General features: G+C 34.6%; 3 protein-coding genes, 1 long non-coding RNA gene and 1 other non-coding gene across 8 annotated transcripts; 3 read left to right on the top strand and 2 right to left on the bottom strand.

Annotated features, from left to right (window-relative positions):
* Window positions 1-167,424: 167,424 nt before the first annotated feature.
* Window positions 167,425-180,424, bottom strand: CUNH3orf38 (chromosome unknown C3orf38 homolog). 2 transcript variants are annotated; one of them, XM_046430539.2, is made up of 3 exons: window positions 180,291-180,424; window positions 177,856-178,097; window positions 167,425-175,860 (listed from the first exon to the last, which is right to left on the bottom strand). In XM_046430539.2, exons 1-3 carry the CDS (start codon window positions 180,415-180,417, stop codon window positions 175,195-175,197), a joined length of 1,035 nt encoding a protein of 344 aa, XP_046286495.1. In that variant the 5' UTR covers window positions 180,418-180,424; the 3' UTR covers window positions 167,425-175,194. The 2 variants fall into 2 exon arrangements, with proteins under 2 accessions (XP_046286495.1, XP_046286496.1); XM_046430540.2 differs by having other exon boundaries at window positions 167,425-175,857.
* A 218-nt stretch (window positions 180,425-180,642) lies between these two features.
* On the top strand, window positions 180,643-209,309 carry LOC124083781 (uncharacterized). Of its 2 annotated transcripts, XR_006848905.2 has the most exons (4): window positions 180,643-180,781; window positions 183,861-183,981; window positions 196,658-196,739; window positions 208,264-209,309. It is a non-coding gene; the product is annotated as an uncharacterized LOC124083781 (long non-coding RNA). The 2 variants fall into 2 exon arrangements; XR_006848904.2 differs by lacking the exon at window positions 208,264-209,309 and having other exon boundaries at window positions 180,732-180,923.
* Znf654 (zinc finger protein 654) lies at window positions 192,973-271,808 on the bottom strand. The gene is made up of 9 exons (XM_046430536.2): window positions 271,531-271,808; window positions 246,659-246,804; window positions 224,716-224,797; window positions 212,817-212,952; window positions 210,007-210,209; window positions 209,302-209,441; window positions 202,769-202,910; window positions 196,688-199,034; window positions 192,973-196,096 (listed from the first exon to the last, which is right to left on the bottom strand). Exons 1-9 carry the CDS (start codon window positions 271,720-271,722, stop codon window positions 196,089-196,091), a joined length of 3,396 nt encoding a protein of 1,131 aa, XP_046286492.1. The 5' UTR covers window positions 271,723-271,808; the 3' UTR covers window positions 192,973-196,088.
* On the top strand, window positions 203,672-203,805 carry LOC124083825 (small nucleolar RNA SNORA70). The gene has a single exon (XR_006848928.1). It is a non-coding gene; the product is annotated as a small nucleolar RNA SNORA70 (small nucleolar RNA).
* A 276-nt stretch (window positions 271,809-272,084) lies between the features above and the next one.
* Cggbp1 (CGG triplet repeat binding protein 1) lies at window positions 272,085-279,191 on the top strand. Of its 2 annotated transcripts, none has more exons than XM_046430541.2 (3): window positions 272,085-272,223; window positions 272,827-273,030; window positions 275,288-279,191. In XM_046430541.2, the coding sequence occupies exon 3, from the start codon at window positions 275,306-275,308 to the stop codon at window positions 275,807-275,809; it is 504 nt and encodes a 167-aa protein (XP_046286497.1). In that variant the 5' UTR covers window positions 272,085-272,223; window positions 272,827-273,030; window positions 275,288-275,305; the 3' UTR covers window positions 275,810-279,191. The 2 variants fall into 2 exon arrangements, with proteins under 2 accessions (XP_046286497.1, XP_046286498.1); XM_046430542.2 differs by lacking the exon at window positions 272,085-272,223 and adding an exon at window positions 272,352-272,640.
* The last annotated feature ends 9,167 nt before the right edge of the window (window positions 279,192-288,358 follow it).

Below are 288,358 nucleotides of genomic sequence, written 5' to 3'. Positions count from 1 at the left end.
AGATAAATTTCATCTCTTCGATTGAAATCGTAGCTCTCTTCCAACTCATTCCATTCATTGGCCTAAGCCAAAGACTAAAAGTCATCTTGTCTTCTCATACCCTAGAACTGTCAAAATCAGCTCTATCTCCAAAATATAACCTCAATTAAACCACACTCATTAATTCCACTGCTACAATGTTAATTTAATTCACTATCAATTTACTATGTAGTGCTTTAACAGGCTCCTTTTATTAGATTTATTTTATTAGATTTATTTTATTATTACTTTTATTAGATTTACCTAGTATCTCTGCTTCAACCCCTACTCCTCTATAATCCATTCTCTACCCTTCAGTTTAGTGACCATTTTCTAGAAGAATTTGTATAAAATTGGCATTATTTATTTCTTAAATATTTGATCAAATCCATTAAAGAAACTATATATGCTTCAAATTCCTTGTTGAAAAGGTTTTATGTACGTGTGTGTGTGTGTGTGTGTATACTATGTATGTATCTATTGTTGTGCTGGGGATAGAATCAAGGGCTTTGCACATACTAAGCAAGAGTTCCACCACTAAACTCAGAAAAAAATTTTAAATTACAAATTTGATTAAGCCACCTTTTATTGCATAGGACTATTTAGGTTTGATTTGATTTTGAATCATTTTTGGACTCAAGTATTTTCTTCATTTCATGAATTTTCAAAATTTATTGCCATAAAATTATTTTTAGTAATCTCTTATCTTTTAAACTATTTATACTGATATCCCATCTTTAATTCTTGATAGTGGCAATCTTTATATCCTAATTTTAGTGTAGTCAGTCAAGCTAGAATTTTATTAATTTTTTCAAACTTTAAAAGAATCAGCTTTTGGTTTCATTAAGTTTCTCTATTTCACTGATTTTTTTCTACATTTCAATAATTTTTACTCATTTTTTTTACTTTTATTAGATTTAATTTGCTATTCTTTTTCTGGCCTCTTAAGGTAGAATCTTTGATAATTACCTATTTATTTATTTATTTATTTTGGTAAGAGAAGCATTTACTGTTATAAATCTCCTTCTAAACATACTTTCCTGCAAAATTTGCAATGTCATAATTTCTAATTTTATTCTGTTTAAGACATTTTGAAATTTTCTGTTATTTTTTCTTTAACCCCTTTGTCATTCATTCCTAATTTATTTCCATTATAGCCACAGAACACACTTTCTCTGACTACAACCCTTTTAAATGTAATAATAGGATTTTTTTTATTGTCCACAGTATAGTCTCGTTTGCAAAATGTTCCATGTGCTTCTAAAAAGAAATTAGATTTTTTTTCTGTTGTTGGTTTGAGTATTTTGTAAATATTAATGAGATCAAATTACCTGAAAGTGTTGTTTAACTTTTCTACAACTTTACTGAATTTCTGTAAAGTTGTTCTATCAGTTACTGAAAGGAATATAATTTTCAAAAGTAATCCTTAATTTACTCATTATTTCTGGCAGTTTTATCAAAGTTTTTCTTTGGTATTTGTTATTAGTTGAATTCATACTTATAATTGTTATATTTTGCTATTGAATTTATAATTGTTATATTGTTTTCATCAGCTTTTGTGTCACTATAACCAAAATACCTGACTAGAACAATTTAGAGGAGGGAAAGTTTATTTGGGATTTATAGTTGCAGAGGTTTCAGTTCATTGATGACCAACTCCATTGCTCTGGGCCCAAAGTGAGGCATAACGTCATGCGGGAGGGACCCAGCAGAGGAAAGCTGTTTAGCTCATTGCAGGGCCCAAAAAGAGTGAGGGGAGCTAGGGGCCACAACCAGAATAAACTTTCCGGGCACATGCCCAATGAACCACTTCCTCCAGCCATGTCCCTCCTGCCTACAGTTACCACCTCTTCAGTCCAAATTAGGATAGACTTGATTAGGTGTTGGGTCTCCTAAGCCAATCATTTCACTTATGAATATTCCCACTTTGGGGGGACACATCATATCTAAAACATAACATATATCTTTCTAATGTATTGTAATCCTTTTATTATTTTTATGGTTCATATGAGGTGTCCCCCCTTCCCCCCTAAAAGCTCACATGTGAGACAGTGCAAGAAATTTCAGAGGAGAAATGATTAGATGTGAGAGTCTTGACTCAATCAGTGAATTAATCCTCTGATAGGGACTAACTGGTAACTGAAGTGGTAGGGTATGGCTCGAAGAGATGGGGAATTGGGCGTGGCTTTGGGGTATATATTTATTTCTGGCTAGTGGAGTCTGTTTCCAATCACCATGATGTGAACTGCTTCCCTCAGCTACTCTCTCCCGCCATGATGTTCAGCCTTATCTTGAGCCCTGAGGAATGGAGCTGGCCTTCTATGGACTAAGACCTCTGAAACTGTGAGCCATCAAATAAACTCTTTCTCCTCTATAATTGTTCTGGTCTGGTCATTTAGTCACAGCAGTAAAAAAGCTGACTAAAACAATCATTATGAAATCTCCACCTTTGTCTCTAGTAATAATTCTTGTGTTAAGTCTATATAATGCTTACTGTCTGCATGTTATTCATTTTCTATCCTCTAACTTTCAACACACACATTTAAAATACATCTTTTTAGACAAGATACATGTAAGTCTTGCTTTTTCATGGAATGATATTAAAGTTCATGCACTTTTAATGTAATTATAAATATAGTTGGATTCATGTCTGCCATTTCTTTTTATTTATCATTTATTTGCCACATTTGTGTTTTGTTCCCTTGTCCCTTCTTCCTAGCTTCTGTTGTGTCAAACAAGTATCTTACAATTTAATTTTTTTGTCTTATTAAATATATTCCTTCAAATTTTTAAATGGTTGCTCTTGAATTAAAAAATTCTCTCAAATTTCATTTCATTGTTGGGCAAGCTCTTTCATTTTTGACAGCTTGGCTGGACATAGGAATCTTCATGGACCTTTGTTATTTTTGTTGTTCTTCTTCTTTTAATGCTTTGAATATGTCATGATAATGTCTCTTGATCTCTCTTATTTCTGAGAAGTCAGCTTATAATTATATCATAATCTCTTGTATGTAAATGAATTATTTTCCTCATTGATTTCAATATTTTTGATTTATAACATTTTAACTTTGATGTATGTGGATGGGCTTTTCTCTATATTTTAATTAGATGGCTCATTGATCCTGCTGTATCTCTCTATAAGTTAATGTTTATTGCTATATGCTGAAAGTTTTCTGCTATAATCTCTAGAAATATTTTCTCTGTCACTTTCTCTTTCTTTTATTCTTTCTCGACTCCAGTTACACGTGTTGAACCATATGAAACTTTCTAGTAATCGCTGAGGAAGCACTGTTCATTTTTGATCCATTTTTACTTCTGCTCTTTGTATTGGATAGTTTCTATGGAACATCTTTAAATTTTGCTGATTAATAATTATTATTATTATTATTGCTATCTCCAATCTGCTATTGTATCCATCTAGGAAACTCTGATTTTCAGTTTCTGTAATTTTCAATTTTAGAAATTCTATTTGAAGAACTAGGGTTGTGGCTCAGCAATAGAGCACTTGCATGTGCAAGACCCTGGGTTCGATCCTCAGCACCACATAAAAATAAACAAATAAAATAAAGGTGTTGTGTCCATCTACAACTAAAAATAAATAAATAAAAGAAATTTTATTTGGAACTAACTTTGGAAATAAGTGGTTCTTTCAGTTCTTTTTAGTTTACATTTCTCTATTAACATTCCCCTCCTATCCTATTTTTCCTTTCACTGAACATTCAGTGAAAGGAAACCACTTTGACGTCTATATTAATTTGATATCCTGACCCACTTGCAATCAATTTCTATCAATCTGTGTATGTCCCTTTTGCCATTTTATTCCTAAGGCTAGCAGTTTTTGGCTGCAAACTTGACATGGTAGGTAGTTTGCGTGAACTGCCATAATAAAATACCATAGAGTGGGTGGCTGAAATAATAGAAACTTATTTTCTGAGTTCTGGTGGCTAAAAGTGAAATGAAGTTACTGGCCGATTTGGTGTCTGGCAAGGGTTCCCTTCTTAGCTTGCAGAGGGTCACCCTCTCACTGTGTCCTCACACTGCCTACTCATGTGTGCAAAGAGAAAGAGAAAATTAACTCTCTGATATCTCTTTATAAGAAAAAATATCCTAAAGCACAGCTCCCGTCCTTTATGACTTCACTTAAATTTAACTAGTTCCTTAAGAATAAGGATTAGTACATCTCCATGGTGCAGTTAAAAACTGATCTTCAGGCGGTACAGACTAAAGATGAATTGTAAACACATTTGGGGAGAAAGTGGAAAGAAGACCAAAACTCTGGGTTCTTTTTGACGACATCAAATAATCCTGAAAATGCAGCCACATTGGAGTTAGGGCTTCAACATATGAATGGGGATTCAGGGAACATATTCAGGCCATCACAGTATGTTTTAGTGATTTGGAAACCTCCTTTCTTTTTCTTAGGCTTATTGGATTTGGGTTCTAGTAAGCCACTAACTTGTCTGGGCTCACACTGAAATTTGTCTCCCCCATGGTGGTGTGGAGAGGCTGATATCACTGCCAACTTTTCTTGGCTTCTAGTCCCTGCTTTTTTAGCCTGGCCCCCTGGTGGTCTTCCCCATGCCTATTTTGTTTAGGAGTCTGCCAAGGAATTTAGCTGAGTTTATACTCAGATTTTAAGGCTCACCCTCTTGGTGGTTTCTTTTTCTAGGCCCCCTTAGTAAATTCCCAGTTGCTCTTCTATCCCATAATTCTGCCCTCTGACAAATCAACATAATAGGCTTCTGTTTTGTGCCACCCAAGCTGCATGTAGAGGAGGAATGCACTCAGCCAAAGGCACCACAAACTCCAGTCTCACCAGAAGCAATTCTGCATTTCAAGAGAAAATTCACCTCTACTTTCTCCCTGCTTTTTGCCAAACTCCCTGGGGTCTCATGCAAATATGCATACCTACTGATCATACAGGGAGATGGAGAATTTATACCCAGATTTTTGGATTTCAGAAGTTTTATTTGTAATATTACTGCTTCTAGAATTTTAACTTAGGTATCCACTGATTCTTCTCTGAAACTGACTCATTTAGGCTGAGTTTTAACAAAACTCAAGTTTTTGCTTTTTGCCTGATATATGGTAGTAATATTTCAGTAAGTAAACTCTTCCCAAGTTTTTGATTGCCTCTGGTCATTTTCCAAAGCATTCAAATTACTATTTTTGATTATTTTCCAGTTTTTACAATTGTGTTCTGAAGAAGAAATTGTCTCTTACCTTTCTCTCTTTCTCCCTCTCTCTTTTCTCTCTCTCTCTCTCTCTCTCTCTCTCTCTCTCTCTCTCTCTCTCTCCTCATACACACACATGAACATGCACATACAACCCACATACATACATTTAAAATCCAAAAATTTACTTTTCCTTTAACTGGGAAAGACTGCAAATTCAATAATATCCTATAAGGTTCTGCATAATGAAACCCCTGCCTAGATGTCTTGCCTCTTTTCTTTCCACCACCTCTTTCTTCACCATGCCATAGCCAGAGTGGCTGTACCCAATTTTTAATAGGTTGTCTGACCAACAGATTTCCCCAATCTCCTCCTCCTCCTTCAAAAAAGAACTGCATTTTTTTCCATGTCTTTTCTTCTGCAATGAAAGCTTAGATCTCAGGAATATGGCGTGAGGAAGTCCTCCTACTAGTCATATCCAGTGGTGGGCCTGATTTGACTGTTTAATTCTATTCCCCTCACTGATGGTTATGTCAGGACTGATCATTTGGGAAATGTGGGTAATATATGAGGAGAGGTTTACAGAACTTCTGAGAAAGTTCCTTTCCATTTTCTGAGACTTTCAGATATTCACTTACTGGCCCTATGAACCTGAATGAGCAAGCTTTGGTAGCCACTGGAATTGATCCTACAAAGTAAGCTGACCCTCCCTGGGTACAGACCAATGGAGAAGAAGATGGAAAAGAGGAAAAACCTCTGGGTTTCTGATGACAGGATCAACAATCCTGAAAAATATCTAACATTTACACTTCTAGTTATGTGAGTCCAAAATACCCTAATTTCTTAAACCTACAGTTTTTTTTTTCCCGTTTCTTCCAGAGGAGAGCATATTAGCCTTCATTCCATTCAAATGCCAAGCTTTTTCCTGACCTAGGACTTTTTAATAATGACCATTAGGTCCTAAGATCTTTTCCCTTGATTTAATTTGTGTGCCTTTTTATTGTCTATTTTTTCCCAGCAAGAATGTTACCTCCTTGAAGGCAGGCACTGTGCATTGTTACTACTGAATATTCAGTGCCCAGGAGAGAGCCTGGCCTGGCAACCAATGGGCCCTCAACAAGGGTTATTAACTGAAAAGAAAAGTAGAAACATCTGGATTTGTCTAGAAATTGTTTTCATAATTCATTGATTAGAATTACTCCAAACATAGATTGTAAAACATTTACTTCCAAGAGAAAATGTTAATGTCATCTGACACCCATATTGTTTATCTCATCACTTTTTGTTCCCTATAATTCCTTAGAGATTTATATGCTCCAAAATATTTGTGTACACATTTAACAACAAAATAGTCTCTACCACTTGAAAACTAGGTTTAAAGGTCATTTTTCCATCACTCAAATTCCTGGAAACAAATCTGTTTACTTGGAAGAAGAACCAAATATTATCATCTTACCATTAGTCAAAAGACTTGCATTTTTAATAAATGCTATCCAAATGAGGTTGTGCAACAAGCCTTTGCAAATTAACACTAGCTCATATGCCCACGGAACAAAACAAATCACTTGGATAATATAGAAATTCTTTATGTCTTTAATATTCAGCAGCATAAGATGGGTTATTGCCAAGTGCAGAAAAGGGTAGTTAGTGTGCATTTTGGTGGTGTGAGGATTTACATTAACTTGACCAGAATAAGGGATCTGTTTTCCAAAACTTTGTGTGAAACAAAGTTAAGGACCGTTTCTAGGAACACAAACTGCTGGCTGTTGGAAGTGGAATTTTGCATGTGGAATCCCTGTAGAATATCTTCTTTTTGTTGTTATCTCCAAAAACTTTGGAATGCTCTTCCTATCTTAATTACAAATATCACAGAGTAATAAGGTATGAAAAATAAAACTCAGCATCATAAACCACTCTGTTCAAGTGCTCTCTCTACTGCATCTTCTCTCAGGTTCCTGCCTCTGTCCCTATATCACCTTCTGACCCTCAGCCTTAAAGAGCTAGGTACGTTCAGGTGGGCTTTGAGCATGATTTCACAAACAAGGCCCCAGCTTCCCCATTAATTCTTTGACTCTTTCAAATTTATGTCTTTTTAAATTCACACGAACTAATATACTACTTGAAATAATAACAAGGGTTTGGACAAGCTAGGTTTCTGAAAAGAACACTTTAATTTACAAACAAATTACACCCCTATTTAAGAAAGATGCCCTTTTTCTTTGTGTTGGTTCCAATTACACATTCCACTCCTCCTTTCCTTTCTTCCTCCCATTTCAATATAACCATTACCTATTGATCTTTCTTAATCCTATGAATTGCGATCATTTTAACACTCTAATTAAAACTTCTCTGTATGTATTAAAATATAAATGTGGTAGGGGATGCAGAATTATTGCTTGAGGAAATGAAGTCTCTTGTGTTCAGAATTCATTCTAAAACCAAACGTTTTAGGATTTGCTGATGTGAAAACTTCAAATCACTATAAGACCAACAAATTTTTCTTTCCTAATTTGCCTCCTGGGTCGATTTTATGCCTCTCTGGCATCATCTGGCTCTTGGTCAGCTCACATCAGGACATGATGACCACATGATATCCACATGTGACTTCAGCTTAACCTTGCACACATGCCTGAACTGCCATGCTCAGAAGCACTTCAGTCATGGAACTAGCCACATGTGGAAATCCCAGCCTGGCAAGGCCGAGAGGCCCTGACAGTGCTGGAGTTTAAAATAAAGACTAAGCTCCTTCACTGAGGACTTAAAAATTCTCTACTCAGGAACAAATGTTACTAAGAGGAAAATCTACGATAAACAAAGTCAGTTGAAAAGAATATGGTCAAGATACAATAACATTTGAACTGATTTGTACATTACAATGCTGTTTGGTACAATGTAGAAGTGATGGTTTACTTTCTTTTTTTTTTTTTTTAATTTTTTATTGTGGGTTGTTCAAAACATTACAAATTTCTTGACATATCATATTCCACACTTTGATTCTAGTGGGTTATGAACTCCCACCTTCACCCCATACACAGATTGCAGATTCACATCAGTTACACATCCATTGAAAAAAAGGAATATGCACCACTTTCCCTTTAATCTCCACTAGGGGATGTATGTAAATAATGTCTCTTAAAAGAGCATGTTGTTAAAATGATACTAATAGTAATATGTTTGCCATCTGAGAGCAGAGGCTCCATCACCTACCACACAAATATTAATTCATGAGCTGAGAAACAGGATTCCACAGGATTGACCCTTGAATACATATTTATTCTGGTGAATTCCTCTGTTGCTGCAAGAAACTTCAGTTGAACCCACTGGGTTTTCTGTCACTGGGTAGTGCCAGACAAGAGATCTCTGTTTGCTGCACAGAGATCAAGTCCCAAGAGATACTGTGAAGAGCTTTTGCTGGGAAGGCCCAGGGTCGCTTCAAGAGTGATGATAGTGAAAGTATATCAGAAGCAAATATATCCACATTTTAGAGAGCCTGCTGGCAGGTTGAGGACCTGGGGACCCCTTAATTCCAAGTAAATTGAGGTGCTCAGTTTTAGGATTTCTCAACTTTTTGCCTTTTTTTTAAGACCTAGAGGAAGCCATTCAGGATGACAAAAAATATACAAAAATAAAATTTCATTAGTCATCCCTCTAACTCCAATTCAGCCAGTATTGTGGGTGACCTTAATGTCTATGAGCACGAATTAACCAAAACTTTACCTAGAGGTTCTTAAATGACCCCAACTCTAGTTACATTTACTTCAGCCCTACTTCAGCCACCAACCGTCGGTCCAGCATCACCCAAAGCTGCTCTGTTTTGACATCTTAACATTAGAGACTGACCACAGTCTCTAATCCTTCCAGCTCTCATGTGTATTTTAATCCATTTCTATTTTAAATTCATTGGCAATATAGTCAGTGGTTATGGTGTGGGCTCTTAAATCAAGCTGCCTGGGCCCACATCCTGTATCAGTCATCTTCTAACTGTGTAAACTTGTACTAGGCCTCAATTTCCTCATCTAAAGAAAATGGAATTATGTTTAACTAGAGAACACTCATAGCTACATATTTGTTATGAAGATAAAAATGGAACAGCAAAATGTAAGTGTGGCATATAGTAAGTGTTAAATAAATGGCAACTATTGAAAAATGATGAAAAAATATATACACCCTGGAAATTGATACAACCAAAAATTGAAGACCTTAAAAAACAGATTGTTAATTTTTATGGTTCAATAATCTTTTTACATGTCAGTAGTCAACAATACTTCTAAATGTTGATAATATGTATTTTAAGCGTTTGCCACATCATTCAAACATTCTTTATATTTCCTTTCTGTATAAGTTTTAAAATACAATAATCTCTCCTCCTTAAGACTTTGTTGCTAAGTCAATTATCCCCTCTTTCTTCTTCCATATTATCACACTTCAGTCTCACATTTTCCCAGATCCTCCCAAACTTTTGCTGAGACCAGGGTAAAAGTATAAATGGAAGCCTACCGATAATATTTTTAAACATTCAAAAAGTATAAATAAAGCTAATAGAACCCTTTGATTCTACCCAACATGCAAAACAGTGATCAGATTTACTATCCCACCTGAAGCAACACTCTCTAAATCAACAGATAAAAGATATAAAACAATGTATTTCAAGGCATTGGACACAGGTCATCAACCACCAGTGATCCCTGGGAGAGGGGGAACAAATGAGCCCTACAAATACTTTAAATTACTGCCCTGAGAGAGTTCTTAAACTGTGGCACAGGGAGGGAGGACCCAGGAGAAGAGCAGTGGATTCCCTGGATTGAGGAAGAAGAGCTGAAACAGAAACAGGAAAATGTGGCTGTAAGAGTTCAGAGGACAGAGCATGAGAGAGGAGAGAATGGCACAGAAGTCGCAACTTGAACAAAGGATGCCTTCAAACACTGTGCTTTGAGAAACATCAGTGCATGTGTGTGAGGAAGCTACCCAACACCTAGGGGAAAAGCCATCATTGATAATGTCCAACACTAATACAAGGTCAGGAAGAGTGTCTTCTCCCCAGGAAAACTAACAACACTATGTGCAGGTACTTGAGCAGAATACTCAGGAAAGTCAGTAGTGAGGGAAAATTAACCCTAGACTGAGCACTAAACTGGACCCAGCCAATAGCTCATAAAAGGAAAATCAGAAAGGATCAAACTGTTCCCAAGTAACTTAAATAAATCCCAGAAATCCAATAGTATTTAGAGAAACACAAAAAAGGACAAACCATATTTAGAACGGAAAAAGGTAAATTCACATTGTATGCCAGCCAAAGATGACAAAATATGCACATCAAAAGTCACCAAGTATGCAAGCAAGCAAGGACACCAAGCACAAGAATAATACGAAATAAAACAAAATTTAACCGGAATAAAAGTATGTTAGAATTAGCAGAGATCAATAAAATGTTTATAACTATATTATAGAGAAAAGAAAGATTTTAAAAGGCCCAAATTTAACTTGTAGAGATAAAAACTACTATGACTGAAATGAGATGAAAAATACCCTGAATGGGATTTTTAGTAGATTAGACATTACAGGAGAAAAAACAATAAAGATTGATAAACTTGAGAATAAATTCTAGAAAGTATTAAAAATGAACCAGGAGAAAAATAACACAAAAAGTTAAAGAGGAACAATTAGCTATGAGACTTCAAGAAACCTAATTACAAATGTAAGAAAATTTATGAAATACTCCACCCAAATCAGACTACAAATTCTTTTCAAGAGCAAACAATTTGCCAGTATATAGTCCAGCCATTTAAAAAAAAATCTCCATTAATTCAAAGACATAAAAAGAATGTTTTCTGACCATAGTGGAATTATATTAGAAATCAATAAAAGAAAGAAATCTGGAAAATCCTCAAATATTTAAGAAATACATTTCTAAATAACTCACGAATCAAAGAAGCAATAAGGGAAATTAGAAAAAGCTTGAAAACAGTGTATCAGAAAGTAGTACTAACAGGAGATTTTATAGAAGTCTGTGTGGGGTCTGGAAGTGAGACAGACATTTGGATACAGAAATCTCAAGTTGTTCTGTAGGGTGTGCCTTTTTGGACCTTAGACTCTTTTCTTTGAATACAAATGTGGCCAATAGAAAAATTGGGTCCTTTTAAAAAGAAGACTCTGGGCAGGAGCTCCATTTTCCTAAAGCTAAATCTTTAACCTCCGCCAATCTACAAAAATTCTTCACACAAATCAAGGGACCACTTGATTCTCAGATGGCATAAAGACTTCTTAAGAAAGTGCCTTACTTTGGTTTTCCGCCATGTCCACAGTGTTGATCATCCCCTGCTCATTTTCTCCCCTATGCATCCATGATAACCAAGGTTGTTGGTTCCTACCTTACTCCTCCTCCCTATTCTCTTTATTCTAAGGACACTTGGCTTTATGCAGTGTTGGAACATTGGCCATACTTGGAACATTAGTGATTCACAGCCCTGACATCAAGACACATTTCTTTGTGAAGTCACACACATCCATGGTTTCAATTATGATGAGCATAGTGTGCTCCCACACTTCATTCCTGGAAGGTGGATGTTATCCAGATCCTTACTGACTTCTGTTTCTAATCTCATGTTTTCTTCTAATCCCTCTTTCATATTTCTGCTTCAGTGATCTTTCTAAAATATTAATTTGAACTTAAAACATATAATAGTTATTTACTCCATTAAGGTAATCACTAATTTCTAGCTATGATGGGTAGGTGTACTTACCTCAGTACTTGCCTCCTTTTCTAGCTTCACTTTCCTCTTTTTTATTAAATTTTTAAATCTGTTCTAATTAGTTATATATGACAGTAGAATGCATTTTGATACATCATACATAAATGGAGTGTAATTTCTCCTTCTTCTGGTTGTACACGATGTAGAGTTACACAGGTTGTGTAATCATATATACACATAGGGTAATAACGTCCAATTCATTCTACCATCATTTCTACCTCCATATCCTCTACCCTCCCTTCACTCCCCTTTGTTTAATCTAAAGTACCTCTGTTCTTCCCTAGCCGCCCCACTAATTGTGAATTAGCATCCATGTATCAGAGAAAACATTCAGCCTTTGGTTCTTTGGGATTGGCTTATTTCGCTTAGCGTGATATATAAATATATTCAGTTCCATATATTTATCAGCAAATGCCATAATTTCATTCTTTTTTAAAGTTGAGTAATATTCCATTGTGTGTGTATATATATATATATATATATATATATATATATATATATATATATATATATATACCACAGTTTCCTTATCATCTTTTTGAAGGGTATTTAGGTTGTTTCCATAGTTTAGCTATTGTGAATTGAGCTGTCTATCTTTACTTCTCACATTCACCTGTGTTCAGGGATAGCATTCACCCATACCTCCGCCTGAAATGCTTGCTTGCAGTTCAATAACTACCCAGCTCCCCAACATGGAGGATTCTGTTAATCATTTAAATGAAGCTGTGTCAGATCAGTAGCACCCATTCTAAATCATATATGGATTTAAATAATAACAACTGTTTTATATTCAGTGTTTTATTATGCAGATAATCAAATTATTACAATCACCCAATAAGGCAGATAGTACTATTATCTATTTTATGTAATATGAAAAGTAGACCTTAGAAAGTTTAATAATTTCTGTACACTTAAAAGATACAAGAGTCAAGATTTCAACTCAGGGCTATCTGACTCCTAAGCCTGATATCATCTACTTCACACAGTTCTCTCCTTAGTCTCTCCATCATATGTAAGCATATTTTTACATTAGATCTGATTTAAATATAGTTAAAATACTTTACTATTATCATTATTCTATTAAACTAAAATCATCTTAAAAATCAAGATTTTCTTTCTATAAAGAAAGGCCAAGTTAAACTATAACACCACCACCCCCACCAAATCTCAATAGTTGCATATCCTCACCCTACTGCCCATCATCTGTCAGGAAAATGGCAATGTTAATGTGGACATTCAGAAATCCGGGATGACAGGGGTTTCCTTTGAACATATTTCCAAGGCAGGGAAACCAAAGTTTTATAAGCAACTAAATTGTGACAAGCAAGTAATAAATTCGTATCTAATGGTAGACAAATGCCATTTAATCAATACTAATCTTAGAAGAACTAGAATGGTGTAGATAGCCCTAGTGATTATCACAAATTTTATCTTTTTATATTTGTTTCCTTAGTGTTTCATACCATTTCAATGCAAAGTAGCAGTTGACTAAGTGTAAGTTTGTTGAATTAATTAATTAATTAATCTCTTTCCAGAATCCAGAGATTTGTGGTGCAAAAAGAGTGGGGAAAAGCACTTAACCCATCTAAATAATTTCTCCTATATAAAAAAGCATAATGAAAGAAGTTTCCAGAAAATGAAGGGATAATAATTTCTCATGAGAAGAGATAGAGAAGTGTGTCCTCATTGTCTAAGACAACAAATAGTATAGGATTTCCTAAGATGAACTTGAGGGGAGATTATCAGGTAGTAGAATTTATAAAACTAATAGAATTTATTAAAATTTGTTCTAAATTTCTAGAACAAGTTTTAGACGAATTAGTTTATACCTCAACATGATATTAAATATAGAGCATAATATTTATCAGAAAACCTGACTAATTTGAATTCTGTCTCCCTATAAATGTCTATGGAATTGAGAGGGTCATGTACTTACCCTGTCCCACAACTTCTCCACTTAAAAAATAAAAAGATTAGATTGGATAAGTCTAAAAAAACCTTTCAGATTCAATAGTCTTTTTAATGTCTAGTTTCTAATTATAGAGTATAAAAAGGTTTTATTAAGTATTAAACAAATAAGAAATCTCAAATACATATTTCCCATTATTCTACAATCTCTTTCCTATAACCTTTATGTTCAAAAATAATATAAATGTCTTTTCCTAAAAACAATTACTCTAGAAGAGTTAGTTTAAAATTAATCCTTTCAAATGGTGCTTTTTCAATTCATTTGTCTTGAGTAGCATGTTACAAACTGGGTGAAGACATTAGCCTAAAATTGCCTTAATCAAGGTTACATGTAAAAATTTGTATATTTAGACAGATGAGAGAAAAAGAGAGATAGTATTATTGAAAGAGTAAAACATGAAATCATACAATATTAGCATATATTTAATAGTGACTCCTGGAGTCTGCCCACACAATAGCAATTGTAGTATATGATAACAAACAGAACACTTTTAAAAGCAGTATGAAAAATGATTATATTGTGAAGATTAATAAAAATACTAAATCTCTTAATGTTATGTAAATGGAGACTCATGGCTTGGGATAAAATTTCCAGTAACAGCATCATAAGCATATACAAAAGTATACATGATGGGGTCTGATAAACTGGTGACTCAAAAGGATTTCTCCATTTATGAAAAATTAATGTTCCATGAAATCTGAGATTTTTTAAAACTCAACATTCTAAAATTCATTTAATAGGGGAAATGGGAAATTATTTTACATTTAATTTTGCTTTGCATGAGGCACAAAATTTTACTTTATTTGAATACTTGACAAGGGAAATTATTACATATTGTTAAATGAAATTTTATTAAATAATATATATAAAAACATATAAATAAAATACATAAGACAAAATTCTTGTAAAAAATGTCTACCTTTACAAAGGTATGACATCCTTCAACATATTGACCATGATTATAGGTGGGGGTATAACATTAAATGTTCTGATTTGTTCTGTTTTTGTCTTTGTTTGAATTTCCTATAGTAAATAAAATAATTCTGAAATTAGAAAAACAAAATACAACAAATAAACAATTTCTCTGATGTCATCATGACTACTTTTACCATATTTTTTGATCTAAATAATACATATATTTATCTAATAAGGTATCATTCATTTGTGGGATTCCACTCTGGTATTTTACTTTTAATTTCCGTGTTGTCTACAATTTTTAATAAGAATAAAACTCTGTTACTTTGAATTCATTATTAAAAAGTAAGAAAAATTCTGTATCTTTGATATACATTCATCCCTCAGCATCCATGGAAAATTGGTTATTGGACCTCACAGATAAAAAAAAAATCCATGGGAACTCAATACCCTTATGTAAAATCATGTAGTGTTCATACATAACCTATACACATTCTCCCATATGCTCTAAATGATTTCTAGATTACTTATAATACCTAACACAATGTAAATTATTATACTTCATTGTTAGAGAATAATGACAAGAAGAAGTCTGTACATGTTAAATACCGATGCCATTTTTTTGTTTTGTTTTTCAAATATTTTTGACTCATGGTTAGTTGAATCTGTGGATGCTGAACTCCTGAGTATGGAAGGGCTCACTATATGTTCAAGTCATCATGTACTTAGTAAGCCATGTGAATCCAAGGTTCATTTCTTCATTTTCTAATACAAATAACTCAAGTTTTAGCCCTCACATACGTACCCAGAGTTTTATGTTAAGGATAAGCAGGAGGAAGTATCAAACTATATCACCTATCCTGAAAACATTGTTTGCTTCCCTTAGTTCCCCAAAATGTGAGTGTATTCATTAGGGAAATGGAAAAGGAAGCAAAGGACCGACCAGTAGCTCATTATGAGCCCAAGAAGGAGCACTGGGCATTGAAGAAATATGTGGACAATGGATCCCTCAATGTGTCTTCTGTTTTGAAATACATGCTCTACAATCTCCTGTAATGTCCTCCATGGTTTATTCACATTTATTTTAGTTCTTTGTTGTAATTCATCTTTTTTTCTTTTTAACCTTTAGAGAAAAGCTAAAGGACAGCCTTATGAGCTTCTCTTTTACTATCTGGTACGTACTATAGCTCTGTAAAATTTGTTTTTGTTCCTCTTTGAATTTTGTACATTTGTTCCCATAAGAGCAACAAATTTATGGATAGTGCAATAAAACAAAATATTTATTTCCCCAATTTTTGCTCTAACCCAACTCATTTTTTGCCCCCTGTCCATGACACTAAACAATACCATAGTTCTAGCAATAAATCCCTCAAAGAGGACAAGTGAATTGTGAATTAATCACCTAATTTATGCTTATAGTCGAACCACTCGATGAATAAGCCTCACACAAGATTGAGATCTTTATGAGTTATCAAGCCATTTTGAAAATAATAGTAGAATGTGAAAAAAAAACTGAATTAACGACTCTAAAAAAAGTAAAAGTGAAAAAAGAAAAAAGTATCAGGGAGAATATGTTCTCTCAAGAGAGTTTAATGACAAAGAGACAGCCACCATGACATGCTGGGCTGGAACAAGAGCGTGGAGTGGATAAAGGGCCAGAGGAGGGAATGCAGTGAACAAGCCTGCCCGGAGGAAGCTGTGTGTAGCTGCAGAAATTGAAGGCACCAGTGGGATGAATGCTGTAAGACCCAATCCAATGAGTAGAAGATGCTCAGAAATTATGACTGACCCTGAAGACCAGATCAGAGAGAATGGCTTTGTAAACTAAACACTCTGCATGTATTATAATATTTCAAGAAGTGATGTGTCAAATTCAAAGTATTAGTCTTTGTACTAGACTGGCAATAAATTGAATGAAGAAAGGAATGGAAATGGGGAAAAATGTAGCAAGAAACTTATTTTAAAAAACTTGATACAGTAATCTGGGTGTGGGATAATGGAGTTTGGATGGTGGAGTTAATGGAGCAGAATGAGTATGTCAGGGAAAAAAATGTAGAAATAAAAATAATACTTGGTGACAGACTGGCTTAGGGGAATGGAAAATAACATAGGGTGTTGAAGATGTCCACAAGAAAATATTTGTGGCAGAAAATGACAAAAAATGGAAACACTGGGATGAGGCTTATGTCACAAGATTTGTATTTATGTGTATTCTTGCTATTTTTTAGTTTTCTAAGCAGCTGCCAGCTAGTCCTATAAAAGACTTTGTTGTACTTAAAGGTACTTAAATGGATCCCCCAATGTGTCTTCTGTACATGTTTCACTTAAAGTGGTGAAAAATAAAGTTCCTGGCTACCCATTTATAAGAGAGTGTTCACACAAAACAATTCCAACGGGTTTTGGAGAAATCCTCAAATGATATATTCCAATACAGGGAGTTGAATATTCCCATTACTCTTTATATATTTGTAAAGCCAAATGACACCTCTTTTGTCTTATTTAGAAAACATTAAAATTCACCATGTTTCTAATGATTACTTTCATTTAGAACAAAACCCAACTATGTATATTTTCCATAGTTTCTTCTGGATCTCTGTGCACACTCTCTAGTTTTAACTGTCCTTTTGAAGTCTAAGTGGAGTAGGCAATACTGTGTTCACAGATACCATTTTGAAACTGTCTGACCCATTATTACATAAAGATGAGCGTTTCACTTAATAAAGCCTTAGAGTAACACAATTTGTTACACCATAATTAAAGATGGACACATCTGTTCCATTTTAATTCAAAGTCCTTTGAACATAATTACAAAAAGCTGGAAGAAGAGAAATTCTCAGTCTTAGAAATTTACTATCAAAAAAAAAAATCACTCTGTCCACAGAAACGACATGGTCAAAGGATAATTTGTAAAATGAAGTCAAATAGATGTCTCTCAGTCTGTATCAAAGCATGAAATAAAGCTAAGGATCAGATTAAAGTACTGTCCCTCTATGAAAGCTGTAGTTAGTTAAGGAAGCCCAGGTAAAGGACCATCTTTAGTGTAAATATTAGTATTGCATCAGTGTGGAGAGATTCTATTGTATATATTCTTAGCCCATAGATAATTTTTTTAAAAAAAGAAAAAAATACTAGGGTTAAAAGGAAAAAAAGTATAGGAGATATTCAATATTCACATTTTACCTTTAAACTGCCTAATAAATTCTAAATTCTTAATCATATTGATTTTACGGAGGTTATAAAATGTAGTATATTCTTCTGTTAAGAACCTAGCCATTATATTCAAAATAGTTTGCAGGTTAATAATAGTCAGATGTATAATTAAAGAATGCAAAGGTAGAGGAAACTATGTTTTCAGAATGAATTCTGACAATTTAATAGCATGAGTTAAATGGCAAGCCATGTGCACAAATATTCCTGCAATGTAGGCTGTTCGTCTGTTTTATTTATGTCTCCATATCCTGAAGATGGCTTAATGAGGAGATGCAATCAGTATTAGCCAAGCAGTGAGAACTTGGAGGCAACAGGGTGGCAGTTAGATTTATATAAATATTTGCAGAGACTGGGAAGAGCAGATGCTCTTATAATCCAGACAATGTGTGTGCACTTGATTTTAAAATAAAATACAACAGTTGAAAGCCAAAATATAATTAATCAAAGGAAATGCTTTAATCAACATCTTCCAAATCCTTAAGCACTGCTGAAAAGATTAAAGAAACATAGAAGAAATTAAAATATGATATTCAAAAGGAAACCAGAATTAGTCTATTTCTGACATTCTCTTTCTATTTCAGATGTGGGATGAAGCACACAATTAATATGCATTACCAATTGCTGCCAACTAGTGAAATTTCCTGGGTGTTTAAGGTACTAAATAAATCACCCAAGACTTACTGTATAATTTACAATGTGGTAATGATGTCTCTCCCTTCATTATCAATTTATTATGAGAAATGCATATGTTCTCCCTTATTTCCTATAGTCCTAACAGATATCTTTCCAACAGAATGGAAGATGGAAGCTAGCAGGTTAAATGAGTGTCACTTTCATATTATTAGGTGTCTACATAGAATTTTTTAAAGTTTCATTTCAAGAAAGTAATTAGTGAATTTATGTACATATACAATTTGTATTATTCAGACCCAAAATTATAGTAAGTCTCTTTAAATTCAATTTTGGGCCTAGTTCCTTTTAACTCAGAAACTCACTTGCTGTTATTTCTGTTGTTTTCTGCCCAATATTTGATGAGCTGCTCAATATGAACCTATAATTACTGCTAAGGCTTGGGGAAGAATAATCTAAACAGAGCATTTTAAAACAATGTCTCAACAAAATAGAAAACACATGCCTTTATTGAAAGTTCAAAATATATAAACATTTAAAACACAAAGCATTTATTCTTTCCACAAAGAAATTTTTGTTGGTGATAGAAATTATTTTGTATATCTCACCAACATATTATTAACAGTTTTTAAAGGTAAAACAGAGCCCTATGAATGGTTAATTCTTTGGTACTCTGTTCATTTCAAGAATACCTTTATGCAGGATTTGAGTCTGGTTACAATTTCTAGCAGAAATATATCAGCATCTGCTAAAATTCCACCACAAAGTCACCAGCACTTGGGATTGATTGGGAGACATAAGATCTTGAAAGTCTAATCCTGCAAACATATTGCAGAAATCATTCTTATTGAAAGGACAGGGGTTAGAATTTCTTACTGTGTGCCATCCTGTAAATAAATCTTAGTAACAGGAAAAACTATTTGACCTAAGAGATCCTTTGTAAAATCCAGATAGGAAAAATGAAAGCAACTATGTGGCAATTTCTTCTGTATTCAATCATAATAATAAAGAAGAAAAGATATACAATATACACCCACACCAACTTCTCTTCAAATGAAAGGTATCCAACAAAAACACCAAAAAATAACATACTCATGCGAGTATCTAAGTCAGAAATCTGGAAATGATCAATTTCATGATTTAGATTTAATAGGACCTAATGACTTAATACGATTTTATATAAATATCTACTTAACAAGAGAGAAAACAACAAAGAAAAATGCATCAATACATGAGTGATTATAGAGTATCACTGTTCTTTTGAAACAACCCAAAATTCATACATTCAAATAAATGGTGACCTTCTCAAATAGATAATTTTCAGAAAAAAAATGTCAGACTCTCTGAAATATTTCTCTGAATAGCATTAATGATGTTAAATCTTAATATTTTGAAGGCATGATTTCAAGTACGAAAGTAGTTCAAGGTCATCTAAAGCCAATTCTGGGCCATAAATCCAGTTATAATCAAAGTGAAGCTAAAAACTTGTTAAATGTGTCTTCTGTAGGAATAATTATAATGAGGTCGCATTTATTGAGTGTCCATGAAATAGCAAGAGGTATTGCATTTTTTACATAATTATTCTAGTCTTCATAATTATTTTCCATCTTATAGATGTAGAAATTGCTGCTCACAGAGGTTCCATAACTTGACTAATGTCACATGGCAGGCAAATTGCAAAACAAAGTTTCAGACTCAGAAATATCTAGCTCATATGAATCTGGAATATGAGGGTAACTTCTCAGTGAGACATTCCAAAACCCATTTTCTTGCTTATAATGCTTTTTACTTCCAGACTTTGTTAAGACAACTCATATCAATCACATTTCAGGTCAATATTTAATGTACATTATATGTTGTTATTTTTTTAAGGAAAAAAGTCTATCAATGCAGTTATTTCTCCAAACATATTTTGATTACTTTTTGTTGTTGTTGTTACCTTTATTTTATTTATTTAATTTTATGTGGTGCTGAGGATTGAATCTGAGCCTTGCGAGTGCTAGGCAAGCACTCTACAATTGAGCAACAACCTAAACCCCGTTGATCACTTTTAATGTAGAACAGTCAATAAAAATCCTACAATGAAAATAAAATTATTCAAATAATTTAATAGTTTTCATAAATTTCACATATACATTAATTTTAATTAAAAAGTACATACATATACCATATAAATTTGCAATGTGACAAAAATAAGAAAAACAATGTAAATGCATATACGTTTAAGTACGTTCACAAAAGCTAAAAAAAGTTGATATAACATAAAATTTTCTTGTCTAGCACATTGATTTCAATGTATTAATTTATGAAAGTGGTATACAGCTTTAAAATACAATTTGGAATGATTATCTCTTACACAATTCAATAAGACAAAGGCTCATATAAATATCATGTATCACTGAGCACTTATCAATTTAGTACATAAACCTAAATAAAGCTGTTCATTCAGGTGGTATACTAGACAGAGTGAAATTATTACAGTTTGTATCAATTAAGAAAGTTCAAGCAGTTATTTAAATACTTGAGGCTATCCATTAGCCTTTAAAGCTCAAAGAAATCACCAAAGTGTAATTATATCCAGCCTGGTGATTGGCACTTAAGTTTATAAGAGGTTAAGAAAGCCCCACAGGTCCTGATTGAAAAAATAGCTCCTTATCACAGCACCAGTGATATCTTAGAACACAATTATAGAGATCTTGGTACTTAACTATGCCCAGTTTTTACAAAGTAAACAATTTAATACAGCAACTATTATTTGCGAAACAATGCCAATGAATCAGCATAAAATATGTATTTATGAATGAATCAATTAGTTTCTAATAACATGTATATCAGCAGCATATGTTTTCAAAAATTGGAGAAAGCCATAAATCTTCATAAATCTTAAATTCAATCTCAAAAACAGTGTTAACAAATACATTCCCTCTCCAAAGTTTCCTTGCTATACATGTGTCTTGACCTGTTTAATCATGCTCCTAAATACTACCTCATGGCAGGCAATTAAGACTCTGTTAAGTATTCAGAATATACATCTGTGTACCCATTTCTTTTGAAACAAGAAAAGAAAATTACTTAGCTGTAATTCATACTTTCAATGAGTCGTAATTACAATGGCTTTATACCCTTTGAAACCAAGTGCTTCCTTGTGCATTTGAGATTAAAAAAAAAAAGAAGAAGAATTCCATCTAGCAAGTTCAAAGTCATTCAAGGACCTCACAAATAGACAAAAGTCACTCCCCAAAGATCCAATGTGTACCTAAAAATATCCATTTTACATTTTAAGATAGGCAGAAAATGACAAATGGAGACAGTTATAATAGTAACCCAGAAGATCAAGAACAAAAGGGAAAAAATTCTCCACTTAAGAAATAACCACAAGTTCTCACCCGCATTATTAGGAACTGCTCTAATTAACCTTCCTTTTACCTTAGAATTATGAAGTTTTTCAGTGTTCAAAGATTTACAAAGAGCAGTAAATCTATATGGAAAATCATTTAACTGTGAATGACTCAGAATTCCCTTGAGGAATTTTCCCCTGGCCCTAGGTATTATCATTTTATACCTGAATCAGTTCTCATTGTTCATTCTTATAGGTACAGAATGCATAGGAAATGGATTTTTTTCTGTGCACAAACATGCTTTGCCTACACACACTTTGGGTTACAGTCTGTTCAATATCTAAGGGGAATTGGCTTAAGGATTTCTCCATATAAAGAGTGCTCAAGTCCCATACATAAAATGGCACAGTTTTTGCATACAATCTCCCATGCATTTTGTCATTTTTGTGTATTATTTATAATGCCTACTACAATACAAAGGCTATTCACATACTTATTTTACTGTATTTCTTAGGGAACAATGACAAGAAGGAGGGTTTGTTTATATTGAGTACAGATGTAGTCTTTTAAATGTTTTCCATCCATGTTTGGTTGAATCACAGATACAGAGAACTGATTGTCTATGTGGTAATAAATAAGCTTTTAGCTTATTTAATAGTCATTCATCTCTTAATTATTAAAGCAAAGATCTGAACAAAGGATTTTTCACTGATAATTTTTACACATTGTTTTTTCAGGTCAACAGGACTTCATTATATTCAGAAATAGTTCGATTGTTTGCACACACATACAAATACAACCTTGTACATCATAGAAAGACTTAAGCACACTTATATAGAAGCATCCATGAAGCAAAGAACTCACCACTCTAGATACTCAACCTCCTTCTCATCCCTATAGTTCTTATGGATCTTCATTTAGTATTTACTGTAAGGAATTAAGTGTCCAGCATTTCCATTACCCCAGGGGCTTTAATCCTTGGTGGTATGAGAGCTTTAATATTCTGCTCTCACTGCTGGAAGGCAAGGGTGGAGCATGTGAACAAGAGGTTGTATTTCCACTCCCTCCATCAGGTCCATTTTATAATGGGAGATGTGTTCCAGAATCTTGAATTAGAAATTGGAATAAGTTTTCTTATAGAAATAAGATTATGAATACCTAGTACTTCCCAGACAATCAGTAATGTATTTTAATTAACTTACAGGATGTTGTGAACTGGCCAAGTTAAACTACCTCAAATACCATCAATATTATAAAAATGCATTGTAAGCTTTTAAACATAAATCAAATTTTGAAGTATATTCTATTCATTCTTTGAAGAATATCCTTAAATTAAAAATAAGAAAGAAAACAAAGTTAAAACTATACAAAATTGTAACATTTACTTAATTTTTAGTAGATGTATTTTCTCATATTACATTGAAAATTAACTAAATTACAAATACTAAAGTCCACACCATACAGAAGAAATAGAATTCAAGTCACATATTTATGTGTACAATTTTTATTTTTGTAGTTCAGCTGGCCCTTTTGTTTTTTCTCCTACAGACCTGATAATTCTGGACATTCTCTTTCTATTCATGAGATATTTTCACTTTTGTTTCGTTTTTTACTGGATTGTGATAACTAACATACTAACAAAACAAAATCTTCTCTTTATCCTATAATTTACACTAACCACTACTCCTTACCTCTAAGAACTCTTCAAAAGAGTCATCTGTTCTCATTATTTCTAATTCTTCCTTCTCATTCTCTCCTAAACCCACTCCCACCAAGATTCAAGCCTATCATTCTACCAAAACTGTTCCTGCCAACATTATTATTTACTTCCATGTTGCTGAAGCCAATGTTCAATTCCCTAGTCTTGATTTAGCGCAGCAGCATTTAATATGGTTGACTAGTCCCTCCTTTTGATACATTTTCCAGAACACCAGCCATACTTGAATTTCATTCTCTCATCATTTCTACTCTTCTTTATTCACTTCCTTGGTAATCTAACCTAGTCTCATTACTTATATTATCACTAAAGTCCTTGTTCCATCATTCTCTGGTCTGATTTCTGATTAGAAGTCAGCAATTTTGCAAACCATTTTTCTCCTGTAGGCAATAAGTCATTTCCATCTTCCTATTTTCACAATTTTTCTCTTTACCTTTGTTTTTCAGCAGTTTGGCTATTGATACAACCAGACATAGCTTGATTTGGATTTACTTTGATCTGAGTTTGCTTAGCTTATTGAATCTGTAATGTTGACCCTTATATCAAGTTAGAGAATTCTTTCAAGCATTTTTTTTTCTTTTCTTACTATTTTTTAAGGCTCATTCTCTTTCCTCTTTTTTTGGACTCCAATTACAGTTGTATTAGACCCTTTGATTTTATCCACAGGTTTTAAAATCTCTGTTTAAATTACTGAATCTTTATTTTCTTGTTTTTTTCAGATTGGATGACTTTTATTAATCTTTCTTCAAGTTCATTGACTCTTTTTTCATCTTCCTTCTGCTTGAGGACTGCTCAGTGAATTCTTTAATTTGGACACCGTTTTTTTAGTTCTAAAATGTTCATTTTGTTCTTTTCTATGTTTTCTGTTGAGAATTTCTATATTTTCCTTCATTAAAAGCCTCTTGTCCTCAGAGACTACAGTTAAAATAGCCAGTTTAAAATTTTTTTAGCTCATTACAAGATCTGAGTTATCTTTAAATGGGCACATTTTCCCAACTCTTCATATGTTGAATAATTTCACTTTATATTCTGAATATTGTAGATGTTATGTTGTAGATGCATATATGTTATATTTTTCTAAGAGTAAATTTTTTGTTTCATCAGAGTTAACTGGAATCAAACTGAAACTCTATTTCTCAGAAGTAGCTCAAATGTCAGTTAACTTCTTCAGTCCTTTGCCAAAGTCTTTCACACACAAGAATGGTTCAAATGTCATCCAGAGATGTGATAGATAGAGATTTTACATAAGATTAATGCTCTACCCTCTCTGGTTCTCTACTTCCCCATCTCTACTTCCCCATCACAGATAGTGGAATATCTATGGTTATCCCAAACTCCATTTTCCAATTCCTCATGCCAGAGAAATTTAAGATTTTTCTATTTGAGTTTTAGACAGTCTTTGTAGACATTAACAAAGCTGCTACTTAGGCTAAAAACTGTAAAGATTAGCAATGTACCCCATTGTTTCTTATATGTTTCCATTTTGTTTTCTAAAATCTGCCTGGCATGTTAACTCTTCAGAGCCTTTGGATAGTTCCTTTGGTATTTTGTTTAGAATTTATAGTTGTAATTTGCAAGATGGTCATTGATTACTCAGACATATTAAAGAAGAATCAGTCCTCAATTCAGTTCTGTTACTTAAAATATTATCTATATGCTGAACACTTTAATTGTTATCTTCAGTTAAGAACTATACTGACTCATTTATCTAAATACCTTCTCAACATTCCAATTGGCAACCAAATAGATATTTCAAATTTAACATGCCCATCCCATCAATCTCCTAATCTTTCCTACAAACCCAAGCTTTCCCCATTACTATGGGTTGCAACTATATCCATACGGTAACTCAGAACAGAAAAATTTGGAGTTCTCTTGTCTCATCCTTTCTCTTCTTCATCCAGTCCAATAAGAATATTATTGGCTCCAACTTTAAAATATATTTAAAATATATTCAAAATCTGACTACTGCACTGACTTTGACTGTGACCACTCTAATTCCCTGACTTAATTACAGCAATAATCTCCTGTTTTCATCATGACTACCTTTGTTCCTTTAGTCTATACTCAATCAGGCAGAAAGATCTTTTGAAGAGGAAAATCAGATCACTTTTCTCCTTTCCTCAACGCCTTAATAGAGTCCTGTTTTACTCAAAATAAAAGCCAAATTCTGTAAAATGAATGTAAGACCAAATGATCTAAGACCCCACCACCACCAGTACCTCTCTGACCTCTTTTACTCCCCTACCCTTTGCTTTTCCTCAAGCCAGTTTGGTGAGGTCCTTCCCTAGGACTTTGGTTCTAGCTATTTTCTCTCCCTGGAGTAGTCTTCTTCTGAAGACCAGTTTGCCTCCTCACCTCTATGAAGAATATGTTTAACTTATTATCCTAGTCACTTTTTTATGTGTCTGTCACCCTGCTAGAATGTAAGCTCTATGCAGGCATAAATCTCTGTGTCCAGTCTATCTCAAGTATCAGGAACAGTGGCTGGCACTTATCGATTCATATATATATATATATATATATATATATATATATATATATATATATATAAAATAAAGGAATGTTAAACCACATGCTATCCAATAGCAGAAAATGGAATCTTATTTCATTTCAGATTTAATGTTGTTTACTCAAAATTTCCTTTTTCTTTTTCCAAATCTGTTACCAAATTTTTTAGGGACTTGTGTGGTGGGGAGCAAAGCAAAGAGGAGATGTCTGGCCTGTGGTTGCCTTCTGTACTACATTGCCATCTTCTGAAGTGACCTCTGGCTCTCATGACCTCTATTCCTGTGTTTATTCCCACTGTCTGTCTCTGACATGTCTATCGTTACTCTCCGGTCTGCAATAATATTAAACAATCAACCAAAACTTAGATGTGAATTTAGCCTGGTGATTGTTTTAGCTGATTTCATACCTTCTCTGAAGGCCCTGGAAAGTTTGGACTATTTTTCCTCATTTCTCTGTCGTCAAGAAATCCCTAAAACTTTATTAAGATTTTATTGTTTTGAATGACACAAAAAGAATCAGAATTGACACCCTGTCATCATGGGAAATACCTTCAAGAGAAAAGCCTGCTGAATCCCAGGACTGGTTCCCTTAACTTTCAGATATCAAAATTTACATGGTAGGACTTTATCAATATGCCCTTTACCTTTTTTTGAAATAACCCTGGGTAGGGAAGAGAGGCAGAGCATGGCCCCAACCCTAACCAGGCTTATCTATCTACTTAGCTTGCTTCCTCTCCTCTTCATCTCTCCTCTATAATGCATAGAAGTGATTGGCAGGAGCAGGTAGAGTTCAGAAGTGGGTGACAAATATTCTTTGTTGTTCTTGAATAAGAAGCAAAGCTTTTGAATTTAAAAGCCAAGGATTTGCTGCTTTTTCCTTTTCTTTTTCAATTTTCAATATTATCCAATGACTAATTTCTGAATGCTTGCACTGGACAGAGTTTTCAAGACCCAAGAAAAGAAAATCAAAGACGCTCAAATGTAGGGAAATAAGGGGAAGCAGAGGTGGGAGGAGGAGATTTCAGTGGCTGTTTCAAAATATTCACAAATGTTTGGTCTAATCTTCATCACTTGTACAATTTATTATACTTGGCTTATCCTTTTGTTTTAAAAAATCATGTAACAAAGAGAGAAAAAGAAGATGAGAAAATGCAATTAATCTTTACTCACAGGTAGATTTCCACAGTAATGGAGAATCTATCCAGCAATTTCAAGATAGTAGAGCAAGCAATACTGGCTCTAAAGATCTGATGAATTAAGGGAGAAAAAAAACCTAAATGAATAATGGTGTGAATCCCTTCCTGTCGGAGGGTAAATATGGCTTAAAGATTTGGGAAATATATAGGTGAATAAAAAAAAGAATTATATCCCTTTGACATGAATATTGAGAAACAACCAGTATTAGCACCATATAAAGCCAAAATCTAAATGAAGAAATTCTTAGCTTTAATGAAGGTTGTATGTAAACATACATAGAATTCCACACTAGTTTTAAAAGGAAACTTGGGAAATTAACTTCCACACATGATTAACTTTAAGGTTTTTAGAGGAAACTAACTGCTTATATCCCAAGTAATATTATTTAAAATTTAAGTTCCTTTTATAATTAATGAAGCAATTGAAAGTAACTACTTTTTTATTGCAAGAGAGTAAATTTAAAAAAAAAGTTAAATCCTCAGGATATTTGTACAGGCTTTCCTTTTGTTAGGCACAATCTCTGTGGCCTGAGATTCTTCCTCAGCTGAAATAGCATTTCCTAACAGAAGCCTTCAGGGACATCCTGACCAAGAAGGTCAATTCCATCTCACCTCCACTAATCATTAATTCCATGGTCTGTTCATATTATTTTAATTATATATTTGTTTATGTATTTACTCTTTTTTCATTCGTTTTCTACATCAAATTATAAACTTCACAAAACAAGCTATGTCTCTACTTAAGTCTTCAAAGTTGAGTCCTTCAGTATCCCTAAAGCATTGGTCCCAGGAAACCCAGCGCCACTAGCTAGAAACCAAAAATCCATGGGTGCTCAAGTCCCTTACATAAAATGTTGTAGTATTTGCATATAACCTAGACATATTCTTCTGTTTCTTTAAATACTTATAATACTTAATGAAATGTATATACTATTTAAAGGGTTATTATACCATATTGTTTAGGGAGTAGCAAGAAGCCTGTACATGTTCAGCACAAATGCAAATATTATTTATTTATATATATATATATATATATATATATATATATATATACACACACACACATACACATATATTTAAATATGTAAAAATATATTTATTTCAGTCCTAGATTGATTAAATCTGCAGATGCATAATCCACAGATATGAGGACTGACTATAAATCTATCACTATAAGTGCTTAGTAAGTTATCAATAAAATATTTTTAAAAGGATAAAAGATAAAAGAAATTAGATGTGAAGTTAATTGCCTTGAATTTTTTGATAGTTTTCTGAATAATAAAGACATTAATACATATTACAAGTAACAGTCATTTCTATTTTTATCTTTTTTTTCCAAAATTCCTTTGCCTTTGTGGCTGTTTATAGTGGTATGTTGGTAAATTTTAAATAACCTGCTCTCTGAATAAAAACAAAAGTATGCATATGTTTATTGTAAATTTGCTGATATAAAGAAAGCATAACATACAATTTAAAATAATAAAATATACAGTACTCTTCACTGAAAATTCTAATTAGCCAGTTAATTTCCACAGAATACTTCTGTTGATTTTTCCTGAACTCCTATATCCAGAGTCAGTCTATATTTAAAATTGACAAATAAATATAATCCAATGTACATTTCTGCCGCAGTCTGGCTGGGCACAAATCACGAGCCACTGAAGCAGGAACAAACTTTATTTTTAAACTGCAGGAAAACACTTCACACAGCTCCCGGGGAATCCTCCCGAACGCGCCAGGAGGCTTGTCCAGGAACCCCCAGCCGGAAATATCTCTCCCGGAAATCCCTCCTCCTGCACTTCCCCAACCAATGGGAACTCTCGGGGAATCCCCAGAAATCCCCATGAGAACTCCAAAATAGTGCGAGAACTCAAAAGTTGCAGCAGAGGCGGATAGTAATGCCTCGCCTGTCAATCAATACTGTTGGCAAAATGCCAGGGGGCATACAGACTCGGCCGTGGCTCTCAGCACATTTCAGTTGACATTTTTGTTTATGTTATTGAGTATAGTAGACATAAGAATAGACAAATATGTTCGAATTTTGCACATAGGTTAATGGTGTGAGATTTCTTTTTTTTTTGCTGAATCAGATAAAATATTATTTTTGAATACTAGAAGATTTTTTTTAAATTTTATGGTTTGCACAATGTAACACCTGTACATACAACACATTTATACTATGCATTATTAAAGTTCTTCATAATTTTCTTATGTATAGATCAGAAGCATGAAAACCTTTTCTGTACAAAATAATATAGTACATATTTTAGGCTTTATTGGCCTTATAGTCACTGCTACATTTCTTCTTTCTGTCATTGTAATACAAAAGTACTGTAGACAATTTGTAAATGAATGGGTATGTTTGTGTTTCAGTAAAACTTTTTGAACAAAAGGTAACAATGCGCTGGATTTCACCCAAGTGATGTAGTTTGCCAGTTCTTTGCCTAAATAATTAGCCGAATTATAAATTGAGCCTGATTTTAGATCTGTGTCAGTTCTGAAATACTGTGATATCAAACTTAAAGTCATTTTTAATTACCTTAAGAGCTCATAACAAATTTCTTTATGAAGTCAGTGAGATGTTATATCTTTGTAATATCTTTTTTCATTAAGAATTTTTTAAATTATCCATTAATTATTCAGTAACAAACCTCCTGGTAATTATCAGTGACCAATCTAGTGCCAATTTTAGACATTATATAATATGACAAGACATGAAATAAATCTCTCCTCTTGTGGCTTATAAACTGGTTTTGATAGCAAATAGTGAAATATACTCTAAATTTGGTGAAAAGTAATTATTACTGGAATATCTTCACAAAGTTCTTACTTTGGAGACAAAAAAGATCAACATGAATCTATATCTGTCAAAAATAAATACCACTGGTGTGAAAAAAATGGATAATCACTAGCAGAAGAGAGAGAGAACAAAGGAAGAAGAAATCTATATTCAAAATCAACTCCATCATTCTCATGACATGTAACATGAATGCTGCAGACATTCTCAGTTTTTAAGTTTTTATAAAGAAGCTTTATGACTCATTTGTACAGCAGTGAATAAGTAGAAATTTGGTCATGTACCTAAAGTATGCATTACCTTCTGTGCTAGTGACTCAAATATATACTAAAGTTCAAAGTGAAAAAACTTCAGCATAAATGTATTGGTTAAAAAGATACAAAGTTTTGGAGAGAGCAGCATTCATGTATTTGATTTTCCATTCTCCATTAGGCTTACCCTTCTAGTCCTTCAAAACTCACCAAGGTTGGAATAAACAGTCCTATTGACATTTTAAAACCACACTGAGCAGATGTCTTCTACCAACTTTGAAAAAAAAAAAAATTGTTTGAGGACATATTGTTATCTGAGTTTCAGGCTTTGGTCATCACAGGTATGTGCTGAACCATTCTTGCTGCATGGCCCACCCAGACACAGGATCCCCTGCCAGGGTACCTTACAAGGCATTCTACCTTCTGATCTTGCAGCATCTCCAGCTGTGCTAACAGATCTAGTGGCAATCCCAACTGTACTAACAGAGAGTAGCCATTGCTAACATCAAAACCCAGGTATCCTCCTCAGCATCACCCCCATATTCCTAAAGCAAGGAGAAGTCTCTCCAGTCTGGAGGGAATCATACCTTCCAATACAATGTGTTTAAGATATTTTGTCTATAGCCATGAATCCCTTCCTTTCAAATACTCTTTCATCCCTCTCAATTTTTCTAGAGACTTTTGCTTTCAGAAAACAAATCCAGACAGATTTGCAGTCTCCTTTCATTCCATCCATGTCTGATTTGATGATCACAGTGAAGAAAATCCTCCTTTAAAAGAAAGGGGGAGCAGAACACAGAAAAAAACATGTAGATTAACAGTGCAAAATGCTACTTGTCCACAAGAACATTTCTTCACTTTTTTTTAATTTCACTAAAATCATTTAAAGTATGCAAAAACTCTGAAGAATACCCTCTCATCTAAATGTTCTGCTTTTGCAAGTAATTATTTTTACAAATGGTTGTTATGCATTTTATAACATATATAAGGGGATATATATATGTGTGTGTGTGTGTGTGTGTATATATATATATATATATATATATATATATATATATATATATATATATAGAGAGAGAGAGAGAGAGAGAGAGAGAGAGAGAGAGAGACAAAGAGTGGTCGAGTCTGTGATTAAAAAACAATACTTTTTTGAGATATTATCTCCCCACATTTCACATAATAGAAAACTGAGCAGAAAAGAAGGCATGGAGCTAAGAAAGGCCTACATCTTCCTCAACTAGTCTTACCTGCAAATACAGTCCCAAATGATGCTCAGTCTAATCTTTACTTCAGATCTAAATGGTATAATATCCTTGTCCTTCCACACTTAAGTAAGTCATTGAATATTGTGCCTTTAAAGTATCTTCAATCTTCTTCTCCTCAAAGTTCCACTATTTGCATTTGAACAAGCTTTATTCTCTTCACGTTGAAATTAATGTCCTTCCTCACCCCTGAGGCCTTAATAAGCTTCAACCTTTAGAGGCAAACTTGATGAAAATGTGGACAGTTTTGTCTCCAAAATCACTCTATCCATTTTTCTTCAAGCCATCAAAGTAACCCTCTATAGAAGCATTTCTTATCCAAGATGACTTCCCCAGGGTACATCCAGTGGGAATTTCTCATTTCTTAACCCATTTCCAATTTATTGTTTTCTAGCCTGTCTTCTGTTCACCTGCTAGCCCTGTAAAGTCCATTTTGCATACTGAAAAGCACATAGTACTTTAACCCCAAATCTGTTGTCTAATAAAGAAAGGTAGAGAAAACAGTACTCCTTCTTGACTCAAAATTTCCAGGAAGGAAAATATATTCTCTTGAAAGATAAAAATCTAGATTTCAGCCTGAAACTAATTCAAATATCCCTAGAACTTTAGTTTTGTTTATTTTTATTGTCCTGTTGCTGTACCATTGCTATTGCTGCTTTTTGATATTGCAAAATATTTCTTCACTGGTCTTCAAGGAAGACTTTTCAAATACTTTTTCCAAACTGATTTTCTATCCCTATTACTTGGGAATCGGTTCCGTAATAAGAACAGACATCTTATTAAATCATTCAAAATATTTATCTGTAACTAATCTTTGTCAGGCTCCTCATGATCCAAATTCTCAAGATTTCAAGCTATTTTTACCTTGGTTATTGTATTACTTTTGAATCTATGATATAGAATCTTTATGGTATATTAATTGTCATATCTTATGCTCTGTTTTATAATGCAAGTATCTTGTTTTAGCAATAATTCAATAGATAGTACACCATTAATGAGATCAAATTACTTGTCTAAGAAAGTAATATAAGGAGGCAAAACTTTTTTTCCCATTATCTATGAAATAGCATTCTTTATTTCTTTTGTAGGAAGGCTTCCCTGGCCCCCACAAACACTCCTGTTGAGATCTGCCTGTGGGCTATGTGTGGACTTTGTTGGTATCGCAGCCTAGTGAATAGGAACATCTGGTGTCTGGGAATTTCCAGTGGACATTTCCTCTGTGTAAGACTGCCCCAAAACATTGTGAATTCCTATTCCGCTCTGCCATGTCCCACACAGCACCTGAGATGTCTGTGACCTGCCAAGATGCCTATCAACCTGAAGACTGCAAAACATTCACAAAGCGTGACTCCACCATGACACCTTACCCCTGCCTTTGATGCACTCCCTTAAACAAACCACTGGAACCACTTTCTTTTGTCTAGCTCCTGCCCCTGTGTGGACCAAACCTATCAGAGACTCCACTTTTGAAAAATATTTTTCTGACTCTTTGTCTTTTGTTCTTCACTAATTATTCTAGACTTTAATTTCTCAGGTGTCTTACACACTCTTCAGCAGGAAGAAGAACTCCCCCGCAATGAGACGCTGGCTGTCACCCCATACACTCCTTCTTCTCTCCACCCTTTTTCCTGCTTTCTATTGTCCTATAGATCATGTTGCAAGACAAAGGTTTATTTCCTTCCACTTTATTTCAGACTGCTAAAGCAGAAAGAGTTTGCTCTTAATCATCTTTGTATCTTTGTGATCAACTACAGTGTCCTGTGTGACCCAATAATATTAAAATGATGAAGATAGCAAATTTATGATCCACCTACTTCCACAATTATGCTGATATCGTCTAAACCAAACACTTATTAATAATTGAAATGTCAGTGTTCAATGATATAAATAACACCAAATGTGAAGCACAAATGATAAAAAGAGGCAGGTCATTGGCAGAGAGGTCACAATGCTTCTTCTGCCCTGTAATCCCGTATGCACTGTGATCTCCACCTGACTTCTTTTTCTTAATTCCTCTCAGAACAGTGTAACACTCTGTCTCTGTTAGAAGACTCTTCTGTCACTACATGGCTCTGCATTCACCACTGAGTGAGATAACTTTTGAAACTAAAGAACCTGAGAAATAAATCATGAAATAACATTTCAATTATAGTAAGTTCTGTTCACACTTTATTCAGATGTAGAAGAAACCAAAAAACCAAGAGTCTAAAAAGGTGGCCCTAGGACTTAGAGACCTCCATCCCTACATGCAGAATCATATACCACCCTTGAGCTGGCCCACTGTGTGACCCAACAAGTCAGTTCTTACTCTGGTACTCCCTATGGGAGAAAGACCAGTCAAGGAGTCTCTATCTGATAGCCTGATATTAATTTTTCATTACTTTTGTCCTCTAAATCCTACCTGTAGGTGTAAGAACAAAAGCTTTATATATGTATAAGAGATATATATCCACATGTTCGCTGACTGAACATATTTTCAGTCTGGTCCTAAATCCTCCTGATCTACCATGATAGACCTTACCCTAAAAACCCCATTCACATAAGCTATCTTGATAATGTGGTCCAGAGGAATCTTTCAATAATCTTGGTATCCATATCCCCACCCAATCAGTAAGCAATCAAGGAATACTCATGTTTCCCAGACAACACATTGTAGCTATCTCTCTGTATATTATCTTGTGTCACCTGATAGCTCTATTTTCCACACTGACTTGGAACTCTGTTAGATTTGCTTTCTACATCTTTTTCTATTGAATGTGTTTTTACCATTATTTTTTGCATTCATGAAACCCTCACCTTTCTGCTTTTGTGGGATGTAGAAGCATGGCTGGTGCTTCCCAGTCACTACCAAGAATACTGATATTGTACCTAGGCTACTTTAGTTGTACACCCAAACTTTGAAGTTTACTCAGCTGTTTGAGCTTAGAAAAAAGTATGTGTATGAATTGAGGATTGTCCTTTATGTTCATTCTTTCTTTTTCTTTGTATGGTTTTTTAACTGGTAAGAAAATACATAACACGAAATTTACCTTCTTAATCATTTTTCAATGTGTACATATCATTTTAAGTACATTCACAACCACCATGATCATCCATTTTCAGAACTCTTCATCTTCCCACAGTGAAACTCCATATCCATTAAGCAAAACATCCAATTCCCTTTTCCCCTAGCTCATGGAAAACTCATACTAATTTCTGTTTCTATGGATTTGACTACTCTAGGTATCTAAGTTTAATCACATAGTACTTGAATGACTAATTTAGCATAATGTTGTCAAGGTTAATCTATGTCATAGCATAAGTCAGATTTTCCTTTCTAAGGTTGAGTATTCCATTGTACATATAGGCTGCATTTTGTTTACCCATCCACCCATCTGTGGACACTTGAGACGTTTCCATTTTTAGCTATTATAAGTAACACTGCTATGGAGATAGGCCTAGAGATGTCTGTAGAGTCCTTGTCTTAACTACTTTAGGTATATTGCCAGAAGTGGAATTTTGGATCATATGGTAACTCCACATTCAATTTTTTAAGCAATTGCCATACCATTTACATTAACTCTTGTGTCTGCCATACTCCAAAACAGTTTCTCCTCAGATCAAGTGCACATATTTTAATATAAAAATGAGGTCAAGTGTATTTTAATTGTCTAAGGCAATGTACCAAATTACTTTCAGAAGTTAACAACTTAAAGCAACAAAAACTTATCATCTCACAGTTGGTATGGCTCAGGAATCTTGAGTGCCACATAGCTGGATGCCTTTGACCCAGGTTGCTCTGCAATGAAGGTACTGAAGGGATTGACAGGGGCTAAGTCAATCCAAGTTCCAGCTGGGAAAAAGTTGCTTCTAAACTGACTTGTATATCTAGAGGACATCTAAGAAGATGCACTTGCAAGCTCACTACTTTGCCATGGTCCTTGCTGACTGTGGGCAGAGATAATCAGTTCCTTGCCACATGGACCTCTTATTGGGGCAGCTAAAAGTCACATTTTCTGCTCACAGTCTTTTTGAAACCTAATCTAAGGAATGATATTTCATTACTTTTGGTATATTATATTCTGGCTGACACTCAGGACAAGGCAGGATATCACATAATGTTATGAATGCCAAGAGGCCAAGATCACTGGGACCATTGGAGAGGCTCCCTATCACAGAATGATATCTATTTTGCTTTTGTTTTCATTGCTATAATCTAGAAGAACTGGCATCTAGAAGACTCTCAAAATACATCTAATGAATAAGCAAATATTAGTGGGAATATGATGCCTGTCCTTCTTATATTTTATATGGTATTTAAAATGAGAAAATTCAACCCAGTATAACCTAACTTAGGAAACGTTTAACACCTAAAATGTGCTTTTTCAACTTCTTTATTGCGTAGCATTATAAAATCAGAATCACATTTTGCATATCACCCAGAAAGTATAAGGAAAATGATACCACTTACTAACTCCTTTTGTATATTTCCTGGTATTCTGGTGGTAATTTTGTAATTTTATGACATGTGGGAATAGATAATAAGGTTGGAGATAATGCAGTCTATTTTAAGAATTTAACTTTGGTTACTGAAAGGCTTTTATGCCTCAAGTTAAAGAAAGCAAAGTGTATTACATTAAATACATGCATGCTGTTTATTCTTGGATTCTCTTTTTTAAAATCATATTGATTTTTAGAGGAGACTTTTAAATTACATCAACAGTAAAAAGGAAAAATATATCTTTTTTAAGCATGGCAGACTGCTACCAAAAGTATATCTAAATGTTCCCTAGTTATTTAATATTTTTAAATAATAATATTTGATATTATTTCCCAAGTCAGTTATTAATGATCATTTTTTTTAGAATTGGTGATAATTTATTGGATTCCTAAAAATTGTTAGGTAGGTTATCATTCCTTGCCTACCAATGTAAAAGATGTACTCTTGGATTTATTCAAATTGTACAATACAGAGTTCAAATAATTTCAACAACAACAAAAAGACATAATTATTTTCTTTACTGATTCATTTTAGTTATATAAAAAATTAAAATGCATTTTGACATAAGCACCAAAGTATGGAATATAATTTGCTCTAATTTGGTCCCCAGTACTTCCCCTCTCCTCCTCTCCTTCCTCCCCCTGCTCCCCTTCCTTTACTCTAATGATCTTTCTGCAATTAATTTATAGGTTTTTAAAATTAGTGTCTTGTGGATATACTTCATGGTGTGATTCACCTTTGACTTTTGGGGAGTGGCTTATTTCTCTTAGCATGATAGTTTCCAGTTCCATCCCATTTACTGGCATATGACATAATATCATTCTTCTTTATGGCTGAGTAATATTCCATTGTGTGTATATACACATATATATCATACACACCACACACACACACACACACACACACACACATCACATTTTCCTTATCCATTTATCTGTTGAAGGACACCTAAGTTGTTTCCATAGTGTAGCTATTGTAAATTGTGCTGCTATAAATATTGGCATGTTATATATCTATGATATTCTGATTTGAGTTCTTTTGGATAAATACCAATGAGTGGGATGGCTGGGTTATATGGTTGTTCCATTCCTAGTTTTTTGAGGAGTCACTATATTGCTTTCCAGAATGTTCACACTAATTTGCAGTTTCATCAACAATGTATGAGTGTATCATTTTCCCCACATCCTTACCAATATTTATTATTACGTGTATGCTTGACGATTGACATTCTGATGGAGTGAGATGAAATCTCAGATAGTTTTTTTTTTTTGCACATAAGAATTTTTTATTTGTTCTTTTTAGATAAACAAAAAACCCAAATATCATGTATGTTTGTTATTTGGTGTTAAGTTTTTTGAGTTCTTTGTACATCCTGGAGATTAATGCCCTATCTGAAGATCAGATGCCAAAGATCTTCTCCCATTCTATTGGTTCTCTCGTCATACTCTTATTTCCTTGGTTGTGCAGAGCTTTTTAATTGGATGATATCCCACTCACCAGACCAGATCATAAGCTATTTGTAGACTATTGTACTAGAGACAATGTTTAAAAAAAAAAAATTCAGGTATTGGGTACCTAGGATAAGTTGGAATATTTTAGGGAATCTACTGACAAGTATTATGAGGCCACTTGCAGGATTTGGCAATGACGGCCAGTAATGGGAGAGGAGAGAGCAGTAGAAAAAGCTTTACTTATCATGTTGCTTGCTGTGTGGTAATGATGACAGTAAATAGATCATCTACTCTCTTATGCTTCTTACTATCTGTCACAGTTAATGAGGAAAAATATTTTTGGAATTTTTAATCCAAATACTGAGAAATCCTAAACAGTACTTTATAACACTTAATTTGTGGTGAAATAAGCGCTGGACTACTTTCTATCTCTAAAATTTTATGATTACCCTATAGCCAGTTATATTAATGTTATTTTAACTAAGAAGAAACACATCTTTCATTTTAATAATAAAATTATATTTCTTTCTTTATTTTATAAATCCTAAAATTCTGACTGCTGCTCATATTTTTAAAAGATTTTTACAAATACATATGCTATTTAGCTTCTTAAAAATTCCTAACTCAATAGGACTTTTTGTAAAAAAAAAAAAATCAACTTTTTCTTAAATTATAAATTCTTCTAAATATTAGAATTCCAAATGTCTCATATCTCAAAATTGTGCTAACTATTACCAAAATTTCTTTAGGACTTCTCAACTTTGGTATAAGAACTCACGAGTACACCCACAAGTTTTAATTTAATTTGTTCTGTTCATAGCAAATAAATTTTACATTTATGGTCTCAGAGGGTTATTGGCAATATTTCAATCAAAATTTTGTTGTAATTCTTCCTGTTTTATAACTGGGAGTATTAATTTAATTTAAAACCTGAATAATCACTTATAGATGATTTTAAATTACAGGCTTAAAATTAAAACATGATTTCATAAAAAATAAGAATAACATGAGAGCAATGTAAAAGAGACAAGTAAAAACAAGGTCCTTCATTATTGCTTAAAATGTAAAATGACAAGCAGAAATCTAGGCTAGGAAATAGACTGTCATAATTCTAAGGTCAGAACCTCTTAGAATCTCACAGGCAACTATTTTTCCAACTAAATGAAGTTTGTAGAATAACTGCAACTTCTAATTGTATACTGAAAAGTTGATCACTGTTGATTAACTTACCAAAAAAAGTGTTGGGGAAGGAGAATACATGTTTCTCATGTTTCTTATTTGCATCTAAGGCAGGTGACATTCTTTTCATATTACAACTGCAAATTAGTGTTTAAAGCCTAGTGAGCTGCAGAATCCCTGTCCTTTGATCAGACTGTGAGCATGCTGTTCTCTAGAATTGGTTAAGGCAGATCCAAGGTCCCTTACGACTCTTAATCTCCTTATCATAATTTCTTACTATCAATACTTCAAGAGAACACAAGAAGTGCCAATTAGAGTATGATTTTCTATCCATGAAGAGTCAACTATTCAAGTATCATTTATTTGTTGGGAGGTATAATTCATACCATTTCACAATGAAAACTTTAGAGCATGATGTGATTGGACAGCACATTAGATCAGAATTTTCTGTATCTAAAGTCCATGTAGTTTCTAGCCTTCAGGGCATCCGCAATCCTAAAACAGTTAACGTGTAAGAAACCCATTGAGGAACATGTTTCTAATCAAAGGACCTCGAGAGAGAGAAGGAGAGAAAGGCAGCAGAGAAGAATGGCTCCAAGGTTTGTGGCCCAAGATGCAGCTCTCAACACACCACAAACTGATAACGACAAGTGAATCAGGTTTGGAAAGGTGTTCAGAAGGTCAGGGGTTCATTTTTGTATGGGTTAACTTTGAGATTCTTGTTAGGTAAAACTAAGCCATCATTACCTACCTAGGCACAGAGACACAGGCTGGTAAGAAAAATAAAATTCCAAAACATGCATAGTTCATATAAGTAACAATGCTATAAGGATGTGCTATAGAAATCCTGGGACACATTGTTCTTGAGTTTTGTACAAATGCTAATTTTCTTTCCACAAGCATTTAGAGAGAAAGAAATCAGTTTTGCCTTTGAGAAATCATTTTCTTTCCATATTCATTATTTGTTGTTGTACTAGTGATATATAGCTATTAAATATGGTTATAAATATTTAAGCTATTAATGGTTGCATTACACATTACAAATAGCCCTATGAGCTCACCAAGCACTGTAAGTGATATACTCTAGTTCCCCAAGGAACTGCGGATAAAGTCACCGCCACAGTGGAAGACATAATGTGCCTTCACCAGTGACAAATGAGTGCTGTCTCAGTAACAGATACTACACTGAGTTTATTTTAGTCAGTAAAATTGTGGCACAGAGAGGATATTATGTAAACTGATAGTACACAAAGACTATGAAAAAAATTAAACTCTTTTGGAATTCATTTTACACCAGAATAAACCCTGAAATGAATGTAAAAGAATGCACTGATGATACCAGTTATTTAAGGAGCCTGAGCACAACATTTTGAATTTTCCCACTCATATCTCTTGCTCCTTTTTCTACCCTTACTTTTTTTTTCTTACTTTTCCATTCTATGTGCATTTCTTGTGCTCATACTTAGGATCATTGCCATGAGGTAAAATTAATAAGTCATCTCAGCAGACATCTATAGTATAAGGTGCAGAAGGGAAGAAAGGCCAAGTTGACAGAAGTCCAGGTTAGGTTGGTTTCTTCATTTGCATGAGTTTTGATTGTGTTACACATATCTATTAATCTCTGGGTATCAGTTTCCCAGCTTATAAAGTGGAAATTAAAAACCAACCTAACAGCTATTGTGAAATTAAATGAATAAATATAGAGAGCTGTTTAGCATAAGCTTCTATACTAATAATATCATATAATATGGCAATAATTACCTTTGTCTAATTGAGACAAATGTGTATACAAGTGCCTTAGGCTAATTTTAGTATGGAACAGCCCTCAACTATATGTTGGCTCTGCCCTGGATACCTATGGAACATTATCTTTAATTTTTATAGCAACCTTGAAAAGCAGACATTCTTTCTCCATTTTATAAGGAACTGAAACCAAGACTCAGAATAAGAGATGTGCTCAAAGTCACATTAACAGGAAGTGGCAAAGCCAGGCCTGATCTACCTAATTTCAAAACCTGTGCTCAGTTCCCAAAACCACAAGGATAGTGGAGAGGTGACCAGGGCAGAAGCACTTGACTGAAAGTCACCCAACACACACCCACACCCCACCCCAGGCAAGTTACGGGAATCTGTTGAAACTCAGTGTTCTCATCTCTAAGATTACGCTAGATGATCTTCAGAAACCCGGGAAAATGATTTCCCAGAATGAGTGAAGATTCTGGGATCTGTATATTTTTTAAAATGTGGTTTGTTTTTGCAAAGTCAGTTACCTAATTGAATCCTTTGCTGTTCTCAGATTATTCTCAGGCAAGTACTGATGTCAACACAGAGAAAGAATTTCCTTAGGTCTAAGAAGGCATGAGGAAGTCATCTAGGCTACATAAACCCTGTTTGCTCTCTCTTTCTGCTGCTGTGTGTTCTAGGCCTTCCCAGAAGAATGAAGTTCAACACTGCAACAAAGAATTACTATATTTTCATGTACTTACATAATCTGTTTTAAATATTTTTAAAGAATACTTTATTAACTATTTTGATGATAATAAATTATTTTCTAATTATCATTTGATGATTTCTATATTAAATATGGATAAATAAACTTGATTTAATGCTTTACTCTTACACAAAGAATATGAGCATCTTCTGGGATTTAAAAATATGAAAAAGAGTTTATGTTTCTTACCTTCTCATTATTCTATACATCTGGGCTTAGAGTCAATATATCTTGACTACACCAAGCCTCTTGCAGTCACTATGGACTGTTCCTACTACATACAAAAAAATTCTCGTATTACCCAAAATCCATATTACAAAATTCTTACCCCTTATTTGATAATTACAAACTCATTAATTAGATTTTATGATGATACAGGATAAAGTTACTGTATCTCCAGCCTTCAGATATTCTTTAAAAGAGAACAACAATACTGTTGTAATTAAATGCTATATTCCTAATTGATGACAGCTAAGGAGATTCCAGAATAGATTGTGGTGTAAGTATTTTCAATACATAAAATTAAAGTGCAAAGCTGAAGTGAGATTTTTTTCCTGATTTTGATTAAAGATGAAATTAATAATAAATACAAAATAAAACATAAATAAGTAAATTAGAATAATTGCCTAGCCCATGCTGCATCTTTGTAGTTTATGAAATTTTTACTTATTTTGTGTAAAATAGTTCTAATTTCTTAAGAACCCTCACATTAACTAAATTAGTCTACTGCATTTGAAATCACAAGAGATTCTATACAACAAAACATTATGTTGATTGATTGTGATACTTAACTATGCTTAACACTTATTTAGCACTTTACCTCCTCAAAGCACTCTGCAAACATGAACTAATTAATCATCATGTCACTGTGATGTCAGAGATGTGGTAGAATTCTCATCTTTGAGATGAAGGAATTAAATGAAGCGGCCTAAAACAATGGAAGAAAAAAAATCTAAACATCAACACCTTAGGAAAGTTCCAACCAAATGTCTAGAGCAGGGAGTTGACTATGTGCATATGATAAACTGAAAGCAGCGCAAGTTAATTTCATATCATAATATAATTATGGCCCCTTTCCCAACCATATGTAGGATATATGGTCATTGCCAACAACCCACATTTCCCTAATAACATTTACTGTTCACAGAAAGATTTATACAAAGTAATTCTGCCTAATGTTACACATTTTTAAAATATAACACTTTAATAACTTAAAAATTCCTATGAATTTAAAAAAATATTTTATTTCAGAATTTTCAATTTTGCATCATTAATTGTGGTTGAGAAAATCAAGTACTAGAAAGCTTTCTAAAAATGTTTAAAAAACAACAAATATTGACTCAGAAGTCCAAGTTATTCCCAAGGCAGATTGTTATTTTTTTAAATGCTGATTTTTCTAAAATATGATCAATAAATAATTGACAGCTTCTTAATGCCACTCAGAAAGTGTCACTATTTCAATTTTACTGAATATTTTTACTTGTCACGTTATATGGTACTGTTGATCTGACATAGATAAAACTCAGTATTCTACAGATTCCAAAAGCATATTAATTTTGGATTGAAGTATAATATACAGAGAAAAAAGGAATATACATCATACAGCTTATTAAATTTTTACCAAATTAATACAACTGGGTAACCACCAGATGGAGTGAGGAATAAAACACCAAATGTTCCCAAGTTCTTCTTCTGAGTTATTGCTTTCTAAAGGCAATCTCTGCTCTGACTCCTACCACCATTCATTACTTTGCTTATTTTCAAGTTTGTCATAAATGTACCTATATAACATGTACTTCTCACTGTTTTTGTGACTGGTCTTAATAGTTTTGTGGAAGAATTATTCATGGTGTTATATGCCGGAGTTCCTTCATTTTCATTGTCTTACAATATTTCCTAATACTGTGTGTGTGTGTGTATGTGCATGTGTGTGTGTATGTGTGTATCTATACACATACCACAATTTACTGATGGATTCTACTGCAGATAGATATTTGGATCATTCCAGTTGAAAGTTATTATAAATAGTATGATTATGAGCACTTTGTATATATATTTTGCTGCACATAGCTATAGATTTCTATGTAAGTCTAGGAGTCATGTATGAGTGTTCCTGTTTCATAGCCTCTCCTCAAGGTCAAGAAATATTATTTTATGGATTCTTTTCTATAAACTTTATTGGCTTATTGCTCATTTTAAATTATAAAATCAGGTGAAAGGAGACCCTCATCACTATACAAAATACATGTATGAAGATGTGAATTTGGTGTCAACATACCTTATATATAATCAGAGATATGATAAATTATGATATAATGGTGTATTAAGAATTGTAATGAAAAAGTAAATAAATTAAAAAAAAAATTTTGCTTATGATGTAATTAAAAATTGATTCCATTATTATACGGATGACCAATTATATAATTCATTTAAAAAATCCTTTCTCCACAATACTGGAATTACCTTCATCAAAAATGAAGTGACCATGAATGTAAAGATTTGTCATGAACTCCATCTCACTTCCTGTTTGTCTATATGAATGATATGCTAGTATTCAGATTTTTGAAGTACCACAGTTTGGAGCATATAATATACAATATACAATGTGAAACATATAATGTAATCCTGGCAGCTTTAAGCAAATGGCCAATTTAAAAAAATCTAGTCAATAATTAAGAAATTGGAACTCTATTAGTTAACTCATCATATTTAGAAGCACCTAAAATTAAAATTTGTGATTACATAGAAAAAACAGACCATTACTCTTCATTGCATTCCATTATTTCTCACATAAACCACATTCCTGGTCCTATTTCAGTTTCTCATTTCCCATTCTAGTAATTTTTTTTTTTATTGAGCTTTGGTAGTATGTCAATGTGATGATGCAGTGAAAGCTGTCATGGAGTAAATATACCCTAGAAGACTAAAGCCAAAAGAATTTCATGTATATGTCAGCGCTGAATGTGCAAAATTGAGCTCCAAAGCTAAAAGTTCTATAAAAACCCTTTTTAGAAAACAACTCATTTCCACGTATATATTTCAAAATACATCCTACTGTCATGTATAACTATAAAATAGAATAATTTTTTAATTTTTTTAAAAAAAGAAAACAATTCATTTAGCTGGGCATGGTAGCACATGCCTATAATCCCAGTGACTCCAGAGGCTGAAGCTGGAGGAATACAAACTCAAGGTCAGCCTCAACAACTTAGTAGGGGCCCTAAGCAACTTAGCAAGTCCCTCTCTCAAAATAAAAAAATAAAAAAAGCTGGGGATATAGCTCAGTGATTAAGCACTCCTGGGTTCAGTCTGTGCTACCAAAAAGCAAAAAAAAAAAAAAATTGAAATTAAAATAATAAATTTATGTTATAATTACATCAAAACGTCCATGCATTTGATTTTTGAAATACCAAAGACCTTTTCAAATACCAAATATCCTTTTTACTTAATTGATATATCAATGCCAATATTTTAAAGAAAACAAATTGTTTAAACATGTAGACATATATATGTGCATACTATATATCTATATTACAGATGGATGGATTGACAATAGATACATAGATACAGATACAAAGATATTTTTTACTACTCCTTAATCTAAATATCTGTACTTTAAAATTTCAAATTGAATTTTGATACTGAAAATTTTTTTTGCTTGCTTATTCATATTTTGTGGTGTGGGATTGAATATAGGGCCTTGACATGCTAGGAAGCACTCTACCACTGAGCTATATCTCCACTCTTTAAAACTTTTTTAAATAAAGAATATTCTTTAATGCATAGTCTAAGTTCAGCTCAATAGCCATATTTTATTAATAACTCCTAAAAGAAATTCTGAAAAGATTTCTGTAAGTGTGTGAGAATGCATAGATTCCATAACTATGAAAAAATAAATCAATAGATATTTTGAAGAGAAATAGTAAGTGGAAGATTTTTTTTTTTCATTAAATGTCAGTAGGTTGTGTTTGTGTTAATGAGAAACATTATCTTACCAAATAATCCTGGTATCCTCATTTCCATTTATATAGGAAATTGATTAATACTTAACTAATTGGCACATGCAAATGGGGATTAACTGAATTCACTTTCTTCACAACTCAACGACTGTAATTTAGATCCTTACTTAGATTTAAATCTTTTATTATTTTTGAAGGTAATCATCTTCCTGTTGTTAGAAATAAAATATCAAAGCACCATGCTAATTATAGCTTATTTGTGTCTCACAAATTAGCTAATTAACATTACTGAAATGTGAGTAAAGTTTAAACTTCTGAATTGGAGTCAAGCCTTTTATACAATACTATGATAAGATACACACTATTGCAGGACACTGGGTCAGATAGACTTTGGAACTAATAACTGTAGTCAGATATTCAGTTTTACTTCAAAAGGACCCATTATTCTGATGTTTCAATGCAATTACATCTGTGAACTTTTTGCAGTTAGCCCTTCCAGATACAGAAGAGGTGTAAGAAGATGGGAAAACAAAAAGATGTGCATGACTGGGAAAGCAATCTTTTAAGTAAAATCTCAAAAGGTTTATTGCATGCATGACTTGCTTAGGGAAACTATAAAATCGATTGTGTTTATGCTTTTTGTGTTAGCTGATATATTTCAAAACCTAAAATGCTGGCAACAATAATTCTTTAGGTTCAGGGGGAAAAATCTTGTTTAACAGTTCATTTAGATGGAAAAAGCTAGAAATCCAAGAGTTTCCTCATTTTTGGTCTCGCCCTGCTTTGTAAGGAATACATCAGCTGTCTCCAAAACTAGTAGCTCCCTGGCTTCCATCATTCATCTGGAAGCACACCATTCTTCTGCTCTGCCTTTCCCTCTTTTCTGTAAATCTCTGTGCGTCCCCTGTTCATCCTTTCAGTGCCTTTCTAGATAATTCAATTAACTTATCTGTGATCAAACTAATATGTTTTAAATCAGAGAGAATGTTAGTAGTGACCTTCTGGAAAAACACAACTTAACCAAAAGGTAAAGGGCTGACAAGGAGTTCCTTATATGTGGAAAGCAAGGACTCTGCATCCTTAAAATTATAGCAAGAAGACTGTTGCTCACCCTGCTTTGCAATGAGCCTTAGATCTTGAAAGTTAGCTTCCCAAATTACAGAATGTTTGTTCGAACAAAGAAGGTTTGCCTCAAATAAAGGGCTTTCAATCATCATGTGAGCACATAGGAAAAGAATTGTTACTGGCAAGGGAGAAAAACCTCTCCTCTTTGACCCAGTGTCCCACAGAGTGGAAAGCATTTACTTTGATTCCACACACAGGTCAATGTACCACAGAAGCCAAAAATCAGTTCTTAAGAACAACAATGCTAACCACAAGCCACCCAAGAATCAGACACTTTTATATAGACCAGCTTCTTCCCTCACATGCTCCCTCATTTTCAAGGCCACATAGGTAGGAAGAACATTGTGCACCCCTGTCAAAGTGGTTTTCAATGTACATGTGAATGTGTTAGTTCTGACATATTTTCTGATTATAAGGTTGTAAAAGAAAAAAAAAAGTAAATGTCAAGGAAAAGGAAGATGGTTTAATTTATATGTATAAAATAATTGACATCATCTTCAAAACATAAGAGAGAATACCTAAAGTAAAATCTCAAAAGGTTTATTGCATGCATGACTTGCTTAGGGAAACTTAGTTTGGTTATTTGCACTTTAATTCCCATTACCTAAAAAAGGAAATATTGTTCAAAAATAATAAAATGGCTTTATTATAATATTTCCCAACATAAAAGGGAAATTATGTATTCTACTGACTGCTTCTTAGCCAATGTATAGTGTTTATTTCTTTCAGCTGTTGACCCCAAGGAACCTTTTGTGACCCCCATAAACCATTTGCTCTTGTAACATTACACCAACAGTACTGCTTTATTTTCTAACTGCTTTGTTCATTACATGTCTCTCCAAGTCAACTCCTCATTCAATCTTTTACTTCATTAATAAATTTTAATACAGTACTTCAAAATACCTAATGATTGAATGAGCAAATAAACGAGTAAAACGATGAATGAAAAAGTGAGCCAAGTTTTTATTTGCCAAAAATTCAGAGGAACAGCTGTTTTTTGTTTGTTTGTTTGTTTGTTTTGTTTTTTGTTTTTTTTTTATTGGTTGTTCAAAACATTACAAAGCTCATGACATATCATCTTTCATACATTCGATTCAAGTGGGTTATGAACTCCCATTTTTACCCCAAATACAAATTGCAGAATCACATCGGTTACACATTCACATTTTTACATAATGCCATATTAGTGACTGTTGTATTCTGCTACCTTTCCTATCCCCTACTATCCCCCCTCCTCTCCCCTCCCATCTTCCCTCTCTACCTCATCTGCTGTTGTTCAATTCTCTCCCTGGAACAGCTGTTTAGACAAACATTATCCTTTGATTTAGAAGCAATATAATTGAAAATAGAAATAAAACACAGTAAGAAGGGTAGAAAGTTCAGTATTTTTTTAAGATCATTAGATAATTCTCTTTTCTCAGTATGTATATTTGGAAAGTTCTTTCAGACCAGTAATGTACCATATCATACACTAAACTAGACAGTTACTGAAAATAACACCCTGTGAAAACTCATGTAACTTTACATTGTGATAATCATAGAGCAATTAAGATTCTAGGAAATAGCTCGGCGTGGTGGCGCCCACTTGTAATCCCAGAAGCTGGGGAGACTGAGACAGGAGGATCTCGAGTTCAAAGCCATCCTCAGCAAAAAGTGAGGCGCTAAACAACTCAGTGAGAGCTTGTCTCTAAATAAAAAATACCAAAAAATAAGGCTGGGGAGGTGGCTCACTGGTTGAGTGCCCCTGAGTTCAATCCCCAGTACCCCCCCCAAAAAAAAAAAGATTCTAGGGATAAAACTTGCATTTCTATTTCAGAACTATTGCAATAATCAACAAGTAAGGCTGGAGATATACCTCAGTAGCAAAGTGCTTCCCTGGCATGGGCAAGGCCCTGAGTTCAATCTCTAACACAATAAATAAATAAATAAATAAATTTCAGCAAGGAGCTACTTTTCCAATTTTATAGTCATAAGAGAAAAAGGTTATCTTTTGTAAAATATTAATAATGCCAAATGAACTTGTATGTTTGGTACATTCAATGAATGTTTTAGTGATCTTTTTTGCTGTTGTGACTAAAAGACCTGACCAACCAGAAAATTTTAGGGGAGGAAAAATTTATTTGGGGGCCCACGATTTCAGAGGTCTTAGTCCATAGAAGATTGGTTCCATTCCTCGAGGCTTGAGGTGAGGCTGAACAACATGGCAGAAGAGTGTGACAGAGGGAAGCAGCTCACATGATGATCAGAGAGCAGAGAGAGAGACTCCACTCTCCAGATACAAAATATATAACCCACAGCCATGGCCCCAGTGAACCACTCACTTCCTCTTGCCACACCTCACCTGCTTCCAGTTATCACTCAGTTAATCACATCAGGGATTAGTTCACTGATTAGGTTAAGGCTATCACCCAATCATTTCACCTCCAAATCTTCTTGTATTATCTCACACATACGCTTTAGGGGGACACCACATTGAAACCATAATGATGAAGCTTCCTTATTTTGTCTGATTTTAATAAAATGTAATTTTTTATGAAAATGACATGAATAATACCTTAATAATAAGTGGCATAAACTGTTCTTAGTAAGTTCTTAGCATTAGTATTGTATTATTAGTATTATTCTCTTTGAAAGCAAAAACTCATGATAAATTTAATATACTAACTTTCAGGTGGGGAAACAATAGAATAGGGGGAAAAAGTACCTTGTCCAAACTAATTAAAATTAGACCTAAACTTTGACCCAAATTCTGTGCCATTTCTGAACTCAAGCTTATCATAATTGTATTGTTCTTCATCATACATAATGTAGGAAAGTAAGTTCCACCAAGACAGGTTTATTTTTCTGGTATGCCAACATGTTACAAGTTCAGATCAATGCCTATCACATATAGTGGGAACTCAATAAATATTTGTCAAATGAAAGGATGATAAATATTGAGGATCATCTTTGAGGAATACTATGTTAATACTCTCTAATCAGTTCTCAACAAATCTAGAAAATTTTAACCTGAAACAAAACAGTGGTTAAGATGTATGAAGTTGGTTAAAATTTCTCCTGCCAATCATGCATTAGTAGTGCCTCATTGTCTGCATAGAGTAAAATATTTTTAGAATATTGATGGTAGTTTGGATAATTTATGATCTCGCTCTAATACTTACACTAAACATTAGAAAGGTAAGATTCTTTTGTCTGTTGAAAAAATTTAATAATTCTTAGAGGAGCCTTAAAATACATGTAGTGTTAAATAATCTATTAAACATAAAATTCAATGCAATATCTAAATAACTGCTGAATAGAGAAGGAATTTAATGTACTGATCAGAAGACTCATAGGTTCTTTAAGCCAAAGTAATCTACTTGCTCACATTTCTCAAAATAGTTTTGGTGAAATATTTTGTACTATGCATATTATCTCAACTCTACTTTTTATTATTTCACATGACCAAAGCATGAAAGAAAGAGCATAAATAGACCAGCAGGGTTTTTAAGTAACAGTTACCCAAGTGGCTTTCTGACTCATAGATTCTATCCCATGAATCTGGTATTGTTTGTGCAAAACACACCTTGTTCTTCCTTGCTTCTACCACTCTTCTCATGTTTTTATCCTACTTGGAACACATTCTCAAGTATCCAACTGAATTTCTAGGTTTAGCTAGTTCATACATCATTTCTACAAAGACTTTCCTAAGAAAAATATTGACTTAAAAGTTTGGGAGCAATTTAAGAACTACAGTAACCTATCTCTCCTGCCTGAATTTAACATAACTTTTCCTCTACTGTTAGTTGGTCTTGTAGCCTGGGCTTCTACTTCTCAAGAGACAAAAAGTTGTGAGATTATAAGCCAGGTAGTAAGCCTCCAAGTTAAGGTCTTTATCCCCAAGATAGATAGATGATAGATGATGGATGGATGGATGGATGGATAGATAGATAGATAGATAGATAGATAGATAGATAGATAGATCACACACATATAATTAAAGGCATGTAAAGTAACAATGGTACACATACTCTTCTTGGATGGAACTTGTCTGTGACAGCTCTATCTAGGAGGTCTACTTCAGCAAGGCCTTGAAGAACATGAAAGATTTGAATAGGCAGAATGCAGATGAAAAGGCTTTGTAGATTCGAGAATGATCACATGAAAAATTCAGAAGGGAAAACAGATAATTTTAGGTAACTATTGGTAGGAAGATAGATTATCGGCTGCAAGAGAAAATTAACATTAGGATCATAAAGTGCTGTTGATGAAAGAACTTCAGTGGCAAATGAATTGGATAGTATTCTTTGAGATAAAACATAGAAGGCAAGTTCTTAAGTAATGGGAACAGCATGATGAAAGTGACTTTGTTTGTCATCACCATTAACTTCTTATCTTACCTTTCCATCTGAATTGTACCTTTTCTTTGATACAAAAACAAGACCAGTCAGAGGTTATTTGCAAGAATAATTTTAATGATAAAAACTTCTAAGAAACCAATTCCAACCAATAAAAATCTAAATTCAATCCTATGAGGAAAAAAAAACCCAAACACTTGGGTAGAACAAAAATAAATGTTAAAACTGACACATAATAAATGTAGAGAAACTCACTAATGAAAAAAGTACATTTTTTTTCCAGACAATAAAACTTAACAAATACTTATGTGGTGGAAAATTTCAACCTACATCAATTTTGCCAGTATTATGGGGTAGTTTTAATTATTGAGACTCCAGAGACTTCCCTCATTTAAGAAAAATATTACTTAAAGATATAGGATATCAACTTTCACCTTATATATTATAATGCAAAGAAGTTATTTTCGTGGGTTTTTCATCATGAGGGAAAATCCTTTCAAACAAATTACTTTCCAGTTTAAAATATTTTTCTGTACATCAGGGACCAACTCAATAATCTTGATTGCTTTGAGGGTGAAACACAGGAAATTCTTTCATCTCTCAGTTGGCATGTTTCCTCTTCACCACCGGAACATCGCACTTTGCATTGATTGGGTAAGCCCAGGCTGGCTGTCCCACAACCATATTTGGCTTATTTGGGAGGCCAAGTTTAAGGGAAAGGTTCTCAGAACAGGTCAAAATATTCAGCAGAGTGGCAAAATTGATAGTAGTAAAGTAAAATACCTTAGAGAAAAATGTTCATTTTTATTGTGTTTTGATTTAAGAATAATTTCCTAAGTTAAACCAACAACTCATCCCCAACTATCAATATCACATAGTAACTTGTTCACCATGTCCAAACAATCTTTGAACTTTTGAACCATTGAATTATTGTACAATCTCAGAAATTAAATATCATACGTTCTAAACATCTTTATGGACATTAGGTTGATTTTTGTCAGCAACCAATATATTTTTTCAACTTTGATCATATATATATATATTACTCATCATTTTGACTTGATAGTTGTTACTCTAGTATTTGATCCTGTACCCCTATTGTATTGTATTTCTTCTAATTATTTTTTTAACTGCTCATGTTCTTTCTTTCATAACAAAGAAAACAGGCAAAAGAGATATACAGAATTTTACTAAAGAATACGTGCAGGTCACAGATATATGAAAAAATGTTCAACATGACAAATGCTTAAGGAAATGCAATTAAAACTACACATTTATTGATGGGGTAAATCCTAAAGGACCATACCAAATATTGGCAGGAAAGTGGAAGAACTGAAATTTCCCACAGATCCCTGGTGGGTAGGCAAAAGCCAACGGCCACCCTACTCACAGTCTGGTGGTTTCTTTCTTTCTTTTTTTTTTCTTTTAATTTTTTTTATTTGTCACCAACCAATATTGAGATGGAATTATTCTAGAGAGAATGCTTTGTTCCACAAATTAATAAAATATTAACATTTATTTTGGATTGCAGGATAGTTCATACTAGATTATATAGAAAGCTTAGTAACTCAGTATTAGGAAGTCATCATCAAAAACAGTTTTATATTACATCTTAAGGAACTGTACCTTACCTCCTATGATATGATTATTGCACAATGCCTGAAACCTAGCACACATACAATGATTATTCATAAACATATTGTTTAATTATGTGGTAAGTGAAAGCAAAGTAAGAAATCAAAGTCAGATTGGTATTATTTATTTTCAGGAATATTTATATTTATTTTAGGAATATAAATATATTACCTTCAGGAATATAAATAGAATAAGACATTTGGTCGTCTAAGTTAGAAGGCTATAAGTTTCAGGACATATTGTAAACTAAAACACATAGATGCATTAGGAAGTTTCAGTCAAACACAGACCACATATATAGAGCACAGGTGTGTATTAGGCTAAGTGTGTAGTATACCATCTAGATTTTGGTAAGCATACTCTGTGATGTTGCACAATGACAAAAACCACCTAATGATATATTTCTCAAAACACATCCCCAGATATATCATTATAAATTGCATGACTACTCCTCTTTGTGATGTTTTTATTTCTGATATGTTATGAACTTATAACATATACATTTAACATAGACAATGAAATTTCTTCTCCTGATCATGCTCCTGAAATAAATATGAATATTCCTGAAAATAAATATCAATTTCAATGTGTACAAGTAGTGCCTGACTATAAACAACTTTGGCCTGTTATCTTTTGGTCATTTCTGGTTTTTATTTTTTCTGGCCTTAATAGAATTTTATAGTTTAAAAAAAGATTATCATAGAATGTATTGTAAAAATAGATAATTGCAACTCAAAATATAATCTAGAAATGGTGGCCAGAAAATGTTCTTATTTTATTCCAACAAATAATGACACTCTTTCAATTTAGCTAAACATTTTATTTAAAGACTAACAAATCTCCTGGTGTGCCTTTGGAGAAGCATTAGCCATCATTAAACAAATAACATCAGGTGCATGTGTTAAATCATTTTGGCTCCATGGAGTTGCCCATTTAAGAAGCAGCTCATTTGCAAATCAATGCTAGCAATTCAGTGCATCTATCCTTGAGATTTCCCTATGAGACTCTCCTTGATTTCTGTGTCCATGTTGTCTCAACATAGGCTTCTACTATGGCCAGCCACTTGGGATTTTTGTAGTATCTCAGTTTCAGATGCTTTTATAGCTCTTAAGTACCATATAAACTACATAAAAATATGCACATAAATCTTCTATGACACATACTTGGAGAAACCCAGGGAAAAATCTAATGGAAAACAGTGCTTTACCATTTTCAGTCAAAACTATTTGAACTAACGGAATGTTGAAATCTATGAAAGGGTTTTGTTATTGTCCCAAACAGATCAATATCGGCAAAGGAAGAAAAAAAAAGAACTACCTAATACCTAATACATTCAAACATAAGTAAGGAACAAGGTTTTCCAGAGTACAGTGTTTGTAAAAAGTTTTCAACTAACAGAGAGGTTTAATTGAATAAAGAAGGAGCTGGGGGAGTTAAATATGCCTATGAGGACAGCAACTTTAAACGGGGGTATTATTAAGATTTTCTAAAGGAGAAAATCAACACATTTTTCCCCTGGATCTGCAAATTTGTAAAAATGTTTGGTGGTGAAATCAAGAGAAATTCCCCTGTATTCATTATGGAACTATCAGGGGCCCAGTTGTTGAAGCCAGATCTCCAAAATTCATCTTGGACTCTTTGTGTTTCCCATCCCCTATTTTTATTGAATTCTCACATTCTAAATCTCTTGAACTTATCTCCCATTCCCACATCCTGAAAGAACTTTCTGCCACTTCTTACATTTATCAGTATTTCATACTGTCCCTTGTTTTGTTTCATTGTACCCTTTTCCTGCTCTGGAATAATATTTTATATATATATATATATATATATATATATATATATATATATATATATATATATTTCAAATAAAGTCATGTCACTCAGATGCTTAACACTTCTCAAAAAGTCTATACCCTGTTGGATAACATCTAACCCTTTGTCTTAGTGATCTATGTATTCTGCCCCCTCACCTAAAAAATTCACCTTTCATTGTTCTTATATCTGTATTCTCCAAACACATTAAGCCTATAATGGTTTCCCCCAAAGACATCATGTTTTTGTGTTGTGGACAAAAAAGTTTCTGTTTCTTTTACCTAAGAAGTTCCCTACTAGTCCATATGCGGCTCAATTGTCACCTCATTTTGAAGCCTGCAGATTCCAGCTCTTGTCAAACTCTTTGCTTTTTCTTTGGTCTTATACATAGTACTTTGTAATGGCCTAGCATGTAGTCTTCGTTCACCAGGCACAGAGTGCCTGAAAAGCAGGAGTTATTTCTTTCTCTATTTTGTATGTGAATATACAATGTCGGTAATAAATACTTGTAAATAGGGGTCTGGAATTGAAAGATTTAATGTGTTGTCTCTGGTTCAGTTGCTCAGAAGCTCATACAAAGAACAGGATTTCTGTGCAAGGGATTCACATAGGGAGTGGCCTTAGGAGAGCCCTGTAGGGCAGCAAGGATATCAAGACATGGCAGAGGGAGAAACTAAGCAAAGATTAGCTTTAGTTGAGTTCTTGCCATAGTCTAACACCATTGGGAGCTCTGAAGCACTAATGGCATACCAGAATTGCGTTTTTTGGACCAAGTGGGTCAGGCTTTTAGACCTCTGTATTAGTCATCTATTGTACTTTGTCAAGGGTTAGAGGGCAGTGCTGGTAGGAATCAGGACCTACCTATCCATCTCCAGGCAAGCAGTTAGGGTTAGCCCAGTCCAGGTTTTGCCCACTGAAAACAATTTTCTATAAAAAAGAAATAACTTAGCTCTTAGTAGTCTGTATTTACTGCAGCTAAATCATGGGAGGATTCTATATAGAATGTTCTGAGCTTCTATTACAAACTTCAACACAATGTTTCATTAACATTGAATTAGAAAATTCCTGCTAACCTATTTAAAAATAGGTTATCTAAGCCAGGAATGGTGGTGTATGCCTGTAATTCCAGTGACTTTGGAGGCTGAGACAGAAGTACTGCAAGTTTGAGACCAAGCTCAGCAACTTAGCAAGGCCCTAAGAACTTAGTGAGACCCTGTCTAAAAATAAAAATCATAAATAAGGGGTAGAGATAAGACTCACAGGTTAAGCAACCCTGGGTTCAATCCAGGTATAAAAAAAAAGAAGAAGAATATGTTATCTAGGAGTGTTTGTTGGTTTTTGTTTTTATTTCTTCCTATTTCCTGATTCCTCTTCTACTCAAGTGAATTCCTACTTTTATACCTTGGGGTACTAGTTTCCCAATGAAACATATTTGGGTGCCTTCTATAACCTACCTGAAATTATGTAGCCATTTTCTGTACAAAGCCACATCCATGACTTTAATGAACTACAAATGAGTAATGTAGTAGTTCTTCCAAATGAAATTTCTAAGCAGCCCCATCAGAAAAGTCCTATGGAAATTTCTGTTTTAATATTTAGTGTTATCTGATTATTAATAATTGTAAGCGACCCCCAAGTCACCAGAAAATACCAAGAATATTTCTCTTTTTTCCATATTTTTATTGGTGCATTATAGTTATACATTATGGTGGGATTCATTGCTATATATTCATACATGCACACAATGTAACAATATCTTTGGCCAGTATAAGGAGTATTTCTTAAAAGTATTTGATTTTTCAAACTCACCACAGATATTTTTGTTGTTGACGTGATCTTGTGTGTCATAGCTGAGGTTTGGCCCTCATTAGCCTTATCCAATTGGTCACCAAACATGCTGGTGGCCTTAGAGATCTGTTAAGTCTGTATGGAGCTTTGTAATATTTCCTAGACACTCAGAACTAAATAAACAGTACCTCATATATTCCAGGCACTTATCTTAGGATAGAAACATTTTAAAAGACTTGCATTTGCAGGCCACAAGAACATTAGTTTGAATAGATGTTATTAATATTTATGCAGCATTTAGACATTCCTACCCATATACAAGTGGATAAATAAAGCAAATGGAAATTATCTTTCAACTATATTTCAGTATTGTTTCATAATTAGTGCATTGTAATAAACAACTATTCCAAATATTTTCTAAAATGAATAGTACAAGGTGTCAGAGAACACTGATGATAAAACTAAGTCTCCAAAGCAAATATTTCTTCTAGCTTACAAATAAACAGAGGAATTAAAGACAAGACAGAAAATTCCGGCTAGCACACATGCAAATTTTAATCAATAGCAATGCAAAGATGCATGTAGCAATAAGAAGCTGATGACCTTTTAAAATTTAATTTTGCACATTTTCTGTTTATTGTGTTGGATTCTGACCACAGATCCCTATTAAGATCACTGAATATTAAATGAAAGAGAATTCTACTTGCTTAAAGCTAATTTTGAGAAGTGTTTGTAAAAGTACAATGGCATCATATGTCACATTAGTAATGAGTGTGAAAAGGTACACAAGAAATGTCAATGGCAGTCATGTGTAACTGAGGGCAGAGAAGAGAGCATATTAATTCAGGAAATTCTGGCCCCACTCCAAGGATTTTTACAATCCCTAGACTATTTTTAAGAAGTTCTCAAAATTGAATCACACATTTAAAATGGAAAAAACAACTAACTGCATCCAACTCAGGTATGAAACTGAAGATAAGGAAATTCAGGCAGCCCTTGGCAGTGTGGTTTGAGCAGATAAAAATGGAAAATGTCCAAACCCTTTGACTGTAGAAAAGTCTCAACATTTGCATTTTGTTTCATTTTATTCTTCAGGCAGTATATTAACGCACAGGGGATTACTATTATAATTTTCATTAACATTGAATGCTCTAGATTCCGGTTGAACACATAATATATTATTGAAACCTTGATTTCCAATTTTTAATGGTTGAGAAAGCAAGTGATTATATCCTTCTCTGAAACAATTTTAAATGACCTTCTATTAAATCAGTTATACAGAAAAGCAGTAATTTAGTAATGAGAATGAAAATCAGACTGTTTGTATCTATACGAAATAAGGAGATAGATAAAATGAAACAATAAAATTAGCAGGATTATTTAAACAAGTAGATTTTGATTTAACTAAGATTGAAGTAAATGTAGTCATGCCATAGATAGAGCTTAAAAAAGTGTTATTTGAATAAATTAAGTTTCAGACAAGTGAGATTTGATACCTCAAGTTCTGAAACTTTCATTTTAATCATGTTATAAAAACATTTTTAAAATATATTGTGCTCTTCTTTATTATCTCATTTGAAGAAAGTGATGACACCAATTTTTAATGACATAACATATCCTTAACAAATTAGGATTATTTTATAGATGTGAGATATAGTATATTAAAAGAATTTTCAGGGGCTGGAATTGTGGCTCAGTGGTAGATCGCTCGCCTAGCACGTGCGAGGCACTGGGTTCAATCCTCCGCAACACATAAAAATAAAAACAAACTTTTTAAAAAGGTATAAAAAAGTATTTTTAATGTATCCCCAAAATGATTAAATACTGTTATAACATGAAGGCGGGGGTGAGTATTGGGAATTGAACCTGGAGCACTAGACCACTGAGCCACACCCTCAGCCCTATTTTGCATTTTATTTAGAGACAGGGTCTTACTGAGTTGCTTAGTGCCTCAGAGTTGCTGAGACTGGCTTTGAATTTGTGATCCTTCTGCCTCAGCCTCCCGAGCTGCTATGATTACAGGTGTGCACCACCGTGCTTGGTTATAACATTTAAATGTGGCCAAGTTACATGCTCAGAATTATTGAAGTAAATATGATTTTTCTTCCTTGCTAACATCCCCAGAGGGCAATACTTTTCTGGTTGACGTTTCTTCTTTTTGTTTTTTCACATATGACCAGATTATTTTTTTACAGTAGCTCTCACTGCTGTTAATTTCAGCTGTCATTTCTGTTCTCTTTCACTGTTTTCCCTTCATCTACCCACACAATGCTTTTCTTTCTTATTTTCCTCTTTTTTTTTTTTTTGAAAGTCCTCATATGCCTTCACTTTCATCTGACAAAAACTAGCTTTGAAAGCTAGCACCACAAAAATGAATGCCAGTTATTTTTTCTCCTGTAGTTTTTCCATTGGTAACTTTTGGGGGCAATTTTAGATGATGCTCCTGCTCAGTAGCCTTATTTTCAAATTATGTCTGGTTTTTAATTATTTAAGACAGTTGAGAATGCCAAACACCTGAGGGGCTCTATATACAGTGACTAATTTCTTACCTTTTATAATAATCTAAATCTATACTTTCCTCCAAGGGTTTTAAAGTATTTCCCAACTCTTTCCCTGCATAATTAGGTTTTCTCTTATTTAAAAAAAATTCCATGACAATGTCCTAAATACTAATCTTTCATATAAAAATACTTAAAGAAAACTCCTTTCTCTTAATTATATTGCTTATATGAGAAGAAAGTATTCCTAAAAGATATGAATAATTCAGAAATATCATTTTGATGAGTAAGAATTTATGTCACATTCTCAGAACTACAGTAGATGGTTAAAAGCAATTGGGGGGCTGGGGATATAGCTCAGTTGGTAGAGTGCTTGCCTTGCATGCACAAGGCCCTGGGTTTAATCCCCAGCACCACCAAAAAAAAAAAAAAAAAAAAAGATGGTTAAAAGCAAGGCAGTGATTCAAAACTCCATTTGAGATTTTTTTTAAATGTCAAAATAAGATCATTTCCATAGGGGTAGTTTATGCTTTTAAGAAATTATATTTCATTGATTGATATTGGTTAATTTATTAGTTGAGCTTCCTTAATGTTATTAAAGACAGGGTTATCCAACCCTAAAAACAAAATGTAGCACTATGCTCATATTATCTAGACTAAAATAATATCCTTATTTGGACACATATTTTAATGGGTAGCTTCACTTCAGTGACTTTTGTTATACAATTCAAATCCATCAGTTCATTCAAAAGTCCCATCAAAGCTGGTTTCTGCTTAACCTGTCTGGGATTCTCTTTCATCCTCACCTCTAACTCTGTGTTCCATCCTTTATTGAATCACTTTCAAAGTGCCCTTCCATATTTATTATCTCTTCTTGAACAATCTGTTCCCTCTCTTCATTTTCATTCTCCTGCTTTCCATTTTCTGTAGCTAGACTTTGGGACTTTGGATCTCAATTCAGAAGTTATTTCTCTAAGAAACTTTCTGGATGCCCTCCATCCTGCCCCAAGTTCAGGTCACAGTACACAGTGTCACCAGCTCAAGACGTACCAATATCTTGAGTTTCATCAGTTTCTTCTTTTCAATGCCAGCACAATTAATCAAAACTGAGACCTTTCCTAAGTGCACACTTATGACAATTTACTTGGGACCAGACTAGGTTTCATTAAAGAAAAAGAGAGACATTTATATAAATCTGTTTTTATTTTATTGTGAAATTTAATGGAAAAAGTAAATGATCTAGTTATGAGCACAAGGCAAAAATTAATATTTATCAGTAAAAACCCTGAAATAACAGGTAACTGAAAAAAAAAAGAGTGGGGGTATTAGAAAGTGACATGGGAAATATTACTAGCAAGAGGACTTTTACCCCATTCTGATTAAATGAAGAGGGAATACATTCCATTTTCAACTGAATCATTTATATGTTAATAAGGTATCCAGAACACTGATGTGGCTTCCAATGGAATTAATCATATGTTTTCTATTTAATCCAAAAACACTATGGGATATGCAAATGTTCAAATGTAATATTAATTGAAGCAAAAATAATATGACCTTGGGAAATTGGTCAACCAGAAATTAATGTTTATCTACTCTGAAAATCCTTTGTTTGAAAATAATACAGCAATAAGAGGAAAGGTAGAGACTTGATTTTACCACACATTTATGATTTAAAATATGAGATTCTCCAAAGGAACAACCTGAGATATGTCACAGTGCCAAAAATAAGCCAGAAAACTGAGCTTAAAAAAAGAAGAGTGAATATGGACTATGATTTCTTACCAATGAGATATAGCTAAATGAGGCTAACAAGTGTAGCACATTTCATAGACACAAATATCATAGATGAAGAATGGAAACCTTCAAGTAAAAGATTCACTTACATCTATGTGGGCAATAATCTGAAAAATGAAAGAAGACCAATGGATATAAATCTTCAGAAATATCCCCAGATGTTTTTGGGCTCTAGGTTAGGGCTAAGATAGATACTTAATGTTATTTAATAACTGTATAGTGTGCATTTGCCTATACGTGTATGGATAGATAAATAAACTGCCACAGCCCGGCTGGCTGGGCAAAATAGCCAGGGGGTGACGAAGAACTTGTGTACATTGATACAGCAGGAGTAGGAGCCGTTTATTGTAGGACCAGAGGGATATTTATACATTCCACACAGCTTATCTTAATTAACATAAACTCGATACAGCAGTCAACCAATAAGGAATCTCCACACTTAATGGCTTGCTGGAGTTACTTCACAAACTACTCCCTCTGGCAAAATGCCAGGAGCCATCCAGACTTGTTTATAGACTCTAACAATAAACGATTGATAATATATACAATTATATATTATCAATATTTGAGAGATAATATATACATAGGTCGACAGGTAGATGTGCAAATATGGATATAAGATATGTATAGAAGACAGATAACAAAGAGACAGACAAAAGGTAGATACATAGATAGATGGATATATAGATACATAAATGGTTAAGCATATATAACATGATAGATGTATGGTACATAGATAATAAGTATTAATACATATATATTTTATATACCCATCCATACATGCATCTTACATTTTTACAGATAATTTCCATTAGATATAGTATAAACCTCAAGAGGCTCAATGAAATAGTAAATTTTATTCATAAAGTCACTATTCAAATTAATTTATGCCTGTACAATGAAGTCTTAACACCAAGGTTCTTTCTTTCTCTTTTACTTCATACATACCATAACTCATTACCAGCCATCAATGTGTCACTGATTCCTTGGTCTATATTGCTGTTATTAAATGCACAACACTAATAAGAAGCATTACTATTCAAAGTTCATATAACCAGAATAATCTCCGAAGATTTATTTTTTTAACTTCAGTCTTTCTTCTAAAAGGTTATCACACCTGCCAAAATAAGCCCTTTGAGGGGAAGAATCATGACTTTAAGTTTACTACATCCACATCAATCTAAGAATAGTTTTTGCCTCATAACAGGCTATTTATAAATATTTATTGACAGATGTAACTTGAAATGCCTCAAGATCCTAAGCCACAAAGTTGATCAAGTTCTCAGGCACTAGAACAGAGACCCTACGCTTAATAGATGAAAAAGTAGGCCTACATCTCCACCGTGTCAGCTTAAGAACTGACATCCTTAACAAGACTCCTAAAGTGCAAGAACTAAAATTAAGAATCAATAATGGATTGATTGGATGGATTGATTTGGATGGATTCAAACAAAAAGCTTCTTCACAGAAAAGGAAACAATTAAGATAATAAAGAGAGAACCTACAAAATGGGAGAAAATCTTTACCACATGCACCTCAGATAGAATACTAATCTCCAGGTCATATAAAGAACTCAAAAAACTTAACACCAAAAAAAAAAAAAAAACGCAGTCAATAAATGGGCTAAAGAACTGAACAAACACTTCACAGAAGAAGAAATACAATCAATCAACAAATATATGAAAAAATGTTCAACATTTTTAGCAATTAGAGAAATGCAAATTAAAACTACACTGAGATTTCATCTCACTCTAGTCAGAATGGTAATTTTCAAGAATACAAGCAACAATAAATGTTGGGGAGGATGTCGGAGAAAAAACAAACTCATACTTTGCTGGTGGAACTGCAAATTGGGGCAACCACTCTGGAAAGAGTATGGAGATTCTTTAAAAAAATTGGAATGGAATCATCTTATGACCCAGCTATCCCACTCCTCAGTTTATACTCAAAGAGCATAAAATCAGTATACAGTGATATAGCTACATCAATGTTTATAGCAACTCAATTCACAATACCTAAACTATGGAACCAACCTAGGTGCCCTTCAACAGATGAATGGATAAAGAAAATGTGGTATACATACCTTAAGGAAGAATGAAATTGTTGCATTTGCCAGTAAATGGATGGAACTGGAGAATGTCATGTTAATTAAAATAAGCCAATTCTGAAGAACCAAAGGCTGAATGTTTTCTCTGATATGTGGATACTAATTCACAGTAAGAGGGGACTAGGGAAGAATGGAGGAACTTTGCACTAGGCAGAGGGGAGTGAAGGGAGGGGAAGAGGTATGGGGGTAGAAAGGATAGCAGAATTCATCAGACATTATTACCCTACATGCATTTATGATTACAGGACTGGTGTAATTTTGCATCATGTACAACCACAAGAATGATAAGTCATAATCCATTTATGTATAATGTGTTAAATTCATTCTACCATCATGTATAAATAAAAAAATTAAGAACCTAAGCCAAACAATGAAAAATGATAAAATTTAGCAATGACTTTACTAATAAAACTAGGCACCCGTGATCATAATATTATTTAAATTTTATGTTAATTATGAAGCAAATAAACCATGGGAAGTATAGTAGGAATTTGGGGGTTGAAGGAAAAGGAAGACACAGCAGCAGTGTTTGGGGCAGGACGAGGAAACTACATAATAATGCATTTTTAGATTCTAAATTGAACTGTATCTTTGTGACAGTTATTTAGGAAATTCCAAGTTTTCCATGGTTTCCTAAGTATGGGGTCTGGCAATAAAAAATAATCTGGCATTTATCCTGTGGAATTCAGGCAGCCACAGAAGCCCAAATAAATCTAATTTTCATAGTTCCATGATTTTAATAGCCATTTGCAGCATGGAAACTGTGTTTGCTATTAAATTAGAACTATAAATATCATGTAATCTGTATACTATAAATAATTCTGTAAAGACCATGTAACTTCATTTGTTACTAATGAAATCAGGGTTTTGATTTCCCACTATATGGAGGAGTTAATAATTTCAGATGTTCAATGTCAAATGGAGCAAAGGTGATGATTTTTACACACCCTTCTCTCAGAACTAAACTAACTCTTTTTTAAAGCAGAGTAGAAGAATCATAAGAATGGGGTAAAATGTCACTTTCATTCAGCTTATGTTTTGGTCTATATAAAAAATTTTTAATAGGTGAATTTTTTGGGGGGGAGGGCATGCCAAAGATTGAAGTCAGGGGCACCTAACCACTGAACCACATCCCCAGCCCTATTTTATATTTTATTTAGAGATAGAGTCTCACTGAGTTGCTTAGCACCTTGCTTTTGCTGAGACTAGCTTCGAACTCATGATCCTACAGCATCAGCCTCCCAACCTGCCGGGATTATAGGCATGCACCACCACACCCAACATAGGTGAAATTTTAATAGCAAGTATTATCCTCAGAAGAATCAGTACTAAATTTTTAAGAGTACTTGTCATATTCCTGAGGAGATAGATGAGATTGGACAAGAAGCCTATTTACAAATGTTGGAACTCATACAAAGTTCTACGCAGATAGGAAAAGTCATGTATTGAAATATGAGTCACTGATGTTTCCATAAAGCAAAGAAAGTTTCAGCTCTATGAGAGGAGATAATTACTGTTCCAAACCTCATTTTATTGTGTTGTGTTCCCATTCTAGCTCATAAATTTCTATATTGATTTTTTTAAAGCACTAACATTTTTAAATCTTTATATAGAATCTTAACATTTTAATGCTAGAAGATATCTTGGACAATGACTATTTTAGACCACAAGAGATGGAACATACATTAGAGAAGGGAGGAGCAGGGAAAATATCATCCAGACCATCACAAATCTAAAATCCAGAACTGTCTAAAGAAGGAAATGTAGAACATTCAACAGGAAACAGAACCCAAGGCAGGACAATCTAAGTCTGTGGCAGTCTAAGAGATTTTTAGCCTGGTCTTTTCCCCTATGTGATTATTTGAAAGAAAAAACAAAAGGGTTTCAATTTCAGAAAAGCAGGAAATGGAGATATTGGGGAATTTAACTATTTCATCTCCTGATGTAAACCTACAAAGAATCTTCAGAAAAGGGAAAGAGAAGTGGTAATAGAAGTACTTAGCTGAAGTTCCTGCTCCAGAATAAATAAGCTCCAGATCTGAAAAGCAAGCATGGTTGGATTGTAAATGGTTGAAGGACCCATGAATTGCTTTGGCAATAAATGCCCATTTCTATAATTTCTCAAAAAGAAAGTGATTGTTTTTCCTCCTTAATTCTTCTTAGGAATTTTATTAATAACAATAATTTCTATACTCTCTCAATTTTATTATTCATGAATTCTTCCAAATTCATCTGTCCCCAGAGACACAGATGGAAGGGTTATAGTTTTGCACTACAAGTTATATAAAGTTATAAAATTACCTCAATAAAGGTTCTTTGTTAGCCATCTTCAGAACCAAAAGAGGATTTAGAATTATTTTATTGGACTACAAGTTTTGGGGGATTGGAGGAAAAAATCAGAGAAAGATTGGGGCCCTTGATATAATCTAACTCTCTAAATGAGGAAATAGAGGGCTCAAGTATCTTCCCAAGGCCACTATGATAATTAGTAACATCGCAAGATCTAGAAGCCAGTCTTTCCAAAGTGAATGTCTCTCTCCCCAAAGCATCTAAAAGTTATTAGCTCTACAGTTCAGTGATCAATCTCCCAGTTAAAATCCTGCAGAAATATACATATGCATAAGAAACTAATCAAATAATCTTCTTCCTTAGCCCCACTACTCATAAAGTTATGAAAGATAAGGTCAGAGTTCTTTTAACCATAGGCCAAAGCACAGTAATTTGCTGCCTGCTAATATTTATTTTCCATCGAATAACTCATATAAGGAGATATTAAAACCATGATTCACCCAGGTTTTCAGATTTCCTAAAAATTAGTTTCTGAGAAACATTCCATGTATCTTCATTTAATCCACTATCAACTTCACAGTAAGAACTTTGAAAGTAAGTTTCCCTTCTTTCTCATTCACGAACAGCTAAGCCTAAGGGATCTAGAATGTGGCAACACAACGTAACAAGGCTGCCTCTGGAACATGCCATGTTCTGTGACTTTAGTGTTGAAACTAATATGTATAGATATAGTATGTTCATACCAAAGTACATTTCTCCCAGTTCTTTTTCATATTTCAAGTTCTAATTCAGATCAAAACTGTTTCATAAGGTCTTTTCCTGCAGACCCATCCACAGCTATTTCTCCCTGCTAGGATAATCTGTAGAAAACTGAATATTCTGCAGGTGGCAGACTTTGTCTTTCCTTCAGAAGTACACCATGTGAGCTCTCGGCCCCACCCCTGGGCATCCGGAAAGGTGCAACTTTCACTCTGACCCTGAGGACACTTTTGTTCTCCAAGTTTAAATTTGGAGGGAAGAGGAAGAATTAAAAAAAAAAAAAATCCAGAACTCAGTTGGAGTTTTCTAAAATGTCTTTCCAAAATGGAAAACAACTTAAAAAAATTAAAAAGCAAAGCATAGTAACAAACTCATAGAAACAGTACCATTTTGTTGCACACTTTTAAACATAAACTTATAATAACCACAAACTGAGTTAGCTGGTTTAATTTTGGGTATGCAGGCCCTTGGTTCTTGATCTAATCAATCTGTCTGTTCCAGATGCCATAAATCTCATTTGGAGAATATTCACAGACTGGAGCTTTGATGTCAGTCATCTGTCTGGGTACTGGGCCACCTCCATGTTTCCTATGACTTCACACTGCCCTGTCTTTTATCTGGACAGCTACCTTGAGCATATAAACTCAAGTTCTGATCTTTAGGCTCTGAGAAAAACTCTCACTTCTTGGAAAGCCAGCATGTCTCTGCAGATTCTCCGCCAACCTCCTTTCCAAAATTGAAACCTATTCACCTACCAGAGTCTAGAGGAAAACAAACACACAAAGAACATTGGAACCTCCCTCCAGGCCCTCACAAATCCTTGAAGTTCATGCACAAACCCCATATTTTAATCTAGTGACCTTGCCTCAGATGGAGAGTACTCCTCCCAGAATTTTTTCCTTATGTGGATTTATGTCTGCTCCTCCTCTGTCCCCACTGTTCCTCACCTGACAACAGCCGCAGATTTCTACCTTTTCTATTTCACGAGTCACTCATCCTCATTTGGCACTCTCATCAAGTTCCCCTCTGGAAAGATACTCTAAATTTCCTGTTGATTTGTAGAGGAGAGAAGACTGATATCTTCTAACCCTTCTCAGAAACTGACAATTCCCTGTTCTTTAAGATTCTCCAAGGGAGATCCCTCAGGAGGCTTGTAAAATTCTACACTTTGCAAATTTGTGGTGTTAAAATGAATTTTTAATTAAAAAAAAAAAAATATATATATATATATATATATATATATATATATATATATATACACACATCTAGTAATAAAAGTTCATTTCCTTATGCTTTATGATGTTTTTACTTTTAGCCATTGATCAAATCAAGTTATTTAGGAGAGTAACTTTTTCTGTTTTTTCCCCTTTCACTTTCCTTCATTTAAAGATGCCTCTGTGGTTCACTGCTTCAGTGGAAGCAGACCAAAAAGAAGTAGCTTGAAAACCTTCCTTGTTTTGGTATTTCAACAGTCAAAACCCAGGAGAACTTGGAAAGTTTACAAACATAAACAGAGGGGCTTTGAAGAAACCTGAAGGGAAAGTGATTCACTCCAGAGAAAGGACTTATCCTGGGAAAGGACAGACAGAGAGCACAGCTGCTTTTCTTTATAGCGCTCAGGGCCCTAGGGGACACAGCAAGACCTCACAAACCCAGAATGCTCCTGTGATAGAGCAGTCAGGCTCACAGTCTTTGAGTTCCCAGTATGACACATGGCAAGGAAGCAGCAAACTGTCATAGCCCCTGAGGATGCCATGCAAACAGGGACCATGAATTTCCTAAGATTAACTTACATGAATTAATAACCACAAACCAGGGTGCACCCTAGCCTGACTTTATATAAGCCTCAGAATTGTGTAGCTCTGTTGAAGGGTAGGAACTTCCCCAAAGTCATAAAATTAAATGAAATTTTTCATACTACATTAAGTTATTTCATAGAAAACAAAAATTTGCCTACATTTTTTATGCCTGAGCTTGTGGAATAGGATTCATATATTCAATTTACTCCTACACCCTATTTTTCTAACTACTTTTATAATACTTGAAGACAAAGATCAGTCTGAAACTCTTGTATCTCTAGAATCTATAAAGGACCTTGAATTTAATAAGTACTCAGTGTTAATGAATTCTGTATAATTAACATAATCAAATCATAAAATCTTTGAACTGGAAGCATTAGAAAATCATATATTCTAATCTCTTTATTTCACAGATGAGGAAACTAAGGCCCAGGATGGGGTATGGAAGTGTTAAATTCCCTGATCTTGGGCTGGGGTTGTGGCTCAGTGGTGGAGCGCTCACCTAGCATGTGCAGGGCCCTGGGTTTGATCCTCAGCACCGCATAAAGGTATTGTGTTCATCTACAACCAAAAAATAAAATATTTTTTTAAAAAATTCCCTGATCTACCTAAAGTTTTATATTTGTTTACTTTCCAAAATAATTTTCATCTTCTGAAGGGTGATAGTCATATTCTCAAATACCTTCTTGAAGATTGGGACTTATTAAAAGGCACACCTCTAAAGTTACTTTAAATAGATAATGCACACTTAAAATTATCTCCTCAAATACCACTCTAGTGTTCTAGCTACTTTTACAAATATGAAAGATATTGGTTCTGATTATTTCAACACTACCTCCTCCCTTGAGGAAGAAGATGTGGCTTTGCCAGATGGTATAAGTAAAGGCCCTGGGTGTCATGCAAACCCTCTGATGGGGACTATCTACATATTCAGAACAATCCTGACTTTAACCTGCATTCCTTTGTCCTCAAAATACTTGCTTCTTCCTTGCTTCCCAAGTTTTTATTTCCCCCCTTCCAGGTTATGGGTGGCTTCATTTTAACCTCACTTAAACTCTTTAAAATATTTAAGGGGTAAGAGAAATGAATTTTGAGCTCTATTCCTCATTCTTTGCCTCCTTTGCTTTTGAGTATATGTCTAGTGGAAGCAAGTTTCCCCCAATGCTTCCAGTCCTCAAGAGATTTTCTTCCCTCACCAGGCACAGTAGAGCATGCCTATAATCCCAGCAGCTCGGGAGGCTGAGACAGGAGGATTGTGAGTTCAAAGCCAGACTCAGCATCTTAGCAAGGCACTAAGCAACTTAGAGAGAACCTGTCTCCAAATAAAAATTTCTAAAAAGGGGTAGGGATGTGGCTCAGTGGTTAAGAGCTCCTGGGTTTAATCCCTGGTACCAAAAACAAAGTTTTACCTTCCTTGAAATAGCAATTTCCCTGGGCACACTACAGTGGGCAATCTAACATCTCACCATATTCTTTAGACTGACTCAGCTCAAATTTTTAGGTCCAGCTTAGAGCTTGAAACCCCTGCTTTGCACAATGCAGCTCCTATCTTCTCTATAGAACCCAAAAGAAGGTAGACCTTCTATTTCTTCATCTCCCAGATGATTATTACTAGCCACTTGTCTCTATTTTCACTAATGATATGGGGAGATCATGGCATAGGACCAAATAACAAAAAACTTTAAAAGGAATATTTAGACATCATTTTTCTTTCAGTGTTCCTTACTTTATACAATCACTATAACTACAACAACTTTCTCATTGACATTCATCTTCTTTGACCTTTGTCTGGTAAAATTTAGTGTGTTCCTGTTTTAATCAGCTTTGTGTCATTGTAACCAAAATACCCAACAAGAACAACTCAGAGGAGGTAAAGTTTATTTGGCCCATAGTATCAGAGGCTCAGTCCATGGTGGGCCTATGCCATTCCTCTAGGCCCAAATGAAGCAGCACATCACTGAGAAAGGGCATGGTAGAGGAAAGCTGCTCCATTCACAGCGGGCCAGGAAGCAGAGAGATGGAGAAAGGGACAGCAGGGAAGATGTACCCTTCCAGGATGCCACAATCAGTGTGGCCAAACTAGCAGGTTCTGGTGAGGGGCGATGGAAGATTGGAAGAAATAAAGAGTCAACACATGCAGATCTTGAAAATAAAACAGCTGGGGCCAGATGGAGCGCTGCTCTCTGATGGAAAAGAAGGTCTAAAGAATTACACCATCAATCTTTATTATAAATGTTTCTAAATCAGATTAAAAACTATGCAAGTATTATTCTTTGTATTTATGAAAGTTACGGAGTTAGCAACAGTATGCAGCTATTTCCTCAGTTACCTTCTATAGTTGCAACACACAATGTTAGGAGCATGGTGCAGCTCTCAAGAAAGTCCATTGTTTAAAGTTACTAGTTTGCTGGCAGATTCAGGAGCAGCAGAACTGGTGAAACATTGTGGTTATCTTAGCAAGGAAATTCCTTCATTCCCAAGAGCTGCCATGCCTGAGAATAAGGTCAAGACTGAGAAGACGCTAGCATGGAAGACCTCTCCATAGCAATTGGGCATCCAATGCCTTTGCACAGAAACTTTCCCAGTCACCAAGTATGCAACAGCCCGAAGTCATCAGGGACTCCAGTCTCAGACACTGGTCTCCCAGTCACTGTCACCGCTCTCCACACCAGGGCGTGCCCCCAGAGATCGACTTCCTCCAGCCATGTGCACCTGCCTACAGTTACCACCCAGTCTGTCCATTCAAACTAGGATAGACCAATCAGGTTACAGCTCTCAGAATCCAATCATTTCACTTCCAAACATTCCTGCATTAACACAGGAGCTCTGGGGAACACCTCATATCCAAATCATAGCAGTCCTACTCTCATTTTTTTTCCCCAGTACTATCTCCTCTCAACTACCATTCCTAGGCCCCTTCAACATATCACTCTTTCCAGATGCTGTATTCAGAACTTTCAACTTTTCTTACTAAATTACATAGCATAATTTATCTCACATATATGTTATTCTTCATTTCAGACTAAATTCTAAGGTCTAATTTTATATAACCAAAAAGTCTTGTTAATGAAAAAAGGCCACATATCCTTGAAGCTTAATTATTACATTCCTATGTGACACAGGAATAATACTAATATTGTATTATAGTAGTAACTATTTTTCCCAATATGAAAACTTTGAGTCTTTGTGTGTCTAAGAGAAACAAATTATTCTAGTCTGGCTTCCAAGTGAAAAATGTCTGTTTCCAAGCCATGTGTTCCAGCTCAGGAATAATCAAACCAATGTGAATAGTCTCCATTATGGTTTAATAACTACTCTGCCTCCCAAATTTTGTTGGTGGACCATGGCACAAAACAAATGCCTTAGATGATTTAAAAAGCCAGTATTTTGATGTAAATATGTCCTCCATTTTAAAAGTTTTGATGTGTGTATCAGATGTCTGCACTATAACCTCTAATATAAGGTAGCATCTTCTTGAACCAAGGCCTACAGTATAGGATAGCAGTCTGTGGTTGGGATGAGCCAGGCAATACTAGCTGTCCCTAGGCAGGCCCTTTATACTGACTGAAAGCCAGACACTCTTTACCAAGAAGACTCTGAAAAATGGTGCATGTGATCAATGATGGCGGTACCATCATACCCAACTGCAGCTTCAGGCCTTCCTAGTTAATCTGAAGCAATAAGAAGCTGAGGAAATCTTGTTCTCATCATCAAAAATCCAATTCATTACCAGGTTCAATGGCACACACCTGTAATCCCAGGGACTTGGAAGGCTGAGGCAGTAGGATTGTGAGTTCAAAGCGAGCCTTAGCAGTTTAGCAAGGCTCTAAGAAACTTAGCCAGACCCTTTCTCAAAATAAAAATGAAAAATAGGCTGGAGATGTAGCTCAGTGGTTAATTGCCTTGGGTTCAATACCTGGTACAAAAAGAAGAAGAAGAAAAGGAGGAGGAGGAGGAGGAGGAAAGAAATCCAACATTTTGGCAACTTTAATGCTATAGCCAAGGGCTCTCATGCGTGTTTTCACCTCTAGAACTTTTTACTGAAAAAGGAATTCTCTGACTATTCAGCTTTCCTCTTTGATGAACAGGCTGAAAAGTAATTTGGAGCATCACATGCACATGGAAACCAAACAAGGGACTATTTTGAACAGCACTACAAATGACCTAGCTCTGTGACGATGCTTTCAGGCACATGAGCATTGACATTTGCATCCCTTCTTTTGTTGTTGGTAGAGATTTTCTCCTCGCTCATGAGTACCACGACATTCACAGAGTCAGACTGTGTTCACATCAATTGAATGATCTACCAGATTGGATTTTGTTCTTAATGATCACTGGTAGGCAGTTTTACTTGAACCAGCTTAAAGATCAAGCATATGTTGTTTAGTTATATAAATCATTTCAATACTTACTTCATAGAAAGTTAATTCATAGTTTATTTAATTACCCCAAAGTTACATTCACCATGAAGAAAAATTTCAATTCAAAATGCTAAGTCAGTTATTATCAATTTTTTTCTCTGTGATCTACATCAGCCATGAATATCCTCAAAACAGTAGTGTTTAAAAGCAGCTGATTTTCTAAATTAAAAGTTTCCTAGAATTTCCTTTATGATGCCAAAAAGCATAATGTTTGCTTTTTTATTCCATTAAAAATATTCTACTATCACTAAAAGCTAATTTTTGATGAAGCCAGAAATCCATTGCAGGATCTTTACCATGCTATAATGAGTCCCTTTCATCCATTCATTTGTTCATCCATTATCTTTTACATTAATTGAGGTCCTGCTACAAACAGGTCCTAACAAGGTAATTGTGATAACTAGGTAGAACAATTTATTTTTGTCGTGATAGTCACAAGATTGCTTCTTGCAAACTTCAAAGGATCAATTCTCTGTCCAAGTCTGAGCTGCAATGCTTCAATTACACTGATATAGCAAGGGTTAGTTATTCAATCAGAGCCATGGGAAATGAGAGAATCAAAGAAGAAAAAAGGGTTGCTTGTACTGATCTTACTGATTCAAAGTCAATGATGACACTTACAAGCATTGAAGAAACTTCCCAATATTTTCACCTCACCTCCCACTGAGAGTCTAAGGGGTGAATGGTTCGGTGGTTATTTTTTCTAGACAAGTGGAAACAAGCATGGTGGCAGACTGACAAAACAATGCACTGAATTTGCCACTGTGATATACGGAACCCAGCATTTAACAAGCATTGCTTCAGAAACCCAGGATCCAGGGATAAAAAAGCATCTAATATTAAAGTGATAAACGATAATATGTCTGTAAATGAGAGTTTTTTCTTTTTTTCTGCTTGTGAAATAGAAATCCCAATTAAATATATATATCAAACACACTGTATGTAAACACATGAGAAAAACTGCATGGCTCCACTAAACTAGAACTGGTTTTCTATGTACACGTGACGTGATTTAGTGCTACTGCTGCTGGATGGCTTTACCCTAATCTGTAATTGCATTTAGACAAGGATATGTGGTACAGGCCTCATGGCTAAGTAAAGTTCTGCTTGAATTAATACTGAGTACCTCAAGGTCAGGTCAGATTGTTATAATAACCTCCTGATTGTCTTCCAACCTCCCCACTACAATAGATCCTCAGACCGCTGCCAGACTAATCTAATTAAAACACTGCTTGCTCTAAAGTACACTCATTGAATGGCTCCCCATTGTCTAATAAATAAAGTAAGAAGTCTTCATTCTGGCATTTGAGGTTCTCCACAATACAGCACCAATGTAACTCTCTAGCTGATATGTGAGCCCTCCACTCAAGCTGCACTGGGTTTCTCGTTGCTCCCCACATAAACAATGCTGGTTCCCTTCTCCATAGTCTTGTTTATGCTGTGGTTCTCTACATGTAACCATGCTAGAGGTTCATGGAAAAACACAGCTCCTCAATGAAAATCTCCTGCTCTTTCCTTCCCACAATGACTTTTCCAAGGAATGTTCAAAACAGAATTTCTCAATTGCAATTTTATTGATATTTTGGTCCAGGTAATACTTTATGTGCCAATATTCTTGGTCTCTACCCACTAGGATATCAATAGGAGTCACCCTCTAGTAGTGATCATCATACATCAATATAGAAAAGTCGATTGTGTTTCTGTACAATAAAAATGAACAATAGAAAATTGAAATTTAAAAAATATAATTTGTAATAGTCTCAGAAAATGTGGTTTACTTAAGGATAAATCTGACAAAGAAAGATCCAAGCCCTGTATACTACAAACTTTATAATATTTCCAAAAGAAATTAAAGATCTAAAATACCATGTCTATGGACCAAATGACTCAGTATTATTAAGTTGATCTTTTTCTCCAAAATAATCAATATGTAAAATGCTCTGGGCATACAGGATATATTTTGGAGATCATATGCTTGTATTTTTTTGCTCTGAAAATATTTTTACATATGTAAAAAATTATGAAATTGTATACTGCAAATATATATAGCTTGTTGTATTTCAATTATACTTCAAGGAAAAAACCTGTTACAAAATAAGTAAACATTTCTAACATGCCAATGTGTATTAATAATTTGAAATATAGTCATATATTTGACCAAGGCTTTATATTTTGGGCATCTGTTTCCATAAAACATGACTAATAAAAGGCACAGTTATTATTCCCCAGCTACACTTTACCAAAGGGGAGTTAGGAAATTTTAAATTTCATTAAAAACATAAAAATTTTTCCAGCTTAAATAAGAATTTTCAAAAATGCCAATGTGTATCAATAGTTTTAAATATATTCATGTATCTGACCCAGACTTCATATCTTAGGGCTCTATTCCAGTAAAACATAGCTGACTGAAGATACAATTGTTCCCTAACCACACTAATTTCCAGAGAAAAGGATGTTACCGCATGAAATGAGAAATGAGGTCTGCAATTTATACTTTTCTTTCTCATCTGCTCCTCTATTTTGATAGACTTTCAAATGTTTACTTTGAGACTACTATTTAGATTAACCAATAGTGTCCTCCAGTTGTTCATTACCCTACCTTTTTAATGCCGTTTACCAGTTCATAATTGTTCCCCAGTGCTTTCACTGAGTTTTCAGCAGCAACCAAATCAGTTCTTCCCTGCTCTGGGCACTTCTGATAACATTTCTGCCACTCTGCTCATCAGCAGAAGAGCAACTCAGTACCCAGAGGGGTTCTCTGGTCCAGAAGATGCAGCTCCCAGCATCTCTGAAGTAGGACGTCACAACTTTTCTATGGTGTAAGCCAATGGGTAGACTGAGATTGCAGCCGACAGCTTTATTGGGTTTCCTTTCCTAGCAGCAATCTGGAAGCTCACCAACTTAGCATGATTATAAGGGGCTAGAAAGGACTGTTTGAGAAGCCAGCAATGCCAGTCAGACACATGGAAATCTTTAACTAGAGCTAAATCTATCGTGTTTCTGTTTTGTTGTGTCTCTTTCTTTGCAATCCAACTTTTGTTTATACAACAATTAGGGGCAGGGCTACTATATTATTATTGCTGTTGTTGTTATATATTTTATTATTCAGTCATAATAGGGAGACAATTCTCAAGGTCTTAAGCAGCAGATTTTTTTTTTTCAATTTCAATCAGATATTTTCTAAGACAGTGCAGGCAGCAGACTTGACACTTGTACAACCTTCAATCTATTTCCACGGAAACAATCCTTACATTATAGATAACACCAAGAGACCTTGCCATCCTAGAACAGTGCCTTTGGTGCCATCCACATTTATCATTACTTTAGATTAAGCTTTTACCCTTAGGCTCTTGTTAAAAATCACATCTGTTACCCAGAAAGTTTAGCAGAACAGCCTATCTGCCCAGAGAGCAGGCCTGTGGCAGTCTGTCACAACATTTATTGAGAATGCAGCTGGGTGTCTGGAAAAGAAACCCCCACTTGAAAGTGAGTAGAGCAGGGTCCAGATCCTGTCTCAGCTTATTGCTTACTGATTATAAGCCTCAGTTTCTTCATATCTGTTTCCCTACCAATAAGAAATAGAATTATACCCACTGACCTCTAAGATTTCAGTTCATCTTAAAATTCAGTAATTCTATTTTCTGAACCTAAAATGTATACTCTGACACCTCAGCCAACAAGAATAAGGTCTTATATTTTAAAAGGCAAAAATATTGTATTTTAAATATCCATATAACATATCCACATAGATAATTTTTTTAAAAATTGCAAATAATTCCAGCTGGTTAAATTTAGAATGCTTATATTAAAACCAATTCAACAATACTCTCTGGCACTATTCCCAGAACATTTCCATTTGATTGGGAATTGTTTAAATTTTAATCCATTTTAAGCCTTTCTCTCTCCCAATTGTGCTCCTCTTAGAATGCCACATTTAAAATATTGACTGCAATAGCACTGGCTCTCTTATTAAATCATGTATCCCAGCAATGTTACAGCTACCCATTTGGGTTGTTTGGGGGCTACATGCAGAATGTGCAGTGGGGAGGGGAGAATGCATTTATGTGATTATGGGTGTATTTCTGTAGATTCCCTTTTCCTTCCAAGAGTGACTGCCAAATCAGCATCAATACTCCTTCTCACAGCCCTGATCTTTTTCTTTTCCTTTAAAAACATTTAAGATAATAGCAAAACAAGCTTCCTAACCATTTTTGCTGGTATAAATCAGGGAAAAAAATTAAAAACTAATCAAATTCTGCCAATTCCTTAAATCAAACAAACTCGTTTTCTGTAAGGTCATAATCACACTGTTCTTCCTTTCCTTTCTAGTGTTTTCCTTCTATTCCTAAATTTTATTCATCCCAGATATCAATCTTTATTGACCTTGGGAAGAAAAAAAAAGGAAAGAGTGGTAGCCAAAGCTGTGAGAAGGGTTTCCAGCAGGACCACTGTTGGAGGATCAAGCCCCATCTCCCACCCAGAACCCTCCTGAGCCTTCACTTTGGGTTTTATCACTGTATGCAACAATCGACTACCACGTTTTCTTAACAACTCTTTCTCTCCTCCTCCTACTCCTTTACTGACCCACATACTACTTGAGACTCTAAGATTTATAATAAGAGCTATGAAACTGCTATAGTTGGATCTGAAGAGTTCTCCTTTTCATCTGAAGGCCTACATGTTAAAGGTTTAATCTCCTGTATGTTGTTGTTGGGTGGTTGTGGAAACCTTCAGAGATGGGGCATATGGGAAAAGTCTTTCAGTCCTTGTGGGTGTGCCCCGTAAAGGGGGTAATAGGACCCTACCACTTTCTTTCTTCTCTCTCTCTCTCTCTCTCTCTCTCTCTCTTAATTCCCAGCCATGTGTTGAGTGCCTTATTCCACCACATTCTCTCTGCCATGACATGCTGCCTCACCCAGATCAAAAGCAATATGGTCCATCAATCAGGGTTTGAAACCCTTGAAACCATGAGACAAAATATACTTCCCATCTTTATGAGTTATTTTATTTCAGGTATTTTGTTATGAATGGGAAACTGACCACCATAGATACTTAATGAGGGGACTTCCTATGCATATCAAGCATGAGTTAAATTTTCTTTAAGTTTTGGCACTTAATCCTAACACAATCTTACTAGTCAAGCTTTACCTTGTTCATTTTAAAACTAAATAAACTGAAGCTATAGATGTTAAATAATTTACTTAATGTTCACAAACAAACAATGTGGAGTTGGGCCTAGATATATACCAAGGTCTACCTTGATTTACTGTGTTTTTATATTCTTTAAAGTAATAGTAACCACAAAGTTAGAGAAAGTAGAAAGTAGCACAAGAGTAGTAAAGTATCACCAGAAAAACCTTTCCCAGAATTTTCTACTTGTATCTGTAACCTGTGTCCCATAATGACTCTTAGTCATAACAGAAGCTGAGAAAATTAGAACTTAGGTTTTTCTAATTTCCTTTGGCTGCATAACAAGAAGAAGGTTGGGTATAGAAATGTGTTTACCAACTAACTAGGACTACCCCAGAAATGATTCAAAAATAAAATGAAAAACATTTAAAACGAATAAAAATTCCAGGAATAGTAAAATGTGGTATTCTTCATATTATAAAGTACATAGTATTTAACAAAATATTGAATAGGGTTTTCTTTCAGGATAATATCCAGCTCACTTAAATCCACTTGCTAGCTAACATATTTGTAAAAGGAGATTGTCCTTGTGGGTGTGCCCGTAAAGGGGATAACAGGACCCTGCCTCTCTCTTCCCTCTCTCTCTTAATTTCCAGCCATGTGTTGGAAATAGAACATCAATGTGTTAGCTTTCTATTACTCTGACAAAATATCTGAGACAATCAACTTATAAGGAGGAAAAATTGCTGAAATAAACAATAAGGAAGAAAAAAATTTGGTTCACAGTTTGAAGGTTTTAGTCCACAGTTTGTTGGCCCATTGCTTTGGAGGAGGAAACTGGTAGAGGAAGCTGATCTCCTCATCAAGACCAGGAAGCAAAGAGAGATAAAGAAGAGGGTCTAGGATCCCAATATCTCTTTCAAGGCCATGATCCTAATAAACCAACTAGGCCCCACATCCTAAGGGGTCCATCGCCTCCCAGTAGCACCACAGGCTAGTGATTAATCATTTAAAAGAGGATCATTGAGAAACACTTTCCAGATTATAGCAGACAGGAAATGGAAAATATAAGGGAATAGTAGTTCTTGGGATATATAAACACCAATGTCCGTTTCCCCACAGAGAGGTCCCTGATGAGTCTTCTTTATGAATGTGCAAGTGCACATTTTGGACACAAAATAAAACATTATTTCTACACATTCTTATTGAACTAATGCTCTGGTTTGAATATGTCTCCAAAGTTTATGTTTTGAAAAGTAATTCCCAATGCAATGGTATTGAGTGGAGCGACCATTAAGAGATGAATGGGTTTCTGCTAAAAGGAGGAGTTTGGATCCCTTCCTTTCTCTTTCACATGTTGCAATCCCTTCCACCTTATGAAGAAGTGAGACAAACTTCACCAGATGCAATCCTCCCGGCCTGGATATCCCAGCTCTCATAACTTTAAGAAATAGATTTATCTTCTTTAAAAGTTTTTCAGTATCAGTTATTCTGTTATGGCACCACAAAATAAACAAAAACAGTTATGTCAGTGTTCATTGTAATATATCACAATATATGTATATGCTTCTCTGCTGTGATTCTGGTCACTAATGTGGTCAATTAGTTGCTCGGCCACCTTGTCATGGGAGGGTAGAGACGCGGAATCAACACACAGACTCCCGGAGCTAGTGAGAGAACTGGCTGAAGACCCACCTCAGGTCATCGTCTTTTATTTTTGGAATGCATGGTGTGCCCATCAATCATACACAAGCAAGATAGTATCCATAAGCCAATCATCTTATGCCTAACGTAACCGCACTATGAGGATGCTCTAAATATTGCTATCATAGGAAGGGTCTTTGTCCCTAGGGGAGCGGGTTTCTAAGTTAGGAGTTCCATGCCTGAAGCTCCTGGCTATCGGTTTCCTGGCCTGGCAGCTTGGCAACGCTAACCACAAGTGCTAAGGATGTAGTTTCACTAACGGCTCCCTAGAGCAGAGTATCCCATCCTGCAGGCGTTCCCATCAGGCCTGAAGGAGTGTAGATTCTTCAAGCACTCCAAGCTGCTCATAGCTGCTAGCTGCTAGCTGTAAACTGAAAGTTATTCCAACACTTCTCTTAACATTTATAATTCTTCCTAATCATATCTTTCTAAAACCAAATTATAGCAATAAATAGATCCAAGCTAATACAATTTTTTGTTAGAAAAACATTAATGGAAAGGAAAAAATCAACTTCAGAAATAATAAATAAAATGCAGCTCTCAAACATAAACATAAGAATTTGATTAACAAAGAATGGGAATAAATTATCTGATAATTTATACTGTTGATAGTTCAGATCCCTTGATAAGATTATACAGATAATAAATATTATGGTAAATTTAGGTGTCTCATTCTAAAACATTTCTTCTATCTGTTCTCTCTTCTCACAAAAATCATAAAAATAGTTCCAATTGTCTTAAACCATGATATAGCATTGCACATTTTATTTAATAGTAGAAACCAATCTATCATGAAATCATTAAATACAATATAAATTTAAACATGCATTTATGTTGATTCAATTTTAAAATATGAGTGCAGGTACTCATATAACTAACTCTCCAATTATTCAAACAGCCCACTAGGTCATCTCATGGTTTTGTGTAGAGCTGAGGTGTCATTAACTACAATATAGGGCACATTGCATGAGATTAGAATTTATAAGCATAAAATTATACAGAATGAAATATGAATGAATTAAAAACCATCAGAGAAATTAGGTCAATAACATAGTTTTTAACTGTAATCTCCTGAGATTTGCATTTTGAAGTGGAGTAGAAATCCAGGGATTCTGCATGAGAAAAAGTAATCCCATTACAACTTCACTACACTGTAGCAATTGAGCTGAACTCTGCGCCACATTTTATGAAGGACCCACACTGACCTCACTAAGTCCCAGTTTCAAGAGATTTTTTTGATTGTTATTTAATGCATTCAAAACCAAATAAAAGAACAGTTTGTGCAATTTAGTATTACCACTAATACCATTAATATCACTAGAAATCCTCTTTTCTTTTCAAATGCTTGATAGGGTAACAAATGGCTGCTTAGCCACACTACATGCAACTGGATCCTGACTTCTACATTCTGTGACACAGAATAACAATAATGTCCACTATAAATCAGTCTGTGACTCCTTGGTAACATAAACTCCTTCTGTGAATTGCCAATAGATCATATTTTCTCATCATTATGGTATTGTGCAAATGTGCACTCAGGGCTGTTAACACTGCTCTGTGCTTTGACACACACCATGCAGGGTGTTGATGACCAGCCACATGAATACTGCCATTGTCACACTTTCCTTGGAGACATGAAAACGACCCTTGTGTCATTCCAAGATGATGCAAGATTATAGTGTTCTATAGGGAATGTTTACAGAATTTTTAATTATTTTAAAATTTAAGAGATAAAAAATGAGACAAATATTTTAATTTTAATTCATAAAAGAGAATGGGGGAGCTAATATTAAATTCAAATAATCACCTCCAGCATTTCTTTGATTAGACACATATACATAAAAGACCTTTAGTGCTATGGACTTTAATGAAGGCTTGGAGAGAGAGCAAAGATATAAAGAGTCAAAAACTTAAAATTCACATCGGTTACACATCCACATTTTTACATAATGCCATATTAGTGACTGTTGTATTCTGAAAGATGATATGTCATGAGCTTTGTAATGTTTTGAACAACCAATAAAAAAAAAAAACTTAAAATTCAATGTTGGATCCTTCTTTCTAAGAGCCCTTCACACACCTATGATGTGGCTCAATCTTTTCCACTGTTTACTCTCATTTCTTCCCTCATCTGCTCTTCTCTTAGGCCACCCTATAAAAAAGAAAAACATTCTTCTATCTTACCCACTTAACCAGCTATCTCTAGTCTCTAAATCCAAATCAGCAAACCAACATCTTTTGCAAGTCCAAAGGCACATTAATTAGCTGAGCTCACTCTTTTACTCCCTATGTATTTTTTTCAGGAAAAAATGAAAAATACAGTGAGTTTATATACCGACGATATGCCATATAGTAGCATCCTTAGAAATCAAGTGTTGACAGATCTATATTTTAAATAACTAATTTTACTAGTTTAAATAGATCAAATGTTTAAGTAAACAACTTAAAATCCAACGTTTACAGTGTATGGTTTTGTTCATTTAAAGCATATATTGGTTTTAAATGGAAGTCAACAATTGCATGACTTATAAACAAATCTAAACAAAATAAAAAATAAAGTATAATGTCTATAGTCAAAGGAATTTTAAACATCAAAATTAGAATAAAGCAAGTGATTTTTGTACATTAATTTTCAGAAAACAACTCAGTCCTTTTCCTGTAAGTGAGATAACAAATTTAAATAACTCTTCGTAACATGAAGATGGAGATCTAGGGGCACTTCAAAATCTGAACTATGTATGACATCTTTACAGTCTACATCGAGTTTATTACTCTGATTATATAGAAGTAACTTTATAAATAATCCTACAAGTCCTAACCCTGATAGAATTTTAAAATCATTAGTCAGATGAGGATTCAGACAAACACTTGCCCCTATTGGTTTCTGGTGTGTCTGCATGTACCTTGTGCTTTCTGATCCCAGACATGTCCACAGGTTTCATTTTCCTTTATGAGATAAATTAAAACAAATCCCCTAATTGAATTTAATTTCTTCTGATTCCTAAGATCAGAAAACTAAATCAATCACTTGGGAAATATGTCATCTTAGGACAGGTGGTACTTACATCATCCAATTGTGAATTAGTCATTTTTCCGCAAAGGCACAGAAGGCAAAAATAAAATTATTTTATTTAAAATATTTATATCTTTGGTAAACAGAAGGAAGTTTTAGAATGGGGAGAAGATGCAAACGTGTAATAAGTTTGATATTTTATAACAAATAATATTCAAAGTTATTATCTATAAAAGTGGCAAAGTTTTATTTTTAAATTCTGAATAAGAACTGTACATTAGAATATAATAAATTATCTTGGGATTTAGGAAATCATACTATCATTATCAACTAGTAATCCAGCAAGAGTTCAAGAAACTATCTAAAATGGAGATTAATTATATTTACATCTTTTTTAAAAATTTAGAAATACCAAATCACTTGAGTTCATCAAGTTATAATATACACTGTCTTTAAAAAAACTAACTAGCTAGCCCTTAGAATTATATATATATATATATATATATATATATATATAATAATTAACAATTGTATATAAATTATTTTATATTTTCTAACACTGTGTCTACATGTAAAACTTGAGTTTTACATTTAATTTTGTGACTTGAAAGAAAATAAACTCAAATTCATTGCTACAAGATAAGATTTTAAATGCTTTCACCATGAAAAATGTATGAGGAGATAGATATGCTTACTCAGATTTGAACATTACGCAATGTATACATGTATTGAAATACAGAATACCCTTAAATACAATTTTTATATGTCAGTATAAATTTTTAATGATAAACTAAAATAAGTCTACCAAGTAATGGAATTAAAACCACAAACTCTAACATTTCAGCAGACTTCATACTTTTATAAATAGTGAAGTAAAAGTATATTCCCTATTATTTACTAAATTTTAGTTATTAAATTTAATATTTTGTCATAGGCAAATACATATACTTATTTAATTTTTAAAATAGTTCCATATGTTAATTACCTTTCACTTACAGATGAGTATATTGAGGCTCAGAAAGTTTAGCCAAGGTGGGAAATCAAGTGACTAACTTCACCATTCATGTTATTGGTCATGCTTCCATAATTCCCTACTAAGATTTATAGCTGTTTAGAAAATAATTGTTATGGTTTGCATATGAGGTGTCCCCTGAAAACTTCTGTGTTAATGTAGGAATGTGTAGAGGTGAAATGATTGGATTGTGAGACCTGTAACCTAATCAGTACATTCTAGTTTGAATGCACTGACTGGGTGGTAACTGTAAGCAGTTGGGGCATGGCCGGAAGGAGTGGGTCCTCCAGCCCACACTGAGTGTGTTCCCTAAAGGGGTTTATCTTCTCTGTGGCCACTTCCCCTTTCCCTCTCTTTGCTTCCTGGCTGCTATGAATAGAGCAGAGCTCTTCCACCACACCCATCCACCATTATGTTCTGCCTCATCTTGGGCCCAGAGCCATGGAGTCAGCCAACTGTGAATTAAACCTCTAGAACCATGAGCCAAAATAAACTTTCCATCCTCTAAGCTGTTCTTGTCAGGTCTCTTGATCAGTGATGAAATTTTGACTAACATAGTAACACTTTCTGAATATTTATGTGTATCGGCCAGAAGTTCAAGCCCCCAGTAACTTTATGTCATCAAAGAGATACATGCATTGAAAAACTATCCTTGATTATAAATACATATTTCAATCTCTTTTTCTGAAATTTAATTTTGTCATACAATTAACACCAAAAAAAAAAATCTTTCCCTTTTCAGACAAATTACTTCTTGAGCATGTGAGAACTTATCCAGTATAAGAAGCATCTATTCATCTGAAAATTATCTTGATAACACATGTGGTTATATCTTAAATAAAATCAGCATTACTAACTATGAGGTTAAAAATTATCCAAATATTTCATTTTTATTAAAATGCAGTACTGAACCAAACACCACTTATTTCCTCACCTATAAAAAGGTTATAAGATAGTCATCCACAAATCATTATAATGATGAAATGTCAAGATGCAGAACAGTGCTGGGTTTATAACAGGAAAATATAAACTGTCTCTGTTTGCTGTTTGGAACAATTCTAATCAGGAGGAAGAGGAGTTGGATTCAGAAGAGTGCAAAAAAAACTGCTAATGGATAATTTATGAAAGATTAAAAAATATATTTCAACAGAGGAATAAACTGCTTAATTTTTTGTGTGGCAATCACCAAGGGCTTAATGAGCCCTAGAAATGGATGATGCTTCCAAGGAAACTGTTGACCCTTAAACAATGAAGAGGGAGGGGCAAGGGGTGCTAACCCGGGACCCATGTAATCAAAAATCAGTATATCACCTTTTCCTCTTTTTAAAATTATTTAAGACATTTATTAACAGGTGCTTACAATTTGCTGATTTGGGGTGCTAGTGAACAAGTTGAGAAATTTTATTACAATTTAAAAGTGAAGTTCTTAAAAATATAAACTTGAGATGTGAAACAATTTTCAAAAATCTTAAAGCTGTCTGACAAAAATAGATAAAATAAGCCATGTTATTCATTATTAAAAAGAGCCATCTTGAGTAAAAATAATAAGACTCCCATGCTGCATAGACAATGCAGATAGTTCTAGTTACCTGGTCAATGAGCAAATACTAAGAACTTAACATCTTCTGTTCTAATTTTTTGTTCATTTGTTTTTGGTGAAATTTCATACACAATTCTTCCTGTTGCATGATTGGATGATACCAATTCTCAGCTGTGGATCAGATGCTTTTGTCACTTTACCATCTTGTGGTTTAGTGTCTTCCAGCCTCCATACTGAAGTTAGGGCAGTACCCACATGGAGGAGGCTGCTGACCTTGGGTCTCATGCCCTTGATGTTTCTTACCCTCGCCATTCTCTCTAAACTATGGAGGGCTCCTGTGGAATCATGGTACACAATTCCAGTACATATTCTGTGTTATGATTTGGATGTGAGGTGTCCCCCAAAAGCTCATGTGTGAAACAATGCAAGAAGGTTCAGAGGAGAAATGTTGGGTTGTGAGAGTCTTAACTCATTGAATTAATCCCTTGATTAGGATTGACTGAGTGGTAACTAAAGTGGTAGGGTGTGGCTGCAGGAGGTGGGAACTGAGGGTGTGGCTTTGGGGTATATATTCCTATCTAGCAAGTGTAGTCTTTCTCTCTGCTTTCTGATCACCATGTTAGCTGCTTCCCTCTGCCAAACTCTTCTGCCATGATGTCCTGCCCTACCTTGATCCCTGAGGAATGGAACCGGCTGTCCATGGACTGAGATCTCTGAAACCGTGAGGCCCTAAATAAACATTTCCTACTTTACAGTTGTTCTGGTCAGGTTCTTTAGTCACAGGAGCGAAATACCTGACTAAAACATTCTGTCTCCATGTTCCACCTGGTCCTCCCGCATGCTGGTTGCCAGCCCCCTCCATCACTGCTTCTTGCATAGGGGGGCTGGCACACTGTGGTTAAGGCCCACTGAAGGGTCTCTGCATGTGGTAAGGTGGGAGCCTGAGCATGTGGTAGGGCCAGAGTAGTTCCAAAGAACACTACTGAATGTCCCAAAGGAGCACTCTTCAATTCCTCATTCTTTTTTTTTTTTAATTTTTTATTGTTGGTTGTTCAAAACATTACATAGTTCTTGATATATCATATTTCACACTTTGATTCAAGTGGGTTATGAGCTCCCATTTTTACCCCATATACAGATTGCAGAATCACATCAGTTACACATCCATTGATTTACATATTGCCATACTAGTGCCTGTTGTGTTCTGCTGCCTTTCCTATCTTCTACTATCCCCCCTCCCATCCCCTCCCCTCTTCTCTCTCTGCCCCCTCTACTGTCATTCATTTGTCCCCCTTGTATTATTTTTCCCTTTCCCCTCACTTCCTCTTGTATGTACTTTTGTATAACCCTGAGGGTCTCCTTCCATTTCCATGCAATTTCCCTTCTCTCTCCCTTTCCCTCCCACCTCTCATCCCTGTTTAATGTTAATCTTCTTCTCATGCTCTTCGACCCTACTCTGTTCTTAGTTACTCTCTTTATATCAAAGAAGACATTTGGCATTTGTTTTTTAGGGATTGGCTAGCTTCACTTAGCATAATCTGCTCTAATGCCATCCATTTCCCTGCAAATTCTATGATTTTGTCATTTTTTAATGCAGAGTAATACTCCATTGTGTATAAATGCCGATTTTTTCTATCCATTCGTCTATTGAAGGGCATCTAGATTGGTTCCACAGTCTTGCTATTGTGAATTGTGCTGCTACGAACATCGATGTAGCAGTGTCCCTGTAGCATGCTCTTTTTAGGTCTTTAGGGAATAGACCAAGAAGGGGAATAGCTGGGTCAAATGGTGGCTCCATTCCCAGCTTTTCAAGAAATCTCCATACTGCTTTCCAAATTGGCCGCACCAATTTGCAGTCCCACCAGCAATGTACAAGTGTACCCTTTTCCCCACATCCTCGCCAGCACTTGTTGTTGTTTGACTTCATAATGGCTGCCAATCTTACTGGAGTGAGATGGTATCTTAGGGTGGTTTTGATTTGCATTTCTCTGACTGCTAGAGATGGTGAGCATTTTTTCATGTACTTGTTGATTGATTGTATGTCCTCCTCTGAGAAGTGTCTGTTCAGGTCCTTGGCCCATTTGTTGATTGGGTTGTTTGTTATTTTATTGTCTAATTTTTTGGGTTCTTTGTATTCTCTGGATATTAGGGCTCTATCTGAAGTGTGAGGAGTAAAGATTTGTTCCCAGGATGTAGGCTCCCTATTTACCTCTCTTATTGTTCCTTTTGCTGAGAAAAAACTTTTTAGTTTGAGTAAGTCCCATTTGTTGATTCTAGTTATTAACTTTTGTGCTATGGGTGTCCTATTGAGGAATTTGGAGCCCGACCCCACAGTATGTAGATCGTAGCCAACTTTTTCTTCTATCAGACGGCGTGTCTCTGATTTGATATCAAGCTCCTTGATCCATTTTGAATTAACTTTTGTGCATGGCGAGAGAAAGGGATTCAGTTTCATTTTGTTGCATATGGATTTCCAGTTTTCCCAGCACCATTTGTTGAAGATGCTATCCTTCCTCCATTGCATGCTTTTAGCCCCTTTATCAAATATAAGATAGTTGTAGTTTTGTGAATTGGTTTCTGTGTCCTCTAATCTGTACCATTGGTCCACCCGCCTGTTTTGGTACCAGTACCATGCTGTTTTTGTTACTATTGCTCTGTAGTATAGTTTGAAGTCTGGTATCGCTATACCGCCTGATTCACACTTCCTGCTTAGCATTGTTTTTGCTATTCTGGGTCTTTTGTTTTTCCATATGAATTTCATGATTGCTTTCTCTATTTCTACAAGAAATGCCGTTGGGATTTTGATTGGCATTGCATTAAACCTATAGAGAACTTTTGGTAATATCGCCATTTTGATGATGTTAGTTCTGCCTATCCATGAACAGGGTATATTTTTCCATCTTCTAAGATCTTCTTCTATTTCTCTCTTTAGGGTTCTGTAGTTTTCATTGTATAAGTCTTTCACCTCTTTTGTTAGGTTGATTCCCAAGTATTTTATTTTTTTGGAAGATATTGTGAATGGAGTGGTTGTCCTCATTTCCATTTCAGAGGATTTGTCGCTGATATACAGGAATGCCTTTGATTTATGCATGTTGATTTTATATCCTGCCACTTTGCTGAATTCATTTATTAGCTCTAATAGTTTCTTTGTAGACCCTTTGGGTCTGCTAGGTATAGAATCATGTCACTGCAAATAGTGATAATTTAAGTTCTTCTTTTCCTATTTTTATGCCTTTAATTTCTTCCGTCTGTCTAATTGCTCTGGCCAGTGTTTCGAGAACTATGTTGAACAGAAGTGGTGAGAGAGGGCATCCCTGTCTTGTTCCAGATTTTAGAGGGAATGCCTTCAATTTTTCTCCATTCAGAATGATGCTAGCCTGAGGCTTAGCATAGATTGCTTTTACAATATTCAGGTATGTTCCTGTTATCCCTAGTTTTTCTAGAGTTTTGAACATAAAGGGATGCTGTACTTTGTCGAATGCTTTTTCTGCATCTATCGACATGATCATATGGTTCTTATTTTTAAGTCTATTGATGTGGTGAATAACATTTATTGATTTCCGTATATTGAACCAGCCTTGCATCCCAGGGATGCATCCTACTTGATCATGGTGCACAATTTTTTTGATATGTTTTTGTATCATATTCGCCAGAATTTTATTGAGGATTTTTGCATCTAGGTTCATTAGAGATATTGGTCTGTAGTTTTCTTTCTTTGAAGTGTCTTTGTCTGGTTTAGGTATCAGGGTGATGTTGGCCTCATAGAATGAATTTGGAAGTTCTCCCTCTTTTTCTATTTCCTGAAGTAGCTTGAAAAGTATTGGTATTAGTTCCTCTTTAAAGGTTTTGTAAAACTCTGCTGTATACCCATCCGGTCCTGGGCTTTCCTTAGTTGGTAGTCTTTTGATGGTTTCTTCTATTTCCTCAATTGATATTGGTCTGTTTAGGTTGTCTATATCTTCCTGACTCAATCTGAGCAGATCATATGACTTAAGAAATTTATCTATGCCTTCACTATCTTCTAATTTATTGGAGTATAAGGATTCAAAATAATTTTTGATTATCTTCTGTATTTCTGAAGTGTCTGTTGTGATATTGCCTTTTTCATCCCATATGCTAGTAATTTGAGTTCTCTCTCTTCTTCTCTTTGCTAGCATGGCTAAGGGTCTGTCGATTTTGTTTATTTTTTCAAAGAACCAACTTTTAGTTTTGTCAATTTTTTCAATTGTTTCTTTTGTTTCGATTTCATTAATTTCAGCTCTGATTTTCATTATTTCTTGCCTTCTACTTCTTTTGCTGTTGTTTTGCTCTTCTTTTTCTAGGATTTTGAGATGAAGTATGAGATCATTTATTTGTTGGTTTTTTCTTTTTTTAAGGAATGAACTCCATGCAATGAATTTTCCTCTTAGAACTGCTTTCAATGTGTCCCATAGATTCCGATATGTTGTGTCTGTGTTTTCATTTATCTCTAAGAATTTTTTAATTTCCTCCTTGATGTCTTCTATAACCCATTGATCATTCAGTAACCTATTGTTCATTCTCCAAGTGATGCATGATTTTTCCTTCCTTCTTTTATCGTTGATTTTCAGTTTCATTCCATTATGATCAGATAAGATGCATGGTATTATCTCTACTCCTTTATATTGTCTAAGAGTTGCCCTGTGACATAATATGTGATCTATTTTTGAGAAGGATCCATGTGCTGCTGAGAAAAAAGTGTAACTGCTTGATGTTGGGTAGTATATTCTATATATGTCAATTAAGTCTAGGTTATTAATTGTGTTATTGAATTCTATAGTTTCCTTATTCAACTTTTGTTTGGAAGATCTGTCCATTGGTGAGAGAGGTGTGTTGAAATCTCCCATGATTATTGTATGGTGGTCTATTAGACTCTTGAACTTGAGAAGAGTTTGTTTGATGAACATAGCTGCACCATTGTTAGGGGCATATATATTTATGAGTGTTATGTCTTGTTGGTGTATGGTTCCCTTGAGCAGTATGTAGTGTCCCTCTTTATTCCTTTTGATTAACTTGGGCTTGAAATCTATTTTATTTGATATGAGTATGGACACACCTGCTTGTTTCCAAAGTCCATATGAGTGATATGATTTTTCCCAACCTTTCACCTTCAGCCTATGTATGTCTTTTCCTATCAAATGCGTCTCCTGTAGGCAGCATATTGTTGGGTCTTGTTTTGTGATCCATTCTACTAGCCTGTGTCTCTTAATTGGTGAGTTTAAGCCATTAACATTTAGGGTTATTATTGAGATATGGGTTGTTCTTCCAGCCATATTTGTTTATTTATGTTACTAAACATGGTTTGTTTTCCTCTTTGATTATTTTTCCCTCCTTTACTGTCCTACCTCCCACTGTTGGTTTTCATTGTTATTTTCCATTTCCTCCTCCTGTAATGTTTTGCCGAGGATGTTTTGAAGAGTTGGTTTTCTAGCTGCAAATTCTTTTAACTTTTGTTTATCGTGGAAGGTTTTAATTTCATCTTCCATCCTGAAGCTGAATTTCGCTGGATACACAATTCTTGGTTGGAACCCATTTTCTTTCAGTGTTTGAAATATGTTATTCCAGGATCTTCTAGCTTTCAGAGTCTGTGTTGAAAGATCAGCTGTTATCCTGATTGGCTTACCCCTAAATGTAATCTGCTTCCTTTCTCTTGTAGCTTTTAAAATTCTCTCCTTATTCTGTATGTTGGGCATCTTCATTATAATGTGTCTAGGTGTGGATCTCTTATGATTTTGCACATTCGGCGTCCTGTAGGCTTCTAGGATTTGGGATTCTGTCTCATTCCTCAAGTCTGGGAAGTTTTCTCGTATTATTTCATTGAATAGATTGCTCATTCCTTTGGTTTGAAACTCTGTCCCTTCCTGTATCCCAATGACTCTTAAATTTGGTCTCTTGATGTTATCCCATATTTCTTGGATGTTCTGCTCATGGTTTATTAACAGTCTTGCTGAGCTGTCTATGTTCTTTTCCAGTTGAAATACTTTATCTTCATTGTCTGATGTTCTATCTTCTAAGTGTTCTACTCTGCTGGTAGTATTCTCAATTGAGTTTTTAAGTTGGTTTATTGCTTCCTACATTTCTAGGATTTCTGTTTGTTTTTTATAACCTCTATCTCCCTGTATAGTTGATCTTTTGCTTCTTGGGTTTGTTTATGTAATTCATTGTCAAAGTGATCTTTCATTGTCTGATTTTGCTGTCTGATGTCTTCCTTGAGACTCCAGATCATCTGAAGCATGTATATCCTGAATTCTTTATCTGACATTCCATCTGCTGCAGCTATTACCTCTTCTAAAGTTGAGTTGACCTGCATTGCTTGTGGTCCTTTCTTTCCTTGTCTCTTCATACTGTTCGCGTTTCTTTCTGCTTGGTGAAACTGTTGTGCTATTGAATTTTCCCCCTATATATTTATATTGGTCTTGTATAGTTGCAAAGTCTCCCTCACAGGCGTGGGCGGCGGCTCTGCCCCTCCTCCAATTGGGGCAATGTGCCTACCACACCGGCAGGCCGCTGGGCCTGTTCTGTGTGTGGTCACAGTTCCGTCTACCTTGCAGGCGTGGGGGGAGGGGGCAGTTCTGCCTCTCAGCAGGCCGCTGCTCCTGTTCTGCCGGTGGGTCGCAGGCCCGCCTACCTTACAGGAGTGGTTGGCAGCTCTGCCCCTCCGCGGGCCACTGGGCCTTTTCTGACGGTGGTCACAGTTCCGCCTACCTGGCAGGCGCGGGGGGTGGGGGGTGGCTCTGCTTCTCAGCAGGCCGCTGGGCCTGTTCTGTGGGTGGTCACAGTTCCGTCTACCTTGCAGGCGCCGGGGGAGGGGGAGGCTCTACCTCTCAGCAGGCCTCTGCGCCTCAATTCCTCATTCTTTTCTCGGGTCTTATGGTCATTCTGCTTGTGATTTCTTGGAGAACCTTACCACCTGGACAGTATCTATAATGGCTACATTAGGTTGTGTATCCACTGCTGAATTGAAAACACCAGAGCAGTAACATTGTGACCCTAGCAATTCTTTTCTCCTTCAACAACATCAAAGTCCAGTTTCCATCTCCTCCACCGAGAAGGTATTCCTGCAGTTATTTTTTTGTGGCAGTCTGGTGCACAAATACATCTCCTTAAGTGGACTACATCTGTCTTAGCATTGAACCATTTTAATTTCCAAAAGCTTCCTTGCAATCATTCTCTCATCCTTGCCAGCAGACTCCACCCTGTGGGGCTGCCCTGGTAGATTTTCCTGTAGGGTCACTGTCCCTGGATTGGTGCCAGGCTTTGTGTTCACAGTGCTGACATGGGCAGTGGGCAGCTGTGGTCCATGCTGCATCTGGTGGCTGGATGGTTACTGCTCCAGCGGCAGAACCATCCTCAGGGATCAAGGTAAGGCAGGACATCATGGCAAAAGAGTTTGGCAGCTAACATGGTGATCAGAAAGCAGAGAGAGAGTCGGTTTTAAGCTGTGTGGGGTGATTAGTCCAGTGGCCTCTGCGGAGCCTCTCAGGGCACATGAAGGCCTGCTTTCTGCTTCCAGTCCAACAGCAATATTAACTTATGACACCCAAAACCCTTACCAACCTAGCCCGCTGTGACCATAAGCCTTATATCCATGCAGTCAAATATCATGTAATTTGTATAGTACACATATTATATGGGGTGGGCAATACCTGAGAAGCAGTAAAGATATCAATTTTTGTCACAAGATATGATTTAGTGTGGCACAAGCTGCTCATCGGATGATTAGTGTCGGTTTTAAGCAGATACTCCAAACATTTGATCTCACCCAAATAGCAACAGGAGGTGGCTCCAAAATTATTACAGCAGTACAGTATGTACCACAGTTAATTTTATGCAATTATAATTGAACACTGCATCTTAAGGTCTGTTTTCATTTCTCTCTACTCCAAATGCCATTTATGGTCTATATGTGTGTGCATGACTTTTGATGAGTGTTAATTTTTTCTTAGTTGTAGACAGACATAATACCTTTATTTTATTTATTTCTTATGCAGTGCTGAGGATCAAAACAGTGCCTCATGCTTGCTACCACTAGCTACAATCCCAGCCCCAAGTGTTAATTTTTATAATGTATTATTTTAGATTTTGAGATTAAATGATGCAATAAACTATTATCCATATATATTTTATGCATTCTCGACATACTTCTTTGATATTTCTTGTACAATTTATCAACAAGTTTTATCAAATTGTCACAAAACTCAAAAAGAAAAAGATACATGTAAGTAGGCCCACACAATTCAAACCCCTGTTGTTCAAAGGTGAACTATAAATCTGTTTCATATTGTCATTGAAACACATGCAAAAATATTATTTTAACTCTTGTGGTTTAAAGCACATTTTATAATTTTTCTCCCCTACTCCTTTTTCTCAAAGAGTATGGTATCTACCCCATCCACAAATCCTTTGATTGCTACCACTTACAGTGGGCTAGTAGTACCCCCCAACCTCATGGCAAAAGATATATGTGAACTTACTTGGAAATAGGGGCTGTGCAGATAATAATGAGTCAAATTAAGATGAGGCCACATAGGGTTGGGGATATGGCTCAAGTGGTAGAGCACTCGCCTGGCATGCGTGAGGCACTGGGTTTGATCCTCAGCACCACATAAAAATAAATTATAGATGTTGTGTCCACCGAAAACTAAAAAATAAATATTAAAAAATTCTTCTCTCTCTCTTTAAAAAAATAAAAATAAAAAAAATAAGGCCACACTAGCTTGGGTGAAAATCCAATGATCAGTATCCTTATAAGAAGAAAAAGAGGAAAGAGGTCTAGTAAAGACAGAGATTGGCATGAAGCAGGTACCAGCTGAGAAGCGCCAGGATTGTGGGGAGTCAACAGAAAATAAGAAGAGGCAAGGGTGCCTCGCCTAGACACAGCAAAAGGAGCACACCTTAGTTTCAGACTTCTCACTTCCACAACTGTAAGAGAACAAATTCCTGTTGTTTTAAGTCACAAAATGTGTGGTATTTTATTATAGCAGCCCCAGAAAGCCAATACTGCTTCCTTGGTATCCTAAATGCTCTTCTATCTCAGCAGAATTGTCCAACTCTTCTCTCAAATTGTACATCTCTTTGACTCCTTCTGATCTCATTAATCATCTCTCTTCTCAACAACTAAAGCCTGCATCTATTCCTTTTGATTTAGCTATGTGTTGTAAGTTTTTCAAAGGCAGAGCCATAGTTGATATCTTTCTATCCTCATCGTGTCCTATACCTTATAGATGCTTATTTTTAAAAAGGCGTCTGAGTCAGAAATTCAGAGCACAGACTCTAAGCATCAGAGCCCAAGCTCTGGATCAGATCTTGGCTCTACCAGCTACAACTCTATAATGTCAAACAATCTCTCATGTAACCTCTCTGGGCCTTACTTGCCCCAGGTGTAAAATGAAACCAGCAGCAGTACTTATGCTATAAATTTTTCCAAAGATTTGAGCAAGCTAATACTATAAAGCACTTAGAGCAGTCCTTAACATGTAGTGATTAAATAATTCTGGATGCTATCATTTCTATTGTAATTATTACTATATCCAAAGGAAGGTATATATTAGAATATACCTATTAGAGACTGAGCCCAAACAGATGAATAGAAAAAAGCTACAAATGAACAAAGTAAATAAAAAAGCATAATGATGATCAAGGGTTTTACCCTCTGAAAAGGTAAATGTTTTTCTATAATAGTCAGTAAAGCCATTATTTTTGGATGAATCATCTAAACATTTCTTTTTTCTAAGAAAAACCATGCTCCTCTCCAAAGTTATTATCCAAAATTCTGGGTATCTTCATATGGCTTATTTATGCCAGAACCCCTTGTCTCCATTCAAGAAGTTCCTTCCCTGTGATACTGTCCTCTGCTCTCCCCAGGCAACTCCTGGCCCTCTTTTAGATCTAAATTCCCACCTGTGGCATGGTTGCTTTTCCAGTGACTCAAGACCATCTTAATCCTTTCATGCTATGAAGATTTCCAAACTGCCATAAAACATAATCCAGCATGTGCATACCAATAATCTAGGATTTCTCATGTGTGTGTATTATCTTCTCCCAAGAATGAAAGTTCTGGAGGAAAATCCTTACTTCACAATTCAGCAGATGACTACAAAGTCTGTCTTCTGATTGCATTTCTGTGGCTCAATCCACATTTCTCACACAATTGTTAGACTTTTTATTCAGGTAAAGTGTCCTGTACTTATTATTTCTTTTTTTTTTTTTTTTTTTTTTTTTTTTTGTAGTAGTAGTACAGGGACTGAACCCAGAGCCTTGTGCATGCTAGGCAAGCACTCTACCAACTGAGCTATATCCCCAGTCAAGTGTCCTATACTTAGTAAACTGTGGGGTGTGTGTGTGTGTGTGTGTGTGTGTGTGTTTGTGTTGCTGGGGATCAAACCCAAGGCTTTGAACATGATAAGCAAGCAAGTAAACCTTACTTTTAAATAAATTGAGAGGGAGTAATTTACTACTTATGTCTGGCCCAAATAAAAATTCTGTTTTATAACATATACAGTGTGATATTTTGCTATATCATAAAGTTATTTACAACAAAATGACTTGAAAAACAAAGCTATGAGAAAAAGCCTTTAAAGGAAAGTTTCAAAGAAATGAGATCATTTAGGCTGAAGAAAAGAAGTCAGATAAATGAAACAACTAAAGTTACTTCTTTTTATGATACCTGCATTTAAGTTTCTGCAGAATACAGCCAGGTAAGAGATAAGAATTTCATAAAGATATAAATTTATATAACATAAAATCAAAAAAGGAAGAGGAAATAATTTCCCCTCTTTTAGAACTATTGAGGAGGTTAACTCTCTAGCTGAACAGATAGTTTGCAGCTCTGCCTGAAAGTCTAGATTTGGGTAATATAGTCTATTCTTTAAGTCCTGAAATTGGCTTGAAATAAACATACATTAAACACATTTGGGTTAAAGAAAACTATCATCTGTAATTTTATTCCTGCTGTTTTTCCTCGGAGAGTGATGATTATAATCAATTCTTTAACCTTTTTAATTACAGGAAAATGGGCAGCTTAATTACACATCATGGGATAACGTGCAGTGGGAAAGCAGCTGCAGGGGTTAGGATTCAGGTAATACAGACATTGTGAAAAGAAATACTCATCAGACAAAATAAACAGGCTGCAAGAAAAGGCAACTGGACAAGTAAAGGGGGGAAATATCTATAATAGCTTGAGAGCACAAAAGGGGAGAAAATATTGGCTATCTGTAGAGAGTGGAAAGGTGTGGAATGGACATCTCTGAGGGAGTGAATGATGGTGGTATGGGGCCCATGTAGGTGTGAGTTGATGAGAAATCACTGGGCACTGTTTGATACTTTCCTTGAGTTGCACTCAGCTACTCAGTGGAAGGCACAAGATCAGAGGGTCAGATTTAACCAGAATTTGATTTTTATCTGACAGGTAACACAGATAGAGCAAGGGATAAACAGCCCATGTGTGACACAAGTTTTCCTTAGATAAACATATCCTAAAATCAATTCACTGATATTTGTGTTTATTGGCTTATACCAATTCCCATCAATCAATTGATAGATAGATAATAGACAAAAGGTAGAGTTGACACCTTCTGGTATACTAGGAAACTAACTTCATATATACAAAAAGAGAAAAAAAGAAGTCATAAGGAGAAAGAAAATGTATACAAGTTCAACAAGAAATAGTCTCCTTTTACATGAAGTAGGAATTGAAGAAAAGAATAAAACTGAACTGCATGGCAAAAGTGCTGCTTTGTGGGGAAATTCAGAAAAAAAAAATTAAGTTCTTTATTCAGGAACCCACATGTGAGATGGCAAAGTAATCCTTCATCTAGTTTAGAATGAGCAAGAAGCTGGAGCACCAGGTGAACTTGGTAACTCGCAAAACCCTTGAGCATATAAATGGTCTTTATACAAAGAGCGAATGGTGGTTTGCAACAATCTTAAGTAGATCTTAACACCAGAATGACATTATTTTTCCCTAGGGTTATGTGTTTAACATTTACACAATTCTGTTTACCCACAAAATAAAGATTATTCAACTAGAAGTATCTCCTCGGTTCACTTTCAGCTTTAACATCCTGAAGGTTTTCAAGAAAAAAAAAAATAGAAAAGAAAAACCCGCAAGAAATTAACCTTTGACCCCTCATCCCCAACCTAAAAGCGACAAACTGAATATAACCCAACTTGAGTTTATTGCTACATCCTTAACCATTCTCCATTCCCACTGAGATATATGCCTTAATGGAGAAAGGGCAATTCTCCAGCTGCCCCCATAAGCTTGTTTAAAGTGATTAGTGATTAGCACTGTGAAAGGGCCATCAGGAGGCGATCTCATGGAGAATGGCTTTCCAAGAGATGGGGATCTTCAAAGGAAGTCACACTGCCATGTGACAGGACTCTCTGCTGCTCCTAACCATTCATTTCTACATTGTAAGTATACGTTCCAAGACTTCAGTAATTAAATGAATACGAACACTATGTTCTCAAAGGTTAATCTTACAGTACAGAAATAAATGTTATATCATCGGTTCTTTGTTTATCTTGGAATTTTAACATCACTTCTTGAAAATATAAACATGCATAGTTTCCATTACTAATTAACAAAGAAGTTGATTAAAAGGCATGTTCTTCATCTACTAGATACAGCATCTGGGAGAAGGATTTAAGAATTAAGATAGTTTCCAGGTGAAATGAAACAGACCCTTTAAGGAAAGGAATCTTACACAGCTATAATATTTACAACACTTATCAAGACATTAAATTATTATCAAGACATTAAAACAGAAGCAGATGCTTCTCCATAATTCTAAAATATTAGTTACACATGGTATAATGCATTACAGAAAACATAATAATAATAGATGAGCGAAGAAGGACAGAGCAGTTTTCTCTTGGAGTTGGATACAGAGCAGATCTCAAATATTTTCTAACTTAATACAGATGGGACAATCCTAAATGTGATGCAAAATAAATTTCACACTAGGGAGACAGGAGAAAGTACATATTTTTTCAAACATCAGAGTTGGGGGATACTATACACATATCCTCATTCTTAATAAGTATGAATTATTAAAGCATCCATAATGTATTTGTGCTTAACTTTTCCTATTGATATGCTTATACTACTTGTACTTAAGTTCCGACTCCAAATCTGTTTGTGGGTTCATGCTGCAGTACAGTCTTACAGCTCTGACTCAACTAAGACCAGACTCCATAGTCTCAGCTTTTGACTCCACTGCTTATTATCTTTACAACACAAATTGAGAAATGCTTCTATGTTGATCATTGTATGAAGCAGAGGGGACAGACACAAAGACAAAGCTCTGTCTTATTTAAGTCAGGAGTACACACGAGAGGGCAAGATCATCTCTCACCAAATTCCCTCCATGCAGGAAATTGGGGCCAGAAGTGAACTTGAGAATTCACAAAAATCTCAAACATTCCAATAATCTTTCCACAATTTGTGAAATGGAAATATGTGGAACCAATTTTCCAGTGGAGAAAGCCATAAGCAGGAATAAGCACACAATAATGTGATAAGAACTTTGTTGCAGATATATAAGGCACCACGAGGGTGGAGATAAAGCAATTAAGTGCTTCTGGAGCTGGATACAACTTTGTCAAGAAGGAAGTCATATTCCAAGTCTCTGGAGGGATGAGAAAGGAAAAATACATCCCTGGGAAAAGGGGACAGACACCATAAGTGAAAGCATGACTTGAAAGAACATGACACAGTCTACTTCATAAAACCTTCCAAAGCTATAATTTGCCAATCTAAGGGGGGGAAATAGATTGAAGTGTACATACTATTTGTGTTAGATTTTTCTCACTGTAATAAATACCCGAAAAAAAAAATGACTTAGATGAGGAATGATTTATTGTGACTAACAGTTTCAAATGTTTCATCCATGGTCAGCCGACTTCAATGTGCTTTGGCCCTGAGTGAAACAGAACAACATGGCGGAAGAGCAGAGGGGAGAAAAGCTGCTCAACTCATGGTCATCAGCAAACAGAGAGAGAAAAAGAAAGGGACCAAGTATGAGAAATATCTTTCCAGTGCACATCCTCAGAGACCTACTGCCTTCAACCAGGTTCCACCATCTATAGTTTCTACAGCCTTCTAGTCGTCCACTTAGCCATCAATGGTGTAATTGACAGATGAGGTCAGGGCCCTCATGGTCCACTCACTTCCAAGAAGCTCCACCTCTGAATATTGCTGTATTGGGGACCAAGTCTTCAACACATGAGTCTCTATGGGACACTTTATATCCAAACCATAACACCATTTCTAATACATATCAAATATTGTGAAGAATTTACAAAGAATCCATAAGTTAACTCCATGATATTGCTTCATTCTTGCAAAAGCCGGCTAAGCTCAGTCTCTGTATAATTAAATTTTGTTCTGAAATTAAAGCATACTTTTATCCCCCCCAAAACAAAACTTTATCTTTGTTTTCTGAAAAGCAAGAGATGATCATTGTTAAAACAATTCAAGACACATAGAAAAATATAAAGAAGAAAATTGAATCCAACGTCCTAGAAACAAACATTGTTCACATATGGGTATACAGTGTTTTAATCTGTGTGTGTGCACGTAATTGTGTGTAGCCTCAAAGTTGTTTAAAAAGTAGGATTTGGGGTGATCTACATATCCATGCCTAGTACTGTCAGCCAATGCCTCTTTGCCCTGTTGAATCCCAATAACGTCAGCTTACACCCTAGATCCATACCCTATGGATGAACCCTTCAGTTTCCAGTTGTTTTCCTCAGATCCTCACCTTAATTCCAGACTCTAAACTTTACACAGTTTCTTCATCTGATATGAAATTCAGCTGCTTCTTTTTTTTTTCCCCTACAAAAAAGGTCTACATTACACAAAACATCTGGAAGCAGAATAGACTTTACTAAAGATTTACTGGAAAGATAAAAGCAGATTTTTGTTTGTTTGTTTTGGTTTGGTTTGGTTGTTTTTGTCACAGCAACACCAATATTTAAATCAAACCTTACCCATCCACATTCCAAAAGGGTCTTTGGGGGAGCTCCCTACTAGGGAATTTGCACTGGCCTTGAAATCCAAGCAATCCCTTTCACACAATATTTAACAGCACCTCTGTCTTTTTACTACCTTCACTCTCCTCTGCTCACACTATGAAGAACAGAAGGAATAGGTCTTTTGATTCTTGAGTTCACTCCATTCATGTCTCCAGGTTTTCATCTTCAACCTAAGTGTTTTCACAAAGACAGTTCCTCTCCAAACAAAAAACTAGTATGACTTATTATGAGTTCATTTAATATGTAGATATGTTTAGCATCATCTCATGCTATAACTACAGAACAACATCTTTTTGATGACTATATGATATTCCACTTATTGACTCAACAAATCATTTTATTTAAATCATTTCAATTCATCCCTACTTTGATTAACATCAGAGCTAATCAGTTTTCCATTACTGCAACAAAATACTAAGTAATCAGATAAACAGAAGAAAAGCTTTATTGTCTCACAGTTTGGGAAGTTTCTGTCTGTGATTGGCCCCACTGCTTTGGGGGACAATTCACTGGTCTGTGATGAAGCAGCAGATCTTGGCAGCAGCACATGACAAAGCCATTCACCTCATGGCCAAAAGTGAAAGAGAGAAGAGATCAGTGTCCTACAGTTCCCTTCAAGGGCACATTCCCAGTGACCTAAGACCTTTCACTAGGTTCCCCCACCTCCTAATAGTTACACGGGCTGAAGACTAAACCTTGAATACATTGGCCTTTGGAGAACACTCACCGAAACCATACAACATTTTTGTAGAAATATTGCAAATATTTTATTAAGTGAGCTTGGAAAGTCTATAAAATATTTATTTTATAAATTCTTGTCTTAAATTAAAATAGATGGATTTTTATTCTTCCAAATAAAATGATTCATTCAGTCACTTACACGTGCCAGTTTAAAAATGTACTCTTTCTTCTCCCTTTCCTTCATACTTAATCTTTTTATTGATAATAAAGCCAGGCCAACTACCTGTTAGATTAGGTTTCAAACATCAGAATTCTATTTTACCAATAGTCCCATTGAAATATTGTGATATATATTATATATTTTATGTATTACATATTATATATAATATTTTATTGCTTAATTCATTTGCTAAATGGTGAAACCTTAATAACAGCAAAAAACTTAATATTAACCACTAATTTTGTTCAAGTGAGCAGAACTATTTCTTTTCAGAATGGTAAATTAATCATCTAAAAATTTAACTGATATCAATCACTGTTTAATCTGTGCTTGGATTTCTTGAGATTTCCAAGATTTACATTGCAAAAGTATCTTAATTTTTTTTTCAAAAACAATATTTACAAAGTCAATCTTCACATTTTTATTAAATGACCTACATTAGTCAGGTTCTCCAGAGAAACAGAACCTGTAGGAGGTATGTACATGTCTATATATATTTATATATGAACATATATACACAGCCAAAAAAAAGAAAGATGGAGAGAGAGAGACGAGACAAAGAGAGATCAACAGAGAGAGGCAAAGAGTCAGAAATTATAAGGAATTGGCTGGCACGTTTATGGAGGCTAGCAAGTTCCAAGATCTGCAGGTGGATTGGCAAGTTGAAGACTCAGGAGAATGATACTTTAGTTCCAGTTTGTGTCCAAATACCTAAGAAATCAGAACCAATGATATAATTCTAGTCCAAAGCATGCAGGCTGGAGATCCAAGAAGAGAAGATGATCAAATCTAAAGGAAATAAAAGTGCTGATGTGCCAGTTAGTTTGAAGTCCCTCCAACAAGAATTCTCATTTGCTGGGGCAAAGTCAGCCTTTTTTGTTTTTTCAGGCCTTCAATTGTTTGGATGAAGCTCTCTTATATTAGGGAGGGCAATCTTTATCACTCAGTCTACTTATTTAAATGTTAATCTGCTCATCTAACCCAAAACCAGCCTCAAAGACACACTCAGAATAGTTTGACTAAATACCTGGGTACCTTGTAGCCTAATCAAGTTAGCACAACAAATTAACCATCATATAACCCCAGTAATGAACTATTCATCATGACCAGAATACAAGTATAAAACTACTCCATACTCTTTTCTAATTGTATTTGAAGAACAAAACAAGGTTTTAGGGTTTCCTTTCTGACCAGAGCAGAAAATCCTTCTAAATTCATTCCTATTCTTGGGACAATTGAACCATCTTTCCACAGCTATATGTGTGACTATTCTGATCACATTAATTGCACTAAATTATAGTTTTATTTCCCATCTTCCTCCTCACTTAACCCACAATACCTGATTCATCTTGGTTTTCTCATGACCTGCATATCATAGTTGCTCAATAATGCTTGGTAGATAATTGAATAAAACCAGGTAAAAAACAAAATCTCAGGGCCAGTAAGTGACAATCCAAGCCTGGTACAGAATTCATCCCGTAAATAATTTTATCTACCACAAAGGATCCTAACTTCTTCAGAAGTCATTAAAAATCTCATTTCCATTCCCCTATGTTAATTTTAATTGTTTAAGAATGCTCACTTTTCAAATTTCTCCTAAACAGAGAATACAAATTTAAAATAGGCAAGAGCTCATCACAGTTAATAAATAAATACCAATTTCATGTTTCTTTAATTCCAATATGAAAACATCAAAAAAAAAAAAAAACTAAGTTTTGAATGATTCAAGTCTATTTCTTTCTTTTTGCAAATTTTAGATATCAGTTAAATCTGGCCTCAGTTTGTCCTAGGCAGTCCCCAAATTATGTCTGATTTTGAAACATGCTTATTGCATAGATTTTGAAAAAAAAAATTGTATAGAAAAAAAATCTCAAATTTGTTAAAAACTGTTGGTGCAATTGTGATTTTTCTGGTTAATGCTCTAAAAGTCAAGAGAAACACCCACTTGCCAATTATTCATAATTAAATACAGGATCCCCAACAATCTCAAATTCAACATGGCTAAAATTAAATCAATTCTTCCCCTCCTCACCCAGTATTTTTACTTTTTCCTATGTTCCCATTTCTATGAAATGTACCATACCACTCACATTTAACAAGAGAGAAAGCTGAAAATTGCCCTCTCATCAATAAGTGCTGATTACACTACTTGAGGAGTCTAAATCTGTTCTCTCTTACTCTGAGCTGACTTACTTTCTTGTTTAGGTCTGCATTATCTTTTGCCTGTATTTTAACACCATAAACTTGGCCTCCCAGTTCTAATCCTTATGCATGTTTCCCAGCCCATCCCAAATGCATTATCCTTTCTATAACTGAGACATTTAAAATAAAAATAAAAAACAAACAAAAAATAAACCATACAGTCAGATAATGCAATTGTTTAAAATTCTTAAACTATTCTTCATTTTCTTACAGAGGCATTTCTAAGTTTCTTAGCACAGAGAGAAACTCACTTGTAATGTTGCCCCTGTAACATATTCTGTCTCAACACTCAAGAATAACCATTACTATTCTCAGTCTACTGTTATAGGGAAATATGGGCCAAAGATCAGAAGCAACTTCTTTATAATCCCAAACTTCTTTATAATCAGCTGATCTTTTTCATAATCAAAAAAGCTAAATGTACATATTGAAAAAAAAATTTACTAACTGAATGAGCCCATTTTTGTTGCAATAACAGAGTACCTGAAATTGTGAAGTTGAGTACTTATAAAGAAAAGAGGTTTATCAATCTCACAGTTTTGGAGGATGAAAGTCAAAGTTCAGGTAGTCTCATTTGTTTGGTGTCTGGAAAGGAATTCTGTAACTGTGTCACAACATGGTAGACAATATTATGGCATGACTGCATGAGGAAGAAGAGAACAAACAGGAGGCCACAGAGGGATCTAGGAGTCAGCCTTGCTCTTTTATAACAACTCACTGTCATGAGAAATAACTTACAGCCTGAGACCATTATTAATCCCTTCTGAGAGTAGCATCCCCAAAGACACAATAAATGACTCCCCATGAGATCCCACCTCTTAAAGGTCCTGCTTCCTCCTGACACCACCACATTGGGAACTGAACTCTCAACATGTGAACCTATGAAAGCCTCATCCCAACCAAAACACCAAAATTCAAGATAGGCTTAATAATATTTAGGTTTTATATTACCTATTTTTCAGCCTATTTATCTAGTAATGTTTCTTTCCTAAAATTGTTTCCAAAGTTGAAAAGTGAAGCTACCTACCCATCTTGCAATATCTTAAGAGTCTTATAAATTATTCCCTGGAGCTATGCCTCCTCAAAGTTCTTGAATAAATATTTTTTTCTCCATATAGTATTCCAGTTATTTTAGGAAAGTTTAATGCCCCAGAACTAAAATGTGAAAAAAAAAAAAAAAAAAACCTTTTTAAGAATCTTTCAAAGTAGTTTCAACTCTTGGGACTATTTCATCTTGTTTAAAAAAAATAATTTACACATAATAATGATGAGTTCTATTAAGATAGTCTCCCAAAATGTGCAAGTTCATAAATAGTGCTGACACCTAGAAACTTCAATAAAAAGATGACAGAGTATTTTATGTGAATTAAATCCAATAAAAATGAAAGTTTCTATTCAAGTTTACTAGTAATTCATTTGCATTGTATTTTATAAAACTATCAACCCAAGACAGAAAAGACACATGGACATACAATTTTTTTTTAAAAAGGAGAGACCCAAAGTTTTCAAGTGGCAGAATAGAGGAGGTCACTTTCCTGGCTGCTCTATGGTGTGAAACCAAGAAAGCAGAGCAGCTTCTCTACCAGGAGTGGAACGCAAGGAAGATCCCTGGGGTACACTATAGTCTTCCAGTATGGACCAGCAATCACCGGGCTCTGGAGGTGCGCTGATTTAAAATATCCAGACCGAGTGGCATTCAGTGAAGAGCCTGGACCCCACCAAAGCCTAAACCCTGCCTCCAGGAATTATCCCTATGGGATTACCTCTCTCACTCCAGCAATCTTGAGCGTGGAGCATCACTTGCCAGACAACCTCACCTAAAACTGCTGAGAATCTTTTGAACTCTAATGGAAAGAATTCTTTAACTCCTCATCATTTTTTCCCTTCTTTTTTTTTTCTTCCCTGTTTTTAAATTCCTTTTTCTGTTTAATTGTAATCTTCATGGTACATGGACATGTATACATATTCATATTTTTCTCATTTATAGCATTTTTGAAGCCAACAATGTTTCGTGGATTAGTTTTTTGAGGACTAGGATGTTTGGTTAGTATATTTTAATTTTGTTTTGTATTATTTCATTTTTATTTTTAACTTTTTAAAATTTTTACTTTTTGTATATTTTTTTCTCTTACCTATTTCCCTTGATTTTCTTTCTCTCTTTTCTTCCTCCAAAAGCCAAACCTCTATTGTTCTCTTTTTAACTCTTCTTTCAATTTTTTGCTTCTATCTTCTCTCTTCCTCCCACATAATCATTTTCATTTTTGTTAAATCTTTCTGATAATTCTTTTGTGGGGGGGGGCGGGGGCGGGGAGTAACCAGGAATTGAACTCAGGGGCACTAGACCACTGAACCACATCCCCAGCCCCTATCTGATAATTCTTAAGTCTTGAATTCCCTTCTGCTTTAATCAGTGATTTTACATCACACTGTTGCCCCAATTTCTTATTAAAATAATTTATTAAAATATGATACAGAAATTTTGCTTTATGCTTTTTTAAATTCATGGTTCTTTTCAAATCTAATAAATGTGGGAAACTCCATGTTCTTGTGTTTTAATAAAGTAAGTTCCAGACTGTCTAATACATTTTAGGGGACAGCTTCATAAAATACATGTATTATGACCAAATGCACTAAGAGATCTAGTCCGTTCATTGGCTACATGTCAACTTTGTTCCATTCACTTTTCTATCACACAATCCCACCTTACACAGAGGATTGCAATGGGGGAAAATAGCAGCATTCATTGAATCCAAGCATAAGCCCACTGACTTACTCTTGTTGAAACACTAAGTCCAGAGCACACAAGAAAACCAGACAGATGGAGTGTGATACTTAGTTTAACATCAGCACCCCCAAACATCTTAGTTTCCACAATAATACAAACCAGTATTAAGAAAAAGGAAGAGACACTTGGAGCGTAGGAAGGAAGTCAAATAATGTTTGCTACTCAAACATTTTCTAAATATGAATTATAAGCATCTCAAGAGCAGGTACTTATCTTACTCACCTTTATCACCTTCCTGTTTCCAGACCAAACAGGCCCAAAATATGCAAGTATGTATGGCTGAATAGATGGATAATCATATCCTTCCCTTGTAAAAATGTTTTTAAAAACCTGAGGATAGCTGGGCATGGTGGCTCACACCAGTAACCCCAGCAACTCAGGAGGCTAAGGCAGGATTGCAGGCCAGTCTCAGCAGCTAAGCAAGGCCCCAAGCAACTTAGTGATCCCTGTCTCAAAATTAAGAAATAAAAGGTTGGGTATGTAGCTGAGTGGTAAAGTAGTGTCTTGGATTTGGTTCCCAGTACAAAAACAAAAAAACAAAACAAAACAAACAAACAACAACAACAACAAAAAATACACCTGGCCTTAACGATTAAAAAAACTAGATGAATCATGTTTTAACCTTGTAATTAATTGAATTTCTCAACTACAGTAGAAAATAATCAAAATGATGAGTTTTCCACAAGCCAAGTTAGACATAAATAAATTAAGATTTAATGTCCTAACTCAATGGCTCATATAGGCCAACATTATCAGAGTCCAAGATCCCACTTATACCTTACCTCATTGATTATCAGTCAAAGGCTTGACTAAACAAGACACATGAGCCATACCATACCACAGAAAATCCTCGGGTACATGAAACAACTTCTGATGTGAATACTATTAGCACAAAATATCCTGCTTTTTTGGAAATGAAAGATCCTATAAGAAAAATAGTGACGATCTCTGGTTCATTTCAGCTGTCATAAGAATATATAGAAACAAGCAATTTAGTTTTCACTATGGGACCAGACTTCAGGTGGATACCAGATAATTGGTAAATCAGATTTCTTCAGGCCATTTTCAGGACCCTGATTATTCTCACGTAACTTCAGAACTTTGGTAACCAAAGAAAACACCTTTGTGGTAAATGTGACTCCCTTTCCTTCCTAGTTTTCATTAAATCTGAAACTTTGTAAACACTGGCTTACCTTTGTATATAATAAAGAAGTCAGAACATTAGATAAACAGACAACTGGTTTAGAAACAAGATGTCAAGATATTAGTTTAAATATATTATTTCAGATTTCAGAAACTTACTTGAGTGATAATTATGAAATCTAACCCAATTAAAACGAATATAGTCAATATTTCTTTTAATCTTCAAAGAGATTAAAAATTAAGTTTCTTTTGACTTCAAAAACCACATTCTGATTACAAGGACATTTGCTTTCTAGGAGCGCAATACAGATTAAAAAGTATAACATTTTCATTTATTTAATTCATTTTAGCTTTAGTTTTATTTTGGAAATACCATTGAAAAAAGAAGATTTAAGATTGAGGGAATGATTTAGTCATCTTTTATGCTGCTGTAAAAGGCCTGACAAGAACAATTATAAAGGAGTAAAATTTTAATTGGGGGCTCACAGTTTCAAAGGTCTCAATCCCTAGACAGCCAGCTCCATTCCTCAGGGCTCAAAATGAGACAAGACATCATGGCAGAAGAGTGTGGAGGAGAGAAGTGAGTCACCTGATGGTCAGGAAGCAGAGAGAGACTTCACTTACCAGATACAAAATATGTACCCCAAAGGCACACCCCCAACCACCTACATCCTCCAGCCACACCTGACCTGACGTCAGTTACCACTCAGTTAATCCCATCAGGGTATTAATCCACCAATTGGGTTAAGGCTCTCATAAATCCAATCATTTCTCCTCTAAACCTTCTTGTATTGTCTCACACATGAACTTTTGAGGTACACCTCTCATCCAAACCATAACAGGAAATAAATTAAAAGGCTAGTTCTGAGCTCTAAAAATATGTTCAAGATCTAATTCCCACCTAAGCCACTGGTTTGGGAAAGTTCTTGGGATAGATGAAATGAAATAGACACTGTGTTTACACAATGTGGCAATCTCAAATCCCATTAAGGCTCTTTGGGAGTTCTTGGAGTGCCAGGAATGTGAGTTTATTTCACATAATCAACATTTGTATAGATTGTGTGACACCACCCCTTCCCCCCCAACACACACAAGCTAGACAAAGCCCTTTCAGAAGACACATTCAAGACCCAAAGATCCTTAAATATTTCATCATTAGAAAACACTTCTCAGGCCTTGCCCCACTGGTGAATTATCTCCAGGGTTTAGGAAGCTGACTAAACAGTTCACGATGGACCTGAAACTATTCTGTCTTCCTCACTGGGAAATCATTAAATTTAAGATTCACCCACCTGAATCACCTAACCAAAAGGTTTTATCTCTGCAACAGTTTACAGTTCATAAAATTTATCACCACCTTTCTTCTTGCCTCAGGTGCCCTGTGATAAGTAGAGAACTGTGTAGAGTTCTGTCTGAAGCAGGCAGCAAGGGTAATGTGGCCCTTATGCTGTGACCTCCAGAGGCAGAGATAGGATTAGCAAAGGATAGAAAGGTCAGGGTCAGAAGCCCCTAGAGCTTCCTGGGCTTCAAACTCCTTCTGGCCTGACTCTGTCTCATCCTAAAATTCAATGGTGGTGCCACTGGTTCTAAAGCTCAAATAATAGCCAAATTTGATGTTCATCTTCCTACCAATAGTTTGGCACCTCTTTGCCTTGAGTGTCCTAATTTTGTCTCTAGCATTCACTTAGAACGTGTTCCCCTTTACTCACTGGTGGAAATCCAATAGCCATTCCAATGGGTGAAGGTCAAGTGATTTTTCCGGCTCAACTATTAATGCCTTGAAATTCATCATTAGCACAACTCTATTTTGTATGAAGCAGGTCAAGGGGTTAATCTTATGACTCTGTAATATTGAAATAACTTCAAAATTACTAATAGCTGGTTTGATATACTATCTTATGCTTCAGAAAACTAGATTTTTTTTGCAATTTACCAGTGCGATTTCTATTTCTAAAAATAAATGGATGGTTTTATCGTGTCTCTTATTACATTCATTCTGTATATAACAATATTAAATTAGAAGTTTATCTTAAATATTTCTCTAGCAAATTTATAAAACATTAAAATCTCTAATATTCATATAGAGTAAAACAATGTACTGTCTGAATTTAGAGCTCTAATTTGTAAGGTAACTACTCTAATGTTTAGGAGAAAAAACTTAGACTGAATTAAAGTTGTAAGATGCTAAATAGAAAAATAACTTTGTGATAAAATTTTTAAAATTATTAATTTCAATTGGTTTGAAATATCATGAAAAACTTGCCATAATTAATCTGAGTTTTAGGAAGAATAAAGTCAAACACCTTGCTAAGACAGCATGTGTATGTGTGTGAACAAGAAATGAGTGAAAGATTCACAAATTATTGGAGAATAACCTAGAGTAATTGACTTTATTTTAAAAGTTGAAACAATAAAATCAATATTTATAAATGAAAGGAAGTGCGACAAAATTTATAATACTTATGCATCTTCCTTATAGAATATAAGAGAATAAATGCAGTTTACTCAATCTACTGCTTTTGACCAAAGAATAAACTTTATAAATGACTATCGAGATCTCAAAGAAGTTCTACAGTGATCTGCTACTTGCTTTAATTTTAATTTAAAAAATTACTAACATAATTGAAATAAAGAATCTGCATTAATCTATAAATCAAAAGGATTTACAATGAGATTATAATTAATTACATGCCAAAAATATCTTATTGAATAGGGTGGTGACCTTAGTTACTTTGTTTAATCACTAAAACAATTCAATTCCCAAACATGAATTTGGATCAATTCCAAATATATCCAATTAAGATTATCAATTTACTAAGAACAGTGACAATAAACCTCAAAAATAAACTCTTTGAAACTTTTCTTTTTGATTAATGTGTCTGTACAAATTTTTATTAGTACTTAGGTGCTTAAGAAAAACATTCTTGGCAGGAGGGCCCTGCTGGCCCCAGAATGCCTGGGGGTGAACATTTCCATAAACAATCCTGTTGCTTTTCTGTTCCATTACCAAGCACATCTGTTTTCACATCTAGGCCCATTTTCAGCAGAACAAAGTCAAAGAATGTTATTCTCATTGTCTTGTATACATCCTTAGAAGTCTCTCAGATTAATGGAGTTTTCTCTTAAAATGTAGAAAACTCCTTTATAATTATGATATATTCCTATATGCATGATTATATACTTTAAACTCAGACAACTTTTATTTCACAAATTTCACAGCAACATGGTTAGAGTGTCCTAGAAAATAGACAAGTGACAAAAGGTTATAATACAGTTTCCTAGCTGGGTACCGGACAGTTACATAGAGATGATTCAGAAACTGGAATAAGAACAAATCATTTCAGGTATGTTATAAACAAAATTTTGCTAATATTAAATAACTTACCATCAAGTGTCCTCAAAACTATGAGAACTGTTAGTTTTTCAAAGGTATATATCTTTTGCCACATAAAATGTCTAGTACTTTGTTAGTACTCTAATTAGTACAAAACACTAAGCCAGACAAACAAAAAGTTTTCCAAGGAGCTCCTTTGAATGTATTTTGGAGGGAAACAAAGCAAGCCTTCTCTAAGCCAGACAAGGGTTAAAGAATTTAGCCTGTTTATTTTTTCAACGTTTGTACTTGCTAATACATGCTCTGTAACTTTGAGTTTGCACCTGTTTTTTTTTAAAAAAAAAAAAACATAATTAACATTCTCAACTAGTTAGAAAGTGAATATTTCTTGAGCTCTCATCTGTGCATAGCACTCTCATAATGTACTTACACTGAACTTCTTCCCAGGATTCTGCCAAACTCTTTTCTTTGACCTTAGCTTCAGCCTTAGAATTTGGAGCCCCTCAGAACTACAGGACCATTGGCATCTTGGAAGTTGTGCATAAGCAATGACAGTTTTTGATAAGTTACCAATGTATCTAATCAGTATAGTAATGTAATATAATATAAATAAGATATGTCATTCTGATTTATTGTCAAGCTTTGAAAATTTACATTCAAATATAGATAAAAGCATTCTAGACGTAACCTGGACAGAAAAATCTTGTATGCTTTTTATGTTGAAATTTTGTCACTCAGTTGAAGTAAGTAAGATTTATTATCATTAGAATTAATTTCAAAAATAACCAATGTTAGTGAAAGTTGAAAAACTGGTCAAAAAATGTTAAGAACTTTCCAAGGGTTGAATAAAAAATTACTGACAGATAATATTAGTATTAGGAGAGAGTACATTATTGATAACGTTAGGAAAACCACATTGTTTTTGAGACAAGAAATAAGTTAAAAAAAAATTTAAATAATAATAGTAGGCTTAGTGGCAAAGATTAGAATAAAGCTGTATCAGTGAGTTTATCTTCAAAAGAATCAACATTAGAATTATGAGAACAGAGAATGTTATATAGATATTAGGGTTTACATAATCATCATAGATGGGTAGCGAAGATCTGGCAAGACATCAGAAAACATTTAGCTAACAACTTCAACCTGAAGCACTGGACCATGGATAAGCTCCTACTTGTAGGGAGGATGGAGAAACCACCACTACCATAATCAGAAGAGAAAGCTCAAGAAGCAGTCTGAAAGCCACCGTATCTGACCACCATGATTTTCCAGAATATGGCTTCCAGGGCGCTTCCACTTTCCAAACGTCATGAAGATGGCTAACAGGGAATGATAACCAGAACCATCCAGCAAAGGGAATTATGAAAAGCATGGTTCTCAGCTGCAGGAGAGATGTCGTGGTGCCAAGTTAATAGACAACCCATCAGTATTCATCACTTTAATCACAGTAGAATTGATTATTGCACTAGCAATTAAAATATGAAAGAAAATTATCTTTAAGAACTGCATTTAATTATCAATTACTTAAATCCATCAGAACATTAAGACTTTCAAGAAAATTCACCTGAGGAACTTGCCTATTTTTTGTGGATAAATTAAAATCAGAATGTCAATTTTGCAATGATGACATTTCACTAAGAGGAATAATTAAAAATCCTACATAACAACTTCCATAATAAATCATTTCCAAAATAAACATATTAAAGATTATAAGTACAAAAAAAATGTTAAAGAAAAATCAGGTTCTCAGTTTACACTTTGTTCTCACTGATCAACTTCAAAATAAAAATTCCATAAGAATTCTCTAAGAAGATTTGAATTTATGGGGTTAAAAATTAAGCAAAAACTAATTTAAATGATTGTTATTCATGTTTTGAAGATAAAGCTTTTATAAGGTTTACCTTAGGCTTACTTTATACAACATGTAACTAAAAAAAAACAACAAAAAAAAAACATTTTCCTAAAATAAATTATGTTGGACACAAAAAAGTACTAATATTACTAAGTATACCAGATGAAAGCAGTCTTGCATTTAGATAGTCATGTTGTCACAGTGACAATGGCCATCCAGAGGGTGTGAGGTTGTAGAAACTATTACTCTGAATCCACAATGTCAATCTTTCAAAATTTGATTCCCCAAAATTTGAATAATCATAATCTTAAATTTATATATAAAACTTAAGGTATACTCCTTTATTTTACAAGTTTGTTCTGTTTTAGTGATATTTAAATTTAGTTTTGGCTTTGAGAAAATATTGATCTTATTCTGCCAATCAGCATTTGGCCAAAAAAAGAAATCACATTTTAGGATACATCTCTAAAATTATATCAACATAGTGCAACTATATTTTTTGAGGAGTGCTTTCTGTGTGTATAAATATCCTATTCTCTTTTCTTATTAAAACAGAATAAATTTTCAAGGCCTACCACCTTTATAATACTTTCCAGTAATCATAGAGCCAGAGCTTTCTACTTTCAGAGTTCTCTCTTTTGTTTATGTCTTCTTATCTCTCCAGCTAATCTGAAGATGATTTAATAGCAAGATCATCTGTTTTTATCTTTTTTCCATACCCAATAATGATTGTGAATCAGCAAACTTCATGGCATATTCAATCTACAAATGCATTTGATTTGGTAGGAATAATGTGTGTGAATATGTATGTGTGTGTGTGTGTGTGTTTCCCATGCAGTTGTTTTTCAAGTATGTATCAATCAGCTTTCCACCACTCTAATGAAATACTTGAGATAATTTACTTATACAGGTGTGTTAGTCAGATTTTCTGCACTGTGACCAAAACAACTGAGAAAACAACTTCAAGGAAGAAAGATTTATGTTGTCTCATAGTTTCAGAGAATTTAGTACATGCTCAGCTGGATCCAAAGAAGAAAAATCATGGTGAAAGGGTGTGGAAGAGGAAAGCTGCTTAGCTCATGGCAGTTGAGAAACAGAGGGAGAGAAAGGAAGAGACCAGGAATGTTCATTCAGATTACTAAACCATCAAGTTATGAGGTTAAAGCCCTTATGATCAAATAATTTTTTAAAAGCCTCACTTCTGAACATAGCTGCACTGCCTAGAACATGAGATTTGGGGGAACATTCCAGATCCTAACCATTAAAAAAAAGAGAAAATGTTTATGTTGTCAAATAGTTTAGGAGGCCCTGCCCCCTAAAGATTCCAATACCTCCCAATCTCACCACTGTGGGGGCTAATCCTTTAACACATGGATCTTTGGGGAACACGTATCGAAATCACAGCAAACTATATTCACAGAATTGTACAACCATCACCATGATCTGATTTTAGAAAAAAATCTATCCTCCGCAAAAGAGACATATCCATTAACAGATATTCTCTACTCCTCTTCTACAATCCTAGGCAACCACTTATCTATTTTCTACCTCCATAGATTTTACAATTTCACCATTTCATAATATGGAATGCTATCATATGGACTCATCTTTTGCTGGATTCTTTGACTCAGCATAACATGTTAAAGATCAAGAATGTAATTAATACAATCATTATGGAAAACAGTAAGGAATTTCCCAAAAAAATTCAAAAAATTCATAGTTGTAACTACTATATGATCCAGGAATTCCACTATTGGATATTTATCCAAAGGAAATGAAGTCAATATATACAAGAGATATTTCCACTTGCATGTTTATTCCAGCACTATTTACAATAGCCAAGACATAGAAGTGTCCACCAAGGATGAATGGATAAAGAAAATTTTACATATTGTGTATATACTATATACATTGTATATACTATATACATTGTATATATACATGGAATATTTCTCAGCCATAAAGAGAAATGAAATCCTATGGTTTGCAAAAAAAAAAAAAGGATGAAATATGTTACGTGAAATAAGCCAAACACACACACACACACACACACACACACACACCGCATGTTTACTTTAATGTGTAGAAGCTAAAATAAAGTTGTCCTGAATTAATAGAATGATAACTAGAGGTTGGGAAGATGGGGAAGGAGAATAGCTAAAGGAAGGTTGAAAAACAGGTACTGGGATGACTATAGTTCTGAATTACCTGTGACACGTTCTTTGAAGATCCAGAAGAGAGGAGATTGAGGTTTCAAAAATAAAGAAATGGTAAGGAAAGGAAAATGATAGTTACTGTTAATTTGATCATTGCATAATGTTTACATGTGTTGAAGTATCACACTGAACCCCATTAATGTGTGCAATTACTACTTATTAATTAAAAATAAGTATCTAATTTTAAAATAAAGAGAAAATGTGGAATCAGATACTATTCACCCATAAAACTTCCAAACTGTAACACTTATTTATGAGGGGAAGAAAAAAAGAAATGTCTGGGAAACTTAAAATCTTGTTTCCTTTTTCCAAAATAAAAGAAATAATATCAAAATTACCTTATAAGTATTTTTAAAGGCTTTTTGTTTTTTAAAGAGAGGGACACATTTTCTAGTGACCACTTCTTCCAATACAATCAATCAAATAAACATGAAAAAAAATGTTTAATATCTCTAGCAATTAGAGAAATGAGAAATGCAAATCAAAACTACTTTGAGATTTCATCTCACTCTAGTCAAAATGGCAATTATCAAGAACACAAGCTGGGCACTGTGATGCATGCCTGTAAAAATCCCAGCAGCTCAGGAAACTTGAGGTAGGAAGATTGTGAGTTCAAACACAACCTTAGCAACAGCAAGGCACTAAGCAACTCAGTGAGACCTTGTCTCCAAATAAAATACAAAATAGGGCTGGGGATGTGGCTCAGTAGTTGAGTGCCCCTGAGTTCAATCCTTGTACCCAATAAATAAAATAAAGAACATAAGCAAAATAAATGTTGGCCAGGATGTTGTGGGGAAGGTACACTTATGCATTGCTGATGGGACTGCAATGTTGTGCAACCACTATGGAAAGCAGTATGGAGATTCCCCAGAAAACTTGGAATAGAACCCCATTTGACCTAGTTATTCCATTCCTCAGTTTATACATCAAAAGACTTAAAATCAGCATACTACAGTGATGCAGCCACATCAATGTCTATAGCAACTCAATTCACAATAGCTAAACTATGGAACAAACCTAGATGCCTTTCAGCAGATGAGTGGATAAAGAAAATGTGGTGTATATACACAATAGAATATTACTCGGCCTTAAAGAAGAATGAAATTATTGCATTTGCCAATAAATGGATGGAGCTAGAGCATATCATGCTAAGTGAAATAAACCAATCCCCAAAACAGCCAAAGGCCAAATGTTTTTTCTAATATGCAGATGCTAATTCAAATTAGCAGGTATGTGGTGCTAGGGAAGAATAGAGGTTCTTTGATTAGTCAGAGGAGAGTGCAGGGAGGGGAGAGGGTATGCAGATAGGAATGATAGTTGAATGAGTTAGACATTATTATCCTATGTGTACATATGACCGGAGTGATACTACAACATGTATAACCAGAAGAATGAGAAGCTACTCCATTTAAGTATGATGTGTCACTATGCATTCTACTGTCACACACAACTAATTAGAACAAAATTTTTTAAAAGAAACTTCATACCTAACCTACAAGAGTAGAGTTGCCATTAGCAAATTTATGTCTATTATTTTGCTAAGAAATAGATAAACACAAAGTGAAACTGGGCTTTTATGAGGTTCATTAAAGGGTGGAGAGTGGCTGGAATCACTTGAACTACAAAGATGGTCTGAACTAGTCCACAAGAGCAGGCCATTTTACTCTACAGGAAAATATTCTATTCTATGCTTCCTTCTAGAATGCCTTTGAAGACAGAACAGGGTACAGCGGTGGTGGAACATCTCAAAGGAACACAGTTGAAAAGTCTTAGATCTGGCTTCCTCAACCTCCCTTGCTTTGGACTTGAGTGGTAGGTTCCAGGCCAAATCACAGACTTTACCTCAAGCTAGCCCTCTCTTTAATAGAGAAGCCCCCATTCCTTTTTTCACCAACTGGTCCACCAAAGTTATTGCAGGTAATTCCTCTGACCCTCCAAAATACCAACGCAAAATGGATCAAAGACCTAGAAATTAGACCAGAATTTTGCAACTTCTAGAAGAAAATGTAGGATTAACCCTCCAGCATATAGGCCCAGACAATGACTTCCTCAATAGGACTCCTAAAGCTCAGGAAATAATATCAAGAATTAATCAATGTAATGGCATCAAATAAAGCAACAACATCTTCTTCACAGAAAAGAAAACAAGAATGTGAAGAGAAAATAAAGAGAATGGGAGAAAATCTTTGCCAGCTACTCTTCTGACAGAGAAGTAATATCCACAATAGATTTTAAAAACTCAGCTGAGTGTGGTGGTACACACCTGTAATTCCAGTGATTCTGGAGGCTGAGGCAGGAGGATGGTGAGTGTAAAGCCCCCCTCAGCAACTTAGCAAGGTCCTAAGCAATATACCAAGATCCTGTCTCAAAATAAAAAATAAAAAGGACCAGGGATGTGGCTCAGTAGTTAAGCATCCCTGGGTTCAATCCCAGGTACCAAAACAAACAAAAATTCAAAAAACTTACCACAAAAAAATACACAAATAACCCAGTTAATAAATGGGCAAATAAACAAAACAAAGATTTCTCAAAAAAGAAATACAATGGCAAAAAATGTTCGATATCTTTAGCAATTAGATAAACACAAATCAAAACAACAGTGAGATTTCATTTTACTTCAGCTAGAATGGCAACCATCAAGAATATAAACAATAATAAATGTGGGAGAGGTTATGAAGAAAAAAAAAGGAACACTTTTACACGGTTGGTAGTATTGTAAATTAGAATGTCTACTATGGAAATCAGTATGGAAGTTCCTCAAAAGATTAGAAATGGAACAACCATGACCCAGCTGCCCCACTCCTTAGAATTTATTCAAAATAATTAAAGTTATTATACTATAGTGATACATACATGCCCATGTTTATAGCAGCACAATTCACAATAGCCAAATTATGGAAACAACCTATGTGTTCATCAATGAATGAATGGATAAAGAAAATGTGGTATATATATACACAATGGAGTTTTATTCAGCGATGAAGAAGAACGAAACTATGTTTTAGCAGAAAAATAGATGGATAGGTTATCTTTTCTCCAGTGAATGTTTTTGGCACCTTTGCCTAGTATGAGATAACTGTATTTATGTGTGTTTGTCTCTGTGTCCTCTATTCTGTACCATTGGTCTACAAGTCTATTTTGGTGCCAATACCATGCCATTTTTATTACTATTGCTCTGTAGTATAGTTTAAGGTCTGGTATTGTGATGTCTCCCACTTCACTTATCTTGCTAAGGATTGCTTTGCCATCAGATCTTTCTAGTCCTTAAAGACAAATGTACTGAAGTCAAACATGTTACAAGCTTCAATTCACTTCTACTTCTGTCTGGGATTCATATCCTATTCATAAGTCCCTTGCTCTAAGTTCTAATCTTATTGTAAGGATTGAAGTAGTTAATCCAATTATATTCATAGCATCTTTCTCCTATAATTACTCAAAACACATACTCCTGAAGACCTTCCTGGTATTTCATTTGAGGAAAGAAAATTATTTGTCTTATTGGCCCACAGTCAACCACACTAAGGCAACAATAATGGTACCATTACCCTGTTCCCCAAGCTGGTGCACAGAACCCTTGTCAAGGTTGGGGGTCTTGCCCTTACCATCCACATCCACTTTCTTTCACAAGACCCCCTTCCTTGTCCTGTACCATGAGAAAGAAGCCCTGTGTATTCAAAGGAAAGAATTTGAGGTTTTCAGTTGGTATTATTTTAACTGTGAATACAAGAGCAATATTTTGCATCTAAATCAGGTAGATATTAACAAGGAAAATGGCTCGTAGGTCCCCTGACATTGATTAAGACTTTTCTTCAATCGTTCTGCAATTACTGTGTCCAGCTGTGCTGCTTTCCTTACACTAATTTTCAACAAAGAAGCCAAACAATTACATGGTTTCAATGTCAAAGCCACTGGGATCTCCCCATAAACAGTTCACAGGAACAGTGGAGACGATTCCCAATTTCTGATTGAGAGATACAAAGAAAGAATTGACTGGAGGCACCAACTTCTCTAGAGAATCTGGAAGGTTCATGTGGTCTCCCCAGGGCTCTGTGAGGTGGAGGTGGGTCTAGGGCACTCTAAGCTCTCAGTTTTGCAGAGGATGCCTGTCTGTGGTGATAGAAGAAAGCACCCTTGAGAGAGAATGCTTGCTGCTCCTATCTGAACAGAATCATTTCTATTATCTGAGTAGCATCTTGCCAATGAGACAATAAATGAATACTGCTTTCTTAAGGTATCTACTAGGGCAATCTTCATATTGTCTTTACTGTTCAGTTACCCAAACATGTTTTTGAAGTTGTTGTTTCATTCCTCAGGGATAGAACAAATTGTTCATTATAGATTAGACACTTAAAACACATTTGTTTTAACTGAGTCACATCTTTATGGAAACTTTCCCAGGACTGAATTTGCAAAAAATCCATGACTGGCATTTATCATAGTTATTAAGCATAATGAAATCCAAACCAGGACGAGATCATCTACTCTATCAGCCTCAAGGGCTCCATTTCATGTTCTGAAGGTGCAGGTTGTGAATACTGCTTTTAACTGAGACCCTGTTACCATCAGGTAAAGACTCTAGTTAAGAGAAGTTAGTTTAGTTTAGTTAGATGTTATTTTAAATTCAATTGGTCAGTTTCTGCATTTAAAATAAAACTCTTGGTCTGGGGTTGTGGTACAGCACTTGCCTAGCATGTGTGAGGCACTAGGTTGGATTCTCAGAATCGCATATAAATAAATAAATAAATAAAATAAAGATCGATCAGCAACTAATAAAAATATTTTTTTAAAATAAATCTCTTCAGAAATATTTAAGTTTTAAATTTTAAAGATTTTTTTACTTTCAAGGAAAGAAAATGGTCAATGCTATATTTAATAAAATGAATATCATTCTAAAACATAGTAATAAAAAATTGTGCTTTATTATTTATGCATAATCCTAGAAAGAAATGGAAACCCAAAAATCTCAGTCAGAACAATATTAGATATACTCTAAAGCAGTATGTCACAGCAGCAGCACTCTTGACATTGGGTACCAGGAAATTATTATTGTGAGGGATTTTCCTGCACAGGCTGAGATTATTATGGAAAATGTACCATTCTGGAAACAGTATAGAGGATGACTGGAGAAAAATATTTTTCTTTTTCTCTCTTTTTTCTTTTCTAATGACCATGCTGTTTACTTTCATAAAGGAAATTCACCCATAAGATTCTTGTCATGGCCTCAGTCATAGAAGACTAGAATTTCAATAGCATCTAAATTAATGCAATTTCTCATTTACATATAAAAAAGATAACTGGACAAATGCTGCATATGTTAGCTTTTTGCTTCTGTGACCAAAATATCTGACAAGAACAACTTAGAGGATGAAATGTTTACTTTGGCTCATGGTTTCAAGTATCTCAGTCCATTGATTGTCAGCCAACTCCACTGCTCTGGGCCCAAGGTAAAGAAGAAAATTACAGAGCACAGAAAGGCAGAGAAACACTGCTCGGCACTGCAAGCAGGAAACAGAGATGGAGAGAGGAAGGGGTCAGGAACTAGATAAACTCGTCCAGGGCACACTCACATTGGCCTACTTCCTCCAACTAAATCCATTTCCCAATTGCCTATTCAGCTATCAATGGATTGGTCTACCAAGTAAATAAATCCATTGGATGAAATCAGCCCTAGTCACTGCCCTAATAAAAGTCCCACCTTTGACTCTTTCTGTACTGGGGATCATACCTGTAACACATAAGGTTTGGGGGACATACCAGATCCCAACCATAACACTGCTCTAACAGCAAAGGAAAAGTGTGAGCATGGTGCCAATTAAGAATATGGTAAAGGGCTGGGGATGTGGCTCAGTGGTACAGTGCTTGCCTGGCATGCCTGAGGCCCTGAGTTTAAATCCCCAAGGACCATACACACACACACACACACACACACACACACTCTCTCTCTCTCTCTCTCTCTCTCTCACACACACACACACACACACACACAATGAAGACGATAGTAACAGATAACATTTTTTAATTCATGCCATTTGCAAGTCACTGATTCTAGTCACTTTCCACTCAGTAGTACTTACTCATTCACCATCATGTAAATTACAGCAGCAAATTACAGAAGGCAAGAAGTTCAACCCATCTTTGAATGTTCCTTGAAATGTGATTCCACTCCTTCTGTCAGGGATGGAATTTACCTCTTCATGCCTTCATTCTGAGCTTAACAATGGAATTTGCTTTAATTAAAGGACATAGCAAATGTGACTCAAGCAGAGTCTAGGAAATGAACTTGCTCTCTATAGCTACCTTGAGATCACTATATGAAGAAACCAGGGCTAGCCTGTTAAACAGTGACAGGCTCATTGCCTTTACCAGAAATGATACCTGGCAGATATGAGTGTGGCCATCCTAGATAACTAGACTGCTAACCTCCAGACATGTAATTAAAATTATCCTAAATAATCCAGCCCAGGCCAGCCACGCCTGTCTAGATCAGATATACCTCCAAGTCGATCCATAGAGTTATGAAAAATAGTTGTTTTGGGGTTTTGGCTTGTTTGTTTGTTTTTGAAGAAAGTGGGTTTGGGGTAATTTATCATATAGCAGATTATTACTGATAAACTTTACGGCAGTGCTAGGATACGTATACTGTAGTAATTAGCTTTCCATTAATAGAACAAATACTTGAGATAATTAACTTGTAAAAGAAGTTGGCTCACAGTTTTAGAGGGTTCAGTTCATGATTGATTGTCCCCATTGTTTTGGGCCTGTGATGAACCGCACTTCATGGCAGGAGTGCATGGAGAGGCAACCTTTTTTTAACATCACAAGTTAGGGAACAGAAGAGAAAAAGAAAGAGATCAAGGTCTCACAATCACCTTCCAGAGCATACTCACAATGCCCTAACTTCTTTCCACCTGACTTCACCTCCTAAAAGTTCCAGCACCTCCCAGTAGCTCCACCTGGGGACCAAGCTTGTAACCCTGAGACTTGGGAGGTGGAGGAAATTAAAAATCCAAACTATAGAAGATACTAAAATTACTGCTATTTTGGCGGGGGGGGAATTCAAACAAATGAAAGATGATTTGACATGGTTATCGAGCTAAGAAATGATGGAGACAGGATTTGAACTCAGTTTCTAGATTGATGCAATTTCTTTGGTGTTTAGTCTGCATCACTATAATAATCAGTATTGAGTTTTCTCAATTAAGGAAGCAGATTTTGCTACTGCTTTAAAAGAAAATGAGAGTGAGGAAAACATGAAAATAAGAGATCACAGGAAAAAAACCCCATCAGGTTTGTCACCAACAATTAATGAAATTTCCTTAGACTTAACGTATGATAATTGCATTGCAGAATGACAATTGCGCTGCAGTGATTATCAAAAATAGCAACTCACAGTCCATCAGTCAACTAAAAGACTCAGTATTCTGCAGGGGCTTCTAGGGGTCCCCCTGCCAGTTCATGGATCTATGATCATGAATGACATTGCAGTTTGGCATGGATGTATTTACCATATACCTCCATGATGTGCTATCAAAATGCCTTATAATTCTTCATATTTACTCTTTCTTTCTCATTTAGTGGTGGCAAGTGAGAGGGATTTATTACCATGCCATGATCACTAGGCCTGAAATGTTTGAGACCCACAGCAACCAAGCAGACGGTGAAAGTTCTCCCAAAGCATTCCAACCTGCTGAAACAGGAAGCAAGAAGTTTCATGATAATGAAAAAGATAGCAGTGGGAATGTCATTAGGCACAGGCACCACGTAGAATGCAGTTATACTGTAAAGGTAAAAAGAAGCAAATTTTGATTTATTGAGCTGCAATTCCATTGAGGGTTTCTGGTGACTCCAGCTTCACACTTGTGGGTAGAGTATTCCCAGAACCCCTCAATGGACTGATTTCCTGAAATGCACACAGCTGCCTCTTATTTATTTTATTAACTTTACATAAAAACCATGGGAGCGCAGCTTTTACGGTATTTGACTATGATCAGCCTTGTCTTTTCAAGTTGGTGGTAAGAGGGAGAAAAACACAAAATGCAATGGAGCAGCATTTAAAAACTAAGAATTTTCAAAGGACTGATAAATAGAAGGGTTTTTTGCTTGGGGTCATAATTTAACAATGAAATTTCCTTAGACTTAACATATGATAATTGATTATATTTCAAAACAGATCAAGATCCAGATTTTATACCATGAAGGACAGTTGTGCAATATATAAACACCTAACTAAAAGTCAGGTGCTGAACTCAATTGTAGACTTCTTATTAAGGAGTAAAGTAATTTAATTTGTTATAGAATCTATCATGGTCCATTCTTAATTTTGTTTCAAGTGTCCAGATTACATCTAAAAAGATTCTTTAAAGTATTCATCATTATTCAAAAATATCATTACAGACTATTAAAATAGAAACTACTAAGAGTTTGCTTCCACATTCTAGAGTTAAAACAGGACACCAGAATGCAAAAATCAGTATATTGAAAAGAAAATTTAAGTTACAAATGCACAATTATTCACTAAATTAATGGTACATTTTATAGTTTTGGAATAAATTTGCATCTTTTAATAAATTCTCTTCTATGAATGTTTTGACCATTTATTATAATTATAGAATATTAAGTGCAAATAAACCACAATCTAGTGTTAATGCCACAATGTTTTCTTAATCGAACAAGGATATAATCAGAAATTCCTCATGAAGTCCAACATATGGAGTTTATAGCTCTTCAATTATGTCAACATTTATTAGTTAAATAGAAATCACAAATCATCCTTAAGAAAGTGATCCCAGATGCCTGCAATTAATATTTCTCAATCCCACAGAAGATACTATAACTTAATTCCTAATGTCTTTACTTTCAAGAGCTAAAAACTCACAAATTATGTCATTAGAAACAGCAATGGCTAACCAGAGGTTTGTTGTAATGTATTTTCGTTAGCTGAAACTAATTGGAGCCAAATGAGAAGAACAATATAGTAAGGGCATATAGAGAAATCCTGGGTCTTTAGGAACTGAAATAAATGAGGGTAATCAGCAGTATATGCAGAATACAGTGCATTCAATTAATATAAATAGGATGCAGTCAGCTGCAAACTGCCACAGAGCATGATGGGTTCTGGAGGATAGCAGATGTCCTATAACCCTGGGTAAATACAAACAACATGCCAGACTGAACCAGATCAAATAACAAGCAAGCAGGGAACCAGGAGCTCAAGTGGGAGTCTTTGCAAACTTTTCTGGTGCAATTTCACAGACCATGGTCTGGTCTTGATTGTCAATTTGTGTGGGTTGGCTGGTAGGAGATAGGCTGCAGACAGGTTGCCTTTTCAAAGACAAGAAAAAAAAAATGTAGCTGAATGAGATAAAGCCGCTACTGTATTTCAACCATGGCAACAATTATTTTCACCCATACAGCCATAAAATAAGCATAAGAATTATTTTAATTTCGTATTTGATTTTTACAACAAATGTTGTTCTAAAATAGAACAATTACTGAGAAATCTCCTGGGATGTTGACATTCAGTTCTTAAGGAGTTAAACTTTGCAGCTTCACTTTTGTTTGCATGGTAACTTCAGAAAGATTCTTTTAATAATGGACCTTTTTGATGAGTTCCTCTTTTAGAATGAAATAACATTAAACTCATAAATTGAAGCTATTTTGAGCATAGCATATCTAAGCATTGTCAAAAAGCTCATATGTGAGAAAATGTAAAAATGTTTAGAGGTGAAATGATGGGGATATGAAAGCCTTAGCCTAATCAGTGGATTCATCCCCTGATAGGGATTATCTGGGTGGTAGGGTGTAGCTGGAGGAGGTTGGTCCCCAGAGGCAGGTCTTTGGGACATATATTTTGTCCTTGTTGAGCAAAGCTCTCTTGCACGTGCTCATTCTCTCTCTCTCTATTCCTCTCCCTTTCCCTCTCCCCTTCCTCCTCCTCCCTCCTCCCCCCTCCCCTTCTTGGTGGCCTTGTTCTGACCTACTTTCCTCCACCAAACTCTCAGCCATGATGTTCTACCTCACCTGGAGCCCAAATGAATGGATGTGGCCTTCTACAACCTGAGACCTCTGAAACCATCAGCACACAAATTAACTTTTCCTCCTCTGATTGTTCTTGCCAGGTCTTTTGGTCACAGCAATGAAAAAGCTGAGTAAAACAGGCACATTTATATTGAAATTATCTTTCTTCCACTGTATCCTAATTTAGAAAGGCCAACCCTATTGTCACTATCAAACATATATGTAATAGGTATGTTTTCAATAGCCACTGAAATAAAACAATGGAACTTCAAACGAGTTCATATTTTAGTCATAAAAGTCATTGTATAGTGAGATTCTTGGATTCAACCCCAGCTCTGGGATTGGGGTGATTGAATGTCAGTCTCTCTGGGTTTCAGTTTACTCCCCTTAAAATGAAGGACTGGTTTGGATAACCTTTAAGGTTTCCCAGCTCTCTGAGTCTAGGTAAACTGAGAATCAGTCAAATAGTATGAAACCACTAATAATTCAGGCAGAATGGTCTGTTTTATTGTAATCTTTATAGCTAAGAATATTTCTGGGGCTTCTGAAGTCCTAATTATGAGTCATTACAGGAAGTCATATAGGAGTCATGCAATAAGGCAAATTGAAAAATTACAAAATACAGGTCATCAGAAAGAAGAAAATATAAACCACAATCTTAAAGATCTTAAGACTTTACTAGGTAGAAGGGAAGAAGAGGAAGGTAGAAGAGTGATAGAAGAAATACTAGAAGGAAGAAGTGATAGATAGTGTGGATGTAAAGCTAAAAAATGTTGTAGCCAGTTCAGATGTGGCTATAAACATGGTACCTAGACATTAATTACACAAGAAGATGTAGGCATAACATACTCTTCTCACTTTTTTAACTTGATTTGATGCTCAAAAAATCAATATTTTCTTAGGTTATTAAACTCTTCAAAATCAACATTATTAAGCACTAGCTATTAGTAAAAAGGCTAACTACATGCTAATATAGATATACTCCATATATGTGTGTGTGTCTGTCTGAATATATACATACATATACACTAATATTTTTAATTTTGTAATAAATATTCTATAGCTAATGTTTTACATATATCATCATTTTAGCTTAAATTCCTAGACATAAAAATAGTATAGGAATACTATGCAAAAATTTAAGACTTCTGGCAACCATTGACAAGTCAAGCATGCATTAATAAGTACTTTATTTAGGACCCGAGGCACAGTAAGGATAATATTAGGTCCTGCCTAGTAAAAAGGGGGTGCTGGGGTTGTGGCTCAGTGGTGGAGCACTTGTCTAGCATGTGTGAGGCACCGGGTTTGATTCTCAGTATCACACATAAATAAATAAAAATAAAGTTCTATCAACAACTAAAAAAAAAATATTTAAAAAAAATAGAAAAGGGTAAGTAAGGAAGACTCTTGTCCTATCTTAATCTGAATTGGTTGAAAATTAGAGGTCTATCTCCTGAAGTGGGATCCAGATTGGCCCTGCTGAGGTGTGAGAAGATCCCTTGTGAAATGTTCAGATCCCAGACAACAGCGGTTTCCTCATTTAATTCGTCCCCATCCAGTTCTAAATGGAAGAGGCAGGACAAGTAGAATGCCACCTCAGAGACCAATCTCCGGTATTGCTTTTCAGAGTTCTCCATTTCCCTCAGAAGAAGAAAGCAAGGAGGAGAACAGAAGCCAGAACTGTACAAGAATGAAGACAGTCCTTTCAATAAATTCATAAAAGAAAGCTACACTCCTGATTTTTCATTTTTAGATCCCCAACCACATAATGAATAGCTTCTCAAATTCAGTTCCTGAATTTTCACATTTCACCTTTGGAGACTTCTATGACTTTCCACAAAGTATATTCACTGACCTTTATTTTTCTGATTATTAAAAGTCAAATATCAAGACATTTTCTGATCAGAAGGTCATTAGTACTGAATTTTGCACTTCAGGGGGATTGTCAATGTAGAGGGCATTATTCACCTTGGGTGGCTTGTTGAGAGGTTTCATTTTCTGGGATTCACCACCCCAAGAAGAAGAAGACTTCTTCTTCCCACATTCCAGTAGATATTCACAGTCCTACCTTCATTTTCTTAGAGTAAAAGTAGATCTCAAGCATCGTTGGGGATGGGCAGTGAAGGTAGGGAATAAGAGAACATTCTATTTTTTTCCTTTTCTTCTGCCCTTCAAACCTGCATCCTATTTCTCCTGACACTAGCAGCAGTTAGTTTTCCATATTAAAAGAATCTGAGAATTCCTTTCCTGTGAGAAAAACAGTGATGAACTTTTGTAGTAACCAGACAGTCTCAGTTGCTCCAGGGAAAGTATGCACATCGTCATTTACCGGAAGATGTGTACAAGTTAGTACTGTACTCACACAGGACATCAGGTCTGTCCAGAAAGGATTCAGAACACCTGTTCCCTGAAAACCCAGAGGAGAAGTGGCATTTTATAGAAGTACAGAGTGAGCCACTATGAATAAGCCAGCTCATGGATAAGATCCCAGCAATACGAGACAGCAGATCAATAATCAGATGTGCTATCCTAGGCAGGGGAGGGAAGTTGGAGAAGTGGACTGGGTGGGTGGGATGGGGTGAATTATTTTTAAGACATTTGCTTTTCTACAGAAAGAGTACAATCCCTGGCTCTGATAGGGAAGGGCTGGTGATATTTAGAGGGCTGGAAATGGTTCTGGAGGAAGCCTTAGGGAAGTCACAGTGAGCAAAGGAAACTACACTAACCACCCCCTGCAAACAAGGAACCAAGTAGCCATGCGAGGACAATGTGATGAGCAGACCACACCTGCAGAGAGCCATGTGGCAGGTCCTTCCTAGGTCCCACCCCACTGTGGAAAGATTTCCTTTTAATCAGCATGAAAATTATAAGTACTTGTTACAGGAAGCAGGCAGAGTGAGACAATGGGCTGTAGAGGGCTGAACATCCTCTTTCATTTTCTTGTGTGTGTGTATAGTGTCAACTATAAATACAGTCTTACATTGAAGTATTTTACCCAGTTTCGTAAAAGTAGAAAAATCGGAACTTGGCTGAATTGTCTGCTTTCTAAGAAAAGACCATTTTAGGTTTCCGAAAAATGACTGGTGTTTAAGAGGCATTTTATCCTCCAAAAACATAACCCAAAGTTCTTTGATGTCAATGGCTTTTTTGTTTTGTTTTGTTTTATCATAAAAACTAATAGAAATTCAACATAATCAGAAAGGAAAACTAAACTGAAAAAAAAAAGTTCATGTAATTTTATGATATGAGGAACTTGAATATGTGCAACAGTGAAGTAAAAGAAAGGATCTTATAGGTTATAATAGTGAGTTTGTTAAGTAAGATGGGTAAACACATCCTGATGTCTCAAAAGAGTAACAATTGATATCATCACCTAGTCTCTTGCCAAAAGACAATGCAAGTACTTAAAAAAAAAGCGGCAGCAGCTTTAGAATAAAGAGGACTTAAACAAGGGAATATTATACATTTGTACTGTAAGTAAGTGAAATCCTAGCAAAAAAATAGCTTATACATAAGATTATTATCCCGCCCCATCCCCACATCACATGAGAAGTCTGCAGCAGGATCGGTACACCTAAGATATCAAAACCAAGGTTAGACCCATGACTCTTCTCACTGACCAAAACTGACTGCAGACATTGAAGGGTTTCCATATGTTAACATCAAAGGCAGAAAAGGTCAGCATTCTTTCTTTTGTTGCTTTGAATGACTGAGGAGACCATTTCCTAGAAACTCCTCAGAGCACTCCTCTAGCACAATTGGGTGATAGAAATGAAAGTAACTGTGAGATGCTGACCAAATTAGGAGCCCATGTATTGTTGGAAAAGATATGGCTCGGCCACTGGACAGGCCAAAAGTTGGCAGGTTTAACCAGACCTGTACTGACCAGGAGTTTGTGCACACACACACACACACACACACACACACAAATTGTTCCCTGCCCTCTATGTAGCCCCCTCCCCCACACCACCACCATCCCTGCCCTGAGCCAAACCAGGGCAAAGGCTTTTAGAGTTTTAGAGTTTGTGGGCTGCTCTGTGTGGATTGGCCTCAATCCCCAGCCCTTGGGTCACAAGCAGCCACATGCCTACTAGCCAGGTTATCACCAGGCTTAAGATACGAGATCGCAGAGATTATGTTCTGGGCCTGTGGCTCAGACAAGTTCAATCCCACTACCCCAGATCCTCACAATCACAAGACAGATCCTCAGCTCAGGCTGTATTTGCAGGAAGCCACTGCGCTGTTTTTCCAGCGCCCTCTACTGGGGAAAAATAACAAACATCACAATGACTTTCTAGAGGAAGCTGAAGAAAGTCTCTGATCCTAGAGCATATATCGAACCGTGAGTTCAGAGCTGAGATAATAAATTAAGAGCTGACCCATCCCAAGATGATTTCATATTTTATTGGCCCGAAATTCATGAGATTCACATGCTTAAACCAATAATTGGAATTCACATCATAACGGGCTTAGACTAATCAAGATTTACCCCTAGGACTGAAAAGGAACTTTCTTTGGAGTGCTGATGAACCACAAGGTCAATCTGGGTGGTGTCCTCAAGAAGAAACCTGCGAACTGACAGAGAAAAAACAAGAAACCATTTTCTCTTTAAAAATAATAAAATTGTTCCAGAAATATCTTAACTATAGTAAAAGTTTCTTGAATAGTAGAATTTTATAATAATTAAGTAGCTGAGGGTAGTCAGCTACTCAGAAAGCTGAAGCAGGAGACTTGCAATTTTGAGACTAGCTTCGCCAGCTGAGCAAGACTCCGTCTCAAAAAAAAAAAAAAAAAAGAAAAAAACCCTCTATGTAAGTTTTTCATGGTGTGAAAAATTATCACTGTCTTGAAACCAGAAGCTTCTTTTAAGAAGGAAAAATTCATGCTTGCTTGATAGGAAAAGACAATGGTAGAAAATTTCAAGTACCCATCAATAAAATTTTCTCTAATCCTCATTTACAGAATTCTCTAGAAACTATTTGACCACCTAACTACCATCATCCCAGACCTCTGATGCAACTTGGCTTTTCCTTTTATTACTTGTTGGTCTCCACTCTTCTGTTGTACCTCTCAGTCTTACCCCCATAGCTCACCCACTTTCCGGCTGTCTTGAAGGGCCCTGTCTTCCTCTCCATTACCCTGCTTCCTCCACAGGATAAATTCACACTGCCCATATAGACATTCACAACACAGTTTTCTTCACCTTTCAAAGGGAGTTACATCAAAGGTGTGTCTGATGGTGAGGGCATTGTTAATCACAAATGTTACTCTAGAAATCATGCCTGTTTAATCTGAAACATTATTTTTACCTATAAAAGGAAATGTGTAGTAGACATTGTATTCCTTTTACAATTCTGTTTTTTTAAAGACATTTTAATTTCACATACTGTCACTTTCACTGGGACAAAGTCAGGCTTACATTTTTTTTAAAAAAATTATCTCAAATTGCTTTTTCTACTGAAGAATTATCTCCTGCCAACTCAATCAGTAGTCACCTCTAACACATAATGCTTCTCCTGGTGGGAATAATCCATTTAGAGAAAGTTACAAGAATTTGCCACTGAGAGTCATATTTCTAGGTAACACATAACAAAGCTTTGGTAGCAGTCCAGTGTCATTTCCTTGAAAGTTGATGCGGGATAATGTTGCTGAGGAATATTTGAAAGCTGCCAAGACCTTCCTGAAGCACCTATATTTCAGGGATTATGTCCACTTTGAAATGTGGGAGTTGTATTTATCATAAATTTGGCTTTGAATATTGAGTTGGGCATTTGTGAGACTGCAAAGCTTGGCAATTAAGTTGTATTTTGATGTGTGACAACATTCAGACATCACATAGCATAACCAAAATGTATTGGAAGCTCAAAGTAAAAATGGGTCTCAGAGATTTTATATTGGAGTAGATATGAAAGCTCAAACACATCCTAAAACTGACACAGGCTCAGTATATTAGAGGAGAGAGTGAGGGTTAGACTTAGACTAGATATGAAAGGGGATGCTTCTTTATGCTTATCCCTCCCAGCAACCACCTCCTTGTCCTGAAGTTTGCACACACTCCACTCATGCTTAGCCTAAGAAGGGCCTGCAGTTCCAGTTTTCTTACATCTGGAGTCTCAGCGCCTTGACCGGGTATGAGCTGTACAACCTTGACAGCATCATTTAACTTCTTCGTGCTTCAATTTTCTCTTCTGGAAAACCTAGATAAAATGATACCTACCTGTAATGGTTGTTCTTAGGTTAAAGAACTCAATACACATAAAATCTTTATAATAATTCCTGGGATGAAGTAAGTGTATATGAAATCAATATAGAACATTTTTCAAAATTGAGGAGATCAAAAAAGAGCTGCTTTAATAATATACAAAGTTTAGATAATTTGAGGGTAAATAACAAATATAAAAATCTTCACTAATTGTGGCTAGTAAGTCAAATGCTCAACTTAAATAATAGGAATGCTGAGTTATATATTATCTGGGAAGTTTTATTTTGCATAGTCATGTATCAGATAATAATGTTTTGGTCAATAATGGACCACATAGATGATGGTCATCCCATAAGATTGTAATGGAGCTGAAAAATTCCTTTCACCTAATGACACCATGGCCATAATACGTGTGTCAGTGCATCATAGCACAATGAATTAGTCATGATGTTTATGTGATGCTGGTGCGAACAAACCTACTCTGCTGCCAACTGTATAAAAGAAACACACATTCAATTAATTATGTACAATACATGACACTTGATAATACATTGCATAAAAATCTAGCAGATATAAGTATCTACACATATAATACTTGATAATAATAAACAATTATGGTACTGGTTTATGGATTTACTAATACTACACTTTTATTATGTTAGAGTGAACTCCTTTTACTTGTGAAAAGAAGTTTACTGTAAAACAGTGTGCTTTGCTATGTAGCAGCCTCTGTATCACCCGTCTACCTTCTCTTGGTTGAATCATCTTCTCTTGTGCTGGATTTAAGCTTGTTTGGTTTTGTTCACAATTGCTGTGGAAGCGATAGTCACATATATGGGTGTGTGGAGCATCATAGCACTAGCCTTGTGTAAGTACACTACATGATGGTCCAACAATGACAAAGGAGCCAAATAATGCATTTCTTAGAACACATTCCTCTTGCTAAGTTGCATGTGACCATAAGTAATTGTATGTCCAATTTTAAGTATATGCCTCCTGAAATTTTAAAATAAACCAAATAAAGTGAATTTTGTGAATCATAATATTAAATTCAATGAATATTTATTGAACAGCTACTAAACATAAGGTTATTCCAATTATCTTGTGGAAAAAACCACACCAGTACTTAGTGATATAACAACTCTTTTATTATGTAAATCATGTAGCAGATCAGGAATTTGATTACAGCACAGTAGCAGTGGATTGTCTTTGTCTCATTACTAATGCTTCTGCAGGGTCAAGATGGTTGGATCAGCTAGACTGGGACATATGTCCCAGAACTTCATTTTGGATGGTCAGCTGGGTTTCTCAGTTTTCCTTTATATTGCATCTGCTGGGCCCTCTGTGCTCACAAATGGCTTCTCCACCCAAAGCCTATACTGCGATGGCAGGCACAGATGGGTCTGTTGAGATCTCTCTCTCTCTTCATATGGCCTTTTCATGTGGCTAGCTGGGGCTTCCTTATAACATGATCTTCTCCATTCTTAGACTTTTTATGTGATGATTCATGGCTCCAGGAGCAAATATTCCAAGAAGGCCAGGTGGAAACTTCAAGGGGGTTAATGATCTATATCCAGAAATCCCAAAACATTATTTTGTGACATTCTATTCACAAATAAGTCACTAAGTCCAGCCCCAAATCAAGGAAAGAATAACTAAAAACCACTTCTCAATGGGAGAAAGAGCAAATAACTTGGGACCTTTTATCTACATCCAAAAGTAACTAGTCATTGACTCTTTGTGTTCCGAGCTATGCCCTTGACAGACTTCTCCAATAGTTGCTTACCCTGCTATCTCTACTCCTTAATGAACTTTAATCTCACATTAGCTCTCATTATTCTACTAAAATTCTTCTTACACAAGCCTTCATGTTAGAAAATATAATGGTGAATGTCTGTCACCTTTTTCTTTCTTGATCTTCTCAGCAGTTTTTGACACAGTTGAACACTTTTGTAAAACACTATCTCCCTTCGGCTTTTTGACACTGTACTCTCCAGTTTTCCTCCCATCTCTCTGTTTCTTCTTGGTCTTCTTTCCATCCTCTTCTTCAACACAACCAACATCCCCCCAAATATTCACATCAATTGTTACTTCTGTTTTAACTAGAACTCAAGTTCAACATTTATCTTTATTTCTACTGCTACTAACCTAGTCAAAATCAAAATGCTCTTGAATCTGGTAGTAACATTCTAATTGGTCTTCCCCCTGGAGACTCCTTGCCCTTCTAATCTGCTCTTCAAATTATCTCCTGAGCATTAATTTCAAGATTGGAAATTACTGGGTTATTTTCTAATGATCTTAAAATAAAACCTAAATCTTAACATCTCACCCTACTTAATTCCCCTTTCTACTTTGCTAACTTATTCAAGTTCCTCAAAATTCCTTGCTCTTTTCATTTTATGATCTTCCTCCCTTCTCATTCCTCCAGATTGAAAATGCCTACATCTCTCCTATTTTTGTCCTAGCTAACTCCCACTCACCTGACTAAATGTTTCCACTTAAACACCATTGCCTCAGAGAAATCTGCACTTGTGCCTCTACCTGACAAATGTTTTCTCATAATTGTTTCTCATAGAAAATTATTATTTTTCTTCCTGAAAGAATGTAAAATGTCATTTTTCTTCCTAAAAACTAATTTTAATTATGCATTTTCTTATTTCTTTAATGTAGTCTCTTATAAATGTTTGACGAAGTCAGAGATGCTATTTTTTCTTTCAATATTTCAAGTATAATGGTTAAAATTTTGACTCTAGAATCAGACTAACTGGTATATATTCTGGATCTAGAACTGGCCATAACCTTAGCAAGCTATTTAATATCTTATGCTTCAATCCCCTTGTCACAAAATATCTTTCATTGGTAGTTCTGTTATTATTACTTTATGCACAGTGCCTAGAATATAGTTGGTGCTACATTAGTGTTTAACAACTGAATGGATAAATAAATTACATTTCTATGTATTAGTCTATATTTTATAAGCATATTATATGCTAGTTACATTTTTTAAAATAAGGTAGTATATGTATATGAAAGAGCTGAAGAAAAATTATTCTTTTTCTATCAAGCTAAGCATTTCCCATGTCTACATGCCTAGTCCATATAAAAATATATAAATGTCACTTATTTTTTTACAACTCAAGTAAAGGTTAACTCCAATTAGTGTTACTTGAAAATTTATACTCTCTGAATTAATGACATTCTGATTAATAAGTTTTTCTGTATTTATGGCTTATTCTAAATTGGAAGTAAATTCTATGTAATGACAAATCATTCCATTTGATTTCTAAAATCATTTTCAATGAGATAAATGAGTAAAAAGTTTCACAAATAAGAATATATCCATGATATTATATATCATAGAAAAATAGACCTACAAAATTAAAATTATTTCAAGAACAAAAGGGAAAAGGACTCAGAAGTAGATCACTTGCTTAGCATGTGCAAGGCCCTGGGTTTGATCACCAACACTGCAAAAAACAAAATAATAAAAAGCAAAAAAGTATTAATGTTTATAAAATATTCCTTAAAATAATAGCATAATCCCCAAAACTTAAATTGTTTTCAATTATAATCATGTGACACATATTATGTAAGGACCATCTAATAATCCGTAACTTTCCAACTTTCATTTTTAATAAATTATGCCATTTCTATTATGAACAAATTTCTCATGAGAAAACAGAAATGGACATTCACTCTGTTTTAGCTCAATATCTTCAAATTTTTCAAATCATTATTCAACCATTTCTAAACAGAAAATAAAGAGTCTTGGTTATGGCTAAATCCAGATACAGATTTACTTATTTTATTTTAATAATTCAATCTCATGTTTTCTTTTAAAATAGAACATTCATTAAAATCCCAAAGGATATATTCATGGAATCAAATTATGTGTACATTTGCATGCGTCATAGATGAAATTTTGTTAAATTATATTGGTTTATATAATTAACCATAATCTGCCCCAATTTTTTCAACAAAAAATATCTTCTTAAGAGAGTTTAAAAAAAAAAAACATTTATAAGAACATGATGTGTGTTAGGGGAGGGGAATATAAATACATTTTCCTAGGAGACTCTCCGAAAAGACACAGTAATTTTATTAGGAAACGTTTTTTTAAAGAAAGAAATGTTTTCAGCTGGGTGTGGTGGTGCACACCTGTAATCGCAGCTGCTTGGGAGGCTGAGGCAGGAAGATGGCAAGTTTGAGGCCAGCTTGAGAAATTTAGGAAGACTCTGTCTCAAAAAGAAAAAAAAAAAAAGGCTGGAGATGAAGCTTAGTGGTATAGCTCCCCTGGGTTCAATCCTCAATGCCACAAAAAAAGACAGCAATGTTTTCCAATTCACTGTTTTTTTCTTTATCTTGAAAAATCGTGGCAATCGAACATTGTATTCCTATGCTTCTCACTGAAAATATCTAAGAATAGTAAATAATTTTATCTCACGACAATCCTTTAATTAATATATATGCAATTTTTGGCATCCTGAGAACAGTTACATAAAATGTTAGTAAGTTCACTGACTTCAGTTTTACCAAAAATGTCTCCATATTCATTTTTTAATATACAAAGTTGGTAAATTTTATTCTAACTCTTTGAAAATTATTAGTTGAAAAACAATTCCATTCTATCTGTTCTACTAGATCACATTGTAACTCAAAACCACAGTGTCCCATTGCTGATATCACACTGGTACAATAGATAGAATTTTTTTAAATGGCACCCCTGAAAAGATCTCACCCCTGAACCCCAGTGGCTGTGAAGAAAATGTCATTCTTGTGACTATGTTGTGCTACATGCACAGTTAATCTTAGAGCATTTATCCAGGTGAGCTTGAAAGCAGAGTAGCTTCTCCAGCTGATGCCAGAAGAGAAAATCAGAGAGACCCAGTGATTGAGAAGGACTTGGTAATATGCTGTGGCTGCTTTGAGAATAAAGGGCAGCTCCTAGGAACACAGATGGCCTTCCTTCAGTAATAAATAATCACTCATTGATGGCCAGCAAAGAAAGGGTACCTCTCTTCGCAATAATGGAAATCATGGGAGATGCCCAGCTCCTAATGAGAACACAGACATCCAATACCTTGCATTCAGCCTTGTGATACCCTGAGCAGAGAACCCAGCAATGCCATCCTGGATTTCTGACTTACAGAACTAGGAGATGACAAATGGGTTTGAGTGCTAGCTTTGTGCTAACTTGTTATACAGGTATAGAAAAACTAATACAACAGGGAATAAACAGTCCTAGCATCCATAAAGCCACTGAACTTAGAGTTGTATGTTAGTTAGGTCTCAAACAAATCATTTAAATTTAACCATCTGTTGATAGCAAAACCATTGACCAGTATGTATATTAATAAAACTGTAGATTGCATTTGTCTTTTAAACTTATTTTTTGGTAATGATAAACATGTTATTGTGAAAAAAACCGTGAACAAAATTCCAGTACTACTTTCTAACAACTAGACAATTTATTAATAATGTGTCTGAAGGTTGAAGAAACATTGAAGCTACTAAGTTTCTAAAGGGAGGTTCATTTCCACCCCAGACCCATATTTGGAATCATTTTTTATAGTTTGATAATACTGCTTGTCAGCAGCAGTATACATTCTTGTTCTAAAATGCACCCCTATCATCCAAAATATTATTCATGATTACCCACATATGCCTGCCACACATCTGTTTTTAGCTTTCTCTCCCTACCCCTGGATTCCACTCTAACTTTTCAAAGCATTGATTTCTCAAAATTTCATCAACCACAAATTAACCACCTACCAACCCCTCTTCCATTTCCAAGTGACTATCAGCACCTGAAGTCTTTTAAATATCACAGTACTTTCTTTGCCTAGCATTTCTTTCAAGCCAATTTTCAATAAACCTGACTCATTAAAGTAGTTTAATAAAATAGATGTGAATGACTCATTAGGAGTAGAGTTGTAAGAAATTAACAATTGGTTTAAAATGAAAGGTGAATAAAGAGACAGATGTAAAAAGTAAAAAAAAAAAAAAAAAGTTTAGGTGGTTTGAATGGGGGGAGCCTGTAATAATAACAACAAAGGAAATACAGAAGAAGTCAAATCTGGAAGGAAATGAGTTGATTTTGGATATACTGAGATGTTTATTCAAACACAAAAGGGAAAGATTTGTACCACAAGCTTTAGAATGTAGCCCTATTTTACAACTTTATACAAACTGTTAATCTCCTTTCCTGCATTTTGGACTCCTCAACCCATTATTATTAAATGAATCTATATTTTTCTTTATACCTCGAAACTTATTTTCATTTGTATATAATATGACTGTTCCTAATGTGAGTATAAGCCCACACTCTCATTTATGAAACCATCTATTATGTTTCTCTTTGTAATTCAGGGAGTAAAAATCTTCTTTAGGGAATATTCTTCCAAACTTTATAGCTAGTTTACTATTATGACCAAGCAAGGAAATTTCACTTCCAAGTGTAACCACAAACCCAACTACTTTCCTCTGTAAACTATTGTTCCAACATATTTCAGCCTGAAATTTTCCAGCTGTGCACAAGGGCTTCTCACAACCACATGGAAACTATTTCTTGGGGCTTATTTTTAATTATAGCCTTTATTCTTCTTTGGTTCTTCAGATATTTCTGCTCCCAAGGTTACATGATGCTCCAGAGACATAACATTTGTGACACCACCACTGTATGATATTCTACAAAAATGAATATCACAGGACTGAAGGAAGCTTCACCACAGAATTTGGATTTGTTTTTGTAGTTTATTCAGAAAGATGTCCACACTACCATTAATGTATGTGCTTTGAACTCATCAGATGTTATGCATCCGGTTAGATGCCTATAAATACCACACAACTAGGATCCCACAAAATGTCATGCTAAGCAAGATCCATACCCTTAATGATAGAAGTGGTAACATACATTACACATCCTTCCAGCAGGAAAATGTACTAAAGAACATTGTGTAACTCATCCATCTTGAGAAGTAACCTCCTAATGACTGATGTGTCTTTCTGGCAAAAGCTTTCAAGTAAACTTTCTAGTGAAGCTATGTCTATTTCTCAGAAATGGCCAAGAATAAACCAGAATGTCCAATAAGGTACAAATAAATGTTTTAATTTCAGTATGAAATAATCATGGTGGGTATATTCACAATTCTGTCTCAATCAGAATCTCAAAAGTCTAGCTAGTTTAAAAGTAGTTGCAGAATTTGTGCATTTTAAGAAGTCATGGAAAAGATTCAAGATGTGATCTATCCAACCAGAACTCAGGATCCACTACTTTTTAGGGACTATTTCAGAACTGTCAAAGAAGATCAGAGTGATTATTGTGCTCCAGTTATTTGATAAAGGGTCCTCTGGTCAATTGCCTTAATTGTTTGGTATTAATTTAGCAAAAAAAAATCCATACACTATTGTCAACATAGTTTTTTCTCCTGTAAAATGGGTATGAGGTGGAAAAAAGGGTAAAAGGAGGAATAAAAGTGGTATGTATTATTGAAAATTAGTTAACTTACAGAGATTAGTTGTGCAAGGTAGAATCATATAATTATCTTTCTACAAATGATGAATCTGAAATCAGGATACAAAGTGAGTTTTAAAATAATGGTTGAGCAAGAACTGAACCAAAGTATTTTGCTCTGCTTTGTTTTAACGTTAGTTCCTATAGTTCTTTTGTTATACCACATCAGCATCTCAAATTTATCACATTATTAACACAATTTTTTGCTTTAAAAATTGCTGTTGCCAGAGATGAAATGCATAAATAACTATGCTATAGGACAGTGATTCTAATAGGGTCTTTCCAGGACCAGTACAGCAGCAGCACCAGGGAAGCTTTAGAAATGCACGTTCTTAGACCCCAATCAATTCTAATGACTCAAAGTCTCAGTGAGTGGGCCCCAGCAATCTGTGTTTTAACATGACATCCAGCTGATTCCAATGCACACTCAAGTTTGAGCTCTGGAACTACCATTCTCACTGTTTGCTATGCATCAGTGCCACCCATACAACATTTAAAACTCAGGGACTCCCCAAACCTGCATCTGAGTAATTCTTTCACAAAAGTGATAGTGCTATTAATGTAGAATTTTCAAAATATTAATGAAATTCAATTGTTTAACAAATAACTTTATTATTTTCATGTGCAGTCAATCTCAAAATACATTATATCAATGTTTTTCAACTGAGAATGATTTCACCCCTTCCCAGGGAAAATTGACAATGCCTGAAAACTGTTTTTTGTTGTTGTTGTTGTTATTTTTTTGGTACAAACTTGTGGAGATGTGCTATTAGCATCCAGCAGGCAAAAGGCTAGAGATACTACTAAATAATTCTGTAGTACCCAAAGCATAATCCCCTCACAGACACACAACCACACAACAAAGAATTTTTCAAAACAAATTTCAATAGTTCTGAGGTTGAGAAACCATGCTCTGTAGGTTGAAGAATTCAAAGATGCACTAAACATCAAGAACATGATGCATAATTATAGCTATTCTTCACTAAAAATATTTCATCTAACTCAGGTTGGCAAAATTTCTATGTAAAGAATAACAGTCAGTGTTTGAGGTTTTGAAGACCACATAGTCTCTGTCCACCAATTCAACTCTGCTGCTGAAATGCAAAAGCAGTACAATAAGTAAGCAAATAAACATAGATGTTTTCCAATAAAACTTTATTATTGGAAACTGGCAGTTGGTAAGATTTAGCCTGTGGATCGGTGCCAACCCCTGGAATAGGTCATTCACATGCTTAATTATAGTGTAAGCCACATAGTTACAGTGTTATAACAAAAGAAGGATACATGGGTGACATATCTGAGAAAGCTTCACAGTGGAAGAAGCTTTTAAACTGTCTTGAATAATCTGGAAGATAATGCTTGTATTTATGGAAAACTTAATGTCATTTTATTATTTGATTCTCACAACTGTACTATGACCTTAATGGGGCATCAGGAAGATGGGTTTGGGAGATGAGACTGATTGGAGACATGGGATGGGAAAGTGGGTGTCCTAAAGAGACCTAAAAGAACATTATAAAATGAGACTTTTGTTTATAAACACTATAAAAGCTTTGAAAGATTTAAGTTAGGACATGTCCTGCTTCCATTTAGTAATAAGTCATAATCCAATAGGATTGGTTTTCTTACAAGAAGAGGAAGAGACAGCAGAGAGTACCTGTCTCTTTCTTTTTGTCTCTCCCCCACTTCCTCTATGAGCATGCACAGAGAAAAGACCATGGAGAACAGAGTGAGATGTCCATTTCCAAGCCTGCAAGAGAGGTTTCATCAGAACCAAACTGACCAGCACCTTGATCTTGGATGTCCAGGCTCAAGACATGTAAGCAAATTAATCTCTAGTATAAGCCACCAAGTCTGTGGTATTTTATTAAGTAGCACAAGCATACCAATACATTAAGCAATCTATTGTGTCCCCAGAAGAATATCCCTTACCCTGGAAATGAACTAGTTCTAAAAAAAGGTCTACATTTACCCACCTAAACATGGCTTTAAAACAAGTCTAGAAAGGATCACACTTATTTATAAGTGGTGTAACTGACTGCAAGAACAAAGAACCTATTAAAGGAATATAACAAAATTCAACACTCAACAATGAGACATTTACACTGTTCAGTACCTAATCAAACATTAATAAACATGACAAGAAGCAGAAAAATGTAAACCAGATAAAAATTAATATAAAAAGGCCAATAAATGACAAATGATGAAATTAGTGAACAGAGATTTTAAGAGGTGTAATAAATATTGTAAAGTAACTCAGAATTTAAATAAATACAATGAAGAAAGGAATAAAAGATATAAAAAGTCAAATTAAACTTCTAGAATGAAAAATGCATTATCTGTAATGTAAACTTCACTGGCTAAGGCAGATTAAATACTTAAGGATACATAAGAAAGAAAAGTAAATGGGAAGATACAGCAATAAAAGCTATCCATAATATAGCTCAGATGAAATAAAACAAACAAGCAGCAGAATGGGAGCACATGTGGGTAATCCCAGCAACTCGGGAAGCTGAGGCAGGAGCCTCAATTTAGTAAGAAGCCTCAATCACAATTTAGTGAGACCTCAGCAACAAAGCCTTGGCAACTCAGCAAGACCCTGTCTCAGAATAAAAAAATAAAAACGACTGAGAATGTAGCTCAGTGGCAAAGTGCCCACCAAAAACAGAAAGGGGGGGGGGGGGAAGCAAACCAACAATAGAAACCAAACTCTCAACCTAACCTATGAATTATTGGAGTCTTGGAAAGATAAAAGGTGGAGAGAAAGTGTGGGATGAAACAATTGGGGAAATAATACCAGAAATGTTTTCCAACTCTGATAAAAATGGTGAACTCAAAGATTCAATGTTAAGGGTCTGGGGATACAGCTCAGTTGGTAGAGTGCTTGCCTCACATGCACAAGGCCCTGGGTTCAATCCCCAGCACCACCAAAAAAAAAAAAAAAAAAAAGATTCAAGGTTAACAAATTCCAAGCAAAATGGAAAGAAAGAAAGCTGGGAGGTGGGGGTAGGGAACCAAACGGGGAGTATTATAATTAAATTGCTGAAATGATTAAGAAAATCTTCAAACCAGTTAGAGTTCAGGGAAAGACATTATGCACAGAAGGCAAAGAAAAGAATAACTCCAAATATCTCTTTGTCAGAAATAACAGAATGGAGCCACATCTTTAAAATGCTAGGAAAAAATAATAATCAAACTAGAATTGTGGACCTAGAGAAAACACATTTAGAACTGAGTGAAATAAAGAACTTAAAAAAAAAACTGATGCAATTCATAGTCAGTGGACCTGGACTAGGGGGTAAAAAATGCTAAAAGAAGTTCTTATAAAAGCAGAAGAAAAATGGTCCAGATGAAAACTACAATCTACACTAAGGATAAAAGAGCATCAAAAACAGCAAGTATTGAGTATATACAAAACATCCTTATCTCAAATTTAATCTCTTCAAAATATAATTCCAAAAAATATTAAGCAAATGAATCTTCCAAACCTGTTTAATTTTTAAACAAATTTTCTATGCACCTGTTTCTGTTAACTGTTCACTTTCTCCCCTGAGGGTAGACTGAAAACAGAGTTTGAGAGAACACCATATCTTCATTTCATCTGTCATTAACATCTACTCTGCATCTTTCCCCCTTTTTTTCCTTTATGTTGCAGCTTTAGAATCGATGAATATAGATGATATTTAATTCATTAGAAATCACACAATTTTGATGCACCCCCAGTCACTTCAGAATATATCAGCCACTCTCCTGGACACGCCATTCAGTAAGGAAGGTGCTGGAATTCTCAGAGCGAGCAAAAAATGCACAGAGAGAAATGGCAAGTTCCATTGACAGAACAGGACCCAGGCTTTCTCAGTGAAATACTGTTCAGCCTTATGGACCTACATTCTCTCCAATTATGCACTGAGCACAATATTTGAGATTTTTTTCTCCTTAAAAATAAAGATAAAAAACATTAGTGAAATATAATTTGATTCAATAGTACAATTTTTTTCAAGTAAAAGTTAATTCCTTTCAACTATCATTACACAAATCCATTTCTGAATGGAGAATTACCCTGTGATACAAAAGTAAAATATAATCACCATAATCAAACATATTTTCAAAGAAAATATTTTTTGGTGTCTTGTTATTGTTGTTACTGTTGCTATAGTTATTGTTTGTTTATTTTGTTTCTTGTGTTTACCCCCAAAGCTCAATATCTTAAATTTCACAAATCTCACATCCAAGTTCTTTTCTGGGAGAGGAAATACAAAACCAAAGGGGCGGCAGGGGGGACCTATTTTTAAATCCTTAAAGTTTGTAATGTTTAGGATTAAAATTTATATAGCTAGCTGAAAGGAATATCTTCTTGCTCTCCCTCTCACAACCCCCCCAACAGCTTTTCACAGAGCTTGGAAAACTTCAGGAAAGGAGAGTTGGGAAATGTACAGCAACCAATAATAGGTTATGGTTACAGGTAGATAGGAATAGGAAGTTCTGTGTGCAGATGCACAGTAGTGGGACTATAGGTAACAATAATGACCTGTACACTTTAAAAAATTAGGGCAAAGAATATTTAAAGTTCTCACCATAAAACAGGACAAATGTTTGAGGAGACTGATGAAGCCAATCTAAACATTACACAATGTATATACATATTGAAACATCATGTTACCCCAGTAATGTGTACAACTTTTTTGTTTTTATCCATCAGTTAAAAATAAATTAAAATTTTCTCTCCACATATCCAGGAAGAGTAGGCATATTCATACTTGGGAAATGAATGAACAGCTAGATTTGCAGGTAACTCATGAATGCTATTTACAAGGAGTGCCATTTGATTCTTGAATGAAAGCCATGAGCTGTAGTGGTATTTGCTATTATTTTATATGCTCTAGTGGCTCTTTCAAGAGCACTACATTTTGAAATTGGTTTATTTAGCATCATATGGACTCTTAGTTGTTGTATGGAGAATGAGACAGTTAAAAGCATCATGTTACATGTGGACATAGAGGGGTTCCAGATGCATAAACATTCTAAAGTTCCCTATCAAAAGAAAGTGTGCCACACACATGTATGAACTTATACCAGGAAAGAAAACACTAGTTTACGATAAGATATTATAGAATTGTAAGGAAAATCAGTGCAGGCAGAGGAAATCCATGTTCCAATATGAGAACTCTGCATTCTTTGCTCATGGCAAGGTGAATTTATGTTGCAACATCTCCACACTGTGGCCAGACCAAGAATCGTTTACTACTCTGGGTGAATTCATGCTTTTCAGGTCATAAGGGTAATGCTCCTGAGCATTGATTCAATTCACAATGAAACTGATTTTAAGAGTCTCTTGAAAATTAAAATTAGCCCAAAAATTTTAGTGCCCCTTAATCATCATTGCTTTGTACAATGTTAGCAAAGTTTACTGTGGCTTCTTTGTCATGGTCTATAACGGTCTTTCATTCCACATACATCCAAAAACTATTTTTAAAAATTCAAATACAAAAGAAAATTCAAATACATTATTAAGGAAAAAAAATTTAAAGAACTATGATAAATCTCTCTGCCTCAATTCTAGCAGTACTTCCTTTATTAACCATTATGTGTTAATGATTAATAATGTTAACCAAAATGTGTCTATCTGATCTTCAATAACCTGAGATGCAAACCTGATTTATGCTTAAATTATATGATAATTTTCAAAACTTCTGCCATTAATTTAGATATCTAAGACCTACTGTTTTCATGTCTTCAAAATGCCTTTGTGCATAACACTTTTTCTGGTATTGAATGAAGAGCAGCTTAATGAAGGACAAGGAGAAAAAAATCCAGCTGTATTTCCCAATCCTCCTATGTCAAGCCTTTTTGACAACCTGACTATTTTGTTTGAAGTGAACTCACAAAGCATCTGACACTTGATAACAGGTTTGATTGCTTTGGTTAAAAACCTAATTCTACTTGTGTCTGGTGCTGGAAATTGAACCCAGGGCTTTGCATATTTTGGGCAAGTGTTCTACTACTAAATTACATCCTTAGCCCCTAAAAAAATATTAATCTTTAAAATCCCTTGATTAGTGTATCTGTTACTAATTTTATCACATAATAGAGAAAAGGCATCATTAACTAAAGTCATTCATTCTTCTTTCATCCAACATTGACAACTTTTTATATTAGTCTCTACAGATAGTCCAGCAATGATTATTCCCTAAGTATGCACCTCTTGGAGGGCAAGAACAAAGTCAATGTCTGCAGATGTTTCCTCATCAGTTCCTAATATAGTTTGGTGTCCGTAATGAAAGTCCAATAATATTTAGAATGACTGAAATAAGCAAGTAATTTTTAAACATTATATTTTGTATGTTTGTCATTGTTTAACACTGCATCATAGGTAATGGGTTAACATGCACGTGATTTTACCTTGTCCCCTAATTTTTCTAGGATTCTCATTTCTCATACATCAGATGATTAAGAAGAAATGACTTTTAATGTCTCTTCCAGATTTGAGACTCTATGATGACTTTGCATGTAAAAACATTAATTGAACAAATATAATTTTTAAAACCCAATGTCAAACATTTAGAATTTACTATCATTTTTTTAGAGAAATACCTCAAATAGAAAGCAACTATGAATCCGTAAAGATATGAATTAGACCATATGATTGTTTCAGAGAAAGAACTTGAATATGTGGACTATCAAAAAGATGCCATTGTATCTAAGGGAGAGGCTTTGTCATGTGCTTGACAGATTGATAACTTTAGTTAGAAATAAAATCATAAATTAATTCCATTATTTCAAAAGATGTAGCTGAAATAGGTAAACATTATCACTAAAATCATTGGAGCAAGTCATTTTTAAAACCTTGGGGGATTGGAAGTAAAAGTTAATTCCTTTCAAATAAATAGGGGAAAAAATGAAGCTAGACTGTTTGACTGCAGTTCGTTAGTCTTGTAAATATTTCTGGAAACTATTGTTTGGTAAATGCCCAGGAGGTGAGAAAGTCTCTGGAAGAATGATGAATAGGAAGGCAAGTAAGACAATCAACTAATTGGAACCAAATGTCACAATTAAGTAAAATAGCATTAGAAATGTTATATGTTTAAAAACTAAGTTACAACTAGAACTTCATTACAGACTTTAACAATGCATTGCATTTTTTAGACACTCTATTAAAACCAGTCTTTCAATAGGTACTGGCGATCTATGAATTATTAAATTCTGTTCTACTTCATCCATATGACTTCAGCATGATTTTGTGACCACCTACTTGGTCCCTTTCTTAGAACTGTTTATGTGACTCTGGTTCTCTTCCAGCATCCTAATAATTGTCATTCCAGAAGATTCTCTTCCACAAATATTTTCTTCACTTGTTCTCTTTGCATGGAATCATAACTACATGGTGTCTAGTATCACCACTGAGAAGACACATGGGTCTCAGGAGCCTTCTCAACATCTCCCTAGGGAATATACCAAATTCAAAGTGTAAAACGGAACTCATTATCTTTGTTTTCAAAACCACTGTATATTGATATTGGTTTCTATGAATTCCATAAGTATTTTGCCATCTAGCTTCAAAAATTGGAATTATCTATGAAACTTACATGGCTTCCCTGCCCCTGTGCTCAATCAGACGCAATTCAGATTCTCAGAATGAGAATCCTTCTCATTCTCACCTCAGTAATGCTTCCATCCGTTTTCTTTCCCTCTTTCAGTGCTACCATCTTAGCCACAGATGCAGCTCCCTCATCTATTACTGGAAATATTGAATATAGTTCCCTGAGGACATCTCACATACAATTCATCATTTTTACACGCTAAGGCTTGACTTATTTTGTACCATTTTGATATTTCTAAATTCCAGACCAAATCTGTTAATTTTCTACAAAAAAAAATCCTAAATATGTTTCCATTTCATATAAAACAAAATAGAAAACACTGATGGTCAAAGCTTTTCCTAGAGCATCCTAAATTCTCATGTTCTCTGCCTGTCTCCATGTTCCAGTGAACCACTCCCATGTTCTCTCAGTTTGCTCCTGGTTTTAGTGAAGAAGCTCATGCATCTTCTGATCGGGCATGATGCTCTCTTCACTCTCATCTGTGCTTTCACTTCTTTTTTACCCTTGCCAGCTAAATCAATATCTTCCTCCAGCCAAAGCTGATCTTGTCTCTCACCTCAAATCTTATTATGTTGGAATATTTCTCATTGCAATATTACTCACAATGGGCAGAATATGTGAACAAAAGGAGTGTCCGTTGATGAGTCAATGGGTAAGGAAAATGTGGCATACAGCTTCTCCTTTACTTACAATGGGGCTGCGTCCTAATAAACCCACAGTAAGTCAAAAACAATGTATGTTTAAAATGCATTTAATGCACCTAACCTACTGAGCACCGTAGCTTAATACCACCTATACTGTAGAGCATCCATTGTTTATCCATAGTATCTCATGAATGAATGGGAGCTGCAGCTCTCTGTTGCTGCCAAGAGGCAAAAGGGTACTGAACCTCATGTTGCTAGCCCAGGAATAAATTAACCAAAATTCACAGTACAGTTTCTACTGAAAAATATAAGTTATACCATGGTTAGTTGTGGACATCCGTATGAGAACAATAGAAGATTACTCAGCATTCAAAACAAAGGAGGTCCTACCATTTGCAATAACAGGAATGGACCTAGAGAATGTTATGCTAAGAAAAACAGGCTAAACACAGAAAATAATGCATGATTTCACATTTATTAAGAAACTTACATGGCTTCCCTGCCCCTGTGCTCAATCTGATGTAGAATCTAGGTTACACGTGGAATCTGAAGAAAAACCAAAGTTGATACACAAAGATAGACTTGCCAGGGAGGCAGAAGAGATTAGGGGTAAGGAGATGGAGATCAAGGGATACAAGGTAACAAAAGTAGGGTGAAAAAGTTTTGAGATCTACAGTATAATGTGTGCACTATATTTTAAAATCCTGTGTTTAGTATCTTTTGCTAAAAGTGTAGATATTTCTCTCTCTCTCTCTCTCTCTCTCTCTCTCTCTCTCTCTCTCTCACACACACACACACACACACACACAAGTATTATGATTTAGACATGAACCCCAAAAGCTCATGTGTTAAGACTAATGCAAGAATGTTCAGAGGTGAAATGATTAGATTATGAGAGGTGCAATCTAATAGATGGATTTATCCACTGATATGGATTAACTGGGTAATAACTGTAGGCAAATAGGGTATGACTGGAGGAAGTTGGTCACTGGGAGTATGCCTTTGGGATTTATATTTGGTCCCTGGTGACCAGAGCTCACTCTGATTTTTTGCTGCCATGTCCTGAGCTGCTTTCCTCTCCCAAGCTCTTCTGCCCTGATGTTCTGCCTTACTTCAGACCCAGAGCTATGGAGTCTGCTGACCATGGACTGGCCCTTTAAAACCCTGAATCAAAATTAGTTGTTCTTGTCAGGTCTATGGTCACAGCGACAAATAAACTAAAGCAATAAGTAATTTTGAAATGACAAATACGTTAAATTGTTTCTTTAAAGTAACCATTTTACTGTTTATGTATATTTCAAAACATCATGTTGCACTCCTTTCTTATATACATTTATATTAAATAAGTAAATGTAAATAAACATCTTTCAAACTTACAAAAAGAAATATATGGAAATATGTAAGAGGATAATGAGGAGTCTATAAGTAACAGAATTTAAAACATAAAGAACTCAGTGTATCCTTCCCCAAAAGAATTCCCTCTCTCTCACACACACACACAGAACAAACCATAACCATAATCTTGGCATATTCCAAAGTGAATGCTTTATAACTTTGCCATATATAGTTTTTTTTTTCATTTTTAAATATATTGATTTTATGTTGTATACCTTTTTTCCCAGTATTGAATAGAATACAAAGGTGCTTCACCACTAAAGTACATCCCCAGTCCTTTTCTTAACATTTATTTTTTTATTGGTGCATCATAATTATACATAATATTGGGATTTTGCCATATTCATACATGCACATAATTTGATCAATCTCATTCCACTTCTCTTTCCCCCTTATCTGCTTGCTCTCCTCTACTGATGTCCTTTCTCTTTTAATTATATATAAAAGCAGGATTCATTGTGATATATTCTTTCATAGACACAGCATAATTTGGTAGATTTCATTCCCCAGTGCTGTCCTATGCTCTCCCCTTCTCCCTCCTCTCCATCTCCTTTAGAAAACATTCAACCCTGGACTTTCTGAGTTTGGCTTATTTCACTTAGCATAATGTTATCCAGCTCCATCCATTTATCAGCAAATTACATAATTTTATGCCATCTCCTTTAAGCTACCCAGGTGTAATTATCTACTAATTCTAATTTCCCCCTGTATGATCCATTTTCACCTTTCCTAATTTATTTGTATTAGCAAACACAAAAGGATGACTTTTCAATCCTCATAATAAAGGGAAGCTCATTTTTTCTCCAGCTCCAGCTATTACTCATTTTGTTTACTTATTACCCGTTTATGAAAGTTGTTGTACTCAAAATCATTCTCATTGGTGTATTGTAATTATACATAATGTAGGGATCATTATGCCATGTTCATGCACATAATTTGTTCAATCTCATTCCCCAATTTCTTCTCTTTCCCTCCCTCTCATCAGATTGCTCTACTCTACTCTCTACTGATTTCCATTATTTATACATGTGTACTTCCCAATGCCCTTTTCTCCTCCCTCCCTATCTCCTTCTACTCTATTTGACTTCTACCTATTTTTGTAAATCTCTCTTTCTTTATTCCTTTTTCCTCTCTCTCTCTTTCTCTAGCTTCCACATATGAGAGAAAATATTCAACCCTGACATTTCATTTAGCATGATGATCTCCAGTTTCATCCATTTATCAGTAAATGACATAATTTAAGTCTTATTCATGGCTAAGTAAAACTCCATTGTGTGTACATGTCACATATTCTTTATCTATGTGTCTGTTGATGGGCATCTGAGCTGATTCTATAACTTGGCTATTGTGAGTTGTGCTGCTATAAACACTGATGTGACAATATCACTATTATATGCTGATTTTAGTTCTTTTGGATAAATAGCTGAGTCAATAAGGTGGCTCCTTTCCTAGTCATTTAGAAATCACCATCCTGCTTTCCAAAGTAATTTTGTTCTAATTTGCAGTCCCAAGAACAATATAAAAGTGTACATTTTCCATGCATCCATTAGCAATTGTTATTCGTTTTCTTAATGATTACCATCCTAACTGAAATGAGATGAAATCTCAGTGTAGTTTTGATTTGCATTTTTCTGATTTCTAAGGATATTTAACATTTTTTCTTTTTTTTTTTTTTTGTGGTGCTGGGGATTGAACTAAGGGCCTTGTGTATGGTAGACAAGCATTCTACCTCTGAGTCACATCCCCAGTCCTTGTATTTCTTCTTTGGAGAAATATCTGTTTAGATCACTTGCCCACTTTGATTGTGTTAATTTTTTTTTTTTGGGGGGGGGAGTGTTAAGCATTTAAATTTTTAAATATTCTGGATACTAATCCTCTGTCAGCTGGCAAAGATTTTCTCCCATTCTGTAAGTTTTCTCTTCACTCTCTTAATAGTTTCCTTTGCACTGCAGACAATTTTTAATATGATGCCATCCCATTTATTGATTCTTGGTTTTATTTTTTGAGCTTTAGGAGTTGATGCCTGCACCAATATGTCGGAGTGTTAGCAGTTGCAGTGTTTCTGGTCTAATTCCTAGTCTTTGATCTTCTTTGAGTTGGATTTTTGTACAAGGCAAGAGAGAAGAATCTGGTTTCATTTTTCCACATTTAAATATCCCAATTTTCTCAGCACTGTTTGTTTAAAAAAAAAACTTCTCCACTGTATGTTTTTGGCACCTTTGTCAAGGATCAGATGACTATATCTATGTGGATTTTTCTGTCTTCTAATCTATTCTACTGGTCTTTGGGTCTGTATTTATGCCAATACTATATTGCTTTTAGCTCTGTAGTATAATTTGAAATCCAGTACTATGATGCTTTCAGCATCACTTTTATTGCCATCCCCAACTCTTTTTATATTTTGTTTAGGGATAGGGTCTCACCATGTTGCAGAGGCTGGCCTCAAACTTGAGATCCTCTTAGTTCAGCCTCCTGAGTATAACAGGCACGCACCCCTAAGTGCACCTTACCCTATAATTTAGGAGGATTCAGTGCAGCCGATGGGGCGGGAACATGATTAGGTAAACATTCAGCCTTGCTGACATATATAATCCCAATTCATTTATTTTTACTAGTATATTCAGCTGCAATCATGTACAATTTATTCATTGTCAATGATGAAAACATTTAAATTTCTTTTACATCTTTTATTAAGAACAATGTTGCTAAAATCACTTCCTTGTGTATGTATTCCAGGGGTTTTATTCCTCCATTTATATACATAGATATTAAATTACTGAGTTGCAGGATTTCTTCCAAAGTCAATGCCGTAGATGACCTAAGGACCTCCCACCAGGCGCCACTTCTCATAGGTCCACACCATCACCGAAATGAGATGAAATCTCACCGAGGGAAGCAAGCTTTCAACACGTGGACCTTTAGGTGACACCCAAACCATATTTAAGTCATAGCACCCAAATTCTAAAATTTATCAACATATCTACATTTCTCCTGAAAAAAATTAAAGGATCTTAAATATCCAATTGGTCCTATTTCCAGAAAAGAATTCTAAATAGTATCTTTTCTTATAGCATGTAACTTAAACTTCCTAATAGTAAGGTTATTTGCATATTATTCAAGGTATTATTAATTTCTTTTTTTTAATTTTTTTTTATTGGTTGTTCAAAACATTATAAAGCTCTTGACATATCATATTTCATGCATTAGATTCAAGTTGGTTATGAACTCCCAATTTTACCCCAAATACAGATTGCAGAATCACATCGGTTACACATCCACATTTTTACATAATGCCCTATTAGTAACTGTTGTATTCTGCTACCTTTCCTATCCTCTACTATCCCCCCTCCCTCCCCTCCCATCTTCTCTCTCTACCCCATCAACTGTAATTCATTTCTCTCCTTGTTTATTTTCCCATTCCCCTCACAACCTCTTATATGTAATTTTGTATAACAATGAGGGTCTCCCTCCATTACCATGCAATTTCCCTTTTCTCTCCCTTTCCATCCCACCTCATGTATCTGTTTAATGTTAATCTTTTCTTCCTGCTCTTCCTCCCTGCTCTGTTCTTAGTTGCTCTCATTATATCAAAGAAGACATTTGGTATTTGTTTTTTAGGGATTGGCTAGCTTCACTAAGCATAATCTGCTCTAGTGCCATCCATTTCAGGTATTATTAATTTCATCTAGGGTACACATACTTCCTCCTCATTTTCTCTCCCATAGAAGGTTTTTAAAGAATACTTGCATAAAGAAAAGATACAAAATATATTTGCAGTTTTAAACTCAAGACTGGCTGTCCTAATTTCTATTGAAGAATGGCAAATCTTTAATATGCCAGTCTTTAAAAGTGATAAAAAATAAAACAGATTAAGCAGATTAGACTATTGTCATTACTTACCAGAGTTACCTTAGAGTCAAAGAAGTAGATTATGGTAAGATTGTAAAACTTAGTTTTATTGTGTTACTGATACTTCTCCTGTATGAAGCTTCTGTTTGCTCCTCAGATTGGCCAAACCTGACTTTTGTTGGGAAAATAAGTTCATATCTTTTCCACTTATTTAAAAATATAATACACTGTACCTCAATAAAGTTAATTCTAAAATTATAAAAAAAGGAAGTAGGGTGTCATGAACTTCAGAGGAACGAAAAGTTTTGAGGAAATTTACCAACCCTACTAAGTCACCAAAAATATGTAGGAAGATAAAATTTTTCTAACTTAATTTTTTTGTAGTTAAATTAACCATTGATGACCTTGTTGAGAGGCGTTTCAGTGGAATCATTCAAAGTGAAGCTAGATTGCCCTAGGTTGAAAAGTAAATGGGAAGTAATAAAAATAAAAAATACTAGTACATATATAGAAGTGTATATCAAAAGAACAAAAAGAAGTAAGAAGGCAGAACTGAGAATGTCTGATAGCTTTGTTTTCAGATATTTATAAATTTTGAGTTCAGTAACCAGAACCTTTTTTTTATTTGTTCTAATTAGTTATACATGACAACAGAATGCATTTTAACTCATTGTACACAAATGGAGCACACTTCTCATTTTTTTGGCCTTACAGGAGGCAGAGTCTCACCGTTAGCACAATCATACATGTACATAGACTAATAATGTCTGTCTCATTCTGCCTTCCTTCTCACCCTCACAGCTCCTCCCCTCACTCCCTCTGCTGAATCCAAAATTCCTCCACTTTTCTCTAGCCTCCTCCCCGCTGCCCTCACTTTATGAATCAGCATCTGCAGATCAGAGAAGACATTTGGACTTTGGTGGGTTTTTTTGTGATTGCTTTATTGCTTTATTTCACTTAGTATGATATTCTCCAACTCCATTCATTTACCTGCAAATACCGTAATTTCAGTCTTCTTTAAGGCTGAGTAATATTCCTAATATATATCACATTTTCTTTATCCATTCATCTGTTGAAGGGCATCCTGGTTGTTTCTATAGTTTAGCTATTGTAAATTGAGCTGCTATAAACATTGATGTTACTGTGTCACTTTAGTATGCTAATTTTAAGTCCTTTGAGTATAAACCAAGGAATGGGATAACTGGGTCAAATAACGTGAAGAGAAAGTCTACAGAATGGGAGAAAATCTTTACCACATGCACATCAGATAGAGCATTAGTCTCCAGGATATATTAAAAACTCAAAAAAAAAAAAAAAAACCACCAAACAAACAAATAATCCAGTCAATAAATGGGTTAAGAAACTGAACAGAAGAAGATATATAATTGATCAACAAATATGTGAAAAAATGTTCAACATCTCTAGCAATGAGAGAAATGCAAATCAAAACTACTCTAAGATTTCATCTCACTCCAGTCAGAATGGCAGCTATTAAGAATATAAGCAACAATAAATCGTGGCAAGGATGTGGAGGAAAAGGTACACTCAAACATTTCTGGTAGGACTGCAAATTGGTGCAAACACTCTGGAAAGCAGTATGGAGATTCCTTAGAAAACTTGGAATGGAACCAGCAATGTGGAGCTCTTTGAGCATGGAAGATAATTTGAAGTTATTTATGCACACATTAAATCTTGTTTTCTAGTATCATGAAAACAAGATTTGTATTTCTTTATCTTTGCACACTCCATACACCTGACACAGTATCTTATATGTAAACAATGCTCATACAGATTTGATGAGGATATCAAAGTATCCTCAAAATATTCTTATTTGGGGGCTGGGATTGTGGCTCAGCGGTAGAGCGCTCACCTAGCACAGGTGGGACTCAGGTTCGATCCTTGGCACCACATAAAAATAAAGTCATTGTGTTGTGTCCATCTACACCTAAAAAAATATATATTTTTAAAAATATTCTTATTTGGAATGATTACAAAGCTGGGTTGCCAATTATCAGTAAAGGCAGTTCTTTCAGTCTTCTGATCTGCGGCTACTATACAAGGAAAGAAAACCTTTGTGTAATAGGAAAGTGAAAATTTCACATATAATTTCTAATTTGTATTTTCATTCATACTTTTCAGGACAGGAAATGAGTTTCTAGAACCAAAAGCATATTGCACATATTACAGGCACTGCAATGATACCTGTACTTAAAGAAATGCCAGTCTTATCAATCCAGGAGGATTTTACTACCCCAACACAATTACTTATCTATCCCACCTAAATCAAGATCAAAATCGTTGGATTTTTCTATGCCAATAATACTATTTTCAGCTTTCATTTAACACAGCAAGAATCTCATCCTCACATATGGAAGATATACTTACTTCTGAGTTTGTGTATTAAGCTTTCTTCTCAAAGCTTGATTCATGTGTACAGGTTGTATGTGAAAATCCTGTAGATCTATATATGGAAATGCAGATGGATGCACGAGAACATGAAATAGAAGCTGACTTACTACCCATTTCTTATTTACCCGCCTTGTGCCCTAATATTTCCTACCCCTTGTGGTCATCAGTAATTATATCTTTGGGTACTGAGTCATGGTCTTGGCTCAAACAGAACTTACATGGGCCAGTGATTTTCAAAGTGAGTCCCCAGACAGCAGCATCAGCACCATCATGGAAATGAGAATTGCAAATTTCTTGGAGGGGAGCAGTAGTAGGAATCTCTATTACAGCAAGACTTTCAGGTGATCTTTATGCACGTTAAAATTCTACTCGATGTAAGATTGTTTTGTATGTTCTTCTGGCTATCTCTAGAAATACTTTTATAAAACATTTATCAGAAAAATTTTCAAGCATTCAAAAGCAGATAGTGTAATGTTTCACATCACCACTGACCTGGCTAAACAATCATAACTTTAAAAAATCATTTCATCTTTTCCCACTTTTTAATGTTGTTTAGTTGTCACATGGTATAATTGTTTTGCTAGCAAATCTGTCAAAAAAAAAACTTGCTAAAATATTTAAGGGTGAAATAACATGATATCTGGGATTTGCATTATAAAGAAACATATTCTATTAATTATAGTTGCCCCCAAATTATGGGAATAGTGGCTTCTCTCTTACCCAGTGTGCTATAAATTTTGGTGACTGTGATGGTTAATTTAATGTGTCAACTTGAGTGTACCATAGGGTGTTCAGATCATTGTTTCTGGGTCTGGTCTATCTGTGTTTCTGAATGAGATTAGTGTTTCAATCAATAGACTTGATGTAGTAAATGGCCCTCCCTAATGTGGGTGGGCAACCTTCAATCTTTTGAAGGCCTGAATAGAACATAGGCCAGAAAGAGGAAAAATTCTCTCCTTTTTTCCTGCTTTACTGTTTGGGACATCTTATCTCATTTTCTCATCTTACTCTGCCATTAGACAGTATTTTTCAACTTGTTTTTGAAGTTCCAACTTGTAGATGGTAGATCATGGGACTTCTTCTCCAGAATCATCTGAGCCAATTCCTCATAATGATTCTCCTCTTAGTTCTGTTTCTCTGGAGAACGTGGACGCCACTAAATATGGTGACTACTGCAAGAAATGCTATGCGAGGAATTATGCATTACTTTTGGGGAGGAACAGATAATCTTTATGATCTCCACTAACTCTAAACCATATAATTACATGATGAAATGCATTATTTGTATTAAATGGTATTTTTAATTAAAAATATTTAAATTACTAAGATAAGTTCCTCTCTGAAATCATAAGAATAATCAAATATATATTCATATGTAAATTTTAGACATAAATAATGTCACTGACATAAAAAGTCTGTTTATATGTTGTAATTATGATATTAGAAATACAGGTTTCAAATCACTGAAATAAAACTTATACATAATCACTATAATCATCATGGAGGATTTGCTGTATTATTAATCATCTCCCCAAACCAGAGAAGCATTAAATAAATATATCTACACTAAAAAGTACTGAAAGATATAGTCCACATTCATGGAATAAATAAAATCCATAGCTGGAATATAAAATAAATGTTATTAAATAACTGACCATATTTTAAAAAATGGCAATTTGTAGTCCAAGAATATGGCCTCCTTTGAAGAACATAACAACGGGATTATATTTCTCTGAAGCACAGAAGACATCTAGACCTGAGATGATGGTTGGATTTGCCCTCTTTCTAATGCCAACTAATTAGGAATAGTGCCTAGATAAAAGTATTCAAGAATGTGTGGTCCCCTTTGAGCTCAGTGGGAAAGAATGATAAGATTGATTATCCCTGCCTGCAAAGAGTTTGGGGTGGAGGAGGGAAGAGGAGTTTTGGAGTCAAGTATTTACCAACTCTACAGTTGATCAGTAAACATTTACATTCTACTATGTCCACCCCATCACCTCTACCACCTTGTCTAGTTATAAATCATTCATATTTAAATTGTTAGCAGTTCCTCCAAAATACCTCCTCTTGCAGCAAAATAATGGTTATTTTTAGTGGGCAAATCACTTTTTTTTTTCAAATTTGCAAAAGACCAAGTAGAATTCCAGAACTTCGTTACAGCAGACAGTCTTCATCCATCATCATATTATAATAATAATGAAGAGGGATGGTTAGGCCAACCCAGAGAACATCAATTTGGAAAAGAGAAACTAGAATGGTGTGGATCACAAGAGTGTTAAAAAAAAAAATAAAAAGGCTCCTTCAGTGTCCCTTCCCCTATTTGGACCTACTGGCACCCCTTGACTCCTCCTGAGTGGTGATTAAAATTCCCCTTGCTGCAGCCATCAGCACAGCTGTTAACTCTCGCTGCTGGCATCTGCCCCAGTACTTCTCTGGTTCTCACATAGCCAGACTGCCCTGGCTTAGAAGATTCATCACAATCATAGCTGTTGCTTGTGGTGGACCTGTCATTCAACAAAGAACATGAGGAAATGTAACTAAGAAAGACACAGTACTTCCTGGGAAAATTTGCCATGGTATGTCTTTAAATAATGGGATACTCTATTATACTTAAGTACATTTTATTTTATTTACTAAAATTATAATTATATGCAATTCCCAGGAACTCACATGCTGATAAAAGAGAAATGTGCCAATTCTTTAAAACATCCTGAAAGCAAGGCCAAGACTGTCCAAGTGAAAGTTAAACAAATCTTCAAAGCCAGTAAAGCTTTGTACCCTTGGGTTAATAGAGAATATTTCTTTGTAAATGCCTCTTTTGTGTATGTTTTCTGTTAACCTTCTTGCTCAGGATGCAACTTGAGGATTGAGCTCCTCTGCAGCCTCTTCAAGTACAAGTTATTTTCTTTCCCATGCTACTACGTCTTTATGAAGATGACCATTCCTTCCTAAAAATTCTCAGCTCAGAATCCACCATTCATCTATGTCAAACACCCTCCTCTTGTTATCATTTACAGTTACTTGGTCACTTTCCATCTTTAAGACTTTTATTTATTATCTATAATAAATGTGATTTTGATGAAATTCCAATAAGCAATAACTGTGCAATTCCTCCTGATACTTTTCTATTCCTTTTCTCCAATTCTCTCCTCCTTCCCACTTGCCATTGACTGAAATCATATTCTTGAAACATTTATATGTTCAAGCCCTAACTTTCAGTGTGCTGATATTTGGAGATGTAATAAGATGTAGGGAATGCTGATAGGAGTAGATAATATTGAACCAAAAATATGAACCCAAAAAGATGAACAGGGAAGAAGTAACTTTTAAACATCTAACTTTGAAATTTCTGTTCAACACCCCCAGTGGGTACAAAATGTTGCTAAGAAACTCTACTGCATTTTCCTAATTCGGGGACATTTCCACTCTCCTAAGCAACTATGTTATATCTCTTCCCCTTTTCCAAAATAAATAGATAGTACAAATAGATCTTATTATATCTTACTACATTTGGCCTTTAGGAGATAATTGGGTTAGATGAGGTCACAAGTGTGGGGCTTCTTATAAGAAAGGATAATGGAGAGCTTCCATTTCCTCTTCCATTCCTCTCCTCACCAGCAAGCACCAAAGAAAGGCTATGTGAGGAGGACACAGCAAGAAGGCAGTCACTTGAAGCCCAAGAATGGAGCTCTTACTAGCCACTGATCCTGAAGATTTCTTGATCTTGAACTTCCAGTATCCAGAAATATGAGTAATAAATTCCTGTTATTTAAGCTACCCATTCTACGGTATTTTATTATGGCATCCATGATGACTAAAACACTATCTACTCTATCAGCATACCCTATATCTTTTTTTTTTATTGGTTGTTCAAAACATTACAAAGCTCTTGACATATCATCTTTCATACATTTGATTCAAGCGTGTTATGAACTCCCATTTTTATTTACTACATGCAACTGCAGCCCCTTCCATTTTACTTATTTATTTGTTCATTAGAGACAAGGTCTTGCTGTTTTTTTCCAGGCTGAATTTGTGATCTAAAATGACCATCCCATTTCAGCCTCCCAAGAAGCTAGGACTACAGGTGTAGACCATCATACTTGGCTATAGCTCCTTCTAAAATGAATTTCAGGTATCCTGTTTTCTATTCACTACCTCTTAAATTTCTTAGTGACTTTTATTTTTAAGAGAGAGGAGAGAAGAGAGATGGGGTGGGGGAGAGAGAGAGAGAGAATTTTTTTAATATTTATTTTTCAGTGGACACGACATCTTTATTTTATTTTTATGTGCTGAGGATCGAACCCAGCGCCCCATGCCAGGCGAGTGTGTTACCGCTTGAGCCACATCCCCAGCCCTTAGTGACTCTTTTTAATGCCATGATTCCAAAAATTTTTAGACCTATAGTCCACTACTCATAATATTTTCAATGTCCCATATGGCTTTTGATCCTTCAGTCCCTTTTTTGCACTATCCAGGCACCACTGTCTATCATCATCTCTCATGCATAGACCTTCAAATCTTTTTTTCTTTCATTGCACTCATCTAGAAAAACCCCAAACTCTCATTAAATTCAACTCCATACTTACTCCTTGATGCACCCAAAAAGATGAACATGGAAGAAGTGAGTTTCAAACATTTAACTGAAATTTCTGTTTACCACCCCAATGGGTACAAAATGTTGCTAAGAAACTCTACTGCTTTCCTAATTCAGGCACATTTCCACTCTCCTAAGCAACTATGTTATATCTCTTCCCCTTTTCCAAAATAAATAAATAGACCCTCACTCCTCTCCTTATTCCTTAATAATGCCCTTACTCCCAATTTTAGTAATAAGTAAAAACACTCAGAAAAAAAATCCCCTCATTCTGTCTCCATCGCTCTTCTGCACCTGTGCTGTGCTCTTCTATTGCCGTTGACACTTACTGCTAATGGTCATTCATGTAGCTGTTTAGGGCATGCAAATGCCTGAAGCTGCAAGATGCTCAGTAGGTTTAAGGGGCATCAAGGAGCTTTTTACTAGAAATGGTTCTAAGCATTTTAAGTCGTAAGTGACACATATCAACCCAATGAAACAGGAACTGCTTTTCATCCTCACTTGAAAAATGAGAGATCAGAGGCACAGAAGTAAATTAATGTGTTCCCTGGTCACACAGTTATTGAATTGACAAACTTGTTCCCTTAACTTCTTCCTGTGTCGTCTTCTGCTATGTTGCATTTATATGAATGAACTCTGCTATCTCACACCATTCCCACCCATTGTGCCCTAAATCCCATTGCCACTTGATTATCATTCCAGTAATTCTATCCCCTTACAGTGTCTTTGGTTTGTGTCTGCAGAATCATTCCCATTAGGGTACACATTTTTTCTCATCTTTAAAACCCTCCCATATCTTCCATGTCCCTGAAATTGCTACTTCATCTCTGTTTTCCTTTAGAAAAAAACCCTTATAACGAGTGCTAATTACTCCAATACCTTTCCCTCTATTCCCTCTCATAAACTTCTGACATCCTCCCTCTGTCACTGCACAAAGTCACTCTTGCCAAGGTCACCAGTGACTGATCAAGTAAAACAGTTGCTCATTCTCTTCTTGAAAACATTTTCTTCAGGAGATCTCTGTGTGACTGCCCTCTTGTGGTTTTCTTATTATCTATCTGGGCACTGTTTTCTATTTCCCTTATGGACAACCTTTCATTTCCCTGACTTTCTCATTTCTCCTTCCAGAAATGAGAAATGAATCCAGAACTCAGTCCTTAGACCATCATCTAAATTCATACCTTGACGGTCTCAGCTATTCTCACTGTGTTCAGTTACATCTTTGTGCTAATGATTTCCAAATTTGTACCTTTGGTTGGAATCAATTTTCCAATACATGCTTTGGGTCTTCTTAGCAGTGTTTGAATGCTACTTAAGAAAATTGACAAAGGTGTAATTATTTTGTCATCAATCACAAACTTGACACCTCTACTTACATAGCTATAAAATTAACATGTTCAAAAACAAATACATCACTCCTACCCAATTCTGCTCCTCCTGCAATTTCTTCATCCTAGTACATTACAACTCCATCTTTCCAGGTTTTCAGGCCAGAGCTTTGGAGTCACTGTTGCCTCTTCCCTCTCTGCCCCATTGTTTCAGTTCTCCTTTAAACTTATATTTTAAATGTGAATAGTTCTCACAACCTCCACTGCAAACACCCTGATCTGATCTAAGATCATGTCTTACCTAGTTTACTGCAAACATCTTCCTAAAGGGTCCTACTGTTTCCACCTATCTTTGGTCATACTTGTTCTCATCACCAGAATCCTTTTGAAATACCAGAGGATATCACTTTTCTGCTTTAAATGCTTCAGTGGCTTCTCTGTGGAAGAAGCCCACGTTCTCCTGCTGACCTGTTAAGGCCCTGGCATTGTGTCCCTGCTACTTCTCATTTCCCAGTGTTCTTCCCTTTGTTCTTATCCATGGTGGCCACACTGGTCTCCCTGATGCTCCTCAAGCCTGCTCAGCACCCTCCCACTCCAGGCTTTTGTACTCGCTGACCTCTCTGCCTGAACAGCTACATGATCATTCCTTTACCACTTTCAGCTTTGCTTGAATATTGCTGTCTTAGGGAAGTTCACCTTCACCACTGTATGTGACAAATAACCCCTCTTCAAAATTTTTCTCTGCTTTCTTTTTTTCCTAATAGCATTTATCACCCTAGCTTTGTATGACATGTTTATTGTCTTTCTTCCCCTACTAGAATGTAAACTCCATGAGAACTGAAGGCATTTTTGTGTCTTTTGCACCCTTTCTTTCATTTACCACCAAGAAGGTGTTTAGAACATAGTAGGCACAGAATAAATTCTTAAAACCAAATAAATGCTTTTATAACTGACTAAGTTGGCCAATTGGTTGGTTTAAAATTTAGAGTGGCATCTTATTTTCATGTTTCTATAGAAGAAATTTGAATCAAATCATGTTTAGTAACTTCAGATATAATCTACCTTAAGGTCTTTAAAATGATGTTGCTATTTATTGTTAACAAAAATATTGTTAATACTTTTATGTCTCCTTTATTTATTTATATTCCCCACTGAGCACCATGCTCCAGATACATGTAGCTTCAGATGTATACCATTGCCATAATCTGCTAACTTGCTTCTCCACCCTAGCTGTTAATATGGTATTCTATTCTATTTTACATGCTGCCACCAAATTACTCTTTATAGAGAGCAATATGGAAATCACTCCTTGGTTCAGAAAACTGTTGTGAAATCTCAATGCCTAAATGTAAAGTTCCAACTCTCTCTGGCCCTAGTTCACCTCTTGACATTTTGTCTACTACTTACCTTCCTCACTGTACTCCTGCCACCTGCCTGTCACCTCTCCTGCTGCAAAGTTTCTCCTCTACAAAAGAAAGAAGCAAATCTTTTCATTAAAGATCAGATCATAAATATTTGAGGCTTTATAGGGCATGAAGTCTATCACAATTACTCAAGCCTGACCTATTCAGAGAGAAACAATTATTCCAAGAAATAAATGAATGAACATAGATGTGTTAGAATAAAATCTGAATTTCCCACATTTTTCATATGGTACCAAATATTATTAATTTTAATCATTCAAACATATTAAAAACCATTCTTAGCATAAAATTTCATAAAGAAAAAAATTTTTAAAAGTGTTGGAACGGCTTTGGTCCATGGGCCATAGTTTGCCAACCTCCTTTCTATATATTATTTTACCTAAGTCCTGCTCTTCTTTCATAGTTCAATCTATTCTGTGAATGTCACCAAATTTGTTAGTACCAAGGGTTCTATCTTCTCCTTATTAAATTTCATTCTGTTTATATAAAAATTTTACCATATTGTATACCTCTGTCCATTACTATATAAAGCCAATCCTACGATATAGACATAGAACACTCTGAGAAAAATCTTGGCCACAAGATGTCACTAAATTTCCATGTTCTTGTTTAAGATATTATTATAAGTATCTTTCCTTCAAAGTAATCATCAGCAGCATTTAAGTTCTGAACAAAAGGAGGATAAAGTGCTTTGATTCTTTCTTAATTTCTTAATTTTAAAAGAAAAAAAATGACTAGGAAAGAAGGCATGAGAGAAAGACAAAATCATTTTGCTGTATCATCTTAGTTGTTATGAGCCTTTACAAATTTATAAAATTTAATAGTAAAATGTAATACAACAAACATTTAAATGGAACTAAAATTTAATAATTTTAAATTGTACGGTAAAATGCAAAATCTATTGCAAAAATTAATTTATCAAAATCTTCAGAAAATCAGTAACTTTTGTTTATATGAACAAATCTACACATTAGAGCAAATTTACCTTAGCAAATCAAATGTTTATTCAACAGAGCTCTATGTAGCCCTAAGACTTTTTTATTACTCAAGTAAACTTAGTCTTGAAAAAATTACCTTTGCTAAGTCATTCAATATTTATAGTATTCACTACACTGTATGTATCTTGAAGAGTTGTTTATTGTAATGATGCATCTTTTATGGGTAAAAGTTAAATTTATACAGATTAATAATAGTTAAAAGAACTGAAATTTCTCAACATTCTGGATATTCAAGATATGCAGTCTAACTCAAATTGGACATCAAGTTATGAATATTAACTATTTCTTCAATTTTCATAGCATTTTTTAATGAAATGTTTTAAACCACATTATTATGTATTCTAAGAACATTTTAAGTAATCATTCTAACTCTGGCATAAGTAGACACAAATTAAGGTCAAACTAAAAAAAAATCTGGCAATTCCTGATGGTAAAATATCATTTTACCTGAAACTTAAACTAAACAAAAATTTTTGTTTCTATTATTCTAATGTTTTACTAAAAAAAAATTTTCAAACATAATGGAAAGTTGAAAGAATTATAAATGAGTCCCTGTATATTAATAAGATTTTACTATTCACATTTCAGTGTACTGACTTCATCATGTCTATCCATTTTATCCTTCCTTGAACCCATTAATTCATCTTATTTGTATAAACATGTCAGAGTAAATTGCAGATATCAGCATATCAGCATACTTCCTGATTCATGTACCCTAAATACATCAACATGCAAATTATTAAAAGAATTAACTGGGAGGTTATTAGATGAAGGTGGTTCTGGTGCCCTAGATTCTTACGCAAACATACCAAAGTCCAAAACACATAAATGGTCCTATCCTACGAAAACAAAATTTGAGCTGAACCAATCAGAAACTTCCAACTAACATGTAACTAGATACACTGGTAATCAGAAACTGTCAATTAACCTCTGGCTAGAAAATTTACCAGTGAGAATCTCCCAACCAATCTTAACTAAGGCCTTTAAAGCTACTTTCACACTTTAAGCAATCAAATATTTTCTGTCTTGCTTCTATGAATACCTTGTTTACCCTTGACCCTGAGCCCCTTCAGTGGAGCCCAAAATACTTATAGTTTCATGTTGCCAGACTTATATCTGCTAAAATAAGCTTTTAAAAATTTTAACATCGCCAAATTTTAACAATATCATCAACTAGAGTTTAATACTTCTTTGTGTGTTTACATAAAATTTACATACACTACAATCCACAACTCAAATGTGTACTTGCTGAGTTTTCAAGAAATACATATACCTACACACAATAAAACCTTATCAAAATATAGAACATGATGGTTATGATTTTGATTTGGAATGTCCTTCAAAGGTTCATATGTTGAAGAATTATCCCCAATGCAGAAGTGTTCAGAGGTGGGCTTCTGGAACATGATTGGATCATGAGAGGTCTAACCTCATCAAAGAATTAATTCATTGATAGGACTCATAATTGAATGAACTATTGGAAGGTGGTAGAAACTATTGGAGGTGGGACCCAGCTGAAGGGAGTTGTCATTGGGAGTGTTCTCTTGAGGACAATACTTCTCCCTGACTCCTTACCCCCATGCCTTTCTCTCTCTCTCCTTCCTAGCCACCATGAGGAGAGTCATTTTGCTTCACCACACTCTTCTGCCATGTTCTGTCTAAACTCAGGCCCAAAGCAATGTAACCAGATGACCATGGATTGAAGCCTCGTAAAATAAACTTTTCCTGGGGCTGGAGTTGTGGCTTGTGGCTCAGTGGTAGAGTGCTTGCCTAATGTGTGAGTCACTGGGTTTGATTCTCAGCACCACCACAATAAATAATCAAAAAAAAAGTCCATTGACAACTAAAAAAATCTTAAAAAAAAATAAAATAAACTTTCCTCCCTTTGAGTTGTTTTTCTCAGTTATATCGTCACAGAAACAAAAAGCTAACACAACCACTATTGCCTAATGAAGTTTAAGTGATCACAATTTTTTACTCACACATTTAAATTTCACACTGCCATGAAATTTCTTTTACTGTTCTATTTGCTTTAGACCTTCTTCCTAAATAGTCTTGATTTTATTTTCAAACTGGTGCTTTGTGTTAACCTGCCATAAGGCCCACTGGCCTTGGAATCCTAATTTAGAGCAGTTTCATCTCTTGACTATTAGGGATATTGTTGTAAAAGATCCTTTTTTTTCCCTATTTAAAATTTATGCCAATGAGAAAATTTCCCATTTTTGATGAGCAATTTTTTCTCTTAAACACAAAGGAATATGAGTGTGTGCAAGTACAAATACAAAAGGGAAAAAATATTCACCATTTTAATGGTTATGGGCTGTTACCTGCTAAATCATTCCTTCCTGCAATTTCATATATTTTACCAGTACCTCAGAATGTGATTGCATTTGGAGTAAGACTTTCAAGAGGTAAGTAAGATTAGAGGAGGTATTTAGGGTGGGGCTCTAATCCAATGTGATGGTTGTTCTTATAGAAAGAGCATAGGACACTCTCCCTAAACCTCTGAATCCCTTCCTCTATCTTAAACCAAGAGATTAGGCATTTCCAACTTCCTCATGGTATGCTATCTTTAGCTCTGTGTTTCATCCAACCAAAGAAACTCTTAGAGCCCTTTCCAACACTATAAGCACCAACATTAATGCAGAATCTCTGCTTTGTGGGCTTGTATCAGTAAATTACACAATTATATTTTCAGAATAACATCGTTTATCAGTGAATGATCTTTCCTCTAGAAGTATGTAGTGTAAGGACATATTTTTGCAAAATTTGTTTTGATCTGATTCAACTTTATGTTCCTTCCATCATAGCACATCTTTTAGAGTCATTCCCCACACACATTACTCAGATTTCTGTTCATATAAATTAGAAAACTTACATATGATAAATTTATACATTCACTAATTATAACAGTTAATAAAGCTTTATTTTGGTAAGGAAATAACAAAGAATATAAAAATTATCTGATGAAAATCTCCCCTATCCTCGAAAACAAATTTTGCAAAAATATGTCCTTACGCTACATACTTCTAGAGGAAAGATCATTCACTGATAAACGATGTTATTCTGAAAATATAATTGTGTAATTCATAGAATTTGAAGCGCTCTCTCTCTCTCTCTCTCTCTCTCTCTCTCTCACACACACACACACACACACACAGCAAGCAAGCTCTACCAATGAGTAACACCCCCAGCAGAAAATATGTTTTTAAGTTTTCTCACTTCTGTACTGAAAATATTTCAAACTGAGCCTTGATTGGATGGAAAGTAAAAGCAGAAAGTGAAGTGGAAACTAAATCGCCAAACACTAAGGTTATGAAAGGACAGAAAAAAGGGACCTTGAATGGCTGCTAAAATGCAATTGACAATTTCAGTTCAATTATTTATATAAAAAAACAGATTACTGATTTTTAAAAAAATACATAGAGTCAGGTCAGCAGAGGCATATAACTTGTTGAAACTTGATAAGAATGATGTATATATTACTATATCCTTATAGCAATAGGAAGCTTGTCACTCTTCTGCAAACATGCTGAGAGGAGATGTGATTTACAAAGTTTCTTTATTTTTGTGTGGTACTGGGAGTGAACCCAGAGCCTCATGCATCCTGGGCAAGTGCTCCACCCTGAGCCAAATCCTCTGCCTCAATTGTGTGTGTGTTCATTTCCATTTTGAGACAGGGTCTCAGTAATTTACCAACTCTGGCCTCAAATTTGCTATCTTCCTGCCTAAGCCTCCAGAGTAGCTGAAATTATAGGCGTTTGCCACCTTGTCAGGCTGATTTACAAAGCTTACTATTTTTCTTACTAATTGATCTATGTAATTCTTTTCAGCCACATACTTTCTCTCACAATAATCCTTATGCCTACTATCACAAAAAGAAAAATCCACCTGTAGATAATGTTAAATGCATTCTCAATCTGTCCTTTGTATTTACCTCACAGAAGTATTCTTTCATGTTCCCTGCAGTATTTGGATGTGGTTTTGAATAAGCCTCAAAATGTATTGTTTCTGAAGCAAGTGGAAACATTGAAATGGTAGGGAGAAAAATGAACCTCTGCAGAACTGAGCCATTCCCATCTTAAATTAATCCTATCTCCTTGTCATTAAAATTCACATTATGAACCTGAAGGAATGGCTCTTCAAGACAATGGATTGGTTGAAATGTCACTTGAGCAAGGTACCTAATATCAAGGGAAAGGCCATTACTAATATATCAGAGAAATATTTTTTAATTTCATCCCTTATTTCAAAACCTCATGTGAGCACTTTTCCTCTAAGCAGTCACTATCAGAAGAGAAAAACAATGTTGTAACATCCTGCCCAGTTTTTCCCAAAGTATTATAAAAATAATGCAGATTTAAGCAATCAAAACTGATTATATTTCTACTCCCTCCAACAATGCATTACCATCTTGATGGTATTTTATTACACTTCTTTTAAGAAAGAGGGGTGTCATTGGTTTTTGTATAGTCCTTTTACCCAACAAATATCTTCAGGGCTGCCCAAGTAGCTGGTGCTCCATCATTAAAGTAATGATCTAATCAGTGTAGTCCCAAGGACTTAAGTTTTATGTCTCAGGATAGTCTATAATGGGTTAGGGTTCCAGGGATAAATGGAACAAGAAATTAAGAACTCCTCATATATTTAATACACATGTCAAATAATGACTTCACTTCACATCAGTGGTTTTGTCTGAAAAATGAAATATCTTTTCTAGTACACAATAGGAATTTCTCTTCCATGTTGTCAACAAATTATACTATATCCTTTTGATAGAACTTTTCTAAAATCTTGTTTTATTATATTTGTTTTTAATGTTGAGACAGTTTTTACAAGCTTCTCAGCAAGTGTCTTATGCTTGACTTTAAGGATATTCTGGATGATGTGTCTACAATTTTTGACTCATTTATCTTACATGACAAATTTGAAACCGGAATGTTATTATTTAACACTTGCTCAGGAAATAAATTGTCTTAATAAATTCACTTACCAGAGAAATCAATGTGTTTTCAAAATAATGTGAACACTGATTGATGACATATAAATATTTGACAGACAATATGATCAGCTGATCCACAGTGATTGGGTTGCAGACCAAAGACAATTTCATAATAGTCATCATAATCTTCCTTGTTTGTTTCAGCTATTATGAAACATCAGTCACACAAAATCTGCACAGCACATACTAGTTTTCATACTAGTTTTTTCTATTATCTACATTGTGGTATTGTTATGAATAGTTGTATTCACTGCAATTTTTATCATTTTTCAATAAGTGAATTTAGTGAATCAGAGATGTAACAGTGTCATCTATGAAATGCAAACTTACCAAGCATTCAAATTATAGGAAAGATCATTAATGATGGTGATGATGAACACCCTGCCAACTTCATGCTGGCTGACGTTAAACTGACCAACACAATGATCTACAACCAACCAACCATGCACCTATATATTTTACTTTTAAATTTTATTTAAAAAAAAAAAAAAGTTGTGTTTTTTTTTTTTTTTTTTTTCCTGGTACTAGGGATTGAACACAGTGCCTCACACAGGCTAGACAAACATTCTACCACTCAGCTACATCCCCATCTCTTATAAAAACACTGTTAAACTTAATGGAATTTTCATGAAAATAATCTTCCATTTAAAACTTTAAAAAATATGTAACTTATTTACCCAAGATTTGTAAAATATATATGAATTATGTGGGAACCTACTTTTTGTGCTTTTGTCCCCCTCTCTGAAACTGCCAAACTATTAAATGTATACTGCCAAGGACAATTCTTTTAGCAGCACTGATCTAATCAAGAGGGTAGGATTGTACTATCTAAATAAACATAAAAAGATGACAATAGTAGAAAAGCATCAACAAAAGATTACAAAGAAGCATTTCATAATAAAATAAACTCTTTAATAAACAGTAAAAATTAAACAAAATGAGAATTGTATAGGAAACCAGAAGAAACAAACAATATACCGAATGCCTCCTGTTAAAAATACGTGGCACATATATAAAGTACTCAATAAATGTTTACCAACAAGAATGTTAATAGTAAGAATGCTTAAAGCATGAAAGCATTCTTCCCTACCCCTACTCTTTTCTTGGTATTGAGGACTGAACCCAGGGGCATTATAACAATGAGCTCCCCAGCTCTTTTTATCTTCTATTTTAAGACTCAGTCTCACTAAATTGCACAGGTATTGAATTTGTGATCCTTCTTCCTCAGCCTCCCACATAGCTGGGATTATGGGTGGGCACTGCCAAACCCAGCCATTGATGCATTCTTTAAAATCAACTTTCTCTATCCTAAACTCTTGCTCTAGCATAAGCTGCTCATAAAAGGCCTCTTGTATAATTTCTTCTAATTCCTAGGAGCTTAATGATGTCCAGTGATTTAATATTTACTCTACTGACAGTTCCAGCATTAAAATCCTTGGTATGTTTATATTCTGTTGTTTATTCTTGTTTCTGTACTCTGGGTTCTATCATAAATCTGACTATTCCATTTAGTGCACTAAGTGTTGCAAAACCTTCTGTTTTAATAAGCAAATGTTTTATTAAACTTCTTGAAATAACTTTAAATGATTTTATGAGCAGCACCATCAAAGGGCCATGCTTCCTACAGAAAAAGTAGGAAAAATCTGCCACTTGTGTCCAATGTCAATCTTAAATATACACCAACTTCTATGTTAGTCTCTTAAAAGGAATTAACTATATTGGATCATTTTCTTAATATCTTTATTTTCCTCAAGTTATAGCAAAGGAGTTACATCTGGATAGACCCAGTATAAATTGAAAATATCTGAAGTCAGAAATGCATTTAATACACCTAATCGACTGAAAACAGCTTGACCTAGCCTACTCTAATCATCAGATGATTAGAACACTTACAATAGCCCCCAATAGGGCAAAATCATCTAACACCAGCCTATTTTATAATAAAGTGTTAAATATTGAATGCTGTGTTGAAAGTGAAAAACAGAATGAGTTATTCTATGTAAGCCTGGGAAAAGATCAAAATTCAAAATTTGAAGTATAGTAACAATTGAATGTGTATTGCTTTCACACAATCAAGTTGAAAGCTTAAGTCAAACCATCATAAGTTGGGGACCATCTGTACTGGCAGTCTTTAATTTGGCTTTCTGTCAAATCATTTTGCACTTTTCTTGACTAAAACATGGAAATATTGTCAACACATGCAATAAGGCAGAAAAGTTTTAACAAAACTAGTTTCAAACAGCTTTGAAATTTCTAGTGATGAGAAAATTTTAAAAAATTTAAATGTCATACCTTTTCATTTTCTATATATGATATAGAATATCTTATTTCATTTTGTTTCTTCCTTCCTATGGTCAAAATATACATATTACCCACATATATACATAAAATGTATTCATGTATATTTAAGGAACACAAAAGTTTTTTAATGAGCATTACTGATGAGGAAGCCAGATAATAATTAATTTCTTCAACAATATTCTACATATTCTTTTAAAGTAACATTCAATTTCCGAGGTGGTATACAATCACAAACCATGTCACTTTAAAATCATACCAGACCTCAGAAGTCATTTAATTTAGATGGATCATTTTTACATATGATGAAATCGAGGATGAGTTTAAATTAGACTGGAAACAAAGTACAAGAAAGAACATTAGCTTTGCAGTTTAAAAATATGATGAATTTAAAAAAAAAAAAAGCCAAGATATACGATTCTCACAATAAAACTGTGTGAAGTTCAGTATGCTACTTAACATCAGTTTTTTCATCTTTTACAACAGCATATTAAGACCTTGATAATTCTATTACAGTGTTGGTCATGTTAGAGCTCACATGTCATCATTCAGGAAGATAATTCTGTCTTTATTCATTAAAGAAATATTCACTGAGCACCTAATACATACATATGCTAGGCATTGTCTTTGACAGGGAAAAGTCTAGAATTATACAGGGCTATGAATAGAAAGCAGCACTGTTTTTTTCAGTGTTGGGGATTAAACTCAGGACTTCATGCAAGGTAAACAAGGACTCTATCACTCACTGAACTACATTTCCAGCCATTTATTTCCTTAATCTGTCTTTTAATATCTTTTGAATACCTACTTTCCGTGCAAGTAATGAAAATATAACCATTACAGTCCCTGGTCTCGTTTTAAAATCTAACAGAAAATATAATTTTGTAAATTGGCAAATAATATCTAAAGTGTTAACAATAAACTAAACAAGATGCTCTGGTAAACAGTAACTGAGGATTTACTTAAGAAAAAACATGTAAACAAAAAGTCCTTAAAGATGAAAATGAAGCAATCATGTAAAAAGTTTGGGAAACAATATTCTAGGTAGACATTATACTCAGAACTCCTACAGAGAAAACATGCCTGACTTATTGAAGAAATAGTATTTAGATAAACAATATAGGTCAAAGGCATTGTTGTTTTGGAAAGAAGACAACAAACCAGCAAAGGACTATCTTCATACTGAAGATAATGAGTAAAAAGGGTCCATCAAAACCTTATATATAATTTGAAGTCTGGGTATAAATCTAGGCTGTAACATTATCTATGACAGTTTAGAAGTCACTCAGTCTTGTTTTCCAATAAAAGACGGATAATAGTATCCACCGCCTACAGCTGTCTGCAGGATTGAATGAGTTAAGACACTCAATATACATAGACAAGTAACTGACATATAACTGGCATATAAAAAAATCACTTCAAATTTAGCTATTACTCATCCTATGCAAGACACTTGGGAAGAGAAGCTTGAAAATAACAATCACCAGTTCTTATTATCTACAACTTATGAAGACAAAAGTAACCTATATGTAACTATCTGAGAACAACTAAGCATAATACCAATATCTGCACAGTAAACGATGAGAGATGGATAAGATTAATGTAAATTTATAGGCTAAATGCTTCAATGATAAGGATTTCCTCAGTAGTTATCTTTTCGAAAACACTGAATCAGAAAAGTAACACAGTTGGCAGTAGGTGATCTTTCTTTCACTTCTTAAGTATAATAATTCAAATGTAACTAATTTCATACTTGAGATTTAGAGTATCTACACAGTGCAGATGAAAATTACTAACCAACATTTCACTGAATGACTCATTAAAAATAGTAATGAGGAGATTTAGCAGTACTAAGAACAGACAATTCTAGTCCAACAATTTCATGACTAACACAAATGGTTCTAGAGTAAATATCACATATAATTTAACATTTTTCTGAAAGAATGTTGGGAAGGCTCATGCCAGAAAAAAATAAAGCTAAATGCATTTAGCACATTCTGCTACAGTATGAAAACTTTTTCCTTCCAACTCTTAAGTGATCTGTCAAAATACACTGTATTCTGTATTGACAATCTACATGTATTAGGGCAGGCAGGGTGGCACACTGTAATCTCAGTTACTGGGAAGACTGGGGCAGGAGGTTGGCATATTTGAAGCCAGTTTGGGTGATAAATATTGAGACCTGTCTACAAATGAAAAGGGCTGGGGATGTATCTCAGTGGTAGAGGGCTCCTGGACTCAATCCCCAGAATTGGGAAGCGGAGGAAAGGTCTACATGGCTATTTGTAGCCATAGAGCTATTTGTATTTTCAGTTTTCTTCTTTCTGATCAAATAAAAGGAACTATCTGAAGCCTACAAAGAGACTAATGAACCTCTCACCATAAAAACCACCCAAACTCAGAGGTTGAGATTTGAATTCAACATAAATTTGAGCAAATGGCCTATTTAAGTATTATTTTGTCTTACACTGATTTAGTGACTTAGAAATAGCTATTTAATGAATATATATCAAATAAACTTGAAAGACCCCAGATTCAGAAAGCCTTATTTCCTAGCATTGCAACTACACTGTCTGTATCACTGTAGTTAAATGAGGAAGGTGAGAGATATATAGTAAGATCATATATATAAACTATGCATCAGCAATGTTCATATTTTAGAAATCCTTCATGAGAATTACCAATATGCATCGATCCTCAGCACCACATACAAACATCATCTTAGGATAGTTTTGATAAAGATCTTGAAAGTATTACATTTTTCACACTTTATCACTTTCTCCAAGGCATGTTCAATATTTGACACTAAATTATCTTGTCAAAATAAAATAAATCTGAATATTTTTATGCTCCACTCAACAGCATTTTGACAGGTTTTATCTTCATAACTAACATCTTTGGAAAAGCAAAAATCATGTGAGACTACTGTAAACTAACAGATTTCCTAAAGATTATCCTTTTATCCTGAATACAGTCCTCTAGCTTATGGACTTAAGACAATGCCAAAAATTTTTACTTCTGAACATGTTAAAGCAGTAATCTGAAGAAATATAACAGTGAAAATTTTTTTAACATGGAGAATAATGTCTATACTCAATGTACTTTAGAAAAGCCCATAAACTTACTGAAATACTCAAAAAATTTAATACTATGTGCTAACATATTTCTTCTGGGAAGAAACAATATATCTTTCATTTTATTTTTCATAGGACTTATTACCACCCCCTACAACCAACTTAAGAACCAAGGGCACAGTTGAGTGGTAGAGTGTGTGTTAAGCATGTACAAGGTCCTCAATTCAATCCTCAGCACCAAAGAACAGTGAAGAAAGTCATCTAAATATGTGAAAACAGAGATCCTGTTCAATCTTTTTTTTTTTTTTAAAGAGAGAGAGAGAATTTTTTTTAATTTTTTTTTTTTTTCAGTTTTCAGCAGACACGACATCTTTGTTTGTATGTGTTGCTGTGGATCGAACCCCGGGCCGCATACATGCCAGGCGAGCGTGCTACCGATTGAGCCACATCCCCAGCCCCCCTGTTCAATCTTATCACCTATTAAACTAAAAAAAAAATTTGTGAAAAATGGTTTCTGAAAAAAAAAATTTTAAATTTTTTTTCTTTATACCAGTTCTTTACATTCTTTTCTGGTGCTTTTATAACCTCTCAATGGGACTAGGTAATTAGCTTTCTTTCAGAAAAAAAATGTCACCATTTGATAACAGTGGAGTATTTTCCTGACCTGCCAGTGTTTACCATTTGCAAGTAGATGGCTTTTTCCTATAGTTTGGTATTTTAGCAAGACATATGAAATATGTATTTGGCATTTTAGGTGCTTGTATGACATCCTAATATAACCACTGCTTACAATTTAGTTTTAAAAGATTTTAAAACATTATCCAGTAAATTATTTTTAATTCTAACAAAAAAAGGTATTTAGCCATATATGCCCTGTTATTAGGCTATGGCAAACCAGCCTGAAGAAAATAAAAGTTCAAATAATCCCCAACTTTGACTACCCAATTATCAGGCATTATGTGTAGTGTTGCATTCTATACTATCTGACTGCAGACTTTCCAAATGCTATTTGGATATAACAAACCAATACAGACTTAAAACTAGTACCTCTGCCATCCCCAAACATAAACAGACTAATGTGGTGGCAGTAAAAGAAGATTTCAAAGGACACTTTTAGCCATTATTGAGGACTAAATCAAGCTCCATATTTCATGAACAGATTTTAATTCCTCCCAACATTTTCTTCCCAGTACTGCTTCTTCATATATTTCCCTTGTACCTTCTGTAGCATTAGTGCTCTTAAACATATCCCAATCACCTTGAGCTTTCAAGGTCAGTAGTTCTCCTCTCAAATCTGTTAGTTAGGGGCCCAGAAGTTTCTGTGTATCCACATATAAAATTCAAACAGATTATATGACCAAAAAAACAACACTGACAAGAACAAAACGTAAATTATTTTTTCCCCTAGTATGTAGGCTTTTTTTTGGCTCACACATTTAACTATTCCCTTCAACATGAGGCTCTACTATGTTCTCAGATGTGGGGATTCACCTCCTGAAAAAAAAAAACAAAAAAAATCCCAATCCACTTAAATCTAGATTTCAATTTTTAAGGCTGATTAAAAATGTGAAGAAACTGCAGCGTTCCTTGGACTTTCTACAAATTCAAATATGCAATCCTGAAGACAGCTAAAGGAAATCCCTGCCCACCTGAGCATCTATAGTAATATTTCTGCACTACCTGACATCAATAGCAAAAGAGATGAAGTGTTTTGAATTTTATCATTTATTTAGAATATTTATATTTTATAATGGTACTTCAAACCTAAGAAATAAGATAAAACTCATTTTTAAACCCAAGCAGTTATAGGATAGGTAAAGATGGACTTATGACCTGATTGTCTAGCTTATAAAAGTATGAGCTAATTACTTTTCAGATGGCTGTTTTCGTTATTACTAATTATATTATACCAGTAGTGTAACTAGCAGCAAATTTGTTTTATTTCAGCTCAATGTCTAAAATTTTATCTAAGAGCAAGACAAATGTAAAGTAAATCTAAACAATACACTATTCTTACACAGACAAAAGGGATTTTCCTCCTTTATTCTTATTTTTATGACATATCAATTTGTATTCCTCTAAGAAGCATATCATTTAAAAAAAAGTATTTTCCTCCTGCTTCCAATATTCATCTGTCTCCCCTAGATAATCATGTGCAGAGTTAAATGTAAAAACTTAACACATATAAAACATCATTATATTATCCCATTAAATTTTTTCCTAAATGGTACTTTTATAAATCACAATTCCTAACTAAACCCAGTATCAGCAAATAGTTGTTGGGTGATGAGAAACTTAAACTTTAAAGCAACTATATAGTTGCTTTAAATCTGGCAACTCAAACTTATAAGTCAAATCTTGTAACACAAATTAGAGGTGAAAAACTAAGTTTAAATTATAGTGGGGATATATTATGCATTTGCATATATGCATGCCCATGTTCTAAGTTTTTGTTTTTGTTTTTTTTTGGGGGGGGGGTCACCTCTATCAAGATCAATCAGGAGGAAACAGTAATTCATTTTTTTAAGGTGGAACTAGGCACACCTTAAAAATGTCAACAGTTACTTTCTTTTATATGGTGCTACAATAAATGCTCTATAAAACTGTTGGCTGAAGCCTTGGTAAGAATAAAGTCTGTTTTGAGGATAGCATTTATCATTCCCCCCAAAAGTTCAGAAAACAGTGCATATTAAAAGAAACTTTTAGCTTGGATCAGAGCAGCCAACTTTGAGAAATGGTTCTATACTTATATTTTTCTCCCTCTGCTAAATTTTTGGTCTTCTGAATGTTATTTGAGTTTTCTAAAATGACAATACTGAGTTGACATTAACCATCTCTAAAATATCTAAGATTTTTTAAAACAATACTGTACTGAGATGCATTTGGAAAATATTCCATATCCAGACCTTGATCAAAGTAAATGAAAAACTTAAAGAGGATAGCGTAGAACACTACTAATCCTTTGCTGTATGGAAAATACAGATACCAATAATACTAAGTGAAAATTAAGATATTACCTGGATTCTAAGGCACACAGTTATATACAACATCTAAAGTGGGATTTATTTGATAAACTGCAGTAAGCTCTCCAGAACATTTGATGAAACTCAGGTAGAAATAGGCCAAGTATTCACATAATGTGTCAGTCTGTAGTCCAGAAAGCATTTGAACTAAAATATGTCAATCCTTACATCTGAAATCACTTAGAAATTACTGATGCAGTATTTGAAAAGTTTCCACGTGGAAGACTTTTTAAGCTGATATAACAGTGCTCAATGCTCTAGAGGGTTAGGTAAACTCAATTCTCTTTTTTTCTAACAATGTCTCATTTCCACTACATAAAGCTTGGTCTCCAGTCCCACTATCCACTGTCTGCCTTACAGTAAGTTTTAGTTCGTTGTCACCACACGAAGTGATTACATTATAAAAGGCCTCTAGGTCACTCTGTTCAAATTTAACAGCTGGTTTCAATGTTGTTCCAGGAGCAAGGGAACTTTCTCCAACAATTCTCAGATTGATAAATTTGATTTTCCAAGTATTTTCCACAAAAGGGCAGCGGATAAGTCCAAAAATTTGTTCAAAAATGCCCATACAACTGTTCCCTCGATGAACAGTGCCCGCAACACCAACCATAACTAACCCATGTGCAGAAGAAGCACATTTTAGTCCACGGGAATCTAGGTTGGGGCTGAGAAAAAGAAATTCTTCTTTTACTAGTGACAATAAACGAAGGCTTACAATTTCTGCTCCATGGTAGTCTATCACATTTTGTTCTGAAGTATTGTAATAAAACCTAAGCTTGACATCATGCCAGAAGTGTTGTGGTCCCCATTCACCTTGAGGTGGGCCCAGAAAAGGATTCTGAGAATTAAGAAGTTCAAAGAACCAACGGCAGAATTCTTCTCCTAGGCGACGAAAATCAACTTTTTCAGCATTTTTTCCTTCTTTTGCCTGCTGATTGAAAAAAAATAAAAATAAAAATAAGATTTACCTCTTATAACAACTTTTCTATTTAGTTAATGTATTGATTACAAGAAAGGAAAATGAACTACATGTGAACTGACTGAACTCATTTTGCATAAAAAGTAATTTTCCAAAAAGGAGAAAAAAATTTTCAGAAATTTCCAGCTTAACCAGCTGAAAACTCAGTAAGTAAAGTTTAATGAAGGCTAGCTGGCCTCACTGGCATGCCCTTGTGGTTCCAGCCACTGGGGAGCTTGAGGTAAGAGGATCTCCTGAGCCCAAGAGTTGTTTGAGCCCAGTCTGGGCAACATCCTGTAGCCTGTTCTTTTTTTTTTTCCCCCTCCCATGGAAAGATATATTAAAAAAAAAAAAGATATGACAGCGGAATGCATTACAATTCTTATTACACATATAGAGCACATTTTTTTTTTCATATCTCTGGTTGTATACATAGTATATTAATGATGGTAGAATAAGTATACACACGTATGAATGATAAGGGAACACCATGTTCAATGCCCATGAATTTGAAGTTTTAGATGAAATGGACAAATCCCTTGAAAAATGTCATAAACTAACAGGGCCCTTCAACATCAGCATGAACAGTCAATAATAATGACTTATACAAGCATTTTTTTTTTTTTTCCAGTTTTGGCAGTGCTTTCACAGGTGTAGATTTGTCAAAGCCTTCAAGCTGCATGTTTCAAATAGATGCACTTTGTCATGTATAAATCACATTCAATAAAGGTGATAATAAGCATTTTTATGTCTTTAAACAGATACTCTAAGCTGATTGAAATAAGTCATTTTTTTCTATGACTGGAGCTAATTTTATATTATTATTTATTTACAAAGGAAATATTACTCCAAAATTATACTTGATATACCTGCTAGTCTTGATCTCGTTCTCCTATGTATTCCACACATCAAATTACCTCACTGAGATGGTAAAAAAGCCTATGCTTACTGAACGTCTGCTATCTAATATGCTAGATACAAAGCCTGGCACTTAAGTATTATTCCTCCCATCTTCACAATATGCCTTAACACAGATATTACTATAATTTTTTGTGTGTGTGCATGCTGGGAATTAAACACAGGTCCTTATACTTGCTAATTTCACACTATAAACACACCCAGAACTAACCCCATCCAGCCCTGTTATAACCATTTTATAGATGAAGAAAACAAGGCTCAGAAGGATCAAGTTATTTGCCTAAGCTCATGACCTATTACATGCCAGACCTTAATATTAAGTTACATGTGCATGATTTCAAAATCCATTCTCTTTTTAGTATGTTAAGTAAAAAAGTCTTTAGAAGATTCCTAATGTGAAAGCAAAGGAATCACCTACAATTCACTCAATAAGTATTTAAATACTCTCTATAAAATGCTCAGTGGATACACAAGAAATAGGAATAGCCAATGTCAGCTGAAGAAAATCACCACAGGACTTTTTCTAGTCAAAAACTCTAAATTTCTTTCATTTTGCATTGATATCAAAGAAACTCTTAAAAATGAAAAAGAATTTGCCAAGCCCAGTGATATATACCTGTAATCTAAGCAACATGGGAGGCTGAGGCAGGAGGATCACAAATTCAAAGCCAGCCTAGTAACTTAGTGAAGGCCTAAGAAACTCAGTGAGACCCTGCTTCAAAATAAATAATAAAAAGGGCTGGAAATGTAGCTCAGTGGTAAAGAAACCCTGGTTTCAATTCCCAGTAGCAAAAAACAAAAAACAACAACAAAAAAAAAGGATTTATAATGGGTTTCTTTAAAAAAAAGAAAAATATTAAAGAACTAGAGTCAAAATTCAAATTAAATGAAACTTAGTTTATACTCTGAAAGTCTATTAGTCCTTATTGATAATAAATGAAGAAAACATTTTTTTCTCTAATAAGTCAATAGACTATTATACAAGGGATTATCTACATAGTTTCAAAAGAAAAAAAAAGGTTCAGAATGTTACCACAATATCTGATTTACCTGCTGAAAAAGTCCGAGGTCCTCTGTCTTTGTAACTGGCTCCTGTGTTTCCTTCAGTTTCAGTTGCAATTGCTTTTCCCAGTAATCTTTTGTATGCTGAATTAGATTGTGTTTTTCAGTAGTTGGAGGTATAACCACCCCCTGTGTTGCCAAGTACTTAAATATGACTTCTCGGTGGACTTTTTTACGTTTAAGAAGCTCTTCTACACTTTGACTATACACTAATATTGCACGAATAGCATCTAGAAGAAAATTGCAATGATTAACAGAAAATCATGAAGTACTTGTAAATGTGACTAATGTCAGCAGAAATTCTATCAAAAAAACATTTAAGCTCTTGTCATGTTATTTGCCTTTGCATGAGATAGCTATTGTTTTTAAAATATAGGAAGTGGATTGTCATTTTTGTTTTTTTAAATTAATTTATGCTTTAAACTTCCCTTACCCCTCAAAAAATATCATTGCTTACTATTGTTTCCCATACGTAAAATACTCAGATTATTTTAAAAATTCATCTTTTAAGAAAAAATTGAGCCAGAAATTTTTTTTCAATAAAGCCAAGAGATATAAATTAATATCAACCTCTAAAAATCAGTAAAATTACAGTATTTTAGGTGTCAAATAATTTTAGTTCAATCTCCTTATTCCACAAACAAAACTGAAGACAGGAGGTATCAATAACCATATTTCTAAGATATGGCAGATTCAGGACTTCTTTTTTAATTTAAAAAAAACTGCATATAAAACAAACCAAAGAATATTTGTGATGTGTGAGGTATACAGAAAGGCAATATACCAAACTCCCAAATACATACCTTATAAAGCTCTTGAGACAGGATATTACAAGTATTTTTAAGGCCCTACCTCACCCCTCCCTGATGCTACTACTCTCTCTTCTCACCCATCTCAAAGTAGCTACTATCTTAGATATTTTCATTTCCTGCTGTTTTCTATATAATTGTATAGAATATGTATTCCTAAACAATATATTTACAATATTTTTAAATGTTATAAATTCAATCCATTAATAGATGTAGTTTTCCATAATCATCTTTTCACTTAATGCTTTTTAAAATTAATCTGTGGACACATGTAGCTCTACTTAATTCATTTTCACTGCTTAGTATAGCTAATTATGATTATACTACAAGGTTTCTATTCTTGTTTAGAGACTTTACTGTGCCTGTCCTATACAAACACTGCAACTTTGAACATTCTCATACATATCTCCCACTACAGAGAGGGGTTAAGTAATCTCTGGGAGCTTGCTAGAAATGCAGAATTTAGAGCGTACTCCAAAACTACTGAATCAAAAACCTACATTTTAATAAAATCCCAGAGGAATGGTACATTTAAAAATTTGAGAAGCCCAGGTTTAGAGGATGTCTCTCATCTTTCATTTTAAGAGATAATGTCAAACTCGTTTTCCAAAGTCATATTCTAATTTACATTCCTCCATTACTTGTCAAAGAGTTGCTGCACCTGGCACCAACACTTGTGACTTGTATTGTTAATGTTTTGTCAACCAGGTACACAGAAAAGACACACTGTGTTTTCGACTTTTATTATTTTGTTTTTTTACAGAAGTTGAATGTTTTTCTTTCCTGGAATGTCTTCAAATCATGCAAACAATTTTGAACAGGGACATTTTTATTTTTTTACTTATTTGCTTTAGATCCACTACCAATTATATCTAGCATTTTAATCTATTACAGTTTTAAAATTAAAACTCACCATGATTGTTAAGAAGGCGATTACCAGGCAAATATAAACGATGAAGAAGCATGTTAGTCTAAAACTATTTTCAGTCTAAATTCTTAGGTGTATTCCTTTAACGTTAAACCTCGAAATATCTACCAAAATGTGTACTACCTAGCTCTGAAAGTAATTCTTAGTACACAAAATATTCTCGAGAAAATTTTGGCTCCTGATAGACAGGCATTCAAACCATTTTCCTTTTCATTACAGTGACTTGTTTTACGTAAAAGAAGAATCCAAAGCGTTTATAATACCGGACCCACTCCCGGAAAGCTTGAAGGAAAAAAAGCCTGAGAAATGGCAGCTGCCTCCTCAGGAAATCGAAACTGAGAATAGAAAACAGTCTGGCTCCCCGGAAACGTGAAAAATGATTACTGCCATGCTCCGAATCCTCGAACCAACAAGCATTTGCTCACAACATCAAGGATGAAAACCTGCAAGCTGTACCATTGCCAGCGCCACCACGTACCTCCAGGACCAGGCGGCCGGGGTCTGTGTGTGGTTCCAGAGCCGCTGAGGAGCGGCCGTGACCCGGATCCGCAGAATTCCGCCCAAGCATGACTAGAGGACCAATACCAGGCGGGCTAGGCTTCCAATCTCTTCCACTCCCACGCTCCCGCAAGCTTGGAGTCTGGGTGAGGTCTGGGCCTCCCTCGGGGAGAAGGGTCTGTCCTTACCTTGGCGGTCCTCAGGGTACACTAGGCGGTTGGTGACGGTGTCGCATAGGGCCATGATCTCGTCGTTGTCCAGTAAGCCGAGCAGGTGACGACAGCCCTCCATCTCTAAACGGCTAAGACCCGACATCTCGACCCCCGGGAAGGGGGGAGAGGACGACGCCAATACTGTTGTCTCCACCGCCCACCGGGCCCGCGCCTTAGCAACAGAAACCGGAAGTGCCTTGCCCGTCGTTCGCCGCCGAAGGGTCTCAGGTATTCCAGGCCCCTGGGCGGAAGTGATAGCTAAAGAGGTCAATTAGGAAACGCTGTGCTCCCGACTTGTGGTTCCGGGCTGTCTGGGAGCAAAGTTCCACCTATCCCGTTTAAGAGAAGCTCAGCGTTTCCACGAAGAACATCGACCGTCCATAAGAGAGCTGGGTGCAAAAAGAATCCCTGAATGCGTCAGGAGTCCTTCCTCTGAAACAGCGCCTAGGAGGGCTACGCAGGTGCAGGTGCGTGGAAAGCCGGAGGCTGCCAGGCGCAGGGCGAGCTCCCGTGATGCCGTGGGGCGGTCCAATGGAGGCGGCTCCTCCCCGCCCACGGGCCCGGCCCCCGGGAGCGCTTGAATGTCTTCTGTGGCCACTTCAGAGCTGGGTGAGCCGGTAGTTTAATATTCTTAAGTTACATAAATTAAAATAATCGTTAACATTATACTGTGAAAAGTTGAAAAAAAATGAGTCACCTGTCGAATCCCACGTCTGACCACTTCCCAGATGACTCCCCTTTGCAGCTGGCTGGGATCTAATACTGCCTTCATTCCACTAGTCGCCTGCTCCATCCTAGGCAATTTAAGGTTAGGAGTTCTGGAAGGCTGGTTGCCAGGTTTTATTTCGCCGTTTACTTAATTGATTGTGAGCTAGCTCCTTAAACTTTGTGACCCCCAGTTTCCTGTCTCTAAATGAATCTAGTAGAGATACAGTGTCTGGCTCCCAATAGAAGCTTAGTATATGTATATTAGCTGTTAGTAGTAGTAGTATGACAACCCACATATACCGAGAGAGAAACAGCCATGCTCTGCTAGATTCAGGAATCACACTTAAACACACTCCTTGATTCTGCCTTCTGGATTTTATCTATACTTTAGGTGAGTTAACGTTTAGCGTATTCTCATTTAGTAGATGAAATGTGCAGCTTCTAAATGCCAATATGTGAGGATCCAGGTGAGCAAATGTTAGCACTTTTAAACAATAGCTAAATGTCATAAAATACACCGTATGGTCTTTAAAACAAGGCACGGTTAAATTACCAATGGATGTTATTTGGTGTACCATTTACCCAGTATACACCAATTCGGCTTTTTATTAAGCATTGATGAATTTCTATTTTACTACTTACGTAAGATTGTGAAAAATCAATCTATCTCTCTCTCTCTCTCTCTCTCTTTCTCTCTCTCAGAGCTTTCAGGAGTTTTTCTAGCAAAGACCTGTAGCCAGACATCCTGTCACAGGACTGTAATCCCAGCAACCCAGGAGCTGAGGCAGGAGAATCAAAATTTTGAGGCCAGCCTGGACACCTTAGAGAGTCCCTGGATTCAATTCCCAGTAAATAAGGGGGAAAAGAGAGATAAAATTAAGCGCTTATTTCTACTGGTGTGGGACCTCACGGAAGTCATGCCTAATTGTCTTTTTATTCATTCATTACTTCATTTTAAAATAATATTTATTATGCAGCCAAATGTCAATTTGCCAGGTATTGTTCTTTGTACTGAGGATAAGCACAAGGCCTTTGGGGATTGCATTCCAGTGGAAGGAAACAGAATATAGACATGTAAGAAACTGTATACTCTGCTGGTAGATGTTATGAAGAAAAATAAATCAAGAAGTTGTAAGGAAAGGCTTCTCAAAGTGACATTGAAAGAAATGTCAGAAGGAAGTGAGAACATGACCCACAGAGGAATGATCTAGGAAAAAGAAATAGTACATATTTTGTAGATGAAGGGATGTTCTTGGCACAAAGGAAGGAGGTATACGAGGCTGGAGTAGCTCAATCCTTAAGGAAGACAGTGATTTTATATTTATTTTGATTTTTATCAATGGTTTGTAAATCCCTCCCCAGAGCAGGCCATGGAAACTAGAATTTTTCTTCCCCAACATGGATCATAAAACCTCTAATCTTCTGCCTCTCTGTCTTAGAACTGGTCATAAAGATATTCTTTGACCTACCCTTGTCTGAAAGTTGGTGGTAAGACCTTCCTCATTCAAAAGGGGTCTTGTCCCATACCCTGGAGGAAGGAGTGCTGCACAGAGTGGCCAAGAAGAATGCTTAGCAGACAAACCAACCCCACTCCATCTGTTAGCATTAGATCACACCTCTTTTGTTGAGTTACATTTTGATGTGGTTGTTTATGCTTCAGTCATGTTTGTGCAGTGAAGTCTCCAAAAAACAAGTCTCCATAAAGAGTACACATTCCATAGAGCTTGTGACTAGCTGAACAAATGAAACTTCCTGGAGGTTGGCATATCTGGAGAGGACATGGAAGCTCTGAGCCTCTTCTCCCAAAGTTAGACCTTTGCAATTGTTCATCTGTATCCTTTGTAATATCCTTTGTAATATCCTTTGTAATCAACTAGTAAATTTAAGTGTTTCCCTGAGTTCTGCAAACTACTAGAGCAAATTAATCAAACACAGGAAGAGGTTATGAGAACCTGATTTATAGCTAATCAGTCTGAAGCAAAGATAAAACTGGGGCTTCAGACTGGTGTCTAAAGTGGATCAGGGAGCGTATAATCTTGGAACTGAGCTTCAACCTGTGGGACCTGATTCTATCTCTAGGTATAAGGTATTAGCATTGAATAGAGGACACCCAGCTGGTGTCTGCCACTACAAAATTAATTGATTGGTTGTCACAGGGGTCTGGGGAAGGATCTACTGTTGAAAGTAATCTGTATTGTGAATATGTTAGGAGAAATAGTTTGAATTAGACTTTATTTTTCCTGAATATAGCACTATTGACATATCTTGGGAAGGATAATTTTTTGTCATAGGAATTGATTAGTGCATTGTAGGATGCTTTTGAGCATCCCTACCTTCTATCAACAAGGTGTTAGTAACCACCTCCTTTTAGTTGAGATAATCAAAAATACCTCTATTGTTGCCATATGTTCCCTTGGAGACAGCAAAATCACCCCCAGTTGAGAACCTCTGATATAAAATAACCTGTCAAAGTGCTATCTGAGATAAAGAAAATGTTCTGTGTATGTACTGCCAAATAATAGTAGTCATCAGCTACTGATAGCTGTTGAGATCTTATAATGTGGCTAGTACAACTGAAGAACAGAACTTAAAGTCTTATTTGAATTTCAGTTAAATCATGATAGCCACATGTGGCTAGTGGCTATTGTATTGGATGATACTTATACTGTATCGTTTGTTGACACTAGTAGAAGATGAGTTCTGTGAAGCAAGGATGTTTGTTTGTTTTGTTCCATATAGTAGGTATGCAATGAATATTTGTTAAATAAATGAGTGAGTTGTAAAGTCACTTTAGGGTTTTAAGCTGAGTCATGGAATAATCTGACTTATTTCAAACAGGATCACACTTTGGTGGCGTGAAGAATAGACTGAAGGAAGGCAAGAGTGGAAGAGCCAAGCCCAGTGGCCCATACTATTCCAGCTATTCAGGAAGCTGAGACAGGAAGATCATAAATTCAAGGTACACCTGGACAACTTAGTGAATTATAAATAAAAAAAAAACAAAAAGGTCTAGGGATGTAGCTCAGTTACTGAACAACTGGGTTCAATCTCCAATACCACAATTAAAAAAAAGTAGAGGATAAGGGTCCTCCAACTAGGACACTACCATAGTAGTCCAGGTGAGAGAAGATGGTGGCTTGGGTGGAGGATGTCATAGGAATGATTACAAGATTTTAATTGGTTTGTACCACAAGCTCAAACCATTTACTGAGAGAAGGAACACTGGAGAAAGTATATTTTAGTAGGAATACAGAGTAATCAAGGTCAGGCTTCTGGAGCAATGGTGATGCCTAAGAAAGATTGAATTAGTAAAGGTGGTGCAGGAGGAGGCTGAAGAATTACCTGCGAGGGAGAGCAGTAGTGAAAAATGCATAGAACAAAATGGCATGATGAGGACAGTTGCCGCTGTCAACATGACTGGAGCCAAAATTGGGACAGTAACCATAACAAGAGAAATTTAGCAAAATCATGACAAAAATCAGCACCATACCCCTAACAGACTTAATTCTTATAACCTTGCAATTCTTATATCTACTTTTATAGATAAGGAAGTCTGATTTCAGTGGAATATCCTTAATTCCTTAGGTTTATACTATCATAAAACTATCATGCTAGAATTTTAGTACAACAAATCTTCATGCCTGTTTGACTGTTTTCAGTAAACATTACACTGAATTCTTTCTTGAACAGAAATAAAAAATATTCTCCAAGTTTGAGCAGTTTGAGTTATTAGGTCTTACTAATTAAATATCTATTCACCCAACTGTAGTTATTTAAGTACCAACTAATGGGAAAATGTAAATGTCTTAGAAACAGTTCCTGAGAAGGATCTATTAATTTAAGAGGAAACCAATTACTTTCTGGTGAAATAAAATTAACTATATTACTCTAGATCTGTGGTTTTCAAACCTTAGCTTACACAGGAATTACCTGAAGACTTACTTGTTAAATGTCAGATTGGTTCTCAACCTGACCAATATTTAGCATTTCTTACAATTTCACCAGTGATGCTGATTCTGCTGCTCCAGGGTCCACACTTTTACGAATCACTGCTAGTAGAAGATAATGAAATATCAGTCAGGCAATGAAATATCTGTATCAGACTTTATCCTGTCTCTGAAATTACTGATCCTCAGGCCATGCTAGCCCTTTCTATTTGCATTTATTAGATTCACTCATATTCTGTATTTGTAGGGGAAACTCACATGGCAGAATGGAAATATGGTTTTAGGACACTTATGATTTTCATTCCCACCTCTCCATTTATTAACTGTGTGATTTTAGTTGGTCTTTGAGTCTTGGTGTCTGAAAAGCAGTGTTTATGTTTATGCTTGAGTTAACAAGCATAAATTATAGAGGTACTACATAGAAAGTAGCTGATACACAGTAATTTAGTAGAATAAAAGAATTTCTTCCCAATTTAGAGGACCTATCAAAAAAGAATGAACCTCTTTTTTTTAAATTTTTATTCCATATAATATTGGATTGACTCCACGTAAAATTGATATATAGCCCCAACCTCTGCTGCTGTTATTCACTGAGTATTGAAATCAATAAAAATCTGATATTATGCTAGGTGCTTTGGTATTGATATGATTTGATTGTGTCCCCCAAATGCTCATACCAACACCAAAGCATCTAGCATAATATAAGATTTATATTGATTTCAAAATCAGTGGATAACAGCAATAGGGGGGAAAAAAGTTCCATCCTTGGTTTAATGATACCAAGGTAGTTGAACTCTTACGAAATGATCAGCTCATGGGTGTACCACTTTTGGAAGGAATCAATGTAATTCTCAAAGGAGTTGGTTGGCTTCTGAGATACATTTATTATAAGAGTGAGCCTGGGCCCCCTCCCCTCTCTTTTGCTTCCTTGCTGGCACACTGGTTCCATTTCTGCCTCTCCACATGTTGTGATATATCCAGGTGTGGCACCATGCTGTTTAGTGCTTCCAACCACCAGAATTGTGAACCAAATAAACCTCTTTTAGACTTTATCCAGTGTCAGATATTCTATTAAAACAACACAAAATAGACTAAGACACAGTGAAAAGCAACTTAATTGGGTTATCGTTAAAGCATACTTAGTAACTAGAATTCTTCAATTATAGAAACTTGGAAGTTTCTGGAAACTTCAAGAAAGTTATATAAATTCCAATAATTTGCCCAAATATCTTAGTACATTCATTGTTCAAAAATAGTTCACATTTAGTCTAAGATTATATGAATGTAATTATGTCACATTTTATTTTATATGACACAATTTTTCTCCACATTTTTTATTGGTACATTACAGTTATATATACTGGTGGCTTGTTGTTACTTATTTGTACATTCACACAATACATAATATAATAATATGATTTGCCCAATATCACCAGCACTTTCCCCCTTCCTTACCACCTCCCACCTCTTGGTTCCTTCCCTCTTTTGATATCCCTTTGATTTTCATGAGAATTGCATCCATTTTTCTTTTTCTTTTTCCCTTCTAGCTTTCTCATGAGAGAAAACATACAGCTCTTAACCTTCTGAGTTTGACTTATTTCACTTAATAGTCCCTAGTTCCGGCCATTTGCCTGGAAATGACATAATTTCATTTTTATTTATGGCTGAATAAAACTCCATTGTGTATATATACCAGATTTTCTTTATCCATTCATCTGTTGATGGACACCTAGGTTGACTGTGCTGCAATAAACATGGGTATGCATGTATCACTGTAGTATGATGATTTTAATTCTTCAGCATAAATACCAAGGAGTGGTATAGCTGAGTCCTATGGTGGTTCCATGCCTAGTGTTTTGAAAAACCTCCATACTGATTTCCATAGTGGTTATTTTCATTTACAATCCCATCAACAATGAAAAAGTGTTCCTTTTTCTCCACATCCTTTCTAGCATTTATTATTATTTGTATTCTTGATGACCGCTATTCTGACTGGTGTGAGATGAAATCTCAGTGTAGTTTTGATTTGCACTTCCCTAATTGCTAAAGTTATTGAACATATTTATGGGGAAGCAACCAGCACCTTGCCAGGGGCTCCTTTATCCTTCCCAAGGAGATATAAGCCACCAGAGAAAATAAGTCAGAAATAATTAAAGTTTTCAAGTAGAGCACCTGATAGATCCAGCCTACACAGGAGCTGGAGCTGGACAAATAAAAAATGGCCCCTGTAGTTTATTTAACAGAGTACATCAAAGGCAGAGATAAGGTTTCAGGGGTGGAGTTGGAGTCTTGCTTCTTGATGTCTTGCAGTCAACAGGTCGATTGGCATCTTGGCAAGTCACATCCATCTCTGAGAGGCTATGTGGCTGCAGCAGGTCACCCCCATCTCCGTTGCTGTGTGGGACCTCAGAAAGAGGTTGGATAGGGCTCATAATATGTCTGAGTGGTCTTGGCCAGAGGAAATTTCCACTGGAAGTTCCCAGATGCCAGATTCTCCTATTCACTAGGCTGTGATGCTGAGATAGTTCTCTCTTCACATTCCTAATTATTTCCTTTGCTGTGCAGAAGCATATTAATTTGATGCCATCCCATGTATTAACACATGGCACTATTTCCTGAGCTTTAGGGGTCCTATTGAGAAGATGTTGCCTGTGCCTCTATGTTAGAATGTTGACCCTGTATTTTCTTCTAGGAGTTTCATAATTTCTCGTTTAATTCCTAGGTCTCTGATCCATTTTGACTTGATTTTGGTGCAAGGTGAGAGATAAAGGTGTAGTTTCATTCTTCTACATGTGCATAACCATTTTTTCCTGGCCCAATTTTTTAAAAGGCTGTCTTTTTACCAATATATGTTTTTGACATCTTTGTCACGGATCAGAGGACTATAGATGTGTGGGTTTGTCTCTCTATATATATTCTATTCTGTAACTTTGGTCTATACGTCTGTTGTTATGTCAGTAGCATGCAGTATTTGTTTTTGTAGCTCTGTAGTATAAATTGAAGTCAGGTATTGTGACTGTAGCTTTTTTCTTTTTTTTGGCTTAGAATTGCTTTGGGTATTCTGGGCCTTTTAAATTTGTCCAAATGAATTTTAGGAATTTTTTTCTAGTTCTGTGAAGAATGTCATTGATATTTTGATGGGGATTGCATCAAATCTGTATATTGCTTTTTGTAGTAAGGCCGTTATAACAATATTAATTCTGCCTATTTACAAACATGGGAGGTCTTTCCTTGTTCTCAGGTTTTCTTCAACTTCTTTCTTCCTTCAGTGTTCTATAGTTTTCATTGTAGAGGTCTTTCACTTTCTTGGCTAGATTTTATTTATTTATTTATTTATTTATTTATTGGCTATTGTGAATGCAATTGTTTTTCTGATTTTTTTGCATAAATAGATTTATGTGATGAATTACATTTATTGGTTTGTATATATTAAACCATCCTTGTGTCTTTGGAATAAAACCAACTTGGTTTTTTTGTACAGTCTTCTTAATATTGAACATGACTTGCTAGTATTTTACAAAGTACTTTTGCATCTAAAGTTCATCAGGGATATTTGTCTATAATAGTTTTCTTGTATTGATGTGTCCTTATCTGGTTTTGTTATGAGTGTGATATTGGCTTTATAGAGTGAATTTCGAGCCTGTAGGATGTGACTTTTACGAACAATTTACAGTTGGGTCTCATTTTTTAATCCATTCTGCCAGCCTATGGCTTCTCATTAGAGTTGAGACCACTTACATTACTACAGAGAGATGTTTATTAATTCCTGGCATTTTGATTTACTTATAATGAGCTAGATTCTTATTTGTTTAGCTACTCTTCAAATGAAAGTTGTTCATCTGTGAACTCTTTTGAGTTTGTTTTTGATTTCTACTGTATGGAGTATTTCACTAAGTAAATTTTGTAGTGCTTGTTTAGTTGCCATGAATTCTTTTAATCTCTGTTTATCTTGGAAATTTTATATTTCTCTTCAATTTTGAAGGATAACCTTGGCTGGATATAGCAGCCTTGGTTGAGTTATTTTCTTTTGGGACTTGGAATATATCATTACAAGCCCTACTGCCTTTGAGAGTTTGTACTCAGAAATCAGAAATGATTCTGATTGGCTTGCCTCTAAATGTGACCTGATCTTTTTGTCTTGAGGCTTTTAAAATTCTATTTTTGTTCTGTATATTAGGCATTTTAATTATAATGTGTCATGAAAAGGTTTTTATTTTGATCTTGGGGTTCTGAATGCCTTCTGTATCTGGAAGTCCATCTCATTCTGAAGGTTCAGAACATTTTCTGTTGTTATTTTCCTGAAGATATTAATTTATTCCATTGGCCTACATCTCAAAACCCTCCTCAATTTCAGTGATTCTTAAATTTGCTTTCTTAATGTTGCCCCAGAGTTCTTGTATATTCTGATCATGGTCACTTTTTTTCCTTTAATAATGACTGACTGTTCAAGGCTGCCACATTGTCCTCCAGCTCTGAGATTCCATCTTCAACATGGCCTACTATAGTAGAGAAACTTTCAACTGAACATTTTATTTGATTTATTGTGTCTTTCATTTCCAAGATTTCTGGGGGGTTTCCCCTAATATTTCTATCTCCTTATTGAGTTTCTTATTCATATCCTGTACTTACTTCCTTAATTCATAAAGTTGTTATTCTGTGTTCTCTTGATCACTTTTTAAATGATTCTTTGAATTCTTTATCTGATATTTCATCCACATCAGTATCTTTGGGTCAGTTACTGGTGAATTATGAACTCTAGGAAGTGTCATATAACATTGTGTGCTCATGTTTCTTGTATTTCTGTTTTGTGAATATGTTGGGAGGCATTTCTCTTCTGCTCTTATGTATGGGCCTTTTTAGGGCACAGTCTTCACTTGCCAAAATGTCCTAGAATAATCTAGATTGAGACTCCCCTTGTAAGTGTGGTATCCGTAGCCTTGGTATTAATTCTGTTTTTGTTGTCAGTGGATGCCTGTAGGTGGGACCTGGGGACCTACCCCTGTCTGTTTCTACTTGGGGTCTGGTCACTAGTTTGGGTTTTCATCTTTTGTATTCTTTGTATTAAAGGGTAGCTAAAGATTGAGTATCATTAATTTGAGTGTGCAGCAAGGTGCACTACCAAAAGGTTAAGTTTAGTCCAACAGCAGAGTCTCTACCCTTTGAACTTACAGTATCCATGTAGGTTCCCAGAACCTCACAGAATAGGGCAAAACAAATAATAGAAACAACCAATGCAAACTATATATAGCATTAAAATAAATACCCAGTTCCTATTATGACATGTATAATATTATTGCCAACAAAACAGGAATGTGAGGTCAGCAATTGTCAGTAGTAAAAACAATAGCCATGAACCAAATCTGGCTTTAAAGCATACTACTGTCAACTATATCATCCACAGCACTACTAATTTCATCATCAATAATGATAGGGGCAGGAGTTACATAAATCAATTTTAAAAGATAATCAAGATACAGTTAAGAGAAAATAAAAAATTGAACAGAGACTGCAGAAGAGATGTAGCATGTGATGGTAATAAAGAAGGAAGAGAACAAATACCAGAAACAAAGGAGAGAAAAAGAGAGAATAATAGAATTTGGCTGTTAATAGAAAAAATACAATGAAAACATACAAACCAAAGAATCCTCTCAAAAGATAAAGCAAGGAAAAATAACTACAGTAAAAATTAAAAATGCGAAAATTGAAGAAAAAAAGAAACAAATATATATGTATATGTCTCTGAACCAATCAAGCACACACACACACACACACACCCAGGTTGGGGGCGGGGAGACCTTAGTCTCCACTAATGGTGGTCAGAATAGTCACCAAAGATGTATGGGCATTGACTATGCCCACCTGTCTTTCCATGTCTTCTTGAGCTATGTCCTGAAAGCAAAAGCAAGGGTTGTTAAACCCTTACTCTTTGTATTGCTCTCTGAGCTGCCAGTTGTAGTAGCTAAAGTCTGAATCTCATTCAAATAATTCTCAGCTTTCCTTCTCAGCAGTATAAGGTAGAATGGAATGGAATATACTGTCAGTTGGAATTTTGTCAACACAGACCAGATCAGTGCACTCCTAGGGTGCAGCTGCTTCAGAGTTAAGGGAGTGGACTTCTGAGGGGTGGGGCTTTGGTCTAATCAGGCCTCAGGGACTTTTTTGAGTGGTATCTGCTCTAGAGAAATTTGATCAACACACCCTTAGGGCCTGAAAGTTGCTCCTATCTTTTGGGGTTCTGGATCTAAGGAGCATCCCAAGAATGGGAGCCAGTTCTCCACACATGATGGTACCCAGAACATAGCCTTCCCAGAATTAATCCCTAAGTGTAATTCACACTCCCATTCATATTTCTGGTCTGCTTCTGCTGGTCACAGGAGCTTCCAGACTAAAAGAGAAGTGAGCTGGATTCCCCCTTCCTTTTCAACATGAATCCTCCTAGTTACAATCTTCTCTATGCCTGTTTCACTCATGTTCTTCTAGGTACACCTTATGCCGCACAGTAAGTGCTTGCAGATAGAATTTGGCTGTTAACAGAAGAAAATAAACATAAACAAATACACTGAAAAATATACAAATCAAAGAATCCTAACTCTCAAAAGAGAAGGCAAGGAAAATAACTATATTAAAAATGCTAAAATTGCTGATACCCTAGCTCTGCAACAACAGCCGCAGCATGACCACTTCAAGATGGCTCTGCCTCAGTTCTCTGAGGCCAGTTGGGAAACAGCCCTTTTCTTTTCAAACACTAGTGCTTACGGCAGCCTCGGGACCAGTTAAGTTCAGGGCTCTTTTCTGATCTCAGGTTTTTATGTACCAAATCTATTTCTGTATTCTCCCTTCCTCTGTGGTGAACCAGTGCCATTACAGCTGTCACTGTCATAACTGGCTTAGCTCCAAGGTACTCTGTCATCTTTGGTTAATATACCCAAATTTGATTATGACATTCTGATTGTCCAGTATTGAATTTTAGCGAAATCTCTTTCACCCATCTTACTGAGGAGCAGTACTTACGGCTGCTTGAATCCCATGCTGCAGAGCAGCTAAGAATATAGCCTTCCTCTAAACTGCTGTCTTGAATCCCCAATCAGAATTTTACACCTCAGAACTATACTGTTTCAACAACTTTCTCATTTGTGTAATATGTGCAAATCATGATAAATCATTATCTATTCTTTCACTTGCAGTTCTATCTCATTGCATTAAAAGTGGTTATTTTTCTACACAAAGCCTCATTTTTCCCATTTAAGTGTTATGGCCAACAACATCATTTTTGGTTACACATTAATTGACCTAAACATTTCCCCACTGAAATACTTTTGTAGGAATGTATTTCATTGTGATTTATATTTTAATATTTGTATGTGCTGGGGATTAAAACAAGAGCTTCACACATGCTAAGCATGTGCCCTACCACTGAGCTACACATCTAGATCTCCCTGTATAAGAGATTGAGTCTCCCCATTTCTCAGGCTTGCTCCAAACTCCTGTGCTCAAATGGTCCTTCTGCTGGGACTACAGGCCTGTGCCACCATGCCCAGGATATCCTAATATTTTAACATGACTTCAGTCTACTTTTTTTTTTATTTTTTAGCTCACCCAGAAGTTCATCTTTGTAGAATTACAAATACAGACATATCCATTCACTAGACAGTGAATGAATGGGTAAGCCTTTGGTGGAGAGTTCTGGTATTTCTTTACCCCCACTAAGCAGAGTTCTTTATCACACTGAAACCACTTACCTGAAGTGTCTTTAATGATAGAATTCTATCATCTGTTGTTCCTGCATATGGACATTTGTTAAAATAATGTTTAAAAATGTCTATTTTGTGTAAACTGTTAGATTTTTCTGTATTATAATGTTTATAAAAAAATCATACAATAATCTGTCGTAATGACAGTAACTGAAATACCCCATTCCTTTAATGATGAGACATAAAATATTTTACCTTAAATAAGCCTAATTCCTTTTGAAAGCATGTACTACATAAAACTGAACACTTGCATTATCAACAAGGACAATGTTTTATTGAACAAATCTATGTACAGTACAAAAAATTTCTTGAAATGAGACACTATTGTTGATTTATTGCAGTTCAATGGCTCAGTTTTAATTTGTACTCTTATAAAATGCAAAGTAAAATAATTTAATGTTCAACAAGGAAGCACAAATTTCCTTTCTTGCTGAATCGGTAATATCTTTCACATATTACAATTCCAAAATGCGTATGCAGCATTTACTCATTCCAAAAAGGTGTTTTACAGTACCAAATAAATTAAAAAATAAACACTATCATCCCTTTTAGGTTTTTTCACCCATACAATAGTATTAAACCAAACGTGAAAGGAATACGGCTGAACCTTCTGTGTGATTTGAAAAGAATCACAAGTTCAATAATATAAATTATGTATGCGTTATATAGTTGGTGTTTTTTTAAAAAAAGGAATATGGCTAAAGCCCAAAGTACCAGTGTCCTTGTCCACGGAGATTCCCCTTTTCAGTATAGTCTATGGTGAGCAGCAAAAATTCAGACTTGCTCTTTTCTTGACCTCGCTGACACAGCAGAAAGTTAATATTTAATTTTTTGAAGGAAATTTTTATTCAAAACAAAGATTTGAAACTTGATTCATGTAAGATGTCATATCCTCAAAAGAGAAGTAGAAAAGAAGAAAATGAAAATAATCTGAGGAGTAAAAAGACATTTTCCTTTTTTTCTGAATCCCAAATTAAAACTGTTAGAATTTTATGGACTCCATAAAAGCAAAAAGATGTAGGTTTACATTTTAGAAGACAGAAGAAAATACATTCTTTCAATAGGCGTTATTTGAGAAGTGTGTAAATAAAAAGAACAATGTAGTTAAGTAGAACTTCATGACATTTCTTGATTTTTATCAACCAATTTGATCTCTTGCAGAAAATTTTCTAACACAAAAGTAGGAGTAAAACTTTGGAGTAAAAACAGAATAATATCACATGGAATACGTTTGAAACATCTTAGCATGAACTTTAAAATCAGTGAAAATATTAACACTTTGTGGGCATATATTTGTGTCAATGATTACAACTTATAAAAAAATTAAAAGTAAAAAAAATGTGGCAAAATTCTATTTTAAACTTCTGGAATGTACAAAGCAGAAATTTTATTTCAAAAAAACTTCATTGTCCAGATGAACCAGTTTCCAAACAAAATTTTTATTACAAGATGTATTTTTAGAATGAAATGAAATAAAACTCAATTATTACATTTTCAGTATCACGAAGTATGGAAAACATTGTCCTTTAAAGAAAGGATTTAAAAACTTGATTAGGAGTTGTTTTTATTTATTTGTTATCTACATGTAAATTCCACAGCCTAATGTAGGCTACATAACAAAACAAACTTAAATTTCATTGGAATGGACGTAACGACCATCATTGCATAGTAGTGAATGCCCATGATAAATAAACTAATATAACTGAGACGTAGTTTTTAGATTATCTGATCTAATATGACCTGGAAATCAAATTTAATAAAAGTTTGGATGCTACCCTGGAAGAAATGTCCCATTTTTTCCTAATAATCTTACTCAAGAAGTTCCAGTATTCCTAAAATTTGTAGTAGTAGGATCTGATGAGATTGTCTGCCTTGAAAAAAAAAATTTAACAGCTGAAATAATTGGAATAGTTGGCTGACATCTGTATATTATGGGTCAGTTTTTAAAGAATTTGCCTTTGCATTTTACCTTTTTACTCCTGTTTTACTTTAACATACTATTAGGTAAAAGATCTTTAAGCATCCTCCTTTCAACAATGGGACAAATGGAAAACATCTGAGAGGGTATTTTAAAAAATTTTAAAATGTATGTTTTAATAATTTATTAAGTTAAATCTTCCTTAGGAAAATTACTGGTCACCAAGGAAAATAATGCATTAATATATCTCTTACTATGTTCCTGCTGTGCAAATTTTTGTGTAAATACTTACTTTTATATATAAACATTACTATGCAGACCAAATTCATCACTAATGAATAAAAAACTTAAGTAGTATGGCTTATTTTGGAATTAATTCTAACTGAATAAAATGAATGAATTCTCAACCTGATTCTTAGCTGACATTTTTTTAAGCCAGTTATTTTCATAGGACTGTACTTAGATAACTCACACTAATGTCTAAAGGACCTTACTATGAATCATCAAGCAATGTCCTAACATTATATACAAATAAAATATCCCAGTGTGCTTTTACCATTATTCACATTGAAGAATTTGCAATTCAGTGTTTTCCTTCAACTACGTAGCCTGTAATGGTCTTAGATTCCTCCCATAATACCCCCAAATTTCCGATGGTACTTTTCCATTTAATTGACACTGATGTGTTTTAAAGTATAACCAATTTATATTACAAAAGCGGAAAGTGGAAGGTTCTATCAAGAGCTCATTAGCAAAGCATTGTTTTTTTATTGTTTTTTAATTTTAAATGCTGGTATCATCATTCATTGAGGTTTGGCCTGTCTAATCAATCTGGAAACAGTTACAATCTTTAATAGCATGGTGATAAAGCAAGCTTTTTTCTATGTATCAGCTACTAAATTATATCACAAACCAAATAGCAGTGGTTCCTTAAAACGGTTGACCAGAAAGAAGGACATAATCTGATTATGTATGACAAAAAAACAAATTCCATTTGTAGAATGATTTACATTGTTTATTATTTTAAACCAGCTCTCCCTCCACCTCCTTTTTTTTACTGGGTTAACTTTTCCTTTTCTGTAAGGCCATAGCTGGGTTTTTTTTTCCCCTCCGATTTATTGCCCAAACATGTTTTCACATAAGCAAAACTGAACATGCTGCTATTAATCATCATAAAGTTTTTGAAAATGTGGTTTTCTGGATAACTGGTACTTTGGGAGTTTTATAATAACCCTTTTGGAGTCTTAAACCAGCACATCTCCTCTGCAAGTTCATTCTAGAAAATGTGCTTTGTCTTTTATCTTTAGTAATCCGAGACCACTCTAAAATTAAGGCCATCAGGGAAATAGCAAACTGATGATGCGTTTTCTTGAAGTAGTGTTTTTTTTTGTTTTGTTTTGTTTTTTTTCACACTACTGCTTGTTCGACAGATCTTTCTGAAACATTTTTATCAGGCACCTGTAAAACAGAACATGTCTATTAATTCAAATTTTATATATGTTCAAAAGGAATTCTAAGTCAGATTCCCATTTAACTCATACCCTTAGTCAAAGGATATTGCATTAATAGAAAGGCAATCTCTTTTTTTACTCCTTTTTGTTTTCTTTCAACTATTTTCTTACTTCTATTTTTTATAATACTCAACTTCACTTGATTTATATTCTGGCATGCAGCTGAAAAAGCATTTCCATAAAAATTATTTTGTTTCTAAAACTTTTATTACATGAAATTTTAATGAAGAAAAGCCTGTGATATAGTGGAAAAAGTAGGATAAAATATACAAAACTTTTATTGAAGTCCTGGCTTCCCCAAATTACTTTCCTATGCCTATGCAAAACTTGTGAATTTCAGTTATGTGATCTATAAAACAGGAATAGAAATATCACCTAACAGTGCTTGTGAATTAAAGGAAGTAATGTGTGGGGTGGTGCTTTATTACATATGTTGTGCAAATGTTAATTATTTTAGCCCCATAAAGATGTATTATACCTATATTTATGGAACTTCATATTTCTACAGATACATCTAATGAGAACATAGAAGACTTACTTTCATCATCTGAATCAAATCCAAAGAGTGTCTGACATTTCTTTTGTGCAAGGTGAGCCTCAAGTGCTTCTGCATTACAGTAGGTGGTCAGGCATTTGCCACATCTTAATCTTTTCACTGATTTTTTATAAATGTTATCTTGATCAGAACAGGCATCTACTCTATCAGTCAGAAATTTTCTGCGTTTTGGCATACTAAGGTACCGTTCATCAAGGTAACTAGGAGGCAATGGTCTAACATATGGCTTTGTTAAAATTAAGCCATATGAAGTATGTTCACTTGCAAGATTTGGTTTGGATGGTGCCTGAGATACTGGCAGGGTATTATGTTCTTGTGGTACAACAGAGGGTAAAATAGAACCATTTTCTGTCCTGATTCTGTTTCCATCAGTTTTCAAAGCAGGATCTGATGAAACTAGAGGTGCTTGCTCTATTTCACTGTGTCCATTGACTAAATCACTAATACTACAACTATTTTCTGAATTTGGCTCTATGTCAGGCATCTTTTGGTCTATCAAGCTTATATTTGAAACAGTGTCATCAGAATGTTCATTTCCATTCTGGACTAAACTGTCCGATTTGTTTTCCATACTTTCTATACATGTCTTTGGTTCTGTAGAATCTCTCCTTGATTTGCTAGTAGGAACTGGCAGACTAACAGTTTGTTTCTCATTACTAGATGAGTCTTTCTCCTGATGAATAGAATTTGAATCTGTATGAACATCCAAAAGAACTGCTTCACTTGGTTGTACAGACGATTCTGGTGTTTTACTTAAATAATGCTGAGCCTCATGTTCATATAGCAGAGGAAGATCTTCAAAAAGCTCATGGCATTCTGGAAAACTACACTGAGCTTGAAATATCCTGTGACTTTTCGTATGCTGGGCAAGTTGGAATGGCAACTTAAACGACTCATTGCAATTAAAATGCAAACAAAAGTACACATTTGGATAGCTGTGTCTATTAAGGTGATCTATAAAATGTTGAGAATCTTCAAACTGCCTTTGACAAAATTTGCACTTTCCTTTGCTCCACTTCATTACTGTTTGTCGCACATTTAAGTCAGTTGGATGTACAGTCCTTGCATGTGTGTTTAGAAATCCAATTCTCTTAAATATTCTGACACAGCCAAGAGCAGGACACTTAAAATTTCCTTCTTGATCTGTAGCATATATGTCTTTTGGATGGCACACAGTTCCATTGATTTTATGAAGTACTGAAGTTTCTTGATTCAGGTCATAATCATCATCTTCATAATCACCTTCTTCATCTTCTTCCTCCCCGTAGTCATCCTCACATTGAGGTAAAGGCTCTGAAACATTATTTAAAGAAGTATCAGGATTGCCATTTTCAATAATGTTTTCAATCACATCTTCTGGTACACTTAGGGGAATTTCAATGAATTCAGCCACATGCTCAGGAATGACTTCTTTGTTTCCATCACTGGAAGCAGTCAGAGTTCCTACTTCCAAATCCTTGTTATCAGAATTTCCATTTTCAAATGAAATGGAAGGACTGGAATAATTTATTTCTTCCAAAGCAGTGATTTCCTGATCATCTTGTTGAGCTGCAGCAATTTGCTGTCTCTGTATCTTCTTAACATGATTCTTTAAATGCTTCTGCATAAGTCCTCTGTTTCTAAATTTCCTACCACATATTACACATGAAAAACTGCCTTTCTTCTGATGAGCCTGGGCATGCCTTACAATATGACCACCAAGAAATTCCTTGTTGCATAGCATACACCGATGTCTAGGAACATTGTGATCCACTTTGGAAGTGTTAAGAGCTGTAAGGTTTTTCTTTGTATTAACATGACCTCTAGGTTGCACTCCAGATAGATCATCAGCATCAGTCTCTCCAGTGCTCTGATCTGTAAGAGAGTCAAGCCCTTCATCTAAACTTTGCTGTTCCACTGTCTTTTTTAGATTACCTGTAGAATTTTCCAGTGTACTTTCATTTAGAAATCTAACTGCTGATTTATCATTCAGTAATGCCACACAGTTCTTCTTAATCATTACAAAGTTCCAAAATTCAGGATCAAAAAACAATCCCTTTTTCAAAATTGGAAGTAATTCAAAACGAACACGATTTTGAACACTACTTGTGCCTTCATTATATTCTTCATCTGGACGTTTGTAAAGCTCTTCAACAGTATGATAAGCTTCTAAGGAGCGCTCTAGAAAAAATATTGAAAGCGCACAAATCCTGAGGATCTCCAAATCATTTGGCAAAAAATGTGCAATTGTTTTATAAATTAGACATTTAGTCTTAGGATCATCATGAAGGTCAAGTTGTAGAGCACAACCACAAATTTCAACACAAATTTGCAAGCCTTCTTCTTCAACCTGTAAAAAGAAAAATATTACTACTAAATAACTTTTTTTAAAAAGTGATTATAGCAACTTTTTTTAAAAAAATACAATTATGAAGGGGAACCTTTTAGCACACAGTATTTCAAGGTGCAATTTTCCTTAATTGGTAGCTTTAACTCCTGTTTATTATTATCTTTCTTTTTTTAAAACAAGAAATCTGAAATAGATAGGACATTAGTTTTCACTTTAATTTTCAAGTTTAACAAACTCAGTAACCACAACAAAATATTTCATAAGTTTCAGTTATTACAACGGCTTACAAATGCAAGATTGATCACTTTATTACTTTAAATACCACTCTTACATTCTTTGACAGAAGGGTTAACTTGGAAATAGTGTTAAGAAATAATTTTATGCCAGTCATGCCTGTAATTCCGGTGACTGGGGATACTGAGGCAGGAGGAACACAAGTTCCAGGCCATCCTCAGGAACTTAGCAAGCTTTGTCTCAAAATTTAAAAGTAAAAAGAAATGGTGAGTACTTTAGTGGTAAAGCACCCCTAGGTTCAATCTACAGTTCCAAAACCAAAAAACAAAACTATTATGGAAATTTTTATAATGGTATACTAAACATTACGTATTTTACTGTTAATATTATTTATTTTCAATGCTAGGAATCAAAGCTAGGGCTTCGTGCATGCTCAAGTCCTCTATTACTGAACTACCACCCCACCCCAAGAAATGTTTATCCAAATAAAGGGGAAATGCAGTGTACATGAACAGAGTAGTTATCATTTGGCAATCTAACAGAATATCAGAATACTAAGCCTACTGGAAAATATCTAAAAATAATTTAAACTTTAAAACTTTTATTAATTACTCAAAGACAAATGTAACAGCCTTTATTTAGGAATCTGTTGTTGATCCATCTTAAGTTATAAATAATTCCTCTAACAATTTGAAAGAATCTATAAATACTTAAAATCATACACACACACACACACACACACACATATACAATGTACATACATATATGGTGCATATGTTACATAGTCATACTGCCTGCATATGATTATAGATGACAGGAAAGAGTACTATCTTGCCAGCCTCGTGCCCTCTTAATTCCTTACATGATGTCAAACCCTGCTTAACTAATTACAGTTCCAAAAACAGGCCTTAACTTCAGAGACTGTTCCCACTTTATCCGGGTGATAAATTCCTACTGATCTATTCGTTATTTTAGTATCAATTCTACTCTGTAATCAGTTCTCTCCATCCATCTTGGCTCCTGCCCTAAGGTAATCACTATTCTTTCCACTAAGAAAGACTTAACAATTTATATCTAAGAGGCATTTACATATTGTTTTAGAATTATCTACATATATGCCTACCTTTGAATTCCTAAATCACAGGCACAGTATCTCATTTTTTGTATTTTCCTATGGTTAGCAGAGAAGTTTGGTACATAGTGACCACTGAATAAATGTTTGCACAATGAATGGGAATCAAATTTATTCTACTATCTTTGGATTGCTCCTATAAATCCATCATCTCGGGCTTGAAATACTTTCTGAATTAAAAATTTTTAAGTCTATTACAATTAATTTTCCCACCTACATTTTCCAAGTATAACAAATTCAAGATCCACTAGTTTAAAACATAATTCCTTCTCTACCTTTCTCTTAAGTTCTGTATACATCCTCTGTCTTGACTTGTAAGATTATAAAGTATTCAAATGCACACGTTTTTTAAAATTTTAAGATCATCAGAAAAGTAAATAGGCTATTTCCTTACCTGAAATCCTTTAGTGGTTTCAGAATTATAAACTGAAGTTACAATGTTTAGTGAAGCATTCAAGTCCCTTTAGGAATAACCCCTAACCCCTAAAATCTCAACTCTCATCCACTTCACCATGTTTCTTGTTCCCGTATTAATGCCACCAGACAGTTGTGAAAAATAAATAATAAAATGAGGAAGAAGTGTTCTGTAAACCACAAAATTTTCTACAAATGTTAGTACTGTCCTCATCTGTTAAAACCCAAGCTAAAGCATCTTCCCTTCTTTATGAAGCCTTGGCAGATACACTATTTGTGATACCTTCTTCCGAATTCACTGTTAACTATGCCTTTTCTCATAGCACTGAAACACTTGAATGATCTCTATCAGATAAAAGCTTTTTTAGTAGGGCATAAACCATTAAGCATCATATTTTTGATGTTTATTTTATCTTTGAATTTTTCCTCAGTCTTATGTATTCTTAGGTTAACCAGACACACGATTGTGATACCTTCTTCCGAATTCACTGTTAACTATGCCTTTTCTCATAGCACTGAAACACTTGAATGATCTCTATCAGATAAAAGCTTTTTTAGTAAGGGCATAAACCATTAAGCATCATATTTTTGATGTTTATTTTATCTTTGAATTTTTCCTCAGTATTATGTATTCTTAGGTTAACCAGACACACGAAAGTAAGAAAGCTCTATAAATAATCAGAAAAATCAACATAATATAAACTTTCTATAACACAGGCTCTCAACTTTTGGTACAAATGAGAACTATATGTAAACACAGAGATAAATAGATGCATATGGATACATCTTGATTTTTTAAAATGAAGTCTTATCAGTGGACTCAGATACACATCATATGTTAAGTGTTCTATACCATAGTTTGTTTCTATACAGGAGAGGTAACTCTGACAATACATTTGAATAATAGTTAACTATTCAGTAAGGACACTATAAATGCAATTTAAAAATTAGAAATAAAAAAGCAAAGCAAAAACCAAACAATGCTGCCAACTTTATATATCATGGGAACACAATTACTATATGGTCACACATCTAATGAGTGATGTGATAGTGTGATAAATACATAAATAAGAAAAAAATCAAAATATATTATTGAACAGCTGTCTCCTTACATATTTAAGAGTAACTTACATAAATACTGAATTAAGTGGAGCTAGAAAATGGAGGATAGCTTTATCTTTCCTGACTTTGTATTGAAAGTCTTGTTAGTATTTCGAGTGAAAGTCATTAAAAAAAACAACAACATATTATTTAATTGATGCCTCTTTATGTATTTAAAAGTAACCCACAAAAAGTCAATTAAATGGAGCTACAAAATAAAGGGTGGCCTTATCTTCCCTATCTTTGTATTCAAGATCTTGTTAATAAAATTTGAAGGGAAAAGTACAGAATTCACTTTCATGACTATGTAAAATTCATATATAGAATTAATCATTTGCAAGTGGCCCAAGAAAAACTTGATTCAGGACTATTTTTAAAACCAGGCAATGAGTTTTTATAATTACTTTAGATAAATACTTTAAATATTGTCCTTAAGTTTCAAACATGCCAGAATTCATTGTTCCTTTTGATATAAACACCAGTGTTAAACTATAAACTAAGCTTTTCTGTGACAGTGAACGGGTGTTCCCTATAGACATGTAAAGGTCATTTGCAAATTAATATTTTACAGTTGGAATTTAGAATAATGTCAAAAGTGACAACATATTTAGTCATAAGAGATAATAGCTTCTTATTGAAGCAACTGTTCCCAAATTTTTAGTAAACTGACTTTTTTTCCACATTGGGAGTTTGGAGTTAGGGGAGAGGAGGATGTAATATATGGAGAATGAAGTCTTAAAATCCTCCTTATTTTTAATTTTATAGTCAAATAAATTTTATAAGAGATTCGAGTTTCAGTGAATTGTCATTTAAATTTATTTTAAAATTCAAGGGATAAATATATCCTATTTACCTCATCTTTAATGATTTTCATGAAAGGAAATATGACTCTCACATTAGTTGCTGTTCTTAAAAGCTGGTAGCATTGATCTACAAAAACTTGTTTTGAAGGATTAGATTTAAGCTGTAGTTTACTCCATATGAAAATCAACTCCCTGTAAATGAGAAAAAAAAAGAGAAATATCAAAAATACAGTTTATTCAAATACAGACATTAGCTATCTTTCCCTGATTCTACAATGCCAATGCCCTGGCAAAGATATGCACGAAGTGGGTGTAAATGTGTATGCTGACCCCCAAGCTACTTCTGCTATCTAAGACTAACAGAAGCTAAGACAAAAAGAGACCAAAAGGTACAGTTTTGTAATGAAGGAATGAATTCCAATCATATGTTGGCATATTAGAATTAGATCAAAAGAGAAATTGTAATCCCAATGTACCAATACTGATATAATTTCAAAAAGCCATAAACTTTGGTTTATCCTACTTATAAATTTAGAAACCAATGTTGTAGACTATCTTAATCTATTAAGGTACCAAAAGTAATATACATTAAAATTCTGAATAATCGTATTGATTCTGAAATTGTTTTCTATGTTTTAAATCATTCTTTTTTTAGGTTCTAATACTTTAAGCAGATAAGCTATGTACCATTTAAAGTATTTCAGAGGTAGATTCCTTTCTAAAATATAGCCAAGCTTACAGGATAAATAAGGCTAGAAACAGTGGGTTTTGAGGCAAAGGTAGAAGATATAATTGATATATTTGATTATCTAATTTTAACAAATTAGAAATTTTTAAAACTTGTCATAAAAGTTAGGCAAAGCATCATAATCTAACTGATAAAATTTTTTTGAGTGATTTAACTGAATATGTACTTTAAGCCGAGCACATATAGGTATTCAATCTGTGGAAATTTGCAGCCATTTAAGCTGACTGGGCATCTTTCTTCTTGGGGCCCCAGGGTGTAATACTTGCAAACAGCAGCATCCTCAGTGATAACTCAAGTGTTGCTTGTTTAGATTACCCTAAGGGTCCTTTGAAAACAGGATCCAATGGACCTTCCTGTCTCCTAGGCTGTTCATAATCGAGGGCTCCAGACAGGTATTTGAAATGCTTTTGGAAGTCCCCAGGGCACAGTGATCAGAGATTATACTGACCAAATCATCACGTCCATCTGCACCAAGTTGCAGAACAAGGAGCATGATGTGATTAAGGTCTTAGCCAGGGCTCAAGTTCAAATTCCCTGGTCACAGAAGATTCACATCTTAAAGAAATAGGGCTTTACTAAGTTTAATGCAGATGAATTTGAAGACATGGTGGCTGAGAAGTGGTTCATCTTGAATGGCTATGGGTCTTATTCATCCTTAATCATGGTCCCTGGACAAGTGGCGAGCCCTGCACTTGTGAGGGCTTCCCCTGTGCTTCCTGTCCCCTCTTTAGTCATGCCCACCAATAAATGCTACTTCCTACCCCTCTCCCCAAATCTAAGGACACTTTGATTACCATATAGTCTACTTAAGAGACAAAATACAGAAAACACAACACAGAAAATAATAGCAGGTAAAGAAGTAAAACCAAAATTCCATCTCTATTTCATACTAGCTGTGTGGATGCTCTTCAGTTCACCACAAATCCTCCTTTAGAACATTCACCAGGTTTCACACCTTCCTTCCAAATCTCTAGCTCTCAATTCTTTCCAAATTTTCATGCCTGTGTATTTCAACTTAGATTTCTACCACAATAACCCAGTTAGAATTAATCATATTCCTGGCAAGTTGTTGATCTTTTTCTAGATCAGTGACACTAAATATTCCTCAACCCTGCAGGTCCTAACTTGTTTATTTTCTAGCACATTTACATTTCAATTATATTTTTGCTCTCAGCTCTATCCTTCTTTCTCAGTGCTATCTTAGGCCCCTTAAGTTTACAGATGTACTACTACAGTGGTTGCTAACCTGATTTGTTTCCAGCCTCCCTGATCATTATACTTGGTGCTTATTCAATATGATACTCAGTGTTAACAGCAACAGAAACATGGGTGAGTGAAAAGGATCAATACTTGAGCCTTAGGTAGTTTTCTAGGGTGGTCTCCTCATTGTCGGTAAAACTGCTTCATTTATTTTCACTATTGTTTTGTTGTTTATCCTGATTGTACTCCTCATTTCAAAGATCAGCCATCTTTCAAAGTTTCTCTTCATGAATACCCCAAACTAAAGTGAAAACTATTTCAGAATAGATCTCATCCCTCTTACCTTTTATTGCCTTCATACCTTTCATATGCTTCCTTGTATATGTTTTATAGGTTGCATTTCCCCACTTTTAATACATTATAAATCACCTCAGTGACATGTTGTACAGTGGTAATAGTGGCAAGAACACGTAATTGGGGATGAAACCCCTAAATTTTAATATCACATTAAATACTAATTGGAGGTAACAGTGAGCCATAAGTTTCTGGGAATGGCTCTAATATTATAAGGGTGAAACTCCCATGGTCATGTCTCCTATGTGACCTCTCTTCCCACTTATTCAGGAGTGGGAAACTGACCCCAATCAAGCCAGAGTCCCTGGGGTATTAACTCTAAATTATGAAACTTGGGGACTCTTGGTGTTCTGCTATCAAGAGCAGGAGACACTGAAGCAAAATGACAGAGAAAACAAATTTTTAAGTCCTTTCAGTGGCTGTATCCTTAAGTGGATGAATGGATATAAAAAATGTGGCATTTATATACAATAGAATACTACTCAGCAATAAAAAAAAAATCATGGCATTTGCAGGTAAATGGATGGCATTAGAGAAGATTATGCTAAGTGAAGTTAGCCAATCCAAAAAAAAATAAATGCCAAATGCCGAATGTTTTCTCTGATATAAGGGGGGTGACTCAAAGTGGGGTAGGGAAGGAGAGCATGAGAGAATGATTATTTCTAGATAGGGAAGAGGGGTGGGAGGGAAAAGGAGGGGGAAGGGGATTAGCAAGGATGTAGGAATGTGATGGTCATCAATATACAAAATATATGTTATGAAGATTTGAATTTGGTGTCAATATACCTTATATACAGAGATATGAAAAACTGGTATATATGTGTATTAAGAATTGTAATGCAAAAAAAAAAGAGTACACGTATAATGGCATAATTTTGGCGTGAACATACATTATATACAGAGTTACGAAAAACTGCTGTAAATGGATAATAATGAGTGTAAGGCATTCCACTATTGTCATGTATGTAAAAATAAATAAATAAATAAATTGGAGGGGGGGAGAAAACAAATTTTTTAAGAACACTAGCAATCTCCCTGTCCCTGATAGCAGTTATCTTGAGGACTGACTGTATTTCTGCTCTTCTTGTGTCTCATGTCACATTCCAGTATGCTTTCAATAAATATTATCTTTCCTCTATGCTAGTGAAACACATCTCTTACTTCCAGACTAGTTAAATTGTGTAAATTACAACTCCATTTTTTATTAGCTTTGTTTCTTTTATCTCTTTCAGCTACAGCTTCCTTATACATAAAAACTGAGATTATTACTATTCAACATTTAAAAAAAAATTTTTAAATATTGTTTTAGTGTTTGAAAAGAAAGACTGAAGATATATTAATTTCATTAAATGCTTTGGTTTCAGAAGTTATCAAAAGGGACATCAGATGTAGTAACTGAAATTTCAAAAATAAGATTAAAAAGCCAATGCTCACGTAACTTTTATTCAGTATTTTTATTAAAAGAATTAAGGGAGATAAATGAAACACATAGATGAAATGTCTAGCATATATTGACATTTAATCGCTAATTTCTTATGTTCATTTCTTGTCTTTGTAATTTTATAGGGCCAAGCACTAAGATTTAGTCAACAAATATTTTTACGTTGATAATCTGGTAATCTGTGTATGTGTTAGGGGCGTGGGGGATTGGGAACTGAATCAGGGCCTCACACATGATAACATGAGGCAAGTACACTACCACTGAGCTATACCCCTAGCCTGATAATATGGCAACTATTATATTCCTAAATGCTGAAACCTCTTGAAGGACTGACTATAGTAAGAAAAACTACACATGGAATGAGATAAGAGATGATGGTGGACATTACAAATAAGAAGTGTTTTATGAAAAGACGGAGATGAATGAAGGGAAACAGATCAACTATATTTAAAAAGACATACCATAGCTCTTTAACAAATTTTAAACCAAAATGACAGTTGAAAATCAATGGAGAGATATTCTACTCAATATCATACAAATGAATGTTTGACATATTGGAAATGTATATTTTTTTACTTTACAGCTTGTTTAAGAAAATAATTTGAGGTCCTTACAGACAGTCTTAGGGCACAAAATGAAGGGAATTTTTTTTCTTTTTGTTTTATGACAAAAATCTTTATTTCCCTTTTATTTCATTAAGTCATAATTAAGTCATAAGAAAACTTGATAAACAAAATAAATATTCTAAGATCCTAATAAGTTTGCCAGAATGGGTTACCAGATGGATTTTAGTTGTGTAACAGGCAAAGCAGAAATCTTAGCATGAGGTTGTAAAACTCCATTTTGAATGAATTTATGAGATCTTATTTTTACTTGTATGTTGGATTTTGAGGGAAAACAAGAAAAAAACACCTTGAAAATCACCAATAGTCCTCATTTAGAAATCCATAAAGTCAAGTTAATAAAGCTCAGTTTTCCTTTAATCAGAGGGTACATTCAGTATACAAACACTTCCCAGGTAGCTTATAAAGGGCCCTATTAACTACTAATATAATCATCAAGTTACCTAATTTCTAAGAGAAAGCTATAACAGAGTCTACAGTCACCCTAACAACATGGGGTTTTTTCCTTAATTTGATGCTTATTTAGTAGGTAATGTTTAACAGCACAAGCTGTTGTGTGAAACTGCCTAGGTTTGAATCCTGGCTTTACTTCCAAACTGAATGGCTTGAACATAGTCTACTCCATAAGACTGTGGATTAAATGAGATAATGCATATATCAAATATAAAATATAAGAAGCACTCACTAAATGTTGGACATTTTTGTTATTGTTGTTATTATTAATGACAATGAAAAAGAAATGGGGGTAGTAGCTTGCCCTGTTAGCTTGAAATAGAATAAAACTAGATTGTGGACCAGACACAGCAGGGTACATCTGTAATCCCAGCCATTCAGGGGGCTGAAATGATGCAAGAGGATGGCAAGTTTGAGGCCAGCCTCAACAACTTACTAATGTTCTAAGCAACTTAGCAAGATCCTGTCTCGAAATTAAAAATAAAAAGGAATGGGAATATAGCTCAGTGGTAAAGCATTCTTGGGTTCAATCCTTGGTACCAAAAAAAAAAAAAAAAAACAGGTTTTTCAGAAAGAAGGGTCAAAAAGAAAGACTCTTTGCTGGTTAGAAAGCAGGAGTCGCACACACACACTGCTTCTATTCTTTTTTTAAAGAGAGAGAGAGAAGGAAAGAGAGAGAGAATTTTAATATTTATTAATAATAAATTTTTAATATTTATTTTTTAGTATTTGGTGGACACAACATCATTGTTTGTATGTGGTGCTGAGGATCGAACCCGGGCCACACGCATGCCAGGCGAGCGCGATACCGCTTGAGCCACATCCCCAGCCCCTGCTTCTATTCTTAAGAGGCTGTCTGTGGCCAGGAGTTGGAAGATAGGCATTATTCCATTTTAAGTTCCCTCTTTAAAGAATAAAAATTTAACAAAGAAAAGAACAAAATAAAGCAGATCTTTCTGTTTGTTTGTTTACACTTGATTCCATTCACTTCTGAATAAATTAAAAGACTAAAGATACCCTATTTAAATAGTTTGCTAGAGCTAAGGGCAGAGAACATTCTTATCCCCATTGGAAAAGATCTACTATTATCAGTCATGACTATATTCCATTTCAGAATACAAAACATGATAATACTTTTAAAACTACTTAGAAGTTCACATGTCTCACCACCATCTCCTTATTCTCTTCCACTATTTGCAATTCCAGTTGACATGGTCAATTTTTCAAATAAAAATAAAAATTTAACTAAGAAAAGTATACTACTCGCCTAGAAGACAAGTGCACTTCTTCCTAGGTCCCCTTCTCTAAGCTATATGAAAATTTTAATCTATAAAACAAAAATGTTCAAATATGATTTGGAACTATATGCCTTCAAGATATTGTTTTAAAGAACTTAAAAATTGAAAGCACTTTTTAAAAATCCTACTTAAAACTTTTAAATAGTTTTCAAATGTTTTTTACAAATTCATGCTCCAAAACTTAATTTCAAACGTTGTTTCACTATAACACATACCTTGAAAATTTACACTTGATCTTAGCCAAAAGGCTGAGAAGCGATTTCCTTGAAAATTTAAACAATGAGTTACATATGATTATTTTCTTTTTAAGATATTTAATTCTTATACTGTTGTTCTTTGCACAAAATTTTTAAAATAGTTTAATATTTTCACACAATATTAAAATAGCTATGAAGTCCAAACTGCTAATCATTTCTCCCTCTGGTACCCATCTTACCATTTTAATTTCTGTATTAGGAATACTTACCATATACAGTACATATCACCATTCTGGAGCTGTGGAATAAGAAAGGATTCACAAAGTTGCAAAGCTAACATAGTCTTGCCTTCTTTTTCAGTGTTACAGATGATATCAATTCCACTCTTACAGTCTGTTTTCAATAAATGCTGTGAGAAAGGAAAAATCAGTTCATCTCATTAAAAATGTCTAAAAAGCTAATTTCATTAAATATTTAAACAGAAGAAACTACTGGCAATGATGAATTATAGAGAAATACTTTAATGTTTCTTATTTTTACTGCATAGCACCTTCATTTTATAATGAGTGCTTGTAATCTCATTAATGCCTAGAACCTGCAGGCAAGTAGGTTCCATATTAGGAAAAGATTCATTCTTTAATCTTGAAAAAATAAATAAATATGAGCATTTAGCATTTTACTACGTTAGGTAAAAGGCAAAATCACAGTGTTTTTTGCTTTTTATTTGACTCTTTCTGTTACACCAAAAGTTCAAGTAATGTTTATTAGAGAATATATTTTATTAATTTCATTATTTGTTAATATCAGATTCTAATTCAACATGCATTTAAAGAATGGTGCCAAAAGAGAACACATCTAGATAATGTGATCTTTAAATCATTGGTATAATGAAAAAAATAATTCAACAATAATGAGCTACCCCGCCCCTCTTTGGTAAGGTTAAAATGGTAACTGGCAAAAATCTCAAACAATACCTCACGGAATAGCTGGTCTTCCACAGGTGACATAAACAGACATGTGAAGAATGCTTGATGGAAGTACAAGTCTTTACTGATTTCTGGGTGATTTATACAAGATTTAATAAGAGCCATTGCTTCAGGTATGCGTTCACAAGCAATTAGGTATCTGGCGCGTAGTTCAAAGAACAGTGGATTTTCAGAACTTAAATATTTGTTCACTATATTAAAAAGAAACACTCTGTTACCCTCAAGAAAAGATTCTCTGAAACTTTGTTTGAAACTTTACCACTAAAATATGATATCTAATGAGATTAACAAGTTATTTAACTAACATTTTCTTTAGTAAACTTTATTTATGAAAAGAATTTTCAATTATATGGTTGGAATAATGAAAATAAGAGCAATACCAAAACAGCACTCAAGAAATATTTGCTGATTTCTTCTCAGTCTAAAAAGTAAAAAACAAAACAAAACAAAAAAAAAAAACCTAAAATTTAAGAAAGGGAAAAAATTAAATTTTCCTCTTTAGTTTGATAATATGTTTCAAAGGGTACTGGCTATGATGCCTTTCTAGTCTCAGATTACATAGTTTCTCTTCCTACAGCCCATTATTTTAATTACTATAAGATTAAAAAGCTGAATCCTACGTTATCACATTAAACCACACTAAATCAGATTAATTAGAAAAGCAATATGTTAGTGAAAAAACAATAATGAGATATATTTTATTTTAAAATAAAATTTATCCAAAATAGTGCCAAATAGAACTGTTTATTAAAATGCTCATGTATTACATAAGGATAATTACTAATTTATACCTATATTCACACAGTTTGAAATATATAAGCACTCTTAACTACACAAGTTTATTTAGACCTAACAACAACCTTATGACAGGTCTTATGATATTTGTGTTATAGGTGACATTTCTTGAGTCTCAGAGAGGTCAAATAACTTGCCCAAGGAAAAAGAATTTTTAAGTGGCAGGATCAAAACTGGAACCTTTATTTTATGACTTTGAATCCAAAACTGTTTGATTACTTACATATGTTTAATCAATGAAGGGCTTATAAGTAATGTTTTATTTTGGCTTAAACATTAGCCTTGTAATTCTGGTTATGATATTATGGGCAAACACTGATTTGTAGTTAATACATAAATAAACTTCACCCTAATCTTTACTGTAATGATCACTAACTAAAGAAAAGTTTTCCATATTAATGAGGCTCTAGAGCAGCTTTTCCCGAAGCTTGCTAGTGTAGTTATGAAAGGAATATTTATTATTCTAATGTGATATGCAGTCTAAAGGGTCATTATCCCTTAGAACAACCAACAATAGGTTTGCTTTAGCTTCTACTCAGAGGCTCAAAATTCCTGTAGAAGTCTAAACTTTCTTCTCCCTTTTCCTCCCTCCTAAGCTTTTGTCTATCTCCTATCTCCTCTGGCCACATTTCCCAGTAAACTTTGCCTTTCCTATATTAGACTCTTTATACTTTTCCTAAATAATCTAACTCTTTCTCCTCAGCTTCAACTGTCTCCCTCTCCTATTTTCTCTTCTTTTCTTTTTTAATCCCTTTCCAAGATCCACACACATCTCTTTTGTATCCACTGGGTTCTCTACCACTGTCATATATACCTTAGTCCTTTTCTTAAAGTCTTATATCAAATACCCCACTTTGTACTTATTCTCCTGGTTTTCTCTCTTCATCTTCTCTCACTCTCATAGTTCTACATTTGTATCTGCAGGTGGTTTATTCTTAAATATGAGAATCACAGCCTCCTCCCTCCTTCAGCTCCACTTACAACCTACCCCACACTTAACCTGGCGTAAATGGAAATATCCTAACCTGCTCAGCATAATCTAGGGTATAAAGTATCTTTCTCACCAGACAAGGACTAACTGGTTCCAGGGTTGTGAGCTCTTTTTTCTCTGTCTTTCCTATAACTTCGCTTTATAGGCTCCCTCCCCACTTTCAAATGTTTCCCACATCTTTGTGCTTATATTCACAGCTTCCAAACAAACATTCTATGTTTGGTGACACAAAAGATTCTTAAGTTCAGAACAGTTTAATAATAGGTGACCCACACACACGAAAAAAAAAAAAAAGGATTAAGTAGGTGACAGACCCTCCTGACTCAAAAAGAAATTTTGGCCCACAAGGGTCACAGGAGGATTACTATTTGACAGGAGGTGATGTCAAAGAAGGATATAGGTAGTAAGGGAATGAAATAAAACTGAACTTCTATTAGTAGATGAAGTTTAGAGAAATACTGCTCTATGGTATTTGGAATTAGTATTAAAATGTATTTATTCATTTAGTTAGTCATTCATTCATTGTGTGGTCATTCATTCATTCAACAAATACTTATATTAAATAGTTACTCTACACCAGGCACTGGACTAATTGTAGAATATACAGTGTTGGTGAGAATAAATTCAGAGTTCCAGCCTTTATGGAGTTTCCTGTAAGGGAGATCCCATGTGGTTTCATGAAGTTTTTGTTTTTACTTTTATAAATAAGGATATTCTTTCTTAAACAGATTTTAAAACTATAACTGAAGTGATAAACTCCCTATAAATAAGTAATATTCAGTAAATACATTCTCAATTCCCATTACTTGAAATAAATATACCTAATCTAATGTCAAAAATCAGTCTGGGCGAGATCAGAATAACAATTTAAACATTCTTCATTTGAAAATAAATTACTCCATTATTCAGTATTATAAAATAAAGAGAAATGACTACTGCTGCTCTAATAAGGAAACAAAATTGTGTTTGCTTCTCACAAATGTTGGTTTTGATTTTGAATCTCCTAAAGTACCTATCTCCTGAGATGCTGGCTGGGCTTTAAGAACAGCTTGCAACACTGGATCTTCCCATGGGCCACCATCTCTAATGATTCGCGTCACCAGTTCCAGATTCACATTTCCATATCTGCGGAGGTGATTCTGGCATTCCTAGGAAAGAAAAATCATTTTGGCTTTGTGAATTTAAAGGGATAAAAACTAAACTTGATTATCACTGCCAGTAAAAATCATTAATGGCCAAATGAGATAGCTATTAAATTATAAAAGAGAAAGGGGTACTACTGTAACATGTAGGGTGACAAAATCCCATTAGTACACAAACTGGCCTTAATGCCAAAAGTTACACAGAATGTACATAATTGGACTTGGAAAATCCCATTAAAACAAAGATGAAGTGTAACCCAAGGGAAAAACTTACAGAATGCATCATTTCTAGGAAAAGAACCAGATTGCAAAGAAACTGAAAATTAAATGTTTGGTTAAAATTATATTAGTACTCAAAACTTCAAATGGCAGACAAGAGCCGAACAAGAAGATGTAGACTAAGCCCTGCTCAGTATGCACACTCTGGTTTGCAGGTAGACATAGGTCCCCTGACCTGCCCTGAATTTATGCCAGATAAGTTGTGGTAGAAAGCTGGAAGATGGAGAGTTCTATTCTGTCTTGTTCAGTAATTAGATATGTAGTTTTGGGATGAAGAAATGACAAGTTGAAGAAAATCCAACCTATAATGTGAAAAATTTGTATGAGGTTTAAGATATATGTTGGAAAAAAGATACATATTGATAAAGTGAATAATAACGGGTAATTTGTCTACATATCTGTTTTCTTAAGGATATGTAAAATGCTTTGGAGAATCATTATAATATGGAATTTGCAATAGAAGTTACATTTGTAAGCAACATTTAATATTTAAGAGAACCTGGTTTACTGAACTTGATTCTAATAAATTTAATTAGATTGAAATTTACAAGATTTGTTTGGCTGATTGTGCTTTTAGAATCATTATACTGTACTGTTAACTATTGTTTTTTAAGATGTTTCAGGAAATTTAGTCTGATAATTTCAAGATTAATTGAAGTCCTAGTGAAAGTATTATTTTTTAAAATACTGAGCTTGACACCTTAAGAAAAAAAAAAAGACAACTGACAAGTTAAATTTTTAAATATTAACTGTGTATCAATTAAAATACAGGCAATTGCCTGAATTTTTTTCTATGCTCACAAATACCTCAGACATTAAAAACTTAGTAAGGTTATAAAGCAAAGATTCATTATCAGATGAACTATCAAGCTACATATTCAAAGTGACTATAAATATTTTACTTGTATTAAATTGTCAGATTCTATCATTTGAACATTCCATATTAGACTAAAAAGTGATTTCTGTATGCCACCTTAACTTCCTGGCTAAAAAAGGAGGTTTCATTTGTTTCAAAAGAAAACATGATAGAAGAAATCAAATTTTAAGCAAATGAAGTCAAAGGATCATTAAGTCTAAACATCATGAAATAAATCTTAAGTGTTACTTAAGGATGTCCCCAAATTAAAATAAGCAAGCAAACAAAAAATCTTATAAACAGTGGGCAAGTTACTTAAGCTCTGTGTGCTCCATCATTAATCAACAGCACCTACTTCATATGATTGTTGTGGGGATTAAATAATATATGGTATTAAAAAAGTGTTTGAGACAGTGCTTCATTATTAAGCATTCAATGAATGTTAACTTTTATTTCTTTTAGTGTTTTTTAACATTTTGAAAAGGTATTTTATTTCACAACACCCAGTCACCTTAACATTAAAAAAAAAAGACTTCGCTATTTCCACATGTGAGAGAATACATAAAAAATAAGTATAAAGTTATTGATCAGCATAACAGTTGTGAAACATAATAATGATCTATGGCAGAAGTTTCATGGTTAAAAATAATCATGAATTTTAAGCCACACACACACACTATTGCCCTTAAACTATTAGGAAGCTGGCCTTTGGTCCAATCAAAGCAAGAAATAAGGTAAACTGGACACTACCCCCTAAGTCACTGGTTAGCCTAGTTCTGCTGCTGAACCCTCAGACAGTCCATTTTTCTAGCTATCTAATGGTAATTGAGGCACAAATTATACAACTATTAGTGCTGAACTTAGAACTGAACTTAGGCCCAAGTCAAGGTGTACTGCCTATTTCCTAAACTTGGCTAAAAAAAATAAACGTTTGGAGGTTTTATTTAAAATATTCTGGATCCCAATTTAAACCACTGAATCAGAATGTGTAGGGGAAAGCCGTGACAATCTACTTATTTAATAATTCCCACTTAAAGGAAACTTTGGGATAGTTGGATTTTGGAGTCTTTTTAGAGATAGGATCTCACTGTGTTACAAAGGCTGGCCCCAAACTCTGGATCCAAGAAATCCTCCTGCTTCAGCCTCTTCGGTTACTGGGACTATGGACACATGAAACCATGACAGTTGCATTTGTTTTTGATGCCTACATTTAATGTACACTGCATAAATGTTCTTATAAATTATATACTATCAGTCCTTCTAATAAAAGTTAGTAAATTTGCTTGTATACAAGTTTTCTAAAATAAAATAAATAAATTCTAAATTGTAGCTTTGTTTTGTTTTTTGTGTACATACTTTTTCTTTCTTTCTTTTTTGAGACCAGGTCTTGCTCAGTTACTGAGGCTAGCTTCGAACTTGCGAACCTCCTGCCTCAGCCCCTGCGTCACTGGGACAGTATGCATCACCATGCCCAACCTCATATAAGTACTTCTTACATCAATATACCATTATTTTGGAAACCACTCCTATGGAAATAGCTCTTAATAGGAAACAGGAATGAAATAAAGATTTCATTATGGTTTATTTAAATGGACAAGATAAAAGAGAACAAGTAAATTTGAAAATGTTTTTTGATTCCTTCTTCCTTAAATAGTATGTTGGCTCTTTTTGTATGGTACTCAACACCTCCAAAGTGAATGAGAAAGAACTTAAGTCACTGTAGAATTCAGTTTATTCTCTCCTGGGATATATATGCAAATTAATGTTTACTTAAATAATGAATTGGGCATGTAATATTGACTTGATCTTTTTTAAGTCATCTATCATTGTTATTACCTGCTACACTATGCTAAATATAATCTCCTCAGATATTTCCAATCAACCTAGTGTCTTTACCAATGTAGAAAGAAAACACAACTCTTTACCTTACTCTTCTTTTAGAATCGACTGTGGGATGGGATTTCTATTTTATTCCAGAAGTAAGACTTTTCTTCCCTGAACTGGCTGCCATTGTAATATGGCTACATGCATCTGTAAAGCTGTAGATTGATGTTAGATCCTTCAGAATGTTGTCTTGAACCCTTATCATAGAATGAAATTCTTAATACTTTCAGCTCATATAAAAGACCTCCAAGTACCTACTCATTCACCTATTACACATCACGAATCCTTTTCTCCAACCTGGTATCTGCCCTGTATCCAGATTCAACTTGTATTTTCTTGCCTATGCCTTTTTCTTGTGTCATTCTCTCCTACAACATCTATAAACCTCTCTAAACCCTATCTTTCCATAGTCCCACTTCCCCTGAGAAGCCTACATTACTTCAGGTCATAATAAATTAATTGTTCTCCTGAAGCAAAGTGTGTACCAGTCCACTTTCTGGTACCTCTCTTATATGAGAGCCATGCATCATTATCCTAAGTGTTAACATCTTATTTTCTTAGGTTGTTAAAAAAAATTTTCAGTCAGGAAATGTGCCAAAGATACCTTCTTAATAAATTTTTCATGAAAAGAGTGTTTTGTGGAAATCTGTGTGAAATGGAAGCATTATGGAACACCTATGTTATTTTGAATTAAATACAGATTCCAAAGTTGCAGAATACCACATTTATCAAATTCATCAGTTAGTTACTGTAGCAAATAGAAGCAAAAATGTTAAAAGGTCTTCAATAGAGTTAATTTTATGAAAGGCAGCCTTTAAATTAAAGCAAAATCTTGATAAAGCTTTGAAATGAAATGAGAATGATCATATCATCTTTCATTATTATACTTTCACTGGTTATTTTATGGCAAAGCACTTCAAAAAGTTGTAAAATTTGGACTGGGGATGTAGCTCAGTGGTAGAACACTTGCCTGTAATACCCAAAAGCTGCAACCCCCTCAAAAAAAAAAGTTGTAAAACTTAAGGATGTTGTCATTTTTTCAAAGGAACAATTATTATTAATTTTCTGTTCTTTTCTATGATGAATTCCTGAGGAATATTTACCTGATTTTTTTGGGGGAAAAAAAATGTTCTGAGTTTGCCCACATAAAATAAAGGGAAGAATTAACAATGAAAAAGTTATTTGTTTTTCCAAAGAAAGCTGTTATGGAGAAAATTAGTTTAAAATGAATATTTGAAAGTATTTGTATCATTACATGATCACTGTTGCCAAAAACCATTATGTCATGTATAAAAACTTAAAATCTTTCATTTGGAACATTTTAATGAGTTTTTAATTCATTTTTTAAAATTGATAAGTATTAGATTGGAAGTATGTATAGCTCAATGGTAGACAGCTTGCCTAGCATGAGGCATTGGGTTCAATCCCCAGCATGTGAGAAAAAGTGAGAAAGTTAGTATTCAAACCACTGATTTCAGGAATAGATAGACATATCCTAGTCAAATTTCAATAAAACTTGTTGAATTACTGGCAAAAGGTATTTTAAACTGAGTATTATGATTTAGAGTAGAACATATCCTCATTCTCTTCACCTGTGAGAGCAGTTTAAAATCAACCATCAACCCAGAGGCTCGGGAAGCTGAGGAAGGAGGATTGCAAATTCAAAGCCAGAGTCAGCAAAAGCAAGGCACTAAGCAACTCAGTGAGACCCTGTCTCTAAATAAAATACAAAATAGGGCTGGGGATGTGGCTCCGTGGTTAAGCACCCCTGAGTTCAATCCCTGGTACCCACCCCTCCACACACCAAAAAAAAAAATCAACCACCAAAGTAAACTGAACCTAAAAATCACTATATGAAACAAAAAGACATAACACCTAGCAGAAAAAGCACTGGAGTCTACCTAGAGAACAGGTCTCATTGCTATCTATGCTAGAAATTAGGCAACTTACTTAATCTATAAATTTTATAAAATGTATGAATCTTTCTGGTCATTTGTTTCACTATTTAAAAATGAGACTGGACTTGGTACCTCCTGCATTCTTTACTGCTTAAATTTTCTATGGTATATTTGATCTGGATAAACAAAAACTGCTTCAAGCACTAATATGCTGAGAATTCTCCTTATTTGTGTTAGGACACTCTTACACAATCTGCTTTCGGTGAATACTGAATTCTTGATATGTTGTCAGAGCTAGTTTCAAAGTGTTAACCATATCACTGATTTTGAAGGCAATTTACATACCTACTCCTAACAACACTAGACTATAAGAAGCTAATAATATAAAATCTCCCTTTATGATTGGATATTATATGTGAATAACTGCACAGTGCTTAATATCCTTTTTTGAGATGACTGCTGTTTTCTGTGTCAGGGTATACTGGCCTTTCCTATAATAAATACAACCTACTAATGCTGGTAGGTTATATTTATTGTAGGAAATATATTTTGGGAGGCTTGCTCTTGGCTCCTTGAGCATACCTATCTCAAATTTATTTACTCTAAATTTCATCCCTGAAGTAATTCTGCCTCTTGTACCTCCTCAAATTATACCTGTTTAACAGTTGAAGATGTTTTTTTTTCAAATAGATTATTTTTTAAAATACACAAAGTGTAAAGATTTCTGAGGTGTGATATACAGTTATTACAGAAGCAGGATTAACTATGCCAATGAAAAAATACCAAACTTTACCCATTCAAACAAAGTTTATCCAAAGAATAGAATCTTAAAATGATTTGAGAATCAAAACCTTTTTTTGGAGTGGGTGGGGCAGTACTGGGAATCAGATCCAAGATCTCACACATGCTAGGCAAGTGCTTTGCCACTGAGCTACATACATCCCCAGCCACTTAAAATGTAAACAATTTTATCATCAGTCCTTTTCATTTCTAGTGCTAACCGTATGGTGCACTAATCAAATATGTTTCTTTCATAGACAGTGAAATCCTTTCCCTATACTTTTCTCATAATTAAGCATATTTCAATTTCCCTTTTTCTTACACATTGTCAAAGTAGATTCTAAGTAAATATTTGATATTTTTATCCAACAACCTTGATTGATCTGTCCCATTTTAGTGTACATGGTGGTAACCAATGGACTAAAATAGTTTCAAACAGTATACCTAATTGTTTTATGTTTACTTTTGCTCAGTAAGGATGATCTCTAAAAGGGGGTTAGTTTTTGTTTTTCTTTTTAAAGAAAGGAATGAGTAGACATCAGAAATAACTGTGAACGTATTTATTGTTTGTTTTGGCAAACATTCGTATCAGGACTAAGGGATTAAGACTACTAAGTATTGGTATGAAAGGGATGAAAGTCAGTCTCTGCCTACCAGAGAGAGAATATAAGTGGATTAGTACTTTGGTAATGGTAGAAAAAAAAAAAAGAAGGGGAAAAGTCATATGTAGTCAAGATGGATTTGAGCAGAGACAGATAAGAACTTCTATTTAAGAAAATATAAATTTCAAATATAAATATTTGAAACTGCTCTTTCCAAATGCCTTGCTATAAAGCTAATATGATTATATTCTTTTAATCAGCACTATAAGGTTTTGCTTTGAATACCAAGAATAGGCCTTTGCCAAATTAAATCTTCAAGAAACTTTTTCCACATACTCCAGAAAGGGGTCATAGTCTACTTTTTAGTGGCAAGTCTGTAGTTCTATGAGAGGTAAGTACTAAACTCTTTTGCACAAACCTTTGATTATATTTTGCTCTTACAATGCTATTACAATAAGATAGCCTTGGGCCTACTCCTGCTTGGAAGATGGCATCTCACCTTTCACTCACCCAAAGGACACAAAGATAAAAATGCTATGAAGTTACAAGAAAGAAAAGAAAGCTTAACTAAGGCCTAATTCTAGTTTGGGGAAAAACAAAAACAAAAACAAACAAAAAAAAGATCTCTGACTTTGACTTATACAATAACCCCAAAGTAAGGGGGATAATGTTTTCTCAAAGATTAGGGCAGGCTCATTTGCAGAGCTGGATCAGTAACACTTTTAGATTACTGTTTTGGTTAACATTTTAGTCACTATCTGAGTCTTTTAATTTTTAATTAATTTTAAAAATCCTAACATCTGTTTTTCTCTTGCTTAAAAAAAGTAATATATGTTCTTGGTTTTAAAAAAAATTAGGAAAATGCAAACAGAATCATGAGTTTAACCATTTATTTGTCATTAATACTTGGATGTTCCAGTGATATTTAATAAAGCAAGTCAGGAATGGGACTTATATCCTTCTATAGCCTATTTGTATCTGTATAATCACTGCCCACTTAGCAAAGGATACCACTTTACGCGGTTACTTCAGCTTAGCTTTCCCCAGAATATACTTGATTCTTCCCTATCTTCCTTATCCCCATTTAGTCAATACTATAATCTGAGACTTTAGTTTCAGATTATTGTGGGATTTTTTTAACAATTTATATTTTTTCCAGAATCAGTTGGCATTAATACAATCTTCACAATAGTCATAATAATAGTTTACAAACTCTTACTTATTTCCTCAGGTTAGTCCCATTTCTTTTATTGTGTAAGGATCCTAACTGTAAATTCTTTGTTTAATCATATAGGATGCTTCTTTGTTATCCTGATAGAAGTCCTGTAGACACTTTGTTTTCCAATTATTTAACTATATATTTTTGTTGACCTCTCTCATAAACTATAGGACTTGGCAGCTGTATTATTAAATGTTTTTTTTCCTTCGAAAATCTCCACAGATATTATTTATTTATTCTGGCATTTGTTACCATATGAGTTTATTGCCAGCTTATTTGTCCCCCTTTGTGGAAATCCTGTGGGAACTTTTCTTTATTTTGAAAACTGCAAACTATAAAAACATATGCCTGAATAAAAATTATAAATTTTTTAAAAAGTAATTTTCACAGATTATTTCACAGCACTTTCAATTTACTAGTTTTATCTCCATGCAATATTTCATGTTCATAAAACTTCATGGAAGATAATTTGAACTTAAGCTCAGCAAGAACATAACAGATCCTTTTTAAAATTTTTACCATTTTATCTTACAATGTAACTGATGAAAGTGGTATTTATCCTCTTTAATCATCTCTGTGTGTATATATGTATGTACTACTGGAGTTTAACCCAGGGTTGCTCTCCCACTGAGTTTCTCCCCCTTCCCTTTTTTAAAAATGTTTTTTATTTTGAGAAGGGTCTTGCTATGTTGCCAAGTCTGGCCTTCAACTTGCAGATTCCCTGCATCAGTCTTCAAGTCACTGGGATTACAAGCCTACACCACCACACTCAACTCTTTGGTGATGTTTATCTAGAACTTTTAGAACAGAGAGGTGTTTTACTAGTGGACAAATAATGTCTGTATTAATTTCTTCAGATCCAAAAAAAGAGAAAAAAGCAAGGTTTGTATACACAACAGTAATTTTGTTAATTCAGTGGCATATAAGGGAGTAAGCAGAAAGCTTCAGTGGGAGTTCACCACATCTCCTCCCCATAAGACTATCCCTCAGTATTAGAACAGGCAGAGTTTCATTTGGGTCATACTCTCATTTTCTCAATGGTAAGAAGTCTTTTAGGCAGACCCACACATTCCGTTTTTAATGTGGGTATAACAGTTACACTAGGATTTCCTGCTTCTGGGTCTCTACTATATTCCTGATACACTTTTCAGAAACACTAACAAAGATGAGATTGGCCATATACCATATCCCCAGGATCTGCTATTTCATCCAGTCCCTGTTACATGCTAATTGTGGGGGATGGGATCACTGGATACCCCTGAAAGCTTTTTCTTTTTTTCTCTTTCTCATATACTTCCCTATTTTATCATATTCAGTCAACAAAATATTGTTTGAACCATCACTCAATATGATTTTCAAGTCTGAGTACTTTACAAAAGGCCTTTATCCTAGTTTCCAAAATTCACAATGATTTTTCCCCTCATTTTTGCAATGTAATTTTGCTGGGTATCTAGAAGATTTTTTTTAATGATAATGATGCGTGAGGCAGGTTCACCATTTGAGAAGTGTGTCATCTTATGTTGAGATAAAGAAACTTATTAGAAATCAAAGCTAAAAAGAAACTTAGAAGTCAAGAAATGGAATATCTGGCTATAAGAATGAAAGTTCATCTTGCAATAGTGCAAACAAAAATTTCAAAGAGAAATTAAAAATTCTTAACTGTACAACTCAGATTTTAGGAGATCCGAAATTGATAAAATAATAGAATAAGTTTAAGAGTTAGGTTTTGGTTTTACTGTAAAATCTGAAATTAAGGCATTAAGACTTGAGAATCTACATCCTGCATCAGACAGACCTTCAGAACAGTGACATGGTCTTTTGCATGGAATGCTATCAAGCACTTTACTAACTATTCAGTGACACTATGCATGAAGTACAATTATCATCACCAATTTACAAATAAGGAAAACATTACAGAAATTACGTAACTCACAAAACGACAGAGTAGTGAAGCTGGAATATTCACAATTGAAATACGGGAGGGAAAAACAAGAAAGTATATTCAAATCTTGTAAAGAATATTAATATACTGTAACTCCGTATGGTCCAGGAATGGCACCAGCAATATCACATGGGAGCTTGTCAGAATGCACACTATCAGGTCTTACCTCACATTATACCTTTCCTATTTGATTATAATCTGAATTTTAACAAAATCCTAAAGTGATCTAATATACATTAAAGTATCAACAACAGGTGTTTGCCCCATTTATAGAAGACAAAGAAGAACTCCATCTTAATCTGGTATAATTCTACAAACAATGGATAGGAATCACTTAGAAAAGTAAGACTTACACAAGTACAGTACATAAAAATATTTCAGCCGGGCGCAGTGGCGCATGCCTTTTATCCCAGTGGCTCGGGAAGCTGAGACAAGAGGATCACAAGTTCAAAGCCATCCCCAGCACAAAACATCAAGGCGCTAAGCAACTCAGACCCTGTCTCTAAATAAAATACAAAATAGGACTGGGGATGTGGCTCAGTGGTTGAGTGCCCCTGAGTTCAATCCCTGGTATCAAAAAAAAAACAGAATTTTTTTCAAAAGGTGACAGACATTAGGATTTGCATTGCCTTTTCAAAGATCAGACAAAAGACTGGATAATTTTCAAGCTTAGCAATACAAAGTTTTAGGGAGGTATACATGGATTACATGTTGACCTTTGCTAGATTTCCAGAGTTGGAGGCCTAGGAAGCAACAATGGCAGTAAACTCAATTTAGAAAATGAAGCATGATTCCCTAAGAAATGGGAAGAAAAGGTGAAACCTCTCCTAGGTGGTAGGAGTTAGAAAACTCAAAAGAAATTCACAGTAGGAAGAAGTCACAACCACAAAAGGGGCAGAGATTTTTTTTAAAGCAGTAGGTTAGGTTTTAGTCTTTAGAATTCAGCTGGGATTAGAGCAAGAAATAAAAAATTTAAAAAATGTGGAAAACCACAAATTCTCCCTTGAGGGATTATTTTAATAACAGAATGGAAACCCTGCTTCTAAGAGAATAAGGATGTTGTTCCCTTTGTAAATGTTATGTTTTTGTACTTTTAAAATAGAAATACTGTCTCTCAATAACTCCAATACACTTAGGTGGTTCCCATTATCAGTGCTCAGTTGACACCTCCATGAGGTATTTCCTGATCACACCATTTAAAACATTTCATTTGTGTTTTCCCCAATACTGCCAGGTCAACGCTCTCTTAATTTCCTTAATTGTTCTTTTCTAAAATACTCTTCATTTACAAAGATTTGTGTTACTGTCTTTCCCTATATTAGAATTAAACTCTATAATGGAGAGTCTTTCTATTTTGTTTACTACTGGTTTCCCCAGAGCTTAGTGTCTGGCACATTATGGTGAAACAATACATATCTGAGTAAAAGTTCAAGAATGGGTTGCCAAGAACACAAGTGTCAAAGGAAAAGTGGAATGGAAAATTACAAAGTGCCAGACACTAGAATATACACTCTAATTAGATCTTGAGTTCCATGAGAACAGATATATTGATCTTCTACTATGGTAAGAATGGATGAAGTAGAAATACCAAAATGATTTATATAATACAGCAATATTCCTGTATACCATAAGCTTTTATTTTAACACCACAGTAATATATACACAATATGTTGGAGACTGCCACTGATGAAGTTCAAAACATATTTTCCTTTATTCCAGCCAGGAGAAGTACTGTCAAGATAAAGGACACATGAGTGAGCCAGCGAACTAGTTTGTTGCTACCCAGGTAGATGATAAAAAAGATCAAATATTCTTTTCGTCTACAGGAGGGATCTTGAAATATTCTGTCATTTTTATCTGGATTTATTCTCTCCTACACCAGATGCTTAAAAAAAAAAAAAAAAGCGAAAAGCTTTGCTAGGAAGGTTATTTTGAGATGAGAAAATCAAGGTATAGCTAAAGGAAAAGGGCATATAACAATCAGTACTTTACTTCTATTCCAGCCAAAAATGCTTTTCACCATGGTTAAGTTCTATATATTGCAGCAATAAAAAGTGAGATATATGCCCAAATGTGCATCAGAATCTACAAGGACAGTAGCTCTGATCTAGCAAATGTGGAACTGGAATCTTGGCTATGAACTGCTTTGGAAAACAGTTAAAAATTAATTTTAAGATCTTTCTTTATCTGTCAGTAGTCTTAAACACCATCAACTAAGTGATCATAAAAACTTGCAAGCAATAAATAACCAATAAACCATTTTTAGGCTAGAATAAATGTGTACTAAATGTAGACAAAATATGTTTTACCTGGAATGATCCAAGAATATCTTTTAGGGGCTCTTCATAAAACTCATCTCTTCCAAAGAACAGCAGCAACTCAAAGAAACTCCTAGAAAGAATAAATGAATGATAACTTTCATTGCTTGAGTTTTTGATCCAGTTTAGATGAATATCAAGTGATAATAGTTGTCTAATGCTAAGCATTTTATTTTAAACCATCTGGTTTTAGAAAAAACTATCATTTATAATTCAAATTATGTTTTCAGTTATATTTTAAAAGAGGTAGCCTAAAAAAATATACAAAAAAAAATACTAAAGCTGCTATAGAATGGAACAATTACAATATTACTTATGCCCACCAATATCCACAACTGCAATCAAATTTAATGGAATAGAGGGACGTAAAAATGATGACCATGCATGGCAGGACAATCCAAAATAGGCATAAAAGTTCAGCTCTACTCTAGTATAATGGGCCCTAAGAAAAAATTCAAAATTTTTCAGAAGGATACAAGGGATGGGTAAAACTGACACAACAGCATAAAGCAAGAGTCACCCTGAAGTTCTCAGCCAACATTTATATTAGAGAATATATATTACCAACTATATCAAGTAAATAGCACTTTTCCTCAGACTCTAGGCTTACCTGGATTATCCAACTTATAGCAGAACTGCTCAAATACTGTTACTAAATACTTTATGTCTTTTTAAAAATTCATGATGTCATAAAGAAAAAAATATGCACTATTTAGGAATCATGAACATAGAAGATTATAAAATTACTTAATATTTTTGACAATCCTAAAGTAATGCATACAAATGATTGGCCTTTCCAAATCATAGATTCTAATTCATTTACCATATACTCAACTAGAAATATCTAAGATGTTATTATTATAAATGTTTGCCTTTAATAAAAATAAATCTTTAATAAAGACTGAAACTTTAAAGTGGAGCTGTAACTATGAGAATAGTTTTAAATTAAAAACAGTTAAAAGTAAAAATGATACAGAAAGAAATAATCTTTGCTGATTTTCCTAATAAAACGCTTCAATAAACCATTTTTTTTTAAAGTCAGCACACTAGAAAATTGGGAGAGAAAATTATTTCACAGAAAGTACAGGCAAGTAGACTTTTTTCCAAATATGTAAAAATGCTCTCTTATTCACAATTAAATGAAAAAAAAACTAAAAAGACAAAAATCCATTTTTCCTATTCTGTTTATAAAAATAAAACTGTCAATGTCTTCTATGATGGCTCCAGTATACAGAAGCACACTGTGATACCTTGTGGAAGAGAAAGTAAATGGTACTACCGCTTTTAAAAGAAATGCATTAAAATCATCAGAATTTAAAACACAAACATACCATTTAATCTAGCAGTTTCACTTAGGAGTTTCATTCTCCGAATATACAACACATAAATTCAATGATATATTGTTGTGGTTTAAATCTGAAATATCCCCCAAAGTTTCATGTGTTGAAGGTTTAGTCCTCAATGCAACAAGTTCATAAGAAGGGTTTTGGGGAATGGATTGGATCTTGATGTTTCCAAAGTCATCAATGATTAATCTATTGAGGGATTCATAACTGGATAGCATTAATGGTAGGTAGTGGAAAGTAAAAGAAGAGGCCTACTTAGAAAAGGCAGGTCACTGGAGCAGCATCTTGGAAGGGCATTTCTGCTCCTAGGCTCCTTCCTAGATTGCTCTGTGCTTCCTGGCTGCCATGAGGTGAGCAGCTTTCCTATGCCATGTGTTTCTACCATGATGTTTCGTCTCACCTCAGGCCCAAAGCAAAGGAGACAGCTGACCATGGACTAAAATCTGGAACTGTGAGCCAAAACAAATCTTTCATCCTCTAAGTTACTTTTCTCAGGTACTTGTCCCAGCAACAGAAAACTGACTAACACACATACATACAAGGATATACATCAAATATGCCTTTTTGTAAAAAGAGACTAGAAATCTCTTCAATATCCACAATAGGGGCTTGAATAAATCAAATATAACCATATCTATACAATGAAATACAATCTAAATGGTAGTGAGAATACGTTACTTTTATATGAATAAAGAAAAATTCCTAAGATATATTGCTAAACAAAGATGCAGACATATATTCATTAAAATAGTACCTTTTATCACAATTTTGCTTTCTACGATCAACTATAGTCCAAAATATTAAATGGAAAATCCCAGAAACAAACCATTTAAGTTTTAAATTATGTACCACAATCTGTTATGGTTTGGATACACAGTGAACCCAAAAAACTCAGAATATTTAGAGGTGAAATGATTAGATTAAGAGATGGACTCAGCCACTTGAATGGATTAACAGGGCTGTAACAGTAGGCAGGCAGGTTGTGGCTGGAAAAATAGGTAACTGGGGGCATGCTTTTGAGGTTTATATTTTGTCCCAGGTGAGCAGAGCTCACTCTCTGCCTCTTGGTTGCCATGTTCTGAGCTGCTTTTTCCTTGCCACACCATTCCATCATAATATTCTGTCTCATCTTGAGTCCAGAGCTATGGAATCAGCCAACCATGGACTGAACCTCTGAAACCGTAAACCAAAATAAACATTTCCTTCTCTAAGTTGTTCTTTAAGTCACAGTGATGCAAAATTCGACTAAAACAAGTAGCATGATGAAATCTTACACTGTCTCATTCTGTCCCAAATAGGACATGAATCATCCATCCTTTTATCCCCTATATCCATACTGTATATGCTATCTGCACCTTAGTCACTTAATAGTTGGTTATCAGATCATCTGTCAAGTTACTGCAATACTTGCGTTCAAGTAACCCTTATTTTACTTAATTGCCCCCAAAGCACAAAAGTACTGATGCAAAGAGGTACCTGGAGACAAAACAGAAAGACCGAATACCTCTGATATTATATGACAACACTGTAGGACATGCAGACATATTTTTTTTTAAAAAAAAAGTATGTATGAGGTTTGTTACTATCCAAGGTTTCAGGTGTATACTGGGTGTCTTGGATGTACCCCTCAGAGAAAGGGGTCAACTGTGCATTATTTTTGTGCAGGAACATTCACACTAACACATATAGATTAAACACTGTCAGATTACCTTCAGATGTACCCTACAACCTAGTAAAACCAGTTGCCTCTACATAGGGTGAACAAAGATTAGGGATAAGGGATGAAAATGAGAACTATTTTTCATTACTGATCAATTTGTATTTATTTTACTATTAGTATGTATGGGAGGAACCTTATCTATTCCCATTATAATAAAATACTACTAATAATTCACATCTCTCTCATCTTTAAAGTTCTATTGTACCCGTCTCCACTCCAGCTATTCCACACTTGCCCAAAATCCATGTTCAACACAGCTACCATTGTTATCACCCTAAAACATGAAAATGATTGCACTACTTAAGAGATTACAAACTACTGTTTAAACTGTACCATCTAACGCATGGAGCTTCACAGGACACACTGGTTTTGTATGGATAATGCATTTGAAAAGCATTTTAACTGGTTGTCAATATTTTTAAATTGTGATATTTCTAATCAACCTAGATTTCTCTTGAGTTTTTGAAAAACAGAAACCTTAAAACACAAGACTTGTATTTTTCTAGGAGAGTAAGCTGAGAAGCAATGGCGAACAGGGCATGAACACGCCCCTTCAATTTGTCAGTCTCCATCCACCTCTCTTACTTCTTTAATACACTGTCTATTTAACTTCTTACTTTCTCTTCCTGTTCTAGTTAGGATTTGAGATCACTGATCTACAAAAAAACCCATATTTCTTATCACAATATCAGAACCTTTTTGTGCCAAATCTGTCCTTATACACTAAGTTTTTACCATAATGTTTATGATCTCCAACCATAAGAAACTTCTCTCCATTTCTTTAAAAAATACTTACGTACTTTCAGATCTTCCAATCTATAACTTCCTCGAGATCATGCTTACATGATTTCACCTAGGAACATGACAAACTCCCTCTCTTCAAACATACACCTATAGAAGATGTCTCTTCTGTACATCTATTCTCCTTGCATGTATCTCTATAATACCATGTCAAAATATGAGGAAGTTGTTTGTACTAAACAGAATACAGTGAGATTATATCATAATATTGAATAAATCATATTAACTGATGAACCAATTTATTACAAAGGAGAAAGCTATATAAAGGTTATTAGTGGAAATGATATGTTTAGTGATAAGCAGTAAATTTAGAAATTAGTATGAAGATCAATATGACCTTATAAATAATCAAAATATGGAGGAGAATGTATCAGTCTTTTTGTTAATATAACAAAACACCCGAGGCAGGCTAATTTATAAGGAAAAGGGGTTTATTTTGGCTCATGATTCTTAGGTTGCAAGATCTAAGGGCCACATGTGGTGAAGGTCACCAAGGGTATTTTGTTTTGGAGGAATGTCCCCAAAGTTTGATGTTGAAAGTATGGTCTCCAGGGCTTGGGTTGTGGCTCAGTGCTAGAGTGCTTGCCTAGCATGTGTGAGGCACTGGGTTCAATTCTCAGCACTGCATATAAATAAATAAAAGGTCCATTGACAATTAAAAAAAAAAAAAAAGAAAGTATGATCCCCAATATTCAGAAGAGAGGCTTTGGGGATGTGTTTAGCTCATGAGGGCTCTGATCTCAACCCTGTGTTAACTCACTGAGTGATTCACAGCTGGATGGCTCTACTGGGAATTAGTAAAAACTACAGACCCTAGGGCATGGTTGGAGGAAGTAGGTCCCTGGTGGTGTTTCCTGGAAGGATATTTCTTCTCTCATAAGAAATCTTCTTCTCCTCTGACCCTCATCCTCCCTTTTATCCTTCCTCCCTCCCTCTTTCCCCCTCTCTCTCTGCTTGCCATCTGCTATAAGATGAAGAGCTTTGCCCTACCACACCTTTCCACATTGTATATCAGTCCACCATGGACTGAAACTTCTGAAACTGTTGAGCCAAAATACAACTTTCAAAAGTTGATTTTTCTCAGGCATTTGTCTCACAACAGCAGAAAGCTGACTAAATCACAGGACATCATATGGCAAGACAGAGGGAGAATGCATGGTTGGTGTGTGTCTGTATTGTCTCTCTCCATTTTTATAAAGCTGTCTAGATTCAATTATAGAGACTCTACTTTAATGACCTTATCTAATCCAAATCACTTTCCAAAGGCCCCACCCCTAAGAATCATAGTTAATTAAATTTCTACCCTCTTAAGTCCTCATAATGGGAATTAAATTTCAATACACAAAGACTCGGGGGACACTCCAACTAAATCTGAACCATGGCAAAAATGTAGAATTATTGTTTACATTATGTGAAGATGAATGTGGACCTGTGTATGCTCCACCACTAGCTACTTCAATAATAAAACCCAACTCAACTATAATATTTAGATGTGAAAAATACACATGGTAAATAAATAAGTAAATAAAGGCAAAACAAAAATGGTCTAGCTATTTCTGCATGAGGGAAAGATTCAGGAAACTCATGAAGCATTTGGGGAAAAGGCCAAAATCATCAAAGGAAAACTCTAGATTATATGTAGAAGTAGAAATGTCATGTTTCAATGTCATTTACTAACTCATGCAAAGCATGAAATAAATGTTTAGGGATAAACTTATCTAGTCCTCATGGAAGAAAACTTCACAGGCACAGGTATTTTCAAAAGTCAGAAAAAAATTTTATGACAAGTAAATATTACTTGAAATTCAGATAAATAAGGTATTAATGGGACATGGTCACATCCATTTGTTTACATACTGACTATGAGTGCTTTCACACTACAAAGGCAGAATTAAGTTGTGGCAATAGAGACATTATGGGTGAGAACCTAAAATATTTACTCTCTTTACACTTTCATGGTCTAGAGGGTGTAGAATCACATCATATGAATTTGAATCTTAGCTCCAACATTTATTTACTTGATGTGTAATCCTGGGAAAATTACTTAGTATTTCAATACCTCAGTTTTAGCTACAATATAAAAATAATAATAATAGCTGCTTCTTGAAAGAAAAGCACTTGAAACAATCCCTGGAATTTAGTCCTAAAGATGTTTGCTGACAATAGTACAGGCATAGATAGGAAATGATTAAGTTCAAAATAAAACAAATCATAAAATAAAGCCAGTCACACAATATTTTGGTTTCCTCATACATATGAAAGTTATGTTTATACTATACTCAGTGTGGTGTGTGATAGCAGTATTCTAAAAATCAATGTATAGGGTTTGGTATATAGTTCAGTTGGTAGAGTGCTTGCCTCCCATGCACAAGGCCCTATGTTCAAATCCCAGCATTACAGAAACAAACAAACAAAAAATCAATGTACATACCTTAATGAAAAAATATTTCTTTTTTTTAAATATTTATTTTTTATGTGTAGATGGACACAACATAATGCCTTTATTTTTTTTATGTGGTGCTGAGGATCGAACCTGGGTCCCGCCCGTGCTAGGCGAGCGCTCTACTGCTGAGCCACAATCCCAGCCCATGAAAAAATATTTCTATTGCTAAAAATTTTTAATGATAATCTTAGACTTCAGTGGTTCATTCTTTTTGCTGATGTGAGGGTCATGACTCACTGTTGAAGGTTTTTGGACAGATCAGGTCAGTAGTTGCAGAGGTAAGGTGGCTATGGCAATTTTTAAATATAAGACCATAATGAAGTTTGCCACATCAAGTGGCTCTCCTTTTCATTCAGAAAAGAGGTCATTGTAGCATGTAATGTTGCTTGATAGCATTTTACCTATCAAAATATATCACATGGTATAACACGAAGTAGAATTGTTGTCAATATTGGAATTAATTCCCTCAAACCTAGCTTTGTCAACTACATTTACATAACATTTTAAATCCTTTGTTGTCATTTCAAATATGGCAGCAGCATTATAACAAGAATAGATTCCATCTCAAAAAATCACTCTTTGGGGGCTGGGGTTGTGGCTCAGTGGCAGAGTGCTTGCCTAGCATATGTGAGGCACTGTGTTTGATTCTCAGTACTGCATATAAATAAATAAAATAAAGGTCCATTGACAACTAAAAAAAATTTTTTTATTAAAAAAAAAAAAAGCATTCTTTCCTTTCCTTTTATTTTCCCCCTCCTCCTTCAAGACAGGGTCTTCCTATGCTGCCCAGGATGACTTTGAAATTCTGGACTCAAGCAGTCCTCCTACCTCAACTTCTACAACCTGACTAGAAACCACTTTATTTATTCATAAGAAGCAACTCTCCGTTCATTAAAATTTTACCATGAGATTGTACCAATGTAGTCATATCTTCAGGTTCCAAGTTTAATTCTAGTTCTCTTGTTCTTTCCACAACATCTGCAGTTACTTCCACTACTGAAGTACTGAACCTTTCAAATTCATTCATAAGTTAGATTCAGCCTGTTCAAAACTCCTATTAATGTTGCTATTTTGACCTCCTCCCATTTATTGCAAATGTTTTTAATGGCATCTAGAATGCTAAATCCTTTTTAGAAGGTTTTCAATTTACTTTGTCCAGATTCATCAGAGGAACCACTGCCTACAGCAGAAAGCCTTATAAAATATATTTCTTGAATGATAAGACTTTAAAGTTAAAATTACTCCTTGAATGATGGGCTACAGAATGGTTGTTATGTTAGCAAGCATGAAAACATTAATCTCATCATATGGTTCTCTACCAAAGCTCTTGGGTAAATGAGTACAATTAATGAGCAGTGATTTTAAAAGGAATATTTTTTACCAGGCAGTGGTTCTCAAGAGAGGGCTTAAAATATTCAGTAAACCTTGTTGTAAATAGACATGCTGTCATCCATTGTTGTTACACTGATAAAGCAAGAAGAGCAGATTGAGTATAATTCTTAAGGGCCCTTGGACTTTCAAAATGGTAAATGATCTTCAACTGAAACTCACCAGCCAAATTAGCCCTAACAATATTAAATCTGTGCTTTGAAGCCTGGTACTTCTCTTCCCTAAGAGTTCAAGATAGCATCTTCTTTCATTACAAAGTTGATTCATCTACATTGGAAATCTGTTCTTTGGTATAGCCAGTGTTGTAGTTTTTAACTTAAGTGTCCCACAAAGGCTTGTATGTTAAAGGTTTGGCCTCCAGCCTATAGCAATATTGGGAGGTGTTAGAACTTTTAAAAAGGAGGCTGATTCATAGTGGGGTAGGGAGGGGGAGCATGGGAGGAACAGATAAACTCTACATAGGGAAGAGGGGTGGGAAGGGAAGGGAGAGGGCAGGGGGTTAGCAAGGACGGTGGAATGTGATGGACATGAATTGGTGTGAATATACTTTATATACAACCAGAGATATGACAAATTGTGCTATATATGTATAATAAGAATTGTAATGCATTCCGTTGTCATTTTTTTAAAAAATCAATTAAAAATTAAAATAAAATAAATAAATGAATTAATAAAATAAAGGTTCAACAACAACTAGAGAAAAAAAAAAAAGTGGCACCTAGTGGGAAGTCTTAGCCACTGAGGGTGTGTCCTTGAATGGGATTATGGAACACTATTCTCTTACTTTTCCTTTATTTCCTGGCCACCATGAAGTGAACAGCTTCTTCCTATGCCATGTACTCCTGCAATAATGTTACTGCCTTGTCACAGCCTCAAAGCAACAGGAACAACTGACCATGGACTGAAACCTCTAAAACTGTGAGTCAAAGTAAACCTTCCCTCTTTTAAATTTGATTATTTTAGGTATTCTGTTTCAGGAATAGAAAACTAACTAACACAATCACCTTCTAGATAACTTGCTATAGCTTCTATATCACCACTTACTGCTTCACCTTGCACTTCTGTTATTAGGACAGCTTTTTCCTGAAACCTCGTCAACCAACCTCTATTAGCCTCAATCTTTCTTCTGAAGCTTCCTTACTCAATTTTGAATCTTAGTTCCAACATTAGTCCTAGTCTTCCTTACTTAAGCCTTTCAGAGAACTGAACTGTTGAGAGTCTTCCTCCAGATTCGCCTTTGGTGTAAGGGAATGTTGTAGCTGTTTTGATTTTCTATCCAGACCACTAAAAATTTCTCCTCATGAGCGCCTGTGTGTTAACTGCAATAGCATTTTTAATTTCCTTCAAGAACTTTTCCTTTGCATTTACAACTTGGTAAACTAGAACAAGAATCCTAGCTTTGGGCCTATCTCAGCTTCCTTTACTACTATTAATTGACATTATTATCCCAGTTTCCTTCAAAAAACTATTTAAGTTACTCTGAGATTTGTTCTTCTCCACTATACATGTCAGTTTTGTTGAAATATTACATCAATTTTGCTTCTTAAATTATGAAGATTTTTTTTAAATATCTGGATACTTTTCAAAATTTCCAAAATACTATTATCACTAATATTTATATCAGCTTTTATTGTTATTTAATAATTTGTTCCTCTAACATGTTTAACATAATGTTTAATATGTTAGTAGTCTATACATTAATTAATTGTACTCTTGAGCAAAATCATAGCTTACCTAGAGTCATTTACTTTAATTAAGAATTATCCAAGATGAAATTACCTAAACAAAATGAACAAAAATGATTTGTAGTAGGACAAATACTTATAAATGGTGTGCTTTTTGAACTAAAAAATAGATATCCCATACATAACCATAGAACCATTTACAACTTAATTTCCTGTCATCAATCAGTATATTCTTATTAGCAATGCAAGCTTAACTATGTTACTGAAATCCTTATTGAAAATACTAACTATAATCTGTCTTTTGTATGCTCAGAATTTAGGCCATACTTTTCCATATCTTACAAATATGGTATCAAACTTCCTTAAATTTATAGACAAACACAAAGTATTTGGTAGTTACAACCAGAACTACTCTTTCTTTCTGGATCTCTATAGTCCATCAGTAATTTCCACATAAAAGTACAAGAATGAGGATTTGAACATTTACCTACCATAGGAAATTCCATTAAATCATAATACATAATTATTCAAATATAAGATATCAATTTTCCAATTTAAGTCAAAGAAAATTAGGTCTAAATAAGTCAATAATAGAATAAAATTTCACTATCCATGCTTTATTACACTCAATACTTAAGAATCTCTTCTATATGTATTAACTCTAAACCATTGCTATCTTATAGATATTTCTACTCAGTGCTACTTAACATGAACAAAGAGCATTTAATTTGACATATTCAACCTTCCATCTTTAACATATTTTCACATGTTTACTGGGGAAGGAAAAGATTCTAGGTTCTATTAATGATTATACCCCTAAGAATAATTTAAAAACTAAATAAAATAGTGGCCTTTGGCTTGACTAAAAATTCAAATATATTCAATATACTCTTCTCACCGCATTTCTAGACTAGGGAAAATGGCCTGTCTGTTCTTGGAGTTTATGTGGTGTGAAAATTCTCAAGCCAGGAATTTAGTTAATACTGGTCCTGAGCTAGTAATATCCCCTCAGAACCCGGTTTAAAATAAAAAAGCAAACCCTTTCTGTAGAGCTCTTGTTCAATCCAGGCTTCAATTACTAACATATTCACTAAAAAAGTACACATTCACCTTGTCAATAAAAATAGCAACAACAAAACCCACAAAATATAAGGAAACACAGCACCGTTAGCAAGTGTCAATAGAGAAAAGTTAATTTACAAGGACTTAATTTATTAAAATCAGAGAATATAAAATTTGAGTATCACAAAGTTTAAGAAATAAAAGCCAGGCACAGTGAACAACAACTGTAATCCCACGTAATCAATCCCAGCAACTTGGTACACTGAGCCCAGAGGATGGCAAGTTCAAGGCTAGCCTCAGCAAATTAGGAAGGCCCTAGCAACTTAGTGAGACCCTGTCTCAAAATTAAAAACTAAAAGGACTGGGGATATAACTCAGTGGTGAAGCAGCCCTAGGTTCAATCCCCCATTACAAAAACAAAAAAGAAACAAAACAAAAAACCTGTGGTGAGATCAGAGGCAAACAAAGCCCATTTTCTGAGTGAAATTTAGATGCATAATCCTATACCATGGATTATAAATGGCATAATTTATACCAGTGGAATAAACACTGGGAATACTTAGCAAAATTACAACCTGCTCATCCTTTTGCCCAGATTGTTACCAATCTAATGACAGAAAAAGCAAAAGGATATATGCAAAAAGATATTAATCATAGCACTATTTACAGTAGGAGAAGGATGGAAAATACCCAAATACTTCAGTAAAGGACAAGCTGAATACAGTATGATACATCTACACAAAATGGTATGAACTACAAAAATGAATTTTGAATAGTCTGTGTTGTTATAATATCCAACATATAATAAGTGTAAAAGAGCAGGAGAAAGTATACACATGTGTTTATCCAAAAGGACACAGAAATAGTTTTATAATTTTTAAGTTGGATCTTATTTTTCCATCCAACTAATTTGTCTTTTTAATAGGAATTTATATCATTTATATTTTATGTAATTTGTGATATGTTTAAATTTCAAACTTAATGTTTTGTCTGTCTTATCTGTTCATATGAATCTACAGACACATTCATTTTGACTTTTTCTTTCACCTTCTTTTACACTTAGTAATTTTATTCCATTTTTTCCTCCTTTTTGGCTTAATATATCCACTAGTCCAGGTTAATGTAGCATAGGTTTTACAAATATGTATCTTTTAAAATCCCAGCCTGCCCACAAATAATACCATGCTATTTTAGGTACAATAATCCATGTGCTACTTTTATCATTTATTTAAGTATGCTATAAACTAACAATCCTTCACTACAATTTTGCTTCATTTCCAGCATTTATAAATATGTTCTAGGGCTAGAGTTGTGGCTCAGCGATAGAGCTCTTGCCTAGCATGTGCGAGACCGTGGGTTTGATCCTTAGCACCACATGAAAATAAATAAATCAAATAAAAGGTGTCCAACTACAACTAAAAAATAAATATTAAAGAAAAAAGAAAACATATTCTGTAGGCTGACCTTAAGTTTTGTAAAATTTGCCAGGTGCATACCTGTGTAATCCCAGCCACTTGGAAAAGCTAAGGCAGGAGGATCACAAATTAAAGGCCAGTCTTAGCAACTTAGCAAGACTCTGTCTCAAAATAAAAAAGAGCTTGAGAAGATGAAGTTCAGCAGTATAGTGCCCCTGGGTTCAATCCCTAGTACCCTCAAAAGAAGGAATTTTTATAAAACTTATACGGGAATGTATACCCATTCATTTATATATTTTCTGTGAATACTTTTGTGCAAAACAGAGTTTAAAACAGAGATCTTATGGGTCATGAGTCTAATATTTGTTTTCCTAAAAGACTTTTTTCCTTCATCATTCCTCTTTGGAAAGTTGTTACTTCATTGTATTCTGACTTGTATAGTTTTTAAGGAAATATCTGCAATACTTCTTTAGTTTGAATATGATGCCTCTAGATGATTTAGTGCTAAGTCCTTAAGTGTATGATGGGGGGAGGGTTTTTAAAATGATCCTGCATGGTGTTCTCTGAATTCCTGGATCTGTGAATTGATTTCCCTCCTTATTTTAGAAAATTCACAGATATTATTTTGTTAGTCTTGCTTCTGCCTCATTTTCTCTTTTCCTTATGGGATTCTTTAGTAGACATAGTTAACAGTTTTGTATTTTCCCAAAGTTCCTAGTAGCTATGTTCTGGTTTCTTTTCTCTTTGCCTTTTAGTTTGGATAATTAATCCACATTCAAGATTCATTTTTTCCTCCACTGTATCATATCTACTAATGAACCAGGAGATTCATCTATTGCTGGTTTGTTTGTTTGTTTTCCAGCATTTCCACTTAAATCTTTCCTATATGCTTAAATCCCCAATCTGTTCAAGCACACTGACCATCATTTCCACCAGAGTCTTTACAGCTGAATCTGGTTCTATTAATTGCTTTGTCTCTTGATAGTTGGATAAGATGGTAGAGAATGAGATACATACTATTTGTGCTTAGAAACAGGAGTATCTTTTCTTCTCCTGTGCCTTTTATTGTGAAACATTTGAGTTAAACTAGTCATGAGTTTAACTGGCTTCACATTGCTGTTTTATTGTTTTTAGAGTGGAGATTAGGTTGCCAGATAGTATTTTTTTAGGCTCATCCCACAGGCCACAGTTTGTCAACCCCTAAGGTAAAGATGAATGATATTAAGTAAAGAAAAGGAATGTATAAAATATCTCAAACTTTTATACATAAGAAATACAATGTCTAAGATACAAAGTATACTACAAGGGACTAACAGCAGATTAAAAACAGAAGATACTATTCATGAAAGCAAGACAGGGAAATAGAAACTTTTAAATAAAACACAAAAAAGAAAAATAAAACTTAAAAAAAAAAAAAGCCATCAATAAGCTATAGGAAAAGTGCTAGTTCCCGTCAAATGGTATTTCTGAAGAAAGTATAGTAGTAGTTTCTAAAAAGTGGATTTTGAAGAAATTTTGAAGTTGAAAAATACTATAACCTCACAGAACAAAGAAGCTTAAGATCAGGAAAAAATAAGGAAAAACTACATAAGACACTTTAGAGATGCCTTAAAATCAGCAATAAACTTCAAACACCAACAAGAACATGAAAATGCCTGCTGCATGATGGTAAAAATATTTATATTATCACAGACATGATAAAAAAAATATAATAGAAGACAGCACATAAAAAGATGCTTAGCATGAATAGCACTGAGGTAATACAAACTGAAACCAAAAGAAAAAGATAAATAATAAATGTTAGTGTAGGTGTGGAGAAACTAGACCTTCCATAAGTATTCGGTTAGAATTTTAACCAGTACAGTCACTTTGAATAGAGTTTAGCAATTTTATAAATGTTAAACATAAACTTACACATCTAACAATTCCATTTCTAGCTATCTAAGAGAAATGATCTGTTGACACAAGACATATATATAAATGCTTATAACCAAAAATATCCAAATAGCCATCAATTGGTTAATGCATAAATAATAGATATCTATTCAAAGGAATATTACTTAGGACAAATAGGAATGAACTACTGATATATGTTACAACATGGGTAAGCCTCAAAGAACTTTCTGTGGCAGAAGATCTAGCTCAAGGATAGAACAATTGCTCAGGATGTGAAAGCCTTGGGTCCCATCCCAGCATCACACATGTTATTCTAAGTGAAAGCAGTCATATTAGACAGCTTTACAAAACTCTCCCAAATATTTTCACTTGTGCATAAAAGCACATTATATGAAAAGAAGAGAAACAGCAACTCTAGAGAAAGAAAGTAACTGTGATTTCCTTGAGCTGGATAGGCACTGGTGACTGCAGATGAACATGAGGGAGCTTTGGAGGTTCATAAAAATGTGGTAAAACTAGATTGTGTTGATGGCTGCACAACTCCATAGATTTACAACTATATCATAAAATTATATACTTACAATGGAAAAAATTAAGTATATGAAAATTACATTACTTAGTAAAATTAGGAATAAAGTGATAACTAGTAAGAGGTAAGGAGTAGGGAGGCGTAATCAAAACAAGATTGGAAGTATACTGCTAATTGCTGAAGCTGGGTGAGAGGAAAGGGTAGTTCTTTATATTGTTCCTTCTACTTTGGAGTATGTTTGAAAATAATCATAATAAAGTTTTGTTTTAAGACACTATATTGACAAAGGTGTGAGGAAATGGGTGATCTCTTAAATTGCTGGCAACAATATAAATTAGAAATTTACTCAACCTTTACAGAGGAAACTTGGCAATATTTACAAAAATGACAAATCTCATCTCTGATCTCGCATTTCACTCCTAGGCTAGGCAAATGAATAATAATTCATTAAAGGATAATTAATTATAGCAAAAGATTGGAACAAAACTAAATATCCATTATTTAGGGACTAGTTATAAGACAGACACTCTATAGCCAATTTAATGACTGATGAAGCTCTTTCTACACCTATAGGGAACAATATCCAAGTCTTAAAAACAGGTTCAAAATAAAATGCATAGTATATCAATATCTGCCTCTAATGATGAAAAGAATATTATGAACACTTTTCTTCTGTAAGCATACAGTATCTCTGGAAGGAAATGAAAATAATTACATCAGTTTACTACTATAATGGAAACTCACATAAATGTAAATGGCAAGGATTATCACTGCATATTAAGCACTCTTCTTGAATTATAAACAGATATTATCTACACAAAATTTAAATAAAAAGTAACAGAAATAATATGTCAAGCCTATCAAACTAAATTTGAGACTCTGATTTACTTCTAGAGTAGTCAATCTGATCTCTGATATTTCTCGTGCTTTAGTTAATTTTAGCTTTTCACTTGTATGCCCCTGGTTGTACTATTTGAGATTAAAGAGCTACATGGAGAATAAAAGTGCAAGAGCAGAATCGTTAATGAAAGGGAAAAAAAAAAAAGCAATAGAAAATCTTTAAAGCAGCCACCTCAAAATACCACATATCGTGTGCATGGAAACAGCCAAGAATGACAGCTGATAGTTCATCCAAAAAAAAAAAATATGCAAACTAAAAAGACAGTAAATGGACATCTTTAAAGTCCTGGAAGAAAAAGAAAAACAAAACAAAACTGTCAAACTAGAATGCAATAATCAGTGGAATGTCTTTTTGAAAAAAAAGGTTTGAAATCAGTGTACTTTGATGATTGGTAAAGGAAGGTCATAGCAGAAAATTGGAAATCAGGAGGAAGGGAGAAATGAGAGTCTTTCTTGTTTTTTCCCTTATTCTCATTTCTCCCTTGCCCCTATGTTTCAGGATTCCCTTATATCTCTTCATAGATTATATCTCTTCATAGATTCCCTTTCATACAAATTGGTGCTGCTTCTCCTCCTCAACCATCTCCTGGTCTCTAGGGTCTCCTAACTTCTCTTTGTCCTCCTATTCAAGAGCTAAAGCAATTTGAATAGTTGCTAATATCTAGGTTCATCACCCTCTGTCTCTAGATCTTCTAATACCTTTAAAACTGGTTCTAAGAATTTAATTCCCTCTACTGAATCACCTTGCACTGGCATATCTTACATTTTCCTAACTAGGAATTTACTGAAATCTTAATTTTAAAAAAAAATGAAACAGAAAACAAAAATGAACAAGGAGGAAGTAGTTTCTTTGCCCAATTGTATAACTAAAATGAAAACCTTTTTCAAGATATCAAGGCTTAAGAAAACTGTAGCCTATAGACTTCAACCAGCACTTAAACATTAAAAGCATACATAAATTTGATGACTTGATCAAGATGGAATGCCTTGAAACATTTCTGTATAAGCAATGATGAGCAAAATCTTATCATTTATTAATAATCACAAAAGCATTTCTTTTTTTCTTTTTTATTTGTCTTACTTCCTTCTACAGTGAAAGCTAATAGTATCTCATTCTAGTTCTAGAAACCAAAAAATATTAGTGGAAAAGAAGACTGTACTTTTTTAGTAATCTGAGTTAGCACAAGATTAAGGCATTCAAATATCAGAAAAATTCAGAAATAGATTCATACCCTTATAACTATATACATCATCCTCTAAAGAATAATTGTTCTTCCTAATAGCAATAGCTTTTAGCCTACTTTTTTGCTGTTATTATTTTGTATCTACACTGACCAACAGAATTGTCAAACTTTTCTTCCTTTAGTTATAGCAGAAAAACAATAAATATCATTTTTCCAAAACTGTACATGTACATTCCTCTAGATTTTGATGTACACATATCCTGTTCCTATCCATATTTAGTATATTTCATCACATGATCATTTTCCATCCCTGCCAACACAAATTTACCATTAGATTATCCCCATCTCTGTGCCCATAAAAATGACTACAGTCTCAACTACTTAGAAAAGTTAACAGAAGAGGCAAATAAATAAATAAATACAGAAATAAAGATGTTTGTTACAACTAGTACTAATTGCAATTTTGAGCTTCTAAACATGACCAATACAAATAAATGTACATAGGTTTATCTAATATTAACTTAAGCTATAATACATCCTGAAAACAAAATATCAATGTAATAGTAAAGAACAAAACAATAAGATTTTGTAAAAAAAAAAATAATAATAATAATTAAGGTCACCTAAATAAGTAGTCCTAAATAAAAGAAAAATATCTTTCTTCTCAAACAAAAACAGGCTACATAATCTGTATTTCTCTCAAAAAAAAAAACACCTGCCACAAATAATCAGTAAAGATAATGGATGCAAATTAAAAAAGATGTTGAATAGAAGTTGGTCAATATAATTAAAAAGAGTCAAGAAGCATTAAGAATATTCTATGTTGTGAAGAAGGGATATAGTCATTAGTACCTACCTCACCCACCCAACTCCACACCCCACACTCAAACAAATATACCTATAAAACTAGTTCTTCTCCCTTTAATTTCTAGGCTATTTCCTAAATTGGTTGAAGCCTAGATCTAAGTTGTATATGCAAATAAAACTTCATTGCAGTATAGCAGAAACTAAAGTTATGCAAAAATGCTAGGTTCGAAATAAGTACAATTAAGCAGTATAATCAGAAAAGATTAATGATCTACCATTACATGCATGGAGTAGCCCAAAAATGCTAAGAGATTAAATATACCTCCTTACTTCCGTGAAAGAGAAGGGTCTTTGGTCTTCTAAGCACATGATACATCAGGACATGAACTTTTTTGTCTTTGCCACTGCACATACAAATGCTACTAGCTGAACTAGTTTCCTCATTCAGTGATGCTTGTAGACTAATGGCTTTCAGGCAAATATCTACTGTTCCATCACTCATCTCTGCCTGGAATGTTGAAATCTGTGAACATTTACTTTCCTTTGGGCAAAAGAAAGCTAGGAAAAGAGCATTAAAATTTGCTTTTATTTTATATAAAATGAGTAAGCTCTATGGTCTCTGCCTAAGGGTCCACAGGTTCAAAATGTTTGGCTTCCTTTTACCTGTGAAACTTACAGTACTCAATCAATCTAAAACAAAAAGAAAGAAAAAAAAAAGAATTTAATTAACTCACTTTTGCAAAAGTAGCCCAATTTCTCAAACCTCCCTTTCTTGTCTATAAAGATGAATCTTTATTTCTTTAGAAAATACAGCTTACAAAGAACCAGAAAGTTAGACAATTACACTTAAAGAGAATTCTCTACATGACTATTCATTCCAAATTATTAGAAAAAAACCACTCTGATAATAAATAAAAATATAATCCACTTTCCTTCCCTGTAAAGAACACCTTAATAGAAGCTTTGTTTTTAAAGTCTTGTAGCCTACAGAAGGAAGATCTTCATATAAATGTAATTACAAACTGGGCAAAGGATTTTATGAAAGTGGGGCAAAATACAATAACTTCCATATTTTACATACAACAGGTATTTATATGTATAAAATAATTACATAAGACAGAAACTTAAGATATTATGTAATAAGTTAATTCCTTGGCACACTTATATACTTCTACTATAAAGTATATAAAAATTTTGAATATAATGATGCAAATTATAAAAAAGAATTCTACAAACACATTCTAAATTTAATAAATTGTTAACATTTGACTTCCTGGTCCAGGTGCCTTGAATGCTGAATGTGATTCTTCAGCTCCTTCATCTAAGTTATTCCTATCATTCCTTCAGAGCTCAGCAAGTGTTCATTCACCCAGAAAATTTTCCCTGACATCCCAGACCAGATCAAGTTCTTTGTTTTGTTCTCTGATTACTGAAAGTATATCAAAATTGCAATTACATAACATAACTGCTGATTTACTATTCTGTAGCTCTTTAAAGTCTTTCAGGAAAAAGACCTGTCTATCTTATTTCCTATTTTATCACTTGAACCAAGCACAGAGTTTTAGAGAAAATAAATGAATGGGTAACTATGGAATAATTGTTAAATAAATCTTTGACCAGAAAATTCATCTATATAAAATCTGCCATTACAAACTCACTACTCTTTTAATACAACCAGCATTTAGCTAATTCTCCATCTTTCTTCTGACATAGAAAATATATTTTACTAGAAAACTGGAAGTAAAAGTAAATCCTAAGAATACAGAACATTTTCCTTTTAAGAAACATTACTACTGCTAGGTGTGGTGGCACATTCCTGTAATCCTAGTGGCTCTTGGGAGGCTGAGACAGGAGAATTATGAGTTCAAAACCAGCCTCAGCAATTTAGCAAGGCCCTAAGCAATTCAGTGAAACCCTGTCATATGACTCAGAAGTTAAGCACCCCTGGGTTCAATCCTCAGTACCAAATAAAATAAAATTACTACTTAGTAATCCAGATTACTAATTTCTTTCACCAAGCATTCTCCATCTTAAGTAAAATTTGATTCTGCTTAATATTACTTATTACATGAGCAGTAGTAAATAATCTAACAATAAAACAGAAGTCAGTACATGATATTTTAAATAAAAGTGAACTTTTGAAAGGTCTAAAAGCATTTTTACATTACAACACTATAACAAAGATAAGGGGGGAATCCTAATGGGCACTGAAAAAACAGAATAATAATAATTGCTTAAAAATAATTTATTTCTTTTATACTTATTTTCCTCAAAAATCAGTAGAGAATAAATTGAACTATTTTAGTAGCCTATATAAGAACATATAAAAATGTTCTTTGAACATCTATTTTTGTCTACCTAGCCAACCTTCTTTTACACGGCCTCCCATACTTCTTGAGGAAACTGCTTATTTCTCTAACATCTCTGTGGTTGGGGGCTACCAATGTAGTATCCTTGTTTTCCCCAACCATGGGGTGGACTTGTCATTAGAACAAGCCAAAAATTTTACCGCTTCTTAACTGAGTGATTAATCCAAGTGGTGGACACATAATACAGGTTGGGCCAGGTATTGTCCCAAGATATTTGATTGGAAGTAGTGGGGTAAAGGAATTTCTTCTCCCTTGTTTAAATAAACTAAGCTTAATCTTCTTTTGTTGTTGTTTGTTCGTTATATCAGAGCACTTAAACCACTAAGCCATATCCTTACCACTTTTTGTTTATTTTGAGACAGGGTCTTGCTAAGTTGCTTAGGGCCTCTCTAAGTTACTAAGGCTGACTTCAAATTTGTGATCCTCCTGCCACAGCCTCCTATACCACTGGGGATTACAGACGTGTACCACCATGCCTAGCAAAGTTCAACCTAGAAGTGTCAGCAGCTCTGAAAAAATTAAGCCAAAAGAGCAAAGATGAAAAAGGAAAAAAGAGTTCTAAATGATATTTTATTTCCTAAACTCATAAGATCCTGAAATGAGTTCTAGTTCTTACTTTTCCATGGTTTAGTAATCTAATAAATCATTTTTTTTTATTTGCTTAGTTAGTTTGAGTAAGGTTTTTCAGTTACAATCACAAAGTCCTAATATAGTCCCATATTCCTTTAGGCATCACAAAATGAATACAAAGAAAACAAATTTTAAGTGATTTTTTTTTTTAAATACTGTCTCAATTTTACAAATGTAAGCAATGTTATACTCTAAATTCTTCCCTTTTACAATTTTAAATACATACAGGTCAATTAAACATGTACTGTTAAATTTTGTTTGTTTTATATTCTTGATTATGTATTATTTCTTTATATCTTTATTTCTTCCAACCTTAAATGTTAACCATACTTTCTTAATTTCAGTCTCATTTTTGCCATCTCATTATTCCTTTCACATAGCACAATGTTGTTTTAATGTTTTTATATATATACATATATATGTATCTTCTCAAATCTCTTAAAATGTTAATTATAGATTTTATATTTCATTTTAATATTTTAGTTTTTGAAGCATTAACACTATTCTTCCAAACTCTTTTTGGTTTGCCTTCATTGTATTTTTTTTCATGTTATTCTTCAAATGTCTGATGATTCCTGAATATCCATTAATATTTAAAAATAGGGCCATAAGCAAGTAATTAGAAGCCTTGTGAGCATGTCTACGTTCCTTGACTAATAATTTTTTCCTTTGGGGTTTTAAGTAATTAGTTATTTCAATGAAGTATACTTAAATGCCAGAATGTACAGGTTTATGCTCCAGTATCATTTAATTTCTTTAGGAGAAAAGAAAAGTAATAAATACAGTTCCCTACCCTACCCTGGCCCTAAAGCCTAGTGACTGAGCTAAATGAAAAACCTGCAATTCCTTTATCTGCATACTCCTGAAATATCTCATTCTCCATAAAATTTTATACCCACCATGTTCCAATTCCACCCCTGTTGGTGGAAGGAGGAAAGACAGAAAGGCTTCCTACTTACAAAACAGGGAAATCTTATTTTAACTGATACACATAGTTTTAAAAAAAAATGTTTTACAAATAACCAATATGTACATACAAAAAAATAAATAAAAATTAATACTAATCCTATAAGACATTCCCTGATATTTTCTATTGCCTAAGTAATGGAGATAAATACTTTCACTATTATTGTGTGAATAAAACTTAAAGCTAAATAAATATAAACAAATAAAAGTTGTAACTTGTTTCCGTGGTTTCAATTCTCTCTCCTCTATCTGCTTTCTGAACTTAAGAAAATTGTGGTTATCTTTCATTTGATAATGATCCTTATCTATTCTATTTACACTCTTTCTCTTTTACTTCTTTACGATAATTTCAACGGACACCTGGGAGGACAAAGAGGAGAAATTCAAGTGCCCAGTTTGTAATCTTCAATTCACTATTCCCACAGACATTTTTTAAAAAACATTTTCCTAACCTGTTTCTGGCATACCTTAGGTCCCTCTGCTAATTACCATGGCCTCAATTGCTGGGACTTACTATTTAATTGCAAAGGCAATCTGGGGAATTAAAAAGCAAATCCGAGTGCTTATAGTGATCAGAAGAATCTATGTGTCAAAATTCCATTTAACTCTAACACTAAAGTAAATTTTTGTTTAAATATTCAAAATTAAACCTAAATACTTCAGTGAAGAAATGAAAAAAAAATTTAGGGCGCACTTAAGGAAAATTTTCTTCAGAAGAAGAAATAATCAAAATCAATCTCTCAAATACATCAATAAAAATAATGTACTTATATGAAATAAAAGAGTACTTACACAGCAAGACTACTCAAAACATATTGTACGTGCTCACATTCATCTGGGAATGATGCACTGGCGGACGTAAAACAACAAAGTGCTGTCTGAAGAACCTGAAGTTGCGGCAATGGGACCTGCCATCTTCCAGCATAATCTTCAACCACCTGAAAGGGAAATAATCCAAAAAGTACGTTACTGTAGAAAATGTTCTCAACTTTTCAAGTTTAAAGATATGAAGAAAATTTACTGGATAAAGTAAAACTTTAGTTCAGTATGAACACAGATGACCTGAAGGATGGGGGAAAGTCCTGTACTACTTATTTTCATGGCATACATCTGAAAATAAAATCAATTACTAATTTTAAAAACATGTAAACAAAACAGCATATGAATGACTACTATTCAACTGTAAAACTTTACCAAATTTCTAACAAATGCTCTTCATGTCCTATATCCAGCTATTTAATAACATCCAGCTATTTAATAATTGGTTAAACACTAATTATTAAATATTAAAATAGCTACAATATAGTAATAAAGAAAATGAGGAGTGTGTGTTATTACCATCATTATTATTTATAAGGCTCTAAGCATTCTGTCAACAAATGAAGGTTATACATTGATTGTGAATATTTAACAGATATCCTATTATTAGGAAGAGTCCAGAATACAGTCATTTGTTTTTTTCTTTTGCATTTTAATTTTCCTTTATTATATTTATAATTTACTGTGGATGACTAATACTTATTAATATTCTTTCTGTTGCCATCAACACTGAAAGCTGCTTTGTGTCTGGGTCTTCCCAAACCATGAAAGTAAATAATTCTTTAAGTTCAACTGAATTTGGAGGTATTGAAATTCTGATTTATTTCCCATTTATCTTATACAGAAACCTGATCTGTATGAGGTATCAGGGAAATGAAAATTAATTTTTAGAATCACAATACATATAAATCATCTAACCAAGCTCTCCAGGCCAGATGGCTTTTATGTATTTATTCATTTATTCTAATTAGGTATATATGACAGAAGAATGCATTTTGATACAATGCACACAATTGCAGAACAACTTTTCATTTCTATGATTGTACAGAATGTAGCATCCACCATATGTGCAGTCATACATGTACCTAGGGTAATGATATCCATCTTACTCCACCATCTTTCCTGTCCCCAGGCTCCCTCCCCACTCCTCCCTTCCCTTTGCCAATCAAAGTTTCTCCATTTTTCCCATGCCCCTCCCCTGTTATGGATCAGCATCCACTTATCAGAGAGAACATTTGGCCTTTGTGTTTTGGGGAGATTGGCTTACTTTGCTTACCATGATATTCTCCAACTCCATCCATTTACCTGCAAATGCCATTATTTTATTTTCTTTTAATGTTGTGTAATATTCCATTCATCTACTGAAGGGCTTCTAGGTTGGTTCCACAGTTTAGCTATTGTGAATTGAGCTGCTATAAATATTGATGTGGCTGCGTTACTATAGTATGCTGATTTTAAGTGTTTTGGGTATAGACCGAGGAGTGAGATAGTTGAGTCAAATGGTGGTTCCATTCCAAGTTTTCTAAGGAATTTCCATACTGTTTTCCAGATTGGTTGCACCGATTTGCAAACCCATTTGCAACGTATGAGAGTGTGCCTTTTCCCCCACATCCATGCCAACATTTACTGTTGTTTGTATTCTTGATAACTGCCATTCTGACTAGAGTGAGAAGAAATCTTAGAGTAGGGTGATTTGCATTTCTCTAATTACTAGGGAAGTTGAACATTTTTTCATATATTTATTGATCAATTGTATATCTTCTGAGAAGTGTCTGTTCAGCTCCTTAGCCCATTTATTGATTGGGTCGTTTTTTTTTTTTTTTTTTTTTTTTGGTGTTAAGTTTTTTTGAGTTCTTCATATATCCTAGAGATTAGTGCTCTGACGTGCGTGTGGCAAAAATTTGCTCCCAAAATGTAGGCTCTCTTGTCACTTTATTGATTGTTTCTTTTGCTGAGAAGAAGCTTTTTAGTTTGAATTCATCCAATTTGTTGATTCCTGATTTTATTTCTTGTGCTTTAGGAGTCTTGTTAAGGAAGTTGGGGCCTAAGCTGACGTGATAAAGATGTGGGCCCACTTTTTCCTCTATTAGGCGCAGCGTCTCTGTTCTAATTCCTAGGTCCTTGATTCACTTTGAGTTGAGTTTTGTGCATGGTGAGAGATAGGGGTTTAGTTTCATTTTGATGCATATGGTTTTCCAGTTTTCCCAGCACCATTTGTTGAAGAGGCTATCTTTTCTCCATGTTTTTGGCACCTTTGTCTATGAGATAACTATATTTTTGTGGGTTTATCTCTGTGTCTTCTATTCTATACCATTGGTCTATTTTGGTGCCAATACCATGCCACTTTTATTACTATAGCTTTATAGTATAGTTCAAGGTCTGGTATTGTGATGCCTCCAGTCTTGGCTCTGTCAATTAATTTCATGAAGTTCTTTTCAAAATTATTCATCTTTTCAAAGACACATGTAGGGAACAACCTTGAAAATAAGAGATGATGTTTCCCTCCAGAGCAGTAAGCCTCAACTGTCCAGAATAAAAAGTCAGACTCTTCTGCTGAGGCAAGGTCAGAAGACATGCTTACAGAACATTATATAAGATTAGGGTTCCTTAAGTTTGAGGTTCCTCAGATGAATGGAAACCTACTCAATTCATTATCCATCTAGGCCACTCACATCAACCACATGAGACTTAAAGGGCAAGAGCAACCATCATAAACATGAAGATCAAGCTGTTTGCTGGGCCATGATTAATAAGAGTCCTTTTTTTTCTGAGCAAATGTTTTAAGTCTTCTGCCAGATTTCATGAAATTGTGGAAGGCTTACCTAGATAAAATCTCAGAATCTTTATAATTTTCAACAATTCTAAATGGTAATACCTGGTACCTTGAACATTTTCTACAATTATCTGGGAACATATTCGGATAAAAAGTAAAGCTAGAGGGGATTATTTCTGAAAATTTGTATCTCTTCTAGATCTTGTGATTCTCACTAGCTAAGAAAAAATAAAAAGTACTCCTAGCTATGCTTGCCCCAAGTAGGATCTTTCCAAACCATTAAAGTCCAGTAAAGAATGAATGTCAAATAAACAATATGACCTTGTTTCCAAATTTTCTCTTCACTAGGATCTCTGGCTAACTTTATTGTCTTTTCAGGCCACCATACCACTTTGGTGCCACATTAAAAAAAAAAAAAAAAGATTTTTGACAACCTCACAACTTTCTATCTCCAATCTCAAATAGTTTCCCCTAATTTATGTCTACTTACACCTTATTCATTTCCAATTTATGGACTTCATTTCTCCCTTAGAAAATTTCTATTTTCTCAGGTTATGTTTCTCATTATAGCTACCTTTATTTACCACTACCTTGCCTGATCTAGCTGAACCCAAACCTAACACTAAAAAAAAAAGTCCTGGTGAGCAACATCTCCAACAGGTTTGCTACAATATCCTTGAAGAGGCATAAAAAAAAAAATTAAGTGACATTTCAATGTATTTTTACACTAATGTCATGCAGTGCTAATTCACTGTAACACTCTCTCTCTTTGAAATATTTTCCTTAAAATATATAAACAATTACACTGCCCTATTACTCGGAAACTTTTCTCCTACTTTGAGTGCTACCATAAGCTTTCAGCAAATGGGAGCTGATACTATGACATCAGAATGTGAATGTGCTTTACCAGGCCACAGTGCAGAGAACAACATATCTTCCAATTTCTTTTTCACATTTTAATAACTAACAGTCTTAACATAATGATAGATAAGAATAATGCTGAAGTTGCTACAAACAATAGGAATGATATTTACCTAGATCTTAAAAATCTATCCTTACTACAGTTCTCGATTCTTAAAGAAAATGGTGTTTAAAAGTGGAAAATCAAAGTCAGCAGTCCTTTAGGGATTGGAAGAAACCCTTTCCTCAGCCAGGAATGGTACTGCACACCTAAACACAGTGACATAGGATGGATATGTAAGAGGATGGCAAGTTTGAGGCCAGCCTCAGCAATTTATCAAGACACTATTCTCAAAATTTAAAAAGGACTATGGATGTAGCTCATTCATTCAAACCCCAGTCGTCCGCCCCCAACACACACACAAAAGAAACAAACATTTTTGTGGTATTTTTGGAGACCATATGAACACTTTAGAAAGAACTTACAGCTAAGGGTAGAAGCAAACCATGATATAAGGGGCAATGAAGAGAAGGGCAAAGCTTCTTCCAAAAAAAGATGCTGGAATAGTCAAGTAGTATTGCAGTGCTTTCTCAGCATTCCCATTTACAGGCATATATACACCTCCCCCCCAAAAGTGATACAATGTGTACTATATAGTGTCACATCTTAATTTACCAGCATAAATTTAATGTAAGAATGAGCACAGACTCATTCTGTCAAAATAGTCAAAATACTGATTTAATGTAAACTTTTTAGAAAGTAAAAATTATATTACTAATTTAACATCACTAAAATATACCATATAGGGACTGGCGTTGTGGCTCAGTGGTGGAATGCTTGCCTGGCATGTGTGAGGCACTGGGTTCAATCTTCAGCACCACATAAAAATAAATAAATAAAATAAAGGCATCGTGTCCATCTACAACTAATATATTTTAAAAAGCAAGGCTATTTAAACTGTTATGGACTAAATTGTGTCCATCTAAAATCCCATATGATGAAGCCCTAATCTCCCATGTGACTGTGTTTAGACATAGTTTTAGGAAGTAATTAAGGTTAAATGAGGTCATGTGGAAACTTATTATGATAGGATTAGTAGTCTTAGAAAAAAGAAATGGAAAAGAGATCTCTTTTCTACAAGCATGCACCAAGGAAAAGTCACATCACAGCCAGAAGGATACCATCTACAAATCAAGAAGACATTTCTCACAAGGACCTGACCATGCTGGTACCCTGATCTGGAACTTCTAGCCTTCAGAACTATTAAACAACAAATTTTTGTTGTTTAAGATACCCAGTTTAAGGCATTTTGTTGTGGCAGCCTAAGCTAATTCACGCATGTACAAAAATATGGAAATGTAATAGTTCAGAAACAACCAAAAAAATCACTTAATGTGATCAACTGAAACATGGTTATCTATTTAAGTGGGCTCTCCTTTTTTTAATCTTATATAACAAGGAAGGACACCAAATATTAGTTTGTCATTGAGCAAACAATGATACTGATGTCTAAACTCAGGTAATGATTAATAGACTAGATCATTAACAATTTTATTTCTCTTAGTTCGCAAAGCTGTCATCCTCCTTGAAATCTCGATTGTCATCAGCCTTCATTATTTTGAATAGTTCATAGTCAAGGTGTTCACTAATATTAATTTCACCACTTGTTTACAATGAAATCATTCAGAAGACATGTTGCAATTATCTTCCATTCTAAAAGCTTCAAAGAATGGCTCTAACACATATCTCTATTTGTTCAACACAGATCACTACCATCTATGCATTTATAAGCTGCTATTTTCTGAGTATAGGCTTTGGAATCATACAGACCTAGTTTGAGTTCCAGCTCTCATTTATCGGCTGTGTAATCTAACAAATATAAAAACTCTTCAGTAAAATGAATTTAATATTGCCTTAATCACAGGCCTACTAAAGAACTAAGATTTTAGTGACTATATTATAGCAAAGTTATGGCATGGTTAATTATTTGTTTCCAAACATGATTAAGTACAATAAACTTTAAACTTTTAGCAAGGAAACAGGTCACTCTCAAAATCTACTCAAAAACCACTGATGAGTTTCAACTATTTAGTTCTATATTTATCTAACAAATGAAGCATATTCTAGATAAAGCAAAACAAATAAAATGCCTCATGCCTGAAATATACCTAAGTATTCATTGTTTTTACAATTTACAATGGTGAATGAAGATTAAAAAAGAAGAAAGAAAGAAAGAAAAAACTCTACAATCAAAAATAAATTGGGTGGCTCATCGGTGGCTCAGCAGTAGAACGCTTGCCTAGAACATACAAGGCCCTGGGTTTGAGCCTCAGCACCACATATAAATAAATAAAATAAAGGTACTGGCAACTACAACTAAAAAAAAAATGTTTTTTGTCATTTTGGCTTGTTCTATCAGGATAACTCTGTAAACAAAAATCTAAAAAATCATATTTTAAAAACTATCAAAATGGTTTAGAAATACATTCTTTATAAAGTAAAAGTTGTTTAGATCTGTGGTAGCAAACAACCTAAAACCTAGTACTTTCCAATGCTTAATAAAGGATGTTTTTTTTTTTTTTTTAAGAACTTTATATATTCATTTCTATGTGGTGCTGAGGATGGAACCCAGTGCCTTACACATGCCAGGCAAGCACTCCACCACTGAGCCACAACCCCAGCCCTAAAGGAGCATTCTTTATTCTTTACTCCTTAAGTTTATATTTCTAAAACATGAAGGTCTTTAAAAGGTTCTATGCATGTGGTAAAACTAAACCTTTACTAATCGGAAGATGGAGTAAGTGTCCTTAAATCTTAATAATCCTTACAATCTTACTGTTAAAAAGTATATAGAAGATTTTCTAGTCCAACCTACCAATCAAAGCATGAAAACCCATTATTATATCACTCTTAGAGGGGTAAACAACATTAATACTGCTACTAATGGATAATTCATTTCCTCAAAAGACAAATGTACTCGATTTAACAGATTAGACTCATTTATTGGAAAATTCTTTATTATTAAGCAAAAGCTATGGACATCCTTTAGTTCTAGTTTAAAGTTCTAAAATTATATAAACAAAGAGAACACTGTGTCAAACATTATAAACCAGCCATCACTCACATTTTCATAGACTCTTCTCTCTCTTCTCTAAATTAAACACATGCTTTCAGCCATTTCAAATATTTCCCAATAGTCTCCAAAATTTTCACAGTTCTCACTAGTATATCCTGCTTATGCTCCAAATTGTCATCCATGTTCCTTTTAAATATAGTTCCCAGAATGGAACATAAGACTCTAGACAATTCAATCAGAATCAGTGGGCTTATTGCATCCCTGTTTTTGATCCTATGATTATATTTATACAGTTTGAGAATAGGTTTTACTGACTTTGAGTCAACAAAAATGCTATATATTTTCCATAAAGATTACTATTAAATCAGTTCTTCTATATCCCATAACTTTCATTTTTCCCTTTCCTGGCCAAACCTTCAGTCCTACCTACATATCTAGCTAATACATTAGCTTTTACTCCTAGTTTGTGTTGCCAGTCACACAAACTCTGAAAAGGATATTTTTATTATCTTGTCACATCAAGGTTGTATATAAAAAAATAATTCACACATAATAGAGCCAAATTCAGATCCTTCAGTATATATTAAGGATAATTAACAAATATGGTTTTTAGCAAGAGTGGTCAATTACTAACACTAATCCACCTCCTCATATCTCCATCTTTCCATAAGAATGTCCTGAAAAACTTTTGTAAAAAAAAAAACTGATGAAATCTATATATCCCAAGGCTGTCACATCTCCTATATCTTTTACCAGTAATCCTATTTTTTTTTAAAGAGAGAGGAGAGAGAGAGAGAATTTTAATATATATATATATATATTTTTTTTTTTTTTTTTTTTTAGTTTTCGGCGCACACAACATCTTTGTTTGTATGTGGTGCTGAGGATCGAACCCGGGCTGCAGCATGCCAGGCGAGCACGCTACCGCTTGAGCCACATCCCCAGCCCAGTAATCCTATTTTTTAAGAAGTAGAAATAAAAACTTTCAATGATCTGATTTAATGATCCTGAAATGACCAGCGATAAAAAAACCCTTTTCTAAGTACTGACTTCCTTTTATTTAATAAACTTCAGTATTCTACTGCATGTTATACTACTTTTAATAGTCTTTGTCATTCCCAAAACCACCTTTTAAAAAAGCAGAGTATTTACCCATATCTAGATTTATGACATCTCTTCAGTTTTCTCTTTCTTCAAACACTACTATAATTTTATACAAAATGTTCCTTGTTCCCCACAGTATACTAAGTTGTCATTTACCTGAGAGATTTACACTTATTTTGAAACTCATACCAGATTTACTTACATATTTTGGTCTTTAATTCTTTTAGCCACGGTTAGTCCCTAACTTGAAAATCATTCACCTTGTGAGAAAACATATTTTTAAAATGAAGTAGTTATATTTTTCTACCCAAAGCATTCATATTCATTGATTTAACAGAAGATAATGAACACATACAGGAAAGAACAAAATTCAATAAAGTCATACCAAAGGAACTCATTCCATCCAAGAGGAAAGAAAATATATATCAAAATCCTACTAAATTAGTTTAGCACAGAAATCAATCAAATATACATAAAAGTTTAAAACAAAGGGTATTATACTTGCTAATACAAGAATTCTAGATTTAGCATTACCATATTAAATACAAGTTCACTTAATAAAATAATTCAGCCTATGAAGTAGTTTTTACTGGCACAATATCCACCTAAAATTCAATACATAAACAAAATAAATGGTTTCTGGTAAGTCATGAAAAAAATACAGTACAATTATATGCTATAAAGAATTACCTCCACATTAAAAATCAACCTTGGCTTTACAGCAGACTGCCATTAAACACACTGTAAATAAGACTTTGAACAAAGATATTTAGTATTAGTATTTAAAACTAATTGTGACTTCTGTTTTTCCAATATTCTGCTAAGCTATAGTTTTGCCAGTCTGTACTTGAACAATATATAGCATTTTTCATTTATTTTTCATCCGTGTTATTTCAATAAAGAAAAGGTATCTCTATCCCAGAAGCAGTGTATTTTTATATTATTCTCACAATGGGAAGTTTTTGTATACTTCATGAATAAAATGAGGGACAATGATTTCCCATAAAACATTAAGTACATAACTTTTCCTTCTTATTGTGCCCATCAACTTCATCTATAAGCCAAGGCAAAGAATTAGAAAGCAGAATTCCTATACTGGTAAGTGAAAGAGAGATGAGAAGGGACCGGTAAACCACAAAAACCCATTAAGTATTCTTCTCCTCTATCTCAATTCTTCTTTTTTTTATCCTCTTCCTAAATTCTGGATATTTAGGAAACTACTTCTCTTTTTTTCTCTACACTCTCACATTCATATAAAATAAGAACTTAGTACTTTCTCAAAAGTTATCACTGTGAGAACAAATTTCATCCTCCCCTAAAATTCTCTTACTATGATCATATAAGTAAAACAAAGTCAACAATACTAGTGAAAACCCACTAGCTCCAGGACAAGGTTAATGTACAGGTTTTATTTGTCTTTTTCTTGAGTTTTCTGCATTCGCTGCATGTGAGGCAGCTTAAGACCTACACATGGTAGCCTGGGAATCTGTTTGAAAATTTGACTTTCCTCTTATGAATACATCATTTTAAAGGCTTTAAATAAACTTTGACCCCTGTCAATTATGTGAATTCCAATTGGTTTTGAAAATAGAGGGGAGAGTATATAGTAGTTAATGTTTTCTTCATAAACATTATAATTGGTACATGAATAAGGAAATCTAAGAATACATACATAAGGAGAAAGGGATGATCGAATTAAAATGACAGGTGAACAAACACTAAGTACCAGGTTTGCTCAGTCTCAAGATGAACTAAATCTGAGATATACTTACATTAAAATAACAGAAAAAATAAAGAAAAATAAGATTAAGGTGGGGAAAGGTAGGAATTTCCTTAGGAATATGAGTTCGCTCAAAAGCTACATTAGAAAGATACCAAAAGAGAAAAATGAGTTATATACCAAACTAACTCGTGTTAAAAATGGAACAGGGAGGAAAAGAAACATTATAGTTGTTACTTATAAGAAAGGAAGAATAATTGGTTCCGATGGTACCTAACTGAGAGACAGAAGTTAATTGTAGGATGGAAATATCAAGATTGAACCAGACCAGAAATCTAAGTGTGGTAAATGCTCTTTTAATGACAGATGGAAAAAATGATAATAAGAGAAAGCAAAAAAACTGCACCTTGAAAACTGAGACTACCATACAAGGTAACATAAAATCTGAACAGCTTTGAGAAGTAAAAAAGAAGGGAGAGGGCTGGGGCTGTAGCTCAGTTGCAAAGAGCTTGCCTAGCATGTGTGAGGCATTGGGTTCAATTAACAAATAAAATAAAGGCATTCTGTCCATCTACAACTACAAAAAAATTTTAAAGGGAGGGAGATTATCTTAAAATACTGAACCATTTCAGGTACATTTCTTGTTAACAATTATTGCAAATGGCAACATCATACAGCAAGGTACTATAAAGGAAAGTGCACCAGAAAGTTAGGTCTCAGGAGTGAACAGGAAAGGCAAATGTTAAAGAGAAACAAAGAGGTCAGTCCTAGGTTTAATGTTTGGGCTACCAAGATTTTCTAAAGTAAGGAAGATGACAGTGGGCAAAAGTTTTTGATACTGAAAGCTTTTGGATGAATTGAGGACTCCTGGACTTTCATCTCTGTATTATGGAAGATACTGTAAGAGACTGAAAGAGCAAAAAGAAAAGAGAAAGGAAAAGAAAGAGGCCAGCCAGACTTAAGAATAGCCAAAAATGTAAACAAAAATAAAAAGCAGCTATGTTTATCTAAAATGACATGACATATCCTACTACTGCTGAAAGCAATGTGATAAAAAGAAATGTTTACACTGCCAATAAAGTTTAACAAATTATGAAAGACCTAGAGCAATTAAAAGCATAGTTTTTAAAAAGGACTAAGGAAAAAAAAAGACCAGATATTATCTTCACTGGGCTCTAAAAAGCATAAACTTCAGAAACAATAACAGGTAACTGTTGATAGTTATTACCCAAAAAATCCAAATATGAGACATAAAAAGAGCACTTTTATGATTTTGTTCAATTTCAGGGGGAATGGCAACAGCTCATATAACAGGACTAAATATGTCTTGGCACAAACAGATAAAGAAGCAAACAAGGACAGAACACTGGGGCAGGGGAGAATGCAGAACAATGCTGTGCGGAGCCTTACACATTACAAGGAAGTGATATATACTACTACATACACTATATACACTCCTATACATTATACACTCTGGAGGCACAGTAGAAGCTGTGCCATTATGCAGATTCCACACTTATTTCAGCACTGGAGCACAAGGACAACACAAAAGAAACAAAGCTTTTAAAATGAAGGAAATCAAAAGCAATACATATCAATTAAGATCTAGTACCATTCATGGAAATTTTCAAACTTTGCAAAACCACAAATTTAGATACAACTTTCAGGAACAAAGAAATGTTTGAATATAAGAGCTCTTGACTCTCCCAAAATATGATAAATACACAGTGGCATAAAGCAACCGCTTGAGTTTTACTGGTAAAATTAAGGTACAAGTTACGATGTCTGGAAGGTGGTACAAAAGATTGGCACCATGCTGAGGTTGAAGAGAAAAACTGACTAGTTACCCTATTTCCAGGGTATTCTCCTTCTTCCCTCCAATATCATTAAATCATACTGGCAAAAGTAATGAGAGTCAACTGTAATATATACTAAATTCAGGGAATTACTAGTGTTTCTAGATTTAATGAGTATTGGACTGCATTCAATAATAAATATTTCACCTACTGACCTTCTGAACTCTTAAAAAACAAAAAGATTGGCATTTAAATAATTATCCTTTAGTGAGGTGAAGGAAGCCACTCAAAGCAAAGGAAGACAACCTAAGCTACAGCTTGAAAAATCCCCACCTCTAAACTACAGAGGCACACAAGAGACCCTTTGGTTTAGATGAGGCAACATTCTAGAAAGGAAGGAATTTGAGATTTTAATCTTTGGACTCTAGATTTTCTTCTTGTAAAATAGGAGACATTCACTCAATCAAATTTGATATACTGCCTTTCAATTGACTAAATATGATACATTTAGTCCCCTGTACCAAAGCTGCTTACATCCCCAAATTACAACTTAAAAGAAAACTTTAAACTTAAAAACTATCATGAGGAAGAGATGTGGCTCATTAGTAGAGCACATACTAAACATACAAGGGGCCCTGGATTTAATCCCCAGCACTGAAGGAACAAAAAAACAAAACAAAAAAAATCATACCTAAATTAACTAAAACAGAAAAGCAGCCTCTATTCAAAGTCCATTTAAGTTTTATATTTCAATAAACTTAATTATCAGTTACCTTAAAATTAATTGTTCTAAATGGGAAAGACATCCTCAAGATTAATTAATGTACATTATGGCTAATGATTAACAAATTCTGTTATGCCTTTCTTTTTTTAAGAAACTTACTAACTTTTCTAATCCAATAGAATGAAAATCATAGTGTTAATTTAGATGTCTTAATTGTTCCCTCTACCATCTACTATTTATTGCTAATATTACTACCATATGCCGATATTCAGATAAAAAACTCAATGCAATTTAATAGAAATCTTAGAATTTCATAGAATTCTTTTGTATTGTTTTTACAATTAACAAGATTCAGCTAAATTCTTTATTTCCACTGTATTTCTTGAAACCATTCCTGCCACTCCATTTTCACTGCAATCATTCACCCAGGCCCTTAGTCACTCCTTTTCTAAATAATTAATAAAGTTTCCTTTCTTTGTGTAGGTAGTTCATTCTTTAACTCCTCTAGTCTATCTTAAAACATTTTAAGATTAATTAATGATGACACTGCTTTGCTCTACAAAATTTAAAACCCTAAGCCAAGATCCAGACCAATACTTTTTCCCCAATCTAATACCTACCAAAAATTTCTATGTTCTAGTTCAGTGGATCTTAAACTTTAGTATGCATTAGAATTAGTATCAGAACCTGGAAGGCTTGTGTAAAACATAAATTGCTGGACCCTCACCCCAGGGCTTCAAATCATCTGCCATTGTGGGAAACAAAAATTGCATATATACTCTATATAAACACAGCATAACATGTAGAAAATCAAATAAATTAAATAGCACCTTGACATATTTCCCTTTCCTAGCTACATGTTTTGGGAGTAGGTACTTAACCTGAGTCTCAGCTGCATCATTCATAAAATGAAGATAAAAATAGTACTTATAAAATGGTTGCAAAGAATAAATGAGAATCTAGGACAGGAATTGACATATTTTTTTCTTAAAGAACCAGAAAATAGCTTATGGGTCATACATCCTTCACCCCAATTACTCAATCCAGCTATATCATGAAAGCAGTCACTGAAAAATATAGAAATGAATGGGCAAATTCCAATGAAGCTTACTTGCAAAAATAGGCAGCGCTACTAGCCTATGGATTACAGCAAAGGTTTACAACTTTTAGTGTGTCTGGATTGTTGTTGCCTTATTTGTTTGTATGGCAAATTTTAAAATTAAGAGAATCATAAAAAATCTTGGACTAGCTCACAAAAGAAAAATGGAAATTAAGTTTTTACAAGTAATTTGAGAAGGTTCAAGACTTCCTGAAGTATGCAAATGGCTCTTATGGATTATCATCAAGAAATCCTGTTCTAATGAAATAATTCATCTGATTTTCCTTCAAAACACTTTTCCTCTAAATTTGGGATGTGACTATGCTGGGAATGGATTGAACCGTAGTCAAATTATAGAATTCCTATTACAAACAAATTTTTACTCTAGTTCTTTGTAGTTACCATTATATTTTTCTAGATCATCACACAGTTACTAAAAACAGTTTTATGGCTGAATAATATTTTAGTTTTTGGAAGTTAAAAATATACTCAATTATTTTAAAGATTCTGGTTGCTTTCCCATTTTTAACTCATTATTTCATTAATTATAATTAATCTTATAATGAAAAGCTTTATTTCCAAATTTATATTTTCTAATATAAAGTTCTATAAGAAAATACACATTAATATAACATAATATATAATATATAGTTTGATAAGAATGATTATGTCAAAAGGTATAAATTATTATTTAGATTTCTAATATACTGTGATGAACTGTAGCACAAAAGGTTGTGATTTTTTTTTTACTCCCCCAACTGATAATGAGATAAGCATTTTTTACCACACCTTCATGAGCATGGAATATACAAATTTTAAACTTTACTAATTTTATAATCTGGGAGAGCTCTGGGAAGTTTTTCAAAGGATGGTAATAGAACAAATTAAATAAAATCCAAAAATGTATATCCATTTTGATTTTGTAGGATTACTCAATGTTAAATCTAAAATATGGGAAAGTAAAAATTTAATCATTTATAAACATTTAAAACGTATCCCATACCCTCCTGCATTCAAAACACAAATAACTTCTACTGTTTGTAATCAGAGCTTTAATCAGAGAATAACTGCTATAGTAAGTCACTGCTTCTAAGCATTTCCCATTTAAATGGATTAAGGAGGAATATTCAAAGAACTGAGAATCACTTCCTGCCAGAAACTTCTAATATCTTAATTTTTTTTTTAATCTTTCTTTCATGTTCATGAACATCTTCAGTTTTTGCTGCTATGGGTCTTTTTTACTGTTTAACCAATATCCATTCCACTACTTCAGCTCAATCAATATTAATATGCTACAGTATCAAATAGATATGCACAGATACTATAATACGTACCAAGTAGATATTCCCAGGTATAATACAATGTATATGTGTATTGTACTAGGGAAGTGCACAGGCTGACTCTTGGCAGACTGGCCAGGTTCCAGTCTGATTATCACATACTAGCTACATGACTTAGTCAAGCCACTTAATTTCTTATCTTAGTTTTTTATCTGTAAAGTGAGAATAATGTCATATTCCATATGGGTATGTGGCAGATTAAATGAGATTAAAAAAAAAAAAAGGCTAAGTACTTTTCATACTTTCCAAGGCATAGAAAACACTGAAACTATGAGTTATAGTTTTATGTTTGTATATATATAAAACATCCCAATGTAATTTCCAGATATTAAAAACATAATATACACACATCAATCATCAGTGCTATAGTTTGAATATTTCCCCCACAATTTCATATGTTGAAAACTTAATCCCCAAACCCATGTATTGATGGTATTTGGAGACAGTGCTTTTGGGAAGTATAAGATCACAAGGATAAGACAATCATTATGGAATTAGGAGCTTTTATAAAAAGAGAAAAACATAAGGATACACCCATCATTGCTCTTGCGATGTGACGCTTTCCATCTTGTTTTACCTCAGCAAGAAGGCCCACACCAAAAGCAGCCCATCAATACTGGACTCCTAGCCTCCAGAACTGACAGAAATGTTTCTTTCCTTTTTAAATTACCAAGTCTATAGTATTCTATTTTAAAAACAGAAAATCGTCTCAGACAATTATCAGTAGTGAGTAGTAAGAATTTAGAACACTGAAACTTTAGAGTAGCAAAAATACTGGTAATGTCATTTAATTCTAATTGTAGAAATATGTTAATAAACTGACTACACATATTTTTGGGATAGTACATACATAAATACATACATAAATACATATTTTCACATTACACACATCAGTGCTTTGACCTGTCTGCTAATATCTACTCATATAACGACTTTTCCTTCTGTCTTTTCTCCTTTCACTTCTCTGTGCTGTTTGGCCACAATGGGGCCAGAAAATTATTCTCTTTTTTTCCTCAAAGTTAATTAACCAATTAATTGCAGCGTATCACTCAACCCTGAATGAATGAGTCATGTTCTCCATGTCTTCACCTAGTAAGCACTGATAAACAAAGGTACAAACTAGTGGTCACTCTACAATCATAATTACCAAACTCTAATAGTGCTGAGGTCAGTTCAATCTGCTTCTCAAAGAAGTTATCATCTTAGACCTCCATTCTCTTTAATCTCCAACCACCTAATGCACTCTTAAAGGATGAACTATTTTCTGTAAAGCTCATGTAAAAGCAATCCCTCCAGGTATGTTTTGAAACTTGCACTTCCTTCCTTTCAGGAATTCTCTATTATTATCACTTCTTTCTTCTCCTCCTTTCAAATGGCTCATTCTAAAGGTGTTAAACGAACCCAATTTATTTAGTTTAAATTTCTTCCATTCAATCCACAATCCTTCTCATTACTACCCATATCCTTCCTTCTCCTTTACACATTATCTATATATACTGCCTCTATTTCTTCATCTCCCATTCCTCAAACTACTCCAGCATGACTCCTGAACCTACCACGAAGTCCTTTCTTGGAGCTGCGAAAGATTCCATGTTAATATAACTGAATCTCAACAGCTTCTGATGCAGGTTACCACTCACTCTATCCTGATACATTGTCTCACCTTGCCTTCAGTGAAACTATAGTTCCCTACTTTTCTCTAATCTTTTCAATCCTTCTCAAACTTCATTTGAAGCCTCATCCACTCCTACTAGGCCATTTAATTTTGGAGTTCCTCAAGCTTCAGTATTAATTCCTCTTATTTCCCTACTTGATTGTTTTTGTCCCTTGTGAGTGCATTCACACATCTGGCTTCAGATAACAATCATACAGCTCAAACCTCCCTTATGAGCTGTAATTTCTGTAAGTCCAACTATCTTTAAAATCTCCTTGTTCAAAGCAAAAGTACTTTAAATTCAACATGTTCAAACTAAACCAAAGAATCTCAGCAGAGCTCAACTTGTCCAAGTATCCACATTAGCATATCTACTATGTATCCCCAAAGTCTTATATAAAGTGACAAGCCTCAACCCTCACATCAATGATTTTATTACTGCTCAGATAAAGAGTTTGGGTTATTTTCATATTCACTGCTGCTTTTGAGAGTTGAAGGTATAGAGTCTTAATGTGCTAGACTTTAGGAATAGGAACACAAATCACTCTCCTTTCATATTTAGGTTGCTACCTTCACTAGCCCTAAAATCCTGGCGAATACATATTAATATACATTAAAATGGCATTCAATCAAACAGATTTTTATGATCAAATTCTTTCAAATACTTCACCAGACACATATTTTATCATAAATTTCTTGAATTTAAAGTTCTTTCTTGTTTGTAACTCTTAAGGTATAGTTTAGCACATTTTGGCAGGGAAAAAAAAAATCAGTGCCAACATTAACAGTACAACTGGTGCCTTACTTCTTTTTGGCAGAACCACAAAATGATGGTATCATTAAAAATCTTAAAAGTAACAAACTCCACTTAAAATATTTTCTTCTACCATTTTATCTACAAAATTAAAACTGGGGATAGGGCCTTATATGTACATACTAGGCAAGCACTTTACCACAGAGCTACACCCTTAGCCTGAGTGGTTTTGTTTTGTTTTGTTTTGAGTTTTTTGTTTTGTTTTTTAGTACCAGGTTTTAAATCCAGGGGCACCCTACCCTTGTGCTACCTCCCCAGTTCTATTTTTTTATTTTGAGATAGGGTCTCGCTAAGCTGCTGAAGCTGGCCTCTATCTTGATCCTCTTGCCTTAGTCTCCCAAAGGGCTGAGAATACAGGCATGTACCCCCACCCTTGGCCTGGGACAGATTTTTTTAAGAAATGCAATGAATAGTTATTTAGAATGGTAGATATATATCTAATGCAAGTTTTTGTATAAATAAGTTATTTACGTTTAGGATCTAATTAGTCAACCTAGAATGACATTTATTAAGTTCACTTAACCAATTCTTTAATTTAAAAAAAAAAGGCAGTTCACATATTTGGGGGAAATGACAAAATTTCATCATACTCAAAATAACTGAAATGTAGAAAATAATCTGTGAAGCAGGAAAAGAAAAAAATATTATTTTTATACCTTATTTTTCCTTTGATTATAACAGAAGTAGGTTTAATCAAAAAAATCTAAAGAAATAAACAGGTATAAGAAAATATATGGTATAAGAAGAATAATGATCTAGGGATGTAGCTCAGTAGTAAAGCAGTTGATATACAGGTCCCTGGATTCAATCCCCAGGACCACAAAGAAAAAAATTTTAAAAGCAAGAAAAATAAAATTCAGTAATAAATGTACCATTAAGAAGTCACCCACTGCTAACAATTAGGCATAATGTTTTTCAGTCTTTTTTATTAACAAAACTTAAATCATCTGTGTCCTGTCTTTGCAGAAATTAAAATGACATTCAATCAAACTAGAGGTTGAACATCCTTAAATCAAAAATTCAAAATCCAGTGCTCCAAAACCTAAAACTTTCTAAGTGCCAAATGGTACCACAAGTCAAAATTCAACATCTGACCTCAGGTGACAGATCAAAATCAAAAATGCAAGATGCACCAAAAATATCAAATAAAATTACCTTCAGTCTACATATATGAAGTATATATAAAACACGAATGAAGTTTATATTGGGTGTTGGGTCCCCCCAAGATATCTTATTATGTACATGCAAATATTCCAAAATCTAAAAAATTATAAAATCCAAAATACTTTTGGTAACAAGCATTTCAGATAAAGGACATTCAAACTGTATAAAAAATTTCCCATATGAAAAAATATTATTTGTCTTTGGGGGTGGGGAACACAGAATTCCATTATATGTAAAGCTCTTCTACCATTTCTCATTGAGATTATTTTTTTTCAATGATTTGTTATTATAAATAATATCATTGTGAACAGTTAGAATTCAACCTGAAAAGCACTAAAAAACAATAATACTTAGTTCCCCAAATATACTCATCATGACCTAAGGTTCATTTAAATTTTTTTCCTAATAAAAAAGTTAATGGTTTTCCATGAAATTCACCTTTTATGAACTGGAAGTATCCAAATGTGCCAAATTTTAAAAACAATTTTTTAAAAAGCACTTTAAAAAAAAAAGCTAAAAATTTTACTTTGCAATTTAGAAATAAAAATAAATTAACTCTGCCAAAGGAATACATAAAGTAAATGGATGCAATGAAATTATTTCTAGCTCTGAATACAGAACAGGTCAAGAACACTCTTGCAAAAGTAATAAATCACTGTAGTTACTTTTAATATTTTTCTTTTCATCATCTTTCGTGTCTATTACTCTTTACTGAGCTAGAAAACTAATTTGAGACTTCTAGTTAAGTATGGCAGATTGAACACACATTTACTTCTGTTCCCACTTGCAAACTCCACTAAAATAACAGTAAAATATTTTTGTTTTAAAAGACCTAAATCCACAAGGACAAAAGGAATGAAAAAGGAGATGACTATATTTGGGTAGCTAAAAATTAGATGGATGGGTGGTAACTGGCTAAACAGACCTAAGAAACTGAAACCCATTCCATGAGTGGAGAGAATTTAGGAATTGATTTGTGCCTCAAGAGCCTCAGAACCCCAGAAAATCTCAGGAATTTGAGGCACCACATACCTCTAAAAATGGAAATAAAAGCAAAATGAAAGAGAGAGAGATCAATTTAAAATGTTCCCAAGATTCCCTTCATAGCAAAACAATGGAAACTACCTCCTAATTCTCTAGGGAGGCTGAAAACTAATTTTCTGGAGAGAAAGAAATGAAGTGCAGAGGGAAGTTTGAAAGAAAGGAAGTATGGAGAAAACAGGATAAAATCAAAGTGTACACACTGAATATTCTGAAAATCAAAATGGTCATGTAGTCCCTACCTTCCTCAATTAAGTTTACTGATCAAATGCACAATTAAAGAAAAAACAGTCAGGTGTGGTGGGGCACACATGTAATCCCAGCCACTTAGGAAGCTGAGACAGGGAGGATCCTAAGTTGAAGGCCAGCCTCAATAACTTGGAGAGGCCTCAGCAACTTAATTGAGACCCTGTCTAAAAATAAAAAAATTGAAAAGACTGGGAATGTAGGTCAATAGTAAAGTGCCTCTGGGTTAAATCCCTCCTTTTTAAATAAAGAAAAATATTTATAAACATGGAGGTAAATACTAAAAGAACTAAGAATTATAAGGATTGCCTTTGAAAAGTAAGAAGTAGAGAAGGAAAGAGAGCATGACTGCTAGTTTTTGGAAGCTATGACCCTTCCCACCATGAAAAGTTAGCTACATCTATAATTCCTATTCTTATTTTCTTTCTTCCCTACTAGCAAAATCATATACATGGACTGATCAGGAAAACACAAAAATTTGAACAAAAAATTTCCTATCATTTTTTTCAGATGGGAATAGTTAAACAACCTGGAAGAAATCAATAAGTAGGATTTGAGGCAAATGATTTTTTTGTTTATTCCACAGAGATGCCTATTCCTACCACTTGGAAGTCATATGTGATGGCCTGAATTTCAGCAAAAATTTGGGGTCAAGAGACAAACTCAGGCTAGGAAGGCAAGGATGACTGATATGTGTAAATGACAATACAATAATGATAAGACTACTATACCATCCCTCTACTTTCTATGTAAGACTTTTTACATAAGAAATAAATGCCTACCTTGTTTAAGCTACTTAAGTCAGATTTTTATTAGCAGAAAAATGCAAGTCCTGATATTTGGCCTAGTATTTTTTAAATAATGTATATGGGTAAAACTAAAGATACATTAAAAGATAATTTCAATTAATAGCAAAAATTGGTAAAAACTTATTGTACAACTTAAGAACTACTTCCCAACTAGAAGTATTATGTAAATTCTATACAAAAACTAAGAGGTTTTTCCCCCCAACTAATATCTCTACAGAGACATACAAGTTATTTTATAGAAATAATAAAATTTTTTCTGTTAAGTATGTGTTACAGTGCCTACAAGGGTTCATCAAAATTTTTTTAAAGAATCATTAATTACCCTTTGCCACATGGAGCATTAAACATATAAAATATCCACTAAGCGTCTCAAAATAAAAGTATAGCAGAATTTCTCCACATAAGCATTATTAATATTTTAGACCAAATTATTATTTGTTGGGTGGGACTCTTCTGTGCATTATAGGACATTCTCTGACCTCTACTTACTTGCTGCCAATAATGACAATCAAAAATATTTCAAGGTTCACCATATGTAGTGGTGCACATCTGTAATCTCAGCAACTTGGGAGGCTGAGGCAGGAGAATAGCAAATTAAAAGCCAACCTCAGCAGCTTAGCAAGACCCTATCTCAAAATAAAAAATAGAAAGGGCTGGGGATGTAGCTCAATGGTAAAGCACCTCCAGGGTTCAACCACCAGTACCCAAAGATAGACAGGTAGGTAGGTAGGTAGGTAGGTAGGTAGGTAGACAACCATTCAAATGCCCACCCCCCAAGATGCAAAATTTCTAACATAGAGAAAATGTAGTTGTTCTGCAAATCATTGGTTTCACCAGGAGCATCTGGTTACAAACAGAAATAGAACAGAATTTAAGAATTGTAACATTTCTAAATTTTCTCTTAAGTGTATTGTAGGATACAAACTATAAACTACCTTCATATTAGATTATCTCTAATGCCCCTTTTAAACTCTCAGTTGATTTCACATGACAGAAATATTAATAGCTTCTATTTAAGCCTATTTATGTACTAAGTATTGTACTTAGCACTTTATGTACACTGACTCATTTTATACTCATGACATCCTCATGGGATGCCTAATAAGACAACTGTAGTACAAAATAAATTTAAGGTCCACTTTAATTAACATTTAAATGTGTTTCCAGAAATATTTATTATTCACTGTATTCATTCTGCCACCTAAGAAGAAAGTACCTTAACTTCTTTAGTTTACAATTTTTCAATATATCTGGTAACAAAATAAGTTTAATTATTATAACCTTCAGGAATTCAGGAAATGTTCATAGAACCTAACAAGTCAGAGAAACAATAATGATCTGTTTCTTTAAATATTTTTTTCCCATTATGGCATAATGAAACAATACTTTTTAAACTTTTTATCCATGATTCCTTGAGTACTTGCAGGAACATCTTTTTCTTCCCTTTGTACCAACCTGCCAAAAATAATTTTTTTCACTTTATAATTACTTGAAGATTATCTGTAATTTTAATCTGCTTTTCAGTATATACTAATGACTAGGTCCAAATCCCATCTTGCCCACCCCCTGGAACCTACACAAGTTAACTTGTTCAAGCCTAAATTTCAACTAAAGACTAAGAGTTAATTGTCTTTAAAAAAAAAAAGTTACTTTCCATTACCTTTCATCATCAAAGCAAATTAAGTATTAGTTAAGAGCCTATTTTATGTAAACATTTGTTTAGAATCTACTCATAAAGGCAAAAGGGAGTATGTGATAGGGCAGTTAGTTCAAAGTTACAGATATCTTCTGTTTGAATTCTCATTACGATGACAAACATAGGACCTCTCTTCAAAAGAAATGTTCCTTCCTCTCTCCCTTCACCCACAAAACTAACTGCCAAGCATTTTGATTCATATTTCCCTCTAAAAGGAGAAAGATAAATTGGAGCTTTTCTTCTCAATACCATGGGGCTGTGAGGATATTTCATATATTGAGTTAACTGACACCTACCAAGTGCATGTTATCCATTTTAAAGATTACCCGTGATTAAGTCATTTTCTAATGAATACATATTATTTAATATTACTCTCAGTAAATAGTAGAAATCCACATCTTCAAAAAGAAACAATTTAGGAAATTTGGTTATATAATCCAGTTTTCCTTACTGATAAAACAGAAGTCCTAAAGTAGAACTTTATTAATCAGTAGACAAAATCCAACTTAATACAGGTGATTCTTTTTATTCCATCTACTAGCCTGAATATAAAAAAATAACTTCACAAAACTCACATGCAAGGTAGAACCAAAACAGAAATTCAAGAACAGACTCTATTGGTAATCTAGAGTATTATAAAATAAGTACTTTGATTTCAGATAAAAATTGTTAATATGAAAGTATGTCATTATAACATTCACAATTTAACAGAACAGAAGCCCATTAGGTTCTTCCCACTTAGTTTTATCTTCTAGGATATTCAGCAGATAGTAGAATTTTATAAAATAGTCAACTGTGTTCTTAACATTTTTACTGTCAATGATCTGCCAGTTTCTCACACGCTAAATTTGTTCATTTGTTCTTAAAATTGATTTTAAGAAACAAAATAAGAGTAATTAGAAGTTCTCCAAAATACTCTGATACAGTTTCAAATTCTTCAACAATTAAGGGTTATTTGATCAAGTAAATAATAACAATAATATGAGCAAAACTGTGCTGTAGCTCAGTGGTAGAGCTCAGACCCTAAGTTCAATATTCAGCGTTTAGTGTGCATGCGCGCGCGTGCGCGCGCGCACACGCGCGCACACACACACACACACACACACACACACAGAGGCACACAAGGCCAAGTTGCTTTTTAATGACATAAAAAGCAAAATAGAAAAAATTGGAGCGACTTTTTTGCCCCTGAATACATTAACAACATCAACTGTACACTAATTTTCAAAAGTTTAAAATTCCTGCTGATAAAGTCTACCATTAATATGGTTTCTAGAGGTAAAACAAGTGCTCTGAAAATAAGACGCTGAACTTCTAAATCCAGTGACTGTCAATTATCAAAATAAAAATACATTTTCAAGAAAATCACTAAACACAGAACAATGCCAAAAAAATTTGACACACCCTTTATACCGAGACAATTTCAATCTTCAAATTATCAATTACACTAAAGGCCAAAAAAAAAAGACAACTTAAACAACTTAAACTCAAGCATTAAAAACTTACCTGAATATGCCAACTTCATCCTTTTTCTTTCAATGTTTAGAGGGGTATAAAAATCAAATGTAAGTAAAAATGATGTCCACTTGTTAGCTTTATTTCATGCTCATTACTAGAAAGAGATTAAATTATCTGATCCAAACCCTTACATATTTACTCATTTAACCACTATCCCTAATTGACATAGGAGGAAACTGAAGCACAGAGGGGTTAAGAAAGTTACACAAGGCAAAACAGCTAAGAAGTGGTGGAGCAAGGATTTGAACCCTGCGCATCCAAGATATAAATTTTAAAAGGAGTAGGATGAACAAGGAATATTTTTTTCAAAGTAGTTTGCAAAATAACAGTATTGTAAATGAGAACAAAACATTTAAATAATGAATGTATGAAGGTAAGACTACAGATTATCCAAACTTTACTCGTGAACAAGTAGGTTAATACTAATATATAAATATATATATATATATATATATATATATAATTTTTTTTCTTTTTTTTTTTTTTTTACAGTCAAATACTAAACTACATCCAGTTCTAATGGCAGTCGACTTGAGTAAAGGAAATAATTTACTGTCACTGTTTGGACACTGAATTTTATAGGCTAAACAAAATACACCGTAATTTAAAGGACGATGGGGATGGTGATGGTGATGTAACTAGAGCAATAGTTTAAGGAAAACGACTTTCTCCATGAGCAGTTCATTAGTAAAGAGTGCGTGTGTCAAGAGAGGGAGGTAAGAAAAGGAATGATGACAATCACACTCCCTTAACGCCCCCCACCCCAGGGGGGGGGGGGGAAGGGGGGGACTAAATCACTGAGGGTCAGATCCAAAACAAACTGGATGACTGACCCAGCGGGATCTAGGGAAGGGATGACAGGGAGACCCCCAACAGAGGGGGAGGGGTGGCGGTGACAGGAGAGGCAAAAGAGAAATGACATGCCTCCTAGCCCCCTAAAAGAGGAATACACAGAAGGCAAAGGGCGGAGAGGGAAGACAAAATGTTACCCGAGGTTCCAATGAAGTGAGAAGGAACAGGGTAGAAAACAAGAAAGGCGGGACCCTCGGGCAGGAAGGGGTCTGTTTGGGGCAGAGAAGGCACGTCAGAACAGAGCTTTCCGTCCAGCTAACCCTCCTTCTCCCCAGTCTCTTCTCACCCCCAAAACTCTCACTTTCCCAACAACCATAAACCCACAGGTCACTCTTCTCCCCGTCCCCCACCCAGAGCCTGATAGGTACAGGCGGGGGAGGGGGGGTCACCCTCACCCTCCTTGCTGGACTGCAGAAGCGAGTACCGAACATAGCGCAGTTTGGTGGACCAGAAGGCCACGAGACGTGGAGAGGCCCAGAACCCGGGTGACAAGTCCGGGCGGCCGACGGGCGCCTCACCTGACAGAAGCGTCGGCAATAATCCCGACTGCTGATCCCGACGCCGTCGCCGCCGCCACAGCTGCTGCCACCAGCGCCACCTCTGCCGTCGCCCACAGCTCTAAGCCCTATGGGGCCCGGCGGCGACTCCACAATGGCCACGAGCTCTTCTCCGAGGCGCTCGGCCTCCTGGTCGCTCTCTTCCTCCGCCATGAGGCTCTCGCCGCCCAGCGCGTACCAGCCCCTGCGCCGCCGCCGCTGTAGCTGCCTCGGCTAACCTCCTCCTCCTTTAGTTCCCTCCCCCTTCCCTCCGCCCCAGCCGGACAGGGGCCACTCGGATGGGCTCTACTTCCGGCTCCGCCCACCCACGCCCCCAGTTGTCATTGGAGAAATATAACCGCCAATCATACTCATGCCCGCCCTTCCACTACTATTGGTTAAGTCAGCCGTCTGTTTGATACAGCCGTGGTCTGTTGGTCAATGCTGCTCGGCGGTTGCTGGGGACCGCCTACGGGCTCTGCCATAGGCGGTGCAGGAGGACGGGGCGCGGCGGGGGACACGGCGGCCGCCGCGGGGCTCGAGCGGGCAACGGCGTCGGCGGCGACGGGTCCTCCTCCTCTTTCTCCTCCCTCACCCCCTTGCACCTCCTTTTCTTCCTCTTTCCTTTCCGGCCGGATCTCGTCCACTTCCCCTAACAGCGGCCCGGATCTTACGGTACCGTAAGCTTGGGAGGCCAAGGGTGGGCCCGGCCGTTGGTGTGGGCTGCGGGCCCGGGGCCTTGGGTCCCGAAGCGGGAGCCGGGGGCGGGGCCGGGGTGCCGTTGTCGGCGGGAGGAAGAGGGAGGAGACGGGAAGCCTGACAGCGGCCGCCTCCGCCAGGCGACTACCGCCTCCTCCCCTGAGACGGCCGCCAACTCGGCTGTCGAGTTCCTGGGCCCACAGCCGGCAGCTGAGACACGGCCCTATCCAGCTAGCGGGTGGGCGCGGTGGGGCGCCAGTGTGCTGAGCTCGGCGCGGGAGAACTGAGTCTAGACGCCAGGAACGTCCCGCGCCCCGCCTCTCCCCACCCCCGCCGGAACCCAGGGGCCTGGGGAGCGCGAGGAGATGTAGAGCGGGACGGAAAACCTAGAAGGTATGGGGCTGAGAAGTGTGGGGGTAAACGTGAGGATCGAGTTGGTGGCGTGGAATTAACTAAACAGAGGTTTTAGAGACACCTGCGTTGTAGCCGTTGATTTTCTTTTTCATATTTTTATCCACCTTTCTTTCTTTCTTTCCCCTCCCCCATTTTTCTTTTCCATTTGTTTTCCGTGTTTTACAGTAAAGGCATGACTTCCCGGCACCTCAGGGAAAATAGGGTGCAAGCCCAGAAACTATTTCCCCACCACCACTTGTTGAAAAACTGATTTGAAGGCGTCTCCGGGTTGAACAAACGGAAAGTGCCAGGATTTGATGTGTCTCGGGTTTTGCGCTGGAGACCCTTCACTACTAAGTATCAAGAAAAAAAAAACTGGAAACTAATCCGGTAAACATTTAAACTTGAAAACTTCTAATGAGCTTCATTTTGATCTAGTAAATTGGTTGCTGTTTTTCTTTTGTTAGCTAATTTCTACTGTCAACTTTTTAAACTTCATCGTTTGTTTAAAATATCCTTATCTTCTATTAAATACATTTGTTGTTTGGGTCTGTCAACTGGAGCATCCTCTGCTGGGTGAATAGCTGCCTCTGCAGTAACAGAAACAGACTTTTTAAAAGTTCCAGGACGTTGGAAAGTGTAGGCCTTTCACCTTAGCACAAGTGATTGAACACTTTATACTGCAAACAATTGCATGTTTGTGTATTGTTTCAAAATTTGAAATCAAATATTTAAAGGTAGAAGACTTTTCACATAGAAAATAGAATTTAAAACATAACTGGGTACAGATATTTAACGTTTTTCATGACTACCTTAAAGACATTGATCATAATCAGAATTAGTTTGTTATAGGAGTGTAAAATACATACCATTAACTTAAGGTATAAGCATGTAATGATAACTTAGTAAATACTGAGCAGGAATCTTATCTGTCTTCTTTGCCATTACAAACCTATAACCCAACACTGTACCTGACAAATGAAAGTTGTACACTAAAACTTTTCAATGCAAAAAAATACAATTTAAACCTATTAAAACCTAGATTTTATCATAATTTTCAGAATTTCTGCAAAATGTTAAGTCCTCTGGATTGTGTCCAGAGATGTCCAACACACTGACAGTTTAAAGTTCTTTGGAGTGAAAATTCATGTTGCTCAGCTATTCTGTACTGTGGAGTAATACAATGTACTAGTACATTGTTTGTGATTATTCTTATAAAACATAATTCTTCAGAATATACTTGGGAATCTTTTTCTTAACATAGTTATACAGAACAGAGTTCCAATTCAGTTTTCTCAAATTTATTTTAATATCTTATAAACAGGGAAAAAATAAGACTTAGCTAATCATTTTTCACCAACTAAAGTATATTGGTTATCTCAGGTCATCAATGCCTTTAATTTATGTTTTTAACATTTAGTCCAATGGTCATAAAAGTTTATATTTAGGATAAGTTGATAAATTATTAAGCTGCTTCTAAAATTGAGTAACTATTTGGACAAATAGTTAAGATGCTCATTTGCTTTTTTTTCCCCTCTCCTTTTTGGGGGGTTAAGAATTAAACACAGGTCTTCACTCCTGCTAGGCAAGTGCTCTACCATGGAGCTACATCCCTAGTCCTTCATTTACTTTTTCCATCATCCACTTTTGAATGATCATCTATCCTATTGGACACTATATTAAGTCTTTGATTTTATATAAAATTATTAGTTAATAGTGAAATAAATATTATCTAATACAGTTGTTCATGGCATAATGGCAAAAGGAAACCAAGCATGGAAAATGGAGCACTTTGCATATCTTGGATTATTATCTTTCAGAAAACTTAGGAGTTGTATACACGCATTAAAAAAATAACTTACTTCAAGCTCTATATATTGACTTTAAAATTTAGTGTCATTGTTGCTGTTAATTACATTTGGTTTATATTCGTTCTTAGTTTTTACTTGTTCTTCTCTGAATAATTTTTGAGAGTACATCCCTCTTATATAGAGTTATACCAATTTAATGGCCCACATGTTAGAAGAAACTTTGTACACGGTTGAGTTCCTAAAATAATTTGCCTCAAAGTTCAACTTTTTATACTTGTCCCAGAAAGAAGCTCTTTTATTTATTTTTTTTTTTTGATATTTTTTTAGTTGTAGATGGACATTATGCCTTTATTTGTTTTTATTTTATTTTTTTTTTTCATGTGATTCTGGGGATCAAACCCAGTGCCTCACGCATGCTGGGCAAGCGCTCTACCACTGAGCCACAACCCCAGCCCAAGAAGCTCTTTTACACTCGAACACATATCTAAATTGGATAAGATTAATATAATTAGAACTCGCAAAGTTTACTTTGATTAGGTTTTCCTGAAAGATAGTGACATATGGGATAGTTTGAGTTTTTCATAGTTCTAATTTATTCGAATATCATTAATAAACAAAGAATTATCCTAGTTGTTGGTGTAACTTTCTCTAGTTTTGCCTTTCTATAACGTTGAATGTTTAGTTAAGATTTAATGGAGTCTTTTGATTTGAATTAAGTTTTATAAAGTCTTTAATCTTAAAATGTTTATACTGAAATGTTTATACTTTGCCTTTTATTGTCAGTTACTTCTAAAATAACTTTGTCATATACTTATTTTTGTTTTTTGTCTTGAAAGAACTAATTCAAGATTAAAATGGAACGATTTGTAGTAACAGCACCACCTGCCCGAAACCGTTCTAAGACTGCTTTGTATGTGACACCCCTGGATCGTGTCACTGAGTTTGGAGGTGAGCTTCACGAAGATGGAGGAAAACTCTTCTGCACTTCTTGCAATGTGGTTCTGAATCATGTTCGCAAGTCTGCTATCAGTGACCACCTCAAGTCAAAGACCCATACCAAGAGGAAGGCAGAATTTGAAGAGCAGAATGTGAGAAAGAAGCAGAGGCCCCTAACTGCATCTCTTCAGTGCAACAGTACTGCGCAAACAGAGAAAGTCAGTGTTATCCAGGACTTTGTGAAAATGTGCCTGGAAGCCAACATCCCCCTTGAGAAGGCTGATCACCCAGCAGTCCGTGCTTTCCTGTCTCGCCATGTGAAGAATGGAGGCTCCATACCTAAGTCAGACCAGCTGAGGAGAGCATATCTGCCTGATGGATATGAGAATGAGAATCAGCTCCTCAACTCACAAGATTGTTGACAAGGAGGTTACCACCATTGTGATCAAGATAATAATGTGGAGTATTAAAGTTATGTGTTGATTGTGTGGTTCATTTTTATATTTATTTCATTTAAAATCATGTGATGCAGAATAGTTTTGCAATGTGTATATAGTTGCAGGCAAAAAAAAAGAAAAGAAAAAAAAACCTCACTGCAAAACTTACTATTAATTAATTTTAGTCACCAATGGTATAAAGCAAAACTTAGGTATAAGAGTGTGCTAGGATACCTGAAGTCTGATGGTTATCTTTAAAATTGATGGTTTTTCTCCTGAAATGTTCGTGCATGGAAGAACTGCCCTGCTTTTTTAACCCTGTTGCCATGTATGATTATTCCTTGTGAGATTACTTAATTATTTGGATTGAAGACTAGCCTAGGAAATTGAAGCTGCTGCCAGGCAACACCACTTACAGTAACTTAAAGAAATTATTTCTGATTAGAGGATCCTCTTCAAAATGGAAGAGATGGTAGGAAACTGTTCTTATATCTTCAGATCCCTAGTAGAAATGACTGTTTATTTTGAACAGTTTTATTTGTATATGAAATAGTTACCTAAGTACCCTTCAGTTCCTAATTCTTTTCTCCCCCTTTTTTCGGGCTTGTATTTAGTTAGCAGCTTCTAGTGACCAAAAGACTAAAATCTTTCTTTTAATGTCAGTGCCAAAAAAATATTGGGGATTTTGCAGTGACAAGATTTTAGTCTCTTATTATAAACAAACTTTTGAACCATAGCTTTCATTTTAAGCATCATCTTAAATTTGTCTTGGTGTCACTTCAGGACTGATGTTTTAATTTAAACTGATAGATATTTCATGGTTGAGTTTCCTCTTTTTATGGAGAATTTGTAGTAACTTTTTGGCTGACGGATAAATAATAAAGAAATTGCTTTCTACACTTTTAATTTTTCCATAAAATTTTATAAGAGTTTATTTAGGTAAATAGACTAGAAACAAGTTTACTTTCATTTTTATCTGCTTTGCCTCTGGTGGTATAAGGTTTTTAAACATGAATGGTAAACAATTGTCTAGAAAATCTGGTGAGATTTTTGTAGTGGAGATCTAGCAGTATCCTGCATAGCTGTTTGGGTGAGGAAATAATCAGTTCTGTTAAAGGTCAACCATGTTCAGAAAATGATCTCTTCCTGAACTTCACTGTCCTATACAGTTGTCAGAGTAGTGTAGCCCAGCTAAGTTCTCTCCATCAGAGATCCAAATTATAGTTTTTAAAAATTTAACAGCTGAAAACTTGAACCAGAGCTTTATTAAAAATTGTTAGTTGTTTGAAAACATTCAAGTTAAAAATATTGATAAAATTTATTTCTATTACAAAGCAGTGACAAATGATGCCCTATGTGACTTTTAGAGGGAGTTATCTTTGAGGTCATTTTTACCATATATCTTCATTTAAAAAAAGAAAAAACCAAAGTGAGTAAGAAAATACTAAACATCTTAAATGTCTTAAAAATTTAAGTTCCTAATTCAAATGGTCAGAGTGGCTATCTAATATTAAATTTTCTTTTTTCATTTTTAAAAGCCTGCTACCAAAATCACTTGTCAAAATTTGAACTTTTAATTTTTCTCATGTTTGGTTATGTTAAAGTAGCACAATAAATGCTTAGAGTAGTGCTCTTATTGGTAAAGCACATGCAGGAGGAGACCAGCAGCAAAACAACCAAAATGTGTTTTGCTTTTACTTCTTGAAAAGAATTTGCAGGCAACTATGTTTAATTTGAATTTTTTAATATGGTAGAAGATCTAAGAAGCTAGGAAAATAATTGAGTCATCTAGAACATTTTCAGAATACAAAAATAAGTTTAGATATACAATCATTACAATTTTTTGAAACTCCTTGTGATTTAGACTACTCCCTGTTGTTTGGGTATTATTTGCACTACTATTAACTATGTAGTGGAAAACCAAATTAGAACCCAGCAAACTGATTGATGTTACACTAGAAAAATCAGTAATTGACATTTGAGTTTGTAGCAGTTATTTCTTATTTGATGATAATTTAGGTCCTGTGTATTTTATTGTGTTCTTTCAGGCTCCTGACTGTTCCCACATTCTCTGTATCTAGGGACATAGTCCATTCTGTTAGGATTATATCGTGTCCTTAGAAGACTTTTCCATCCTAAAGTGGGGGGAAGGGGTAATATTAGTGTTTCTTTACTGATTATGAGCCGTTCATTCCCTGAAACTGGTTAACTTTGTCTTGTGGTTAAATAAGAATGATTGTTTTAGCCTGCTCAAACTGATAAAGATCCATGAAACCATGATTGGCATATGTTAGGTAACAAATGAGAATGTCCAAGAGGCATATGCTGCTTTGGAGGTAGAGTGAACATGTGTACAGAAGCTTTCAATCTTAACTATATAGTGTTAGTGTGATGCTATCCTATTGGGAAAATAGCAACTTTTTTCTATTTTATAAGTTGTATGCATAAACATAAGATTTGTAATGTTTCATTTATAAACTGTCTTCAACACATGCTTACATGTCAATAGTATTTTTCCAAAGTATGGTAGTATGTCTTCCAGAATCTCACTATATGCTTACAGTAAATAGTTCCTAGCTTGTTGAAATGTTGAACATTTAATTGGTTTCTTTTTGATTATATGGGGCATATAACAAACCTGAAGGACAGTGTAATCATTTTTACAGGGTAAAAATTCAGAAAGATTTTGTATGAGAGCCTATATATATATATAGTTACTTTATCCATTATCATCTTTGATTAGGGCTTTTTTTTTCTCCCCCAAATGCTACTTCCAGTTAATGCATTTGACCTACCGAATTTTCAGGGACCAGCAAACCTTAAAAATGTTCTGCATCTTACCTGTTGTAATCACCTAAGTATCAGTTTGGGATTATTCTGAAGTATTAATTGCTTAAAAGCTATTTTAGGTACAGTTGGTAAGATCGCCGCTCTGAAAGTTCCATGTTAAAACTTTTGCCTAAAAGAATTTGTGTGTGTATCTTAATGGAAAATACCTACAAGCAAAATAAAATTTAAGGTGGCCCAAAACAAAAGCCACAGTTTACCATTGATGCTTAGTCTTTGTAAGGGCTCTCTGTTTTGACTCTCTTCAACTGCCATTAAATGAGGGCAGATAACCTTTAAACATGTTAATTTGATTGATTTACGTGGAAGGTTAGTTCTGTAATTTCATTTAAAATATTACCTAAAATTGCTTTAGCTTCTGGTCAGCACTGATTAAAATGTGAATAGTCAAATGGCTCTTTTAAACCTTGGTTTTTATCAACCCTTACTATCATAGATTTCTGAGGTAAATACAGTTCTTATCTAGTGGTATTTTACTTGTATCCGGAATACTGTATTAATTAAAATTTTACTATGTTAATTTTTGTATTCCTGTGCTTATTTTTTGTTGTTGTTGTTTTGCTTATGCATGTATCCTTAGTATAAATGTATTGCTTTTTAATGAGGTTTTGTCTTTGTGACTTTTAGAAATAAATTTCAAAAACTTGTTTCAGAAGGTTTTGGAAGCACATTTTATTTTGCAAGCCAATGACAAATATAGTTCATAATTTCAAAAAATCAACAGATTTTATTAATTGACTTATTTTTCTCCCAGTTAAATCTTCCTTTTTTAGTTTTAGTCCTTATATTTATTGTGTCAAACCACACATCATAGCTACAGACCTTTTTTACCCAAAATAATACAGGTAATATTTAAAATTAACCATTGCTTTAGTAGGAAACATTTCAATTCTCTTTTTAGGAATGGTAATTAGGAAACAAAGGGCTTCATTTGCATCTTAGATTTTTTTTTTTTTTTTTTTTTTGATTTTTGAAAGATTTGCTTTATTTTGACCACTTGAATTAGGAAATTTTTCAAAAAAAAATTTGAGGGGGTAGTGGGTGTTACCAGGGGTTGAACTCAGAGGCAGTCAACCACTGAGGCATATTCCCAGCCCTATTTTGTATTTAAACAGAGACAGGGTCTCACTGAATTGCTTAGTGCCTTGCTTTTGCTGAGGCTGGTTTTGAAGTCAAGAATTCTCCTGCCTCAGCCTCCCTAGCCCTGCTGGAATTATAGGCATGCACCACTACACCAGGCAAATTGTTTTTTAATAGTTTTAATACCTCTGCCACTTAGATTTCTCATGAAAATAATAAAATTTTTAACTAATTTTTTCCTGGAATCGGTGGTAAAAAAAAAAAAAATTACTTCTACATCTGGTTTCATATCACTAAACCATCCTGATCTTTATTTTTCCTAAGGAATTTCGTCACAACTACCCTGATCTTTATTTTTCCTAAGGAATTTTGTCACAACTACTAATAAATGTGAAACAATTGAATGTGTATGTCTCCGGGTCACATACTTTTTTTACTTTTCTTTGTGTAAGTTGAGTTGCATTATGTGTCTGTACTATTGTATGTCATTCTGCAAGAGTCTCTGTTTCACTGAGAAAGCTAAAACTAGAAAGGAATCGTGTGAAATTTATCATATGTATGGCATGACTCACATCTAATTACTCCTTCACTGTGTTACTTGAATTCAGTGGTTTAATATCCGTATTATTGAGAGTGAATGCTCCTAGCTCACTTTTTTAAAAAGTGTTTTTTTGTTTTTTTTTTAAACATGACAGCACAATCCATTTTGATATAATTTACAAGCATGGAATCCCATTCTTTCAGATGTGTATGTGTCATTTTCATACATGTACATGAGAAAATATGTCAGATTCATTCCACTGTCTTTCCTTTTCTTGTACCCCCTCCCTTCCCTTCATTCCCCATTGTCTAATCTACTGCATTTCTATTCTTCCCTCACCCACTTCCCCTTATTATGGGTTAGCTTCCACATATTAGAGAAAACATTCAACCTTTGGTTTTGGGGGAATGGCTTTCTTCACTTAGCATGATAGTCCATCCATTGCAGACACATATTAATAAGTCATTCTTTAATTTATGGCTGATTAATACTCTGTTGTATATATAGGCCACATTTTCTTATCCATTCATCGGTTGAATGGCACCTACCTTAGCTATTGTGAATTGAGCCACTATAAACATTGATGTGGCTGCTACACTGGTTTTAAATACTTTGGATATATACCACAGAGTGGGATAAGTGGGTCAATGGTGGTTCCATTCCAAGTTTTCTGAGGAATCTGCATACTGCTTTCCGAGTTGGTTATGCCAATATGCAGTCCCACCAGCAATGTATGAATGTACCTTTCCCCCCCCACATCCTCACCAACATTTGTTACTTATAATCTTGTTAATTGCCATGCCAACTGGAGTGAGATGGGATCTTGGTATAGTTTCAGTTTGCCTTTATTTAATTGCTATAGATGTTGAATATTTTTTCATATATTTGTTGGCCATTTTTTTTTCTGTGAACTATGTACTCAGTTCCTTTGCCCACTTATTGATTGAGTTATTTGGGTGGGGGGTGTTTGTTTTGGTGTTAAGTTTTTTGAGATCTTTATATATCCTGGAAATTAATATTCTAAGGTGCAGGTGGCAAAGATTTTCTATCATTCTGTAGGCTCGCTTTCTCTTCACAGTCTTGATTATTTTCTTTATAGTTGATGCTCTCCATCTATTGATTATTGATTTTACTTCTTATGCGTTAGGAGTCTTATTAAGGAAGTCAGTTCCTAAGTTGATATGTTGAAATGTTGGACCTACATTTTCTTCTAATATGTGCAGCAATTTTAGTCTAATTCCCAGGTTCTTGATCTACTCTGAGCAGAGTTTTGTGCAGTGTGAGAGCTAGGGATTAAATTTCATTCTACTACATATGGCTTTCCAGTTTCCCATTTTTTGAAGAGGCTATCTTTTCTCCAAAGTGTGTTATTGGACCTTTGTCTGGTATGAGGAAACTATTTTTGTGGGTTGTCTCTGTGTCTTCCATTTTGTTCCATTGGTCTTCATGTTTGTTTTGGTGCCAATACCATGCTATTTTTATTACTATAACTCTATAGTATAATTTTAGGTCTAGTATTGTGATGCCACCAGCTTCACTTTTCTCACTAAGGATTACTTTGGCTATTCTGGATCTCTTGTTTTTTCCAATTAAATTTCATGACTGCTTTTTCTATTTCCATGAAGAATGTCATTGGACTTTTGATTGGAACTGCATTGAATCTGCATACTATTTTTGGTAGTATGGCCATTTTTGACAATATAAATTCTACCTATCCAAGAACATGGGAGGTCTTTCTATCCTATAAGATCTTCCTCAATTTCTTTAGAGTTCTATAGTTTTCATTGTAGAAATCTCACCTTTCTTGCCTCTTTTGTTAAATTTATTCCTGAATACTTTTTTTTTTTTTTGAGGCTATTGTGAATGGGATGGTTTTCCTAATTTCTCTTTCAGCTGATTCATCAGTGGAGTGTAGCAATGCAATTGATTTCTGGGTGCTAATTTTGTATCCTGCTAGTTTTCTGAATTTATTCATGAGTCCTAGAAGTTTTCTGGTGGAATTGATGGGGGCTTCTAAAGATCGAATCATATCTTCTAAAGATAGAATCAGCAAACAGAGCTAGTTTTATCTCTTCTTTTCCTATTCACATCCCTTTTATTTCATTCTCTTGTCTGATTACTCTGGATAGAAACTTAAAGACTAGGTTGAATGGAAGTGGTGAAAGTGGGCATCCCTGTCTTGTTCCAGTTTTAGAGGGGATGTTTTTAATTCTTCATTTACAATTATGTTAGCCTTTGTTTTGTCATATATAGCTTTTATAATGTTGACGTATGATCCTTTTATCCCTATTTCTTCTAGTGTTTTAATGATGCATGGACGTTGTATTTTGTCAAATGCTTTTTCTGTATCTGTTAGGATAATCATGTGATTCTTGACTTTAAAGTCTATTTATGTGATGTGTTATATATATTCATTTCCATATTTTGAACCAAGCTTGCCTCCCTGGAATGAAACCCACTTGGTCATGGTGCACTATCTTTTTAATGTGTTTTTATGTGTGGTTTGCCAGTATTTTATTGAGAATCTTTGCATCTATTGGTTTGATGTTTTCTTTCCTTGATGTGTCTGTCTGGTTTTGGTATCAGGGTGATATTGGCTTCATAGAATGAGTTTGGAAGAGTCTCATACACACCCCCCAAAGAATTCCAGGTCATATGTCTCCAGGAATTTATTAATGTCTTCAAGATTTTCCAACTTATTGAAGTATATATTTTCAAAATAGCTTCTGATTATCCTCTGTATTTGAGAATGTCTCTGTTATCTCCATTTTCATCATGGATTTTAGTAATTTGCCTATTTTCTCTCTTTCTCTTGGTTAGCTTGGCTAAGAGTTTATCAATTTTGTTTATTTTCTCAAAGAACCAATTGATTTTTTGAATTTTTTAAAATTTTGATTTTATTTGTTTCAGCTCTGATTTTAATTTTAATTATTTAATTGTCCTCAGCTGATTTTGGTGTTAATCTGATTTTCTTGGGACTTAAGATGTAATGTTAGCTTATTTATTTGGCACCTTTCTATTTTGTTAACGTATGAGCCCAGTGCTTTGAACTTACCTTTCAGAATAGCCTTTATAGTATCCCAGGGATTTTGATATGCTGTATCATTATTCTCATTATTTTCATTTATCTCTAAGTATTTTTTTCAATTTTATCCCTGATTTCTTCTGTTATCCATTCATCATTCAATAATGACTTAGTCTCCAGGTATTAAAGCAATTTCTATTTTCATCTTATCATTGATTTCTAATTTTATTCCATTAATATCAAATATAGTGCAGGGTATTATCTATATTTTTTTTGTATTTGCTAAGAGTTGCTTTGTATCCTAAAATATGCTCTATTTTAGAAAATGTTCCATGTGTAGCTAAGAAGAAAGTGTATTCAGTTACTGATGGATGAAATAGTCTATATATGTCTGTTAAGTCTAAATTATTGTGTTTTTTAGTTCTTAGCTTTTTAATTTAGTTTTTCTTTGGATGATCTATCTATTCATGAAAGAGGCATGTTAAAGTCACCCAGTAGTATTGTGTTGTGGTCTGACTGATTCTTAATATTGAGAAGGGCTTCTTTGATGTATATTGATTCTCCATTGTTTGAAGCATAGATATTTACAACTCTTATTTCTTGTTGTTTTATAACTGCCTTAAGCAGTATAAAATGGCCTTCTTTGTCTCTTCTGATTAACTTTGGCTTAAAGCTCACTTTATCAGATATTAGAATATAAACCCTGCTTATTTATGAGATCCATGTGAATTATAGTTTTTTTCCCATCCTTTCACCTTTAGTCTGTTGATGTCTTTGTCTATGGGGTGAGTCTCCTGGAGGCAGCATATTGTTGGAGCTTTTTTTAAAAATCCTGTATGCCATCCTATGTCTTTTCATTGATGAATTGAGTTCATTAACATTCCAGGTTATTGTTGATACATGATTTTTATTTCCTGTCATTTTTATTTATTTCTAGTTAATAAGTTGGATTAGAGTCTCCTTTGGTATGCTATTCTTCTAGTATAGTTTTACCCTCATTTCTGTTCTCATTTCTTCCTTATGAAATATTTTGTTGAGTATGTTTTGTAGTGCCAGCTTTCTCTTTGTGAATTTTTTAAAAATTTTGTTTATTATTAAAGGTTTTAACCTCATATTCAAATCTGAAGCTTAATTTTGCTGGATATAGTATTCTTGGTTGGCATCCATTTTTTTTTTTTCAGAGCTTGGAATATAGTATTCCAAGACGTCCTAGCTTTTAGGGTCTGTGTTGAAAATTCAGCTGAGATCCAGATAGGTTTACCTCTAAATGTAACCAGTTGCTTTCCTCTGTATGCTTTTGAAATTCTATCCTTTTTCTGTATGTTAGGCATTCTTATAATAATGTGCCTAGGAGTGGACCTTTTGTAATTTTGTATATTTGGAGTTCTGTATGACTCCTGTATTTGATTTTCCATTTTATTCTTAAGATTTTGGAAATTTTCTGTTATAATTTCATTGAAAGAAATGTGCATCCCTTTAATTTGTACATTAGGCAGGGCCTTCATCTACCCCTATGAATCTTAGGTTTGGCCTTTCAAAGTTATCTCATATTTCTTTGAGATGCTTTTCATGGTCTCCTAACATCTTTTCTCCATGATCAACTTTACTTTCAAGATTAGGTACTTTGGGCTGGGGTTATGGCTCAGCAGTAGAGCACTCGCCTAGCATATGCGAGGCCTTGGGTTCAATCCTTAGCACCACAAAAAAACAAATCAGATAAAGGTTTTAAAAAAAGATATGTAATTTGTCTTCATTGACTGAAAATCTATTTTTCAAATTGTCTAGTCTATTGGTGACACTTTCCATTGAATTTTTAATTTGATTTATTGATTCTTTCATTTCAAGAATTTCTGACTGATTCTTCTTCAAAATTTCTATTTATTGAATTGATCTTGCACTTCTTGTATTTTCTCTGTGATTTCACTCCTTACATCATCTTTTATCTCATAGATCAGCTTAATTATAAACTTTCTACATTCTTTCTCTTACATTTCCTCCACTCTAATGTTGGTAGAGTCCACTATTGAGTCATTCTGGCTTGTGTGGGATGGTTTGTGCCCTTGATTTTTTATATTGTTTGTGTGTCTACCCATATATCCATCTGAATCTGCAGAGCTTCTATTCTATGAGCTTTTAGTAATCCTGTAGGTTTCCTTTGCATCACAGATTGGGGTGGGGGGGGCAAATAATTATAACCAATGTACATACAATAGAAAGCACTAAATTAAGTACTTAATTCCTATTATAACACTTATAATGTTAAGTGACACAATAAACTAATGGTAGGCTCAGCAATTTCTATCAGCAAAGATAGCTATCATGAATTATATCTGGCATAAAATCAAACAATAGGTGTTATCTATGACTTCTGTTGTATTAATTGTTGCTATAGCATTAGTGGTGGGGTGTGGCATTTTTATAAACCAATTAATGTTAAAAGAAGCTAAGAATAGTTTTTAAGAGGAAAAAAGAAGAGATCAGAGAGTAGAAATGGTTTGTAGTTCCAAGATAGCAGAAACGACTGTAGGATGGTTTGTTTACGATGGAGGAGGAGAAAAAATAGAAGTAAAATAATTAAAGGAAGAGTGAAAGAGCAATAGAATTTGACTGTTAGCAAAAGAAAATAGAGAAAAAGAAAGGGAAACAGAGTTGTGATACAGACAATACAAAATCAATCCAAAATATACTAATCAAAAAACCCTAACCCTCAAAAAACAGAATAAGGAATAATAATTACCTTCAACAAATGCTAGAAATGAGGAGGCAGAAACTATATGTATAAATGTCTACCGTGTATCAATCAGTACACACTCAAAAACAAAACAGAACAAAGCACAGAAGAATGAACAAGAGTATGTACTCCCTCCCTGTATATGCTCCCTGTTTCCTGGTATCATCATGCTGAGAAAGGAAGCCTCCTTTTTCAGCAGGATGGTATGGGGAACAGTAGGAGATGCTGTCTACTCCCCTTCCAGGGTACAGATGTTGCTGGGTTTTGTGTGACAAGAAGTGAAGTTCTTAGAGGCAGGGATTAGGTCCAGTATTGCCCCAGGCGTATCTGGTGTTATTGAATCAGTCAGTGCACCTCTAGGATTGTACAGCAGGAGTCTCCCCAGGGCTCCACTTGTGGGAAGAGAGAGCCAGTCCTTTGCTGCTTCTGTCTCTCATGGATACTGCCTTTCTGGCTTCCTGAGGTCCCATCCAGATTCTCACACCACTGCAGCTGCGGGGTTCAAGGGAGGGGAGGGAGGCAGGCTCTCTCCAGTCTCTCAACCAAATGTTAAGATAATTGACAATGGGGACACTGAATTGGGCAATGGGAGTACAAAGTTCTGGAATAACAATTTCTTAAAATCAATAACCTGTATTACCCCTGAGCAAAATGGTCTTTGTGCGAGAAATTCTCCTGATTTGCTATGCTCAGTCTATATCCTAGGGCTGGCATCTGCTGGATTGATGTATTGGACTCAGTTCCAAACTCATGGATCTAAGTACCCAGGCTGAGTTGGCACCACTGCAGCATGAAGATACCAAAAATGTCTGCAGCTTTGGCTCCTCATGCATAACAGGCAGACCCAGGATGACATTTGTGTACCAGTTTAATGATCCAAATAGTTTCTGAGTTGATCAGGGCAGACTGCCCTACCAGTTCCAAGATTCTCCATGCCAAGACCGTCCACAGTACTTTTTAGTCTTTTCCGACCTTTTGTACTAGTTTTCCCTACTCTCACTAGGCGCTCAGCTCCAATTCTGTTCCTTTCCTTGTCTGATGCACCCGAATTTTCCAGTCTCCAAGGCTGTCTGTCCATTATTGAGTGTAAGTCCCTTTTTCATCCACCTAACAGACAAGTATTTTTCCTGGTGTTAGAGTCCCATGTGAGGAAAAAGCCAATTCCCTCTTGTTCCCCTACCTCGCTCTTATTTACATGTTGGAATCAAATGATTCTAAAAACCTTTATTTTCATATTCTTGGTTAAATTTGAAAACTAATATGCAATCAACCAATATTTACTGAATCTCTACCACATGTCTGACACTATTCTAGCCATGGAGGAAACTTTAGAGAAAATAAAATTCCCTGCCCTCAATGAGTACATATCCTGATCATGATTCATTGTCACAATACGGTGCCCCCTGAGGTGGGGGGGCAAATCTTGGTCTTTCTATTAACTCCTTTAAAGCATTTCTCATGAAACTTGTTGCCATCCAAATAATTAATACTAGTATCCTGTGAATCCTCAAAGTCTTAATGTGTTAAGAAGAACAATGAAAACTGATAGTTTGCAGATTTTTTTAAAGGTCTAAAAATCTATTCAGGATGGGATTTGCCAATTTAAATGTAAAGAACCTGATACAGACATTTTAATAAGTTACCCAAAGTAATTCATTAAAGCCAAAACTTAATTGAATATTCACTATCAAGATAGGATATGCCAAACCACATAGTAACTACTGATTACCATAGTCCAACAGTCTGATTTAAGTTAGCAGCTAATAGATGCTAAAACCTTTCCTGTTTAAACATGGAAGGAATCACTGTATAATAGAAGATCTTGTATTTATATTCCTTTTCCCTCTGAATATTTTTATTTTTACCATACTCATATAGTATCTATTTAATACTAATAATGTTCAATTTTATGTATTCTTTTTAGGCTATCAAAGGTCACCTTTATGAATGTATCATACATAAATAAGTTAGCTAATTTGTAAAGATACAAGTGAAAAAAGGTTCACTTTAATTGTAAGCAGCTGCAAATATTCTAAATGTCCAGCAATAGGGCAATGGTTGAAAATAATGGCACATCTTTATTACAAACCATTCTAGTTATCTAAAACTATGGGCCAGAGGATTTGTCTGGACTAATTGCTAAGTTAAAAAAAAATTCCAATGTATTTTCTCACTTTTGAGAAAAAAAATAGAACAATGCTATATAAGAGTGATACATTTGTCTAGGTGGGTAGGCACACACCAAACGTTAAGATAATTGACAATGGTGACACTGAATGGGCAATGGGAGTACAATTACCTGTTTTTTTA

The sequence above is a fragment of the Marmota monax genome, unplaced genomic scaffold (assembly GCF_021218885.2).
Source record: "Marmota monax isolate L192 unplaced genomic scaffold, Marmota_monax_Labrador192_F-V1.1 WCK01_AAM20220418_F8-fsc00016, whole genome shotgun sequence".
NCBI classification, from domain to species: domain Eukaryota; kingdom Metazoa; phylum Chordata; class Mammalia; order Rodentia; family Sciuridae; genus Marmota; species Marmota monax.
Note: the sequence above shows the minus strand (reverse complement) of the source record. Positions and strands in the feature narration are given on the sequence as shown.

What these genes read in the sequence shown, in the direction of transcription:
- CUNH3orf38 (XM_046430539.2), bottom strand. Translation starts at nt 180,417, where the DNA reads ATGTCGGGTCTTAGCCGTTTAGAGATGGAGGGCTGTCGTCACCTGCTC. An exon ending in GTACCCTGAGGACCGCCAAG is followed by an intron (nt 178,098 to 180,290) that starts GTAAGGACAGAC and finishes ATTTTCTTCTAG; the next exon opens with ATGCTATTCGTGCAATATTA. An exon ending in ACCTCGGACTTTTTCAGCAG is followed by an intron (nt 175,861 to 177,855) that starts GTAAATCAGATA and finishes TTTTTCAATCAG; the next exon opens with CAGGCAAAAGAAGGAAAAAA.
- Znf654 (XM_046430536.2), bottom strand. Translation starts at nt 271,722, where the DNA reads ATGGCGGAGGAAGAGAGCGACCAGGAGGCCGAGCGCCTCGGAGAAGAG. An exon ending in ATTGCCGACGCTTCTGTCAG is followed by an intron (nt 246,805 to 271,530) that starts GTGAGGCGCCCG and finishes TTTCCCTTTCAG; the next exon opens with GTGGTTGAAGATTATGCTGG. An exon ending in GTTTTGAGTAGTCTTGCTGT is followed by an intron (nt 224,798 to 246,658) that starts GTAAGTACTCTT and finishes TATTCTTTCTAG; the next exon opens with GAGTTTCTTTGAGTTGCTGC.
- Cggbp1 (XM_046430541.2), top strand. Translation starts at nt 275,306, where the DNA reads ATGGAACGATTTGTAGTAACAGCACCACCTGCCCGAAACCGTTCTAAG.